The sequence below is a fragment of the Tiliqua scincoides genome, chromosome 1 (assembly GCF_035046505.1).
Source record: "Tiliqua scincoides isolate rTilSci1 chromosome 1, rTilSci1.hap2, whole genome shotgun sequence".
NCBI classification, from domain to species: domain Eukaryota; kingdom Metazoa; phylum Chordata; class Lepidosauria; order Squamata; family Scincidae; genus Tiliqua; species Tiliqua scincoides.
In genome coordinates, this window is record NC_089821.1 from 262,613,989 (window position 1) to 262,871,131 (window position 257,143).

At 44.1% G+C, this 257,143-nt stretch overlaps 3 protein-coding genes and 1 long non-coding RNA gene across 11 annotated transcripts; 2 read left to right on the forward strand and 2 right to left on the reverse strand.

The window, feature by feature from the left end:
- Positions 1–16,504: 16,504 nt before the first annotated feature.
- On the reverse strand, positions 16,505–35,083 carry LOC136648531 (uncharacterized). Of its 4 annotated transcripts, none has more exons than XR_010794334.1 (5): positions 34,883–35,083; positions 31,272–31,359; positions 29,142–29,272; positions 20,897–21,033; positions 16,505–17,092 (listed from the first exon to the last, which is right to left on the reverse strand). It is a non-coding gene; the product is annotated as an uncharacterized lncRNA (long non-coding RNA). The 4 variants fall into 4 exon arrangements; XR_010794335.1 differs by having other exon boundaries at positions 34,733–35,083; XR_010794336.1 differs by lacking the exon at positions 31,272–31,359.
- A 164-nt stretch (positions 35,084–35,247) lies between these two features.
- Positions 35,248–153,071, forward strand: EPAS1 (endothelial PAS domain protein 1). Of its 5 annotated transcripts, XR_010794338.1 has the most exons (18): positions 35,248–35,724; positions 102,292–102,482; positions 119,258–119,409; positions 123,124–123,208; positions 125,325–125,443; positions 125,542–125,744; positions 131,652–131,758; positions 135,914–136,061; positions 137,193–137,401; positions 139,006–139,193; positions 140,017–140,127; positions 141,569–142,059; positions 144,323–144,446; positions 144,550–144,673; positions 145,901–146,086; positions 147,296–147,369; positions 149,829–149,897; positions 152,916–153,071. XR_010794338.1 is itself a non-coding variant. In XM_066624680.1 (17 exons), exons 1-17 carry the CDS (start codon positions 35,699–35,701, stop codon positions 152,934–152,936), a joined length of 2,559 nt encoding a protein of 852 aa, XP_066480777.1. In that variant the 5' UTR covers positions 35,248–35,698; the 3' UTR covers positions 152,937–153,071. The 5 variants fall into 5 exon arrangements, 4 of the variants coding, with proteins under 4 accessions (XP_066480777.1, XP_066480784.1, XP_066480762.1 ...); XM_066624680.1 differs by lacking the exon at positions 149,829–149,897; XM_066624687.1 differs by lacking the exon at positions 152,916–153,071 and having other exon boundaries at positions 149,829–152,589.
- Positions 153,072–185,587: 32,516 nt separating this feature from the next.
- Positions 185,588–192,282, reverse strand: LOC136647757 (transmembrane protein 247-like). Its single transcript, XM_066623513.1, has 4 exons — positions 192,256–192,282; positions 190,751–190,981; positions 188,542–188,874; positions 185,588–185,791 (listed from the first exon to the last, which is right to left on the reverse strand). The coding sequence occupies exons 1-4, from the start codon at positions 192,280–192,282 to the stop codon at positions 185,588–185,590; spliced, it is 795 nt and encodes a 264-aa protein (XP_066479610.1).
- A 7,716-nt stretch (positions 192,283–199,998) lies between these two features.
- TMEM247 (transmembrane protein 247) lies at positions 199,999–218,246 on the forward strand. Its single transcript, XM_066623527.1, has 3 exons — positions 199,999–200,223; positions 200,878–200,931; positions 218,064–218,246. Exons 1-3 carry the CDS (start codon positions 199,999–200,001, stop codon positions 218,244–218,246), a joined length of 462 nt encoding a protein of 153 aa, XP_066479624.1.
- Positions 218,247–257,143: the final 38,897 nt, after the last annotated feature.

Sequence of the window (257,143 nt, forward strand, 5' to 3'; positions counted from 1 at the left end):
TATCATACCATGCTAGTTATATTCCCCAAAGGCAGTTGCTTGTCCCCATAATAACAATAATGGTATAACAATAATGATACGTTTCATTTATACAGTGCCTTTCATCCTCAAAGTAATTCTCTGTACTCTTTCAAATTTATGAGCAGAGGGATGCCCTCAATTACAACTCTGCCAAAATCCTGCTGCAATCGTACCTCAGCTACACAGGGCAAAAATCTTAACATGTGTAGCTCTTTCATGTGTAGCTTAACAGCCTGGAATGTTAAGCTACACATGAAAGTGGCAAAGCACAAGGAATTTGTGCACAAGGACTGTGACGTCACTGTGATGTCACCATGACCACCCCACCCCCACTTTTTTTTCCTAATTAACAGTGGAAGAGATATCTGTTCAAGAGGTGAATATTGAGAGCCATTTACCAAGTGGGATTTAGCTTGTGTATATAACCAGCTGGTACGCTTGTTGAGTTCATCACCTGCTTCTCCCAATTTCTTTTTAAAAAAAATAGCTGTCAAACAATTATCACAGCAGGGGAAAATATTAAAAAATGGTGGGGATATGGGGTAAAAGTCATTATGCCGGCAGACAGATGTGCAACAATAGCAATGGAACAGATTATACACATGACATGATTGTCAAAAGATGAATGTTTCCATAGTGGTAAAGATATAGTTATGGTTTGAGAATCATTGTCCAGATAAGTCAACAATTGATACTATACTTCATGAAAAGAGTCCTTTGAGGTCCCTGTAGGTGATGGTTTATTTTTCCATGACGATATGATTCCAGAACTTACTGTGCTTTAATCGCAACTGCAAGAAAGCTAGTGTTGTGTGGTGGTTGGAATCTAGGACTAGAGACCAAAGTTCAAATTCCCATTCAACATGTGATCTGGATTATCTACATAAAAGTGTTACCTGGCAAAATAACTTATTTTCTCTGATATTTTCCTATTTCCTCAATCATCACAAGGATTTATTCCTTGATGACTGGTTTGTAATTGTCCAAAGGTCTTCTTTTCACCCAATTTCCTCAACAGAGGAAGGTGAGTGGCAACGTTCTCCTCATCATTACAACTGCCTGGTCTCACCAACTACTGTACTGTACTACTGGGCAGGAGATCTGGTCTAGCGGGTTGAGCCTCTATTTGCCTGAAGATAACATCCAAAGGTCACCCGTTCAAGGCCACCGGCACCATGCGACCTTGAAGCAGCTGACAAGCTGAGCTGAGCTATTCCATCTGCTCTGAGCGTGGGAGGATGGAGGCCAGAATGTGTGACCAGATCAAGAAAGAAACATCTGAATGTTGTGGTTTCCTGAAAGTTAGAAAACTTGTCAAATTGTAAAAATCCCTATGGGGATTTAAATTGCCTGCCTATGTAAACCGCCTTGAATAAATCTGAGGACCAAGAAAGGCGGTATAGAAATACCTGTATTATTATTATTATTATTATTATTATTATTATTATTATTATTATTATTATTATTATTATTATTATTATTATTATTATTAATAATAATAATAATAATAATAATAATAATAATAATAATAATAATAATAATAATAATAATAATATTATTGGCAACCTTCAGTCTCGAAAGACTATGGTATCGCGCTCTGAAAGGTGGTTCTGGCACAGCGTCTAGTGTGGCTGAAAAGGCCAATCCGGGAGTGACAATCCCTTCCACACCGGGAGCAAGTGCAGTCTGTCCCTGGTCTGTCTCCCTGGCTATGGGCCTTCCTTCTTTGCCTCTTAGCCTCAGACTGTTGGCAAAGTGTCTCTTCAAACTGGGAAAGGCCATGCTGCACAGCCTGCCTCCAAGCGGGCCGCTCAGAGGCCAGGGTTTCCCACTTGTTGAGGTCCATCCCTAAGGCCTTCAGATCCCTCTTGCAGATGTCCTTGTATCGCAGCTGTGGTCTACCTGTAGGGCGCTTTCCTTGCACGAGTTCTCCATAGAGGAGATCCTTTGGGATCCGGCCATCATCCATTCTCACGACATGACCAAGCCAACGCAGGCGTCTCTGTTTCAGCAGTGAATACATGCTAGGGATTCCAGCACGTTCCAGGACTGTGTTGTTTGGAACTTTGTCGTGCCAGGTGATGCCGAGGATGCATCGGAGGCAGCGCATGTGGAAAGCGCTCAGTTTCCTCTCCTGTTGTGAGCGAAGAGTCCATGACTCGCTGCAGTACAGAAGTGTACTCAGGACGCAAGCTCTGTAGACCTGGATCTTGGTATGTTCCGTCAGCTTCTTGTTGGACCAGACTCTCTTTGTGAGTCTGGAAAACGTGGTAGCTGCTTTACCGATGCGCTTGTTTAGCTCGGTATCGAGAGAATGAGTGTCGGAGATCGTTGAGCCAAGGTACACAAAGTCATGGACAACCTTCAGTTCATGCTCAGAGACTGTAATGCAGGGAGGTGAGTACTCCACCTTCTCTCCAGCAGAGACAGAGGATTTCATGCAGCTCAGTGACGATGATCTCTTTGCAGCATTTTAGGACTTCAGCAGGGATGCTGTCTTTTCCAGGTGCCTTGCCAAAGGCAAGGGAGTCCAGGGCCACGTGAAGTTCTTCTAGGGTTGGTTCACTGTCAAGCTCTTCCAGCACAGGCAGGCACTCAATGTTGTTCAGTGCTTCTTCGGTGACTACATTTTCTCTGGAATATAGCTCAGAGTAGTGCTGCACCCAGCGTTCCATCTGCTGCGCCCGATCCTGGATGACCTCGCCTGTGGCAGACTTCAGAGGGGCAATTTTCTTCTGTGTTGGACCTAGGGCCTGCTTGATACCATCATACATCCCCTTGATGTTGCCCGTGTCAGCTGCTATCTGTATCTCGGAACAGAGCTGGAGCCAGTAGTCGTTAGCACATCTCCTGGCAGTCTGTTGGACTTTGCTGCGAGCAGTTCGGAGGACTTGCAGGTTGCGCTCACTGGGACAGGCCTTGTATGCTGCTTGAGCTCTCCTCTTTTCCTCAATGACTGGTGTCAACTCCTCAGAGTGGGCTTCAAACCAGTCTGCCGCCTTGTTGGTCTTCTTGCCGAATATGGACAAGGCGGTGTTGTAAACGGTATTCTTGAAATGTTCCCAATAATAATAATAATAATAATAATAATAATAATAATAATAATAATAATAAGTACACTGTGGTAAATTGCCACTTGATAATAAATGGTCATTTTCATCAAAGCAAGTGGCTTGGAACAGTCGTCTCCTGAAGCCCTGCCACATGAAATCAATGGAGAAGACTGCTTGTTTAAAAGCAAACCCATGTCAAAAACATTCCTGATGTAGAAAACTCCTCTGCCATGGATAAGAAAAGTGGGGAAGAGAAGAGGGGAAGAAAGAGGGTAGATATTTTTGTAGACAAGGAGGCTTTAGGCACCAAAGCAAAGCCTTCAATTACATTTTTCACATAGTTGTTAGGTTGTTAGGCCTGTATGGCCCACAACAACCCTGGCAAGCTAGACAGGCTCAGCGGGTTCCTTCCCCCCCCCCCCTAACTGTTTCAGTGAGCCCAAGGCAAACATAACAACATCTCAGGCTTCTGCAAACGTTACACTAAATGCCAAAAACACATCCCCTGTGCTACAGATGGGCTTTGAGTTTGCAAAGTCTGTAAATGCTATATAGAGATGTGTGAATGCAATCAATACATCAAAATAAAACAGCAACATGAAGATGATGGGATGCTGTGCTGCTGTGCCATGAGTTCTAAGTTAGTGCATTTCACTGGAGGACCTACCCATCAAAACCGATCTCATGATCAGTGTCCTTGTTAAGCTGTGTGGCCACATGGTCATACAGCTCCAAGCCAAGCCCTGTGTAGCACGTAGCTCAACGATCCAGAAGTTCGGCAATCACGGGCGATGTCATGGCTGAGCGTCTGGAGATGGTGGGGGGCACTTTTGCTCTATCCCCCTCACATAAGGCAAGGAGGGAAAATGGAGCCACATCACAAGGAAGACATTAAAAGGGGTGGCAGCATAGCTACCATTAGGGCTGTGAAGTGTGTCCTCCTCTTGTCAAGTAAGAACTTTGGCTCTTTACCTGATTGGCTTGTGGTTGAGGGGTCTCTGCCTACAACAAACATTCGAAAGGGTGTGGTGCTTGAGCAAGTTTAGTCACAACTGGCAACTATTGTGGAACAAAGGTTGAGAATAGGGATTGGGGTGCACCTAGAGGTATGTGGAGGGGTCAAGAGCAGCCCAGAAACTGCTTGATTCAGGATGCTGCCTGAGAACTGCTCTTCCTGATAAGTGGATAAGGTCTGGTTCCAAAACCCCCATTCCTTGCTTTTCACTTTTATTATTTTGTAGAAAGAGAGCTGTAAATATTACTTGTTCAACAGCTCTCTGAAGGACTTCTAATGCACAGCTGCTTCACTGCAGAAACCCTGCTGGCAACATGCAATGCAGGCTGGACTGTGCCCTAAGAAAGCGAGACTGTTTATAGTTCCAGCTAAAGGAAAGAGAAGGGAAGTCATTTACCAACATAGGTTGCTAAAACGTATGTTGTAAAGGGTTGTAGAAAAGGGTAGTAAAGGGTTGTATATTGTAGTAAAAGGGTTATATTTAGTCAGTTCTTTGTTTATCATTGATCCAGCACCTGTGCTAACCATGTGTTAAGCACTAGGCAAAGTGTACAATTGACACTCTTTCTCCATAAGGCTTAACCCATTTTGCATCTTTTAGGCTTGGTCTGCACACACTGATCACAGAAGGTGGCAGCACCCTGAAGTGATCAAATGAACAGTGTCATTTCAGGGGAGAGTCAGATTTTGAATGTTGTTGTCACATCTCACCCTGAGGAGAGAAAAGACATGGCAGCAGAGCACGGTGCCCACGATCCGGCTCTTCTTGCCCTGAGGTGGTCCCTTCCTTCTTCAGCTACCACATCAGCTTCCCCAGCTACCATATCAGGAACCCAGCTACCACTGAGGAACCATCCTGAGGGGAGGAGGGAGAAGACAGTACAGGCTGTCAGATACCCTGATTCAAGAGTGTGGCATGAAAAGATCTGGATTTTGAACACTTTCCCAATACATGCTTGTCTTTAAAGTTTTCTTGTATCATTTTCACTGATGCATTTTTTTAAATTGATGTAAAGTGCTTTGTATATCGGAAGAATGGTATATAAATACAAAAATAAATGAATAAGATCCCAAACCTGGACTCAGCACGCTGGCTCACCACCAGCGTGCACTGTTGCAAACGTGCCATAAGGCACATTTGCGGGCCCTACCGCTGGATGAGCACTGGTGGTAGCCCAGCGCTGGCTGGCGCCAGGCTACTGCTGGGCAGGTGCCCAACCTCTGCTGCTTGGCGGTCACACGTACCACCGAGCAGTGCAGAGGTAAGTGGGGGCATCGGGAGAGGCGGGGAGGAGACATTCCAGGAAGGGGGGAGGCAGGGAGAGGGTGGGGGGAGGGGTGTTGGGGGAGGGAAAGAGAGGGAGGGAGGTGGGACTAGTGGACCGATGCTCCACTGGATCCAGAGCCTCTGAGTTCACCTCACCACCCTACACAGAGGCTCTTGATTCACCACCGACCTTTTTGTTGGTGGTGAACTGAGTAGCCCCATTGCGGGGCTACTCTCTTTACCCAGGGGAAGGTGACAAAAGTCCCCTTCTGAAGAGCTGCCGGCAGCTACCTGAAGCATGCAGGATGTGGCGGCAGCCATTTTCGACTCTGCCACAGTCACACACCTGGAGCAGCTCAGGATTGGGCTCTAAATGCGTCTCCTTACCACCACTGCTACTATGGAAACGATCCTGCATACAGAAAACTAGCACAATAGAAAGTGGACTGACATAAAGCCTTTCATGCTGGTTGCTAGTTTTTTTTGTTTGTATGTTTTGTTTTAGCTTTCAACTGGAGAGCATTTAAAAGCTGGCATCTTCTACCCTCTACCGAAAGCGGTACTGCCCCCTCTGTCACCTCAGGATTCTACTACTTCATTCTACTGTATGTGCAGTCCAGACTGGTTAGTGTTCGTGGCAATTTCTATTTTCAAAGAGGGCAAACAGGATCACGCCTTTGTTTTATGACTCCAAATGAGAGCACGCATGCAGGTTTCTCTTCAGAGAATCAGATCTGCAGAGGCAAAGCCCCTCTGTACACTGGTGCATGCTGTTCCATGTTGTCAGACATTTGTCTGCTTTTCCAAATATGCTCTCAGGGCTGTTTCACGCATTATATTGTAATGGCACTTGTAAAATGTTTGACACACACATGCAAAAATGTGATTTACAAATACAGGCACCTCTCATTTTACATGGGTTTGATTTACATGTTTTGGAAATGAGGCACTTATTTAATAAATACTGAAACCTGGTTTATGCAGCACATTTTTGAAATAATGCGACCAGCCTTCCCACATGCTCCCGCAGCATAGTTGGGTGCCACATATGTGACTGGGTGCCCAAAGCTGCCACTTACCCCTTGCCCAGTTTCCTTATGCAGCATCTTTGCTTTCATTGTTGCTTTCTCAGCCATCGGCATCTGTAGCCTCCCTCTTTGACCTTTTCCTAGAGGAGGGAGAAAATGGTTTTTATTTTTTCGCAGATTTCAGTGTAGAAGTGCAGAAAACACTATATGTTTTTATTCAAAATTTGCATTATAATTATAAATTATAATCACTTTAAAAGCGTACTAGGTAGGTGATATAGGTGACATTGTGTCAGCAGATGAAGCCATAGTCATTACCCATGCATCCCCCATTACATAATAAATAAAAAGTGCAGAAAGTGGTGTTATATGTTTTTATTTCATTATCACAGTTTTTTCCCCATCTCTACCTATGCAGTCTTGGGCAAACTGGAGTCACCAGTCCTCAACATAAATGACTTTTCCCTTAACCTGTACAATTTACATACGTTCCTATGGTAAATATATTTTTAATTTATCTGTTTTTCAGATATGTGCTGATTTTCGAGAACATGCCCCATGGATAAAACAAGAGGTGCCTGTAAAAGAAACAGATGCACAGGTACTCTTGAGAGCACAGAGACTGACTATAGCACTCCATGAGCAGACGCTCCCTGGCAAACACGAGTTCACTACCATGTAATATGTGAAGCAACTTTTGAGAAACTACAAATGGCAACTTCGACAAATGACTCAAAGTGGCAAAAAAGACACTTGGGTGATACACCAGTATCATCACAGTGGTGTACACCAGTATCTGTGGGCAATGTACCCTTTTATAGGGGAAATGTCATATGTAAAATAGCCCAAACTTCAGAGCACTCAGGATCAGACCAGGCCTTATATAGCATACCAGCATCTTGGACTTTGCTCAGTGATTTTTGATTACTCATAGGAAGAAGACAACCTAAGATAGGGACGCATTAACTTTGAGTATCTTTTCCCTAATCCTTTAAAACCAGCTTGGACATCCAGAGGCTCTATCTGCCAGCAATGACGTAGTGACTCTGGACTTTGGACCTGCAAAGGGCAGGCATGAGGGCAATAACAAGGCAATGCCTAGGATGCCTGATCTCTATGGGAGCTTTGAGCATTAGGGGCAGTTGTTCTTCCAGGCACAAAGAGAGAGCTTGGATTCCAGCACCAACAAATGTCATAAAGACTGGAAATACCAAGTCACTTGTCTCCGAGGGAACACTGTGCACTTTCCATCACAACAACTGATGATAAAAATCAATTAATTTACCAATAGGTGTGTGGAACCTGAATTCAGTAGTTAAACATAAACAGACCATGTAGGAGGGGCTGTATTCCCAGTTATCATACTGAGGAACAGGGCAAAAATGGCTAAGATGAACCCCTGCTAACTGGACAAAGAGGCCCCTTTTTAAAGTGGTGGCCCTCATATTTAGCAGGGATAGAGCAACTGCCCCTCCTCACCCCGGCACAGTTTCACTTTTGGCAGCTGTTTGCTAGTGTTTCTTTTGTTAGATAGCAGGCCTTTGGGGACAGGGAACCATTTATCTATATTTAGCTATGCAAACTGCTTTGAGACCTTTTTTCGGTGAATAGTGATATACATACATATTTTTAATATTAATGTTTATATAAAACAGTGTGCAGTGGCAGAATCCAGAATAAGCTCTTTTATGTGCCACTTATTTCAACAGGAGATATGTAAGCATTTAACACTTCCAATGAAATCAATGGGATTTCAAAAGTCCTTAAGTCAGTGGTTCTCAAACTTTTAGCATCAGGACCCACTTGTTAGAATGAGAATCTTTCAGGACCCACCAGAATTGAGGTCATGACTGGGATTGACATCATCAAGCAGAAAATTTTTAAAAAATCCAAGGCTGTAATCCTACCCAGGAGTAAGTCCCATTTACTATTATTGTTAAAGCATATCTGTAACATTTCCCAAATGTAGTCACAAACCATAATAGCATCAAGTCTAATATATTAAATATAAAATATTGAAATGAATGGGGACTCACCTAAAATTGGTTCATGACCCACCTAGTGTGTCCCAACCCACAGTTTGAGAAACACTGCCTTGATTGTGCTCTAAGACACTGAGGGCTTTTTTTATAATTTGCCAAGCCCCACATTTCAGAGTTAAACTCCTGGGGTTTCTCATTCCTATGTGTCAGTCCTCTCATGAATGGCTGCAACATCTCAGTCCCTTCCTGGATTTTTTCAAACTGGGGCAAGCCTGTAGTGACTCCTTGCTGATGGGTGTAAGAGAGCGAAGAAAGAGACATTGATGAAAGGCCATGCAGATTACCCTGCTTCTGGTGTTCATCACACATGGAAAAATTTCTTCTTTAGACTTGCATCTTGATGACAATCCTTAGAAACAATCTTGCCCATAGGAAAGGGATTGCAAATTTAACATGGTTGTTGCATCTTGAATTCCATTACTCATATATTGATAAGTTAAAAAGAGACAGGATCAGATGACAATACCCCTTCCTCATCCAGCCGGTATGCATGGAGAGAAGCAAGAACATTCCTGTCCCCAGTGCTGGTGCCACGTTGTTGGAAGTTCTGGGGCTAATCCCTCTGCTGATATCACTTGACACCTCCACCCACCCCTAATGACACACTGGGTGTTACCACTGTGCTGAGGTTCAGGAGTTGGCCTGGCCAGACAGGCCCTTGGAAGAGTGGGACTTTGGCAGGTCCAGCCAAGACCTCCTGAAGCCTGAGGTGGCATGCCAAATGCTGCCACCTTATCCAATGATGTGCCAGCCCCTGTTCTGGTTCAGCACTCATCTCATGTCCTTTTCCTCTCTTTCCCCCCTCTTCCAGGCACTGGAAGGAGAAGGAGGAGCAGTGGAGGCAAGTAGGCAGACAAAGAAAGGTCCCCCTCAATCTGCAACTTGAGGTGGCCACTTCAGTTGGCCTTATGGATGGGCCGGCCATAAGAACATAAGAAGAGCCCAGCTGGATCAGGCCATAGGCCCATCTAGTCCCGCTTCCTGTATCTCACCAGTGGCCCACCAGATGCCTCAGGGAGCACACAAGACAGCAAGATACAACCTGCGTCCTGGTGCCTTCCTCTGCATCTCGCATTCTGAGGTAGTCCACTTCTAAAATCAGGAGGTTGCATATACCCATCATGATTTGAAACCTGTGATGGCCTTTTCCTCCAGAAATTTGTCTAATCCTCTTTCTCCCCCATCCCATCCTGTTCCACCCTTTACCCATCTCCTGTGTCCTGCAATGGCTTACTTGTCTCAGCAAAGGTTGCCCTCTGTGGCAATGTGTTTTTTTTTTCAGTTGCCAGCCTCTTTGGGACAGGAAGCCATGTTCCCAATCATTTTGGTTTTGGTATGTACATCACGCTGAGGACTTTTTGTTGGAGAGAGGTACATCAACGCTCCAAAAATAAGTAACACTGACTGAAGGGCAATAAACGCAGCTTCGGAACTCAGAGCTAGCTGCGATAGTTGCTGTCTACTCCAGTAGATGTTTACCATCAGTAATTGTTTGCTGATATTGTTTGCTGATAGGACACCTCCCGAAAGCCTTTTGTTTGTGGTCAGATGATAATCTCTCACCCTTGCCCATTTTTTACACCTTTTTCCTTGGTTTGGTAACATAAGTAGATCATTCTATATCAGTTAGCTCTTTGTGCCACTTGGTCAGCAGTTTCCATGAAGGTCGTAAATGAGCCCCACACAGCAAACAAATTTAATTAATACATAAACAAAAACCTGCAGGGCTGCCCGCAGTGCTCAGGGTCTGCATACAGCAAAGACTTTCCTCAGGGGCAAACCGTTGCCTGCTAAAGGTGCAGAAATTGTCAAAAAAGAATTGTGGGTAATTAGGCCAATGCTCTCTGGACGCTACCCACTGCACCCATATACTCATGCTCTACAGCACTGTTTCTCAAACTGTGGGTTGGGACCCACGAGGTCTGTCGTGAGCCAATTTCAAATGGGTCCTCATTTATTTCAATATTTTATTTTTAATATATTAGACTTGATGCTCCCATGGTATGCGACTGCATCTGGGGAAATGTTACAGCTCTGTACTTTTAACAAGCTACTATGTATGTGCTTTTACCAATGATAGTAAATGGGACTTACTCCTGGGTGAGTGTGGGTAGGATTGTACCCTAGGATTGTTAAAAGTTTTTCTGCTTGATGATGTCAGTTCTGGTCATGACATCACTTCTGGTGGGTCCTGACAGATTTTCATTCTACGAGTAAAAAGTGGGTCCTGGTGCTAAAAGTTTGAGAACTACTGCCCTACAGGGTTTTTCTTCTTTGCTTAACATCAGAGGATGGCTAAATGGAGAACTAGCCAAGGAACCACAGCTATCAGAAGCTGGACAAAATGAACCCTGACGCCTTTGCACCAGTGGCAGAGGAAATACCCAATGAGCCACCAAAAAGATGCCATGGGGGAGGGGTAGAAATAGTGGAAGAAACAATGCCACTGCTGGGTTATTGCCCCGCAAGGCATCCATATTGGTGGCATGTTACCTCTGCCACTGAATTCTTCCAGTCCTGCCCCTTGGAAGGAAAGACTCTATTACCTCCCCTTTCCAAGGTATCAATTTCTTTTTCTTGGGGAAGTGGGATGAGATTCCAAGTTCTCAACCAGAGATCTCATGTTCTCCTTATAATTTTCTCAGAAAAAAACTGACATTTTAACTTCTCCATAAAGAATATTGCGAAAGCAGTTTCCTTTATATATTATTATCATATTATAACACATATACTGTATATAATGCAGGGAGGTGAGTCCACATCCTGAACCATGACCTGTGTTTTCTTCAGGCTGATCGTCAGTCCAAAATCTTGCTAAAACGATCCATGAGCTGCTGGAGATCTTTGGCAGAGTGGGTAGTGACAGCTGCATCGTCGGCAAAGAGGAAGTCACGCAGACATTTCAGCTGGACTTTGGATTTTGCTCTCAGTCTGGAGAGGTTGAAGAGCTTTCCGTCTGATCTGGTCCGGAGATAGATGCCTTCTGTTGCAGTTCCAAAGGCCTGCTTCAGCAGGACAGCGAAGAAAATCCCAAACAAGGTTGGTGCAAGAACACAGCCCTGCTTCACTCCGCTTCGGATGTCAAAAGGGTCTGATGTGGAGCCATCGAAGACAACAGTGCCCTTCATGTCCTTGTGGAAGGATCTGATGATGCTGAGGAGCCTGGGTGGACATCCAATCTTGGGGAGAATCTTGAAGAGGCCGTCTCTGCTGACCAGGTCGAAAGCCTTTGTGAGATCTATGAAGGCTATAAAGAGTGGCTGTCGTTGTTCCCTGCATTTCTCCTGCAGTTGTCTAAGGGAGAATACCATATCAGTGGTGGACCTGTTGGCTCGGAATCCACACTGCGATTCTGGATAGACGCTCTCTGCAAGTACCTGGAGCCTCTTTAGTACAACTCGGGCAAACAGCTTTCCTACAACGCTAAGGAGAGAGATGCCGCGGTAGTTGTTGCAGTCACCCCTGTCACCTTTGTTCTTGTACAGCGTGATGATGTTTGCATCCCTCATGTCTTGAGGTACTCCACCTTCTCTCCAGCAGAGACAGAGGATTTCATGCAGCTCAGCGACGATGATCTCTTTGCAGCATTTTAGGACTTCAGCAGGGATGCTGTCTTTTCCAGGTGCCTTGCCAAAGGCAAGGGAGTCCAGGGCCACGTGAAGTTCTTCTAGGGTTGGTTCACTGTCAAGCTCTTCCAGCACAGGCAGGCACTCAATGTTGTTCAGTGCTTCTTCGGTGACTACATTTTCTCTGGAATATAGCTCAGAGTAGTGCTGCACCCAGCGTTCCATCTGCTGCGCCCGATCCTGGATGACCTCGCCTGTGGCAGACTTCAGAGGGGCAATTTTCTTCTGTGTTGGACCTAGGGCCTGCTTGATACCATCATACATCCCCTTGATGTTGCCCGTGTCAGCTGCTATCTGTATCTCGGAACAGAGCTGGAGCCAGTAGTCGTTAGCACATCTCCTGGCAGTCTGTTGGACTTTGCTGCGAGCAGTTCGGAGGACCTGCAGGTTGCGCTCACTGGGACAGACCTTGTATGCTGCTTGAGCTCTCCTCTCTGAGCATGAACTCTCTGAGCATGAACAATCTCTGAGCATGAACTGGAGGTTGTCCATGACTTTGTGTACCTTGGCTCAACGATCTCCGACACTCATTCTCTCGATGCCGAGCTAAACAGGCGCATCGGTAAAGCAGCTACCACGTTTTCCAGACTCACAAAGAGAGTCTGGTCCAACAAGAAGCTGACGGAACATACCAAGATCCAGGTCTACAGAGCTTGCGTCCTGAGTACACTTCTGTACTGCAGCGAGTCATGGACTCTTCGCCCACAACAGGAGAGGAAACTGAGCGCTTTCCACATGCGCTGCCTCCGACGCATCCTCGGCATCACCTGGCAGGACAAAGTTCCAAACAACACAGTCCTGGAACGTGCTGGAATCCCTAGCATGTATTCACTGCTGAAACAGAGACGCCTGCGTTGGCTTGGTCATGTCGTGAGAATGGATGATGGCCGGATCCCAAAGGATCTCCTCTATGGAGAACTCGTGCAAGGAAAGCGCCCTACAGGTAGACCACAGCTGCGATACAAGGACATCTGCAAGAGGGATCTGAAGGCCTTAGGGATGGACCTCAACAAGTGGGAAACCCTGGCCTCTGAGCGGCCCGCTTGGAGGCAGGCTGTGCAGCATGGCCTTTCCCAGTTTGAAGAGACACTTTGCCAACAGTCTGAGGCTAAGAGGCAAAGAAGGAAGGCCCATAGCCAGGGAGACAGACCAGGGACAGACTGCACTTGCTCCCGGTGTGGAAGGGATTGTCACTCCCGGATTGGCCTTTTCAGCCACACTGGACGCTGTGCCAGGGCCACCTTTCAGGGCGCGATACCATAGTCTTTCGAGACTGAAGGTTGCCAATACAATACATACTGTATATGAAATCTTCAGGATTTCAGCAGCAAGTTATTCAAATAACATTTATTTATTTATTTATACTTCCTTAAAAAGGGGAGATACTAATTGCTGCTTTTATAAATGGGAGTAAAAGTACCAGATATATTTGTTGTACCAAGGGGCGTGGCTCATTGATCATGTCACATGAAATTGTACCTCTGTTGTGCTGTCACACTCCCACACTCTCCAAATTAGCATGTGCATTGCTTTATTTTATTGCTTGATCTTTGTACTGCCAGTAGCAAAACACTGCAATGAATCATCGCCCTCTCAGATGATCCATTAGAGAAAGGGAGTGAAAGAAAGTAAGCCTGCCAGTTACGAATCTGGCTGCTCCTAATTATAAGAAATGTATACAAAAGCAATCATGAAAGGGTTAATACAGTGGCTCTGCAGGTTCTAGGCTGCAGCTACTCTTCACCTTTGGACTCTGATTCAGCTACTTCCAGTTTCAGTTTTTTAGTTTCCAGCCAAAAAAGGCATGTTGCTTAGCCTGCTGGAACTGATAGAGTTTTTGCTTCTACAGCACTCCAGGACTATAGTCCGACCTTGGAGGGACTGCTCAAATACAGAAGGAGCAGCTGTGCTATAGTCCATTGCATGCAAGCACAAAAGAAGGAAAAGTAGAATGATCTTATAAATTGATCTAGCCTCTGCTATGCACTCCCTAGGAGGCCTTAGACAAGTCATGCCCTCTCAGCCTCAGTCTTGCCCATCTGCAATATGGGAATAATACTTGCTTACCTTACGAGACTGTTGCAAAGATTTCAAGAAGGTAAATAATGTGAAGCGCTTTAAACTCCTGAAAGTGCTGTGCAAATGCTAAGCGTTAAATCTTTAAAATGCCACAAGACATTGTGTGCATATGTATGTTCCCAAGCACCAAATGAGCTTTGGCTTCACAGAGCTGCTTTAGTCACACTGATAATCACATGTACCTCCCTCTGTGGCCAGAGATTGGGTTGGTGAAATGTTTGATCTTTGTGATAAAGAAAAAGTCATAACAGGAAAGCTGCCCCCTGGCACCTCCACTTCCAAATGGTACATCTCTCTCTCTCTCTCTCTCTCTCTCTCTCTCTCTCTCTCTCTCTCTCTCTGGGAGCAATAAAAATTCCCCTTCATTTCCCTATGGGAACAATGAACATTTTTGTTTGTTTGAACATTTATACCAAGGTGGGCTCCCAGAAACCTTATGGCCATTAAGAACCATACAAGATATTTGAGAAACATGAGAAGATTATAGTGGATAGACTCTGATGACGAAGAGGCCAGCCTACAGGAGCAGCCCACCCATTGATTTGAAGAGGACTGAGGTTCCTGGAAGTTGGAGACATAGTCCAAGTTGTAGGCTCTTGCCTCTAAAACAGGAGACAGAAGAAGCTGCAGGTGTACTCATTTTATACAAGATAATTTTGGAGCTTTGGGCACAGCCAGAAAAATGTATGAAAGCAACAGCCCTCTCTTAGGCAGAGATATACTGCTTAAGAACATGTGGGTTCTATGTAGCCAGGAGAACCCATATATTCTTAGGCAGTGTAGCTCTGCGAGGAGGATGGCAAAATCAAACAACAACCAAAGAGGATGGGTGGAATGGGTAATAATTCACACATTAACACACACCCCATCAGTGATGATCAAGGTACATGACATGCTTTTTCAACACTCCCCAGGAGCGATGGGGATGAGTAGCTACCTTCTCTCCTGTCGTTCAAGACACTCACTGTCTCTCAGGGTCTAGAGCAGTGCTATTCAGCAGTGCCACAAATGGTTTGCAGACGTGTTGTGTGAATTTCAGGAAAGGTCATTTATTAGTAGGGGCATTGGGGAGTGTGAGCCCCCCACTAGCTGCATGGTGTGCCTTGTCAATTGTCAAAAAACTGATGGGTGTTTTTTTTTTTTTTGGACAATTTTAGTGCCTTCTCAGTGTGCGCTGAGATGAAAAAGGCTGAAAATTGTTGGTCTTGAGAGAAACTGTTCATGGATTCTGTATTTAAAAAAGAAAGGCGCTTCAAGAAACAGGAGAAGTTGGAAAGATCAGGTTACTTGTGTTCAGAAAGCATCACCCTTAGAAGTTTCTGGACACCTAGCTGTGCTAATACACAGTGGCTGGGTTCAGGCATAATGTGAAGATAGGGCTTGTTTAGCTAAAGCACAATTTTACCTTATGCCTTCAACTAAGGCTGCTCACAACTTGTGAGTTGTTTGAGGCTTACAAACCATCAACTGAAACCATGACCTGAAGTTGATTTGCATAGTATAGTTTGTGCCAACTATAACTTTGCATAATGCTTGTGTTCACAGACCATTTACAATTCACAGTTACAATCACTCCCCCCACCTCAGGAGGCTGCTGCACCATGAAGATGGGAGTGAGCACGGAGAACTTAGTGAGTCCTGAGTAGATGGGAAAGAAATGCAGACAAGCAACTCTAAACCATGGTTTGCCTGAAACTCAAACCTTGATGTGGGTTCTTAACTATGATTAGCACGAATTGCGATTTTATAGTGTCTGAACCCAGTCAATAGCAGATAATACACATTGGGCGCCCTAGAAGAAAAGTTGATGGTATTAGACTTGGACCTGGAAAAGGGGCCTATGGCCCCCACAAAGCTTTTACAGCAGTATTTTTCAGCCTGTAGGTTGCAACCCTAATGAGTTGTGAAGCCTCATTTGGGGGGTCATGGCAACCTTTCAAAGACTATGTAAGAGAGGTCTTGGATCCAATCCAATAATGGCAGTGCCTTATCAAAACTTGCTATAATACTATCTTGCCCCACAACTCCTAAGGCTTGCCCTGACCAGGCTGCTACCATATAGTGTTGTAGTGAAGATTCAAGAGGTAGGGGAAAACAGAATGGGCAGGTGTGGGGAGTGGGTGGCGATGGGGGCAGCGGTGAGCAGACTGGATTCAGGGAGGAGGGTGGGCCCCCAGTCTCATACCTGATTGATTGGGTTTGTGGCATGAAAAAGGTTGAAGACCACGGCTATAGAGGACAACGTCCAAGGCACTTGGCTGACACTCACCTCTGGCCTTCTAGTGATAAAACCAAACTAAAACCCTTCGTCCCAACTAAACTCCTTATGACTGGCTTTGGGAGGGAAAATGGAAACTGCTTTACTCCATGGGCTGAGGTTTTGTTTGTCAATTTTATTTCTCTTCCAGAACAGGAAGCACAAAGGTCACTGTTAGCAGGTGAAGGACAGAAAGACAGCAGGAGAGACGGGGCTCTTCCTCACCCTGTGCTTTAGCCTCTGTTGGCCTGTTGCCCAATCCAGCTGCTGCCCACAGATTTAGAAACATATTAATGCCCAGTAATCATGTTAATGCTCGGCAACAAAGTGATGGACTCTCAGGGAGTTATCTTGCATGTTCATGTTATTGTGGAGATGAGCGCATGTTCTGGCATGATTGATTTCTTCATTCATGGACGAGGTTCTATTCTGTAAGATTTCTAAAGGATCCTGACACTTAAGGTTTCTGTTAACTAGCTGAAGGATTAACGCAGTTAAGAAAAATGGGTGTGTAGCACAAATCCAGGCAGCAAAGTGAAGGCAACTACTGTCACATTCCCATGAAGTGAGAACAAAGGCGCTGACGGTCCAGCCTCACTGCATCAAGTGACATCCTCTCTGTGCCAACTTTTCGTCCTTGTTTTTCATCCCCTCAGTAAATGGAGTGTTCTCCAATTGTGTCTTGCATGTAAGTTTGCTGAGGTCTGCAGAGAGAAAAAATTATCTCGACCAAGTTCCTTAAACTGATCCCTGGGAAGCCTAAAGCTGTCTTGGTACTACAATAAACACTTCAGTTATTTCAGCCCTGGGGATATTTCAGCCCTGGGGATATTTCAGTTTTTTCCCCTGGGGGCTGGGGATAAGAATAGACCCTCAGTTTGGCTGTACTTGTCGTAAGAGGCAACTAAACAGCCACCGGGTAGATGGGACTTGTCAGCCTGGGAAGGCAGCTCATCTGAGAGAAGGAAAACTCTGATCCCAAACCTCCACTGCCTTGTGGCTACATCCAGTTGTGGAAAAGGCTTCAGGAGTCAACCTCGAGGCAAAAACCGGAGCCGGAGTCCCTGAGGCAGTTCATGGCTGAACACAGTCACGTTCTGGCAACTCCTGCGACGCCGCTGGAACCAACCGTATTGGCCTCTGCCTTTCCATTGGACCATTTCAGCGACGTGGAGAGGGGGGATTTGCTGCATGGGTAACAGCCTATCCTCCATACCTACTTTACCCAGGCTTCGCACACTGGAGAGGACACTCTGTTCCAGAACCACCATTCAGAGCATGACACCATAGTCTTCCGAGACTGAATGATGCCAACATCTTCTATTTCAGCCCCTTCCAAGGGTGGCTTCCTCCCCTGAAGTGACTGATGTCAATTACACTCTCGCTGTAGCTATACCCTGAAGACCGCTTATAAACATTAATATGATGACTCAAATGCTAAAGCATCTTGTTCAACAGGGCCTGAGTCACTTACAGACTCACACTCTTGTATTCCACATTAATTAACCTGGGGAAAACTATCAGCCCCTACGCAGTTCATTATTCATAATAGCTGACATAGATTAGAACTATGATTGCCAAAATGAAGAAAAAGCTAACCTGTCCTGCAAAAGTTAGCAAGTGAGAAATACTGGGGGGGAAAAAATTCTCATTTGCTAATCCCAGCAGATCAGACAGCTCCTAAAAGCACAAAGGGAGGACTGGTTGAGGGGCCAGTTCAAAAGATGGCAACCATAATCAGGTTCCACTTTTCCTATAAGCACAAATGGAAAGGGTGGGGAAAGTGACACTCCTTCCCAACATATGGTGTGGCTTTATATTGACTTGGACTACTGTCGTCTGACTCAATGCTTGCATGCAGACATAATGGCAAAACATGGTTTGCTGTTACATGCATGAGCAATTGTAAGCCTTGGACTCATGCACTCCCTCTTTCTCCACCTTTGAGGAGAGGCAGAGATTAGAAGCTTCTGCTTCCGTTCATTGCATCTGCTATGTACAAAGCTATCATCTGTGCACATCATAGACCGGCCATGAATCAGGATTCAAACCCCAGTGTCGCCAACAAGTGTTTTTGGGATCTTGATTTATGAGCAAACTATGGTTTTGTCAAGCAATAGTTAGCTGAGTTTGGGCACGATCCTAACCAACTTTTCAGCACTGGCATCGCTGTGCCAGTGGGCAATGTGCTGCATCCTGCAGTTGGGGGGCAGACATGGAGACCTCCTCAAGGTAAGGCAATGTTTGTTCCCTTTCTTCAGAGTTGAATTGCCCTTATGCCAGTGCTGGAAAATTGGTTAGGACTGCGGCCTTTGGAATACAACAGCAAACTGTTTTGTTCCACATGACAAAGAGAAGCTTCTCACCATCTCTCCTTGCACAGGGATGAAAGAGAGGAAGGCACTTATGAGACCAAGGCTCATAGCTTCTTGTGCACATAACTGCAAATCATGGTTTGCCATCATATCTTAAATACAGCTAGTCTCTGCAGGGATACATAGGACAATCTTGGATGTTACTTTAGAAGACTATCCCTGGAGTCAGCCACCCTGAAGGAGAGCCACATAACTTGAAACTTTTTTAGCATTACCATATTTCTCTCAGTGCACCTTTGAGATCTCCTTTTTCTGTGCTGCTGCCTTCTCTTCTTTCCTCCCTCAACTGAAGACAAACTTAACCATTATAAGTCATTCTCATGTTAACAGGTACATTCTCAACCTTTTGGCTACCAGACCTTTTCCAAGACCATGCGCTGTGACTGGCTGAATGTTAGGAATGTGCCTGCAAGTAATCAGCGCATTGACTGACCTTATCTGGTAGCTTTTCTCAAAGGTATGTGTTTAGTATTATATTGAAAATACCCTAAATGAAACATGAAGCAATTTGCTTTTGGAGAAGTTCCCTTTCCCAATCACTCTTTCTTTCTAAGCCTTGGCAGGATCAAGCTGCTGGAATTGTGGATGAACTTTGTATGTCCTTGAAGAATGATATGCCCTTGTTGTCAAGGCTTTTCTTCACTGAAAACTAAAGTATAAGGACAGAAGATCCACAGCGGTAAAACCATGAAAATACACATCTCCTGTCTGAAACAGCCAGGAATGAAACAGGAAGCTCCTTGTTGCCACCAGTGCTGATCCACAGTTCACTCGGGGAGAGGGCGGGACTCAGGAGGCAGAACAGATTTGTCAATTGTTTCCAGAAAAAGGACTGGCTGACATACTGCTGTGTCTTTTGCATCACCTTGATCTGCAGATATCAACTGGTGGCAGTTTCATTGTATAAAAAATACATGTTATTATCTGACAATATCTGTAGATCATGCTGCTGTTAAAAGCAGAGGAGCAAAGAGCACTAAAAAGTTGGGAATCCTAATGCAACAGGGATGGCAAACCCTTGGATCAGTGACTACCTCTCAGTCTAATCTACCTTACAGGATTGTTGGGAGGATAAAATGGGGAAAGAACTTGGCATGCTGCTCTGATCTCCTTGGATAGAAATATATAAAAAATAACAAATAATTTATTATAAGACAATTCGAAGTAGCGAGACTAAATTTCAGCAGCTAATTATTTAGAACAGTGTTTCTCAAAGTGTGCCTCCAGCATCCTGGGGTTCCCTGAGACCCCTTCAGGGGCTCCACAAGTGCACCATCTGCCCCCTGCCTGGTTTGTATAGGGGCTCCCTGAGACTCCTCGCATGTGCCAGCAGGGCTCCCCAAGACTCCTTTTAGGAGTGTAAAGGGCTCCAGAGAATGCAGGTTTGAGAACCACTGATCTAGAAAAGTAGCTGTAAAAACGAAATGATGACTTTTTCTCACCTACTACCCCCCCCCTCCACATATGCATGCATGCTGAAACCATCACTTCTGCAAAACTCAATCCCAGAAAATTAAAAGCTACACTTTGCAAACTCTTCTGCACCATGTCAACCCTAGCCCACAAGGTCATAAGTCACAGGATCCCTGGTATTTGTTGTTGAAGTTTGAGTTCCTTCAGTCATGTGATTACGTAAGAATCTGCAATTGCAACCTTCAGGGTACAGAGGGTGACCTGAAAATATGACTCGCAGAGACTGCAAAGGATAAAATCTCAAACTATTTTTTACTTACAAACATCTGATCATTTTAGCAAGTTCCATACTGCTTTGGAGGCCTGAGTTTTTAGGTGCATCCAGATGTAGGGGTTTCTTATGTGATGTGCTACTAATTGTTATGCAAAAAGAAAATTCACTGTAATCTGCCACCTTTATCTCCTGATTACTAGTCCTTCACTTCCAGGTTCTCCCATCACTTGGTGAAAAACTAATGGACACACTCAATGAACTTACTGTGATCAGAGCTCTGCAACACTTTGTCCTTGAAAAAAGCTATGCATACCTGCATTGGGGCCACAGCATAGGGCAGGGAGATTAGCCTTTGCCCCCAAGCCAGTTGCCCAAATTTGAATCCCCTGAACCTATTTGAACTTCCTCCTCCTGTGCTGTGGCCCTGATCAAGATCACAAACATACCATAGGCATGGGAATAAATCTGGCTCTCTCTGAAGAATACCACTCTTCCAACCAAGAGGAAAAACAGGTGTAGGGAACGGGAAGTTTTAATGAGTCCTCCCAGCAGTTTATTTGGAGAATGGGGTAGCCTCGTTACCCTGTGGAATAAACAGATTGAGAGAAGGGCCTGGGTTACACATACAGTAAAATGAAGTGGAAATGAGGCAGTGGGATGGGCTGCACTGCTTCAGAATACAGGCTGGCATTACAGTACTACTTTTCAAAGCTTCCCATGCAAAAACACTCTCTGTAAGAAGAAGTCTATCATAGCAAAGAGAGGACTAACCTAGAATCTTTCGCACTGATGTACTGGGTTGTTAGAGAGTGGGTTTTTTTTAACATGCAGGGAATATTTTTTTCGAAAGAAAGATTTAAAAAGTGTATTCCCACACTTACAGTGGTATAACCCATTCAACCATTCATTGCTTGTCTAGATCAATCCATATTAAATTGTCCAAACTGCTAAGGCAAGCTTCGCCACTAGCCGATTGCTTGGACTTGAATTTGGTTTCACAAATTTGCCATTCCAACCTAACAGCGCTCCTATGAGCCTGCCTTGCATGCTGACCGGCTATGACCTCTCTAGCCTAGCAGTGTGTGCTCTGATGGTCAGCGGTTCTCCAGGATTATGTCAGAGGTAATTCCTAGCATTTACTACCTGAGATCCTTGATACCCAAGATCATACTGGCATGTGCAGTGCTTAATCTGAGCTGGGACTCACCTTTAAAACTTCCATATTTCCATAAATGAAAATAGGAACATACTTGTAACACCCCACTCCAATTCCAAGGATTGCTCTTTGAGTCCCCCTCCCCCCACATACACACTGGATGGATACACACAACAGTAGTCTAACCTCCATTAATTTAAAGAGGATGCTTGTTCTTTAGGTTAAAGATATATTTGAAAAACATAGATTTCCTATAATATGTTATCAATAGGTCAAAATATGCCTTAGCAACTGAAGCATGACCAGACAAGACCTAGCCATGCTTGGCTACAGTAAAGTGGCCATATCATATGCCCTTAGATCATGCCCTGGGACAAGGTGAATTCATTTTCCAGTCAGAGATGTTAAAGATTTGGGGGTGGAATGGGGTTAAACACAGTGGCGGTTCTGGGGGGGGGGGCTAAAGTCCCTGGCATCACATCTGTGGGCCCTGTGGGGAAGGCACTACGACACCTGCCATGGTGCTGCCTCCACCCACGGCACCACTGCTGCCCTCCAGAGGTGTTCCAGAGGCAAGCAAAGCCCTGTGCTGCTTCTGTGGGTGCTTCAAAAGCCTTCTGAGGCCTCTGGAGCGCCCTTCAACAGTACTTCTGGTTTTCACCAGAAAATTGCAGGTACAATTTAAAGGTGCTCCGGAGGCCTCAGAAGGCTTTTGAAGCACTTGAGAACATCACAGGAAGCTCTGTTACGGCTTGGTAAGTATACATGGGGGGGTGCTGCAGGGGGCAGCATTTTGCAGTCCTTTGCTATGGGGCAGGGACCAGGTCCGCAACTTTAAACCCTAAAGAAGGTCAATTCACACTAACAAACTTTTCACCCAACATGTCCAAAAGGCAACATAAGGACAGAAATATATCCAGGATTGTCCCTGGTAAATGGGCCAGTTGGAATGCATGCCTCTGTTTTGCATCATAAATGTTTCTATGCGACAACAGAGAGGGAATAGCCTTTGAAAACAACCACAATAACTATATTTGTACTCAGTTTCAGGGGGCTAAACCAGAAGCTGTAATACAAATTCATACATGCAGGGCTAGCTCTCTCCGGTTCAGTTTAGACCACTGGAGCTAATCTATCTAAATTTTGGCTGGGTGCTTTTCATTTACCCATTTGGAATAGTTCACTTGCCTGACTATAAAGTCAAGCGTTTATCTCAGAATCAGATATAGAAAGGAGCACTGACCAGCTCAGATCAGTGACAAACTTAAAGTTCTGTTAATCTAGGGAATGAGTGACCTGGTTCTTTGATCTTGCTACTTTCCTTTATCATCTGTCAGCTAAATTTAGACCCCCAACACACACATTGTTTGTGGATAACCTGATGGAGTTCTAAATATTTGCAGATTACCTTTGTTTAGATTCTATTACTATATGATCAGATTGTTGTTTTGCAGGCATCTTTGACTCTCTTCAGATGAAAAGGCAAGAAAATACTGGTAGCGTATTCCAACAGCCATTCCAACAGTGCATTCCAACACCCCCCCGTAACAGGGATAGTAGTCTTGATTTTCACTGTCTCTCTTTTGGTCTGCTGAGGAGATTTGGGAAATGCCTTTTACAAATGTTGTTAGTACAGGTTGCTAGGGTTGTCATTCTTCAGGTTTCGGCCCCATTCCCATGTCTCTAGGTTAGAAGTTAAATATCTGAGTGGGGTGTTTGTGAGAGTGTGTGCATTTTGTATATGGGGTATATGCACATGCAAATGCACACCTGAACGTAAATGCACAGTCTGCTATGATGCATGCTAAGTCTGGATGGTATTGGACCACTATGGTTTTCTTGTATATGTTTAACCAAGAAAAGTTGGAAGCTTAGTCAACATTAATCTCCATGTAACAACTGGACTTCTTGCCTTTTAATTTGATTCAGGACAGGTTACTGCAGAGTAACCATGATTAAAAACCTTCAGAGTAGTGTTACAATGGAGGGAGTCTCAGACTTCAATGTGAAAATCTGAGTGCTACAAAGACCACAATAGTGTCCCTTTTTGCATCTGTGAAATGTTGGATAGTGCACGGCAGTGTCAGTATGCATTAGTGTTATGTACAACTTTCCGTGTTCAATATGCATATTATGTAGCCTAATGGAATGACAACTTTTCTGAACCACAAGCATCCTAATTGGATAAGGGCAAACCTAGCAAAGGAAGAGCATACCAAATAATTTCTAATAGTTTGAGGTTCAGCTAGTGCTCAAAATCATTTCATTTTAAGTCCTTTTGTTATAAAGCTGATGAGAAAAAAAATCAGTTCCTGGCCAGGTTCACAGTTAGTGTGGATTTTGCACGTGTTCTCCCTGTCTGTGTGGGTTTTCTCCAGCCCAGAAAGCTCAGATTTATTTCAATGTTTAGCATTAGGAGTGTTTTTGGTCCTTATTTACAAGTTTGGTGATGTTTTTGTGACCAGAAATATGCTGTCAGTATGTAACTCTTGTTTACATATACCGATTGACCAATGGTAAAATTAGTTTTGTTATAAGTTGTTTCACTTAAAGCCGCAAGTTTCCAAGAACCTATCGACAGCTTTAAGTAAGAACTTGTTGTGCAGCAAAATCAGTGACATCATTTAATCTGAGCTGTGAATCCAAAGGTAATTCAGGATTCACTAAGGCAAAACAAACGCACATGAAATGAACCCAGAAAAAATGATAATAGAATTGCTACTGGAGGCAAAATAATTCTCCAAGTGATCTTTTCTAAAAAGGAGGCTCTTACTAGAATCTGCAAGCTGAAAAAACCCATCAGAAAACAATGCGCCCACAAAATTGATGTGTGTAAGGCTAGTGAAATAAATGTGTCACTTATTTAAGATGAGTTTTGACTAATGCTATTTCCCAGTCAATATCAATAAGTTTTTATAGATGTTTACTGCTGTATTATTTAAATAAGAACAACACAATGTTTGAAAAGATACAATAGAAAATTAAAAAAAATAAAACCAACAGTGGAAAAGGGGAAGAAACATAGAACCCCCCCCCCCAAAATCAAGGAATAAAACTGTTTCTAATACTATATAAACATAATGCATACATCAACTTACCTCTCTTCCATATACAGTATAGTATAGTTAGTCACTTTGTCCATTCCATATAAGAGGACAGGCATGTTTCATGAAGAGAGAGATGTACTCCACTAAGATCTAGACTAACCTGGTGCATATGAACAGGTGAGTTCATCCACCAGTCTTCCCTAACCTTCCCCATCCCACAACAGTCAACCTCTTTATGTTTGTTGGGATTATTTGTTTTTGTTTCCTTCTTTACCTGCCATTTAGAATGGGTCACAACAAAAGAGACATCAAATAACAACCAATAACTTCAAAGTTCTGAAAGAATTTCAAATTATTAAATCTGAAGAAGAGGTACATATGTATACAATGGTACAAAATGTAGCCCAGGGAACAAACCCTGGTTTCTGATTGTGGTTTGCAGGACAAGGTGCAAACCAGTTGCTGATTGAGTTAAATGACAAATGTGAGTTTGCCTCAAGTCAAGTTAGGAAGTAATGAATTGTCTTTACAGCAAGTTACAAAAAAACACAAGTTGTTAAAACACAATAAAAACAAACCAAAAATTAAGATAACAGCAAGCTGAGAATGACCATAAGAGTTCAGAGTGAACATGGCAAACAGTGAGCTCTATAAACTTGAGGTACCCCAAGAAATGAATCATTAGGGAAAACAGGGCACAAACAAGGAGCTATGCTTCTGTGCAAGAATAAGTAGGTACTATCATGCATCTATTTAATTCACCAACTGCAGTTTAAATGAGGGCACAGCAAGAAAGAGCGCTACTTGGAAGTCAATTCTGATAAAACTTACAACTTTTAAGTTCTGCTAAAGCATTTAGAACTTTCCTGGCTGCAAAAAAACCACCAGAAACCCAAACAAATCTCAAACTGTGGCACTGCTGGGTCCAAGAGAACATAAGAACAAAAGTATATAACAAGAGCCCTGCTGGATCAGGTCAAAGGCCCATTAGTCCATCTAGTCCAGCTTCCTGTATCTTACAGTGGCTCACAAAATGCTTGAGGGAGCACACAAGACAGGAGGCAGCCAGCATGGCTCATGGGCAGGATCAAGTCAGTTACAAAAAGCAAGAGGGCTTCCTTCCAAAACTGAAGTCTTGCTGATATGATGAGAACAAACAGGGATATACAGTTGCGTGCCTGCCATTGAGCACCCTTGGGCCGGCCGCTGGGACCCCACGGAAGCCTCTCTGAGGCTCCCGACGGGGGCAGAAACTGTGCTTCCGGTTCGCCCTGGAGAACCTCACAGAGATTTCCCCGGCATGGGAAGAGATAGCACGAGGCTCCGTGAGCCTCTGATGAGTAGGGGGGGCGGATTTCTGCACACCATAGCGGAGCTTTGCCCCAGGCGTGGGGCTACAGAGGTCCACGGCTGGGGATATGTAAACTCTGGCAGAAGAAATGTAATGGGTGTGAAAAAAGAATATGAGGAGTGCATGGTTCAATGCATCAAGACAAACAAATAAAACTTTAGGTACTGTATATCAAAAGCATGTAAATTGCCAGGGAGGCAATTGGACAGTTAGATAGCAAGGGAATAAAGTGGGAGGTTAAAGAGACCATGGAGATTGCAGAGAAGGTGAATAAATTATTTGCCTCTGTCTTCCATCACTCTCCATCACAATACTACAACCAGAACCCCTTGATACTGATTGGGATGAGATGCAGGATGATTGGCAGAAGAGGCAAGGTGAACAAAAGGAGGTATTTCATATAGCACTTAATTCATTTGTGGAACTGGTAGCCAAAAAATGTGGTGATGGCCACTAGCTTGGGTTGTTTGAATTCAACAAATTCATGAAGGACAGATCTATCAATGGCTACCAGTCATGATGGCTATGTTCCAATCTCCAGATGCAAAATCAGTATGCCTCTGAATTCCAGCTTCAGGGGAACACAAAATATGCAAGAGAGAAGTATGCTTTTTCTCATCTGCTTCTGGGCTTCCCAAAGGCAGCTGGTGGGCCACTGTGAGAAAAAGGAAGCTGGATTCAGTCAGTGGGCCTTTGGCCTGATCCAGCAGGGCTTTTCTTACATTCTTAAGTTCTTAATGTGAAAATCTGCAATAAATAAACTCTTGGGCTTTAGTCAGGAGAATGTGGTACGTGGGCATGGCAAAGGAAGCTTCAGATCCTCATTCAGCTATGATCATCACTGGGTGACAAATGCACCTGCAACAGATCAACCTTAAGACAGGTTTTGAGGCTAGACTGCCACTCTGAGCTCCCTGGAGTCACAGACGGAAACTACAAAAACTGATTGTTGTGAAAATGTTTAGCAAAATATGTTTTACATTAGGTATGAAGGAAAAGTCCTTATTAGCTAAATGCAAAGTGGTCTGAATTTATCCTTTTTTATCATATACACAATCCTATAAGTCAGTGTTTATTGACTTACTAATGGTGGATTGGGACTTAGTAGGTGGGTTCAATTTCAGATGGGTCCCCATTCATTTCAATATTTTATTTTTAATATATTAGACTTGATGCTACCATGGTATGTGACTGCATTTGGGGAAATGTTACACATCCACAACCTTCACAACCTTCTGCTTAACAACAGACCGCATATATGATGGTAGTCAAAGCACAACAAAGAGGCTCTTAAGGAGGCAGTCAGGACTCCAATAGCCTGCAGCAGATTGTCTGTTTACACAACAAAGAGGTTCTTAATGCAAAGAAGAGGCAATCTATCTCCAGTAGCCTGTGCAGCCTGCTAGTTTCTGGCAGGGAGTGTGTCTGTTTGCACAACAAAGGTACTAGGGTAGGAGGTCTGGTCTAGAGGGTAGAGCCTCCCTTAGCCCAAAGATAAACATCAGAAGGTCGCCAGTCGCCAGAGGACACGGGCAGCTCCCCGAACAGCTGGATTGGTGTGACCTTGAAGCAGCTGACAAGCCGAGTGATTCCACCTGCTCTTGGTGTGAGCAAGAAGCGTCTTGGCTGCCCTCCATGTGAGAGATGGAGCTGCTTGTTAGCCTGCATGGGAGAACTGGATGCCAGAAGTGAGACCAAACCAGGAAGATCCATCTGAAATGTTGTGTGGTTCTTGAAAGAGAGAACCTCTATGATTGTAAAAATCCCCTTGAGGGATTTAGGAATGCCTGCCTATGTAAACTGCCTTGAATAAAGTCAGAGGAGTAATCCAATGACCAGAAAGGCAGTATATAAATATCGAGTTATTATTATTAATTATTATTATTATTATTAGTTTGGGCTGAATATTCACTTAACAACCAAATCGCATAACGGGGATAGGAAAACACATCCCCGTCGTTAAGTGACGCACACCTGTATATGCTTTTAACAATGATAGTCAATGGGACTTACTCCTGGGTAAGTATAGGTAGGATTGCAATCTAAGATTGTTAAAAATATTCCTGCTTGATGATGTCACTTTCAGTCATAACATCACTTCTGGTGAGTCTTGACAGATTCTCATTCTAAAAAGTGGGTCCTGATACTAAAAGTTTGAGAACCACAGCAATAAGTAATATAGCACAGTTACTATTTTTTGTAAGCTGCTTGAGTTGCCCAAAAGAGCATATACATGCTTTTAAATAAAATAAACATTTAGTCTCTCCGGGACAGGCAGTGGAGATTTTCCATAGTATGTCGCATTGCAAATGCTGCCTAGGGCAGTAGTTCTTAAACTGTAGGTTGGGACCCACTGGTGGGTCATGACCTGATTCTTGGTGGGTCCTGCCATGCAGAACCTCCAAAGAAAACCCAGGGGATGGAAGGATCAGATAACAAATTGCCTCAAGCCCTGATGTTATTCAAAAATCAGATAGGACGCAATCCTAATCCCTTATGTCAGTGCTTTCCAGCACTGGCATAGCAGTGCCAATGGGGCATGTGCTGCATCCTGCAGTTGGTGTCACTCACGGAGGCCTCCTCAAAGTAAGGAAATGTTTGTTCCCTTACCTCAGAGCTGCATTGTCCTGGAAAGCACTGACATAAGGGGTTAGGATTGTGCCCATACTTGCTAACTGCCTTGCAAAGAACTCAACTCCCTAAATAAATAAATAAATCAAAATATTATTACTTGTAAACAAATACATTATTTCTTCCTAGATCTCTTTTTAAAATGTCTTATAAACCTAGGTGAGTCCAGAGAAGGTGTCCCAGAGAGTGTCCCGGAAAGTGGGTCCCGGTGCTAAAGTTTGGGAACCACTGGCCTAGGGCCTTCAGTAATGGTCTGAAAACGTATGATATGGCCACTGTGCTGAAGCTAAGGAGATCTAGATCCATTCAGTGCCTAGCTCCATTGGGAACCCCATGCCCATCACCTTGAGTTTCTTGAGTGGTAGAATATAACTTGAGTGGCAGTTTCTGGAGTGGCAGAGCATAACTATAATAAAAAATATGTTCTTAAATGAGATAAGCTTCCTTTCAATCGCTGTTTGATTGAAAGTCAATTCTGTTTAGTCAGCTAATTCTGATTTTCTTACCTTTAAGATGAGAAAAGTGGCTTGCAGCTTTGTGCTAGAGGTTCTTGCTGAGCAATGCATATACTCAGGTGTTGCCTGTGGCTCAAAGAAACTTTAACTAGCTTTGAAAGGAAATCCACTTGCAAGCTTTCCTGGAAAAACAAGATACAATCACATTTATCCACGCATTGATAATATCCAAGTTAAATTACTGCATTGTGCTTTACCTGGGCCTCCCTCTGAAGACGGCTTGGAAATGGAAATTAATTCAAAGTACTGTAGAGCATCAAGGCTGCTAACTGCTACTGATAGCAGACAACATATCTTACCAGTGTTGAAAGAAGATCATCAGCTAGTATGTTTCAGGACTTTTTGTATAAGAAGATGGCCAGCAGCTTTTTATTTCTCAGCACCTTGGAAAAGACAGTCTGACAACATTCGTCTCCTACTCAAAAACTGATCACATTCTGGAGGTCTGCACAATATTATACTATATACATAGAATATATATGGAATGCGTATTTCTATACATTTTTATAATATAGATAGTAATTCACTTCCTACTGAACTCACACTCTGTGATAACCTTGCTTTTTCTGTTGTGTAATGTACAAAATGGGCCCTAGAGCAACTTAGGGCCCAATCCTATCCAACTTTCTAGCACCGGTGCAGCTGCAATGCAGCAGCGAGGTCAGGGAACAAATGTTCCCACACCCTGAGGTCCCTGTGAGTGCCTCCCCACCACAGGATGCAGTGCATGCCCCACTGGCACAGTTGCACCTGCACTGCAAAATTGGATAGGATTGGGCTCTTAGATGGGAGGGCTGCATTTGTATTAGCTGCATTTTACAACTCGCATTTTACAAGTTACAATTTGCATTTGTATTAGCTGAGAGGAACACAAGTGCAACACTATTAAGTAGTATACTGTACTGGCTGTCTCTTAATATACATGCCTGCATCTCCAAAACGCATTGTTTCTCTCCCTCTCACAAACCAGTGTCCCAAAACCAATGCTATTGCACCTGTGTAAAAATATCACAGCTGATGGGCTGCACCTGTGTGAAAGCACAATGCAGCTGTCCTTATGTTGGGACACCTCTAAGTAGGATGTCCTTAAGTCAGGGACTACCTGTACCTGTGTTTACTCTGTGGTTTTCACTCTTGACAATGTTTACTGCTGTTCTTGAATTTAAGTCTTTGACTTTGGGATGTCTTCTGTATGCTTTTAAACTTTGTTTTTCATTTATTTTATACAATAAGCCACACTGGAGGCCTGTCTGGGCCAGCATGTGCAAAATTTGAAGAATTAAAACAATTATTATATGTTGCCAATGGAATCTGTTTTATAGGGGCACATTTATACCTGGGCCTTCACATCTGTGACAGAAAAAACTCAGAGCTTTAGCATCATGTCCTCGCCAGAATTAAGGAGGGGTAGGAAAGGAGGAGAGCGGGTTCAGCTTTGTTTTCAGGTATGAACATAAATTGACACAAGCTTGAAGTATTCAATGCGTGGAGAAGAGGGGAAAGATTTTTGTACACAAAACAACACAGTTATGTGTTGGAGATGGAACAGGAAGATGCCAGCCAATGTTTAGGGTAACAGACCTATTTATTTCTCTCCAAACAAGACCAGCAGGTGTTTGCTGTCCCCTTCAGCTGCCTGGAGTGCAATGCCTTACTACAGACACCAGGCCAGCTAAAAATGCAGAAAAACCCAAGACAAAGATAATGGGAAGAAAGGACTGCCTTGAACAAGGAGACACAATTTGATTAGCAAATTGTAGACGGCAAATATATGCCATCAGCCAGGAAATGATCTGCCTAGTTAAGGCCAGGAACAGGGAGCCATTATTCAGGGATAGGGTGAGGGGATTTCCCCTGCCTTTCCCCCTACCCATTCATCAGGCTGCTACATTACTGCAGGCTCCCCCATGCAATGGTGCAGGCTGACAGGTGGGAAGTGCCCAGAATAAACAAGAATGATCTATATAAGGGCGCAAAAAATAATATAACAGAAATCAAACAACATGCTATGCGTGACAGCCAGGGCTGGTTCATGTTTCCCATTTTCTTTGACAGTAGAAAGTCACAGGGACAGCCTTTTGCAGAGTCCAGTGCTGGGTAAGGAAAACAGTGGAAACTTACAGTGATTTTGCAATATCTGTTTGTTGAACAACAACGATTCTGAGTATGGGGAACAGCAGCCAGGCGCCCAGACAGACATCTTGAACTCCTAGCAAGGGAACAAGGCGATACTAATGATATGAAGAGCTTGAGCCAGTGAGAGCAAGGGTGAGGGAGTACACTGACTGAGGGCCCAATCCTAGACAACTTTCCAGCACCAGTGCAGCTGCAATGCAGCCCTGAAATAAGGGAACAAATGTTCCCATATCTTGAGAAGGCTTCTGTGACTTCCTTCACAGGATGCAGTGCACGCCCCATTGGCATGGCTGCACCGGTACTGGAAAATTGGATACGATTGGGCCCTTACACCGGCTATTATATCAAGCCCTGTTCCAGCCAGTGACTAGAAAGCTATGGAATGGGACTCTAGATGTGTGGCAGAATGAGGTGGTGGAATGCTGAGGTGGTAGAACAGACTGCACTAATTCAAGACCCCATTAGGTGGAGAAATAAATGTTCCCCTCTTTAAAAAAAACAACAACACAGTATCTGACTCTTTACATACAGAAAATCAGCACATTAGGTTCTGGCCCAATTCTTTCCTTGCAAACAGGACACGAGCAGATCAGGACATATTTAAGGTAGGGGTGCATTCAGAAGCACAATTACAACCCAATGCATGTAAATTACATAATTACAATTACACAATTACACCCCAATGCGTTTAAATAGCGCTATCCAGTAAACCACCTCGTGTAGTCCAGGGTTTATCTAGAATTGTACTAATAAAAAAATACAAATACAGGATGATACAGAAGTATACTTTTGTCACTGTAAGCTCCTCGATAACTTACTCCAGTGGTTCTCACACATTTAGCACCAGGACCCACTTTTTAGAATAAGAATCTGTCAGGACCCACCAGAAGTGATGTCATGATTGGAAGTGACATCATCAAGCAGGAATATTTTTTTAATAATCCTAGGCTGCAACCCTACCCACACTTAACCAGGATTAAGTCCCATTGACTATCATTGTTAAAAGCATATACAGAGTAGCCTGTTAAAAGTACAGGTCTGGAACATTTTCTCAAATGCAGTCATATCGCAGGGTAGCATCAAGTCTAAAATATTAAAAATAAAATATTGAAATGAATGGGGGCCCATCTGAAATTGGCTCATGACCCACCTAGTGGGTCCCGACCCACAGTTTGAGAAACACTGCCTTTTGGCACCTTTGTGACAGTGTGCGCCGGCAGTAAGTCCACACATTGAGCCCAGGATTGGGCTCTAAGTGTGGATAGCAGCCTCATTCTGAGGACTTGGACAAATTACAGTTCCTGCAGCTCATGAATAGCTAAATGGAAGATGTCCGTGTGCTCCTTTCTGCTTGTCTCCACTTTGTCAAATACTTTGTTCATAAGGCAGCATGTGGGGTTTTGGAGTTACACATAATTCTTCCTCAGACTAGATGCTTTAAAAAGCATGACTGGGATGGAGATGTTTCTGAATTCCACTTTTCAGAACTCACTTTATGGAACTGTCACTTTTATGAAACTCACTACTAGAACTTCTAAAATCTGCTCCTTCAATAGAAAGTTTCTGGCAAGGCCTAAAAACATTTTTATTTACATTAGTTTTTGGGGGTGGGTAAGGGTGGAACACTCCTAGTTGTCTTTCATGTAATCCACCCTTTTTTTTTATTATTGTGTATTCACATGTTTTCAGTAGGTTGTGTATTTTTTTTTTAACCTGTCACCACATAAGGGTCCTCAGAATTATTATACTACTGCTGTGCTGGTTTTAAATGATCTGGATTTTAACTATTTTTTAATCATTCTATGCTGTGTTTTATTTATAAAGGACACAATCCTAACTCCATGTGTCCCTTGCGCTGGTCCCTTGCGCTGGCCCAGGAAAGTCGAAAACATGCCATAAAGCATGTTTGTACCTCCTCAGGAGTTGGCTAGGCAGTTGCAGAGATGCGCGCCCGTCCATGGAGGCTGCACTTAGCCCCCACACTGACTTGGGGAGGGTAGCTTCAGCGGAGTTCAGCCAACGCAGGGGTCTGGGGAGGGCAGGAGGGAGGTGGAGGGTGTTACAGGGGGTGGGCAGGTAGGGAACAGGAGATGGGACTGGGACCCAGCAGTTATGCTGGGTCCCAAACCCGTTCCCCAAGCAGTGCAGAGCAGCTCCAAGTCACTCTGTTCTCCTCTGACTTGTGACACCTCCTGAGGTGGTACAAGTCCAAGGCGAACCATTAGGGCTGTGGTGGCTAACAGCCCAATCCTATGCCTGCCTACTCAGAAGTAAGTTCAATTAGAGTCAATGGGGCTTACTCCCAGGTAAGTGGGGATAGGACTGGGCTGTTAGCCAGGAGTAAGGGGAAGAGTTTCCCCTTACCTCCAGCAGAGCCACTTCTAGCCCCAATCTTGCGATGGATACAGCACAGGCCTCCTGGCCTGCCTGTTCCAGCACAAGATAGGATTGCGCTGCACATTTTGTAAGCCACCTTGAGCATTTGGTAAGATGGGGTATAAATGTTTAAAATAAATAAATAAGGTCCTAGTGTTAAACTCCATTGTAGCAAGTTTCACTTTAAGGATGGGAAGTGAGAAAACTCTGCTTTTGGGAACACAGCATTAGTGGGGGTAAATAAAAAGCACTCTGCTTGCACATTTAAATGTGCATGAGAGCCAGTCTTATGTAGCTAATAAACTAAGCTATTCCTGTGTGTGGTAAACTAGTGCATCAGGGAAAACAGATTGACTCGGCCCCTGCTGTGCTCATCTGCTGCATGGGGACCTCTGCACATTCAGGGCCCTTAAGTCAAACAATCCCACATTTCAGGATAATGCACTGACAGACCAGCACTTACTGCCAGACCTCCACTTGCAATATGGGCATGTCCAGTATCTGGACATCCCAAGCTTTCTTCAAGGAGTCAGAGGAGGTGACTCAGGTCTTTGATCCCCTCTATTGCAGGGTGACCAGATGTCCTCTTTTTCCAGGACATCCCCTCCATGCAGGGTGACAAGATGTCCTCTTTTTCCAGGACATGTTCTAGCTTTTAGTCCCGTGTCCTGAAAAAGAACTTAAATGTCCTCCTTTTCCTTGGGAGTGGGCCCTTGCAGGCAGAACATAGCCTTCTTGTAGTTAATAAATTATATGTAAAATACAATTTTAAATTTGATCAGTAATCTAGTGTTTAAATGAACTGCATGAAATCAATACACAAGCATTTTTAACTTTTATTTGGTCGTGTCCTACATTTTTATTGGATGTCCTACATTTCGGGGTGCCTTATCTTCTTCTGCGGTTATGACACCTGGGCACCCTGCCTCCATGACCTTGTGAGGTCGAGGTTAGGCCCAGAGAGCAGCTGCTGTCCCAAGGTCACGCAGCAAGGAACAAGTTGGGATTTGAACCTGGGTCTCCCTGAGGTCCACATCCAGCTCTCTTCCCCCCCCCCCAAGTTGACCCACCTTTCGGAGTTGTTGTGAGGATGCCTGGCAGAGGCCCAGAGAGAGCAGCTGCCCCAAGGTCACGCAGGAAGGAACAAGCTGAGACTTGAACCTGGGTCTCCCTGTGGTCCACATCCAGCTCCCCCCCACTAGCTCTCCAAGCTGACCCACCTTGCAGGGTTGTTGTGAGGATGCCTGGCAGAAGTGCTTAGTGGAGTGGTTTCTTTTTCGTTCTAGTGCACAGGGCTGTAAGGGGGCACTTCAGCCTGGCCAGGGACGGGAGGGGGTGCAGGGGCAGCAGCTCCAGTGCAGCCCCCCCCCATGCGTTCCCTTCACCTCCCCCCGCCACTAACAGCGCTGACCTCCCATCAACAAGTCCTGGGCTGGGCGAGAGGGGAGGAGAGGAAGGAGGCGGGCCGAGCGCCTGCCCGCCAGCCCATTGGCGGACGAGCCGTCGGCTGCTCCAGCTGGAGCCCGCGACTGCGGAGCCTGAGCCTGCCCCTTGGCCCGGGGCTTGACGTTTTAAAGGGAGCCCCGTGCGCGCCGCCCGCCTCATATCCCGGAGCCAAGAGAGGGAGCCAGGCGGGCAGGCGCTGCCACTTCTCTCCCCCTGGGCAGGCTGTACAATCCTCGGCAGTGTCCTGAGACTGTATGGTCAGCTCAGGGGTGGCTTGGCCGGCGCTGCAGCCTCGGGTGCCCTGACGAGCCGCGCGGGGAGGGAGCCAGCCACGAGTGGCCCGTGCGCGGGGAGGCACCAGGCAGGCAGGCAGCCCGCCCAACTTGCAGGAGCGCACCACAGCCCGGCCCCGCCCGCCCTGCACCTATCAGGAGGCCTCCAGGAACCTTCCAGCCACCCACCCACCCAAGCCAAGCCCCCCCGCCTGACTCGGGCTCTGGCTGCCTGCGCCAAGCGGGACGCCCAGGGAGTCCTCTCCTCGCCTTGCACTTGGGTTAACCAGCCATCGGGCAGCAGCGACCTCTTCCAGGATGACAGCTGAGAAGGAGAAGAAGAGGTGAGGAGAGGGGGCGAGCGGACTGGGGGGAGGGCAGGCTCGACGGGGCCACGCTGCGCTCTCTCACTTCCCCGTGGAACTGGGGCGCCCCCATCTCCACGCGGGCGCCCCTCTGACCCAGCAGCGCGAACCACCTGGCTTTCCATTGGTCCTGTCCAGGGGAGCCTGTTGCTGGACGGGGAGGTCCGGATCTCCAGAGCATCGTCTCATCAGGGCTGGCGTGGAGGAGAAGGAGCTCCTTCTTCACCATTGGGTTGCTTTCTTTTCAAGATTATTAAAGGGGGGGCTGTCTGAAAGCCCGGCAGCCCAATTCACATTTGCCTGGGACTAAGCCCCATTGACTCTAATGGGGTTTACTTCTGAGTAGGCATGGATAGGATTGGACTCTGCAAGGCTACAGTCCTATCCACGCTTTCCTGGGACTAAGCCCCATTGACTCTGATGGGGCTTACTTCTGAGTAGACATGCATAGGATTGGGCTCTGAGTCTGGCTGGAAAGAGGCGCTGCTCGCTTTGAATAGTGCAGGATTTGCTCATTCTCACGTACAGGGTTTTGGTTTGCTTGCTTGTTTGCTTTTTTTGGCCAGTTGGTGGGTAAGATCCCACCAACTTTAAAGTACTTTCAGTCCCGTCGATTCCTCGTTGGCTGAAATCAGCAGAGTCTTCACAGCACACAGTCCTATGCACGCCTACTCAGAAGTGAGTCCCATTGTATTCAGTGGAGCTCACTTCCAGGAAAGTGTGGATAGGATTGTAGCCTTAAAGAGTCAAATCCTATCCATGCAGCCTCGTCACTTACCTGGGAGTAAGCCCCATTGACTATAATGGGGCTTACATATGAGTAGACATGGCTAGGATTGGACTCTTGAAGTCCTTAGCTTTGGCTGGCTCGTACCCAGTAATTACAGACCCCGCACCACCACCTCAAATCCTCCTGAGTCACATCAACTTTACAGGACGAGAGTGATGCGCGCGTTTAAGTCCTCCGCTGCCATCGGTGAGAGAGACCACCCCCGGGCGCTGAATTGGAGCTGGATCCTGCAGCCTTGGGATGCTCTTGGCTTCTTCGTCCGGAGTTTGCGAGGGTTCTTCGTTCCCGGGTCTCTGGGTTCCTTCCCAGTTCTTGGACTACTAGTGTGATTGACGCTTGTATAGGATGCTCCTGGACTTGGACTGCGAAGCTGCTGGCTGTTGCTAGGGTCCCGATCCGGATTTGGGGGGGGCAATAATGTTCAAGGGCTGGGGTTTCTGCACTGCGGGGGGCAGCGGGCGCGTTTGTAGGGGGGAAGGTTTAACAGGGGAAGACTTGATTTCCAGGCTTATCCCAGAGACTTTGGAAAGAGAAGGCAGCAGGTTCAGACAGCCCCATTTCCTTGGCCGTTTGGCACCTAGAGGGTCTGAGAGGCACTGCTGTCACAGGAGCTCCGTGGACCAGAGCGGTCTGAATCCGGGATGCGTGGATGGATGGACCTTTGCAGGAGGGAAAGGAAGGATTGGAGGCAGGAGTTCAGGCGTCCTTTCTTGGCCTCCATTCACACCCGTTCACTCGCAGGCTGCCTGCCTGCCTCGACGGCGTTTCCCTCCGTGGCTTACTCTTGAGTAGTCCTCCCCTGGACTTCCGATGGGATTGGGTGCGAAAGCGGTTTGGGTCACTGGAGCCTCTTCTGTCTGGATGAGTGTGAAGAGCGCTGGCCTTGAAAGCATCCTTCTTGGAAACAAGGAGTGACTCCGGAGCGATGCGCGGGGTCCGCTTAGCGGGGTGCAATGTGGGGTGCATGCCGAGGGAGGAATCGGCTCGGTAGTGTGTGGATCCGCTATGGAATTGGTTCAGAAGTGACGGGGGGGGGGGGAAGAGAGGAAACGCGCTCAAATGGATTGCATCGGGAACAGGGACGTGCTGTGGGTGTGGGGGGGCGGCGGCAGGTGAGGCAGTGGCTTCCCACCGGAGTCCTTCGAAAAGCGCCGCTGTCGCTTGAGGTGCCCAGGCACCCACAACTCACGCTTTTCGAAGCACTCCGGTGGGGAGGCACTGCCTCACCTGCCTCCCCACCCTCCGCACGTCCCTGCTCCCGATGCAGTCCATTTGAGCGACTTCGGTGGGGAGGCACTGCCTCACCTGCCTCTCCACTCACCGCACGTCCCTGATCGGGAGAGATCGGACGTCTTCCAGGAGGCCAGAGAGTGAATTCGGAATCGAATTGAGCAACCCTTGCGCTCCCCTCCCGCCCTGCCATCATCTCCCACGTCCTTACTCATCTTACCTCCTCCCCACCCACCAACTGCTGAAGCCGATTGTGCAAAGGGGGAATTTAAACTGGTCAGCCACTTCAAAGCCTGAGTAGGTGAAGGTCAAGGAAATGGCTTCTCTCATCATCTCCAGTCAAGACCCTTCTCCCAAGTACTTGGTCTACTCTCCAGGCACTTCTCAGAATCATTAAGTGCAGATTCCTTAGCTGGCAAACGCTTTCCTAACCGGGACTTACTTCTGAGTATAGGTGCCTAGGATTGTGTGGTGAGTAGTTTGTCTAAGGCCCCATGAGTTCAGGGCTGAGTTTTTAACCCAACCCACCGCTCACGCTCTTCTGCACCAGCTCTTTAGAATAAGTTCTCCGTGATGGTGAATATGGAACCCAGGAGTGTTCTGGTTTTGTTTTGTTTTGTTAGTGGACACAAAACTGCAAAGATGTGATCTTGTGTAGCTGTCTGCCAGGTTCACCCACTCTTAGCCACATCTTGCTTCATTTACACTGAATTTGGAGATCTTACTAAAAAGAATTTCATCTTATATTGTGTGTGTGTGTGTGTGTGTGTGTGTGTGTGTGTGTGTACTACTTTTTCATTCTAATGAATAGAAATCTCAAGGCAGGATCCCATCAGAGGTAAGCACTTTGAAGTCCCATTGATTTCAATAGGAAACTGAAGCCTGTGTTTAATTGGATGTAAGTACCATTGAACTCCTACAAAAGTATTCCTAGAATTCAACCAGGTCTCTCACACTTAAACTAATGGGACTCTTCAGTGCTTAACTTGCCTGAATCATGCCTTTATTTTTTTTGATGTGCCATATTCATAAGGTGTCTTATTTTCTTGAATGGGAGATCCAATCCTGGGGATGGGATGAGTCGGAAACCTCATGAAGTGTTTCGCTCACAACCCACATGCAGTCACTGCTAGTCTCATTGAAGGCTTGCAGTGTAGTCAAAGATCTTCTTTTTCATTTCCTTTTCCCGTGCATTAATGCAGAACAGTTTGCAATAACGTTAAACATTTAATTATTATATAGTCAGCATTTTATCCTCCCCCTTTAAATCAAGGGTGAGCAAAAGGAATCTTGGGAACTACTAATAGATTTCTGTGTGTTTCATAGCAGATAAGCAAAAGTTTCTGACTTTCAGCAATTTAACAATGAAAAATAAAATTACCAGTTATAAAAAGGATTTTCTCCTTATCATAATCATTTATTTCTCAATTATAGCATTCTTCATATAGCATATGTGGGGTTTTTTTTTGACCAAGTTTTTGTGCCGTTCTAATGGCCAAGAATTGTGTATTCAAATCCCAGGTCTGTAGTAATGCAGATCTAGATTTGTCCTTCTAATCTTCCTATACTGAACACTATCTCCTGATCTTGTCTGATCTAGGAAGCTAAGCAGGGTCAGGCCTGGTTAGTACTTGGATGGGAGACCGCCTGGGAATACCGGGTGCTGTAGGCTTATACCATAGTCTTTCGAGACTGAAGGTTGCCAACCATTTCATTCAAGTCATGGGGTGCTGCTGCTAATAGGCTCCTTCTCCCCTGAGCTAAGGCTTTCATCTGGTTCCACCTCTCCAGGCCACTGCTTTGTCCCCTGGCTCTGGTTGGTGGACCCTTGGATTCCCCCAAGCCCAAAGCCTGCTCTCCCCTATTGTAAAGAATAGTTTAAGAGGGAGAGATGGATGGCAGGTGATTTGTAATGTATTGCGCAAGTGCTTCCTTCCTTGAACAACACTGCCAGATACCATTATACAGTGCTGTGTGTGTGTTTGACATGTAATTGGGAAGTCTGGCAAAATGCAGCATCAGTACTTTGTGTCAATAAGTTCCAAGTCTATGGTCAGATGAGGAGTGATGGATGGCTGAAATGTTTGCCATTGTTAGTGTATGCCGATTTGCAAATTCCAATTTGTGATGCCTGATTTGTGCCCATTCAGTTCTGAGGCATTTTGTAGGTAACATTTTAATCTTCATTCTTATTTGGTGGATGTATGCAGGACTTGGGGAGTCAGGTATGTGTCCAGCAATAACAGTGATAAATTGAATTAAGCTTATAAGAGTAGGAACTTGGAGATCTTGTAATATTGTCGCCAGTATGCTTTTTCCTTTGAAAACTGAGTCCAAGCAATATTAGTTGTGTCTCGGACCCACCCTGTGGGTCAGGGTGGGTGTTAGTTGCTGTTCTGTATAACCACAGTCCTTGGTTAAAATTTACATCGTAACTAGGGTTGCCATCACTTAGTAGCTAGGATGGGGCCTGGGACTGAAGGACAGGAGCAATGCTTCTTTAGTGTCCCTCAATCATTTGTCATCTTTTCCTTGACATGCTCTTGATATGCTCTGATCTGAGCATGTGACTTTTGGTTTGGATCCCAACTTGTGGGCAGCTTTGAGTTGCTGTCTTAACTGGTTTTAGCCTTGATGAGGGGATGGTGTTAAAAGGGTTTTTGACCAGCCTCAGTGTGCTGGTTGGTGGGCAATTGTAAGTACTGTACAGTTGAAACTCCCTTTCACGTAGCTGTTGGTCCCTGCTGAAAGGGCTGAAATCCGACTATGCCTAACATCTGTAACCTCCGTGGCAGGTGAAACATTTGTACAGCACAACCCTATACATTCGTATCTGAGAGTAAGTCTCATAAAAATCAGTCAGGCTTTACAGCTGAGTAGGCACACATAGAACTGTGTCAGGTCAAAATCAGTGTTGGTGGTAGGTTGTTGGAAGATGATGGGGCAGAGCCCTGAACTGGGCTCCCTGTGGCACTATCCCCCAATCTTCTGATGGCACATGAGTGCTACTACTGGTACTAAGTGTTCAGGGTCAGCCTGACCAAGTGTGATCAGTGTGAGACCTTGGCAGTCTTGGCTGCCCCTCCTCTATCTTTATTATGAGGAAGATAACAATACTTTTCCACACAACAAGTTTCTGTTGGTATTATTAAGAGAATTTATTTTAAAAAACACGTTGAGTGCTTGAGGAAAAGTTTGGTATAGGTGCATCAGTCTGCACAGTAAACAAATTGATATCAATGGGTAACTTCCATAGACTTGGATATTTTTGATCAGTGTTAAAGTCTGTTGATTATTAAATTGTAAATAAGCTTGCATATTGCCAAGCATTTCTTTGAGGATACTGAAGGAAACATAAAGTAATTCTTAATGTGTAAATTGTGACCCAAGGGGTAAGTCTTTAGCTGATCTCCTGGCAAATCCACTGAAATGTGAATGTTATGTCTATAATGAGCTTTGAATTCCTGTAATGGAGAGGTAACTCAGGGGGAACATATGACTCTCAGTTAAACATGCTCCAGATTGTGGGACTGCCACAACTTCTTTGGCTGCATGTAATAATGGAGTATTTTTGAAAAAAGAAATCCAGGGAACAGACCACCAAAATTAAGCACTTTGGAATTTTGTTTACTGAAATCAACAGAACCTGCTTTATTCAGTTTATTTTGTTTTTCTTCAGGTGAACACAGGACACTAAAACATTACAAACCAGAGGTACAAAATTTAAAAGAAATAGAGCAAGATATCAAAAACAATTTCATCAGCAGCTATTCAAACCAGCGTTTAAAATCTTTCATTAGTCATTAAAAGCCAGGCAGAATAAAGACTCTCCAATGCTAATTTAAAAAACAGCTAGTGTAAGGACCTGACATATGTCCCCAGGAGGAAATGTCAGAACAACAGAAACAATTCTTTAAGAATCAGTGGGATTGATATTTATGTTAAGTATGAAAACAACTTGCAGTGCCATCTTGTATATGTCTACTCAGCTGTAAGTGTGTCTGGGATTGTAGCTTCAGTTCACTTATCAGAGGTCCAGATATATTTGGATTACCTTGATAGCCAACTCAAAAGTTATTATTGCCAAGAGCTGTCCTATTTTGTGTGCTTTGACATCTGACTGTTCTTTACATACTGAGAGCCCAATCCTATCCAACTTCCCAGTGCCAGTGTAGCCACAATGCAGCCCCGAGGTAAGGGAACAAATGTTTCCTTATTTTCAGGAGATCTTTGTGACTGCCTCCCCACCACAGGATTCCTCATACACCCCATTGGCATGGCTGTACCAGCACTGGAAAATTTGATAGGATTGGGCCCTGAATTGGTTGACATTCTAGGCATATGGGGTTATAACTGACACTTAAAGGGGATCATGTAAAAATGTATGTAAAAATTCCCTCCCTGAACTGTGCCGCCTCATTTATTCTTCTACAGTGAAATGGTTGATTACACAGGCCTACAAAATTGAGGGTCAGAAGAGCTTTTCCCAAACTTTATGGTGGTTTGATATGAATTTGGGGTGCTGATTCCCAAAATGGCATCCGTTTTGCCCTATCATGTCTAGTTTTGGAGATACAGTATAGTCTCATTAGTGAATGGTTCAAGCAGCTTCCTCATGAGAAAGCCATGAGGAAGCTGCTTGAACCATTCACTAATGAGGCTATACTGTATTTCCAAAACTAGATGTGATAGGGAAAAGCGGATGCCATTTTGGGAATCAGCACCCCAAATATACCCAGGAATCGGTGTAACGTTTAAGAAAGCAAAATGTGTGTTGGCCTTTGTGATGAATGAGGATCTACAAGACCCAAACATAGTGATTAGGTTATTAAATAAATTTTCACTATGCTGATACAGTTGATAAGGCGGTGCTAACCATTCAGTGGTTTTGGGGAGGGATTTAGGTGCATTTTGTTGTTGATGAAAGGTGCGTGAATAAGGAATAGCAGTTCTGTGAAACACCATACAAATTAAGAGTGGAAATCACTATGCACTTTTCTCGCTATAACAATGGAGATCATAGTTGCACCCCTGTATTATAAACAATAATCCTCAGTACAATTAGATATTTTTCCATTAAATTGGAGCCAAACTGCTTTTGTTTAAACTCTCTGTGGCCCCGGTATCAGTTTAGCGATTTTGATTTTGTTTTTTTTTAAGTGCAGGAGGGTTGCCATTTAAGAACTTACACACAGAATAAAATGTAGTCTCTGTGGTGTTGAATTTGCCAGATCAAGATTTCAAAAATTAAAGGGAAATTTGTACATAAAAGGAGGACTTCAGAGTTTTCCAAGCACAGTGAGGCTGTCGTATCTGTTCTGTGGTCTGTTAGGACACCAGAGTGTTCCTGAATAAAGGATGTTTTTTGTGGCACTGTAGATTGAAGGGTATTCTCTTGCCCTGTAGGTTATCTAGCAAGGAAAGACAAATAAAACGTCACAGTAAATACTGAGAGTATGGGTAATTTTGTAATTTCTGTCTGTCCTCTTGGTCCAAACTAAATTAACCAGATATCCAGGTCTCATTGGGACAGATTTCCTGTTTTCTTTTTAAATGCTCTGTTCAGTGTTCCAAGATTGTTTTAGCTGAATCCTTGAAAGGTCTTGGTTTTTCACTTAGGCAGTCTCAATGTGCTCTTAGAACCTGTAATGAAAATGCTTTGTTATTATGTTGTTGAAGGTGTTTATAAGGTCAAGTAGATCTTATTGTTTTGTCTATTGAGAGCAAGCATATAATGTGAGTTATTAAACTGTCAGCATTGGCTGGAGAAAAAAGAAGACAATTCAATAACTTTCCACATTATCAGTGCTATTCTTTGGGGTCTTGCTCTTTTTTCCCAGCTGAATATTGATGACAGCTTTTCCCATGTTTTGTGAAACATTAATTTGGAACATTAATTAATAATCCCCTGGGGGCTGGGGATAAGAATAGGCTCTCAGTTTGGCTGTACTTGTCGTAAGAGGCGACTAAACAGCCACCGGGTAGATGGGACTCGTTAGCCTGGGAAGGCAGCTCATCTGAGAGAAGGAAAACTCTGATCCCAAACCTCCACTGCCTTGTGGCTACATCCAGTTATGGAAAAGGCTTCAGGAGTCAACCTCGAGGCAAAATCCGGAGCCGGAGTCCCTGAGGCAGTTCATGGCTGAACACAGTCACGTTCTGGCAACTCCTGCGACGCCGCTGGAACCAACCGTATTGGCCTCTGCCTTTCCATTGGACCATTTCAGCGACGTGGAGAGGGGGGATTTGCTGCATGGTTAACAGCCTATCCTCCATACCTACTTTACCCAGGCTTCGCGCACTGGAGAGGACACTGTTCCAGAACCACCATTCAGAGCGTGACACCATAGTCTTCTGAGACTGAAGGATGCCAACAACAATTTGGAACACAAACAAGTGGGAGTAATAATCGTGCATTAGTAAAGTCCTTTGGCACAGAGTCAGTGGCAACCATCACTTCTTTAGGTGATCCTGAAACGAAGCTGCTCTTTAATTTTTTGAATGATAGAGCCATAAACTGTTCAGATCCTAGCCTTGTAGGTTCCTGGGTGAAGTGGTGGTGGAAACAGAGATGATGAATGTATATGGCATTTTAGGAAGCAATGTAAACAAGAGCTATCTCTGTCAATTTACAGTCCAAATGCTGGCAAAAGGACAGACTCAAAAAGGATGAAGGCAGAGGCAAGGGGAAAATGGCATAAAAATGCAAGCACATATACTTAGGCTTGTATGATGGGTCCTCACAAACCAGTGGTTTTGAAGGAGGAATTTGAAGGCAGGGAGACCCTGGCAGCTGAACAAGTTTGCTGCTCAGTCCTAGAGGGGAATCTGTATACCTTTTGAACAGTGAAATGAGCATATTTCCAAAGCACAGAGGTTTCTGTTTACTATGTATTTAGATGCACCCTGCAAGTGCTAATCTCAAAGGCTATTCTTTCCCCTTCATTTCTTTTTAAATCACCATTATGTGATAGCTTTTCTTCTTAGTATTATTATTATTATTAACTTTATTTTTACTCTGCCTTTCTCGCCGGAGGGACCCAAGGTGGCTTACAACAAGGTTTAAACAAATTAAAAAACGTAATTTAATAACAGATAAAAGCATATTAACAACATCATAAAAACAGTAGTCAGATAAAAAAAGTAGTCAGGTACAAAGAGCATAGATCAGCAAATCAGCTGATTTGCAAATCAGCATAGCAATTCAGCATGCTATGCAAAGCAGCATAGAGCAGCAAATCATTAAAAAATCAGGCCTGTAACCAGGTATTTAAAAAGATATGCAGGGGATGCAAAAAACCAGATGCAAGGGAGGGCACCAGGGTGAGGTCTCTTGTTATCTGGTGTGCTCCCTGGGGCATTTGGTAGGCCGCTGTGAGATACAGGAAGCTGGACTAGATGGGCCTATGGCCTGATCCAGTGGGGCTGTTCTTATATTAAAAGATGTTTAAAAAGGCCAGGAACTCAGAAGGCTTGCCTAAACAGAAGGGTCTTCAGGTCTCACTGAAAAGTTTCAAGAGAGGGAGCAGTTCTTAAGTCAACGGGAAGGGAATTCCATAGCATTGGTGCCACTACTGAGAAGGCCCTATTTCTTGCTGCCGCCCCACGTACCTCCCTAGGCAGCGGCACTTGTAGAAAGGCCTTCTCTAATGACCTAAGAGGATGAGCCGGATTGTACGGGAGTAGGCGATCTCTAAGATACCCTGGCCTAGAGTAGTATAGGGCTTTGAAGGTCAAAACCAGCACCTTGAATTGGACCCGGAAATGAATGGGCAGCCAATGCAGCCGCTGGAGAAGTGGACCGACAATTAGGCCACCTACCTCCAGTAACTACACGGGCCATCACATTCTGCACTAGTTGCAGTTTCTGAACCATCTTCAAGGGCAGCCCCACATAGAGCGCGTTACAATAATCTAACCTCGATGTCACTCTGGCATGGATCACCGTGGCCAGGTCTGCGCGATCCAATTACAGCCGCAGCTGGCGCACCAGCCAAAGCTGAGCAAAGGGCCCCTTAGCCACAGCTGCCACCTGGGAATCCAGGTGGACCCCCAAGCTGCAGACCTGCTCCTTCAGGGGGAGTGCAACCCCATTCAGCGCAAGCCGATAGTCCAGTACCTGCTTTAAGGATTTCCGAACCAGGAGAGCCTCTGTCTTATCCGGATTTAATTTCAACTTGTTAGCCCCCATCCAGATCCTCACTGCCTCCAGACAGTGCTCCAGGCCCTCAACCACCACCCTGGAGTCTGGAGTAATAATTAAGCAACTGCATTTTGAGATTGCATCTGATGCAGGGGGCTTATTTGCTAGCCCCTGGCCTTTTTCACCATGGGCCCAGCCCCTGGTGTGGTTTGCATTTCCATTGGCCTTGTTGGCCACTTCTCAGAGCACACTGTGTCTCTGCCAGCCCACACTTCTACTGGTGTGTATTTCTTGCCATAATATTGCCTATGCTGCGGAATAATACATGCTGCTGTGTACCAGGCCGGTGACATCACTATGTCATTCAAAGTGCATCACTACGTCATTCAAAGAGCATCTAGCGCCATCACTATGTCATTCAAAGAGCATCTAGCTGCGAATGTGGATGAATTACGTCAAACCTATAACAGAGGTACCCTGAAAGTCTATGTACATATTTAGGTTTCTTCATCATCAGAGTTTAACAACCTGTAAAAAGGAAGAGGAAAATCTCTTCCAGGGAAGTGACAAGAGTTATGTATGTTCTATAGAGCACACCAATTTCACTGTTTCTTTCAACACATTGTGGACCTGTGCCAGTTCAGTCACTGATCCGCATCTGCAATGATCCATGCAGGTGGATCAGACCTGAGAAGGGAATTGGGATTGAGTGTGCCAAACCCTTCCCCCTCCCAGGTCTGATCTGCCCTCTTCCTCCCCATCAACAGCCCATTCTGCCCACCCCTCCCCATTTCACCTGCCCGGTTCATTCCCCTCCATGTCTCCTTCCAACCCCTGTGTGGGCTTATTTGCTCTGGCAGGCCTCCTAATGTCCACCGGCGCTTGCAAGAAGAGTTCTGGCCTTCCTGCCAGCATGCAGTGCCACAAAGTGCTTTATGGTGCTTTTGCGGCAGCCAGCATGATGGTGCACAGACTGTAGAACTCCCTCCCAAGGGCAGCCAACTTGGCTTGCTCATTAATATTGAGGATGCAGGTTAAAATGATACTGTGTCAAAAGCCTTTGGGCTATTGGAATGGCTTGTTTGAAGCGGGTTCTATTTTATTTATTTTTTTGCTGTGGTTAGTATTGCTGGTTTTATTGTCTGCTTATTGCTTACTGTTTGCTGTTTTAATTGTATATTGTTGTGAACCACCCTGTACCATTAGCCACCTCGTCCTGGGAAATGTTTTTTGAATAAAGAGTTGGCAATAGGTGTGCTATGCACTGTGCTTGTGTGTTCCCTTGACACAATTGTTGATGTTGCAGTCATTGGTGAACAAGCCCCTAGTCAATCTCAGATGTGCACAATTTGTGTGAAAAGACTTCACATGATCTACACAGTTTGTTTAAATCAGGAATGTGACTAGAATCCTCCCAAGGCCATGTGTTCCTTCCTTCCCCTTCCTCTTGCATCCAACACAGAGCTTCAGTATCAGCATCCTGGTTTGTTTAACTTGTACAGAGCCAGGAACTGTGGTTTAACTCTGGTTCACATGCCAGGTATGTGGAACAAATGATGTTTTGCTTGGTTGTTGGAACTGTCACAATATGTGAGTTAGGTGACATTGGACTCGGGTCACAACCAGGACTGTTTCTTTGTACAGAAAAAGGAATGTGTGAATAGGAACTTAAAACATTGTATCCTTTTACCTGTTAGTACAGTACTTTGAATGCTGAAGTCCAACATGCATTTTAAAATGATCTTTCTCCTTTTGAGTGTTCAGAAATTCACTTGTATTGTTTAAATGAGAGGCTTGGATTCCAGAGCATTTTTGTTTGTCATAAATTGAGTAACTGAGCTGACAGATGAATCACTTGGGTGTGGTTTCAGGTATTCCAGAGCTGGCAGGCTGAAGCTGTTTGTAGTAACACAACATGCCAAAGTCATTTTGAAGTTCCTTTGGAGCCATTAGACTTTAATTTTGGCTACCAGAGCCATCCATTATTTTATTGATTGAAAATATATTTTTGGCTTCTTGTGGCAGCACTCACAAGGCTAATGTGAAAACAGGGTGTGTAAGTATCTGCAAAAATCACTTGTGTGCTGGCAGTGAAAACTGGCCAGTTGTGAATACGAAATATCACAGCAATTTTGTGCAGAGCTCCAAGAGCCTTTGGATGGGATTGGTAATCTTACGCATCAACTGAGTTGAATGTTATTTCTACCTTGGTTTTAATATATCCCCACTTTCTCTGCTTTATGCACCCATGTTCTTCAGCATGGTGTTGAGATGGGAACAAATGGGCAAGCTGGTAAAAGTCCTTAAATGCATAGAATTAGTACTGGCATGACACAAAATGCTGCTGAAGAATATTTCCAGCCAGCTAATGGGAAAAGCCAGTTGTGAGAGCTGGTGTGAATGCAGTGTTGACCATGGGCAAGAAGACCCTCCTACTGCTGAGTCATGATGCTCTTTGTCCCACTCATTTATCTTTCAACCTGGCCTACCTCACATGATTGCGGTGAGGATCAAAAGCAATCGCTCCACATGCCCTGCAACATGATGGCTGCAGGGATACATTCCATTTCCAAATGAACTGAGAAGTTGGAAGGTGGCTTTCAGAAATGAGAGCCAAACTGAAGGGGGACACTTTATCTGGACCTCAGGTTCCAGGCTCCTTGTCAGAATTGCAAGTTCATGAGGAAGACAATGGAGGCTAAATTATAGATCAAGCTGATTTTTTTCCCTTGTTTCTCTTTGAGGGATCCAGATTATGTAATGTGAGAGATGCTGGTTCTTTAGTAGTTTCTATAAATGTAATTGTGTCACAGCTGAGCAAGATGGTCTGTATTTGATTTCACCTCTGATTAAGTTAGCCATGCGTAATGGCAGCAATACATGGCACATGTTAACTGCATTTTTAATTTTTAAAAACATGCTGCTTATTTTTGCCTTCATTTTGCATGGAAAATCAAAAGCCAGTCTTGAAAGATTGCACCTCTGGATAACCTTATCAGTAACTCTTCTAGCCATACATATTAACAATTAGATTACCTGCCGTGAAAACAAGCCCTTGATGTTATCATTCCCATTAGTTTTCACTGTACCTTGGTGTTCTTGGAGGTGCATTGAAAATTCAGTGGTTTTTATTTATGCTAGATTTAAAAGGTAAAGCCACTTCATTCACTATCAACTCAAAATGAAGCTTTCTTTCATCTTGCCAGTATTTTTCCTCCCTACAATATTTCTACGAAGTTTTCAGTAGCTCGTAATTTGCACACAGTTATTACTTTCATGCACTTCTACTGATATGAAAAAACCAAGTAAATGTGATGAATGTGCTAGATTTTAAAAAGCAATAAAAAGGGGCGATAGGGTGACCAAAATGAAGAACTCAAAAAACATATGCCCCAAAAAACAAAATAAGTCTCCATTTCCTCCCCCTGGCCCAAAAGATTGAAAACTCAAACAGAGCATGATGGAAATTGTAGTTCACTATGTATTTATGTGTACAATTTGATTTATATATGACAAAGATCAAATTACAAAACTTGCTATATAAAATGCACTGTGTTCACTTATATACTACATAAGTATAAAGTTTTATATATAAATTTACATATAATTTCTATATTTAGATATATTAATCTGAGCTTTGAAAAAGTATTTATAAATCTTAAATGACAGTGGTTATCTTTTGACTCTTGTGCCATCCTGACTAGTATTGTCTCCATTAGGAGAAATGGAAGTTCCCTCCATGAATGTTTTACTCCCACAAGAAGTCCTGGACCCCTTTCACATGTGGAATGCTTCTTCTGCTCACGAAGAAGCTTTTGTCTGAAGTTAGAATGCTGCTCATTGTCCAAAGAACAGCCCATAGATGGGTCACACAGTGGTTTGAAACCTAAGAAAGGTAGTCACGACTGAGGGTCCAATCCTATACAGTGTGTGCTGGCTCACCGCCAGCATACACTGTTGCAAATGTGCCATAAGGCATGTTTGCAGGCCCTAGCGCTGGTGCTCTGCCAGTGCTAGGTTAGTGGTGGGCACCCATCTTTGTCCTACTTGCCTCCACTGCTCCTCCTGCTTCTCCTTCTACTCCCTGGTTTGGAAAAGGAAGAGGAAGACAGGAAAAGGAAGTGTGGAGGGGAGGAGAACATTGAGCTAGAACATTGGAGGGGCAGAGGCTGGTACATTATTGGATGGGGGGGGCAACACTTGACATGCCACCTCAGGTGTTGGGAGGTCTTGTGCCTGCCTTGATATCAGTAGTTAATGACTAAAATTCTTGGACTATAACCCAATACCACTTCTCAAAATCCCAGTGGCAAATCATTCTGTTGTCCGGTAAAGAATTTTCTTTGTCACCGGATACCTCTTGGTAGGAGAAATACACCGCATAGAATCTATTTTGCACTGCAGTGCTACTGCAACCTTGGGTAGTAGTCACCAGGTTGTACGAGAAGACATTTCTCTTCCAAAATGCTTAACTTGTGGTGGAGTGTATTGAGCAGGGATGGGCAAGTCCAGCATGGCTTGACTCAAGTTGAGCCATGCATCTCCACCCCGCAACTCAACTAGAAAATGGGTCATAACGGGGGCACTGTCCGAGCCGCAACTCACAACTTTTAGCAACTCGAAAAGACTTGAGTAATGAGTCTTTTCGATACATGTGTCAGGCGCGGGGAAAAAATTGGAACTGCTGCTGGGGGGTGTGATGGAGTTCTCTTTAATCAGTCCCCTGGTGCCCCATCCCATCTGTAAATAAGGCAGGAGTGGGTGGGACAGTCTGCGTTAGAGCAGGGGCAGAAGTGGCAAGAGGGAGGAGGGTCACGCACAGCAGTTACAAAGCTTATCAGGCTGCCCCAATCCTTTGCAGCTCTTCTTAGAAGTCGTCCCACTGCAGCCAGTCATTCAATGGGGCTTCCTCCCCTCCCCCCAAGTAACAGTGGAGCTCAAAGCAGCCATGTGATTGGAAAGCATGATTGCTACAAACTTCCCTATCCCCACTTCCCTGCCTCCTTTTTCCCCCTCAGCTTCTCCAGCCAATCCTAAGGCAAGAACCCCCTTGGGCTCCTACTATTGCCTTCCCTCATCCAAAGAAACAAATCAGATCTCCCATTCTTTATCTAGTGACCATCAGTTCCTTTGTATCAGAGAGGAGCAAGAGAGCCCATTCCTGCCTGCCCACCTCTGCACTCGGATGCAAATAAAAACATTAACCCTTCCCTGCCTCCTGGCTGGAACTTCCCTGCTGCTCACCTGGTCTGAATGATGGCCCCACGAGGCTTCTCATGCCACAAAAACAGTAAGCAAGCACACCCAGGCAGACTTGAGTCTGTGTGCGTGGGGACGAGTGCCAAGACAAGGGGCCCTTGACTCAAATGTTTTGCCGAGACTTCCACACACGTGACTCCAGTGTAAATGAGTCAGCAGAAAATGCTGATTTTTATGACTTAGACTTGAGTCACCTGGGTCTTTGAGTCACTTGAACCTTGAATCGAGTTCTCATTCCTAGTATCAAGTTTGGTTTTACTTTGTTTTTAAAATCTCCCAATACTTCACGTTGAATTGTGACTTTTTTAATGCTGCGGTTTATAAGATTATTTCAGTTTGCTTTAGTTTTCACGTTTTTCACTGACAGTTGCCTTTTTAATGACTGCTTTGTATACATTCTGTGGTTGTAGTATATAAATATGCTGCCTTGGATGTTTTTAAGTTGAACAATAACTAGGAACATAACATTTGAAAATAGTCTTATTCAAATGTTTACCTTCCTATGTAGCAAGTCTGCGAATCAGCCCTGAATTAGAAATCTGATCACTTTGGGAGGAAATAGTCATGGTTCTATACAGTTGTGTTTTGCTTATGGCTGCCTTGATTGTGCATGCCCTCAATTCATTTGAGTTACCTGTGCATGCACATCATTGCTATGTCCCCCAACACTGAAATAAATGGGAGAGCTTGTTCATACAGGAGCTTATATGCACACTGGAGTACTTTGGGATATACAAATCCAGGGTTCCTTTTATCAAACTCCTGGCTGTCATTCCTTCTGAGTTCTGCTTTCTGACTTACTTTTAGACCTCATGGATTGAAAGGATATCTTGAAAGAAAATTGGAAATCATTTCTAACGCAAACCAGTTGAATGTCCTTGGGTGTTGTGTGTTGTCTGTGGATTGTGTATCTTGTGGAGCACACTGGAGTTAAGATTTTGCATTCTTCTGTGTAAATTTATAGACTCTAGAGATGAGAAAGATCTGGTCTAGTCTTCTGTACTGAAGCACTCCTACAGCGCAATCCTATGCATGTCTACTCAGAAGAAAGTCTTATTGAATTCAATGGGGCTTACTCCCAGGAAAGTACTTATAGCAATTTAGCTCTAGTGAATTAATTCAGATCGCCATGTCAGAGGCTGAGAGCAGGAGTTGAAGCACTATATGTCCCCAGCTCCCAGTTGTCCCTCCTTTGATCAAGTTCTGATCAGTACATTGTTTTTACCGCTACCTGACTTAATGGGATGTTGCTCCTCTGCCAGCTGACTAAAAAAAGCTGAAGCAATGGAAGTGTTGGCAGAGAAAGTTCTAAGCAATTAGATGCTGAGACTTGCCTCTGGATTTTAGATGTTTAAGCAATGTACTCTTTTGGAATCAACATCGTTGAATGACTCAGTGTATTGTGAATTTTAGTGACACTTTTTCTGCTGCAAACTGGAGTGCATGTGAGGGATTGCAAAAAGCAAAGCACTGAATTAATTCCTTTGGGAAACCTCAAACTCTTGAGCTGTAGAACTTTCAAGTGGAAAATTGGAGAAAGACCTTCATATGAAGATCCAGTTAAGCTTGTCATTCTTTATTTCTTGAAAGTGATATAACACTGGTGGTCTAGGAATATGGGTTTCATGAGAATTTCAGCATGAAAGGAACAGTGTGATAGGCAGAACTATGGGATTAGATATCCAATCATAAACAGCCTTCTTTGAAGAAAGATTAACAATGGATGAACAACGGATGTGTTGGAATGTTTGTTCCAGAAGAATTCCATTTATGACAGCTAGGTGTCCCTGAACATGAAATATAGAAAAACCTTTTTCCTTTTTACTCAAGATATTGTGGATATTTTGCACCAACCCGCACAGTCTCCAGTTGTGGCCACATTATATCTGGGGTTTGTGCGTGTATGTGGTGCTAAACTTTATAAAATCATGAGAACTAATAGAAATGGCTGTTTGAGTGATGCTGCTGGGAAACCAGATGTATAATAATAATAATAATAATAATAATAATAATAATACAGGTATTTATATACCGCCTTTCTTGGTTGTCAGATTCCTCCTCAGACTTTATTCAAGGCAGTTTACAAAGGCAGGCTGTTCTAAATCCCTGTAGGGATTTTTACAATTGAAAAGTTATATCTTTCAAGAACCACAGCATTTCAGATGGATCTTTCTGATCTGGTATCACATTCTGGCCTCCAGTTTCCTCCCACGCAAGCTGACAAGCAGCTCCTTTATCTCTCTCATGGAGGGCAGCCAAGACGCTTCTTCGCTCACACCGACGAGCAGGTGGAATAATTCAGCTTGGCTTGTCACCTGCTTCAAGGTCTCACCATTCACAGTGCTGGTGGCCTCAAACTGGCGACCTGCAGATGTTATCTTCAGGCAAATGGAGGCTCTACCCTCTAGACCAGACCTCCTACCATATGTTTAGGCTGATCATATGCCTAAGGAGTAGGCATCTGTTGTATGAGGCATAGTCCCAAAGTATCTGTGCTCTGTTCCTAATCTGGTTTCTTTGCCTTGGCTTCTGTTTGTTTATATCTTTAGAATTCTATACTGCCTTCCCCAAGTTAAACGACAGTTTGATAAGTTGTTTTGAGTAGGCCTCACTCTGGCATACCTGGATTGCCTAATGTAACCTCAATTCCCCATTTGAGCTTCTTATTACCCATAATTAGTAATGGTAATGATTTATAATTACTGGGAAGGTGTGGTTCAAAAAGGAGGCCTGTGCTATCTCTCAATCTAAAATGTTACTTTTTTTTGCCGTGTTAACCCCTATTGTGTCTCTCGATGTAAGCTGCACCCATTGAGCAACATGTAATTTTCAAATGATGTTTACGTCAGTTCTGAATGGGAGCTGAATGATATAACATCATGTAAAGATCAGAAACAATTGGCTAGGTAAGCAGCAAGAGATTAAAGCGCAATGAATATGTCTTGGATATGATGGCTGTATTATTGTGGTAAATCCTGGGCATAGATGCTGTGATGGGTCAGTAGAATACGGCATATAAAGCAGAGTCAAATTTACCAACAGAAGTTTGTTCAGTGATTTTATTTTTTTTACTTTTTGCTGACTTATAGCCCAATCCAATCCAATTTTCCAGTGCCAGTGCAGCCATGCCAATGGGGCATGCACTACATCCTGTGCTGGCGAGGCAGTCCCAGAGGCCTCCCCAGGTATGGGAACATTTACCAATTACCCAATTACCCAAATAATTATCAAATTACCAAATACCCCAAAATTACCTTGGGTTTACATTGTGGTTACACCGGTGCTGGAAAATTGGATAGGATTGGACCCCCAATCACATAGTAGTTTCCAATGCACTTTGGCACAGAGGCTGTAAAAAATCACCTGTCCTAATTTAATGCAATTTTTCTCAAAAGGAACACTGAATATTAAATTTTTTTCAAGGTAGCTTAAATAAGCCAGCCGAAATAAAAGAAACACCAGTATGTAATCTGTGATGGCACCTGCCATAGATGTCTTTAAAAGGGACAGATTTATAGAGGAAAGTCCATCACAAGTTCTAAGCCTTGATACACCCTTAGGGTTTTAGATGTAGCCTATCTCTGAATGCCAGGTGCAAGGGAGTGGTACCAGTAAATGGGCAGCATATTGTCTTGAGTGCTCTCTGAGGCTTCTTGTGGGCCACTGTGAGAAACAAAGCTGGACTATGTGGACCCTAGGCTCCTGCCTGCACCTCCTGCAGTCTGCTGCAGCCCTGCATACTTCAAAGTAAGTGGAAAGCACCCCCCTTAGTGATGTGATCCTGGGGATTGTGTCACTGCCTCCTTCCCCTGCCCCTTAAAGGGATGGGGGAAGCGTTACACAAACTGGTGGGTTGTGATCTATACTATGTATACTACTGATATAGTATCAGGCATGACCACTGTTTGTGCAGGCTTGAAGAAAGGGGAGGTCAGGGGGGCAAAATACCTGGGGCTGGGGCTTCCAGGGGACTGGCCCATGACAAAACAAATTATAAAGTGCAGAACAAATTTATTACAAAATAAAATTAAAATGTTGATATCTCCATCTCAGCCTTGCTCATGCCAAGTTAAAACTATTGATTAAAAGCTTGTTTTTAAAATGCAGTAACATCTTGTTTGTAGGAAAATTAGGAAGGGGAGCTCAATCTGGCATCTTGCCCCTGCCCAATGCCACCTCTCAGCAGCCCTGTGTTCGTGTAGGCTTTGGGTATAGCGGAGATTCTTATTCTTTTACTGTATTAGAACAATGGAAGAAAACTTTAGGTTAGTGAGTGAATTTAATAATTTGGTTCACTCAAACTGGGTTGAAATGTTTGTGCATCAAACTCATTGGGAATGTTTACACCTATGGCAAGATGGGTCCACTGCATTCTGAAGATTTCACAAATATGGGTTGAACCATCATCAGCGAATAATTTATGAGACTCATTCAACAACTGTCAGCTTTGGTTGACTGAAATTCTACCTTGGACAGCAGGGAATGGGGCAGAAAGAAGTCATGTGAACTTCCCCAAAGCTATCTCTTTTTATAGTCAATGGCATGACGATAACTAAGGCAGAAGATTTGTACAGTCCTGCCTTGAGTCTTACTTTCTTCAAGATTCTTTATGATGATGAAAGTTACCAGGGTTTGTAAAAATGGACCATCTTGAAGGAGAGCACAATAGGAATGCCTTTGTTCTTTGCTTCAGCATAGATCAAAGAAAAGCTTCATTTATACAACGGGTTTTCATTTTTTAAATAGCACATAGGAGACAGGTGATAATTTAAGCCTGTAGCACACAACCGTTCCTATAAGTTCATGTTTATGTTGAAAGAAGGGCTATTTTTAAAAAAAACAAAACCCTTCAAATATAACTTAATGCAGGGGTCTCCAAACCCGTCCAACTCCAAATCCAGACTGGGGGCCAGATGTGCCCAGCAGTGAGCCTCTGTCCAGCCCGCGGCCAACCTCTGGTCCCCTGAGAGCCTCTGGTTCACTCAATTGAACACAACCAGAGCTGTGCACCACTCACATCTGGAGAGTGTTCTGAGGCCTTTCAGCATCCCCAGCTCTTAGAACACCTTCCAAAGGCCTAAAAACATCACTTCCGGATTTTCCAAAAAAACCCAGAAGTAACATTTTCTTAATTCTGAAGGCTTTAGAAGGCTTTCTGAAGGCTTTTCCTCAGAACATGCTCCAGGTGTTTCCTATGATGTGCTGGTTCTGAGGTATTCACTCCTGTACATTTAAGTAAGCCGCTTGTGGGTTGGGGAATGGGAGTCCACTTGTGTGTGTGCTTTATTTCTGCAATGTGTGTTGGCGCTTGGTGAAATCCTGTAAATCTGAGCCCATTCATCTAAGTTCCATCTCTAATGTAAACTTTATATTTAATTTTTTTTCCCTGGCCCTCGATACCGTGCCAGATATTTGATGTGCCCTCTGGCTGAAATGTTTGGAGACCCCTGATTTAATGTACAAATCATTTAGTTGGTGGGTGTACAAGTGCATAATGTAATGTCCCCGAAAGCACATGGGCATTGCATGTTTGACAGTGTCTCCACATTGCAAGTGTCATGCATGTTGAAAGCTGTCATGGTGGTGATGGGGAATCATTTATTCTACCTTTCTCCTTGATGTGGAGTTTCCATATCCAGGGAGCTTTTAATATGGAGGCACTATCAGACAGGTGATTCGTTCTGTGTAACTTTATAGACTTTATTTTTGTCTTCTTAAGGCCTGCTGAGATAATGTACCTGAGATCTGTGGGCGGAAAAAATGTCAACTCATTCTCAGTGTTGTTTTTTTTTCTGAATGCAAGAACATAAGAGCCCTGGCAGATCAAACCAAAGGCCTATCTGGTTCCACAGCCTCTTTTATACAGTAGCAACCAGATGCTTCCTGGAAGCCCGCAAGCAGGTCATGAAGGCAGCAGTAGTTGTGTCTTCTATTGCTTCCCTTGCAGCAGCTGTGGTACTCAGTGACCTGTTGCCTCTGAACTTGCAACTTCTGTTTAGCTAAACGGTCATGACAATGGATAGGCCTATATCCATGTGGACTAGGTACTTGGTTTCTTTTTACGAATAAAGCCTGAGATTATCATTACTCTGCTGTACTTTTAAAGCTGCATCGTTTAGCTGGCACATCACATTAGTTATGTACAATATGGTGGCAATGCTAGTGTATAGGTAAGATGTTACCAGGGGATGCGTATTAACTGACAGTGAGATGGGGATTTCAGCCAATTTAGATTTATGTAGGAGCAGGCAGATTTCTGCTCTCATGGAATTCTTCATCAGGAAGAATTTTTTTGCCTGTTCTTTTGAAACTTAAGTGTGCACTCTAACTCAAATTGTCCAACCATAATGAATATTTTTGCCCATGAGAGAGTTTGCCATTTTTGATCAACATAGCAACCATTGTCAACTGTTTCTAAAGATGACTCTTCAGATGTAAAGATTTCCATGCATACTGAGATCTTCTTGACATGTTGGCTGAAGTGCTGATTATTGCAAAGTTGGTGTTAACTGTGTTCTTGCATCTTTAATTTAGACTGTAGGAGGAAAAAGAAAAGGGTATTTGCTGATTTAAGTCAGTTTTAGAAAACCCAAAATCTCATGGAAATTTCTTGTTATGCATTCGTCTGTTGTCCAGATATTAAATATGTTTTGCTAGTCAAATATGGGTTTAGGACAGCCACCATCTAAAATTTTCTTTATTTAATAGGCCAGTACTACTATGACAATTGCATGGGATGAACAAAAGAAATGGCTGTTTGGAATGTCACTGGAAATGTAATATTGTGTCTGTATTCGATTATGACTCTAAATGCTGCAGTAACAATTGTGGTCTTAAGTTAAATGAGTCTAGAGCCAATATTCTCACTGGGGTCAACAACTAAGTTCGGATGCCAATTCAGATTTGAACTCATTGGGTAGTCATGTTAATCTCTTTTACAAAGCCAATGTCTTTTTTTTTTTTTTAATACAGCATTCAGAAACCAGTATTCCTGGTTCTTCCTGGTCCTAGGCCAACCACTACTCCATACTGGCTCTGATGCCCTTCCTTATAGCACATTTACTGTAAGCCACCTTGGGGTATTTCGGTACAAAAGGCAGAGTATAATTATCTTAATAAATGGACAGTGCTTGCACCCCATTGCATCATATCACCCTAGTGTGAGTGGAATTAATAATGCCAGGGAGGTAAGGAAACCAGTACACCCACAAGCTGGGCTCACTTTGGCTAAACATTCAGTACAGCAATGGGCAAAGGTATATGGACAGTAGATTTCTGCTGTCCAAATGTTGTAGTGTTTTGATTTGCTGTGTAAGGCACTGCCCACAGAGAGAAGAGTTGAAGAAGTAACAGTGAGTGAAGCTGTGATTGGAGCAGTGTATTTGTCACTTCTGACAAATATTAAATGAACACCCCCTCAAGAGCCCGCAGTTGGCAGAGAGAGAGAGAGAGAGAGAGAGAGACCTGTGTTTATCTGATTTCCGTCAGGTACACAACGTTCTGGAGCATAGCCCACTGGCAAAAACATGTGGAGCATTATCCTCAGTAGCATTTGGAATGTTCTCTGCTCAGTTTGGCGCCAATGACCGAGGTCTGCTTGTTAGCTGAAGTTCACACAGACTTCTTGCCAGGCCTGCCCAGAATGCTGTCTCCTCCAACTTCCTGTGGCCTTGCGTAATATTTCCTCACAACGTTTATAACAGTGTGTACATTTGGTCCAGTTGCTTTGCTGCTTTGTGGTATGTTTCAGGCGCTCAGACTCCCGGCTGAGTAGGCTTGTATATATCTGAGTAGCCCCACTTAATGGGATTGCTTTAAGTAATGTGGCTCATGAGGATGGTGGCAATGTGAGGATCCAGTGAGAAGGTATGAAGTGCAGACCAGCATGTTTGTAGGCAGAGAACTATGCATTTGAGCCCAGTACAAGGTTGGCTGCAACCAAATCATTAATGTTCCGAAACCAACTTAAAAAGGTGGTCTGATCTACAACATTTGGAAGGCGTTAACTTCTATGTCACCACAATTAAACCTACAGCAAGTATGTAACTGATACACTGTATAAATATTTAACTTAGGTACAATATATACAGAGAATAACACAACACTCTCAAAAGCATCCAAATCAACATGGAAGCAATTTAATTCTTAAATAGTTCATTGCTTTAATCCTGCATAGAGTTTGACTGTGTAAATCCCATTGACTTCAGTGAGGTTTGAGCAACCTAGTGGTGTGAATGAGCATCCTGATTCTGTGCATGTTTGCTTGAAAGTAAGTGCCAAAGAGTTCAGTAGAGCTTCCTTGTAAGTATACATAGATTTCAGCCTGCTCCTGTGCTGAGTCAGATGCACTTGATTCCATGGATTCAAGCACACTTAACTCAGCATTGTATCAGGCTACTATAATTCTGGAATCCTTGGCATGGGTGCGCAGTCTTAAAGCACTTTGAGGCCCTTTTAATTTTCAAGATTTGATATTTGGAGAATTTCCAGCAATGAAATTGCTTGGGCTTGAACTTGGTGACGAAGAACTCCCAAATGATGCTTAAAATGTCACTTCTTCGCTTTAAGACGACAAAAGCCGCACTGCTTCCTTGAAGAGAAACAAGAGGGACCTAATTGGGTTTAGCCCTCATGAACTGAGTAATATCACTGGGTCAAGTTCGAGTTGTGAATTGGCCCTGGGAAGCAAGTTAGGATTTGGTATGCACTGCCACTGAACACATCCCTCTCCTGGGACTAATCCACTCTCCACCAGCCCCCCATCTCCTCCCTGTTTCTCAGTTTGCTTCCTGCAGAGCCTGCTGTCTCTTTTGGTTAAGGTCTGTGAAAACAGTTTCAAAGGTAGCAACTCAGTGCTCCTTCTGATGACGACATTGCTCCTGCAGCAGGAGAAATCCTAGGGCTCATCCTCCCCACCCCACTTCCCCGCGTGGCTGCACCTGTTAAAAAATAGTGCAACTATTTTTCAGGAGGAGGGATTTAGTGACATGAAATCCATTCTTTTGAAACATTTAGGCTTGATTTGGGGGCAGCCCTGAAAGGGAGCTGGGAACAACCTACAGCTGGCATGCAACAGAAGTTAGTGCCATTGTGATTGCTACCATGCTGCTGCAGAAATTGGACTTGATGCCAGGTAGCTTTCCAGCCTCATTCAAAGCACTGGTTTTAACCTTTGATTCTGAAGTGCCCAGGGTCCGCCATGGTTATGGCTCGAAGCAAGGAGTGTTGGGCTCATGCACCATGAACCAGGATGTCCAATCTGAGGCTAGCAGAAAGCAACAGTGTGCCATTGAATGCCAGTTGCTGAAGGGGGCATCGGTGCAAAAAGTCTATTGTCCTAATGCCCAGGCTCTTCTCATACTTAGTATCTCAGATGTTGCATGCTGGACATTCAGAGGGACGTTGTGAGAATTCTAGAGAAAATGTATTCCGAGTTGGTGGTGATTGGACCTCTGTGTTCAGCCACTGGTTCTTCTGGCCTTTGGAATTGCCACCACGTGCAGTTTTCATCCCAGTAGTTAAAAGGTTTTCAAAGCCATAAGCCTGGCTGCTGACATAATTCCCATTTAAGCTTGTATAGAATGCCCAGGGTTGTGCTCTGACACACTTGTGTGTGTGTGTGTGCGCACACGCTATTGTTTTGTTTTGGTGATCCATATTTAGATTAGCATATATTTAACAATCTGCTTCCAAACATGGGGAAACACCCTTTCTTGCTTATGTAACAGGAGTGATGCACTTTATGCTGGTTCCAGGGAATGCAGCTATCAAGGCTCTTAGTAGCAAGAGTGGCTATGTAGCGATATCTTTGTTGGGACTTCTTGTGTACCTCACTAAGTTGTTGTGGCAAAAGATACTGCTCTCCACCAAAGGCATGTTGAGGCAACTATATCTGAAGGTGCCTGTGCTCAGAGATAAAAGGGGAGTAGGTCATAGAACTCTAGAAGCTTTCGTTTTTGCACGGTGTACTGAGATCTTGGAAATTCTCACTCAGTTTCAACAGGATTTGCTAAGGCAGAACTTGGGTAAAAACTGCTGGGTTGGGAGCTTTCAGATCTTAATTTTCAGCCTGGATTCATCAGGATTAAGCCCCAGAGCCTGATTAGAGGCTTAGGGTTGGAGCATGTGCAGCAACATTAATGAACATGGGCATGCTGGGCTTGTACAATGTATTTTTTCCATCAACACTGACTAACTATGACCAGCCACTGCATATCTGAGACTAGCAGGAAGGGCTTCCAGCAAGGAAGGTGTGATGTAAAGGGAGGCTTGGCAACCAGTAGCTCTTGCTGATAAATGAATTTATCTTTTATCATATTTGTTTACCTTCAAATATAGCTTCACATATATATTGTTCAGTAATTGTCAGTGCTAAGAAGAAGCTGGCTACACCATTGAAGGATAATAGCTGGAGTTTGAAGGGTTCTATCCTCATAAAACAACACTGTAAAGATCCTTATTGGGTCTAGAAAAGCCTGCCTGTGTAAACTGCCTTGAGCAATATCCAAAGGGTACTCTGAGGAGAAGGAAAGGCAATATATAAATACAGAAATAAATAATTTGTACACACATACACATGAACTTCATTAAACATATTTCATTTTCCAAAAACAAGAAGAAAATTATGGTTAAATGCATAAAATGAAAAAAAAAACCCACCTAAACATTGAGGAGTAAGCTTACTTATTTAAAATACTTGTATCCTGCCATTCCAGATCTCAAGGTGACTAACAGTCATATTCAATAAAGCGCAATAATCATAAGATACCATAAAAAACAATGAGTGTGTTGGCAACCTTCAGTCTCGAAAGACTATGGTATCGCGCTCTGAAAGGTGGTTCTGGAACAGCGTCTAGTGTGGTTGAAAAGGCCAATTCGGGAGTGACAATCCCTTCCACACTGGGAGCAAGTGCAATCTGTCGCTGGTCTGTCTCCCTGGCTATGGGCCTTCCACCTTTGCCTCTTTGCCTCAGTCTGTTGGCAAAGTGTCTCTTCAAACTGGAAGAGGCCATGCTGCACAGCCTGCCTCCAAGCAGGCCACTCAGATGCCAGGGTTTCCCACCTGTTGAGGTCCACTCCTAAGGCCTTCAGATCCCTCTTGCAGATGTCTTACGTACCAGGTGCCCAGCTTTAGGACAGGAGTTTTTTGTTTTCTGTTGCATTGTGCAGAGTTTTCGATCCACTTGTCTGTTTTCGCCCTAAACCCCATGGACACCGTGAGGTTAAAGGACCGTGGCAAGGCAACACCTTACTGGCTGGGGACTGCCCAGCTTAAGGCGGGCTAAAATACAGTAAATAATACATTTCCAAAGCACTAGGAGGAATGTTTGCATCCTGCTGAGCCTGATGCTTTTTCTCAGCTGAGGTGCATTGGAAAAAGCTTCAAAGGCAGAACCTGAGTGTCCCTGCTGATGACATCACTGCCAACATCACTGCTCCTGCTGTAGAAGTTCTAGAGTTCCACTCCCCCTCTGCCGCACTTCTGGTGGCTCTTTTTGATGGCTCAGTAACCCTGTGTATTGGCAGAAATTGTGCTCTTTAAACATATACCTGTATGCTCATGAAAACCTCAACTCTGTGTGCATGAGTGAGGGAAAGAGAGGGAATTTCTATTTAGTGTGAACTTAGCATTTTGATATACTGCTTTTTTTTTGGTGTGGATTTTGAAACGAGATCGCTATTTTGGACCAAACGGGTTGTATTTCTACCATAGCCGAAATATATACCTTTATAATTCCCTGATGTGTAGCGTCATTTGCCCTAGCTACAAAAATATTTTTTTTTAAAGTCAGAAACAAATCATTGTACAGTAATTAGAATAACTTCTTAATAGTTGTATTGGTTATTATTGCATTCCATTTTGCTTCTGCTTTTTGTGATGCTGTGAGCCCTATTGGGCCATGGCCAGTTGGCGGGAGAAGGAGACACCCCATTGGGCACTTGTGTGGTGGCTCACACAACCCTGCAGGCCAGCTGAGAGGCCATGTGCTCTTTCCAAACAACCAGACAGGAGAGCTAAATGGGGAGCAAGCAACCTAGCTAGGCAGCAGCGTGTTGTCCAGTCAAATCACTGGCCATCATCCACTCATGACTGGAGGAGGGAGGAGCTAACAGGTTGGCAGCCAGCACAGTCAGGGTGGAGCTGGCTTCAGCCTTATAAAGGGTTTGGAAAAGAGGGGCTTCCTCCTTGAGGAGGAGGTGGAGGGTTTTTTTGGGGGGGGAGGGAATGCCACAGCCCTTTTCCTTGTGTGTTAATAAATCTGACCTGCTGCATGTCACTAACCTCTGTAATGATATGCAGCCTTTTTGTGCAGGGGGCAAGCTGTACCTTCATGGTCAACTTTCAGCCCTGCTGCAATCAGTAGCAAAATCTTTCATTGGCTTGACTGCCTTCATCTTACATTTGGTGTGCAAAATGGCATTCGGGCCAATGATTAGCTTGGTCGGTGAAACCACACTCTGCCTGAATGCTGCATCCTTGCGATTTATTGTTGTAAAGGAAAACAAATGCCTGTCCCTGTGTAAGCATAAGAGTTCTTTTCTGCTAACAGGAAAAAAGGATTTTTCAAACTGCAGGAAGGACAATTGCTGCCATAATTTTGGTTCCATCACTGACACACAAAGGATTATAGAGATAAGATACCACATCTAGTCAGCATCATCCCGTGATAAGAAGAAGGCATTTTTATGGACTGATGGGTAGGGCTGTCGTCTTAGAAAATAGCAGATGTTTGTTTTGCTGTGTCTTATTTGGGAAACCTAATCAAGCATAGTACAGAGGTGGCGAATGTCCTTGAAAGGTTAAAATACTCAGAAGGTGAGGGATTTCTGGTGCTAATCTTTCTACTCATTCAGAGAGCTAGTTCAGTATGGTGAATGTGGTGAGTTCAGGTGATTGTGGAAGAAGAATTTCACCTCCCAGTTCTCAAGCTCATTGCTGACATCATTGCATACTCTGCACTCTCCCATATCTGGACTTCAGTGGGATAAGCAGCAAATATAAATACATTAAAGCCTACACTTACAATACCTTTGAACTGCACTCTGTCCATGTATCAGACAGATTTCCTGAAAAGCTGCATTTCTTGTGAAGAACTTGTGGGGGTTGGGATGTCTTGACTTCTGATCGTATGTGTTATGCATGACTCAAAACATGTATTATACTCATTATTGTGTGCATCTGATAACCTAGGGACTAGTAACTTAGATGCTAACGTTCAAGAGATAGCATCGTGCATCTCACCTTAGTCTTCCACAGAGCCCATGTGGGGTGTACTCTTATGCACACGTCTGCAAGTGTTCAGCCCTCAAATTATAACAGGTTATGTCTATACTGAGCAAACAGCATGGACCATTTGCTTTCCAAGTTATGAAGGAGCACTGTTTGACCCAGTAGCATCTGAACATTTCTGAATGCTTAGAGCCTTATTCTGTGCATTTGAAGTAAGTCTGACTTTGTTCAGTGAGTCTTGCTTCCAAATAAATGTGCCTAGGAGTATATATAACATAAGAACATAACATATTGCAGCTTTAACCTTCAAGTACGTAAGTGAACTTTCATATCCTTTGATGTGCACAGAGCAAGTCAAACAGAAATCTGTCTTGTCTCTAAGCAGATATAATTTTGCAGCATGTGTAGGCTGTGTGATCAAAGACCTTGAATTGTGCTCCTCCTGGGTTTTATAAAGGTTCTGTTTAGTAGTTGCAAGTGGTATGTTGTACTGTTTAGTAGTTGCAAGTGGTATGTTGTACTTGGAGCAATCAGTTCATGTACATGTTTGTTCAGGGAACATTTATTTCAAAATGGTAACTTGAATGACATCAGGTTTTCAGATCTGTCTTTTTTTTTCCCCTTTGTGGATTTTCATTTCAAATCACTCCACCCTTTGGAGATTGCTGCACCAGGGCAATTGCACACAAAATCATAACAGAGTTTTAATAAATTCTGTTAATTTCAGAGACAGCATGTGGTAAACCATCTTTTAAAATCTGTAGACTCCATTCTCAGCTGTGAATTTGCAGAGTGCTACAGCTAGCTGTTGATCTTTGTTATCCACTGATAAGGTACTATTTGTCAGTGACATGCTAGCCATGGATTTGCAAGCATACCCCAGTTGTGTGTTCTATGGCTCTTGGACCACTGTGTGTTTTTTCACTCAAGTACTGAGACATGTCAGCCCTATTCAAAATAGTAGAGCTGATTTGGTACATGCCAGGGACTGTGCCAGTCCTGCTCAGCCATGATGAATGTAACTGCAGGCCTGTACCACCTGATCATGTGCATCTTTCCTAGTAGTTCTCTGTTCAGAAATAAGACACAGATGTGCCAGCCTGCTACCCAGCAGTGCCTAATTTGCAAGTAAAAAAAAAATATAGATTCCTGACAGCCCTTGGAATCTTCCAGTTCTGTATAAGTCTTCACTGAAAGGGCTGCCCCAGTACTTACTTCCATAAGCGACCACTGATACCCGAAACAGCTCTGAGAAACTTGGAAGGAGTCTGAGGATAGCCAAAGTCTAAGGTTCAAGTCAGGACTCCAATCCTGTTGAAATGCTAACTGCCTACTCTACAAGGTTGTGCAAATAAATGAGGCAGTGATTCCTAAATCTTTAAAGCATGCGTATGCTTTGCTGTGCAAAAAACTTCTAGTTAAAATGACTTCCATAGAAATGGAGGGCATTTTGCAGTGGTTGGATTTATGACTGGCTGAGCTGTGCAAAAAGGACACTTGGATGTTGGGACATTACTGTTATCTTCTGAGAAAGGTGGGGAAAAGGTCACTGAAAAACTCTACTGTATACCAAAATTCATTACAAAGAAGCATTGTCAGTTTTGATTCACTCATTAGCATTGCTTCTTGTTGCAAAATAGTTCTGCTAAAAAGGAAGCGAGATGCTGGATCTATACAAGCTAGAATCATGGCTATGGACTCCCTTTTCATGCATGAGATAGGTTTTTTTTCTTTAAGTTCTATAGCAGTTGTATGCAGGAGTGTCTTATAGCATAATATACTAATCAATCCATTTCTACTTCCCTTCTGTTCTGGAAAGGGGAAAAAATTGTGCTCTGCAGTCAAATTATGTGCAAACAACTTTAGGCTTCCTTGGTAGCTGCTGCTGCCTCTATGCAAATTAAAACTTGAGATTATTGCTTCTTTATAAGCGGAAGGGCTCCTTCTGTCTAGAACAGAATCCTCAGGTTAAAGGGATGAAACTGAAGCAGGTGTACATGACTGTTTAAAAACAAGAAGCAAGAGAATTCTAGTGTGGGGGAAGGGAAATGAGCATATGTATGTATGTATGCCAAAGATCTTGGAAGAATTCCTTCCAAGGCCACTGCTCTTGCAGACCTCTGTGCTGGCAGCAATATAATTCTGCCACTACTACACTGTGTAAACACTATGTTACATACTGCTGCTACTGTTATGTTAGGTGTAGCTTAGATGTGAGGGAGTAGCTCAGTGCTTGGGAGAAATGAAAGATTGTGCCTAAAAGGCCTCTACAGTCTGTTGTGGGAACTATCCCCTTCTGTGCAATATGTCTTAATATAGAAAAGAAGAAAAAGAGACTGTTTCACACACAGCCCCTGGTAGACCTCTGGTGGAATGCTTCTAAAGCAGGGGTGCCCAAACCCTGGCCCTGGGGCCACTTGCGGCCCTTGATGACTTCCAGTGCAGCCCTCAGGGAGCTTCTAGGCTCCAGTGAGCCTCTGGCCCTCTGGGGACTTGCTGGAGCCTGCACTGGCCCGACACAACTGCTTTTACTGTGAGGGCGACTGTTTGACCTCTCATATGAGCTGTGGGATGAGGGCTCCCTCCACTGCTTGCTGGTTCACATCTGTGATGCAGTAGTGGCAGTAAAAGAAAGGCCAGCCTTGCTTTGTGTAAGGCCTTTTATAGGCCTTGAGCTATTGCAAGACCTTCATTCAATCCTATAAGTTTGACCTCTATTATTATTATTATTATTATTATTATTATTATTAACCATATTTATATACCGCTTTTCAACTAAAAGTTCACAAAGCGGTTTACAGAGAAAAATCAAATAACTAAATGGCTCCCTGTCCCAAAAGGGCTCACAATCTAAAAAGATGCAAATGAATACCAGCAGACAGCCACTAGAACAGACAGTGCTGGGTTGAGGTGGGCCAGTTACTCTCCCCCTGCTAAAAAAAGGAGCACCCACTTGAAAAAGTGCCTCTTACTTTAGTATAGTATAGTAATTTATGTAAACTTATGTAAATTTATTCAAATTTTAAATGTAAATTAATTCTTTTTTTTCCCTGGCCCCCGACACAGTGTCAGAGAGATGATGTGGCCCTCCTGCCAAAAACTTCATACACCCCTGTTCTGAAGCAATGAGTTTTCAGTGTTTTTCTTCTTGTGGCACACTGTGATGTCTTGTGATGTCCGTGCTTGGGATCATTCCATGTAATTCCATGCTTGGGATCATTAGGAAAGACACTGAGAATAAGACAGCTAATATTGTAATGCTGTTGTACGAATCGATGGTAAAGCCACACCTGGAGTATTGCGTCCAGTTCTGGTCGCCAAATCTCAAAAAGGATATAGTGAAGATGGAAAAGGTGCAAAAGAGAGCAACCAAAATGATTACTGGGCTGGGGCACCTTCCCTATGAGGAAGGGCTACAGCATTTGGGCCTCTTCAGTCTAGAAAAGAGACGCCTGAGTGGGGGACATGATTGAGACATACAAAATCATGCAGGGGATGGGCACAGTGGATAGAGAGATGCTCTTTTCCCTCTCACATAACACCAGAACCAGGGGACATCCACGAAAGTTGAGTGTTGGGAGAGTTAGGACAGACAGAAGAAAATATTTCTCTACCCAACATGTAATTAGTTTGTGGAACTCTTTGCCACAGGAAGTAGTGATGGCATCTTGCCTGGATGCCTTTAAGAGGGATTGGACAAATTTCTGGATGAAAAGTTCATTACAGGTTGCAAGTCATAGTAGGTATGTGCAAGCTCTTGGTTTTAGAGGCAGGCTGCCTCTGATTGTCAGGTGCAGGAGAGGACACCGGGACGCAGATTGTGTCTGTTGTCTTGTGTGCTTCCTGGGGCATTTGGTGGGCCACTGTGAAATATATGAAGCTGGACTAGATGGGTCTTTGGCCTGATCCAGCAGGGCTCTTCTTATGTCACTTCCAGGTTTTGTGGCTCTGTTTCTAGGGCAACTGTCTGTTGTAATGCATTGTCTGTCCCTCTTTTTCTTTCAGCAGAGGTTTTCAATTGCTGTGCTCCTAATCCCTGTGGCACATGTTCAGACCTTTCATGGCACACCAGTTGAAAATAGCTGCTAAGGACTTTAACACATACATTTTTGAGCCCTGCTGACTGGGTCAAAGTGGTGCCTTTTAAACTGGCAGGACTTCTATGTGTAGTAGAAGAAGAGCACATGTCCGTATTCATCATAGCATCCTGTCTCTCCCCATGAGTGTTGCTGGTGTCTTCCTTGTTCTTTTGAAGTTAGGAGCCCCTTTGGAACGGGGCACTGTTTTCTTTTCCTCTTGCTTTGTAAACCACTTTGGGGACTTCTTATTTGAAAAGCAATGTCTAAATAATCTATAAAAGTGAGAATCCTCCTACTCTTGGTCTTCTTAACCCAAGCTAGTTACAAATACTTCATTCTTACTCCCCATTTGTCTTTAACCCAGCAATTTCCAAATGATATGTTGTGGTGCCACAGCAAACTTGCAGGGTTACCTCACGTGCTGCTGGATATTTTCCCGGAAGATCAGGCAGTGTGTCTGTGTGACTGACTAAACTGTAGGGATGCTATGAAGGAATTACTCTGACATGGAGAGCATCATGAACAAAGTAAGTTTGAGAACCACTGCTTTAACATGAGGTTTCCGTTCTAGATGACTCGTTCACAGCATATGAAAGATTCAAATACCTTCCAGAGCGGTTGACAACTTTTTACCTGTCTCAGATAATGCTGTTCCTTCACATTTCAAGTTGGGGTATTTCTGATGTGACTTCCTTCTTTGTGGTTTCATTGCAAATGCTGTTTCAGCATCCAGACAGATTGAAAAGTCTTCCTTGCCTGCTAGAAACAGCTCACACAGGTGCAGTCATATTTATTTGAGGTATTTGTATTCTGCTGTTTAGACAAACCTCACAAAGTGCTTTTCATAAAATGGTTAAAACAGCCATCAGTTAAACAATGAAACATGAAAGATAGGCAGTAGAAAAACTTTTAAATCAGTTTCTCCCTCCCTGTTTCCTCAGAGCAAGATCGTTCTTCAGTCACCCTGGGGTAGGAGTTGAATGATGGGAAGTCTATCATCTCTTCAACCTTCATCATAAGCTATAAAACACGCACTGCACCATTCTGGCTCTCCTTGCCACTGAATCATGCAGTCTTCTGCACTACTGCCCAAATACACATGGCCTTTTCCCCCACCAACCCACCCCATCCCTTCATTTCCTGTTCAAATCTCACATTCACCAACCTCTCCCACTGAGTTGTCCTCATGTCCTCTCTGTCTGGCATTCTTTTATTCTGCTATCTATTGCTTAGCCACTTGTTTTTTATTCTTTGCTTACCACTCCCTTTTCTGTTACTTACAGATCTTAACAACAGTCTGTCTCTCCCCCCCCCCCACCCCAACCTGGAGGCTGATTTAGGAGATAAGTGCTTTCTAGGGTAATTAGGCCTATTGCATTCCCTATCTGTTAATTTTGATGCCACAGTGAGTACTGGGTATACTTGAAAAACCTAGCCTAAGGCACATGTTGCAGTCAGCTTGTTCAAGGTTTTCTATCTGAAGCATCAAGAGTGTTTTTCATTGGTGTGAGGATCCCCAAGCTGCAGGATTTGCATTTACAATCCCATTATACGGAAGACCTTATTTATATTTGCCCTACAAAAGTGATGATTACAGAAAAAATTGGCAGTAATTTCAGAATTAGCTGAAATCACTATACTAATCATTTTATTGACACATCTGTTCCCAGTACCCCTAACCCAGTGGTTCTCACACATTTAGAACTGGGATCCACTCTTTAGAATGAGAAACTGTCAGGAACCACTGGAAGTGATGTCATGACTAGAAGTGACATCATCAAGCAGGAAAATTTTTTAACAATCCTAGGCTGCAATCGTACCCACACTTACCCAGGAGTAAGTCTCATTTACTATCCTTGTTAAAAGAATATACATAGTAGAATATACAAAGTACAGGCCTGTTATATTTCCACAAATGCAGTCACATACCATCAATATATTAAAAATAAAATATTGAAATGAATGGAACCTAAACAGAAATTGGGTTGCAACCCACCTAGTGGGTCCCAACCCACAGTTTGAGAAACACTGCCCTTACCTAGGCTTGTAGACCTTGGATCCTAACCAATGTGAATTCAACTGATGGAGTTATCTGAGGCATACAAAAGTGTGTAGGTTAAAAGTGCCACCAGCAACTGAATAAAACCCATGGAAGGTACTTGGATGTCTGACTAGGAAGTTTGGTTCTATATAATGTATTCACTTTCTCAAAATCTACATACCACACAGCTCAGTGATACTACACTTCGAAGGTGTGGTATTTTGCTGATTTATTTGCAAAAATCCAAGACCTGGTACATTCTGACTAAAATGGGTTCTTACAGTTTCCTCTATACCTGAATTTCCACGCCTCACATTCTTTAGGCATTTTGGGGTAATTTAACTGAACTATTGCTAGTTACATATCATACCGTCGCAAAAAGAAGGCAGGTGACACTGTTCACACTTGATGATCATAATATAGCACAATTGGATCCTACTTTCTGTCTACAAAACACTAAACAAAACTTCACTGACTAATTTTTCTACCAATACCAAGTCAGTAGGGTAAGAATTATTAACTTGGCAAAGTGTTATGGAGGAGACATTTCCCCTGCTGAGATGGGAAATGTTGAAATAAAATATATGCTTAGCTGTTTGTTCCCGCTGAAATTGGTAGAGCCCATGTATAGGATTGCCAGCCCTTCAGGGTTGACCTGAAGTCTCTAGAATTCACCATCCATTGCTGAGTGACTAATGAAAGCATACCTGGAGATTTTAACAGGGCCTCCAGGAATTTCCAAGATTATATCATGTTGGAAAAAATCTCCAGGAATAGCTTTAGTCAGAGTTGGCAACTGTAACGGTGCATTGAGATCATGCTTCATGACAGGCACCTGTGCATACATTTACTGCCCAATCTTTTACACATTTACTAAAAAAAATGATCCTGAGACTAATAGGACTTGTCACTTTCATCATTTTAGGGACATGGTGGCAAAAGTGTCAGTCGGTGAGAAACAGTAAAATTCTGATTCCTGTTCCCGGCTCCTTCCTCTGAAGTGGGAGGGGGGGGCATCTAGGTTCATAAATAGAATGTAACATACAAAGTGCAGGCATCCAAATTGCTAAAATGATTCTGCCAAGCAGACATGCTACAACTGGTAGGTGGAGAGGGGGGTGAATTAAAACATGCTTGACAATGTGAAACCAGTTCTAAGACACTGAGAACATAATCCTATGCATGGCTACTCAGAAATACGATCTGTTGTGTTCATTAGGGCTTACTCCCAGGAAAGTGTGTGTAGGATTGGAGCCTGAGTAAAATGATCACTATAGGAAACAAATACCTGTATTTGCAGGGAAAATCCCATTGTTTTCTCAATGTTTTCATGCCTATTCACTTGTGACCCACTAAGTCAACTATAGTCCACCCAGCCACTAACACCATGCCCACCCAGGACTTGATAGGCATTTTATTGAGCACCTGGTGGACCACTGTACATAACTGCTGGGCTGTGTTTTGACTTGATGGATTACAAATTATGCAGGTTGGCTTTATTTGTTTTTGAAGCATGCAAAACTTGTGTGAGGCGCTGAGGAGGAGAAGGATGGCTGGATGCCATCCTTCCAGTGCAGGGGGAAGGGGGCTGTTGGCTCATGTATAAGCTTTACAGAAATTAAAGCATATTCTCAAGAAGCTGAATTCTGGGGGCATCATGCACCACATGATGCAACTTTTTTGCACTGCCCAGTGTAGTGCTGCATACCGGCACATTATTGTGGTAAATGTTATATCGGTTCCTTTATGTTGAAAATCTCACTGCCATTTCCTGATTTACCAGGCGGAAGGAGTTGAGGCTTGCAATGGGGCAATGTGGGTAGGTCTTTCATTAAGTCCTGGTGATGTTGGGAACCTTGGGTAATGTCTCTATATTTTGTTCTCAGTTTTTATATTGTGGCTTGTGCTCAAGAACCAGTGGCATATTTCTGCAATACTGGAAGCTAATATACATTCATCTTTATTTAAGCACATCTTCTGAGGTTATCTTGCCTTGCTTTTACATCCCGTTCAGTCACAGTGAACTCCATGTACTCCCATGGGACATCAGATAGGGACAAGGTTCAGTCTGTTCTACAAAACTAAACTCTTGGAGCTCTAAATGGACAACATGTACACCAGACATCACTGAGTCTTTGGGAAAGCATTGACCTTTAACTCCTTGTTGTATAATGGAGGAAGAGAGAAATGCTTAAAAGCCCAAACTGGACATTGCTGCTACAATATTGGCTGAAAGCATTCTAGTTTCCCTCTCCTTTTTTCACTAGGTCCTGTAAAGAATTTGGAGTATACTATTTTGCAGAAATACTTTTTATTTTTAGTCATGTTATGTCCGGGTTGGAGTTGGGGATGCTAGGGTTGCCAGCTGTTGAACTAGATCCTATGCCTGTTCACTTTTCAGCAGTTTTGATATGCAGCAATTATAGGTGATTATGTTTGACTCTGGGCCTGATACAGGACCCAGACTTTTTTTCTTGGTCAGTTCGTAACCTACAGAGAGAATCCCCATCCCCAAGTAAACACATTCTTCTTTCTAATTGTTCTTGCAAAATCCAAACCAGTGTTCCTGCATACATTCCATACACAATTCTTTTCCTATCTGTTAAATGTTTTGGATGGGCTGGTTTATGGGTGTGTCTTCTGTCCAATCCTGGATAAACATCAAGAGGCTGTCAGTGTTTCTTAGCATCCCCACATGACTGGATTCTGATTTTAAGATAAGTTAGTCAAGAGGTGACTTGTGGGTGATACATTATAATAAAAGGGACTTTTGGCTACTGGAAAACCATAGCACAAAACACTTGTTTGTTGAGAAATCTTGTGATTGTTCAGTTACACCTGCATTAATAGCAAACTGTGAAAATGTGCAACAGTTTGATTCCTGCAGTTTCTTTCCTTTTAAGCAGGAAAGCATTTTATAAGTAGGTCTTGCTTGTAACGTTTGTGGCAGAAGCTAATCTAAAACAAAAATGTTTTAATACAGTGTCCATACTTTTAAAAAATGTTGTCCAGATAGCAAATCTGTTTCATTCAAAATATGTCATTCACATAAATAAGTAATGTTGTGGATCCTATTTTATGATGATTTAAGGTACAAACCAGCCAAAGTTAAGTACATTTAAGTCCTAGTGATTCCAGTGAAAGAGTTAAATATATGCTTAAGGGTGCAGTCCTAACCCCTTATGTCAGTACTTTCCAGCACTGACATAGCAGTTCCAATGGGGCGCATGCAGCATCCTGCAGTTGGGTGGTGCTCACGGAGGCCTCCTCAAATTAAGGGAATGTTTGTTCCCTTACCTCGGAGCTGCATTGCTCTTAAGTCAGTGCTGGAAAGCACTGACATAAGGGGTTAGGATTGCGCCCTAAATTGCACATGTTGAAATAAATTGGATTATAAGTGCCTAACTCTGGCTAGATTGTAGAATCAGAGTTGGAAGGGACCTACAAAATCAGCAAGTCAAACCCCCTGCCATTGCAGGCAACCCGAACTACAATACCCCTGATAGATTTCAATTCAGCTTCTGCCTAAAGACCTTCAAGGATGGAGAGACTTCTACATTTCAAGGCAGGCTGTTCTGCTCCTGAACAGCTCTTACCATCAGGAATGCTTAAATATCTGTACTATTTAATTGAAATGTCCATTGTAATTTACATCTGTTTGTCTGGATCCTACCCTCCGGAGCAATTGAGAACAAATTCATTCATCTTCCACATTACATCTGTTTTGTAGATTATTGTTGCCACTTAACTGTCTATTCTCCAAACTAAGCATGCCCAAGTTCAGTCTTTCCTCATTAGACGTGGTCTCTAGCCCTCCTGCCCATCCTAGTGATTCTCCTCTGAACCTGCTCCAATTTGTCAATACCTCTATTAAACTGTGGCACCCAGAACAGGACACAGTATTCAAGGCGGGGTCTGACTTAAGTAAAATGCAGCAGTACCCTCACTTCTTGTGATCCAGATACTATTCTTTAAATGATTATTTTTAAAAAAAATATTTTAACTAAACGATTTAGGTTTCTTGCCCAGCAGATGGACATGTTTAATGATTTTTTTTTAAAATGGGCTTTAATTCATCTTTATCATAAGACCATTCTATGGTACATTTGGAGTGAGTCCCTCAAACAGCATAGTTTTTATTCTCCACAACAATTTTGGAAGTCCTTGCGTCATTGATAATGAACTGATTTCAGTAGTGATGAAAGCCAGCTTCTCATAATCAACTTCAGGAAATTCTGACAATGCTATTGCCAAACCAGTAGCACAATTTTTTTTAATGTATATTGAAGGAATTGATTTAAAAAAACTAGTCTACACAGAATAAAATGGATTAGGTTATAAGTACTGTATATCTTCCATAAATGGAAGATAGCTTCATTTGCAGATGGAGAGATTTTTCCCAATTCCTCCCCCACCCTCAGGACCATATTTTCTGGGGACTGCAGAGGAAAGGGGGGGATTGGTGAAAATCTTTATACATTCTCCTATGTGAATATAAGATCCCACCTTCTGTAGCACATGCTGGAATCCAGAACTACTTTCTATGTACAAGTCCCATTAAATAAAAAAATTTTTTTCTAGGAAGGGAGTTCTCCCATATAAATTTCACATTGTCTGATAAGGATTTGCTTACCTGTTCCTTCATTTGAGAATTTGGATGGATTGCAGCATCTTTTTGGTGATAGCATCCACAACCTTGAAATTGTTTCCCCACAGAGGATCAATCAGCCCCCCTCATTATTAACATCCTGTTGAGCCTAACACTTTTTCTGAGGGTTTAAAGAAATCTTAGTCAATTAATTACATGCATTCCAGTCAATTAAATTACAACTTAAACCTGCATATATTTGCCTGTGGGCAAAAAAGAGGTATTTACTTCTCTCCTGTGGGAGGGAAAAAAATGAGGAATGCATCTTTTGAGATGTCACCTAAAGTATTTGAGTATAAATGTCACGGTTAAAACAAACAAAAAAATCTGCTACCCCATGAATTTAGTTACAGAGAGGTAAGAAAAAGAGTTTCGCTTACCTCTCCCAGGCCATTTGCCACCCCACTACCGTAAGCAGCACTGCATGCTATGGGCTGGAAGGGAATAGGACTGAGCTGCCCATCTCATTCCCTTCTTATGTTGTGATTCCTTATGGAACATATTTGTACAGTAGCATCAAGGTTCCTTTTGGTGTGGTGTTTTGATAATGCACTCCTGTGCATCAGAAAATGTACGGGGGGGGGGGGAGATAGGAGCCATGTGCTCCAAATTCCACATTTGCTGCATCATCAGTAATGTCTGGAAATTAAAAATAATGGAAATATGGCAAATGACTAATCTTCATATAAGATTAGCTTATTTAGAACGCTCAAATCACAGCAAAAACTTGGATGAGGAAAATTTCAGAAGTAACACCCCATCTAATCCACAGGATAAAAGCATGTTCCAGGAGTGAGCTTCCTCTTTGCTGCCCAGTGGGTTTCATGCCAGAAGGAGCTATTCTTGCATGTCAGAATTCACTGGAGAAGGATGAAGGGTTCATTGCTATCCTGAAGCTACCCTGCCCAGTCTCACCCACCCCTGGCCTGTGTCACCTGTGAGATGGAGCAGGAGCATCGAATGTCAAAGTGAGTTGAGTTGGATTCACATTAGATTTCTGAAGATTACTGCTTCCTCTTATATGCCAAACTGAAATCTTGCAGGTTGACCGAAACTTTGACAATTAGGTAGCTGAATTGCCTGCCCACTGACTAATCTGTGGCTAGAAACTGGTTATTTTGTGGTGTTGATGTTTCCCCTTCTTGGAAAAGGTGTGAATTTTTTAAAAATCTTTTAGATGGTTTGCAAAACTGACAGGGCAGGTTAGGCTGTGTGCATCAAGGGTTAAATAAGCTGCTATGGCGGCGGGGGGGGGGAGCAATGTTGCCCAATCACCAGTACAGCCATACCCCATGGCATTTATAAATCTGGCAAAAGTCTCTAGCACCTCTACAATGTCTGGGAACTGCTGTTTTAGATTACGATATTCATCTCATAGTGATGTTTCATGAATTGAAATTTAAAATACTACTATTGCCAGATGCTGCACTGTTGTGTTTGAACTGGGCGAAGAATAAACATGTGTGTGCAGACATACGTGCACAATATTAATTAATATAATATAACACAGTATTAATTAAAATACACAAACATTTAGAAGCTTTGGAGGAGGTACAAAACATCTCGACCTGCATGCAGTTGTGATCGTGCGCTGGTCATTTGGAACAATATATTCTGGAGATGTGACTTAATTGGGCTTCATTTGTCTGTGTTAATGGACAGAGCAAGCGCTGGAGCTGCTGTAAAATAAATTTGTTGTCCCTTTTTGTCTGCTGTGCTAGATAATGAAATAAAAAGCAAAATTGTCTCCACTTAAAAGTAATTTGCAGAGGAGCAGCAGTAGAAATACAGCAGCAGAGCCGGCTCATTAGCAACTGAAACTGATAATCTCCTCTGAGTGCTTGTAACTCACTCTTGTCCTGTGGACTTGCTTTTTTTTTTTAATCAAGGCTGTTCCCAACCTAAGTTTGGTACAGTATGATGTGGCCTTTTCTTTTTTCTTTTAAAATCCCAGAGCAAACTTCCTGTGTTTCACAGCTATTTTTATCCTTTTGTCTTTTGCACTGCCTGGAGTTGGTATTGTCAAAGGGTGTGGCCAACCCGAAGTAATGAAATTAGTGGCTAATAATTAGTCTTAAAACATCATTAAGTCTAACTTGAGGCATGTGTGAGTTAATGATGCAAGGGGCAGTGTGGCTGCATTTTGTCTTGTTTGTTTTCTGTTTTCCTGCTTTGACCAGAAAAGAGTTCTTGGTAGGGGGGGGGGAATATGCTGTGGAATGTCTTGGTGGATGTTGCCCCCACACAGTTCAATGTGTTGTATTGGATAGATCATTTCAGCAGAAGAGAGGCCTGGGCTGATTCTTTAAAAGAAAAAAATGTTCTGTTTAATTGTGACGGCGTGTGTGAAGTTTGAAAACTCCAGTTGTCCTCCCTGGAGGTTTGGAGGTTGTGCAGCTTGGCAGGCAGTGTCCTGTTCTTGCCGGCTCCCAAATGTCAAGGACAGTGAGTGTTGCATTTTATCAGGTCTGCTGAGGAAGAATCTGGAGATTGGCTATCATTTACGACTTTCCCAGCTACTGTTTTGAAGTACTGTACCTCACAGAATTATTTTATACATGGAAGTTGCCTTCTTCGGAGTCAGACCACTGGTTCATCCGTTTCAGTATTGTCAGCACTGACCAGCAGTGCTTTCTTTGCTGGTCAAAGCAAAGGGTTTCAGACGGGGGTCGTCTTTCCAGCTCTATCTGAGGTCATGCTGGGGACTTGATTCTGGGACTTTCTGGGTGCAGGCCAGTGCTCTATCATTGAACTATGACCGGTCCCCTGCCTTGTGTTGTGTATGTCATGCAGTTTTGTATATCATATGAGGATATGATCCAAATACATACAATTCTGTGCGTTCAGATAAATTCAGTGGGTAGGATTACCGTGGGAGAAATAGCTACGGTCCCAGCAATATCCCTGCTTGAAACCACTTCCTTCCTTCCAGTGGAGCAAATGGCTGCCATGTATTTCTGGGGTTTAAAAGAAATGAATTATCCTTTTTGGGGAGATAGCATAGCAGTGCAGGTGTAAACCCCTTTGTCCTGACAGCATGACCTTTGAGGAACATTGTAAGGACAGCATAATGATTAGAAATGCATTCCTCTCCATGTACAAGCATACATCTTGTGAGTATAATTCTACGCACACTTACCTGGAAGTAAGTCTCACTAAACATGAGACTTACTTCCCAGTAAACATGCATAGGAATGTGCCACTTGTATCCTAATAATTATAGGCCTCCTCTCTGCCCCTCTTAACAAAATGGATGTTTTGCTAGTGATATCTACTGACCATTGAGTTTATATGTAATATTTTACAAAGTGCTTGACCTTATTCATCATCATCATCATCGTCATCCTTGCAGTAACCCTTTGAATTAACTGGGTTAAAGATGTTGTCCTTGCAGCAGTCCCATTGATATTTCATAGCTAGAGGGCAACTGTTGAAGTGCACACATTATGTTCATAGCTGTATAAGGCTTTGTTTCTGTTGTCTCAATCCAGCAATCATTAATGGGCACAGGAGTGCCTGTATACCTACAGAGTTCCTGCGTTTGGAAGAGCCTCATGTTAACTGTAACGAATGCTCAGAGATAGAGTCCCTCCTTTCAAGTAAATAGGGAAGGCCAGACTGAAAGAGAACCATACTTGTATGCAGATCTCTGAACCGAGCATCTCTCTTTCTACTGGTCCTTGCTAGAACTTAAATCCTTTTACTGCAGTCATAACAAGATTTCTCTGTAAAATGACCTGATTGTTACTTTTCCATAAATATGATGCATAATGCTTTGATGTAATTGTGCTGTCTTGGGGGGCTTCCACACCTGTTTGTCATGCACTGACGCCAGTCACTCATTTTATTTCAGACAATCCAGACAATGATCCTCCTAGGCTGTTACATTCCTGTGTTTCTCCCAGTCTTGTTCCATTCCCCCCCCCCCCATCCTAGTTCATAGTGATTTTTATTAAGAGCTTCCAGCACAATTGCAGCACAAGCTTTCAGGTGTGATCTCATATAGTGCTATTATCTCACCAGATTTGGAAGGATAGCTTTTGATGTGGTTGGTGGTAATGTATAAACCCTCCTCTCTTAATTGCCTGCCTGCCTCCTGCTCTGCAGCTGCCTTCTCTCTCCTGCTATCTTGGTGTTCTTGGAGAAACCCTTTGCAGCTTCTCAGGACTGGCTTTGGAGGTGGTGGAGAAAACCCTGGAAGTTTCTTTGCTGGATGAGCACTGGGTGATGGTGGGTGCCACTGGCTTGGAGCAGTCTGTTTTGCAGTGGAGCTGGGATTGCTACACCCAGCGACAATTTTGCATCTCGTGTGCTTTTAAGAATAAATTAAGATAGTACCATCTGCACTGTTCTTCCAGCATTGCTATACATCCCCACCTTTTTGGAGAAAAGGAAAAACACACCTCTTCTTCCTGGCTGCATCAGCAACAGTAATGGCCAAGGTAGGGGTGGGATGGATTCTTTCTTCCAGTGGAACCAGGCTTGGTTATTGAATATCAAATATTTCTTTATAACAAGCCTAATCCACAATTTTAAACTGTTCTTGGATTTATTCAACACAAGACAAAGAAGCTGATATCACAGCTCTTTAGCTTTTCTGTTTGTGAGTGAACAAGGAAGCATGTTGATGTCAAATGGAAATGGCAGGGCTGGATCAAGACCATCTGCCACCCGAGGCAGCATGATAAACGTTGCCTCCTCTTACCTGATTATCAGCGCCTGCTCTTCCTGCTCCCTGGATTGGAAAGGGAGAGACAGCAGAAGAGGAAATGTTAAGGAAAGTAGACCGATAGTCCTACTACCTTTCTCTCCTCCCACTTCCACTTGGTCCCCCTTTTCCTTTTCCAATCTAGGGAGCGAGTTGAGGAGAAGCAGTAGCAATGAGTGGGTAGAAGTGGGTGTTCCCTGCCAACCTGGTGCCAGCCTCCTATATGGCCTGATCCTGGGGAATGGTTAACTCAGCCTTTTTCAACCACTGTGCTGTGGCACACTGGTGTGCCATGGATGGTCTGCAGGCGTGCCGTGGGAGTTTGGGTCATTTGTTAGTAGGGCCACAGGGGAATGTGAGTCCCTACTGACAGTGTGGTATGCCTTGTCAGTGGTCAAAAAACAGATGGTGTGCCTTGACAATTTTAGAGACTTGTCAGTGTGCCCTGAGATGAAAAAGGTTGAAAATAGCTGGGTTAGCTATTGATCCAGTAAGATTTGATTATTATTTATTATTTCTCCCTGGTTATATTCATATCTCTGAGAAGCTCAGCCAATTCTGTTTCCATAATGCAGAAACCTCTTCCTATTTAAAAAGGCCTTTCTCAAAATGTCAGTCGTTATCCCAACAACTTCCAAGGATCTTTGAAGTATGCTAGCTTTCCCTCACTCATACCTTGCCTATTGTCATAATGGGTATTTTTGCATGTTAGTAATTATTATATTATCATATTTATATAGCGCTCTCTTCCCCTAAGTGGTAGCTCTTCTTCCTAGTGGGCACTTGGTTTAGAACAAGCACAGTGCTATGGTAATTTAACTGAATAAAAAAACACTTGATTTTCTTGAGAGAGAAGAAACAGCCTGTTTGTAATGAAAAGAACTTGGAGAAGAAAAATGTTTACAGGTAGCTTTTAGAGAAGGGAGGTACAAAAATATATCCGGAGGCAGTTACGTAACAGGACCTGCCACTACAAAGTTGGAATTGTCTGCCAGCTCAAGACATGAGGGTGAAATTCCCCAAACAGCAGGTAGGAGCTTGGATCATCCAAGGGTAAAGTTCCAAAAGGAAGTTTTGAATACAGCCATAGCCTTTACTAGATCTATATATTTTGAGACCCTGCGAGCTGAACACAGCCCACACTAACCCTATACAGTGTTTCTCCAGGGATTGAAAAGCTACCTGTTTTACTGCTTGTCTGGAACTGCAAACGTATGAATGTTCTCCACTGAGAGGGCACCAAACATAGCCAGTGAACTGTATTCGACTTGGGTGGATCACAAGTTGACAGACACCATTCAGGCTCCTGAAAATGTCACACTACAGTACTGTATTATATCACTGTACAAGCAGGCAAACATCAGTAATAATTTGAAGTTGACATTATTTATTGTAGAAGGTGTGCCCAAGTTTTTGGTCTTTACCCCCCCCTTTTTTACTTTTCAACTACTCTGATGGCACATTCCTATGTATGCCTACTCAGAAGTAAGCCCTATCAAGTTCAATGGGACTTACTCCCAGATAAGTCTGCATACAATTGCAGCCTGAGCATGTTTTGTTATGGGACCCCATAAGTGTTCCTAGCAATCCAGAAAGCCTGCCAGCACAACCTGAGAAGAGGGTGACTGAAATCGAGTTGTCAACATACAGTAGCAACTGTTCTCTTGCTTCTAATAATAAACATGCAGAAGTTATATGCAAGCTGATTATTAAAGGACAGATTTAAACTTGTCCTCACGAACATACATGAGAGGAAAGCTTTTTGAGAACAGAGCGATATGCTGGGGTTTTGCAGATATAATCATTGTAAAATTGGGAAGGGGGGAAGATCCTGTAATAGTACAATTTTTAAAAGTATAATTAGACAAAAAATAAATCACAGAACAATGTGCATTGCTGAGAGATTATTCTCATGTTAAAAATGGGGATGGGGAGGATAAAAAAAATTAAAGCATCTAAGATTTTTTTTTTTCCACTGTAGGGAAAATAGTCTGGGGTTGAAATCGATAAGTGAAGTTTAGGTAGAAATTGGGATGAGAGGCTAGGGAAAGGCTCCACATTCAATGAACATCTAGGAGCTGCCTGTTCCTTAGGCAGGGTGATGTGGGTTGCACCAGTGGCAGATTGTAGGGGCAAAGGGGCAGTGGGTTCAGGGTGCCCTTCACCCCGTTTGTTGCTACCACCACCTGCCTCCCTTTAGCCCACTAAATATACGAGATCCGCATTGATCTGCTTTCCGCTCTCTAAAAGTGAGCAAAAAGCAGGTCATCCGCCAAGTTGCCAGAATGAAGGAGCCGCAGAGGACGTCCACGAAAGTCAGGTGTTGGGAGAGTTAGGAGAGACAGAAGAAGCTATTTCTTTACCCAGCGTGTAATTAGTTTGTGGAACTCTTTGCCACAGGAAGTAGTGATGGCATCTTGCCTGGATGTCTTTAAGAGGGGACTGAACAATTTCCTGGAGGAAAGGTTCATTACAGGTTACAAGTCATAGTAGGTATGTGCTCTTGGTTTTAGAGGCAGGCTGCCTCTGATTGCCAGATGCAGGGGAGGGCACCGGGACACAGGTTGTGTCTGTCGTCTTATGTGCTCCCTGGGGCATTTGGTGGGCCACTGTGAGATACAGGAAGCTGGACTAGATGGGCCTTTGGACTGATCCATTGGGCCCTTCTTATGTTCTTATCAACCTTGTAAATTAAACTGGAAGTCCTGCACTTCCACAACTGAATCTGAATAATATTTTATCCAGAGCTGTCTCTTGGGTAGGGCAACTGGGGTGGCTGCCCTGGGTCCAAGGCTTTCATGACAATTATGTGACCGGCACCCTGCCTACACCCTTCTAGGGATGACTCTGATTTTATTGGCTTTTGGCATCTTATAGCTACAGCAGAGAGAGGCTGATCATGAAGGCAGTAGCAAGTTCCACTGACCAAAGATTCAGTTGCTTCTCAGGTAGGTATGTGAAAGACTTTCTTCTGGCATGATAGTAAAAGACTCACCCGAAGGCTCTGCCAGCATTATGCCTACTGAACATACCTTAGTGAGGGATCATTCAGGGAGTTCAGAACTGGTCAGCAGTCTCCTTTGGGCAGATCAGATGACTCCAGTGGCCTCACTCCACCAGGCAGCTACTAATGTCAGCGCAGTGTTGACTTAATGTAACTGAGATTCTAGCCTCATCCAGCAGGATAGGATTGTGTTGTCTGTCTTCCAGGTCCATCAGTTTCCTCTATAAGTGTTTCTCCAAAGTGTGCTCCTAGAAGTCCCGGGACTTCCTGCGACCTCTTCAGGGGCTCCATGAGCACACTGTAAGTGGCTGCCATCTGCCTCCACCAGGTTTGCTCATCCATCTCTCCCACCTCCCCTGATGGTGGCTCTCCTTCCTCATTCCCTTGCTGTTCCAGCTCTTCACCGGTATTTGGCATTGGGCTTGGTGCTGTGCCACTCCATGTGTGAGCCAGTGCTCTGGGGCACCCTGAGTCTTCGTGCATGCACAAGTGGGGCTCCCCAAGATTCCTTTTAGGAGTGTAAAGCACTGGGGACTGCTGCTCTAGATTATTGTGGTCCTCAGTTCAGTGCAGTGAATTGCTCAGCACAAGCAGAAACACCACTTTGTGGATATATTTGCTGTCCCCAAGAAGTGGACCCAATGGTCAACATTTTGGAAGAAAGATCTCAGTGGTGCTCTATTTTGATTCTTTTACTCCCAAAGCTAGAACTTTCACTGAAGACCTGGTTATGGGAAAAGAACACTTTGGATAGTTGGTTTGTTATTTTTTCCCACAAGTGCTAACTAAATCCAGATGTTCCCTTATTTTCTCCTCCAGTAGCATTATGCACTTCTTGGCTCCAAGAGGCTCAAGTCTCCAAGTGGACGGCTTCCCATTAAGCTAGTGGCCATAATGTACTTACAGAAGCCCTGCTAACTTCCCCACAAAACTTACCCACCTTTTTAAAAAACTTACCCATGGAATCTGGCTATTTGAAGTCTGGATCATGGTTCTAAACGCAAAGAATCTAATGTATACAAGCACATACTGTCAGGATTGAACCATAGGCAGTGATCAGGGTGGAGCTGGGGCCAGAAGATGTGCCTGGAGCTGTAAGTTGGTTTGTCCTTGATGTTCAGTGATTGCAAATCAAGCCTATCTTATATATGCACCTGCCTGTTCTGAAAATCCAAAAGAGAGCCAGGACTCCTCCTTTTCATTACCTGGAGATTCCCTTACCCACCCATTATCACAAGTACAAAGCTAAACAATGGCAAATATTCCAGGGGTTTTTTTTTTGCCTTTATTGGCATAATGGGTAATGTGGAAGGATTGTAGGTGGGTGCCTCAAAGTACAGCCTTAAATTTCTTTTTAGACTCGCTGGCAGTGGTACAATATGTATGACTGAGTGTGTTTACTGTTAACTGTATTGTGTGTTCCCTCCCCACATCACAATCAATTATAGCAGTTGGGAACCCATCTAGCCAAAATTAAACTCTCCAGTTCCACTAATTGCCATGAGAGTTGAGCAATAGGGGAGAGTAAAAGGTGGTCTCAAGCCAGAGTCCTCCAAATGTGTTGTATTATTGGTCGTGCTTCTGAATGCTAGTCCTAATAAACCACCCACATAAATATTTCTTCTTCTACTCCAGCCATTTTCAAACTTTTTCAGCTCACGGCACACTGACAAGGCACTAAAATTGTCAAGGCACACTACCAGTTTTTTACTTACATTAGATTACTACATTACAGATAATCTTGAATTAATAAAATTAATACAATTAAATCATTACATGACAAAAAAATTGACAAGAAGCATGGAGAGGGAAGTATATGTGGTTTCTGAAAAGGAGGGAAAATTCTAGGTTCAAATTCTTATCGAAAGTGCCAGAAAGTGTTGCCAAAGACAGGGCAGGTTGATCACATAGTGGAGAATGTGGGTGAGGGGCAGTGAGGAGACATGATTGAAACAAGTGCAGGATTTAACTGGGGGGGGGAGAGAGAGAGAATGTGAGGCAGTGATTCTGTATCTTTGGAAGATGCTGACAAGTGAGGGGAGGGACAGGAAGAGAGTTGCTTACTGTGATTGTGAGATTTGGGGGGGATATTCCTGGGGAAAGGAGGTGGGGTGAGGGAGAAGAGGAGAGAGAAGTGCCAATTGCCTGCTTGTGTATTTGAGAAAAAAGAGTGCAACCAAAAGCCCAATCCTATGCATGCCTGCTCAGGTTAGGCCCATTATAGTCAGTAGGGCTTACTCCCAGGTAAAATGGTTAGCACCCCCAGAGTCCAATCCTATGCATGCCTGCTCAGAAGTAAGCCCCATTATAGTCACTTACTTCCATTATAGGCTTACTTCCAGGTGAGTGTGGATGGGATAGCACCCCCAGAGCCCAATCATATGCATGCCTGCTCAGAAGTAAGCCCCATTATAGTCAGTGGGGCTTACTACCAGGAAAGTGTAGATAGGATTGTGGCCCAGCGCCCTTCCTCTAAAAGCCCCAAAGTGCAGGGAGGGTCACTTTGGGGAGTTGCAGGCAAACTGGCAAGGAAAAGGGACTTTCAGGGACCCTGAAACCTTAGGTTGGGGGCCTCAGCAGACTCGCTTGCTATGTCCCTGCTTGCCTGCTTCTGGCTCCCTCTTCTCACTCACTCTGCAGCTCCCACCTCTTGGCTCATCCCGGCTTCTCTTGTTGGCCAATCAGCATGCAGGCAGGCAACAACCTCCTTCGTACCCAACCCTATGCGTGTCTGCTCTGAAGTAAGCCCCATAGTAGCCAACGGGGCTTACTCCCAGGAAAGTGAGGATCAGGTTGCAGCCTGAGTCGTGCTCAGGAGCAAGCTCCAAGCGAACTCTTCAGCTGCTGCATGGGATGCAAAGCAGCCGCAACCAGCCCCTTCCCTGGCTGCTCCCTTGCTTGTGCTGCCTGACCCGGGAGGCTCAAAGCAGCCGCTTCTCCCACAGCTGCTGCCTGCCTCCTCTGATGCTGCGGCACACCTGAGGCAGCCTCGCGGCACACCAGTGTGCTGCGTCACAGCGGTTGAAAACCACTGTTCTACTCCATATGAAAAGCCTATTTGTAGATTTTGTTTCTACTCCTACACAATAAATACCATAGTTGCTGTTAAACTACAGCTTTCTGTAGCAGCCATGGCATGATTCTCATTATCCTCATATAATGCTCAAAAATTACATCAGCACAAACAGTGTTACTTTTTTTGCTCAGCTTGTATCAACTTTGTGCCTAGGCAGAGTGTGCTCTGTGGAGGTTGTGGAATTTTTTTTTTTGTTTTTTGCACAGAACCCTGAGACTAAGCTTAAATCCTTACAGTGAGTTAGTTCTCTGTGATGGTTAACACTTTGGAGTACAGTGCCATCTGTTTTTGTTCTGTTCTCTAAATGTCCTAGCTTTCCACAGAACAGTTTTAGAACAATAAACCCATTTCTGCCCAGCCCACAGGTCTACACATTTGGTCCCTGTTGCATATATGCAACATTGGGCAGAAATGGCTTAAGGGTACAATCCTATGCATTTTTACTTGGGAGTAAACTTCATAGAACACAGTGGGACTTCAGAATAAATATGCATGGGATTGCACTGTGAGCAACTTTAACTCATTTCTGCCCAGGCCACAGGTGTACGCATTTGATCCCTATTGCATATATACAACATTGGGCAGAAATGGCTTAGTCTAGTGAACAAAAAATAACAATTTATTTCTGCTCCCTCCCCAATGTTTCACCACCAACGGAAAGCCTAAAATCGTGGATACATACAAGTAGGTGAATTCTGGAGCTGCCACACAGAAGTCATCAGAAGAGCCCTGCTGGATCAGGCCCATCTAAATCCAGCTTCCTGTATTTTCACAGTGGCCCACCAGATACCTCAGGGAGGACACAAAACAAGACGCAGGTATCTTGTTGCCACTCCCTTGCACCTGGCATTCTGAGTTAGCCTATGTCTAATACCATGAAGTTGCATGTACCCATAACGGCTTGTCACCTGTGATGGACTTTTACTCCAGAATTCTGTCCTGTTAAGTTATCTAGGCCAGGCACCATCACTACCCCCTGTGGCAAGGTGGTCCACAGAATAATTACATGCTGGGTAAAGAAATATTTTCGTTTGTCTGTTCTGACTCTTCCAACACTCAATTATAGTGGCTCTCCCCTGGTTCTGGTGTTGTGTGAGAGGGAAAAGAGCATTCCCTTATGCACTCTGTTCCATTCCCTGCATAATTTTGTACATCTCAATAATGTCCCCTTCAGGTGCCTTTTTTCTAAAGAGCCCCCAAAACGGTAATCCTTCCTCATAAGGAAGGTGCCCCACCCCAGAAATCATTTTGGTTGCTCTCTTCTGCATGTTTTCTAGTTCCACTATTTCCTTTTTGAGATGTGTCAACCAGAACTATACAGAATACTCCAGATGTGGCATTACTATCAATTTGTACAATGGCATTATAATATTGGCTGTTTTATACTCAATCCTCTTTTTAATGACCCCAAGCATGGAACTGGCCTTGTTCAGTGCTGCACCACATTGGGTCGACACTTTCATTGAATTGTCTGCCAGCACCCCAAGATCTTTCTCCTGATCTATCAAAGACAGCTCATTTGGTTGAACCCCTTGACCTATATGTAAAGTTTTGATTCCCCCCCCCCAATGTGCATTGCTTTACATTCAAGTCAAAATTGAGCAGCATCTTTTGTACATTCTGCAAATCAGAAGGTCAAGGTAGCAACCAGTGCTATTGGGCATTGCTAGTTGAAGGCATTTGGATTTGTAAGTAGAATCAGGCACATCAGCTCTGATGCAGGAGGGACCTCCTGTGATAAGAACATAAGAACAGCCCCACTGGATCAGGCCATAGGCCCATCTAGTCCAGCTTCCTGTATCTCACAGCGGCCCACCAAATGCCCCAGGGAGCACACCAGATAACAAGAGACCTCATCCTATCTATAACCTGGAAATGTTGAGGGTATAGCCAAAGTAGTCACTTGTGGCACAGGATAAGTGCACGCTTGTCTTCTACAGCTATTTTAGGTGTTTTTTCCCCTAATATGTGCCCTAGTAGTTAATTTTTCAAAGAAGAGTTTCTGGGTATTCAAGCCTGTTTGAAGACCCACCCTCTGATCTAGGAGTCCTTCACCTTTTAGGGTCAAACTACATGAGAATGGCTGCTGTTTATACTTTTTAAAACACCAAACATATGCATTTTAATTACATGCTTTCCCCTAATGTGTAGTTTGAGTCCTTGAACTAAATTGTAAACTGAGTTTAATCCCTGATCTGTAAAGATTTTCTGGTTTCTCTGTGATGAGAAAAAGTATTGTATTTATTTACATTTCTATCCCACGCTTCTTCCAAGTTGCTCAGAGAGGCATACAAGGTTCCCACTGCTCCATTTTATCCTCACAACAACTCTGCGAGGTAAGCTAGACTGAGAGTGACCAACCCAAAATCACCGGGTAAGCTTCATAGTTGAGTTAGGTCCTGAACCAAAGTCTGCACATGCTTCAAGACACTTCATCATCAAGTATTACTTTGTGGACCAAACCATGCTTTGCAGTGGTATAGCTAGCAAGGGGTGGGAGGGAGGTCCACCCTAGGTACCAGCCTTGGGGGGGTTGACACCACAAGTGACCAAAATTGCTAACATTGCAGTTGTTAGTAATAATACTATCATGCTATATGCCGTTGAATGCAGAATTTATAGCGGAATGCAATGGAAAAGACTAGAGTGACTTACTGCCATTCTATCAAAAGTTATGACAAAAAAACCAGAAAACAAAAATGCATGGAGTCCTATCGTGCATTTACTCATGAGTAGGCACATTTGCCTTCATCCTTTGGAAAGGGCAGGCTGAGAGGAATCCAATGACACCAAAATGGTCCCGATACGGTGAACACAGCCCTCAAAAAACACTCGAGAAGAAAGTCCCTCCCTCCAAGCTGATGAATGTATTGAGCCCTGTGGAAAGCCACATGGTTGTTTACTTGTGAGTAAGCAAATGTACCTTGGCTCATGGTCAGGTCAGGCAAAGGGGAATGTGAGGCCACCTGAATGGTCCCGATCTGATGAACGCGAAGCTCAACAAATGCTTCAGAAGGCAGCCTCCCCCCTAGAAAAAATCAGAGACTTGAGCTGGTAAGGTGAATTTTTTCAATTTTAGAATTGTAAAGGCAGGTGGGTCCTGATTGTGCTATGCTTGAAATATAAGAACTTAAATTGAACTGGGCACTGGAGAGGGCTGAAAATCTCACTGATTTTTGTGTGTGTGGAGGGGTGTTATTGCAAGCAGGCTACAGAGAAAATTCACTTGGTGGAGTAGGGCTGGCTTCGCCTTATTTATTTGTTTTACTTTATTTATAATTTATTTTAATTTGCTTGATGATGTCACTTTCAGCCATGACATAATTTCTGGTGGGTCCTGGAAAGATTGTCATTCTAAAAAGTGGGTCCCAGTGCTAAGAACTGCTCCTTTAACTCAAAAGAGACCAATGAGACGTACCTGGGGGGGGGGATGACACCCTAGTGACCAAAATTGTGGAAATTGTGGCTTTTAGGAATAATGTTATATACCATTTGATGCAGAATGTCATCCATTGCTTGTGGGGAAATATTCACTGCATTTATTTTCTGGCCATTATTAGTATTCATTTCATGTCATGACTATTACTATCTCTCAGTCTTACCTACCTCGCAGAGTTGTTGTGAGGACAAAATAAGGGGAGAAACCATGCACACCACTCTGAGCTCCTTAGAGGGAGAGTGCTATAAAAATGTGAAGAATTATGTCGTATGGAGGTGACAAACATTTATGGACCCTGGGTGTCAAATGACCTAGCTTTGCCGTTGATGCTTTGGCATACCGGCAGTGAGCTCTGTACTCGCACACTCCCTCACCTCGCTCCTTTCTGTGATCAGTTGCTTCCTGATTTTTGGAAAGCTCTTTTTATGTTTGAACTGACAAACTGTGGTTTGTACATGCCCTGAAAGCCAGGACTGGAAGCCAAGTTGCAGATGGGGATCAGTGCTCCCCTATCAGGCATAAGCATCATTTGTTTATACAGCAGGGTCTTTGGGTTCAAGCTAATAATGTTGGGAGGGAAAAAATTCAAAACTTTAAATTGAAAAGGTCTGTGGCCTTGATCCACCTGTGCATGTGTTAGCTCCTGTCAGATCACCTGAGATTAGACTGATCATCAGTTTGGGAAGAGCAGGAAGGGATTGCGACCCAATCTAGCCCATTCTTTGCACCCTGTGCAGATGACGGGTGCTATTCATGATTATTTGACTGCAGATGCATGTGCACAGCAGCCCTTCTACATAAGTTCAGGCACTATGCATCCATCAGAGGATAGATAGAGGGATGTTCTTTTCCCTCACACACAACACTAGAACCAGGGAACATCCCTTTAAAATTGAATGTTGGGAGAACAAACAAGAAAATATTTCTTTACCCAGCACGTAATTAATCTGTAAAACCTCAGAATGCCAGATGCAAGGAAGTGGCACCAGGAAGCAGGTCTCTTGTTGTCTTGTGCGCTCCCTGACTCATCTGGTGGGCCACTGTGAGATACAAGAAGCTGGACTAAATGGGACTTTGGCCTGATCCAGCGGGGTGGTTCTTATGTCATCAGTAGCATCACCACTAGTACCCCGGGCAGACTGCTCCCACCATCCTGCCCTTGACTGCTCCAAACTAAGGGTGAACCTGGCCTCCATCTTGAGATCCCTAGGGAGGCTAGATCTACCTGGCACTTGAAGGGACAGGCAGGCTGGCTGACACTCCCTTACGGTGTGCAGGGGGTGGGCCCCCTGTTCCACCCTTGGTATGCTACTACATCTTATAACTGTTAATTTACAGAGTTCCTCATGAAGCAAGAGAAAAGCTCATTGTACACTGTAGTTGAATGAAGGCATATGTCTGCTAGCAAAGTTTTTAGGTCCCATTCTAAAGAAAAGGGCTGAAACGAAATTGTCTTAATAAGATCTGTTTTCAAGATAAATAGCTGCTAAACTGGCCCCCCATAGATTCAGGATTCTGGCAGGGAGTAAGATTAAAGCCTCCTGCACCCCATTATGATGCCAATCCTTAGGGGGCTCCAATTTGGCTGCTGTTGATTGAAGAAAAACCAAGGCTCCATCCTATACACACTTTCCTGAGAGGAAGGCCCATTGAACATATTGGGACTTATGAGTATACATGTGTAGGATTGTGCTGTAAGTCAAACATGTGGTATTAATGCTTTAAATGTCCTGTATAATTTGGCTCTATGTGCAAGCAGAGGCTATATGCCCCACAATTGCATACTTCAGTACAAACCATCCGTGGGTACCCCTAGCCGCCTATTTTATCATTAAATAGGTAGATGTATATTTGAAGTAATTTTTTATTTACAAGAATTAGAAAAATGCGCAAAAGTTTCTCTTTGGTTTCACTGCATCTCCCTCAAAGGGTTTTCAAGTTGAGTTAATGGGGATGTGTCCCCTTATTCTCCCCTCTAATTCCTGTAACTAAATTCCTGTAATTAGAGGGTCATTCCTCAGAAAAGTTCCCAGGTTTCTCTCCAATGGATAGTAAACACTACAACTGTATTAGCAGTGGGAGAGAGGAGAAAGTGGTGCAATAAAGAATTCAGGCAAGAGTATGTTTAAGTTCCTGAAGAGCCCTTGAAGGCATTACTGAAAGTGAATGACATAGTTGGCACTGCCAAGTCTTCATAGGCATTGTTGGTAACTGGAGCTGAGTTGGCCCACTTAAGAGGAAACTTGAGCTCTGTGGGAGCTGACATTTTGGGGCTCTCAGTTCATGCGCATTTCTTCCCAGCAGTCCCACTCCTATGCTGCCGAGAGATCCAGTAGCCCTTGCCCTGTGCTTTCAGCTTTGCAGCTGGTGGAAGGAAGCCTGTAATGGCTTACCCCCCCCCACCTTTGATTTAATCCCCTTTCATGTATATGGAGGTATAACTAGTGATGTGGGTTATATGGTCTACTTCTGTCATACTCCTGTGAATACAGGAGCTGAACACCTAGCTTGGTATTTCCTGCTATGGCGATGGAATGGAATTGATTCACTAGAATTGATTGGCTGGAGATTCAGGACAGACAAGGGAAAGGACTCTTTGCTGAGTAGACAATGTGTCATTAAGATATGGAATTTACTACTGCTGGCTGTGGCAATGATCACTAGCACAGATGTCTTTAAAAAGGGTTAAACAAATCCCTGGAGGGCTAAGGCTATCAAGCTCTGCCTGTGAATTTCTCAGGCATCTGACATCAGGAGCAGGGTGCAGGGATAGTTGGACCCACTTTGGTCTGATCTAGCAAGGTGGGTTTTTAAAAAAAAAATAAACTTGTACGAAACTGGGTATTGCACTATAAAAAAAGATGTAACCCCAGACTGAAATCCACAAGAGGTACAATCTGGTAAATAAATATATTGTTAAATGGACCATCCATTGCCTTATACCAAATGAATGCCATTGTGAAGAACACAGGTATTTCATGTGCATGTATTTATCCCGCAAGTCTCTTCTTGTGTTCTTCCCAAGTGCTTCATGTTTCCAAGTAGCTGTTTTGATCTGTATTTATTTACAATATGTATATCCCACTATTCCTTTCCCCACTGGGAAGTGCCCAAGGCAACTGACAATATTTGTACTACATATTACTAGAATGCAGAAGTTGAAAAGGAGAGGTGTAATATAATCAGCACCCAGTTAAGGCAACTTCTTATTTTTTTATTTTTTATTTTAAATTAAAGTCATTGGAGTGATATTGAATCACTTGGTCATTTGGGTTCTGACTTAAGGCAAGGAATTGCTGTGCCTGTCATTCTGCACGGGAGGCAGCTCTTTGCCATACGAACATCAGAACAGGATCCCCCAAACCCCCAAAAGCTATTAATTGTTCATATGACTTTCCTTAATTGTAGGTGAGGGTGGTTAAAAGATAGACTGTGCTTAGATCTCTGGCTTATGTGCAGCAGATTGGCAAGGTTTTCTAATTCCCCAGTCCTTTAACATGTACTCACCTCCATTTTAGGCAATGTGTGTGTGATTTTGTGGAACAGACAGTTACCTCTGTATTGGCTTTTCTTAAAAAAAAATAAAAAAGCTACTCTCCACTCACTCAAGAAACCAAACCCTATTTCTTGAAATGCTGGTATGATGTTTCAGCTGAGCTATTGAGGGTCATAATTATTTGAGATTGTTTCCACTGTGCTCCGAACATTCTTTGGCAACTCCGAATAGCCAAAGGTGGTATGTCTTAATTGCTCCAGAGCAGCTTGCTGGCAACAAGAATAATCCATCATTTCTGAGCATAGAGTTGCAGCCACACATGTTTTCATGGGAGAGCTGAAGGGGTTGGCCTCAATTTGCTGCTCGCATAAGCAGCAATGCCATTATGATTTCCCTAGGGTTGGCTTGGGTCCATTTTGTTATGTGACCCAGTTTGGGTTGATGAGCAGAACTGTTGCTTCTGTGGAAGGGACTTTCCTTACTGTGCCTGTAGAATGTGCTCCCTCCCCAGGGTAAATGGGAGGGTCTGTCTTGTTTTCCATGAACCAAACAGCAACATGAGAAGGGTTGCTACTGTTACAGAAGGCCAAGCCAGCCATGAGACCTGAGGTGGCTGCTTCAGGGTGCAAGCGAGGGTATTGGACTCCTGCCTGCCACCTATCCCAGGTCACTGCCTGCCCAGTCACGTCACTGTGCTTGTTGATCCTCTCACTGAGAATTGGAGTAGTAACAACTTGCCTTTTTTTTCCTGGTGTTGCTTCTCTGAACAAGTAATCATGGCACTGGGAATGGAAGAGAAGGCAAGGAGCTGCTGTGGCCCTGTTTCATTGCAACAGGATTGTATTGCCCTAAGTGTTGCCTACAGGCTGGGTGCTCACCCTAAGAACGAAACTGTCCTGCTGGATCAGGCCAAAGGCCCATCTAGTCTAGCTTCCTGTATCTCACAGTGGCCCACAAGATGCCACAGGAAGCACACAAGACAACGAGAAACCTGTATCCTGTTGCCACTCCTTTGCATCTGGCATTCAGAGATGGGCTACCTCTAAAACCTGGAGGTTGTGTATACTCATCATGGCTTTTAACCTGTGATCAACTTTTCCTCCATAGATCTGTTTAATTCCCTTTTAATTTAAGTATTTGGGGCAGATGCCATCACCATATCCTGTGGCAAGGTGTTATAGAGATTAATTGCATACTTGGTAAAGAAATATTTTCTTTTTGTCTGTTCTATTTCTCCTGATAATCATTTTAGTTGTTGTCCCCTGGTTCTGGTGATGTGTGAGAAGGAAAAAAAAATTCCGCTATCCACCCCATGCATAATTTTATATGTCTCAATATTGACCCCCCCCCCCCATATATCACCTTTTCTCTCTCTGTCTCTGGGTATGTACAAGAAAGATTCCTGTTCAAAACCCTTGAATTAGTTTGCTGTCAGTCAGTGTAGATAATTTTGAGCTAGATGGACCAATGGTCTGACAGTGGTCCATCTCTCCAGATCAGTGGTAAAAGGCAGCTTCCTATGAAGAAACCACAAGTGGAAGAGGTTGGGAAGTGGTACAGAAAAGCAAATACAATACCATCCAAGCATGGTATTACACAGTGTGCTGTTGTGAAGATAAGGGAATCTATAATATCATTTGTAATGACTTGAACACTCAGGTTCAAATCCCCAATCAGCCATGAACCTGACTGAGTGACTGGCCCATAATCACCATCTTTCAGTTTAATGTGCCCCTCAGAGTCATAAGGATAGAACGGAGGAGGGAAAAACCATATACACTATCCTGAGCTTGGAGTAGCTGACAATAATCTTGAGGGACCTCAAACCACAATGCACATGGTTGCTGCCATTGCCTTCACTGAGCAGGGCCTGCTTGAGCTCCAAGATCTCTTCCAACTTGGTAATCAGCCTGGGGAAGAGAAGGTTGAGAGCAGAAATGATGGCACTCTTCCAATACCTCAAGAGCTGTCATATGGAAGAAGGAACACGTTTGTTCTCAACTGCCTCTGAGTGTAGAACTGGATCAAATGGGTTCTGACTGCAAGAGAAGAGCTTCCAGTTGGACATTGGGAAGCAATTCTTGACAGTAAGGGCAATTTGGCAGCAGAAAAGATTGCAAAGGAATCTGGTAGATTCTCCCTCACTGTAGATCTTTAAGCAGAAGCTTGACATGAACCTGCAGGAGATGCTTTAATAGGATGTCGTGCTACAGGCAGGAGGTTGGTTTAGATAGGGCCCCTTCTAACTTGACAATTCTGTGATACTATGAACACTAACATCAAATGGTTCTATGCTACAGAAAATGGTACACCACTCTGATTAACCATTCATTTAAAATAGAAAGTATTAAGGTGTCGTAAACATGTATAAATAGTGGCTTACCCTGAAAGAAAATTGTGTTAACTGGTCACCTCCTGGACCTTTTGCTGAGCTTGGTTTATGGCCTTCCATCTTGATAATCAAAATGGAGCACCACCCAAGGCGAGTGGAAAGTTAGTGTCATAAAATGGCCTTCCCTCGTGTACTGACTGAGAACAGAAGATCCAGTGCTGCACTTTGACCACCACTGCCTTGCCCTTTGCTGAAGAGATAAAGCTCAACTTTTGGTATGCATTTTTTAAGATTATGTAAATAGTTGACTTATCAGCAGGCAGATCTCAGCAATGCTGGTTTAGCTTCTGGGTAATGATGTTTTTGCAAACCATCATGCTTCAGGCTGTCAGGAATAAACGACTGATGGCTGCAATGAAAGACTGGTCAGAGATTAGGATCTTGAGGTTCTCCAAACACAAATTAAGGATAAAAGTTTCAGTGTTTGATATTGTACTTTATCTCCTTGGTGTGATCATAGCCTCTGTTTTATTACCCTTATCATAAATACAAAGGATGAGCAGAAGAGCAATAGTGAACACCATGGAACAGGGAGTTCTGACATGATTTGGGCTGAATGGATTGGTGTTTTTGAGGACAATATGCAGAAACCCTGCTTTAGTAGGCTTTGAAACAAACTCTGAAAGGGGAAACCAGGCAAACAATGCTGGTTGAATTGTATCAGTTGTTTAACTTGAGGGAAGATACTGTTACCACCAGTAAGAACAGCCCACTGTCTGACCTTCAGGGCCTCTTCATGTATTGACCCTGTTGAGCTGATGCAGCAAACCATTGTACATGAGACCTGAAGTGGTCTGTGTGCTTTGTCTTCCTCATAGACTTAGAGCTGTGCTGCAAGAACCCTGGTTTGCTAGAACTCTGGTTTGCATGTTGTCCAAACTAGGAGCTTGGGTTTAGCTAGCCCTGTGCAGACATTACTGTATTTGGAGAATATCATGTGGGTGCATAGGTTGGTTCTGAAACCACGGTGGCTTGTTGGTTCATCCAGACTGGTGTGTTGTGAAAGTGACAGTGTTTTGAAAGCACGTGGATCAAGCAGGTATGCTCAGCAGGGAGCTAGGGTTGGCTGTGGCTCTCTGTTGAGTGTACACTTGGTGGCATCCCAAGGGTGGTGGTTGTTTTTAATGTGTGCAATTGTCCTTGGATGCAAAGGCAAGTCTTGGTACAGTCTATCGATTAAAATGGCAAACATAAAACTGGGGATCTCAGAGGCGGCATCAGTGCAAGCCTTTTGCTTGGTGTAATATTTCTTTAAGACCAAATTGGTCACTGAGTATATTATGAATGATCTGTGTTGTGCAGATGGCTATATTCCTAATACAATTCACAATAGACAGGGGTGTCTTCTCCCTGCGAATGTGCCCAGTGTATCTGGGTTCTCCTGGAGCCCTTTTGATTCCATTGCATATTCTTTGATTATGCTAACTATGCAGGACAGTAAATACCTTTTGTGCAACACTAAAGAAGATTTTGAACACAGTGCTGTGTTTTTTTTTATGCTGAAAAGATCCCTTCCAGATATTTGCTATCTTAAAAGTTGTCCAGTCAGTTTGGTCAGCAGCTACATTGCCATGTGTACAGAAAGCCATGCATATTTTCTTTTATCTTTTGGGAGCATTAAAACATGCTATTCTTGTTCTACAACTTAGCATTTGGAGCTGCGATAGCAGGCCTTGACAGCAGCAGCATTTATTCCTGACAGCTTAATTAAGTGTGCATTTCTGACCTTTGAGATGCAAGGGCACAGTCATAGTGTGTATGCACTCACACAAAGGACAGGCATACATCCAAGAAAAGCGCACAGGAATCTCTTTTCAGTAATGTTTCTGGAAGACTGGGAGTTGGTCTTATTGCTGGATTGGCTCACCGGAGTCTTTACCAAGAGACAGTTAAAAAACCCAGTGCGGCAGAATTGGTAGTGTTGGGCTTGGACCGGAGAGCTGAATTCAGATTTGCTCTTAGCCATGAAGCTTCCTAGTGGCTGGTCACTGTCATCCTGATCCCCACATTTTAAAACTGCCTTATATGGAGCCAGGCTCTTGGCCCATTAAGCTTGTTATTGTGTTCACTGACTGGCAGGAAGTGTCCAGGCATTCAGACAGGGGTCTTTCCTAGCCTACCTGGAAAAGTTGCAAGGACTTGAACCTGGGACCTTTGGTGTACAGAGTTCCTGCTCTGCCACTGAGCTAAAACCCTTTTTCCTAGTGATAATCTTTTAACTTACTACTCTGTTTTCAACAATCTATCTTTCTCGAATGGAACATCAGCCGGCTTCTCTTTTGGCACTGTGTATAAACTCATATGTCCACCTGTTGGAAGTTCATAATTCCATGTGTGTTAGTAAGCTAGATTCAACTGGTGGTTGAGTTTAGGTGCAAGTCTGGGGTAGAACCCACAGTTGTCTCTGTGGCAGAACTTGTGTTGCATGCACAAGGCTTCAGTCAAAGGATCCCAGGTAGGAGGATGGGGAAAGGCCTCTCTCTGCCTGAGATTTTGGAGCTCCACTGCCAGTCCAAGAAGACGGGGTTGGATGAGATTGATCAATGTTCTGACTCTGAAAACAGCTTCATATTATTATTATTATTATTATTATTATTATTATTATTATTATTATTATTATTATTATTATTATTAACAGTATTTATATACCGCTTTTCAACTAAAAGTTCACAAAGCAGTTTACAGAGAAAAATCAAATAACTAAATGGCTCCCTGTCCCAAAAGGGCTCACAATCTAAAAAGATGCAAAAGAATACCAGCATACAGCCACTAGAACAGACAGTGCTGGGGTGAGGTGGGCCAGTTACTCTCCCCCTGCTAATAAAAGGAGCACCCACTTGAAAAAGTGCCTCTTACCCAGTTAGCAGGGGTTGATATATTCAGTTGGTTCAAACTCCATGTGAAAAAACATACTTGGAAAAATTCTTCGTCTGTGTATTTAAAAGTTAAAGAGATGGCCTAGGTTGCTGATAAAGTTTCAGGCAAAAGTCACATTGTGACATGTCAATGAAACACTACAGTATTACATATTCAGTCATTGTGTTTGCAAATGATTCCAAAAATTTTAAAAAAAATCAAACAAATTAAAATGAGATGGTGGTTTTTACACAGCAGATAGAGATCAAAGGGGAGATGAATGCTTTCAGGGTTGGCTGTGCCTCTTGCAGTGGCTGGCATTGGCACCCAAGTGTGTATGCCTAGATGCACGTCCTTAGTAATGAAACTTCAGCATTCCCTTTAGGAAATGGGGATGGGAGTGGGTGAAAGGAGTGGAGGAGGTGATCTGGGGAAGAAGCACTGTATGTTCAAGTAATTAACCCCTGAGGAGTATTATTCTGACCACTATGGAAAGAAAGTGTGCGCAATCCATTTTTAGACAATTACTCTTCATGGGCAGTGTTCATTATTAAACTATTTTGAGCAGTTGTGCTTGATGAGATGGGCTTGTCTCATTAGCCTATCACTATATTGTAGCTGCTGATGCTGTCAAGGCTTAAACCTACTTCATTTGGGGGGGGGGATTACAGTGCTGTAACACTGCCATGTTATGCAACATGCATTTAATAATGTGTGCATTACGAGAAAATGCCCAGTAGCGTTTGGCTATTTATTTAGAAAATTTCTATCCTACCTTTCCAGGTTAAAAAAAAAAAAACAACCCTCAGGGCAATGCATCATAATAACAAATGATAAAAGCAACCATAAAAACAGCATATTAAAAGAGTAACAACGTCAGATAAAAGCAAAGCAATCAGCAATAAATTATCCACTGAAAACCTGATAGAATGTATGTTTTCACTCCTGTTTTAAAGGCTGTTGAGGAGGTCACAATGCCAGCCATCTCTTTTGGGAGAGAGTTCCAGGGAGGCAGTACCACCACAAAGAAGGTCCTCTCCCTGGTAACTAGGGCTGGCTTATCTATGAAACTAACTGAAGCAGTTGCCTGATTCCACTTCTTCCTGGGTTCAAAAGGGAAATGGAACATGGCACAGGATGTGTGGAGGAGCAGTGGGCTACATTTTAGTGCACCCACTCGTTCACACTTTTCCGCTCCATTTCTCTCTTCCTTTCCGAATCCAGGGAAAAGGATGAAGAGGAGCAGTAGGAAGTGGCAGATGCAGTGGAGGTGTCCCTACACTGGCTGTGTCAGGTAAAGGAGGGGGGATTTGCCACACCACCTCCAACACCAGGAAGTCTGAGGCCAGCCCTGCTGATAACTAAACTTGTATCAGTGATGAGCCAGAGTTGGATCTCTGAGGCCGATCATAAAATTTATGCTGGCTTGCGTTGGCAAAGATGATCACCCAGGACAATCTGAACTGAGCCCAGGACGTGTAGACATCTAGAGGACCGTGCCAAAACCTTGAATTGGAGTGTAGAAATGGTAACCAGTACCACTGCTGCAAAATAGGTCTGATCCTCTTGTGCTGCTGACTCCCGCCAGCATCTGGGCAGCAGCATTCTGTGCCAGTGGATGTTTATCTTCAAAGGCAGCCTACATAAACCTCCTTAGAATTATCCAGGGCAGATGTAAGTAATGCATATGTGACCGAGGTTGAGTCCAACCTCTTTAGGTAGGACCGCAGCTGGCATACCAGCTGAAGCTGGTATTACGCACCCCTGGCAACCAGCGTTACCTGGGCCTCCAGGAATAATGCTGGGTCCAAGGAGCACTCCCATGCTATGCATTTCCTCCATCCAGGAACACGCCACTATCCAAAATGCGCAAGCTTCCTAACCTGAAGCACTTCCATCTTGTTCGGATGTTTAATTTCATTAAATTTCAGCACAGCTCAGAACTGTGTTTGGGAGATATTGCAGGAGATGAGTGGGATGGATAACCAGGAAGGGGCACAAATATGATAAAACTGGTGGGTGATAAGTCTTTAGTACTTTGTCCCTGTCACAGTTTTGATTCCAGTTGCATCATGTTCCTTTGCCTCAGCTGTGCTGTTTCTCAAGGGAAGCCAAGTAAAATTTTGTTTAATAAAAATAGTACATGGGAGGGGGGGGCTGTGACTGGGATCAAAACCTCAGTGGTAACAAAGTACTAAAGCCATTCTGTCCCCTCCCATGGTTTCACCTCATTTCACATCTGCCCCCCCCCACTCTATCAATAAAAATTAATGCCACATCAGTCCATGTTAGGTGATTGGACAGTTGTCCACTGTGACTCTCAGATTTTGAATTGAGTTCTTTTTGACGTTTTGTAAGCTCATCACCAAAAGGACAGGTGTGTGTGTTACTGTGATTTATTTTCCTCAGTTAAGTAGAGCATAGGTTATGAGCCCTTTGGAGTCAGTGATAGGTGCTGATGAAATTCCTGCAAGCTACCCTGAGCTCATGAAACAGGTGTAAACATAATGGATAATAAACTCATTAGCCCTAGAATGTGAACAAAACTCTTCAAGATAAGCATCTCCAACCTGTTTGGCCACAAAATCTTCCTTCTCAAAGTATATCCAGTCAGCCCATGGTAGCAAGTGTTTACCTGACTGGTATTGTCATGTGTGCACATGCACCCTCTTTCGTACACATGGGCACGCAACCATTTATCCAGAAATAGATCACACAAAGTTCAATGGATCTTATAGCACATTCCCATGCAAGGTTTTGAGAAGTTCCACTATTTTTCCTGGAGTTTACTCCCAGAATAAGCTGTATAGTATTGCAAACTTTATCCTTGATGAGCACACGTAAAACTGAATGGTTTGGTGAGGACTGGCCCCCGGGGTTGCGCCCCAGCTTCACAGCCAATGCCCATAAAATCTTAGAAATGTCAATAAAATGTATTATAGACTATGTCACTGTGGTAGAATGAAAAGCAATCCAAGTATACACTAAAAAAGTATACATGAGTTAACTGACCAAATCATGAACCTAAGCGTATTTTAAATACAATTGCATTCCCGTAAGCCTGCAATTTTCAAATTCTCCTGGAATTTGGAAACCGCAATAAGTCCTTGCAGGGGAAGAGAGGGAGGCAACGAGGTTGGGGGGAAGGCAGAGTCCACTAACGGGGGTGTGGGGAGCCTTGCGCAAGCGTCTGCAGGGCTCCTCAGCCTGCAGAAAGTGAAAGCGGAGCAATCGCGCTCCACTTCCGGTTTTGTGGAGGTGGAGTATAATTGCTCTATTTTCACTTTCTGCAGGCTGGGGAGCCCTGCAGATTCTCGCACGCACACCCCGGACGGCCGCTGCAGTGACTGGTGAGTGCATCCCAGTTCCTGCAGCCCTGTTAGCGACGCAATCCTGGGGATCCCGTCACTGCCTCCTTGCTGCCCCTGCCCCTTAAGGGGGCAGAGGCCAGGGCCTTCAGGCTATGGTGTTGCAACACCCCAGTTTGAAAACCACTGCTGTAAAGCCTACAAGTAAGCAAATAAAGTGCGTTGATAAATTTTGAAACATAGTTACTGAGCCATGTTTTAGTGGCTGTGAAATGTATTACTAAAATATTGATTTTATTTTTACCCTTGCGTGGGGGTCCCAAGATGTGGGGCCCAATTTGGAACAGGTTTGGTCCTGATTCACAGCTCAGTCTCTTGTTCTACAGTCTTATACACACTTATTTACTTTAGAGCAAGCCCTAAGAGTAAATCGAGTAAATATGTGTAGGATTGTGCTGTTAGCCAATATACCACACCAATTCTCTCTGCTAAATGAGCTACAAAACAGGAAGACCCTGGGCCAATCCCTGTCTCTGCCATTGACATTGGTGGCCTTAGTCAAGTCACTCCCTCTCAGCATCAGTCTTTCCCCTCTGCAAGAAGGGGAATAATAATTACCTTTCCCCCTTTTTGTACCGACCGCAGTAATTCAAATGAAGAACTACTGGCAAGCACTACACAAATACTTAGTATTTGTACTTAGTATTAAGTACAACACAAATACTAATTATTTGTACTTAGTATTATCCTTTTCTAAGAAATTATCCATGTCACTCTGATCAACATGTTTGACCCTCCAGTGTATCAGTGCTTCTCAAGACCATTTTTCTCCCTGTGCGTATACAGGAGCAGTTCTGAAAGGCGGAAGGAGAAGTCGAGGGACGCGGCAAGATGCAGAAGAAGCAAAGAGACCGAAGTCTTCTACGAGCTGGCCCACGAACTCCCTCTGCCTCATAATATTAGTTCACACCTGGACAAAGCATCTATAATGCGTCTCGCCATCAGTTTCTTACGGACGCACAAACTGTTGTCTTCAGGTAAGCCATTGTATATGCCTCAACTGCTTTTCCCCCATATAGACCAAGGCACTGGGCTGTTTCACCTGCAGAAGATGTGCTTCGCTATCTGTGGGGGATTCCATTTTGGAACTCTCTGTGGATACTTGAATTCAGATACCAGGGAGGACCCCCACCCTCCCCTCACCTCTGGAGGGTACAGGGGCACAGGGGGTCCTCCTGCATCTGCAGTTAAGTGAAACCATGGATACGTGATTCACAGATATGGCCCACACTTTCCTGTGTTGTTGTGTGTGTTCCCTTCCCCCATGTGATATCCTTTTGGCCAAAGGCCTCGTTTTGTCTCGGATACCTCCCTTTGCCACTCAGTCTGACTCACAGGCAAAGACCTCCCCTCTGTTGTGTAGCCTTCGGTAAGTCAGTATCTCTCAACCTAACTTGCTGGCAGAGTTTTTGGGGAGATAAAATAGGCTAATCCAGTGGTTCTGAAATGTACTGAGGTTACGGTGCCCCTGCACCCTCTCCTTCATAGCTCAGCCAGGCACTGCCATCTTGGATCTCGCAAAATCTTGTGAGATCCAAAATGGTGGCACCCAGAAGAACAGGTAGGATGGGCATCAGGAAATTCCGCTGCACCCCTGTGAGTATGCGGCAATGCCTTAAAATGTCATGATGCACACTTTGGGAACACCTGGGATAATCCTTTTTTACACCCTCCTGAGCTTCTTTGGGGAAGAATGGGTGACAGATAAGTGTATTGCCAAAATAGCAGATAAAAGCAAAACTTTCTATACTGTTTTAATAATAATAACCTAATATCTATTATCTATTGAATAGCAATACTTCACATTTGTTACCTTGATGTAATCCTTACCAGCAGCCAAGTACAGAAAGTATAATTATTCCCATGTTGCAGCTTGGGAAGACTGAGGCTGAAAGGTAGTGGCTTGCTTAAGGTTACCTAGTGAGTTCATGGCAAAGGCAAGATTTGAATCTGGAGAATCCTGAATTCTCAGCTCAGTGTCTTAGCTCTAAATCTGGAAGAATTTAATTAAAGCCAGTTAACAGCTTCCCAACTTAAAGACTTTAATCCTAATTATAAATCACAAAAGATATTCATGTTGGAACATGCAAATCCTGATTTGACATGGAAAGCATGTTTGCATAACCACATAAAGCAAGTGTACAGTCCAAAAGCTTCACTTGAATAAGATTACATCCTAAGCAATTCTGTCTCTTTGAAGCTTATGGCTATTTGTAAATAAGAGTCTGTAAACCCCTTGCTGGTGAATGCATTTATAGAATGGGCATTATGTGTTGCAAGAAGGAGGAAAAACACGTTTGACATTAGTCTACTATCTGTCTTAAGCATCTTGCATCAGCAGAAAATTAGCTACAGAGGAAGCGGCTTTGTATTGAATTTGATCAGTATCATGTACACTGAATGGCAAGAGCTTTTCAGGGTTTCAGACAGAGCTCATCCCTACCCTATCAGGAGATGCTGCCAGAGGTTGAACCTATAACCTTTCACTGCCACAACAAGTGCTCTTTTGCTCAGCTACAGTTTCTCTTCTTCCCCTTTCTGTTTGACAAAGAGCTCTGTGCAGCTCGAAAGTTTGCCCTTAGAAGGTACTCCCAGATATTATTGCTGCTTGCAACATAGCATATATCGCAATGTAGTCTGGATGACCTGCGCCATAGCAATGTATTGACTAGATTAGTGACCTCAATACAGGAAAGAAATTTCACCAGAGGCTACCCACATTGCTCAGCATAGGGGAGCCATGCAAAATGGAACTTGATAAGAGAGCATGTTTGTTTGTTTAGTTATGCATGCAGATCTGATATTAACAGGTCTAATTACAGGTTTTTCCAAGGTACAGCTGTCGACAAGTAGCAAGTGGAGTCATTTCTCACACTCCACAGCTCCATTAGTAATGCCTCTGTGCAATGGAAAGCTAAACTTGGCATGCATCTGCATTTCCTAGTTATCCATCCATTCATCGACTGCAGAAACCAGCATGGTCACTCCTGACATTTGTCTCCATATTACACTATAATGGCTGCCACTCAGCAAGAGGGGAAAAAAATACACCTTCACTTCTCAACTACATATACCGGGGTGGTCAAACAACAGTATGTGAGCCACATGGAACTATTTGACATATTTCTGAGAGGCTTACATTATGTTGACTTGATCTCTTTTTTTGCATCAGAGTTAATTTAAACAATTAATAAGAAATTTTCAAGCTTCATAATTTGCCAGGTATAAACTGAGAGAGTCCACTGGATTAAAATGCAAGTTTAATGTTCACAATGAGTAAATATATTTCAGAATTTAGATGCTTCTTTAATATCACTGCTCCCAAATATCTTAAGCTTATCATACGTGGCTCTTGCATTAAGCAGGCTTGGCCATCCCTGGCAATTTACCAATACAAAATGCGTGCCGATTTTAAACGCCTCCGCAGTGGAGCAGTGCTAAAATTAAAATGCAGATGTCTAATCAACTTTTAATACTATAGCAACAAGCAACCCTAATTGTACCCATCTGTTGTGATCCTCCAGGAAGCCAAAAGGGCTGTGAAACTAAAATGGACATGCTTCATCTGGGCATTTTGCTTGACAGCTCTTAGGACCAGTCCTTGTGCTCTGTAAAATGTGTAGGATAGCCCTGTGTAGTCTGAACTGGAACTGCTTAGGCTTGTGTTGCTTTCAGTTATTGGGTATGTCAAATCACCATACCTAAGACTTTGGCCTGGTCTATAAATGCAGCAGAATGAAGTGGTAGGATGCAGAGACAGCAGAGTATACTGTACCTGTAAGCTGTAGGTACACTGTGCAGGTGAGTTGGGGGGGGGGCTGCCATTTTGAATGCTTCCAGTGTTAGGAGAAAAAAAATTGCATGTAAAAGATATCCAACACATGAAGAGAGGTTCTAGTCTAACCTTGCTCTGCTAGTTTTCTGCTTGCAGGGAGGTGTTGGTTGTTTTTTTTTTAAACACAAAAGACCATTCAGATCTTTGATCCCAGGTCTTTTGTTCTGAACTGAAACATTCCATATCAGATTTAACTCCCACCTCAATCTGTAGCAAGTGCACATCTAACTCGTGCTGTACACGTGAGCAGGGGCAGTAGTAGTAATGCTCAGTGGTAGAGCACCTGCCTTGCATGCCAAGCATCTGAGAATTGATCACTGGGAAAAACTGATCACTTCAGATTGGGCTGGGAAAAACTCTCAACTAAAACCCTGGAGGGCTGCCATCAGTCAGTGTGGATAATAAACAGCTTGGTGGAAGCAATGTACTGACCCAGTACTATAGGCAGCTTTTGCATTCATGCTTCTGCCATTCATAAATGAAATTATGTAACTTGCATCATCACACTTTATAAGGCTCAGACCCACTTCCGAAGTTAGCAGCTGACACCCTACGGGCTGGTCAGTGAGAACTAAGCATTCATAATAGATGTTCCCGGGTCCACTGAATTGGTTCATTACAAGAAAAATTATCAGGCAATGTTTTATTTAGGACCACACACGCACAAAAAAATGAAAACGGTGAGCTTTCAAATTTTTTACAGATGGTTGAAAAGCAAAAAAAAAAACAGGGGGAGTGCAAGGGCATCTTGAAGGAACCCCAACAATCTACCTCAATCTAAAGATGGAGTTTGGGTGGTTTCCTGCATCCTTCAATTAGTCTTTGAAAGGTGTAAGATTGCTTCAGTCCAGACAGAGGGATGCTTTGATAGAGGAAACGAAAAGTGGCTGAACCCCTCCTCCCCAAATCTACTCTAGAAAAAGGGGAACTCCTGAATTGAGAGGGGTGTCTTTTTCTCACCATACAGTGGATTGTACTCGTGTAAGGGTGAAATGCCCTTTTATGCAGGACTGTGTACCCATGAGGTTAACTGACGGCAGTCACAAAAGGCAGCAGATTGGCAGGGGGTGCCAATCTCCATCTGCCCATTCCTTGGTTGTCATTGTCCTCCCACTTCCTGGATTGGAAAAAGAAGAGAGGGATGGATTGGAAGAAGTGTGGAGGAGAGGCAAGTGGTGGGATATAGCTTCTCCTTCTCCCTCCCCGTCCTCTTTTCCGTTCCATTCTTCCCATTGCAATGGGAAGAGTAGAGGCAGGTGCATCAGCAGATAAGAGGGGGCAGCATTTGGTATATTGCCACAGATGCCAGAGATCTTGGCCCGGTGACATAACCATGGGGGCAAGGGGTGGAATTGGGAAGAGAGAGGGGCAACCGACAGAGTGATGGGAAGTGGTGCGCACCTCCTCCGATTTTGGAGGGGACGTGCGCTGATTCTCTGGCTGCAACAGAGCCTTTCACACTGTTTCTAAGTGATGCAAAAGGCTCCATTGGAGTGCTTTAGGGCCACTGGAAGCAGCGCCCAGGAGGTGTGAGCCACCCGCCTCCTGGAAGTGGTGCTTGCCTCTGTCCAGGGTGCCACTTCCAGTGGTCCGAAAGCATTTTGAAGGAGCCTTTTGCCCCGCGAAAAGCTCCATCGGTACTTGGGCTGCCTCCTGCCTTCCTCTTTTGTTTCAAAGGGGGAATGGAGGAGGCAGCCGCATAGAAGTAATTGAGGCAACGATGACATCACTGCAGTTGCTTCAGAGCAGGGGCGGCGGAAAAGGCATAGATGGCCCCGGGTGAGGGAAAGCCCAGGATTGCCTCTGGGCTGGCCCTCTTCCTACTCTGGGTAGTACTTGAAATTTGGTTCCAGTTGATTTGACTTAATACATCACCTGAAATATATATCTTGTCCTGGGAATATAAAGTTCACCAGATTGTATTGGTATTTTTTGTCCTCCCGTCCCCCCAATCTGTGCTTGGAAGCAAACAAATTAGTGCTGGAGGTTGGACTGAATTTACTTTTAGATTTTATATTTCCAGTGTGTGCGTGTGTGGTTTTAACACTTTTTGTCCTGTGTATGTTGAAACCGCCTCACACCTTACAGAAACCGCCTCACACCTTACAGAGGCCAGTTCAGGTCTTCAAGGAATGTCATCTTCAGACTTTGCAGACTGCTGGGGCTCTAATGTGGCCCCCTCCTGCCCCACAGGCTGCCTTTTCCTTACCATTTGCCTGATGAAGAATTCTGTCAAATTTGGACGTTCACTGGTTTTTTGCTTGTTTCCTTTTGTTACTTTTTGTTGGTCATAAGGAGAACATTGCCTGACCTTAGATAACAGATGTAGTTCTACTGTAGTTGCAGATGGAGCCTGTGGCTATGTTTTGGTTTTATTTGTAATTTTAAACTATATTTTAGTATGATGTTAATGACGATACAACAGATTGTTGTACAATTTAGGCATTCATTATTCAAAATATTTATATCTTGCCTTTCCCCTTTGTATCAGGAGGTGCCCAAGGAGGTTTATGGTATTTATTTTTTTCAGCATATATATAGTTGTGTCTTCAAAGGGCTAACAATCTTTTTAAAAAAAAATCACTCTTAAGGAGGCAGCTTTAGCTGGAGGGGGTAACAGTGTATCTTCACCCACTGCCTTATTTTCTTCAGTAAGTTTTGTGAAACACCCTGTTGGCCCCTAGGAGGCAAAAGGGCTGGGTATAGTTTACTTAAAACATGCAAATTCTGCTGTTCTAGAAATTTGTGCAAGATTATCTGATTTCTGCACCTATCCATGACACTCCCTGGACTGGATAAACACTATTGATGTTTTTCATTTTTACCAGAAATAATTACTGTATGCAAATATACTAGGTTTTTTTTTTAAGAAAGTTAAAAAGTAACGCTTTGACTTTTATTTTTAGTGCCCACTGCTATTAGTTAAAATACAGAGTGTGGGCAGATGTTAAATTGTTTTGAGTAAAATTGTTTAGGTTAAGTCAGCGATTTTCAATCTTTTTCATCTTGCAGCATCCTGACAAGGCACTGAAATTGTCAATGCACACCATCTGTTTTTTGACAAGGCACACCATGCTGCCGTTAGGGGGGTTCACATCCCCCAATAGTCCTATTAATAAATCACCTCTTTCAAGTTCCCGTGGCACACCTGCGGACCATTCATGGCACACCAATGTGTCTAGACACACTGGTTGATAAATTACTGGGCTAAGTGACTGATAGCCCAATCCTATCCACACTTTCCTGGGAGTAAGCTCTATTTACTCTAATGGGACTTACTTCTGAGTGGACAAGCATAGGATTGGGCTGTGATAGCACAATCTTATCTTGCACTGGAACAGGCAGGCCAGGAGGCCTCCACTGTATCCAGCACAAGATTGGGGCCTGAAGTGGCTCAGCCATAGGTAAGGGGAAGCTCTTCCCCTTAACCCTGGATAAGCTATCATGGCTCCAATGGGTCTCCTCAGACTTGCACCACCTCCAGAGGTGGCATAAGTCAGAGGAGAGCGGAGCGGCTTACAGCCGCTCTGCGCTGCTTAAGGAACGGAGTTGGAATCTGGTATAAGATCTGGGTCCCAGCCCTGCCTACTGCTCCCCACCCACCCTCCTCCTGTCCTAGAATGCCTGCCTCCCGTCTCCTCCTTGCCTATCCCAGATCCCTGCATTGGCTGAGCTCAACCGATACAACCCTCCCTTCCTAAGTTGGCACAGAGGCTGGACATAGCCTCCACAGGTTGGTGTGCATCCCTCTGCTGGCCCAGCTGACTCCTGAGGAGGCACAAACATGCTTTATGGCACATTTGCAACCCTAGGTTAGGATTGCGCCCTAAGTCCCAATCCTTACCAACTTTCCAGTGCTGACATAGCTGTGCCAGTGGGGCGTGTGCTGCATACTGCTGTTGAGTGGCAGTCATGGAAGCCTCCTCAAGGTAAGGGAATGTTTGTTCGCTTTCCTCAGAGCTGCATTGCCCTTACCTCAGTGCTGGAAAGTGGGTTAGGATTGCGCCCTTAATGTTATAAATAGGGAGGAAATTGAACAGTGTGGATTACAACAGCAACAAAGCCAGGTCTGCATTGTTTCCTATCCTTCAAAGTGCATGCTTTCATAGTTTGTCCTTTACTTCATTTGTTGTGTCTGTGTTAACTGCTTCCTGGGCAAGCAACATTATTTACTTTAGGCTGCAATCCCGCACATACTTACCTGCAAGTACATTCCATTGAAATAAATGGGACTTGCTTGCTAAATAAATTTATTAAAATTTACTAAAATTATTATTTTAAATAATTAATAGACATGCATAGAAAGGTTCTGTTAGACTCTGTAAGTGTAACTCTGTCATTAAGAATGTTTAAATGTGCCAAAGGATTTCCCCAGCAGATAACTTTATTGTGCATTGTGCATCAAGTAGGTGAAGGGTAAGGGGTTATTATGCCAGGATTGGCCCTGCTTTATTCTCAGAGTTTGTGGACCCTCTTGGATCCCAAACATGCTTAAGACCTGCAGAAATCAACAAGAATGCGGCATGCAGAACTGGTCCTGTGCATTAGTAAAAACAGATGAGGAACAAATTAGGATTTGAGAATTCCAGTTTGTTAAATAAACACAGAATAAAATCCAGTTTACTGAATTTGGATTAAGAGGAAACTGTTCGAAAGTGGAAGCTTCGCGATACCATAGTCTTTCGAGACTGAAGGTTGCCAATACAATACAATACTATCTCTTCCCTCACGTGAATTTGAGCATTGCCTCTGCTTCTTCCCAGTAATCTAAACAATGGATTAGAATAGATGATCATCTAAATTAGGCCTTTGTGAGTGACTCTGCTCAAGAGCCTGGAAACAGAAAGATCTAAAAGATCTTTTGTACCTGAATTACAGGCTGCCTTCTGCATTATTGGTTATCCTGGACTGTGGATGTGTAAAATCACATTTACTGTTGTGAGAGACCAAGAAAAAACAATCTAGAAAATTTAGTTAACACACCAATCAATCACTGTACGTATATGGTGTGAACAACTTCAGCCCCGTGTTGGTGTTCTCTATTTCTGGACAGTGGGTGATCTGTCCCCCACCTTCCCAGCAGCAAAGAGTAAAAATACTTTTTGTTGCATCCAACTTAATGTTATCCTGCTACTGGGCTTCCGTTTCCTGTTTGGTCTCATTTAATTCTACACCCACCATGATTATTGAAGTTAAACACTTTTTGTTTAAAACATACAGTCCTCAAGTTTACCAGTTTGCTTTGCAACAAACATTTGGAGGCTTGGAAGTAAAATTTGTTATATGTACATACTGATTTAAGGGGGGAAAAAACTAAATGTTTTAGAGAAAAAGGCTCAGCAAAACTGCTGTTTTGGCATTATATTAATTCAGCTTGAATGCTATTCTGACACTTCCATTATTTTGCTTTATGTTGAGCCTCAGTTTCCTTCTTGCCTGGAAAATGTGGACAGCTGAAACATCACAACCCAGTTTCTTCAGATGGAACTCTAACCCATGACTTATCATTACAAGAACAGGCACTTTAGACATGCTTACTCTCTCTCTCCTGTAATGGTAGGGAGCATGTATGTCCTTTCATGTCTGTGGGAAGATGTTTGGCAGTTTCCCTTTCTGGTTTGGATAGACTGCGGTTTTCTGTTACGTTTGCTTTCAGGGATACTTTGGTTTATTCTAACTGTGATTAGTTCAGACAAACCAGAATCAAACTATGGTATCAGGTCTTGATTTGTTTACTAATCACAGTTAGAATAGACTGCAGTTTCCCAAGTTTGAATGTAATTGGGAACTATGGTTTATTAGAAACTCAAAATGGAATTTTGAGGATTCGTTCTTTGAATGCTAAACCCTGATTTAATATCACTTCTGAACTAGGCCTGGAAATCATGCATCTGAGCCTGCCTGTTCCTCCCCCCCCCATCAAGCTGTTTACTGTGCTGCTATTTTAAGATAATTTTATAGCTCACCATTCATATTCCAGTTAGTGGTCTGAATCTGGCCTTTTGTATCATTTCATAATAGGAAGTGTTGGTCCCATGTCTTAGAGTTCAAAAGAGTGCAACATACCAAACTCTGCTTTATTCTTGTTCCTTCTTTACTTAGCTATTCATTTCCCTTTGATTTTCGCAGTAGGCAGCTCAATATGAGAATGCTGGGAAGGAAGCCCTCGGCATGTTGGTCTGGTGGCTCAACTGAGATTAGCATCACAGGAAGTTCACTGAAACAATAGCTGTAGAATATTGTTCCCATTTTTTGCATGCTGGGGTTGCCCCCTCCTCATCTTTATGAGGCTTCTGCATCTTTAACAGTCTAGCCAGACTCTGAGCCCTTTGGGGGCGAGAAATATTTTTAATTTTTTTTAAGAGACAAATTCAACTGCTGTGGTTTTACCCAGCACAGAGATGTGCAGTTATGGTCCGTTGGTTGAATTTTCCTCTGCTCGGTAAAGACACGGGCTATTCTGTCAGAGGCAAATAAAGGGGATGGCATCAGAGCCAACAGAAGCAGGACTGGCACCAAAGTAAGTTTCAAATTCTGCTGCTCTCTGTGTGTGTGTTTGCACACATCCTGCCCCCCCCCCATTCAACTTTGCTGCCACTGCCTCCCTACTTTGAAGTGTTTCTTCAAAACTGTGCAGGCAGGAAGGATTCCCGGAGCATAAGGTTTTTCCTCTGCCACTCCCACAACCTTCTGCACCTGGCCTGCTTTGAAGAAGCACCAGGTGGCAGAAGAGATAATGAGGCAGGAACCCTCTTCCTGATGACTCCCTCCAGGATTTTGATGGTCTTTGCCTCCTTTCCTAGTATGAAGGAGGAGATAGCTTACACCACTCTAGCCTCCTTACACTGAAGGAGTAGAGAGTGGGGCAGTAGCTGAGTGAAGTGGTTGGGCAGGCAGCAGATGGAAGAGAGGTGATGGGTGGGTGTGGTGTGCAAGGCAATTCCTGCCAGTTTGCTGCCTCCTGCAACTTGCTGCTTCTAGTGGTAATTTCTATCAGCTGCATGAGTATCCCAATGCTGGACAGCATCCTTGGTCAAATGAGAAAAAGCATCCACTGTTTGAAGTTGGAATGATTTCTGATGCTTTAACAAAAATGGTGACTGGAAACACATGTGAGTTGTACTTCCTATTTATACCTGTTTTCAAATGTTTGTATTTTCTTCCTTGGGATAATGGTTGCACTGCAGGTATAGTGATGCTCCCTCATAGGGAGCAATGGGCATTTTTGCCTGTGGATGTTCTGAATGAGGAAAGAAAGATAAAGCAGAACTGGTGAGCAGGCAAAGGCAACTCAGCTGAGGCTGGGCACACCTTCCATTCCCAATGGGTCTCACAGAACTATTTATTTGTTTTATTGGAACAGTTGTCTTCCAATCTGAGGTGCAAGGGGCTTTCAAAATGGCTTGCAAGAGATCTTCACAATAAAATCACATTAAACTGTAGCACCAGGAACAGAAATAACATGGTTTGTAAACCTCCTTACTAAATTCAGATCTTGCACGTGGCAGCAGCTTGCATGCTGATGGAGACTGCATGTATTTTTGCATGAAAAGAAACACATCCGAGTGGAAGTCTTTTGATGTTTTTAATATATACAGGTGGGGCCTTGGTTTCCACTAAGAATCCATTATTGGACCCCCACCACCACCACCACCACAGATACCAAAGTCCATTGTTTCAGATCCTTTAAAGTCTCCAGAGGCAACCGAAGCTGTGCTCCAGAGGCTTTCTGAAGCCCACAGAGGCCATGTATGCCTGCCTGTGGCCTCTGCAGTCTTCAGAATGGCCAAAAAGGCCAAAGAAATCAACTTCTGGTTTCTGCAGGGAAACCGGAAGTTGTGTTTTATTGCCTTTTAGGCCATTCTAAAAGCCACAGGTAGGCACACACACAGCCTCTATGGGCTTCCAAAAGCTCACCAGAGGTGACTGGAGCATAATTATGGTCACCTTCAGAGAGTTCAGAGGGAGCCAAGTGTGATTGAATGTGAGTCCAGTGAACCAACATTGAGCCAGATCCGCGGATATAAAATCTGTGGATAAACAGACACCACCTATCCATCTGCTTTTTTTCCAGACCATGATGGCATTGTGCAACATTGTGGCAAAAGGCTTAACTAATTTTCACAATCCCAGTACCAAATATTGGAATGCCCAGAACTCTCACTGGTTCAGTGGAGACATAAAACAGTAATTGCAAATCTAGAACCAACTTTAGGAATTCTCTTCTTTGCCTCACTGCTACCCACCAAAAGAATGCCTTCTTTTGATTCCCTTATTCGCTTTAACCATCTGCCCCAATGTTAACCATGGTTAATGGTAGCCAGAGTGTAATGCTAAACCATGGTTAATACTAACAAGGGAAGCCAAAATTGATCAAGAGAGGAGAGCAGCATTCTGGAGGTTGTTTTCTGATTTACAGATTGTGGTTTGCAGTTTTGGACTGCACTCGAGCTGTGGTTCTCAAATGTTTTAGCACCGGGACCCATTTCTTAGAATGACAGGACCCACTGGGAGTGATGTCATGAACATCATCAGTTTAGTCTTAAACCTAAGTTGCAACCAGTGAACAGCTTGTGCTGTTATTTTGCATTGCTTGGAAGACAAAGCAGAATGCAGACTTGGAACCTTCTCAAACCACATAGCCTTCCTCCCTTTCCTGTGTCTCATCTATTCAGGACAGAGCACCATGCTTCTCTCCCAGTGGGAGTCTGCGCTGCCCAGCAGCTCTCTAACCTGTATTTTCAGGGTAGAGAGCTAGGTGCAGGGAGCTAGGTCCTAGAGCCAGGGCAGCTGAGCTGGGGGCTATGCAGTCCGCCTGAAATTGAAATTGGCTCATGAAATTGGCCCACCTAGTAGGTCCCAACCCATGGTTTGAGAAACACTGGTATATAGGATTGCAGCCTACGAGTACACTGAAGTTTTCAAAGTTCTGTGGAAAGCTACTTCATAAGGAAATCAGAACACAGACATGATTACAAAGGCATATGAGAGCAGGAAGGAAAGCTATATGAAAAGCTTTCAAAAGTAGGAAGACTGCAAGAACAAAATGAGAATTTCAGTGTATCTTTTGGGACCATTATAATGAACTCTAGTGAACTCTAGCAGACAAAGGAAACATTTCACCCACCCATCCAGCTTTGCTGTGGTCAGGCTCTTAAAGCAATTATTATTGACTCATGCTGTGCCCAAATAATTTTCTAATTGCATTTAGCAACAAGTGCTACATGTGTGCTCTGTCTGAGAGAAGAATATCACACACACACTATGTACTCTCTCTTAATAAATGTCTTATTTGCTGTTTACATTCTGTAGGCAAAACAGTTTAAAATGTCATAATATTATATGCTCAGAACAACAAGAAGCTTGTCTTAATTATAGTTGAGCAAGTGAGTTAGAAAAGCTATACTTCTGGATACAGTCATCCATTTTCTACCTGGTGGCAACTCCTTTAAAGAAGCGATTGCAACCTTTGATTCCAGGGTGCAACCTTTTAATTGACAATGCATGGTCATGTGACATAGCAACATATATCCCTGAAATCAACTGCAAATCTGGCCAGGGGTCCAGAAAACCATTCAACAGCTACAACTTATAGGCCACTCGTTTGCCACCCCCACTTTAAAGACATCTCCTTCTGCTCAGTACACAGAGGTCATGCTGTGTTCTAAAACTACTGTCCATACTTTTGGAAATATATTAAGTTGTCATACACTTTATCAGTTATGCAGAGTCAGTAAAAAGTGCAATTAATCAGTGCCCAAGTGGCATTGTCCTTTTACAGCAAATGTCTGGTATAATCGTTAAAGGAAAAAATGTCTTTTATGCTAAAAATAACTCTTGTAAACAAGCTTTGGATGATTCCACTATCAGGATGTGCACAGTTCCAAAAGGCTAGAACATGTTTCCGTGGATGATCATTCACTTCCTCTGGTCCAACTTCTTGGAATGTAGCTGAAAACTACAAATTAGAGCTGCTTTGCATGAGCAGCTTAGGGGAGATGCAATTCCAGAACTGTATAATCCCACCCAAAGAAGTATCTTCATTCATTCATAACTTAATTGTTCAAAGAATTAAACTTTGAACTGTACTTTAAAGAAGCATCAAAGGTTTAGTTGTTACTTGAAGTGACGGGGTCAGTAGGCAGTGGACAGCAGCAAGGATTCTCGTATAGGTAAGTCTTTTAAGTCAGAGCTGAAATTTGCAGAAAGAGAACTTTGTCCCAAATCTGAAGTACTTTGGGGGTGCACGGGCAAGGACTGAAAGGATCTATCCTTTCCTGTTTCCAGGCAGCAGCAACAGCACTCTTCTTAGGGAGCTGTCAGCTGGTGCTCTCCATTGTGTTTTATAACCTCCTCTTTAAAAAAAAAAAAAAACTATACTAAGGATTCTGGGGTAAAAATATAGCTACTAGTTGAATGCATCTGGGTGCTCTGCCAGCACCAAAATGGTCCCTCACTATCACAACCTAAAAAGGTGCACTTTGGGCTAGATCTAACATATGTTATAAACTCACATTTTTGTAAGAGAAGAACACCACACCACCTGGCTTAAGGCAGGAAAACAACTTATGCTGATTTTTGTCTGCAAGTCACAAACCACTGACATCACCACTATAAGCACAAATAAAGTCACTGAACTCACGAAAGTGACCTATGTATTCTTAATTGGAAGAAGCCCCATTAAATGCAGTGGGCCTGATTTTGAATAAATTTACTTGGGATTGTGGTGCACATAGTGACTTGATACTCAGTTTGCTTGTGTTGAAGGGCTCAGCTGCAAGTACACCAGCTTGTTCCATTACTGAACAATACAACATAGGACTTACCCAAACTGATGGCCTTAGTACTATGCCCCACCTCTCCAAGGAGACAGTGAGTGGGGAAAGAAGGGAGACTGAAAACTGACTGCTGCTGACATGCTTCTATCAATGCACACACAGCTCAGTCCTCTGTACATTTACATAGAATTCAATTCCATTGAGTTTAGGGACTTCCAAATGCATGTGCACAAGTTTACAGTCTTAAGGTATAGCCGTACTAATCTGCCCATTAACTACTACTGAGGCTGATCCTTATATTGGACAAAATGTTGTAGTATGTGCATAAATCACAAACAGTTCTGTCATTTTTCACCTACAATGCTTGTGATAGTCCTTTAAAAATTATGCAGAAGAGCTGTTCCCTCCTCCCATCTCCCAATATTGGCTTTCTGGCTCTGCTGATGATCTTCCTTGAATCAAGCTCAGAGTGACTCTCTTGCTACCTGCTTTTTCCGAAATAACTTCTTATCCGTTTCCTGCTTCTTCCCTGCTTTATTGTCTATGACCACAGAAATAACTCCCTACCAGTTTTCTCCACTTGCTGAAGAACATACAAAAGCTAAAAGGGGAGGGGACGGGAGACTAAACTTAACAAAAGCCTCCAATTGTTAGTTTGCGAAGAAGGGTCCCTAGGAAAACTAACAAAATAGTCTTTGCCTTGCCAGCTGCGTGATAATTGGACTCTCCCATATACTGAAAATATGATCAAGATTTGCATATTTTCTGTTTGCGATTAATGAGTTCCTCCATGATAAAGTGCTTATTTCTGGCTATCATCCAGTTAATGATGTCACTTCCTATTTAATGATGTCATTTCCAGCCCTCAGTATGTGCCCTGAATACTCTTCATCCTGCTGTAAGAAACAAGTTTTTAACACCCTTGGCCTAGGGGATCAGCCAATCACATCCAAGATGGGGCCAACTAATCACACCCAGACCCCTCCCCTGCCCCCTTGATGGTATCCTTGCTCTATATACTAAGTATTCAAATAGGATTGGTGTAGGAGGAGAGATGCTGGATCCCAGTCACTGGAAGATCTGTTCTTTAGATTTGCACACCCTGGTGCCTTGCACTAAATTCCCAGCTCTTTTTTTGACTAGCAGCAGTGGCCATAGCTCAAAGCTCAGAAGCAGATCTTGGCAGCAGTCAGCCCTTGAGCAGGGGCTATTAATTGCACTTGGCACACGGCCTGTTGACCTGGCCATCTTTACACAAGTTCTTTGGTGGAGAGCATTTCCGAGCAAGTCCATGGAAAAGTAAACACCATCTGTTGAAACTACAAATAAAATGTTTAGTTTTTCACCATTCTGTGCAGTGAGTGGTTGGCAATGCAGACACTTGACTAGACTTTGGCCAGCATCAGCCTACAGTTTTAAAGAGGATGTGAACTGGGGGCAGGAGGAGCTGTTGTGGTGGAAAGGTTACACCTATTCTGCAACTGGTAGTGTTCTTCTCTGGCCTCTGTTCTCCAAATAATTTGCTTTTTGTGGAAACACAGACTCCGACTGCCCTGAAAGTAGCTGAAAAATACAACACCTAGATCCATCCAAGCCACGTTAGTTGCAGGTACACAAACTGTGGCAGTCATCAGTAGCAGCCAGGCAGCTTCCTGTGCTGCTATCCTACTCCCAGTGCCTCAAAGTGCTCATGTCTGAGGTGCACATCTAGGTGTTCTGCTTAGTCGATCACACTGCTGGTCACATCTCCCAGTCATGATAACTGCTGCATAAATCTCCCTGGAAGCTCCTTGCTGGTGGTAGCTGCATTCTCCAAGCAGGCAAGGAAGGTGGAACTGGCTTCTGGTACAAGTGCAACATCGCTGCTGCAATGTTTTAGTTAAGGCCATGGTTTTGTGTTGCGAGAATGAGGAATGGCAGTTAGGGCAGTGCATGTCTAGCCTTCGTCTGAAAAGCAGTATACCCTTTCTGATGTGAATAAATACATAATTTTATATATTTATTCACATCAGTATGTGTTGTTGTTGGCATCCTTCAGTCTCGGAAGACCATGGTATCGCACTCCGAATAGTGTTCTGGAACAGAGTGTCCTCTCCAGTGCGCGAAGCCTGGGTAAAGTAGGTATGGAGGATAGGCTGTTACCCTTGCAGCAAATCCCCCCTCTCCACATCACTGAAATTGTCCAATGGAAAGGCAGAGGCCAATACGGTTGGTTCCAGTGGCGTCGCAGGAGTTGCCAGAACGTGACTGCGTTCAGCCATGAACTGCCTCAGGGACTCCGGCTCCGGATTTTGCCTCGAGGTTGTCTCCTGAAGCCTTTTCCACAACTGGATGTAGCCACAAGGCAGTGGAGGTTTGGGATCAGAGTTTTCCTTCTCTCAGATGAGCTGCCTTCCCAGGCTGACGAGTCCCATCTATTCGGTGGCTGTTTAGTCGCCTCTTACGACAAGTACAGCCAAACTGAGGGCCTATTCTTATCCCCAGCCCCCAGGGGAAGTATGTGTATGTGTATACTGTATGTGTATACTGCTTTTTATCCATTTGGTGGCCCCCAAAGTGGTGCTGGTAACCAAGTATTTGGAGGGAGTACATAGCAGGGGAGACTAAATCCTTTCTCCTACGATATTTCCCAACCAGTATTATTGCTGCTTTTCTGCCTAGAGACCATTGTTGTTTATGCAGCCCAAGATCCAGGCTCATAGCATGTGTTGTACGTGCAGTGGCTTGTCCAACTAAGAATGTGTATGTGCAGAAGCCTAGAGCCATATGTGCATGGCCAGAGCAGGAACAGGGTGATAGCAAATTTATGTTGCTGTGATGACTACTTTCTTTCCTGCTTTTTAATACAGTATTGTTTTTAAAATGTCTTAACTATTTTGATGAAGAGTGTGTGCTGCTTTGAAGGCTGTGATCAAAAGGAGCAAATACATTTTATAAACAAAAAAATATAATAATGAACTGTATTGTCTGAGTTGCCATGGTTTAAATTTCTGTATATTCATATTCTTGTTCAAGTATGTGATCATTAACAGCAAACTTATAGCTGTTGGGTCAGGTGTAGACTTCAGTAATGGCCTGGTAGCCAGCTGCTAAGCATCCATTCTGATTTTCCTTTTCAATTCTTTTTTTCCCCCTCCAGTCTGTGCCGACAGTGAAAGTGAAATTGAAACTGATCAGCAGATGGACAACTTGTACCTTAAAGCTCTGGAGGGATTTATCACTGTGATCACACAGGATGGAGACATGATCTTTTTGTCAGAAAACATCAGCAAATACATGGGTCTGACACAGGTAAAGTGTTCTCTACTCATTTAACAGAGATTTCCTGTAGATCTCAAGGCCAAACTGTACCTTACCAGAAATGTGTACATTGGCCCTCCATTGTTTGCTTAAAAGAAATAGCATACCAGCTGAGTGGAGGAGAAACAAACCATAGTACTAGGTTTGGGGGGGGGGGCTTTAGCACTTTGCTTTTGTCACAGTTCTATTGTGCTAAAACTGAAAAAAAAATTCACTTGAAAATTAATGGATGCTTTATTTTTCTCCCAATTGAAATAGCATGTGGGAGGTGCAATCTGTACTGGAACTGAAACCCCATCATAGTTTCATGCTTATTTTTTTTTAAAGCAAAGAACACTGAACCAACTTGTACATTCCTCAGAATGTGCAACTTCAGAGTGTCAAAAGTGATGTTTAGCATGGTTTTCATAGCCAGTGTAGAGAACAGTGCTTTTGCTGCTAGAGAATGAAGGCCTGTGGATCACTGTGGATCAGTTAACTCCAGTATGAAGCCATCTATGTTGTGGATAGAGTTGGTGTGACTGCCTTGTCCATGATGAAGTGGTTGATGTTTGCACTGAAAGGAAATGAGGGGTGTCATGACGCAAAGGAACCCAAACCCTGCAATCAGAGGACAAGGTAGATGAGTCCAAGGAGAAGGCAGAGTTGGGAATCTCCTTGGTGCTAACCAGAATGCCCCTTCTTTGGAAATCCCTGTACAGGAGTTAGACTCTGCATTCTGTCCATAGTCAGAGTTTGGGAAAGAGGAATGAAAAAGGACTCAGAGGAACTCACAAGGAAGTCACAGAAAGCCAAGGAAGTCCTGTGCTGTAGGAATCAATATTTGGGAAATCAGGCAGAAGCCACAAATGGATTTCCAGGAGAAGTAGCCTCCTTAAACTCTTTAGCAGTTACATAAACTCTCAGTTAATTTCATACCATTGTTGGAACAACATCTGAATCTGCCTGGAATGCTGTACCTGGCCCAGCCTGTTCTGAAGACCCCCTTGGCACTATCCATGGTACTGACTTTGGTACTTGCAGGAACTCTGGAATCCTTGTAGGTTTGGCTCACCTAACTGAGCTCAGATCATGTATTTGGTCCTCTTGTACTGCCTGAACACTTACAGTTGTGCCCAGAGCAGGATGCCTGCATGCGTGTGCTGATTTGTTCAATAAATGACTACACTGTCAGCTTTACCAATGTTGAGCTTGTGTTTTGAAGTGGGCCTTAGTCCAGGGTTTCCTGATGGAATGGGATGAATTCAGCCTTGTCCCCCCTCTCTTCAAAGCTAACAGCATGCTTTGCAATTGGGCACCCAGCTTCCAGTGCTATATGTAGAGCTCCAGTCATGGAAACTACACACCCCAATTTTTTTTTTACCTGATTCTGTTGAGGATTTATGCATGCATCAACTTCCTTGTTTCAAATGGATGAGATTCAAAGTTTGATTCCCAACATCTTCAGGACCTTTAGTTGAAATTCAGATGAGCTTAACTTCTAACCATTGACAATAGTGTTGACAGTTCATCTGATCCATTGGACACAAGCAAGCCTGCTCAGCTTGTGACTCATCAAGCTAGATGCAACCCACCTGGTGGCTTGTGAGGGCCTTAGTGATGCCTTCTCTTTTTCTTCCCAACCCAAGACTGCAAAGATAGGAGTTGCCAAGCTTTTGTCAGGGAAGAATTCATGTTTGGTGGGTTGTATTTGGTTTGGTAGGCCACAAGGTATGAGACCTGACAAGATGAGACCTGGCAGAAGCACTATATGGTTTCTTTCCTCTTTCTTAGCTTCAATTTCTCATGTGTACAATGGAATAAACAGTGACTTACTTCCATAGAGTTGCTGTGATGACAAAAGGGGGGAAGCAAAATAGAGATGTGAAAGTATTTGAAAAGTCTAGTATAACTTCATGATGAATGATGGTGGCAGTTGCAGTAATAGTGCAACAAGGAAGCAACAGACTGAAGGAGCTGGGCATGTTTAGTTTGAAGAAGAAATGGCTAAGAAAGGACATAACTATTAATAATTATCTGAGGGGGGTGTCACAATCTAGGGTCTCATGGACTGAACCGACACACTTAAGGTAGTTACGGTATAACTACCTTAATATTCCCAGGGAGTCAGAAATGCATGTTTCCAATTTGTTCTTGTGTATCCTACTATCTCAAGTGTCTTAACACTTGAGAGCAGGGTACAGTTCCTAGGCAAAAAGCCAAACATTGAGTGAAGTTCTTGCACACACTCACCTGACTGGCCAAACACACCAGACAGGTGGGTGTAGGAGTCCTTAGGCAAACAGTCACCACCCCTTCTAACATCCAGTCCTTCAGCCATTGGGAAGCTGAACTCCCCAGCACTTGCAAGCTCTGAGCTCCCCAAACTCCAGGAACTCAATCCTCAAGACTCTATTGTGTTCCAGTAGTAAACCGAATGGCCTAGATGAATCTCTTTCCTTTGTACTCACACAGGCACTAGCCTGTAAGAATATAATGGTTCATTTAAAGAACAGAATTAAGATTACATGTTACTTTAAAAGGCATTTAGGTATTTCAGAGAATATATTACATGTACAATACTAAAACAATAAAGCTAAGCTCCTCACTTGGACCTTTCCAACTTCTGAGCATTATCAAAGGGTAGTTCTTCTACCTGTCATACCATGGCTGATGCAAACAGATGTCCATGATAGAATGGCAAACAGCAGGTCACTCCCTCCCAACTACAGAGTTTTTATACTTTAAACTTAGCTTTTAGCCAACCAGAGATTTGGACCTGCTGAAACGTCCAAAAAATGATCTTGACACCGGAGGCTATTGTTGGTCACTCACTCTGACCCCTTCCATTTGGACAATCACAGCAGCAGCCCATTCCCAATTAGATCCAGCACATTGTGCTCTCACCTCTCCACAGTCAGATTCAAGATAAGAAACTTTTTTCCAGTCCGCTAACAAGCTGTGTTCCCACAGCTGCTGCAGAATGGTAGCAGGCTTACAAGATGACGTCAGACCCCAGTCCAGTGATTTTAACCTGTTGTTTACAGGCATGGAAGATAGAGCAGATTTATTTTCAGTTGCTCTGCTCTGGAGTAGAACAAGTGGATATGAATTATAACAAGGAGGATTTTGATTAAATAGAACATACTTCCTGATGGTATGAACTATTTGGCAGTGGAACAGTTCACCTCAAAAGATGGTTGACTCTCTATTGTTGGAGGTCTTTAAGTGGACCTCTTGGGGATGCTGTAACTGTGGGTAGCCTGCATTAGCAAGAAGTTGGATTTGATCTCGTAGACAGCCCTGCCGACTGTATGATTCTAGATTTTCACATCCAATCTCTCTTAAGGTGAAACCAGACTTTACAAGAGGTGTGAGCTACCATCCCATGTGTCTCTTTCTTTACAAGAAACAAGACTGAAGATGTCTACGTTGTTAAATTATTGCCCACAGTTCTTTAGTTGCTACCCAAAATATCCCTGAAAATTCTTAAAGAAATTCACTTCTAGTGAACACTCAACAAAGGCTGTGAAGGACTAGAAATATCAGTTAGGATAATAAAAATCCATTTCGTGTATTGAGCATGAATGTTTGGAATCTTGGGATATACATTTGTCAGCTAGTATCATGTGTTTCCAGTGTCAATTAAGTTTGTAATATTGTCATCTATTTTTACAGTTGACTTTCCTCCTGATTTTTGCCTCTGTTTTCTTTATTGCCAAACAGGTGGAGTTGACTGGACACAGTATTTTTGACTTCACTCACCCATGTGATCATGAGGAAATTCGAGAAAATCTGAGTTTGAAAAATGGTGAATAATGTAATAATACACTGGTCCTGTGGCAATGTGTCTTTGGTGTTTGGGCCTTCCCACATTAGGCTATATGTTTATCCAGCAAGCTAAACTCTCATCCAGTCTCACAAGTTCATTTAACCAACTATCTTCAGTGTCACTGAGTGCACAACTTGAACAGCAAAGAAGTTAACCAATGCAGAGAATTAAGTACTTAACTGTAGAGTGAGATACATTCAAGACTGAGCAGAACTGGATGAGAAGGGATGCAGTGGAGTAAAGTCAGATGCAATTGAATGTTGTGAAAAGATCATGTAAGGCCAGGCCTTTGAAGGCTGCAATTCTGGATACAAGATGAATTACAAAGGGATGCTTTCCTATTTCTGTTCAGGCGTAACCTATATCTAGGGGAAATCAGTCATAGCCTGGTAACAGTCAAGTCTCATCAGTTGCTAAAGGTTCTGAGAGGAAAAATTAAGTCAATGCTACATAAGATGGGAAACAATATAACATCCTGCTCAGTTGGGAAAGAATATCAGGCACTGCTAGAAAAGTGGTGGAGTCTTCTTAGTCTGAGTGATCTTCCAGAAGCAGTTCTTCTCCTGGCTGCTTCTCCTGAAGAGTTGTTGCCTTCTATTATGCATTAGCATCTGTCCAGTTATTGCTTGACCCTAGGGTTCTGCCTCTAGTGGAGTTTAGGAGGTGACTTTGGGCTGTCATTCTCTTCCCCATTCTTTTATTTCGAAGGGATGGGGTTATATATCACTCTTCTGGCAAGATTAATCACAGAGGATTTAGGATCCTGCATTCAGATAAAGGAGGGATCCTTCAGTTAATGTCTCCTTGCAGTGAGGCAAGTTGGAGGGTGGAGTGCATTAGCCTAAGGTTTGCTCCCAGTCTTATCCCAGGTAGAGTTCAGAGGAATCCTGAGTAACAACTGAGCAGTACTTCAGAGTACTTGAGGTCATAATTGCTTTGGAGTATAGCCAACTGACTCCTTGGTGGAACAATGTCAACAGAGAACAGTTTAGGAGATGGTAATCGCTTGCTTTAGCAATCACCCATGCAGGAAGTGTGACAGGTATCTAGAAACTTTACACTCCCTCAATTATCTCTGGACTCAAATCATCCATGATAAGCAATCATCTTACATCAGAGCTTCCTTCCTGTTGAAGGATTTTCTTCTGTTCATTTTTGGAGGAAAAATGGCTGTCGAACTGCATCATGCGATGAAATGGTCAGGCCACTATGAAAAAGCCATAGTGTCTTTCAGTACAATTCAGTGCAGTCTCAGTGCAATTCAGAAATAAACCTTAGTGAATTCAATAGAATTTACTCCAAGGTAGATGTGTACACACATGCAGCCTTTGTCTCTTGCTCTTTCTGGATATTTGAATTTGCTTCAGAGACACTATCCCAGCTGTTAATCCTGGTAACCCCTATTAAGAAACCCTTATTTCTTTGGGGGGCAAATTCCCCTTTATAAGTCATTTCACTATAAGTCCAAATTTTCTAATCCTGAACCCCAACTTAGGGGACCCCCTGTTCTCTGCTTTATCACATGGGTTCCAAATGGCTTACAGCACTGTCTCTAATTTTATGAAGCCTGTCTCCAAGCTGTTCATAGTCTAATGCAGCGGTTCTCACACATTTAGCATCAGGAGCCACTTTTTAGAATGAGAATCTGTGGGGACCCACCGGAAGTGATGTTATGACCGGAAGTAACATCATCAAGCAGAACAATTTTTAACAATCCTAGGCTGCAGTCCTACCCAGGAGTAAGCCCCATTTACTATCATTGTTAAAAGCATTTACATAGTAGCTTGTTCAAAGTACAGGCCTGTAACATTTCCCCAAATACAGTCACATCCCATGGGAGCATCAAGTCTAATATATTAAAAATAAAATACTGAAATGAATGGGAACCCACCTGAAATTGGCTCGTGACCCACCTAGTGGGTCCTGACCCACAGTTTGAGAAACACTGGTCTAATGTAATTGTTTGGCGGGATAGAAAGACCAGCTGGACTCAAAATGATTAAAATTAAGTCAATTTTGTTTTTAAGAGGAGTGTACTGTATATGAGTAGCATTTTCAGGTTTAAAAAAACAGTTCTCTTCCACATTTTCCTTAGGTTCAGGCTTTGGGAAAAAAAATAAAGAGATGTCCATGGACCGGGACTTCTTCATGAGAATGAAATGCACTGTAACCAACCGAGGCCGAACTGTAAATCTTAAGTCTGCCACGTGGAAGGTAACAGATTTCACCTAAGTTGGTTGAAAGGTTTCATCTGCTGTATACAAAAACAACAACAACCCTTTAACAGTACAAATAATCTCTTTACACTGCAGGTTTTGCACTGCACTGGACAGGTTAAGGTTTATAACACATGCCCTCCACATGCTCTCTGTGGCTATAAGGAGCCCCTCTTGTCCTGCCTTATATTAATGTGTGAGCCCATTCAACATCCTTCCAACACTGATATTCCACTGGACAGCAAGACCTTCCTGAGCCGTCATAGCATGGACATGAAATTCACCTACTGTGATGACAGGTAAAAGGATCAGCTGTTCATTAGTTTTGTAACCTCAGCCAGATGATGTGCTTTCCAACTTGACAAGCCTCCTTTAGTTAAATGTCTGACAATATTTTTAGTCGATTGAACACAGTAATGGGAGGAAGAGGTCTCCAGCAACTGCAAACCTCAGTTAAAGCCAAATATCCCTTCCCCCTATTAGTTCATTAAAACTGTTTCTCAGAGGAAGTGATTTCAAGTGAGTTCCTCTTCCCAAGGAACTCTGCATTCCTAGAGCAGCCTCAGGAATGTGGAAGCTTCTCCATTCCTAGAGTGCCCTGCTTGATTGCAAAATGGAGAGCAGCAGCTACAGCCATAGTCCTACAAGATTAGCCTGCTCCCAGCAGTTTCCAACCCTTAGCTACCTTATAGTACTGCTTTGGCACCACTGCAAGAGCCCTGTATGATATGGTTTAATGGATCTCTGATACCTCAGAAACTGTCTGTTTATTTCTGAATTCCATTGGATGGAGGTCTTTTAAACTGAGGGTTCACTATATTTGCTTCAGCAAACCAGATACAGCTCATCACAGCTGAAAATGTTGAGTAGACTTTCCGTTTTTAGTGAAAGGCTGCATAGCATTGCTTTCTGTGATTCCAACCCTACCCTCCATCTTATGCATTTCATTTCTCCTGAGTTTAAAGCAAGACTGTGGAACCTATGAGCCACCAAGCCAAGCAGCTGCCCAGCCCATGTACTGTGCCCAACAGGAACTCTGTAAGCCTCTTTGCTGTCTCCTAGGATTGCAGACCCCAGGGTGAATTTATTAAGCACCTATGTGACGTTCAGCTGATTGGATCATGAGTTGCACAGCTTTGAATTTGTACAAACCTGTAGACTTTCTTTTCTTGACTAGCAGTGCACTATGGACTTTGGGAATAACACTGTGATTCCCCAAGAGTAGTCAAATGGTGCAGGTGAAAAAATTTGCCACCTAGTTCCTTAGCACTGCACAGAAGTGTTTTTGTGTGTGTGTGTGTGTATGTGTGTGTGTTTTTAATCCTCCTTTTGGACAAAGTTTCCAGCTGACCAACACTTCCTCATTAGAGCAGAAAATAATCCTTCCTTTAAACCTCTGATGTAAGAACTATGGTAATAAGAAACACTGGAAAGGTTTAGACTGGCCTTTAACGAATGTTGTTGATTGGGGTTCAACTGAAGGAGAAGTCTAATTCAAGCTTTAAAAGCAAACATTGTGGCAGTTTCCATGTTGGATAACCTGTTGGTTCCAAAGTACCTTCTCCTGGTTTTGAACCAGCAAAGACCAAGCGAGATGTTTTGCCAGTAGAACCAGTTTGATTCCTGGATGGTCAAGTTTGGGGCTGTTTTGCTTTGGTGCAGTTGTGGATTGTACACTTGCTGTAACTCTTCCTGGAGATGGCAGATCTAGCTGCTGCAATGCATGTCTTGCTTACATCCCAATGAGGTGATAGCACCATGCTCTCTGTGGGGCTGCCTTTGAAGAATGGTTGAGAAACCAGAAGTGATGCAGAATGCTGATGCCAGACAATGGACATTCCATTGAATCTGAAATCATCACTCTGGTGTTGCTTGATCTGTGTTGGCAACTAGTTTGTTTCTGTATCCAGGTAAGTATGCTAGTTAGCACCTTTTCAAAATCCTAACTGGGCTAACTGAGTATCTAAAGCTGTGGTTCTCATGTTTTTAGCACCAGGACCCACTATTTAGAATGAGAATCTCTCAGGACCCACTGGAAGTGATGTCATGACCAGAAGTGACATCATGAAGCAAGAAAATTTTTAACAATCGTAGTCTGCAATCCTACCCACATGTACCCAAGAGCAAACCCCATTGACTATCATTGTTCAAAGCATATACATATTAGCCTGTTAAAAGTACAGGTGTGTAACATTTCCCCAAATGTAGTCACATAGCATGGTATCATCAAGTCTAAAATATTAAAAATAAAATATTGACATCAATGGAGACCCACCTGAAACTGGTTCGCAACCCACCTAGTGGGTCCTGACACACAGTTTGAGAAACACTGATCTAAAGGATCTCTTACTCCTACATTATTCTGCATGCCTATTTAAATCTCCTGAGGAGGCTCTATGGCCTACCATCCTGAGGATGCTATAAGTCCTATCACCATTGAAGATTAAACTGGTGGGTACATAAGGACAGAGGCTCTGGAATTCCTGTCCTTGGGTCCTCCCCTTTTTATCCCTTGATAGCTTGTAAAAACCAATCTGTGTTGTGAAGGGCTTTCCATGATGAGTGACTTCCTCCTGGTTTATTGTTTTACTGCTGGCTCCTAACAGTGTTATATTTTAGTGATGGCTGTTCTTTTAACAGATGATTTTGATTTGAGTGTATTGTGTTTTTCAATGATTGTGAGCCACTTTGGGGCCTTTATTACCAAAAGCAGCATAGAAATGTTAGTAAATAATAATTAATATAATATGTGATAAAAATTATCGATGTCATGACATCATTGCATATTGATGCTGGGAAACATTTCAGCTAGCCCCCAAAGATACAGAACAAAGTGAGAAAATTGTGATACTATTGGAGAATGTAAACTTCTGTAAATTTTACTCTCTGTTAGAGGTCAGACCTGACACAGAGCTGCCATTTTCAGCAGCAGCCCTATGTTCATCATAATGTGCAGTTCCACCTTAAGCCTTGAAAACCAAATACAGAGTCTCCTGGGCATACTTCATTGCACACAGTACTGCAAACCTGTGAGCCTCACATAATTTCTGGCCTCTTTGCTGCATCTCTTATCTACTCATGAAACATGTGCCACTTGAAAGGGAGTTGGACAAAGTGTGCGATATGACGCTGGCAGGCCATTTAGCATCACATCTGGTGCTTAGTGCCACATGGGCTTGCTTAATGCAATTTCCACACTTGCAGTCTGCATGCATTAAGGTGTTGAAAACCACTGATTCGGAACATAGCACCGGTTCAGAAACAAACAGGGTATGCTGGTAGCTACCTATTAGCTAATTCTGCTGAGAGTTGCAGGTGGTTTCAAAAAACTGGAAATGAGAGTCTTTCAGTATATCCAGTTTTATTGGGGTAGAGGGAAATGAACCAGTTACATGATTCACTTTTAAAAAATTAAGCAGGGTCATGCGTGTAATTAAGGAGTAATGCCACAAAAGTAGTTATGCTGAAAGATTAACTGATTAGTTAGCAAGGGCATATGGATGGTTTATCCAGTCTTTCAAAAGTAGCTATTTTGAAACTTTAATCCCTGGATAATATTTCAGTCTCATATAGGTCAGGTTTAGAATTCCCGTATTTTACGCCTTAACTGTTTTATAAGAGCACAAACATAATTCTCTGACATTTAGCACCTAAATAGCTATTTGCAATTCTGTGGACATACTTCTTAGTAGGTCTCAGTGAAAACGCATCATGAAACAACATTTCCCCTATGTAAGAGAACGTCTAATCCAAGATGACGTCTGATTCCATTAAACATAACATTGTCACAGCACACTCGGCACGAGAGTCATGCTACAGCCTGAACTTCAAGAAGTTAATGTTGTTGTGTTGAGGTAGGTAGGTACAGACTGAACAAAGTTGTGGCATTAAATTTGTTCACCCCTCACAGCTGCTCATTGTTCCAGGAGGAAAACACCTGCTAGCACCAATGGGAGTCTTTTCTCAAAGGGCAGGTAGAAGCTATTGGGTGCAAAGGGTTAAAGCCCTTCTGTCCTGTGCCATGGTCCTAAGATCCTGGCCCATGCAACTGCTATTTACTTACTTTGAAAAACAAAAACACAGGCCTCAATCACATACTAAGCAGATCAGGCTGGCCCTGATAAACATAGGCTTCCTTCATATATGTACCTTTAGCAGGCCAGTGGTTGCTGTCTGCAGAGTTGCACTCGTATCTTTGCAGGTGTGTGCAACTCTTTCTGCACATGTGGTCCTAAACTGTGTCCATTTCTTGGACATGCGCTAGCAAACCTATGCTGACTGCGTTCACTCTGGACAAACCCCTTAACGCATCTTATGGGCCAACTGGTTGTAGCCATGGCACAGCCTGTACCTTAGATTTTGGCAAATCTGTATGTTGCAGTCCATGATATGAGACATGAGAAAGCTGTTGAACCTTTCTTTCACCTACTGCTCCTGCCTCCTCAATGTTGCCTTCCCCCTCCCAACAACAACTGGGCACAATCCTAACCAGGTCTACTCAGAAGTAAGTCCCATTTTGTTCAATGGGGCTTACTCTCAGGAAAGTGTGGTTAGGATTGCAGCCAATGTTTATCAAGGCTAATAGAAGTCCAGTGCAATCAGTGGTGTTGAAATCATATATAGTTAAAAAAAAGGAGCCAGACTTTCCCAAGGCAGTGTACAAGTTGGAATCCTTTTGAGAATACAGTGTTGCCTTCATGAGTGATAATGACAATTACGTGCTTGCAGGCAGAGCACGTATGTGTGTGTTCTAAGGTTCTATTTCCTGGCTTTGTAAGGTTAATGTCAATTGAGTGTGATGCAGTTCAAGACAGGAGGTGATGCGTTACCTTTTCATTTCTGAAGGGACACTAAAAATGTCATCCAAGTGAATGAAATACAAACCCTTGACGAGATAATGATCATAACTGTACGGAGTTAATATTCTCAGTGCTAAGAAGAGGAGAAATGTCTTGAGTTTATACTGCAATCATTTTGATGCAGTGTGTATACTAAAAAAATTAATAGGGCTTTATTTATTCTCCGTGTCTGGAAACCATGGTGATTTCTGAGGTCAAATCTTCACAGCTTCATTTATTTGTAACCCTGTCCTTGTTTGTACACTGGTGACGCAAAGGACAGAGTCGCTGTGTGAAAATCTTCATGGAATTTATGTTAGGAAACATTATTGCATAAGAAACAGCAGCTGATTCTAAGGAAAAAAAAACACAATGTCAGTATCTTGCCTTTCATTTGTTTGTTTAATGCTGTGCTTTAATAAAGGAAATACCAAAAGCAGTGAGCTAATTCCAAACTACAAATTCCAATTTAGAAAATCAAAACTATAGAAATTATAGAAGATCAAGAAAAGCAGAGCAAGAGTTCATTGAGAGTTTTTTTGTGTTAATTCCAATCCAGTTCGAGTCAATTAACTTTGGGTTGACAGTAGTAACCCAGTGTAGATGGGCAGCCCAATCCACCACATCTCCCCATGTAGCGATACAGCAGTGCCAACACAGCATCCACTGAATGCCACAAAGGAGTTTCTGCCTTGGGAGGCCTTTTTGGGGGTAAGGGAACATTTGTGACCCAGTGGCTCAACTCAGACTGCATTGACAATATCATTGGTGCACGTCTGTATGGACCGATGAAGGCAGATCAGGTCCAGTGGGGAACTGGAATTGGGTGGGCACCCCTGCAGATAAACCTGTCCCCTCCCCATGCCTGGTCAACCCCTGCTCCCACCTGCTCCTTCCTGGCCCCTGCTCAGCCTTACCAGAGACAGCTGGCATCCAGCATCCCTCGCTGTGTGTACCCGGCTGCTCATTGCTTCCAGTGGTGGCCAGGACATGCTCTCCGGCAGAGTTGCATTAGAAGTCCATGGAAATGGACATTCCTCAGATTGTCATTTTGGAAGAAAATTGCAGCGGGGGGGAGGCTATTTTAATTAGGAAAATGGCAAAAGGGGAGAGAATGTACTTCCTCATACTCTGTGGACTCAGTTGAGGTCTCTCCTACAGCTGTTCTTGGTTTTCAAAAAGTGACTTCTCAATGTATTCTTTTTTGTATACATCTGCGTGCATAAATTGTAATAAATAATGATGTAAGATTAAAAGTTTGCTTTTACATCAGGAAGGCACACGCACACATGCGCGCACACACACACACACAGAAATCCTAATATCCAATTTTTTTTAAATGTGGTGTTTGTTTTTTTTTAATTTGAGGATCACTGAATTAGTTGGATACCATCCCGAGGAGCTGCTTGGACGTTCCGCATATGAATTTTACCATGCGTTGGATTCTGAGAACATGATCAAAAGTCATCAGAATTGTAAGTGACACTCTAAAGCTGCATTGATTTGATGGACACATAAGAGAGGCATTTATTTCACAGCCACTATGAATCCATGTGCTTCTTAAGTCCACTTCTCACAAACAAATTAATGTATGGGGCTCACCTGAAAGTGCATTTCAATGAAATGCACTTTCAAGTGAGCCCTGTGCAATAACGTGCTTCAATTATTTCAATAACTTGTTTCAACTTTCAATGAAAGTTGTAAGGACTGGTCCTGCTCTATGATTTCTCTCCACACCACTGCAATGTGCTTCATAGCAGTTTGTAGTGGCAATGACAGAAATTCATGGCAGGAGCAAATCTGTATGGCAACCCACTGGACATCAATGGCTTGCTGCCATACAGCTGCAAATCCAGATGGCTTCTGCACCGCTTGGCAAGTGAGCATTGGAAAGCAAATATTTTATCAGTTGCTGATATAATGGTTGCAAATATTTTTTTGGTAATCCTAGGCTAATAGATGGCAATGAACGAGAAATTGACTTGTCTTAGAGCACATTGTCAGGCACTTCAAGAGGATATAATAGAAAAATATACTAAGGGTACAAACCTAACTCCCTGTTAGGCCGGCACAAGTCCCTTGCATCAGCCCAGGAGGGTCACAAACATGCTGTAAAGCACATTTGCGCCTCCTTGGGAGTCGGCTGGGCTGGCGCAGGGACACACGTTAGCTCACGGTTGGCTTCTGTGCCAACCTGGGAAGGGAGGGTTGCGTCAGCCAACACAGGGTCTGAGGATGGTGGGGAAAAGGCAGTAGGGAAACATTCCAGGGCAGGGGAGGGCAGGCGCAGGGCATTCCAGGGGGCGGACGGGTGGGGAGCAGGAGGCAGGGCTGGGACCTGGCAGTTATGACAGATCCCAACCCCGTTCCCTGAGCAGCGCAGAGCAACTCAAAGCCACTCCATTCTCCTTGGACTTGTGCCACCTCCTGCAGTGGTGGCTTATCTGGGTGTAAAGGGAAGAGTTACCCCTTGGCTCTGGTTGAGCCACTTTTGGCCCCAATCTTGCACTGGATACAGAGCAAGCCTCCTGTCCTACCTGTTCCAGCGCAAGGTAGGATTGTGCTGCACGGCATCTTGATGGGAGCAGAGCCATTTCTGGTGTTAAATCTGAAGTCACAAGTGCTGAGATCAACAGGGGAAATGAAGGCTTTCTCCAGGGTAAGGGAACTTTTGTTCCCTTGCCCTGAAGAGACTTGTGCTACTGCCCCCCTATCATAGGATGCAATGCACGCCTGCTTGGCATGCTTAGTTAGGATAGAGGCCTCAGGCTGCACTGCTATGCAAGCTTTCTAGGGTTTAAGCCCAACTGAATACAAAAGGACTAGGATTATGCTGTAAATATAGTATAGAAAAATTCATATTATTATTTTAAATATTGATATCCAGTAGAGAATCACACTGTGTAACACAAAAATTGTTCGTGTTGATTTTTTAATGTTTCTTGTACAATTCAGATGCAGTGATTCCAGCAGTAATTTAAGATTTTTTGTATCATCAAAACTTTTTTAGTCATCTTAAATTTTGTGTTTGTAACTATCCTATTGTCTAATGTATTGTAATACACATCAACTTATACAACTGCATAATGTAAACATTGTGGCTAAACTATTGATGCTGTGCCAAAAATAGCTGCTTTTTTGAAATTCCCACACCAAAATTAATAAGAACACATCAAAATATTCAGATAAACACAAAATTGTTCAAATTTTGTTGCATAGTGTTTGTTGCACAGGCAGTGGTTCCCAGCCTGTGGACCACTGAGGCAAAAATTAGAATTGTCGTGGACCACATGTGGCTGTGGGCAGTCTGATCTCTGCCCTCTCTGGTAATCTGTCTCCCAAAGGCTCACCCATGGACTATTAAAGAGAACGGACCACCCACTGCCATAGCTGACTCTTCAGTGGTTGCAGGCGGTCTGTTTTCTGCCCTCTCTGGTGGCCCATGGGAGATTTCTTGCTTAGCAAGACACTAGAAGTGATCAAAGGTGATTTTGTTGTCCGTCCCCCCGAGACTGATCCCAAAGGTCAGTCTCACGCTCTGACGTGAGGGTCTCACGGACCACCTGTGGTCCACAGACTACAGGTTAGGAATCAGTGTTATAGTCTCTCATCCTTTTTTTATCAACTCTGCAAAAAAAAGCATAAAGTAGTTATTTACAGCTGGATGTATTTTTATTTTTAATTAAAGATGTATGTCTCTAAAATGGGATGTAAAAATTTGTGGGAAATGTCTGCAACGTCTGAGATATTAAAACAGTAAATGAACTCTTTGCCCTGATCTGACTGCCAGGCTACAGCTGGCTGCTGTGTTGCAGTGCTGAGGCATTGTCTGTTGATGGGGCATCAGTATGTGTTAAAATAAGCCACAGCATTGTTTGCGATCTTGGCTTCCAGTATAAAAATGCTATAGAGTTTGTAAGACTTAATTGGTGGTCATCAAATGCAAGAATAGGATTTAATTTGGCAGAGTTGGCATGCCTCACTCCTTGCGACTTATAGAATGAGAGAGAGAAAGCCAGAGAGATATTAAGTCTTTGTCTTATTACGTAATATGCACTGACGATATGCTGTAGAATTATACTAAGCAATTAATTATATTCCATAATTAATATTCTATAATGATTCCCAGTTTGGATCTGTTCCTGTTCCCACTGAATCTTGCTATTCATCTCAACGAGGCAATTGAAAGTCCTTAAACTTTAAAAACAAAACAAATATGTTGCATTGTAGTGTTCAACTATTTAAAATGCCAGCATTTTTGAAAAAGCAGGGGTTAAAGGTCAATAATTATTAATTGTTGGACTTGTTTCAGAGGCACTGTTTTTTAAATTCAGAATGTACAGGCCAGGAATCATTTACAGGGATGCCTGCAAGCTGGATCCTAGTCTTTTCTGCCCTCTCTGGTGGCCCATGGGAGATTTCTTGCTTAGCAAGACACTAGAAGTGATCAAAGGTGATTTTGTTGTCCGTCCCCCCGAGACTGATCCCAAAGGTCAGTCTCACGCTCTGACGTGAGGGTCTCACGGACCACCTGTGGTCCACAGAAACCTGCTTCCACTATAGCTAGAGAAAGACATCTATCTATCTATCTACACACACCTGTGTGACTTAAAAGAAGGGCATAGCCACTCTTTGTTGTAACAGAACATAATGTGATTTGTGTGGTTTGTTTTTTTTTAAGATGAAAGCAATAAAAAGCTGTTTGGTCACGGAACAGGCAACTCTGATTATGACTCTTTATTGACAAGTTGATTATTAGGAAGCCAATATAATAATGTTTCACAGACACAGCAGAACCCATTTGCTAGAAGACACTTCAGACAAAACCATTTGATTTTTCTCCTCACACAAATGATCTGGCAATCAAAAGATAATCTCTTAAAATAAATTAAGAGCAGGACAATTTCTAATGCAAAACTTCAGCAATGAAAAAAAGGAGATAATAGGTTAAGATGCTTTAGAAGCACTTAACAGATTACACCCACACAAAGGGCTTTGTAAGATTATTTCTTTGTTCCCAGAAGCCTGCTCAGTTTTGTTGAAGTTTCTACCTGCTACAGTTGAGCACTGTTTTCTATAGTAATACCATGCAAAAGGGAGACCTTTCCTATGCAGGATATGTGTGAAGCAGTCCAAGACCAAGTGGCTCTAGATGTACCCAAAGGGATGTGGAGACTGGGGTTCAAATGAAACAACTCTGCAACTTTATTCATGAGATTTTTTTGTTTTTAAAAGAGATTCTCAGGAATCTCCAGGTTCAAGGTCTCCGGATTCATTCTGCATTTTTCTTACATTCCTGCAGAATCACAGTATACATAGAACCATAATCTATATTTGTAGGGGGAAAAAGTTAGTGAGATGCTAGAGAGATAACTGTGTTAGCTGCTGCAGAAACAAGTAAATGTCTTGTAACATCTTTTAGATTAATGGAGTTATTGTGATCCAAAAGCATATGACACAATAAATCTGTCAGCCTTGACCTCATTTTCTTGGATTTTGGAACTTTTGCTAGCAAAAAATGCTGTTGGTATCAGACTTTTTTTTTTTCTTCTTCTTTGTAATGCATGCTGTATTTTACCTAGTGTGTTTATAAAATAACTCCTCCATGTATGTGCTTTTTCCTCTTCAAGTGTGTGCCAAAGGACAAGTGGTCACAGGACAGTACCGCATGCTTGCCAAGCATGGGGGATATGTGTGGCTGGAGACCCAAGGAACAGTCATCTACAATACACGCAACCTGCAGCCTCAGTGCATCATCTGCGTCAACTATGTTCTGAGGTATGTCAGCTGGAATCCTAAACAGCAATTTCCTGAATGGGAGATATAATTGAGGGTTTTGGTCATCCATCTTCAAATGGAGGCCTGGAATATGAGTTCCTTAATGTGCATCACAGCAGTCTCCCTCAAGTAAACAAAGATTTATTTCAGTTTTCTGTAGGTATAACCAAGCTGAAACCCCACACAGACTATGGAGCTACTACCTTGTGCTCTTGAATAAAGTCTGTGAGCTACCAAACCAAAGGGAAAGAGACACTGTTGACCCATATACTTGTGAGTCCTGTAGGTAGGGAGGTTTCTGTGGAAGTTCAGGCTTCCCAAATAAGATGTTCCATTGGTATGTAAAACTGCCAGTTGCCACAGGTAGGCATGCAATTTTTCACATGGCTTATTCACATGGCAGTCAAGGTCCCACAGACACAGAACTTGCAAAAATGAAATTTGGAGAGATAAAAGAGGAGCTTGAGTTTTTCCTAGCTATTGGTTATGAGTTCCTTCCATCCCCACCCCACACTGGCATAAAAATCTGGGTACCACCTTGCAGCCAAAGTGGATGAAAGGGAGTCCATAAATTCAATAATAAAGGAAATAGCAGCATCATGTCCTCGAACATTGTTCCCTGGGGCTCCCAAACAACGTGCACGTGATGGGTATGAAGGTAAAAGTCCTGCCCTTCAGACAGATGGTAGCACTTTTTGAAAATCATTTTTGAGAAGAGATCACAAGCATGCCAGTGCAGAAAGATGGTTGGAAGACCATCAACAGCTCTCTAAATCTGAAACTCCGCATATATGCATTTATTAGAAGTTGAAATGCATCCTACCTCCTCTTGTTTCTAGCAGGGCATAAAATATTCTGCTCTCCTTTCTAATCAGTGAACTGAAAATAGAGAAATCTGACTCTCTGTAGTCATGGATAAGCCTGCAGCTCCAGTGTGGTTATTTTATTATAGCTTTTACGGTTTTGCTCTGTTATTCCAGCAAAGAAACCAGCTAGAGCAGATAAAGTGCAATTTTAGACATCAGAAATCAGATGCCTATAAAATAAAGCTTTTCCCTTTAACTAACTGCTTGTTTATGCACATTGACCTTCAGAATACAAAATATCTAAACCATGTAATTCTCTTGTTAGTGAAATTGAGAACAATGATATTGTGTTCTCCATGGATCAGACGGAATCTCTGTTTAAGCCTCGCATGATGGCAGTGAATCCTATCTTTGACAACGGTGTCCCAGTGGCGGAAAAGAGCGATTTCTTGTTCACCAAGTTGAAAGAGGAACCAGAAGAACTAGCCCAGTTGGCACCAACACCAGGCGATGCTATTATATCTCTTGATTTCGGTTAGTCACTTTTTGGGAAAGGGGGAGGTGTGCCTTTTGCATTTGCTCAGTGGTTAACCAGTGGAGCTCTGACAGATTACACAGGCCAACACACATTTTACTTCCTTAAACGTCACACCGATTCCTGGGTATATTTGGGGTGCTAATTCCAGAAATGGCATCCGTTTTGCCCTATCACGTCTAGTTTTGGGGAGACAGCATAGCCTCTTTAGTGAATGGTTCAAGCAGCTTCCTCATGAGGAAGCCTACACCATGGCTTCCTCATGAGGAAACTGCTTGAACCATTCACTAATGAGGCTATACTGTATCGTATAGTATATATGCTATAGGGCAAAACAGATGCCATTTTTGGAATCAGTACCCCAAATTCATATCAAACCACCATAATGTTTGGGAAAAACTTTTTTGCCCCTCAGTTTTGTAGGCCTGTGATTATAGCAGCTGCCAAGAAACATAACTAACAAATACAACTTTCAAGACATATCTGTGTAACAGCCACAAAGAACTTCTGGTTTTAACTAAGGAAGAGAGGCACACTGGGCCACAGCTTAGCTGTACAGCACCACCCTAGTCATGTCTACTCAAAAGTAAGTCCCATTATGTTCAGGAAAGTGTGTCTAGTATTGCAGCCTTAGAGTCAAAATAGATATTACTTAAAGCATATGATTGGAGTTAGTACTGGTATTCAGCAAATAGAAATCGGGTTACTGTATACAGAATAAAAAGCAAGCATGCTAGCCCATTCTCATGCTTATAGTAACATCTTGATTGATCCTCGGAGTCTCTTGTCATCCTTGCCATTCAATTTCTTCAGATAACAAAACTATCAACATCCAAGCAGGCCCCCAGGTAGTCTTTGTTCATAACAAATGGATGTAGAACAAGGGAAATTCATGGGTATGGCCACAAGAACATGCAACTTTGCATGTGAACGTAAGTTCATGATCAATCACTTGTGATCAGCCTTCCCTTTAAGCTGCGTGGCCGTGCATCTCAAATTGGATCCTCTTGCAGCACCTGTCATGGAGCTCCAGAGCTTGGCAATGAGGTTGTTGTCATCACCAAGCGCTCCAGAGCTGTTTCCATGCAGCTCCTTGTGGGTTCTGCGCACCCCCTGGAAAAATTACGTGAAACATTGGTTGTGATCTTCAACATCCAATATATTTAGCAAGCATTTAATTTCCATCCATGCACATATGTTTTACTGGTTCATCTTTGCAAGAGACAGATCCCTGAACACAGCTCCTTCAAAAAGTCACCAGTTTTGTTGTCATGATGCCAATCTTGTGCATTATTTATTCAGGTACGATATTTGTGAAAATCAGAAGTGACATCTGAAGAAAGGTTATGTGAATAACAGCCATCATTTAGGGATCATAGAGAGAAATATGAGGACAGCTCTATATTTGCATAGAGTTGCATGAAGGGTGATAGGATTAGGTCTAATTCCTATTTATACTAAAACAAGGTTTAGCTGTTCTCTTCATAGAACACAAGGAGTACCCTCACACCTGATACCCCCCCCCCAAGTTTTTCTATACGTGTCCTGAGACAGCAGGATTACGGGTCCAAGGATGAATTGACCTTGTTTACCTCGATTTCAGGGACACAGAAGTTTGAAGACATCTCTACCTACAACAAAGCTGTGATCACCCCAAACAAGCAATGGCCTCCCGAAGTGAAAAGCCAGGCTCCCCAGGCTGAGAAACTGAGCGTGCCTTCGTTTACATTGCCCCAGGTTGCACCTGGCAGCAGCACCCCCAGTGCAAGCAGCAACAGCAGCTGTTCCACTGTAAGAAATGCATTTGCATTGAATGCTGACCCTCCTCCCCTTTCCACGTACAAGGCAACAGTGAAAACACTGTGCATTGGAGCATGGATGACTCCCCTGAGTACTAACAGAAGCTATGAAACAAGCATTTAAAGAGAGATTAATTCCAGAAGACTAGATGTGTTAATCTGTTAACAGCAAAAACCAACATCAGAGGATGTGGCAGCTGGAATTTACTGGGCAAGCATTCAATACATGAAATGGTGGTGGTGTTGGGCAGGGGTGGCCAATTTCCTGAGCCTAGGAGGCAGATTCTCCATGACCAAGCTGCCCAGGGTCTAGAATCCATCCCCAATTATTATGTTAGCACCCAGCAGTTTTGTAGGGGAGGTCCTTCATGGGGGGTTGCCACAAGATTTGAAATGGGACCAGCAGAGAGCTGTGCTGCTTCTTTCCTTTGCAGATGCCCCTTCTGCCAAGAAATGAAAAGTCATTGCTGTAGCTCCTGTGATGACACAAAGAAAAGACAAATCACCCCACTCCTCCCCATTCATCTCCCTATCGCCCTCAGAACACTCCCACTGCCACCTTACCTGCACTGGCATGGTGTCTGGCAGCTGTTGCCACATGCCCAAGGCCTCCAGCCGTTTGCGCTTGTGGTCCCAAAGTGTCCATCAGCAGCATGCCTTTTACAGCCCAGGGGCACTTATGGTGCACTTTTACACAGGGACTCTTATGGTAGCAGACTGGGAGTTCCGACCACTGTGAGCAACCCATAGCCGTTAGTGAGTGGCTATTTGCATGTTTGTGATAATCTTTTCATTTTTTACATATTCCACTGCAGCCAAGTAGCCCTGGAGACTATTACACTTCCTTAGATGAAGATCTGAAGATTGAAATGATTGAGAAACTTTTTGCTATGGACACAGATGCCAAGAATCAGTGCAGCTCACAGGTAAGAAAGACCATAAGGCAGATGCAGCCAGCAGAACATACATTCCTCTCTTTTCCTAGTATCTCTCACTCATGTTTAGAGTCTGCAGTTGTTCTTCTTGCTCAATTGAGCACAATGGGACTTACTTCTGAGTAGACATACTTAGGCTTGTGCTGTGAATGTCCTAGATAAGCAGGGATTTTTACCTTGTGTCTTCCCTAGTCTAAACCCCACACCCTAACCATGACCTTAAACTGTTACTTAAATATGCAATGAAACCCATCCCTTTGGTGTGTAATGTTGTGTGAACGGTGTAAGGGGAAGTAGCTATGAGACCAGGCTGTATAAAGCAAGCAATACTAGATCGAACTGATCCATACTGTGAAGCTTATGTGGCAGTATACCTGTGACTTGCACTACACCTTCCTTCAGCTAGGCTTACACAGATCTGCAGGCATGATCCTGCTGCAGTAATCCCAGAACTCAAGTCCCTTTCCAGGAGCAGGTTTTGCGAAAAGACCGCTTTGAGAAGAGGAGCCCTTTCTCTCCCCAATCCCCACTACATGACTGCATCTGTTGACCTGCTGGCAGGAAAAGGTGCCCAGAGGTGGCAAAATCCTGAGATGGTTCAACAGCTATATCCGAATGCTGATGGAAGATAACATTTGTTTTTGTTTGTTTGTTTTAAAAAAAGGGGAAAAAAACATAGTAGTGAATAGCAAACAGAAAAATAATATGGCAGGGAAATGTCTGTGTTGCAGGCTTGCTCTTTGATGAACTAGTTTTCTGTTTGCAAGGGAAGTTGTATAGAGGAGTTTTCAAAATAGTATTCCCTCCCCCACAGCCTGAAGTCATCCAGTCTGTTCTGCTAGAATTCTACTGCTGCTTTCCCGCTAGACCCTACTGTAGGAGAAGGGCTGTAGCTCAGTGGTAGAGTATAGAAGGTCCTAGGTTCAGTCCCTGTCATCCCCAAGTAGGGAAGGAAAAGATCCCTGCATGAAACCCTGAAGAGTGAGTGTAGATAATGCTGAATGTGATAGACCAAGAGGCTGACTCAAGAGTCACCAGCTTCTCTATGTTTGCATAGAGACCAGGCCTCAAAAACAAACATGCCCCTCCATTCCAGGCATTTACACAGTAGATGTCAAAATAAAGTCTAAAAAGGGAAATGGACTTGAAACAGAAAGGGCTACTGTGGCTTTTGAGGCCAACAGTCTGAATGAACTCATTTAAAGATGCATCCCGTTGCTTTGTTGCAGAGATTCTGGTGTGCAGCTTTTGGGTTGCTGCAGTCCTGTCAATTGTAACCAAAAGTTCCAAAGTGGGTCCAGCCTCTAAACATCTCAGTTGCTGCTGTGGTTATTGTGTTGGGATATAGGTGAGAGGCAATTTCTTGTTTTAGGAGACTTAACGCTTCATGGTTCTAACTGGTTTCTCCCCCACTCCTCCACTTACTCTGTAGACTGATTTCAACGAGCTGGACCTTGAAACCTTGGCTCCGTACATTCCCATGGATGGAGAAGATTTCCAACTCAGTCCTATCTGTCAAGAGGAGCGCCCTCTCTCTGAAAGTGCCCAGCTCACCCAGCGAAGCTTAAGTAACATGAGCAACCTTTTCCAGCCCCTTGCTCCTCCCGCACAGAATCAACTTCTCCCAGAGAAATACTGCCAACCCATGTCTAACAAAAACATGAACATGGGCCAGGGGACCCTACCACCAGCATTCTTCAGCAATGGGAACCAGTCAGCATCCTTGCGGCCCTACTACGCACAAGTCAGCACCCCACTGTCTTCAATGGGTGGAAGACCAAACACGCAGTGGCCACCTGATCCACCATTACAATACGTCCCTGCAAAATGGAGAGTGGTGGGCAATAAGTGCTCTGAATCCTTAACCAGCTCTACAGGAGGGTCACCGCTGCATTTACCAAACGTAAACTTGTATAAGAAAAGGTAACTCAAACAAAAACCAAGCACGACTCCTTCTAGGTACTCTGGGCTAGTTTGTAAATGTTGTTGGGAGGACAGTAGAGATGGCCACTATTTTCACTTACGAGATTCATCCACACATCATGTAACAATGTACAATGAGGTAACCAGTTGGCCATAGGTAAAGGAGTGATTTTTTATTTTTTCAGATCTTGTATTTTGACAGAAATGAGAAGTGCAGAAAGTGGTATTATGTGTTTTTATTCCAAGGGTGCATTTTTATATATAATTATAAATTATAATAGCTTTAAAAGTGTACTAAGTAGGTTATATAGGTGGTCTAGTGTAAGCAGATGCAGCCACAGTCCCAAGCACCCCCTCCAGTCCAGTCCAACCAACCTACAGTGACCAATTTGTAGAGTTGTTGGAAAGAAGTTTTATTTTTTCGCAGATTTCAGGTTTTGTGTGTGTGTGTGTTTTACAAAAATGAGCAGTGCAGAAAGTGGTGTTGTGTATTTATTTTTCTTTCATTATCACAAAAAAAACACACCTCCAGCCATAGGTCTCAACAGTAGCAATTCCCATGTTGTGGAAGACTCCGAAATGTTTGCTGGAGACCTTTAGCCCAATGTTCATGTTTTTCCAAATGTGTACACTGGATGTGCAGAGGAGAAGCAGGAACCTGGCCATTTGCCATGTCCCCTGCCACTATATATGTATTGTGTCCCTTATGCTGTGCTATGCGGATACTAGGGGTATTGCACTAGCAACATGTGATCCCTCTCTCCCTCCACACATTCGGTGTACACATGGGGAGAGGCAAGTGTATGTATAGTTGTTGCAGCATCTCTGATGCACATTGTTTCAATGAGAGTCAGAGACTATAAACATTTTTATAAAAACTGATGTCTGCATGAACTGACTGAAATGTTTCTGTTAATCAGTTCCTAAAATTGTACTAAAATTGTAAATTTTTCTACTTAATTGTAAAGGGCAGTGGTAAGAGCTGTTCAGTCATTTCTGAAATCTGACTAGCATTCCCTTGATTCCAACTGAATTTCAACTGTGGTTTTAAAAATGTTTCACAATTAGCCTCCTCAGACAGAGCAAAAATAATAACTAATTTTCCAGGCAATAAGTAGACATGCTTAGATAAGGCTCAACTTCTCACTCTCAGCCCAGAGACAAGCAGTTGAAACAAAAAATAGGAAGCATGACCACGATCTAAGGTCCCAAAAGTAGAAGCTTTACAGAGAAGTGTATTGTCCCATGTAAAATTGAAGGTTGCTAGCAAAAGTGTCAACCAAGGGATGTTGAAGGTGTCAGCAAGAGGTAAGAGTTGTGTTCATGTCTTACAGAGATTCTCATATTTAAAACCATGAGGCTAGTATGACTGAAATTTTTTAAAAAGCTGTAGGCATACCCCAAGTGTGTGTGTGTGTGTGCTATGTACATGCTTGTACATGCATTTTTTAATAACAGTGATAACTTTGGGGCCTTACTGCAATAGTACAGCAGTTGTTTTTCCATGGCCAGAACGTCATAGGTGGGGCCAATTGCATGGATCCTTCCCACCCACCACTAGTTGCTGAGCCAGGAAGAGTGGGTGGCTATCACATGGAAAGGAGCTACAAAATTGGCCCCACCCATGTAGTTCCAGCCTTCCAAATATTATCACACTGTTTGAGAATGATACAATGGAAAAGTTGTGCCCACACTGTTTGTTAAACTACTACTTAACTTTAGGCAACAATTTACCTCCAAGAAAAATGAAAAAACTAGCTTGCTTCTACTAGTGTAGTCCTTCTGATATCAATACACAACATCAACACTCTTCAATACACAACATCAGCACTTCCGTGGAAAGAGATACGGTTAGCAGAAAACAACTGTGCTTTACACAAATGACGAAATAGGTCTTTATTATTATTTCTCTTTGTTCCACCAAGCCTAAAAGTGTGCGTTCTGCTTTAAAATGTTATTGAAGCAAAGAGATATTTCTCAGCATGAATTAACTGTGCAGGTTGTCGACTAAGACTTCATATGTCATCATTTGTGAGTCCTACAACGGTTTTCTGTGGCCATTGAACTGTACCATGAATGGCACTCCAGGTGTTTTGGCCACCAATGGGACAGCATGTAGTAGAGATAAGAGACCTTTGCAGCTCAGCATTTTAGTGCTTTGGGATGAAATGAAATGAACCTTGGTCCAAATGCATCCTTCTTCAGCCACATTTAATTTTTAAAAAATTCTGCTTAATCAGAGAGAAATATCTTGTCTTTATAGGTCACTGGAGAGTTTTGGACAGCGGGGTATAGATATAAATCCTGCCCGGATTGCCCTTGCCAACAGCTTGAAGCTGAAGCGGCAACTGGAGTATGAGGAGCAAGCGTTTCAACACTTGAGTGGGGTAATCTGTCCTTAGCAATGCCTATTTTTTTTCTTTTGTGATGTAAAACCAAAACGTGTCTTATTTCCTGACAACATCTATACCTTCTTGTTTTTCCCCCCAGGCGCAGGGAGACACATCGGGTATTAACCCAACACACTTAATGTGGAAAAGGATGAAAATCCTCAGAGGCGAAAATTGTGCGTTGCTCACAGAGAAGAAGTCGCTCAGCACAAGTGTCCTTAATGGTATGACCATAAAAAATTCTAATATTATTTGGCAAAATTGGAAGATGTGCGGTCTGGTATGTTGCTATTTTATGCAGAAGTTGTGTAGGAAAAACACATACATACATTTTCTGCCATTTCCCCCCATTTTTACCACATCTTATGCTCACCGTCCATGCTCTGTGCCACCCTCAAGCTTCTTGGCTTATTTTAATTTCTTATTACATTTTGTATCTCCACTTTCTTCCATGATAGACCGCAAGGTGGGCGTAGTACATATAGTTCCAAGATTGTCTGTCATCCAGGCACTGAGCAGATCCAGACTAACTTGGATTCAGCACGTGCCTTCAGACCACACCTTATCTTAGAGCTGTACGTATACAGGCGGACCCTTCGTTTTCCTCAAGGGTTCTGTTCCTGGACCCCTCACAGATACCAAAATCCGTGTGAAATCAAATCAAGCAGATTTTGGGGTTTACTGAGCTCTGAACGCGACTAGAGCTTTTCTCTGGTCACATCCAGAGCTGTTCTGATGCTGAAAACCAGAAGTGCCCTTCAAGGACCTGCAGAGGCCTTTCTGAGGTGTGTGGAGGCTGTTGGAAAGTATTGTGTTTGAATTGACATTGGGGTGTATGAAGGTCTTCTCTATAGCATTTAAGCTTTGGTCTGTTTCCACATGCAAGTCAACCCCTGATATTGAAATCTGAGGGATGTGAATTGGCTTGCTCTTTTAAAGCTTTCTGCATCTCATCTCACTTTAGAGTTGTGACTATTGGCTGATACCCACAAACAAGCAACTGAAGTAGTCACTGACTTAAATCTGCTCCCATTGAGGCTGTCTTCATGTGTGACTCATCATTCTTAGAGTTGCAGTTATATGTGTCACCATGGGAAATTAGCCAGAAAAGCTCTGCTAGATAGGATTGTGGTCCATTCATTGCAGATTTCCGCTTCCAACAGTAGCCAGCTAAATGTTTAATTAATATATTTCGGACAGCCTTTCCCCCACTTATGTGAACCCCCAAGGCACCTTACATAAAATCAAAATTTTCTTAGCTTTGTTGGTGCTGCCTTATCACTGCATTGGATTACACATGTTGATACTTTAAGTGTGATGATGTTATTGTATCATCATCACACTTAAAATAACAACATGTGTAATCCAATTCAGCGATAAGGCAGCACCAACAAAGCTAAGAAAACGAAGACAACAGCATTTCTAAATCTAGCATTTGCTTTCCGTTGTAGATGAGTTTCTTTGTAACCCACAAAGAGGCTCGAGTCAACCAATGAATATGGTGCAGCAGCAGCAGCCCCAGCAACCACCACCCTCCTCTGGAAGCCCTGCAGATAATCCCAAAGTCATGTTCTCCCCCCACTTTTATGGTCCCTCTTATCAGGAGTTCAGTGTGCCGCAAGCTCATCGGATGTCAGGTAAGGGCAAACCAACATGGGAAATTCTTTCCAACACAGTGGGAGATGAGGCTGCTTAAATCAATGGCTGATAATACCTGATGAGCCGTATGCTCATGGACAATTTTGTTGTAACGCTGCAGCGTTTTCAGGTGTTGAATGGGATAACACTGCCAGTGATGTATTGCCAATTCTCAGCCTGCTGAGGAGCAACTGAGCAGAATCTGCCTCCCGAGGTATTTCAAGCGGTGTCCTGTAAGTGAACCCTGATGGCCAGGGACCTGATCATGCCCTGACCACATGGATCCATTGAAAGCATCTTCTTACATGGCAGCTGGAATGTAAACTGGAACGGAGCCCATAGTCATTCCATTGTCCATTCAGTTCATTTTGTTATCCCCTCTTAGCTGAGGGAGGAGGCATGATGGATACGTAGAGGTGGGACCTATCAGTCAACAAGGGGAAGTTCCTGAGGCAGATGGCCTGTTCCCCAAACCATGGATTGTTTTTGTTTTGTTTCAAATGCGTGTGCTGCTTTTTACCACGTGCCTCCAAAGCGGCTAATAGTAAAATTAAAAGCAGAATACAAATTGCAATAAAATTACATTTTTTAAAAAAATCTTTAGAGTGTTTCAAGTGCTTCATAGACATCTCAGGGCCCAATCCTATCCAACTTTCCAGTGTCGGTGCAGTGGCAATGCAGCCCTAAGGCAAGGGGACAAACATTCCCTTAACTTGTGGAGGCCCTTCGTAACTAGCCTCCCATCACAGGATGCAGTGCCCATCCCATTGGCATGGCTACACCAGGGCTGGAAAGTTGGATAGGATTTGGCTCTCCGTGATTATTACAGAGTTACTGTATGATTGGCATCATTCACATACTCATATTGCAGATGAGGGTTACAGGAAAGTGGCTCGTTTAAGGCCACCTTGTTAGTTCATCACTAACACCAGGGATGTCCAGGTTCACAGCTCAGCCACCACATTGCACTAACTCTCACTTACTGATGCGTAGCTGGATTTGTGCCAGTGACATAATCCAGCATGCATCAAGGAAGGAGAACCCCTGACCTGCAGCTGTGTTTATTCTAATGATGTTCCCCTGTGTATGAAACGCTGGATGCTCACCTGCCACCTTGGAAGGCCCTTGTGGAGCGGAAAAGTGGCTTATGCTTTTTCATGTTGATGTACACATAAATGCAAATCAGTGTCTGAATCTTCTTGTTTCAGGAATGACGAGTCGTCTGCTTGGTCCATCTTTTGAATCTTATTTGTTGCCAGAATTGACCCGACATGACTGTGAGGTGAATGTCCCAGTGCTTGGCAGCTCAACGCTTCTGCAGGGAAGTGAATTGCTTCGAGCTCTTGACCAGGCGACCTGATTCAATTCCACAGCATTCCCTGGCCTGCACTGTTGAAAGCAGCAGTTTTTAATCTATTTTTGCAAGTAGACAATTTCTAATATTGATTACACTTTTACAAGATTTTACTCACCTATTGAACTTGCCCACCGTTACCAAATAGTGGCCTTTTTGTGAAGTTACTCACTTTCTTATTCGTATTAAAAAAAAAAAAAAATGCATCTACTGTATTTTTTTCTTACTTCGATAAAGTGTTCCTTAGAAAGTTTATATTATGTGATTTCCCCATCACTGCGTGTAATTTATATGTTCTGAAACTTCATCAATATTCATGCTGATAACAAGCTGTGCTGTGCCGATGCCTTTCTGTATTACTTTGGCTCCATTCTTGCAAAGATTTTATTTTTATTGCCAAAGATAAGCGAAATAAACACACCTTTTCCCTAACCACAGTCAGCACTGGGTTATTCAGATAAAATCTGCACTGCCTGTCCCTAGTATGTCCACACTTTCTGCATTTTCTAACAACAAAAAACATTGCAAGTTTTGACCACTTTACAAATAAAAAACACTCTCACTCCCACAAATGCAATGATATGCTAATTAGCTGCAGTGTTGGTCCCTGTGCAAGTTGCAGATTGCAGCCTTTTCCTGAGACTTCCTTAGGATCACCAACCTAAGACCTGGGTTTGTGTCCTTGTTTAAGGCAGGGCCACAAGTCAACCGAGCTTCATTGGAATGGCAATGTTTTGAGTGGCCAATGAAGCGAGCATGAGATCTGAGTGTTGTGCTCCAGAATCCTTTGACATTGTGAGTGATCTTTGGGTGCACCCTCGGATCACACAGTATACAGCCCCTGGCTTTGTAAATGTCTTGGGCTAGCCCGGATTTGATGACTGGGTTTTTTTTCTTGGAGTTTTTGTCTATGGAAGAGCCAAAGCTATCCGGCAACTATCGGCCATGAGTTTTAGCAATGACAAAGTGCCTTCCCCGCCAGACTTCACCTAACTTCTAGAATAAGCTCAGTGCTCCCTTTATTATATAGAAGAATGATGGGTGCTATTACCTTAGATTCTTCTGAGCATGATATAAAAAAGAATTCAGAATAATGGAACTCCCACTGCCTATTTCATTTGGGCCAATGTTGCCCTCCTCAGAACTGGTTACATCAGGAGTTCGAGACCAAATCAGAGTTCGGGGCAATGGGGGAGAAAAGAGGAGTACTGCACAATTAGAGGCAGCCTGTTTCTGGTATTTAAGTCTCCATTTTTGGATTTCTTTTTTTTTTTTTACCACAAAGCATAACTGACTCTGACACTTTTCTCTGGGTTAGATGTTTATCATATAGTGGTACTTTGTTATACTTGTTAAGACATAGATGTAGAGTCATGAACCTTTCTTATAGGAACTCTTTTAGTTAGATCCAGTGGCAGAATTTTGTTATGTTGTTGTTGACGTTGCAGGATTTGTCCAAAGGCCATTACTAACACTGCTAATTGCCAGTGATGCTGATGTGTTTTTCCAGCTAGTTTAGTCATATCCTCTGCACTACCGAATTGCTGAGAAAGCAACATGAATATATTTGCTTACGTACTACCATATTAAAACAGGGGAAGTGAAATATTGGGGGCTTTAGAGTGGTTGAGTGGGAAACTGTTTGTTGTCTTTTTTTAGCTTATCTTTTAATTGTTGATAGCCTTTCAAGTACAAATAATCTTTCAGTAGGTCATCAAAAGGGCAATCTGAACTTTCAGACATGCCATTTAAAAAAAAATGATGGTGCTCAGGAATTTATTTTAAAAGAAGGATTCTGTTTCATTCCATGCAATCCCTGTTGCCTTTGCTGGGCAAATAGGCACAGTCATATCTGCAATCCAGCAATAATGTAAGCTCAAGGAATTGAGAGAGTTCAGATTTTAAAATATTTATTAAAGAATTTCAGTGGGAAAATTAATATTGGGAGGGCCAAAGGAAATGTGACAATAAAATTTTCTTGATACTAACAGCTGGTGCAAATCTGCATAGCTTTATAGAAGCCAGCTCCTTCCCCTTTAAAATAGAGCAATTCATACCTCCTCAAGATCAGAGGGTACAGCCCAATACTAGCAGACCCCTACAGTACTGGACTTCACAGTCTGCGACATTAAGTGCCACTGCGGCATCACAAGAACCACGGCACCATCATGCGCTTCAGGGCAACCAGTGCATACGTATGCCAGTGGCTCCCAGTCGCAGCCCCCATGCATGTAAGGTGGTGGGGCAGCTCAAGGGCAAGAGGTAGAGAATCAGAGCAGGGCAGACAGGGGGCAGTTTGCGTGTGGGAGGGGTGGATCTTAGTGGCACTGGCACATGCTAGATCCTATCACCATTTTCCTAGCCTGATTTTTCTCCCTCCCTCTTAGATGTACGCCAGCTAAATAGGTGGCATAGGTCTGGAGAAACCCAATGACAGCCAGGAGGCCTACGGAGAGGTAGGAAGAAGATATTTTTACTTATCTCTTCTGGGCCAGCTGGTCATGCCCCCCCCCCGGCCATAGCATGCTATAGCAGTGCCGCTGCATCACGTAGGATGCTGCGGGATAGGATAGGGCCAGAAATTACTTGCACTTAAGGCCCATTGGAATCAATGGGACTTTAGCACAACTCCAAGTAGCCTTGGATGTACAAAAACCTATTGCTTAATAAATGGGTTTAACTTTAAGGTGTAACAAGACTCATACAGTACAATCCTATGCTGTTTTACTTGGAAGTAATTCCCACTGTGTTCAATGAGGCATAATCCCTAGTAAGTACAGTATGCTTAGATTCCAGCCTTAGTCTGTTGCAATAAAGCAACAGATATGGTTCTCTTCCCCCACCCCCCTCCGAATTTCTCTGGATTGGAAACCCACCAATTCAAGAGCTGTGTATATTTTGCAATATGTATTTGAATCTCTTGCACAACAGCATTCCCGATTTGCTTTGGTGGAGGAGTGAGAATCTGCACACCTGCATCCCTTGGCAAACTTGAGGCCACTCCTAGCACAAGTGAGCAGGGAGCATCCTGTAGGCAGTGGAGTTCCACTTGTGCACTAGAGCGCCCACATCCTCAAGGAATTGCTGACTTTATTATTATTATTATTATTTGTTTATCCTTTCATTTCAGTTCACTCTGTTACGAGGCTGAGTTTTTTTATATGCCAATTTTGCCATCTGATATACAGTATGATCCAACCAAAGCAAAGCACTTTCAGTTCTGAAATTGATTTCAGAAAGATGGCAGAAAGCAGGTGCTTGAAACGTGTCTACTGAAAAGCAATGGGAATTAAAATTTCCGTGTATTAGGCCCTGCCTTTCTTCACAGAAGTGCACTTTGTGGTTTACCTTCAAATAGTTTGATTAATGCATGGTCATTCTGACATCGTAACAAAATCATAGCAGAATAGACACACTCCAGTGCTTAACTTTAGGTGGATTGTGCCCACTTTGGTTGGTTTCCCACTGCATAGATAAGTACCCATGAAAACCATTACAGAGGGAATGTTTTGTGAGCAAAGGTGCTCAGGAATCTCTCTGGCTTGGGGATCTTTCCAGCAAAATCATGTGGTTTTTATTTTTCAGATTTTTGACTCAATGACACAATGATTATTTTTCCATTGAGGAAATGTAGTACACTGGAATTGACACGAAGTCTACATTTTTTTACATCCCTTTCAGCTTGATCTTCCCTGTTCTGGGGCAAAATTTCTCTGATGCCTTAATTCTTGCCTGTAGAGACTAATGTTGTCTCCTGCATTAGATCGGTAATAAGTTTACTAGAAATTCACAAATATCACACAAGTGGAAAGCCCTTCCCAAAAAGGGGATCTTGTCTAGGCAATGCTCCTAGGTCCCTTATCTGTAATCTGTTCTACCACTGGGGGGTAGGGGGAATCAGCATCAATGGGAGAATAGTCCTCCTGGAAATCCTGCTTATTTCTGCACAAATCTCAAGCCAGGTGATCCTAAGCATGTTTGCTCAGAAGTAATCCTACTGTGCTCAGCAGAATTTTCCCTTCTCAGTGTGTTTAGGATTGCAGCCTTAGTGATGAACCTTCGTTGAATGAGTAGAGAACTCCGCTGGGGCATGTATGCAGGTGCCAGTAGTATGCTGGATTAGTTTATGAGCAATGATGATGATGCTTTTAAAATTAGGCAGCACTGCACTGATTGAACACATCCAAGTTTGCTATTTTTAAACAATACATAACAAAGCTTCAGACAGTGGGGATGTGGGCGGAGGGAAGAGATGAAATAGTTTCTATTGTGAATACATATTGAAACAAAGTTTGGGTAGCCTCTGAGTTAAGGAACTGTTACAAAATAATAATAAAGATTACAATCCAGCCACTGTTGAGCATCTGTGAATGAAATGCATCATTGCCAAAACATGCATCGTTCAGGTTAACACTCATCAGGGCACCGTGAATGGCTGTACCTCCCTGTCACATTTTCAACCAATGACAAACAAGAGTGTTCTTCTACATCACATGAATTGGCCCTTCAGTGTGCTTAGCTTTGTCTGGATCATGCCTTTGAGTTATTCTGATATGTCAAGTCATAGCCAAACTTTAGGTGAGGAAACAAAAATGTGAATTAACAGTGTCAACATTAGGCTGCCAACCTTAACCACTTCACTCTAAAGTAATCCTATCGACTTACTGTGAAGACTCTGGAGTAAGTCATCTGAAAACTTGTGGCTGTAGTGAAGCAGATCTAACATACCTATTGTGTTAATGGCTTGTGTGCTTGAAGGGTTAATGACACTTAAATACTGCTATTTTAATTTTATCCTCTGTAGTTTCAGCATTAAAGACATTGTACCTTAACCATTTTACTAAACACACTGGGAAAGGGGGTGGGAGAGAGGGTAAGAAAAATTGATGCTTAAAATGTTAACCATAACTATTGTCATAATTATTTCAAGCTCTCTATATTGTTGAATTTCTTATTGATAATATTGTAACTGTATGGGAACTTTTAACTTGATAAGGAAATGTATTTTGACACTGATACCTTATTAAAGTATACTGATCCTTACATGTCTTGTGACTCTTGTTTCTGGCAAAAAAAAAAATAATAATTGTCACTTTGGATGTATCTTTGTAAAGCAAAGTATTTATTAAATTATTTATAGAAAATAAAGGTTTGCATTGATCTTTAAATGCATGAAACCAAGACAAAAAAAAATTGCTTGCATTTGAAAGCTAACAGCAAGTGCACTGCACACAGTGTGGGGTGGTATCAATGGTGCAATCTTATTCATGTCTAATCAGAAGTAAGTCCCACTGGGTTCAATGGAACTTACTCCTAAGTAAGTGTATATAAGATTGCAGCCCAAGAGCAAGTAGTACTAAAAATCCACATAGTTATTTTATGATGGTTTTGATACTGCACATTTCTATTACACATTCACTATCTCAGCAAGTCTTTAATTCGTTTATTTTAAAGCACATATTTTTTCTCCCAAGGTTTCCAGAGCGGCTTACTAAAGAAAAGGAACAAGACATCAATGGCTCTATTAAGAGGTTTATCAACAAAAGAGAACAGTGGAACAGCTTCCAACACACTGCTAAAAACAGAAACTGAAATCAAGGGAGTGCTTGAATAAATGCAAATGCCTTAGACCAGTGTTTCCCAAACTCTGGGTCAGGACCCACCAGTTGGTCCTAACCTGAGTGTTGGTGGGTTGTGAAACTGACAAGCTGATAGCTGAAAGGAAAATGTATTCAGCCCTCTGAAAAGTGAAACTTGAACTGCACATGTGCATTTATTTGCAGTTAGACAAACGTCCCTCAGTCCACTTCGAAAGGCAGGCCAAGAGGGATGCAGTGCCACCCAAATGATCTTAATCTGATGAATGCAGACCCCCCAAAACCCTCGGGAATGAAGTCCCCCCACAAGCTGACATAGAAAATGTAGTGAGCCTATGGACAGCGAAATAGCCCACATATGTGTGTTTACTCCCATGTAGGCAAATGCACCTCGGCTCCTATCAAAGACCAGGCAGAGGGGAACACAAGGCCACCAGAATGGTCCCAATTCAATGGATGTGGAGTTCAACACTCCAGAAGGCAGCCCCTACTACCATAATAGAAAGGATAAAAACAAAGGCAAGAGTCCCCAGTTCAATATTGAGCTCACAGGACCAGTCATCTGACTCAGTTGAAGGCAATTCCATGTGGCTGATGACTACAGTTTATTCAACTAGATGGCCAATGAGTAGCCCTGGAGAGAGTGTCCCAGAACCAGGGCACCCGCAGCAAAAAGGCTCTAGACCCAGTTCCAATGAATGCGCTCCAGCTTACTGCTGGCATGCACTAAGGCATGTTTGTGGGCCCTAGCACTGGTGGAGCACAAGAGTTCCACCACTAGAAGGTTGCACAGACCACTGGGCAGTGGAGAAGTAGGCAGGTATGGGGGGAGGCATTCTGGGGTGGGGGGAAGGCATGCTGGGGGAGGGAGCAGGGTGGGGGGAAGTGCTCCACTGTATCCTGAGGCTCCGTGTCAGGCTGTCTGCCTGACACGGAGGCTCTAAATTCTACACCAAACCTTGGGTTGCAGTAGAATTGAGTAACCCCATTGTGGGGCTACTCACTTTACCTGGGGGAAGGGGACAAAAGGCGGCGGCGGTTGCCTGGGGTATGCTGGATGCAGTGGAGTGGATGCACTGCATCCACGCTGGATGCAGTGGCAGCCATTTTTGGCGCAAGCCAAGCAGCTCAGGGTTGGGCTGCCCATCTCTAATTGTCACCACCTCATCTCAGATTAGGTCAGAGAAAGGACCTCCAATGCATAATGTACACAGAGAACATTATTGTTGTTTTTATCATATTTCTATCATTTTTTGGTCTTTCTTCCAAGGAGCTCCAAATTTCATATATGACACTGTCACATTTTATCTTTGCAATAACCCTGTGAGGTTGGGTAGTCAAAAGAGTAGTAACTTGCACACAATCTCCATCTGCAACAGACTAGCTACCCACCAGCTCTTGAAATTATCTCCATCTTACAGATATGGGGCTGGAGCAGTGGAAAAAAGTAACAGCCAGGCAGTCCAATCCTAACCTGCCCTGGAAATGGCAGGCTGGCCGGGAGCCAACCCGGGCAAAGGGACTTCACTCTCCTTACCCCAGGTAACGCTGCAGTAGCCCCAATGGGGCTACTTGGATCCACATCACCTACGGAGGTGGTGCAGATCCTAGCAGCCTGGAGCTGCCCTGACTTGCCTGGGACTGGGGTTAGGATCTGGCACAAGTGCTGAACCCTGACCCCACCCCCTGCTTGGCCATGGCCCACCCATAGGTCCACCTGCCACCCAGCCTCCTCCCATTCTTATTAGAACATATCTGCCATTTGTTACCAGACATATTCCTCTAAAGCAGTGGTGTTTTCACATTTAGTACCAGGACCCACTTTTTAGAATGAGAATCTGTCAGGACCCACCGGAAGTGACATCATCAAGCAGGAAAATTTTAGCAATCCTAGCCTGCAATCCTATCCACACTTACCCAGGAGTAAGTCCCATTTACTATCCTTGTTAAAAGAATATACATAGTAGCTTGTTAAAAGTACAGGTCTGTAACATTTCCCCAAATGCTATCACATACCACAGTAGCATCAAGTCTAATATATTAAAAATAAAATATTGAAATGAATGGGGACCCACCTGAAATTGGCTCGTGACCCACCTGGTGGGTCCCAACCCACAGTTTGAGAAACACTGCTCTAGAGAAAGATAATCACATTAAGCATTCCACTACGCAAAAGAAGGGGCCATCTGTTTCCATCAATATACTAGCATTTCCCATCCCGAGGCTGTATTAACCCCATCAATCGTACAAATTTCTGCCATTTTCCAAGCTCTCTTTAGCCAATGGCACGTGAAATGGCACTTCAGTTTCTCAATACCGCTGCTATCCATGTCCAACTAGTGCAGCCAAGTCATTTTTATCCAGTGACACTGCAAAGGGCTCAAACAGCACTAATGCTGTCTTTAACATTAACATAATCATTAACAAGTGGGCTTTCCCAGCATGTGGGCACATCAAGTGAGCATCAACAGTGTGACAAGTTCAACAATTTAATGCGCTCCTTGCCAGGCTCAATATTTGTACTGCTGTTCTTTTTTGTCATAGCCATATCCCGCCCTTCCTCACAGGCACCTAGTGTGGCATGCTACAGCACGCACCCCATGTTTTGAAGTTATGAAATTGTTCGTAATGGTTTTAAGGTGTGAACTGCCAGTTCTTGGAGTTACCTGCTTTCACTTCTTGATTAGCAAAGCGTTCAGCATTAATTATCTACCTTTTCTGACAGATTTAGTGCCTCCTGTTGGCAGCTGAAGTGTTGTGACTCAATCCTTGCACAGCAACCACCAGTCTCTCCCCCAAGATACCCACCATTGGATTGTGTTAGGTTCCTACCACTTCTCCATTCTATCGGCAGGATTGAGCATGCCCAGTGAGTGAGCAAAGGGCACTTCCACTTGTGCAAAGTGACCCGTTTCTGCCAATTCACGCCTGGGAATGAAAAACGATGCACTACACGTGCAGGGTTTGCTGCCTCTCTGCCCCAATTGGAGCTGCTCCAGCTGAACAGTCAATGGAAACTATTCTCCCTGGGGAAATGGGGGGGGGGCCAAATCCAGATCAGGGCCATGCTGAGTGACAGGATAAAATCTCCCACCAATCCCAGGACATATCCACTCCCAAGCCTGCTAGTTACAATAAAATAAAACTTTATTTAAGAACCAAAGTTTCTTGCACACTTCTTGCAGTGTGTACTTTGGCCTTAACCAATGGCTTGGTTGTTCCAACGGATCAGCATGCAGGCTGGGAGTTGCATCTCAGAGTCCTTTCCAACATGGCAGCAGAGGATGCACAGGTGCCTCTTGGGTCATGCCTGACAATGCACAGGGTGCCAGCATCCTCTATAATACCGAACTCCAATTACAACTCTTATTATTATCATCATTATTTTTGGTTGGCAACATTCAGTTTCGAAAGACTATGGTATAAGCCTACAGCACCCGGTATTCCCAGGCGGTCTCCCATCCAAGTACTAACCAGGCCTGACCCTACTTAGCTTCTTTATTTTGCATATCACAACTACCAGTTCTTTAGCTGGACTTAGCATTACTTCTTAGTCAGACCATAGTGATTTTCAGTCTTTTTCAACTCACAGCACACTGACAAGGCACTAAAATGGTCAAGGCACACCATCGGTTCTTTTGACAACTGACAAGGCATACCACACTCACAGCAGGGGCTCACATCCCCCTGGTGGCCCTACTAAGAAATGATTGTCCCCCAAACTCCCACAGCACATCTGAATAGTGTGCCATGGCACAGTGGTTGAAAATGGCTGCTGTAGGACATTGTAATATATTTGCGAATCATGTGTGCCAACGAAGCAGAGTGGTTTTTTGAATTTGACCAATAGTAATTTTGTCACTATTCAGATGTTTTAGATGTAATTCAAGCATTTTGGGGACTACACTGAATGTGCCAATCACCACTGGGATAACCACTGCTGCCTTCAGTATGAGCCAGGTGGCTACACCTGTTGGGTTGTAATTTTAAGCACTTCCTGACTGATTACCACAGCATCAAGGCTGGCAGCAGTGTGGCATGCAAGTTCATGGACACAGAAGCGAGACAGGAACCCAGTTCCTTGCTTCTGGTTTCTGAGATCAACCATTCACTGGTTTAATCCATTGACGATCTCATCCCTCTCATTACCTGCTTGCTTCTGATATTTTGCAACTTTCATCACTGGAAAAGATTTTCAAAGCAGAATAGCAACCATTTCACGACAGAGCAGCAAAATTGATGTATCCTCTTCTGCCTTCCTTCCATCAGCTCACAGCTGCTTTTCGCTTCCTTTCACATTTGTATACAAGTATTGTGACATCACCCATGTCAACAGGGGGTGGTTCTGATTCTGGGGGTGGGGGGGGGGACAACTGACTCATGGATCACCATTACCCTTTTACTCTGTTCAATGTTTCCCTTTTCTATCATAAGAGGCACTGTTTATAAGGAGTCCTGATGTAAAGCACCATGGGAAACATCCGACTGGTACATGCCCAATTATTTATTTATTTATTTATTTATTTTATTTTTCACATTTTTATACCGCCCTTCCTCCAAAGAGCTCAGGGCGGTGTACACAACTGCTCCCCTCCTTCTTGTCCTCACAACAACCCTGTGAGGTAGGTGAGGCTGAGAGAAAGTGACTGGCCCAAGGTCACCCAGGAAGCTTTGTGGCTAAGGGGGGATTTGAACCTGGATTGTCCAGGTCTAAGTCCACCACCCAAACCACTACACCACCCTGGCTCAATTGCGCTGGGATGGTGTTAAAAATTACCCACATCTTTATCAGCAATTATTCCAACTGGTGAAGTGTTTTGGAACAAAAATGTCCTTAGACATTCTTGGAAATCTTGCATTACAGATGGGATGAAGCAGGTATGCCGCCTAAGAAGCAGAGCAACCGCAGAACTATTTGATTTATTATTATTTATTATTAGAACTTCTATCTCACCCTTTCAGCATTACTATTTCCAGGGCAGCCAGCAATCACACACAGATCAAAGAGTCACAATCCTAAAATTGAAAGCAGCAGATTAAAATATGACAGTGAAATCACAAAGCCAAGATCCAACCTAAGACCAGTTTAACCACAATTTAAGAGAATGGGGAAAATTATAAAGGTCTTTGCTGGGCATCAAAGAGAGACACTGAAGTCATAAGAACATAAGACCATAAGAACAGCCCCACTGGATCAGGCCATAGGCCCATCTAGTCCAGCTTCCTGTATCTCACAGCGGCCCACCAAATGCCCCAGGGAGCACACCAGATAACAAGAGACCTCATCCTGGTGCTCTCCCCTACATCTGGCATTCTGACTTAACCCATTCCTAAAATCAGGAGGTTGCGCATACACATCATGGCTTGTACCCCATAATGGATTTTTCCTCCAGAAACTCGTCCAATCCCCTTTTAAAGGCGTCTAGGCTAGACGCCAGCACCACATCCTGTGGCAAGGAGTTCCACAGACCGACCACGCGCTGAGTAAAGAAATATTTTCTTTTGTCTGTCCTAACCTGCCCAACACTCAATTTTAGTGGATGTCCCCTGGTTCTGGTATTATGTGAGAGTGTAAAGAGCATCTCCCTATCCACTCTGTCCATCCCCTGCATAATTTTGTATGTCTCAATCATGTCCCCCCTCAAGCGTCTCTTTTCTAGGCTGAAGAGGCCCAAACGCCGTAGCCTTTCCTCATAAGGAAGGTGCCCCAGCCCCGTAATCATCTTAGTCGCTCTCTTTTGCACCTTTTCCATTTCCACTATGTCTTTTTTGAGATGCGGCGACCAGAACTGGACACAATACTCCAGGTGTGGCCTTACCATAGATTTGTACAACGGCATTATAATACTAACCGTTTTGTTCTCAATACCTTTCCTAATGATCCCAAGCATAGAATTGGCCTTCTTCACTGCCACCGCACATTGGGTCGACACTTTCATCGACCTGTCCACCACCACCCCAAGATCTCTCTCCTGATCTGTCACAGACAGCACCAGGTAAACCCACCTCACTCAGGAGAGCTTCCAAAGATGGAATGCCACAACTCTAGCCAGTCACACCCCATCAGAGGATGGAGGCATCTGGGAGAGGGCCTCTGAAGAAGAAATCCAGTAGGAGGTCCTTCAGGTATTGTATCCCAAGCAATGTAGGAATTTATAGCCAAGTGTAATCCTGGTGTAAGGCCCTTCCAGTTTAGAAATCTGGGATTGCCTGTGTTCTGTGAGCCTTTCATGTTTTCTGATGTTCTGCTCACATTTCTTTTTGTACATATTTCTGATGAACCTGCATGGGGGCTTTTGGAAGGTTTTTTTTTTTCCCTGAGAGACAACCCAGAACAAAAGGATGTTCTCTTGTACCAGAACTACTTCAAACCTTGAACAGTCAGGCTCTGGTAAGAATAAAGTTAGGAAATAAAGAGAGGCACTGTGATCATTTTGCCTGCTTGAGTTGGCAGTGCATCTATTGACAAAGATAGTGCTAATAGTTCTAGGATTCTCCTATTTTTACTGGAATGTTTGCTCTAATGATGTGCGTGGACCATGCTTTTGCAAACTGGAACTTGGAGAAGAAATTGCCAGAGATTGATGTCTTCCTAAATGGTGACCTGTAAAGAATCCTGTATGCAGTATAATCTGAATTGTTACCAACAGAAGTGGATTGAATCCAATGTTGACATTATAGTACTGCAAGCGGAGCTTATCCAGTACGGCTGCTTCTGAATGCTGGAAGCCAAGAAGTGTCTGTCATTGTTGCTTGTATATAATCCAATGATGGAAGAGTTATAAAGCAAGCATTGACTTTAGAGTCTCCTTTGCTGTTTGTCTCTAGTGGTAGGATTAATGTAGTGGTTAGACAGCCATTTTCAAGCACTGTGTCATGGCACGTTGTGTGCCGTGAATGGTCTGCAGGTGTGCCGTCAGAGATTGGGGGAGGATCATGTATTAGTAGGGCCACTGGGGGATGTGAGCCCCTTGCTGGCATTACAGTGTGCCTTGTCAATTGTCAAAAGACAATTGGTGTGCCTTGACTATTTTAGTATTTGTCAGCGTGCCGCGAGGCAAAAAAGATTGAAAATCACTGGACTAGGAGATCAAATATCCCCTGAATCTAATATATACAAATGTACCAAATTCAAATATCCCCTCAGTCATGAATGGGGCATGTCATTCCTTCTCTCTCTGCCTAATCTATCTCACATGGTTGTTGGACAGGTTGAAATAGGTAGGGGTGAAAAATACATGCCACCTTGAGCTCCTTGGAGGAAAAGATAAATTGAACATTATATCATCCTCCTCCTCCTCCTCCTGGCAGGACAGAGAAAAAAAAAGAGAATGTAACATGAGCACCATAAAAGTGCCACCCATATAGCAGACTTGCATAGCTTTGGACTCACCAAGCGAAATTCAGTCCGACAACTTCCTGGATTTTACAAACACACCACCAGAATTGGAGCCCCTGGTGGACCACCCTAGAAGTACAAGGTCCAACATATGTATCCAATTTGTATTTCTTCCAATTTACAACACAAATCCTAGAGTCTTGAAGGAGTTATCCTTCACTTTCTCCACACTATTTTATAAACCTTGACCACATCCCACACTCACCACTGAGTTATCCATAGTTAGCATCCGGATTTTTGAGGATTACGCTTTTTCCAGGCTTAAGTTTTGCCTGTTTAATCTGTGATAAGCACTCTCCTGCCCACATTTTAAAAGTTCTTTCGCCATGAATTGTTTCGGAAACTTTCTTTATTACATGTTGGTGTTTTCAGAAAAACAGCCAAATACAGAAAAACAATAGAACAGAATAAAACAGAAAAATAATAGAAACCTAATTATGGAAAAAGAAGAGACAATACTGGGAAGGAAAAAAACAGATGGTTGTTATAATCTAAATCCCCTTCCCCCCATATAATAACAGTTAACGTACCAACTAAGCCAAGTGGTGCTGCAAGACTGTGCATGTCTACTGAGAAGTAAGTCCCATTAATTTTGATGGGCACTCCTCCCAGGTAAGAGTGCATAGGATTGTGGCCATAAGCTGCAATCCGATGCACATCTTCACAATAGCTTGCACAATAGGTTACGACCTTTTGGATGCAATAAGATTTACTTCTGAGAAGACACGAATAGAATTGTGCTGTTAGTTCATATAACCAATGAGATTGGCAATATTCTGGTTGGCATTTTCAGTGGAGCAGGTTAAGGGGATTTCCTCCAATTGTTCCTGCTTTAGTTTATTTGTAACCTTTGGATTGCTTTGTGTTCATTTTTTCATTCTCTTAAATTTCACACCTACAGGCAGACTTTTGTCTCTTAGCTATTGTGCAGCCTATCTATTTAAGCACTTAACAGTTTATTAATAACAGCAATTCTGATTATCATTGAATAGCAAGAAGAGAAGCTGGGCTCTTCTTAAAGGGACAGGACAGAGTTACTTCCCTGGGGCAGAATATACTACATGAAGTAATCTCATTATCATGTCTGTTCACAGATTTTACTGGGCTTGTGTAATATTTCAAAGACCACCTTTGACCAAAGACAAGAGCAAAGCAAAAGGAAGAGGAAGTAAACTCTGCCTTTATCATTGCAGTAACACCTCACCTCTCTGAACAAGTGTCTGTTCGCCTCTGCTTCCAGCATGCTGTCACTCTCATGCCTGCAGCTTGAAAAATGAGCGAACTCTGCATTCAAATTTGCAGCAACTACTAATAAAGCTACTACTAACTCAGTGCAAGAAAAAGACTACATTTAGGGCAACCCAAAGGTTTCAACACAAGGGCACCCAAGCTACGTCCACTGTCATTTGTCATTTTTCATGCTTCACTTTCCCAACCATTTAATCAGACTAATGAGATCTGGTGTGAAGAAATGCCTTTGTTTCATGCTAAACTAATCCATGCATAGTGGATTTATAATGGCCTTCAGTTAGATTTTTCATTACAGAAGCATCACAGCTCTGTCACCCAGACTTCAAAGAAAACTATACTTACAGCATGCACTGTACTTTATTATATTTGCAAACACTAGAATGAGCCATTAATACAGCAGTGCTCTACTGCTGCAGCAACCCAACAGAGCAGTTAACATTAACAGTGGCATTTGTATGCTGAAAAGGAAAAGGGTGCAAGTTTGCAAATGGGACATGATCAGACCGCACATTTTAAGTTCTAAACACAGTTATTTCCAGCAAACCCAAATGAGATGTCCTGCAACCAAAGTCAAGCGCTTCTAAATTCCACTTATCTCCATGATACTGCAGTATATGGGAGAGACTTAAAAAGTTCTTAATTTCACTTGGTCCATGTCCTCCACATTTATGCTGTTAAACTTGGTTCGGTCTAAGGCACTGGGGAACATTATGATTAGCAAACTCTCCCAAATTCTCTATATCCTTGTCCTTGAAGCCAAACTAGATGGGATGTGGGATTTATGCAACTGAAACTCCCCACATTCTTTACCATTTCAGAAAGCTGCTGTGGGTTTCCCCTCATTCAGATAAAGGGCATAAGGGAGGGAACTACTCTTGATGCTGTTGCCCTCTATCACAACCCTGATGTAAATTCCCACGTGCCATAGCAACTGTTAAACACAGAGGGGAAAGCTTTCTGTCATAGATCCCCTACAGAACATCTACTTTGGCCCTCACTGAAGTGGTCAACCTGTGTCTGAACTATCCCACTTAGGCTGCAAAAGGGGGGGGGGGTGTCCAGGATTCTATTTATTTACTTATTGCAAAAACATTGCTCCAAACAAAATCACTAATGATTAGCCACAAGTCAGATGAGTAACTAAGGAGAGGATGAAAGCACTGCACATCTCCCCCAAACCATCCCACAAAAGGCACAGTTACTGTTCCTCAAAATGTGGATAACTTTGCAGAAATCTTAAATGTTTTCAGTACAAAACAGGTCAATTCACTCAGGGCCAAATCAAATGTGTCAGTGGGAGATCTGCAATTCTGACTTCCAAGGTTTTTAAAAACGTGTAACAGCACTAGTCTATGCATGTCTACTCAGAAAGAAGTCGCAATGAGTTCAAGGGAGCTTGTTCCTTGTAAATGTGTATAAGATGGTAATCTAAATGTAACTACTGACTAGATTCTAGATCAGGGGTCTCCAAACCCCGGCCCAGGGGCCAGATGCAGCTCGGAGCGAACCTCTATCCTGCGGCAAGCTTCTATTCGGCCCATGGCCAGCCTCTTGTCCCCTGAAAGCCTCTGGCCCACTCAACTGAACATGATCAGAGCTGAGCTCTGATTGCATCTGGAGGGTGTTCTGAGGGCCAGAGAGGTTGAGTGAATGAGCCAACTCATTCATTTATTCATGCATCTAAGTTCCATCTCTAATTTATTTATTTAAATTTTATATTTAAATTTTTTCCAGCCCTCAGCACTGCGCCAGATATTTCATGCGGCCCTCTGGCCAAAACGTTTGGAGACCCCTGTTCTAGATGAAGACTACTGTGCTGGGGGAGCTCTCCCCCATGCTCTTTTCTTGAACCAATATATGTGGTAGTGACCATTAAGTTTAGCCTTGTGAGGTAAATAGCACCAGGGCGGGGGACATCAGTCTGGAAAATGAGACAAGAGTAAAGCCTTAACCCTTCCCTCACTCAGTATTTACTGTATTTTTAGAGATAGTACCATCAATGTGCATGGTGCTTTTCAAGAGGATGGGCCTCTGGTGCTTTTCAAGAGAATGGGCCTCTGCCCCAAAAAGTTTATACTCTTGAGAGGGAGGGACAACAAAGAAGGGGAAGTTAAATGGAGACAAGGATACAACAGGGGACGAATATGAATTTATTTCAGTTACATGCCTGAGGTATGGGGACTAAGAGGTTATGTGAAAGATATAAAAGAAATGTTAGATTTGGAGACTGTAGAGAATTTGTCAAATAAGGGATGCATTAATCTCTCAACCATGAGATGAAAACCTTGTCCAGCGAAAGTATCAACACTGACATGACAGAACTGCCCTCACATCATCCATTTTATAAATCAAAATTCAGAGAGTTCCTTCCCCCTCATACAACACAACCCTACGCATGAACACTTAGAAGCACGTCCAATTGAGTTCAGTGACGCTTACTCCCAAAGCTGCACATATAGGATTACAGCCTTCATATCCAAGCTCACCATTTCTTTCCTGTAATGTTCCGGGGCCTTTATTAGAAAGAAATTCAACAACCAAAGCTTTTGCCATCACAGCGGGAGACACTGCACCCGTTGAATTTCTCCCTGTCATGCAGCTGTCACAGGCTTTCCAATGAAGGCTCAGGCAAGGCTGCGCCAAATGTATCCCACTTACAGCATCTGTGTGCCCAGTTACCACATCAGCGTGTCCAGAACTGGGCTTTGTTGGATCTGCAGGAGGGAGAATATCCACAGCAATTCTCCACATGATGGCATGAATGGCTCCAGTGTTCCTTGCTTTCTTTTGCATTGTTTCTGGAATAAAAACATCCCCTGGAGTCAGGAAGGGAATGTGGGGTCATATGGCCTCTTCCGCACAGCTGCAAGGCCAAGGACTGTCACATGCGGCCACCTCACCAGGCACCACGTTCCATGCACAGCTTGGGGGGGGAATGGCAACACGGAATGGCACAGCTGGCATTGAATAGTGCCTTGCCATTCTTTTCAACAACATAGCCAGCTGAGAAGAGCAGATGGACAGGAAGACAGAGGAGAAAGCCCTCACCCAACCATGGGAAGCAGGCACATACAGTCACGAGGACCGGGGCCCAGTGGAAGGCAGAGGGCAAGCAGTGTTCATCCACACAAACCAAATGCCTTTGAAAGCAGTACAGCTGTCCTAGCCTGCCTGGAAGGATTGTTCAGAAGTGCATCTAGCCACAGATTGGCTGCAGTCATTCTAGAATGAGGAAGGTGGGATGAAGGGGGCACACCAGGATGATGCAGTGAGGAAGAAAAGGGCCTTCCCCTGCCACTGCTGCCCTCCCCTCCCCATACACACTGAACAAAGTAATGTATCTCCAGGGATTTACTGCGGAGAGGCAGAAAAACAACTGAATCAAGAGTGGATCCACTGTGGCAGTTCTCAGAAGCAGTAATGGGGTTAATCAGAAACCAGGCAGCTAACCATGCTTAAGTCCCAATTTTAGTTAATCCGAATATGGTGGATACAGTCAAAACATACAATGCTTGTATATTTTGTTTCATTCACAGTACAATCATTGTAATGACCTTAATGGCTAGAACTGTGGGCACTGCTTGGATAGCCTTCCCCCTGATTGGCAAAAATGGCCACCAGCAGCATGCTGTGCATGCCGACATATGGCCAGCTGACTGTGTCCCATTCTCATAAAGGTTAGCACTGGTCTCCGTTGGATTGAGCTGTAGAACACACCCAACATTCTCCAGTGGCTGCACATTGCTGAAGAAGATTGGTAATAGTGAGCAGAACGAACTCCAGAGGCCAGATCTACCTAGGCACGTGTCAGGGGCTCACAACTCCCATAGGGCTCCAGTGGCCCAACCTCACCCCCTCATTGGCTGCTGTCCGGAACAGAGCAGCCTCTAAATTCCCTTAGGAAAACCTGAGGCCATACAATTAGTCTACCTTTTCTTCACTCTATGCAAGACCTGCAACTCCATATAGGAGCCAAGTCTCGAGGTTACAAGGAATGACAGCTATTTATCATTCACTGGGGTGCAGCTCATGTTTAGGCCAGTATTACTTAAGTGCCCTGATGCCAGCCATTGGAGTATAGCCCAAAAAGTTTCAGTCTAGTAGATCCCTCACGACAGGTAATCACTTGAAACTCTGCGGGCTCAGGAGAGACTTGCTGGCTGAGTGACTTCCACAATAAGTGCTAATTGATTAGAAGCCTAGAAAGATATATAGGCCTGCAACTCCTTCCTGCCTATTGTGTCACTGTCTCTTTGAAGCCAAGAAAATGACAAGAGCAAGTAGAAACCTTGGCTTTTTCTGTTCCAGACCTAACAATGCATGACACCAATGCAAACCTGGGCGTGGAAGAGGGATCTACTAGACTGAAACTCTTTGGGCTATACTCCAATGACTGGCATCAGGGCACTTAAACAGCAAGGCTCATGAAGTTGGTAAAACCTGATGCAGTGAAATGCGCATTTTTAGAAACTTGGCACAAAACATTTTGCCTTTTCAAACACATTAAAAGTCAGTCCTTTTAACACAAAGCAATCAACCCTAATAACAATAACAACAATAAACCCAGGAATATACCCAGAGGGTTAGAAAAATGTCAAAATCCAAACTAAATGGTGGGAACACAGTTAGGACCATCAACAGCTGGGCCATACCAGTCATAAGATATACTGCTGGAATAATTAATTGAACTCAAGTTGATTTGGATACTTTGGATCGGAAAACTCGGAAACTTATGACAATACGCTATGCTCTACAGCCACGTAGCGATATAAACAGATTGAAATTTGCCTTTGAAATCAGATTTGCCTTGAAAATCTGGCAGCAGAGGGCTTTTGCAAGTAAAACAAACAGTGGAGGAAGAGAAACATGCATTGGTTGATTATGTAAAAGAGAGTCAGGAAGAAACACTGGTTGAAGTAAAGAATAGGAACTTAGTAAAAGCTAAGTAAAGTAAACAGGAGTACAAGAAAAATGCTATAAAAACAAGAACTGAAAGCTGGCGCAATAAAGCACTGCATGGCCAATATATGGAAAAGATCAAAGACAAAATAGATAATGAAAAAACCTGGCTATGGTTAACATCTGGAACCTTAAAGAAAGAAACAGAATCATTAATATTAGCAGCCAGAGAGCAGGCTATTTGAACAAATGCAATAAAGGCCAGAATTGAGAAATCATCAAATGATGCAAAAGGCAGGTTGTGCAATGAATTCAAAGAAACATTTGATCATAAACTTAGTTTCTGCAAGAAGATCGCACAGACTGATTATATATCCAGACATTAACAGAGTGGCTCAAATGATCCATTGGAATTTATGTGGAAATTACAACATCAAAACAGTTAAGAACTGGTGGGAGCATAAACCAAAAAAAAGTGACAGAAAATGAGAGAGTGAAGATCTTGTGGGATTCTCAAATACAAACTGATAAAGTTTTGGTGCACAATACACCAGATATCTTATGTTGGCAACCTTCAGTCTCGAAAGACTATGGTATCGCGCTTTGAATGGTGGTTCTGGAACAACACCAGATATCACAGTAATGGAAAACGTTAAAGTGACTATCATCGATATAGCAATACCTGGTGATAGCAGAACTGACAAAAAAGAACATGAAAAAATTAGTAAATATCAGGATTCTAAAACTGAAATGCTAAGATTATGGCACAAACCAGCAGTGGTTATCCCAGTGGTGATTGGTAATATAATATATAATATAATATACAGTATTTATATACCGCCTTTCTTGGTCTTTATTCAAGACTTTATTCAAGGCGGTTTACATAGGCAGGCTTATTAAATCCACGCAGGGATTTTTACAAATTGAAAGAAGGTTCTTTCTTTCAAGAACCACTACATTCAAGGTGTTACACTCCGATCTGGTTTAACATTCTGGCCTCCATCCTCCCACGCTCCGAGCAGATGGAACAGCTCAGCTGCAGCTTGCCAGCTGCTTCAAGGTCGCACAGTGCCGGTGGCCTCGAACTGGCGACCTTGTGGATGTTAATCTTCAGGCAATGGAGGCTCTACCCTCTAGACCAGACCTCCTGCCCCTGATTGGTACACTGGATGCAGTTCCAAAAATGCTTGAACTGCATTTAAAACATCTGAACATTGACAAAATAACTGTTGGTCAAATTCAAAAAGCTATCCTGCTTGGTTCAGCACAAATCATTTGCAAAGATATTACGTTGCCTGAGATCCCTGGGTGGGGCCCCACTAGTAATTAACACCAAGACCAGCTAAAGAATGGGCAGCACTGATATGCAAGATCATCATCATCATCATTTTTAACATTTTTGCCTAAATTCTCAAAGGACTTCACATACATAGTCTTGGTAATTCTTCTGGAAACCCCATAAGGTAGCTCAGAATTATGAAATCCATATTACTATTGAGAACCGAGACTGAGAGATAGTACTCTAATAACAATATTTGAACTTTCATCCAACCCTTAATCTGCTGATGTAAAATTGAGGTTAGTAGGGTGATTCAGCTTACACAGGGACAATAAACAGAGTCTCTGTTTGGTGGAAAGTCTCTGAATGACTGTAGCAGTTAGCAAGTGCTACAGTCAGTCACCGAGAGCCCTAGCCCTGGTCTCACTCAGCATCAACCACCCACCAACCTCCTCAACTTCTTCTTCTAGCTGCAGTGTCAGAAAAGAGCCAGGAAGTCACAGCAAAATATACCAGTATGATCTTGTTTCTCTTTACTCCTGCTAGAACAGTGGTTCTCACACTTTTAGCACTGGGACCCACTGTTTAGAATGAGAATCTGTTGGGACCCACCAGAAGTGATGTCATGACCGGAAGTGACATCATCAAGCAGGAAAATTGTTAACAATCCTAAGCTGCAATCCTACCACCACTTACCCAGGAGCAAGTCCCATTTATTATAATTGTTAAAAGCATATACATAGTAACCATAAAAGTACAGATCTGGAACATTTCCCAAAATTTAGTCACATACCAGCGTAGTGTCAAGTCTAATATATTAAAAATAAATTATTGAAATGAATAGGGACCCATCTGAAATTGGCTCGCGACTCACCTAGTGGGGCCAGACCCACTGTTTGAGAAACACTATACCAGAAGAAACCAAGCAAGGCACTTGAGAAGCCCTGTTTCAACTTGACAAAAACACATACAGGACAATGTGGTTGGGGAGTGCATTGCTGATGCACTCTGAAGCCCCACCTCTTCAGTCTCCCCAGGGACAGCATCTTTCTGCAGCAACAAATGCTCTCCATGAGGAGGCTCATTTCCATGATTAAGAAAAATGGGCTTCCAACATTCAGAACCAAGCAAACCAACTTTGCCTCTGGAAAGCTGCTGCAGTTTGTCTCCGCAAACAAAAGCCCTCCTTTAGGAGAGCAGTGCTTAGCAGTCAGTGTGGGGTGGGGGGCTTCCCTGCACTTTCTCACTTCCTACTCCTGGCCACACATGGCTAGAGACAGCAAGCAAGCAGGTAGGCCATGATGGTACTGCGAGGGAGCTTTGTACTGAGGACTGAGGCAGTTGTGAGAGTCAACAGCTCTTACAGTTACCCAGAAGCTTCTGCGCTGTCTGTCAAAGCAGTTAGAGTTACCAACTGCTAGAAAACCCTTGACTCACCTCTTTTGCCCGTTATGAGCCAGTTCATAATTCATCAGGTATTTATTTACTTTTTCCACCACTTCTGCCGTAGTCTGCGAGGAGCAACAACTTCAAGAGCCTCACAGAGCTCTTATTAAAACCCATTCAGATTTGGAGGGCGGTGTAGCATCCCCATCCCCTGCCATGTTGCATTTCTACATGCAAAGAGATGATACAGAGGCACTTTCAAAACAAGCAATCCCTCCATGCATCTTTGGAGGCGCCAGAAAATGTGCCTCGTCAAAGTTTGAATTGGTGCTCATGAGATAGATATGATTATATACATCTTCAGTCATCAAAACATCAAGAGGCAGGTGACAAGATATTATTCTGGAAAATCCAAGGATGAATTTATCTGCCTTTAAATCGCTTGACCACCACTGTTGTCCCAGTGCCCATCTGCCTTCAGGGCCCAATTCTGGGGCCCATCACCATCAAGCTTGAGGATATTGGGCAGGAGGTCTGGTCTAGAGGGTAGAGCCTCCATTTGCCTGAAGATTAACATCCACAAGGTCGGCAGTTCGAGGCCACCGGCACCGTGCGACCTTGAAGCAGCTGGCAAGCTGCAGCTGAGCTGTTCCATCTGCTCGGAGCGTGGGAGGATGGAGGCCAGAATGTTAAACCAGATCGGAGTGTAACATCTTGAATGTGGTGGTTCTTGAAAGAGAGAACCTTCTTTCAATTTGTAAAAATCCCTGCGTGGATTTAATAAGCCTGCCTGTGTAAACCGCCTTGAATAAAGTCTTGAATAAAGACCAAGAAAGGCGGTATATAAATACTGTATATTATTATTATTATTATTATTGATGGAAACCCATTTTCCCATATCTGTTCTGCTAAGGTCCAGCTCTTGCGAGTGTTGCCAGAGCCAATCATAAGCAGAGTTATAACACAACAAACAACATTCAGTGCCACTTACTCAGGCTACCCCCCCAGGTTGAAAGTCCTGTTCAGTCAATCAACAACTGGGTACTGTGTCCTACTATGTCCCATAACTTCCTAATAAGAACCTACCCAAATTGGAGATATAGACACAAAAGACACAAGTCTATACTCTAATGTGCATACTTAAGACTTAGATGTTGAGGCAAAACATTAAGTTTTGCAGGTGCCTCAATGTGCTGTAAAAGTGGCCCCTTCCCTTCCCCTGTGGAGCCATTTGGGGCCAGCCAAACAACACGGAGGCATCACCTCCACTTTGCTCTCCCCGCCCGGAATGGTGTGTTCCATGTAAGGTCAGTAAAAGATGACCTTTGGAAGAACCACAGCTGCCGGAGCAATGCTGCCATCAGCAGTATGGTGTGCCTTGTCAACTGTAAAAAAAAACCAAAAAACCAATGGCATGCCTTGACAATTTTAGTGCCTTGTCGGTGTGTCATGAGATGAAAAAAATTGAAAGTCGCTGACCTGGGCATTAAAACTACACTTTAGCAAATGTGCATCAGGACCACTTCTAACACCATCCTAATCTGCAGATGGGCCTGATCTGGAAGCTATTCCATGTTTTTAAAAAACAAACAAACACACAAGCACTTGCTTAAAGGGATGTGTAATTTAACCCTCTACTTGCCAATGCAGGGGGAAAGTGCCTTTTAGCACAAACCTGCTCATAATTCCATATCAAAGGAAAGATTAGTCCAAACAGTACAACAAAATAGTAAGAAATAACATCTTCTTAAAATCTTATTAGCCACAAAATAATACCGATGCTCAAAAAGTTGTTTGAAGTTCTCTCCTCAGCCGCCGACCTGGCCCAGTATAGAATATTGCTAGACAATAAAGGAACACCACAAAAAAGTTATATTATCTCTGTAACCCATCTCTGATCTGAGTCGTATGGTTTGTAGGTTTCCTGTTGGGCATTATGGGAGCATGGAGAGTTCATACCTGAGAACACGCTTGAACTATATTTCAGAGTCACTGGCAGGTTGTCTCTCTAAGTAAAAGCACACATTATCACCACTCTCAGCCACTTCATCTTAAATTGCTGAAGTCAACTTCCTCAAGCAACCACAAAGCAAAAGGTTCTCGTGGGAAAAACAATGACAGGCCTTGTCTTTCGCTTTTGATGATCCCAAGTTGTGAACTTTGTATTATCAGAGGAAGAGAAACAGACCAAAAAAAGGGAATGCCTCTCTGTGCAGTTATGACGAGAGTCAACCCCCTGCTCCACCAGTCAATTATCTTCCCCATAGCATTCTGGGGGGAAAAAAGTTAGGGGACCATCAGATAAGATCATGAGCTGGAATTCCCTTGACTCCTTTGCAATTCCAGCATGGGATCAAACTATACTTTATTCCAAAAGTTCATGATTGGATCTCTCATCATTTTGGTTTTATTTCATAGAAATCAAGGAGGACTTCCAATTTTACTAGAACACTGCTGGGGGAAGGGCTATTAAACTTCTCCCCCACCCCACTCCCATCAGGAGGGGGTAAAATGGGCTGGGGAGGGGGGTTTGGGGGGATCTGGCAGTGATGTGGTATGCCATAGCCTATCCCCTTTCCTGCAGCCCCCACCCCCGTCTCTCCTCAGACGTTGGCTAGCGAAATTGCTAGCACAGGTTCAAGCGGACCTATCGTGGAGCGAGAGGCTTACACGGGGTAAGGGAATTTAAGCCCATCCAAATCTGCACCCATTTTTTGTGCAGCTGCACCAGTGGGGAGGGGGGAAGGATAGGATTGGGTGGTGAGTCTTGTAAAAGAAAAGTGCGGGTTTTAACTGGATTTCGGTGCCGATTTGGTCCCTGGACTATTAACTGAGGGGACACAATGCAGCCATTTTGTTGAAGCTAAGCTGCTCTGGGTCTGATCAGTGGCTGACTGGGGAATCCTGTGTGCACTGCTCATGAGTTCATGAGTTCTGGAAAAAAGTTCAATGAGTAATAAAATAAAATAAAATAACTAGGATATGCAGTGACTATAGTTTGCCTAATGCGTATGTCACAGCAAACTATAGCTCTCAGGAAATGAGGGAAAGGAAGTATATGAGCTCTAAGCACAGTCCCAACTGTCAAACTATTATCTCTCTGCGAACCTTCTTCACAGGGTGGTTCTGAGAATAAAAAGTGGGGACCCCAGTCCTCTTGCCCTTGGAAGAAGAGCAGGATTTAAATAGAATAATTAAATTGGAGCCAGTAATCACAAGAATAGCAATTTTCAATGTTTTTCTCTCAAGGCACACTGATCTTTATGGTCTTCCCTATGGTCTTTGCCTCTTGTGATATCACTTCCAGCTTCTGGGAGACTCTTCTTGGTTCTGTGGCTCTGTTTGTAGGGCAACCGTTTGTAGTAACAAATTGTTACTACAGGATAGGACTGGGAGAGTATGAAATGGAGTAACAAATGGAGTATGTTTTGCAGCATACCAATGTGCCACGACACACTGGCTGAAAATCACTGCACCAAAACATCGGGCTGTCATCTCATCCCCTTCAGCCCTTGCCAATACTTTGAGCTGCTATGAGGAAGAAGAAGAGGCACTTAGGGGTCACTCTTATATCTGCACCCCATAGAGAAGAAAAATGAATTATTTTGTTGTTGTTTAATTGTACATGAACAGCTTTGGAAGGGTCGGCCTGAAGGGCAGGATACAAAGAAACTGAATAAGTAAATGAACTAATCAATAAGAACCATGGGTTTCAGAGAAAACTAGAGGTAATGAGGTCAGGATTAATTGGTGGCCCTCCAAAATATTAAGATGGGAGGAGACATTTCCAAGAGCAAAAGGCTAACTCAGGAATCTAATCTTTGAATTTTAACATTGGAATGTTTGTTTGAGAGTCAGAGTCAAAACTGTAACCAAACAATCATTTGTGATCACATTAATCTGCATTGCACATCAAGCCAGTAATAACAGCAACCTCCTTGATACTCGTTATGCAAAATAAAATCCTGGGTGAAACATACACAAACATGCCGCAGCGCAATTTTACCCCCCCTCCCAGATGTATCATTTCAAAATGAAATAATAATTTTGAAGAATGTGGCTGATGGGAGCTGCTTAAAAGGCACCCTTTTTCTGTCATTTGCCCAGACTATAAAGCAGGTGCGGGAACCTCTGGCAACAGCCAGTTATTCAGGCTGCTGGCAGAAAATTGAAGAGGTGGGAATGCCCCTATTATTGTAATCATTTTATATTGTTTTGCAGAAACTGCAATATATACCCATGGAAGGTGGGGTATAAGCCAGTCAACATGCCACTGAATTCCAAGCATGTTAATTCAGAAGCAAAACCCACTTTGTAGCTCATGTAAATAAGGGTACCAATGTAAAAGGGATCAACTGAAGGTTTTTTCTTTCTTTGAGAAATGGTGACCATTTGTTGCACAACAGAATTCTATGTTTGGACATGTGAAGTTAAATCAAACGGTCTTTATGGACAATGTATTGATAAAAAAAAATTTGTAATAAAACTTTGAAAAAGTAGTAAGACTCACTCATTTCAGTGGGGCTTCCTCCCATGTAAGTGTGCATAGGATTGCAGCCTTAATTCTGCTGATTTCAGGGGAAGACTCCAGGTCATTTATGATGCTCTCCCATTGAAACCAATCACCTATCAATCTTATAATTGTGTAAGAGGGGACAGAAGGAAGGAGAAGTTCTTTACCGTAAAGTGTTTAATTAAACAATAAATTAAAAATGACTTAACTGTGTAGAACTGGCTGGTTCATGTCAGAGGTTGATCACTTACAGTCATTGCATACAGGAGGTCCCAGGTTCAAGCCAGCCTTGCTACAATGCCATCTGTCGCCTGAGGCAGCAGGTCAGGCAGTTGGCAAGCTGATAGGGGTACCTGAACCCACCCACTGCCTCCCCCAGCCTGCCACCTTGTTGGCTTCAACCAGCTGCCACATTCTCAACTTGTGCACTCAAGTAGAGGGTTTCCCTCCTTGTAATGTGACTGACAGAGAGAATGTTGGGAGAGTTTCTATGCATTCTTTTTGTGGAACATTACCTGCACGAGCAGGTAGAAGACAAAGATGGAGAGTGAGTGTGCAATGGGATGGGTGTGCTGCAGAATTTGGGGGTAAATTTGGATGATGGACTGGCCCAGGACTCAGGTCCCCTCTGTCTGATTGAAAAGGACCTCAGATAACAGGACTGATCTGGAAGTTTCCCTGCATGACACTCTGGACAGCCATTGCCAGTCATAATGTAGAGTGTCCTGAACGAGTGGAAGAGTTCTGTGGCTGGAGCCTCCAATGTCTTTTTCACATTTCAAAAAGCAATAGCAAGGGAGGGGAATTTGGATCAGGAACAAGGCGAAGGGGGATGTAGGGACTAACCCTTTCCCTTTGCACAGTTCCAGTCCAAATTCTGCCCTCCCTCAACCACTGAGGAGGAAAATTATGGCAAATTGTGTCCATACATTTTCCCATACACAGCTAAAAGCATCTTGAGAGTAAGGGCAATTTAAGCCATTTCTGCCCAAGGATGCATATATACAAGAGGGTCCAAATGTGTATGACTATGGGCTGGGCAGAAATGGGTTAAATCAGGAAAGGGTTAACCTCTACCCCTCAGCCCTTATTCAAATGTATATTTCATGCATTGGTGCCCTGCCTTTCCCCCACACTATGGGAACCCGAATTTACCCCTTGTGGCTACTACTTGGAAAAGCAAACACAGCTGACATCTGTAATGCCCCCAGTTGGGCCTGGGAGCTTTGCATTGCATTCCAAAAGCAAGCTTTGGGCTTGGGGGTATTTTGGCAGCCAACACAACCACTTTCATCCCCCCATACTGTGAAGAAAGGCTCCATAATCAACTTCAGATGAGGTTTATCATCATCCATCTCACTGTTAAGAACATAAGAACAACCCCACTGGATCAGGCCACAGGCCCATCTAGTCCAGCTTCCTGTATCTCACAACAGCCCACCAAATGCCCCAGGGAGCACACCAGATAACAAGAGACCTGCATCCTGGTGCCCTCCCTTGCATCTGACATAGCCCATTTCTAAAATCAGGAGGTTGCGCATACACATCATGGCTTGTAACCCGTAATGGATTTTTCCTCCAGAAACTTGTCCAGTCCCCTTTTAAAGGCATCCAGGCCAGATGCCGTCACCACATCCTGTGGCAAGGAGTTCCACAGACCAACAGCACGCTGAGTAAAGAAATATTTTCTTTTGTCTGTCATAACTCTCCCAATACTCAATTTTAGTGGATATCCCCTGGTTCTGGTGTTATGTGAGAGTGTAAAGAGCATCTCTCTATCCGCTTTATCCTTCCCATGTATAATTTTGTATGTCTCAATCATGTCCCCCCTCAGGCATCTCTTTTCTAGGCTGAAGAGGCCCAAACAAGTAGCCTTGTTGAACCATACTCAAAAGGCAGTTGGTTTTGAAACCTCCTGAGGGCTTGGAAAGCCCATGTTTGAGGGAATTTGCATTTCAATTTAAAATGTTAATTTGAAAGTATAGTTTGATATTGTAATTAAGACCGGAACACCTAGATGTCATTCTCAGCTATCAATGAGCCATAACTACACTACAGGTTCAGACTGCAGTCTTAAACACAGGCCACTAGGAAGGAATGAAAAGGATTCACTCCTGAATAAACCTGGGTAGTATTCTACTGTGAGTGTTTTGATGACCCTTCTGTCTCTTCAAGGAACTGTAGTTCAGAAGTAGAGGCTAAGGATCTCAAACAGTAAACTCTTACTGCCCACCAAACTAGTTTTCAGGTTCTTGGGAAGGAAGCCATGACTGCTTACTTTTATTAAAATATGTATACTCCCCTTTTCAGTCAAAGTTTCACACAGCACCAATGAAGCAGGGTGAAGCTTTGAGCAGTGGGAAGGGGGCAGCAAACTGTTGGGGAGTGCCCTGAGCCCTGGCTGGCTGTTTTCCCCTGTCCCTGACCCATCCTAAAGTAATTTTTTTTAGAATTTTTTATAAGTAATTTTGTTGCTTTTATTGTTATTGTTTTGTTCTTTGTTATTTCTATTATCCACAAATCAAGGGGGGAATCAGTGCTTGTCAATTACCAGTGTAGTTACTTGGATGGCCTGAGGTCATCATTGGTCCCCTTGTCTTTCCCTGCCTCTTTGTCCAAGTAGCAAAAGGCAAAGAAAATTGCCAACAGTCCTGGCAAAGTTCAGCACATTGAATGTTCATTGATTTCAGTGGGAAATGCAGTGTCCTCTCCTATGCACATTTGCTCAGAAGGAAGTCCCACTGAGTTGAATGGGGATTGCTTCCAACAGTGGGACAACACATGACTGTGGCAAATGCTCATCTGTAAATTCACCTTTGTCAAGATAATGCAAAGGTGGGAAATTTTGAAGAGGACATTGGCAAGCAAGTTTTTCATGTTTCCAGACAGTGGGCCATTTCTAAAGTAAGCTAAGGCCTACCTAAGCAATAGGACAGCACTTGAATTTAAAGGGGGGGGGAGGGGGCCTGGCTCCTTAACCTTTTGTGATAGCCTCCTTGGTTACTGTTTTTTGGAGGTGACTGCGGGGGAGGGGGGGCTAATTTGGCTAAAATCAGAGAGTCAAAGGACTTACAGATTTCATTAGCAGCCTTCTTGCCATTCCCCCTATAGCTTAAACACTGTTATATGAAATGCCCACATTTGATCCCTTTGGCTCATCACTGCAGATTATGAATCAAACTCACGTTCATGCAAATATTTTATTGCATGATAAAATTGCATGATAGTAATAAAATATTTGCACAGGGTATGAGTTCGATTTGTAATAAGTTATTACCAAGTCAATGAAATAATGCATATATTAATATTTTAAAAGAGGCTCCCAAACCAATCCTATTTCTGTTTACTCAGAAGTAAGCCCTACTAAATTCAGTGGTGCTTATTCTCAGATAAATGTTGAGAAACACAGGCAAGTGTTTCAAGTACTTCTTAACTGGGCTGGCTTTTGGCATCCGAGGCTGCAATACTAAGCCTCACTTGAGAGTGTCTGCTCAGAAGGAAGCCCCATTTAGTTCAATGGGGCTTACTCTCAAGGCTTAGTATTGCAAACTTGGATGCTAAAAGCCAGCCCAATTAAGAAGTTCTTGAAACAAGAGCCTAATTTTTTCCGCTGGAGCAGGGGCTATACCTGGCAGGAAATTATGCAGCAATTCCATTAGTTGGCTACATTCCCAGAATCAAATCCAGCTTTTGGCATTTCTAAGGTTATCTAATTGCACTCCTGAAATGCAAATGTGAAGAACACGTGTTTTTTTTAAGAACCTGAGGGTGCAACTCTGCCATTAGTAGCTGATGGGTAAATTTCATGGGCTTTCACAGGATTTATGGTGTAGTAATGAGGTCCAGGACTCCGTGATTAGATCTCACATTTTGATTCATCGTAAACACACAATAATGTGAGGCAGAGCTTGCCAGCACTCAGAACTCTTGCACCACACTATGCATATAACCCTCATCATACCTGAAGGTTTGGCAGGTGGGGGAAACATCAACTTCTGTACTGTTGATTTGGATTGGAAAAAATGCACAGGTAGCAAACGGTTGAACATTCTCTCTGTGAGAGGGACAGCTCCTTTCCAAATTGGGGGCACTCTACAGAAACACATGTCTGTGGCTGGTGTGTTGCAGGTGGGGGCTCAAGTGCCTGACTACTCCTGCGTGCATGTACAACCGTGTATACACACAAACACACACACTTCCAGAACATAGAAAACTCCACATCAAGGAGCTGGTGCCATAAGAACATAAGAACAGCCCCTCTGGATCAGGCCAAAGGCCATCTAGTCCAGCTTCCTGTAACTCACAGTGGTCCACCAAATGCCTCGGGGAGCTCACAAGACAACAAGAGACCTGCATCCTGGTGCCCTCCTTGGCATCTGGCATTCTGAGGTAACCCACTTCTAAAATCAGGAGGTTGCACATATCCCTCATGGCTTGTAACCCATAATGGACTTTTGTCCAGAAATTTGTCCAATCCCCTTTTAAAGGCACCTAGGACAGATGCCATCACCACATCCTGTGGCAAGGAGCTCCACAGACTAACTGTACGCTGAGTAAAGAAATATTTTCTTTTGTCTGTCCTAACTCTCCCAACACTCAATTTTAGCGGATGTCCCCTGGTTCTGGTGTTGTGTGAGAGGGAAAAGAGCATCTGTCTATCCATTCTGTCCATCCCCTGCATAATTTTGTATGTCTCAATCATGTGCTCAGGTGCCTTTTTTCTAAACTGAAGAACCCCAAATGCTGTAGCCTTTCCTCATAAGGGAGGTGCCCCAGCTCAGTAATCATTTTAGGGCACAATCTTAACCCACTTTCTAGCACTGACATAAGGGCAACGCAGCTCCAAAGTAAGGGAACAAACATTCCTTTATTTTGAGGAGGGCTCTGTGAGAGCACCTAGAAGCATAGCTAGGGGGGTGCAGGGGGTAGCAGGTTCACCAGGCTACAGGGTGGGTGGGGCAACAATGTGGCTGAGGGGACAACAACTTGCAGGCAACAGCACCTGTGTGCAACAATTGGGCTGCTGTCGGCAGCCCTGCCAGTGCCAGGCACTCCGGAGAGAGGAGGGGCAACAGTCACACAGAGGGGCGAAACTGCATGTTGTCCCTCCCTGCAGTTGAGATGGAAGGTAGGTCACCGCAGGCAGGAGGAGCTGGCCCTCTCCTCCTCCCGCAGCTGAGATGCTGGCACAGACCTCCTCGGAGTCTTCCTTTCATGCACCTGCCAGCCCTCATTTCCTCCACCTGCCCTGCTCAACATGCTGCCCCCTGAAGCCAGGGCACCCCCTGGCTTAAATGGCAAGAGAGGCGTGTGGGGAGCAAGGCGTGTCAGTGCTTGTCTGTGTTTAGAGAGGGAGGAAGAAGTGTGTTGGTGAGGGGGGAGGGCTCTTGGATGCTGATCAGGGCACTGGGTGTGTGTGTGTGTGTGTGAGAGAGAGAGAGCCCCTGACAGGCAGGCATAGCCCCCAGCGACCCTTGTGGAGCCCAGCCTGGACTGAGGAGGGGGCTCCCCTTGTGCAGTGGGACCAGCTGCTCACCACTCCCCCGCCGTGCACCGCCTACTCTCCTCTGCTCCTCACAGTCCTCTCTCTACTTGCCTGCCCCCTTATCCTCCTCTCTCCTCCTGGCAAGGCTGCAGCAGCCCAATTGTCTCCACAATCTAAGCCAGTAGGGCTTGCTCCTGAGTAGACATGCAGGAGATTGGGCTCTAAAGCTGCAACCCTATCCACACAATCCTGGGAGTAAGCCCCATTGACTAGATTGGGCTTGCTTCCAAGTAGACAGGCAGAGCGTTGGGCTCCAAGGCTGCAATCCCCTCCCCACTTTCCTGGGAGTAAGCCCCATTGACTATAATGGGCTTGCTTCCAAGTAGTCAGGCAGAGGATTGGGCTCCAAGGCTGCAATCCTCTCCCCACCTTCCTGGGAGTAAGCCCCAATGACTAGACTGGGTTTGCTTCCAAGTAGACATGCAGAGCATTGGGCTCTGAGCTGGCTGACTGTGATAGGCTACCTGCGCATGTGCAGGAACCTGAAGAGGGTCGAAAGCAAGGCACAGCAACCTGGGAGGCAAGTTGCAGCAGGAGCACTGAGCAGCAGGTGGTTTGGCCTCCTCATTTATTCACATAATTCCTCCATTCCACTTCCTCAAGGTCAGCTGCTGGCTCTTATGATTGTCTCCAGTCCCCTCCTGCACACCTCAAACTGTGTAAGGCTGCAATCCTACCTTACTTCACTTACCAGGGAGCAAGCCCCATTGAACACAATGGGACTTACTTTTGAGTAGACATGAATAGATTGTGCTGTAAAAGTGCAATAAGTACTTTCAACAAGTGTTTGCTATTTTAAAATATTAGCTAACATTTCTCACTCACTTTAACAAATAAAAAGATGCACAGCAACTAATTAAATTTGATGTCATTGCCAGGAGGGGGGCTACATAATTTTTTTTGCACCAAGGGGGTGCACCAAGGGGGAGGGGGCAGCAACTTGGTTAGCTATGCCACTGGTGCCCCCCAACTGCAGGATGCAGCACACATCCCATTGGCACAGCTATGCCAGTGTGGGAAAGTTGGTTGGGATTTGGGCCTTAGTCACTCTCTTCTGCACCTTTTCCATTTCCACTACATCCAGGTCAATCCCAACCCAAGATCTACTGATGCCTGAGGTGGCAAGCTAAACATTGCCCCCTCTTACACAATGATATGCTAGCCCAGGGGTGCTCAATAGGTGGATCGCGATCTACGGTAGATCGTGAGGCAAAATGAGTAGATCATGGAGTGCCGACCCCCCCCCCTTCAGGTGCCTCTGGGAGGAAACGCCGGGAGTAAGGCCCATTGTACTCAATGGGGCTTACTCCCAGGTAAGTGTGGCTAGGATTGCAGCCTCACAGCCTAATCCTAGGCATGTCTACTCAGGAGTAAGTCCTGTTATACTCAGTGGGGCTCAAGGTACACCAACATACATTGTACACATAAATGTTATATGTTATGATGGCGCGAACATTGTAAAAAAAAAACTCTGGTAGATCTCCGGGCCTTGCTGGGTTTCAAAGTAGCTCTCGAGCCAAAAAAGTGTGAGCACCCCTGTGCTAGCCTCTACTGTGACCACTCTCTGACATCCCAGCTCAGTATAATCCTCCCCTCCACAGTACAATCCTCCCCTCAATCCAGGGAGTGGAAGGAGAAGGAAGAGCAGTGAAGGCAAGTAGGTGGGCACTCCCAACCAATTTGCTGCCTGAGGTAACCTCTTCAGTTGGTCTCATGGGAGGGCCAACTCATGTCTAGATCCAGCTTGCTGATGAAGCAGCCACTTCAACCTTTCTCACTCTCTGAATTGAGATTGCATGAATGCTCTTCTGGATGGAAGCCTGTTTTTATTCTTTTACAGTATTACTCTGTAAAGTGCTGTCTGTAATGAGAATTCTTTATAAATTAATTAAGTTAATTAATTAAGTTGCCTTCCAGGTTCCTTCTGAAAGATGACAGTTAAAAGGAAATGGGGAGGGGTGGCAGAAATCACATAGCTGGAGGAAATGGGAATTATTTTTTGCTGGGAAAGACTTCCACCTTGTGGTGTGTTGGAAACACAGTTTTTATTCATTCATGTTGGCAACCTTCAGTCTCGAAAGACTATGGTATCGCGCTCTGAATGGTGGTTCTGGCACAGCGTCTAGTGTGGCTGAAAAGGCCAATCCGGGAGTGACAATCCCTTCCACACCGGGAGCAAGTGCAGTCTGTCCCTGGTCTGTCTCCCTGGCTACGGGCCTTCCTTCTTTGCCTCTTAGCCTCAGACTGTTGGCCAAGTGTCTCTTCAAACTGGGAAAGGCCATGCTGCACAGCCTGCCTCCAAGAGGGCCGCTCAGAGGCCAGGGTTTCCCTCTTGTTGAGGTCCACTCCTAAGGCCTTCAGATCCCTCTTGCAGATGTCCTTGTATCGCAGCTGTGGTCTACTCAGAAGTAAACCCCATTGTGTCCAAAGGGGCTTACTCCTAGGACAGTGTATATATGATTGCCACCTTATGTCTGGGTTGCCAGATATCTACCTAAGATCTTACCCTTCTTTTATTCATGCCCTAAAAAACTAATTAACCTCAAATTCCTGTGGGACTGATGGTCTGAACCAGACCACATCAAAGCAGAGCAGATTGATTGCTTAGAATAGGAGACTTTTCCTGCTCTTGCTTCTGCTGTTCCTGCCTGGTCAGGAAACAACCACTATCTTCCCTGTTTGGACATAGACATCCAGAAAAGTTCCTGTTATCTCTTGGCTTAGCCCACTGCTTCTTGGGGTTGGTTCACACATCCATGTGATCACAGCTACTCAGATGTAAGTCCTTACTCCCAGGTAAGTGTGCATTAGATTGCAGCCTAAATCTGCAATCCTAAATATACTCACTAGAGAGTAAACCAGGTTTAACACAATGTCATTTACTTCTGACTAAACAAGAGGGGGGGAGAAGAAGGTGCACTGCACTAAGTATGTGCTTTAGGTGTGCATATCAAGAACACAGATCCCTTCGCTTTGAAAATAGTGAAGTGACTCATCTACATGGGTAACACTGCTATAGTAATAATGGGATATAAAATAGCAATCTCTTACAATAAGGTATTTCTACACTTGGTAGCACTAAGGTTACCATCTTCTTTTTCTTGTCAGAAATCTTGCCCAGAAAAAGTAGGATTAAAGTTACCTGCATATCCAATCAACCATTCCCCCCCCCCCAAAGGACTCTTGATTCCAGTAGGAATCAAGACACAAACTATTTAAACCATAAACTGATCAGTTCATTCATTAATCTATTCAATGTAATGCGCTGGAAATCAGGTTTGAAGCAGAGTTGGCCTCGGTAAAGGAATAAACCAAAGAATAAGAATAAGCAAAAACCATAGTACAACTCTTGACTCAACTTTTTTTTCAAAACAGAAAAGCGACTGAAACATTTAATCAAGACAAACTTACGTTCATTGAGAATCTTTGCTAAATATCTTAAATTAATTGAAATAAGAGAGGAAATTGACAGAAATTCTTTCCATTGGGCAACATCCCAATTAAAAAACAAAAAAAAAACCCTTCCTAAAACAATCCCCAGACTGGATTTTAGGATTCAGATAATAGACACACGCTTGACTATGCATGATACAACAGTCCCCTGAAGTTGAGTCTCTGAGTTATACATGAAAGCTTGGAAGGAGAACTGAGGATTGCACCTGCTTGCCAGGCTTCCACTCTGAGCCAGGCTCAGGAGCTTGTTTGCACATGGATTTTCAGGATGCATACACCCAGTGCTGGATCCATACTTCGTACACTCCGTCAAATCTGCACAGAACTAATGTAGTAATCCATCAGTGCCAGAAGGGGGCAGACTTGGACAGTTCTGGTTCTGGCAACATTCTCTGTATACTGGCCCTCATGTGTAACAGATGTAGGCTCTGTGCCTTTATCAGCTTCACAAGAGGCAGAAAACAAACAGGTGAAGCTTTACTCTTAACCAGCCAGGAAAAAGTTTCATCTGTTGATTTATTTTTTAATTTTTTAGTTTTGCCGCTCATGCAGCTGGAAAGGCATAGAACCTCAGCTCCTAAACCAGGTAGAAGCCATTCTCACCACACAGCAATGGATCTAAATCAGCTAAACCCCAAGCAGACAACTTTGATTGACCTGCACCGAGCATCCCCAATTATTGTTATATCTCTACCACAGCTAAACTTAATCTTCATAGCAATCCTGTGAGCTAAGCCATTATTGTTCCCATATTACAAATGAAGGCAGGGGGTGAGACTGAGCAAGCAAGGCCTTGTCTAAGGCCACCAAGTGAGGTCATACTAGTAGCAAAATTTGCACCAGGAACTTTTCTGCTCACCCTCTTGGTAGTCAATACACTACGCCAGCAGCACTTAAGACCCTGGGCTGCCAAACAGAAAACCAAGACCCTGTCCCTGGGGTGCTGTTGCCTGCCTTCTTTGTCTTAGCTCTTTTCCTCCTTCTCCAAAAAGCATCAAATAACATACCTTTGCATCCTGAGAAATTCTCCAGAGGCAGCAGCTAGCATAATGTTATTTCCCTTTCCCCACCTCCTCTGGGAGCTGCTTTCATTCAGCCCTGCATGCAGTCCAGTTGTCTTTCCTCTCCCTCTCATTCTTCTTTAAAGTGTGACTGCTGCCTCTGACTTGTAAGGGGTGGAGTTTCTTGACAGATCCCTGATGCTCAAGTCTCACAATGCAGTTGGAGGCAGCCCTTCTTCCTGAGATGAACTCTCTCAGCCAAAGGAATGTTCACCTAATTTGCTCATCTGCAGCACAGCTACAGAAACTGTGGAGGAGTTTTGTTGGGGGTTCCTCCACCTCCATTTTAAGAAGAGGGGGCTGATTACGAGCTACTTGAAGCAGTCAGTGAAGAAGCTACTTGAAGAAACACAAGCAGTAGAATCGTGTTGTCTTTTAAGAATATGTACTGTATCATCTCATCTGTGTTAGAGAATCTCTGCTATTACAGTGCAGAGAAGCCACAATTGCAGCTGATCTATCTGCGCACCAGATCTCTAGACCTCAATATCCTGAATACATGTACTGTGATACAACATTGTTTGGTTCATGAATTCAGGTAGCTTATTGTGAGACTTTTACGATCAAACACTGGGGTGGCTGTGTTGGACCAGGTCACACTCACACATGTTCATCGCTTGATGACTGCAGCAACAAGTAGCAAACTGCATCAGTGAATAAGCTGTAACAGGGCCAGTTGCAGAGGCAAAATTTTAAGGCCATTCGCATAATGACAGCAACACGGTGCTTTTTCAATGGAATCGGCTCATACATTCAGATATGGCTCATCAAATGAAGAATGTACTCCAGCGATTCCCAGACTGTGGGTCTGGGACCCACCAGTGGTTCATGACCCAATTTATGGTGGTTTGCAAAACTGACAGGGTATATTAGGCTATGCGCATAAAGGGTTAAACAAGCTGCTACTTGTGGGTGGAGTTCCGCTGCCCAATCACCCATTATAACCACATCCCTTGGCACTGATAAAGCAGGCAGCAGCTTTCTACCTCCTGTACCTCAGGTACTTGTTCAGAGGAGTCAGTCTAAAGTCATACAAGTAGAGAGGAACCAAGGAGGTGGCTGCAGTGCCAAAGGGGTGTGTTTGTACTCATGCAGCAGCATGTGTGGAGAAAGCATAGGGGATGATAGAATTGGGTTGCCTCAAACAACCTCCAACCTTTGTCTAGGCCTGACCTCCATATTATTTTACTGCTGATAGTTACTGGTTACTGATAGTTTACTGCTGATAGAATGAGTAAATTCAGGCCTCTAACTACATGTTGGTGCATTACATGTTGCATATAGTGTAGCCCTTCGCCACTATGCTACAGTATCTTGTGGATTTCTTACTCTCATAACCTAACTCCAGACTAAAGGCTAAACCTCCTTTCTTCCAACCCCCTCTTCTGTGGACTCTCCTCAGCAAGATGGTTCAATCATCCCCTTTTTCCAAAGAATAAATGCACTAACACCACCAGACTGTTTCTTTTTTTAATTTCATGTCAGTTTATTATTAACAGTGGTAACTATGGCAGGCTCAGGTGTACCTGCTCAGGTGTACCCAGGTATACAGTTGCCTTGAAAGAGCCTGCAAGTGACTAATACAATAACAACAACATTCAACAGGGGACTGTCAGAGCCCTGGTCAGCCACGTGAAAACTTGCACTTGTGCATGTGAGAAACAGAAACTGTAAAGAGAGGGGAGTAGAGACAACAGACTTTGGAAAATGGAAAACGCGTTCTCTTTTGTCTTCTGTCTGTGGAGCCTGCTGCCCTTTCATTCTTACTTCTTCCGATTTTTGTAATCCAGGAACGTCTTCTTGAGAATGAAATACAGGAAAATGGCATAGCAGAATAAGTGGTGTTTCATAATAAAATAGAAAGCCAACTCCCGGGCAGTGTAAATAACATGGATGAAGATGAAGCAGAAAAAAAATAGAACATATTGGTTCTGAGGCTGCAGTAATTCACGGAGTTTTTGCCCAAACTGTGGAGAAGAAACAAAAGGACATGGTGTCATTCCAAGGAAGCTATTCATTAAAAACTAACATTTGAAGTATCAGTTCTGGAGGAAACCAAATGTGCTTCACTTACATTGATTTCTATGAACTTTCTCTGGATTGTGGCTTTGGCCATGGTTAAAATGGTTAAAAAAAATAGATGCACGTTGAGCTTTCACATTCTAATTTTAAATTGTGGGATTTGCAGTGAAAGTTTGGTAAATTTTGGTGAAATCTGGATAGAGGGCAAAGCAAACTTCAACAATCTTGGGAGAACCTCAGGCGCATGTCCTTAAGGTTGATCTAACTAGATCCAGTCCCCTAAAGACTGCAAGGTCAGCCAATGAGCAGCTGCCTCTCTATGCCTCCTCCCAAAGTGGAGGTGATGGCTCTCTCCCCAAGATACATAGCAGGCAGTCCTAGAAAGTTGTGACTCCTGGTAGCTCATTTGCCTTTGTGGGTAGGGCAGTCCCATCTACCATACAACCCGCAATGACAGAGCTGGGTGGCTGGCAGGACTAGGCAAGATGTGCAAGAAGGTGTGGTGGCCTCAGCTCCTACAGTGGGAAATGTTTTAAGATATAAGTGAGTCAAAAGTAATTAGGTAAGAATTTTGGATTTGAATGTGGGGGGGATCAGGGCAATACACAAGCCCCCCCTCTCACCACTTGTCTACCACCATGCAACGGCAGTGTTCCTCCTAGCAGCTAACTTTTTCCCCCAGAAAGCACCTTCCAAATGAGTGGCTGGAGGAAGAGTGTCCTTTTTCCTGGAGAGGTGAGAAGTTGCAGCCATTGCCCACTGCTCGCCAGGAGGGGAACTACCTTTGCTAATGGTCTCATTTTGCCATTTTCTTTCTCTGAAAAGTTTCCAAAATGACACCCATGGTGGCAAAATTGGAGGCAGGGAAGGGGTGGGGGCATTTTGCCAGCCCTAAATATAAGTCTGAATTCCTTGATGTAAACATGGACAGTAACATTACTGGGCTTTTGGAATGTACTCTTTCAGGTTGCTGGTCTCAGCATTATAGGCTAACCATCATAGGCCAGAACCAATTTTTGGTTATCATTTCTTGTTCTTTGGGTGCCTACACTTTCTTTGAAACAAAACACAGGCTGTTCCAATGCAGCGATAGCCTGCAGCAATCAAGGGCTCTCACTTGTCCCTCAGCAATAATGAACCTTGTCCTGCCTTATCCGTCGTAACGTATATAAATTTTACCACCGGCTGCTGCCACAACATGGCAGACATAGGAAGCCTTCATAAGAACATAAGAACAGCCCCACTGGATCAGGCCATAGGCCCATCTAGTCCAGCTTCCTGTATCTCACAGCGGCCCACCAAATGCCCCAGGGAGCACACCAGATAACAAGAGACCTCATCCTGGTGCCCTCCCTTGCATCTGACATAGCCCATTTCTAAAATCAGGAGGTTGCACATACACATCATGGCTTGTACCCCATAATGGATTTTTCCTCCAGAAACTTGTCCAATCCCCTTTTAAAGGCGTCCAGGCTAGACGCCATCACCACATCCTGTGGCAAGGAGTTCAACAGACCAACCACACGCTGAGTAAAGAAATATTTTCTTTTGTCAGTCCTAACCCGCCCAACACTCAATTTTAGTGGATGTCCCCTGGTTCTGGTATTATGTGAGAGTGTAAAGAGCATCTCCCTATCCACTCTGTCCATCCCCTGCATAATTTTGTATGTCTCAATCATGTCCCCCCTCAGGCGTCTCTTTTCTAGGCTGAAGAGGCCCAAACGCCATAGCCTTTCCTCATAAGGAAGGTGCCCCAGCCCCGTAATCATCTTAGTCGCTCTCTTTTGCACCTTTTCCATTTCCACTATGTCTTTTTTGAGATGCGGTGACCAGAACTGGACACAATACTCCAGGTGTGGCCTTACCATAGATTTGTACAACGGCATTATAATATTAGCCGTTTTGTTCTCAATACCCTTCCTAATGATCCAAAGCATAGAATTGGCCTTCTTCACTGCCGCCGCACATTGGGTCGACACTTTCATCGACCTGTCCACCACCACCCCCAGATCTCTCCAGCCTTCTCCAAAAGTCAGATGACTTTACTTGTAGAACTCTTTCAAGTGCACAGTTTCTTGGCTTACAAACTTTTGATAGAATAGAGATATTTTGACACAGTTGGTTTCATTGCATTCTGTATTAAATTCCACATCAAATGGCTTATGACATGGTGATATTATTCAAGAATACCAGGGATTTCACAATTTTGACCACTAGTTTCAAGCTCAGGTTGTTGCCTGCCTTAAGCTTGTTGCCCACTGCACCCTCTTAGCTACGCAGCAGCATATAAGCATATCTACCTCATAAACGTAAAACTGGTTTAATATTCATTTAATCTTCTCTAAGAAATCTCTAAGACTTCCTTGAGGACTCTAAGGAATAATTTTCCAAACTGCAAATTTTCCCATGCGTTTTTAAAAGAAGACATGAGCAGTAAAGTGGTTAAAAAAAACAACAAAAAACCAACATGGGCTCAGAGTAAATCCCATTGAATTCAGTGAGGCTTACTTCTTAGCAGATCTGCCTAGGATTGAGCTATAAGTATGTATTGAGCCTAGGTCTACTGGAATCAAGCTATTTTATTGGCCAAAACTAGCATCTTGAACCATGCCCAGTTTGCAGGGTCGTAAATGCAGAGCCGGGGCTCCATTTTTATCAAACGCTTACATTTACTCATTATTCCACTCCTACTTACTGAACGAGAAGTTTGTTGACGCAGCTGTTCCATTTTTGCCTCATGCTGACGCCTCTTTTCATTGTCTTCATTCCTGTACCTCAGCCTGATCATGGCCCCATCCAACCTCATCTTCTCCAAGTCTAGGTCAGCTGCTGTGATCTGCCGACCATTCAGCGGAGCTATTCCTTCCACACTGCTGACTTTGTATACCCTGGAGTTCATTGCTGGCTGCAAAGCACTGGCCCCTCTCTGAGTGCTGCTTGCCAGCTGTTCTGCTTGACTCTTGTTCTCTAAGGTCTCTGTCATATCATCGGGGAGGTATGAAGAGGCTGGAGTGTCCCTTGCAATGTCCTTTTTTAATTTAAAAAAAAAATTAAAAAATAAAAAGGCAGAAGAAGCAATTCCATTCACACATTAGATTCAGCCTCGTTCCATAGAGCTCTGTTTTAAGACAGTTGAGCTTGTGGTTTAAGACCAAGGGGTTGTTTTTTGTAGGGTATCTTCTCAATGGACATCTCAAGAACATCTGGATCAGGCCAAATGGATCCACATAACCAGCATCCTGTTTCCCATCCAGATGTTCTTGGGAACCTCACAAATAGGGCTTGAAGTTACTATTCATCTCAGCAGCTACTACAGTATTCGAGAGACACTCCAGAATAGTTCTCTCATAGATTTTAGGAATTTCTTAAGGATTTATTCTGCCAGTCATTTGGAAGCTAGAATTGGGTTGCATTATTACCCTGTCTTTGCTGTCATATTACTGGTGGTTAGCTGGTACTTAATGAATGTGTCTTATACTGGCTGCTTTCAAATATATAGCTTCAATGTATGCTTTATCTTTTAGAATACTTTTCATAGCATTAGCCACCTTGGGATCAAAACCCACCAAGAAGTACTTGATCCAAGAAGAACCAAGGATCTACTGGTGTCCAGCTCTTGGTCCTGAGACTCATAGTGGTGGGAGCAATATAGAGAAGCACAAGAGCCCATGAAGTATAGTGACCAGAGTGCTCAACTGGGAAGACCTGGGTTCAAATTCCCATTCAGTCACAAAAAAAGACTTCTTGAGTAATTACTGGTCAGTCATTCTTTTTCTCAGCCTTACCTATCTTACATCTCACAAAGCAGAATGGGTTCCTTTACTGAAAAAGAAGAGTGAAAATCTCAGATTTCCCCCCATTTCTCTGTATTTTTCACCTGGTTTGGACCTTTTCATAACTTGGGGAAGCTTCTGTAGTGTTTCACCATGCTTCAAGGGCTGCTGAGCTATTTGGATGCAGTAACAATTTTTCCCTTGTTGTTGTTGACCTTTTTAGGACTGATAGAAAACAAGACGTGGCTTTGAGCGAGCTCACTGTAGTGTAAATCCCATCAGATTGTCAAGAGCAAGAAAGTCAAGAACAAAAGAACTCAGGTGACATCCTCCAATACTAAATTCCTAGTATTTAATGCCCACTGGTTGTTAAAGTGGAACCTCACACACTTTACACCTCACACACACTGTACACTTCACACCTCACACACAGCCCTGATCCAATGGCTGGAGCGATTGGATGCTTTGGGAAGGGAGGGTTGCCCACCTGTCTTGCTAAGTGTGGATATAAGTACCAAGATCCTGGACAAGCATGAGTACTGTATCTAGGGTCCGGAAAATACCTAGAAAAGTCAGATTCTTGGTTTGTTTTGTTTTCAGCTTTCACATTAACATCCTTGCTGATCTTTGTTGCCACTACCCAGTTCTTTGCCTTCTCTTGAATTTCTTGCACCTTGCTTCTTATCCTTGCATTTTCCCCCTCCACTGTTTTGATTTATTTTACAACCTCTTAGAAAATCTTGTATTTTCACAATTTTATCTGCCTGGTCTCAGTACGTGCGGGAGGGACAGACATTTGTACCATCTTTCCAGAATGCCTATTTTCCCTTCTTTCTGGTTTTTAAACTATCTCCCAGGGATATAGGAAGGGAGGTTTCCCCAAGGCAGGTTCTATTTGTCTGGTTTCCTTTGGTCTTGTGTGGTGGCAACAAGAACTACTGTCCAGTTTAAATCATTTTAGTACAAGTTTGGCTTGGGGCGAATGCCAGTAGCTAGGTGTTGCATTTGTCTCCTTAAAACAAAATCTTTATACAAAATCTTTACTAATAACTCTTCTACAGTAGAAGCTAAGTGGCATTCCCAGAACAAAATAATGTTCCTCGTCCACATCTTGCTTTCATTGCCACTTACCATCTTCTTCCTGTGCTTTTTGGAATCTTCAATTAAAGTTAACTGCGTATCAAATTCAATCCCTTCATGCATCCCTTTGAACTCCACAGTGCCTCCTTGAAAAGAGTATTCAGATGCCTCCATGTTGCTGGTATGGTCAAGATCTGCTTGAATCTCCTTGTCTGTATGATGTACGGACTCTGTCTCAAAGTTGGAGAAGTCTGATGAGGAATGGGGATCTTGAGTTGCTTCCTGGGACAGATCAGAAGGAAGGCAGGGTCTCAGCAGATTGCACAGCAATCAATCAATCAATCAGTGTCTTTTCAAGAAAGGTCCAGGAATGTGGTAAAGAAGGTTACACAACTCACAAGTGGAAGTAAACTTAATGGCTTTCTTAGTTTATTTTACTGGCAAATTGTTACCCAAAGGGAAGGGGCCAGATAGACCTTTGAAATGAGTGTCAAAGTCTGGGCACTACCACCAAGAAGGCTCGGTCCCATGTACCCACCAACTATTCTTCAGGTGGAGCAGGGATGCAGAGCCTGGCCTCCACCAAGGACTTCAATGGTGGCATGATCAGCTACATACAATTTTAAAGAGAAGAACTTTTGGGAATTTCTTACCATAGCTGGCTTGGCCACAGAAAGAGGCTGTGCAGCAGTCCTGGACAGTGAGGCAGAAGCCTCTATTTCCCCACCTCCCCCATATAGCAAACTTGAAGCCCGCTGCCCCAGTTTGAAGCAGAGAGGAGCTGTTCAAACAGCAGCTGCCCTCCTTTTTCCTAAACTGCTAGAGTGATGTCAAGAAGTTCTACACTGTGATGATGTCATAATGCTCCTGTTACCACAACAGTTGACAAGCGTTGCTAAGAGCCCTTTTTGAATTGTCCATCCAGTACAGCTAATCTGTAAAATTTAATTTAGGGGTCATTTTATATTTATGTTAGAAAAAGCATTACTAGGAACATAACGGAGTTGCAGGTTTCACCTGTCCTGTTTCCCCACTGCAATCATAATGCCATTTACTGCCCAATCCTTCCTAACACCCTGCGCAGCGATGCAGCCATGCCAGTGGGGCATGCACTGCATCACACAGGGGAGTTTCAGGCTGTGAAGGCCTCCCTGAGGCAAGAGAACATTTGTTCTCTTGCCCCAGGGTAAGCCCTCACTGCCCCACTCAGTCTGCTCAGTCCCAGTGGACCAGGGAAGGTGAATCAAGGACAGGAAAAGGGATAGGATATTGGCAGCACTACCAACGCTGTCTCTTTCCAGTCTTGATCTGCCTCCTCTCTGATCTGCCCACATCCAGCCTCCCTGCTATTCCTCCTGTGTAGACTTCACTGACATTCCTGGAGAGGGGGGCAAAATGTTAACTTTTTGCAGACTCTCAAACACTGGTGTAAAGCTTTGTTTTTGCAGCTGCAACTGGCTCTGAATGCAAGCAGAAGGGACTGCTTTACAATGACATTTGGGAGCCTGCAAAACTTAGTGTTCCCTCCCCCCCAGGAAGGCCAATTGTTGACTTACTGGCAAGCACATGATGCTGAGAAGCATGTCGTGTTTTCAGACAGCCATAAAGGAAATTACGATGTCAAAATGCTAGTTCTGGCAGTTTAAGACCCCGTTAGGAATCACAGTTAATCTCACATGGAGTCATAAAAACAAATTCACAAACTTGAAATGAGTCCAAGTGGAAAAACAGGGAATGATCCAGCCAATGTTTAGTACTTTGTTGAGGTCCAGGTATTTCTGTGTGGTAGACATAAGCACGAATTTAAGCTTCTCATTGATATCAAGGGGATTTAAAAGCACTTAATGCTGGTCAGATCTTGCTTCACTTTGCTTTTCCTCTCCTTTTGGGCACAACTCAAGTTTGTAACTGAAAACATGTGCATTGAACAATGAAGACTCCATAACGTTGACCCCAAGTCTTTGAAATTTATTCTGTACTGTTTTAAAATTCATTAGCTGTCTGGCCAAGGTCTCAGTCAGCAGCAATAGCCCAAAACGTTTTGTCATGAGTCTCTGCCACATTGAAGGCCCGGTTCAACAAGGCAGTTTTCACCACACTATGGAATGCAACAGCCAAACAGTTTGGCTGTACTTGTCGTAAGAGGCGACTAAACAGCCACCAGGTAGATGGGACTCGTCGGCCTGGGAAAGCAGCTCATCTGAGAGAAGGAAAACTCTGATCCCAAACCTCCACTGCCTTGTGGCTACATCCAGTTATGGAAAAGGCTTCAGGAGTCAACCTTGAGGCAAAATCCGGAGCCGGAGTCCCTGAGGCAGTTCATGGCTGAACACAGTCATGTTCTGGCAACTCCTGCGACGCCGCTGGAACCAACCGTATTGGCCTCTGCCTTACCATTGGACCATTTCAGCGATGTGGAGAGGGGGGATTTGCTGCATGGGTAACAGCCTATCCTCCATACCTACTTTACCCAGGCTTCGCGCTCTGGAGAGGACACTCTGCTCCAGAACCACCATTCAGAGCGTGACACCATAGTCTTTCGAGACTGAAGGATGCCAACAACAGAATGGAATGCAAAAAGAGAAAGGACAGGCAGGCCTTTGAAATGAGTGTCATGGTCTGGGCACTACCACCAAGAAGGCTCTGTCCCATGTACCCACCAACTGTTCTCCAGGTGGAGCAGGGATGCAGAGCCTGGCCTCCACCAAGGACTTCAATGGTGGCATGATCAGCTACATACAATTTTAAAGAGAAGACCTTTTGGGAATTTCTTACCATAGCTGGCTTGGCCACAGGAAGAGGCTGTGCAGCAGACCTGGACAGTGAGGCAGGCGCCTCTATTTCCCCATCTCCCCCATATAGCAAACTTGAAGCCCGCTGCCCCAGTTTGAAGCAGAGAGGAGCTGTTCAAACAGCAGCTGCCCTCCTTTTTCCTAAACTGCCAGAGTGATGTCAAGAAGTTCTACACTGTGATGATGTCATAATGCTCCTGTTACCACAACAGTTGACAAGCGTTGCTAAGAGCCCTTTTTGAATTGTCCATCCAGTACAGCTAATCTGTAAAATTTAATTTAGGGGTCATTTTACATTTATTTTAGAAAAAGCATTACTAGGAATATAATGGAGCTGCAGGCTTCACCTGTCCTGTTTCCCCACTGCAATCATAATGCCATTTACTGCCCAATCCTTCCTAACACCCTGCACAGCGATGCAGCCATGCCAGGGGGGTGTGGCATTGCATCACACAGGGATTTCAGGCTGCAAAGGCCTCCTGGAGACAAGGGAACGTTCCCTTGCCCCAGGGTAACCCTCACTGCCCTGCTGGGTCTTCTCAGTCCAAGTGGACCTGGAAAGGGGGATTGAGGCCGGAAAAGGGGTAGGATATTGGCAGCGCCACCAGTTATGCCTCTTCCCAGCCTTGATCTGCCCTCCTCTCCAGTCTGTTCTGCCCACATCCAGCCTCCCTGCTATTCCTCCTGTGTTGACTTCACTGGCATTCCTGGGGAGGGGGGAAAAGCTCAGTTCTGCAAGCTCCCCATCACTGGTGTAAAGCTTTGTTTTCTCAGCTGCAACTGGCTCTGAACACAAGGAGGCGGGGCTGCTTTACACCGATGTGTGCGAACCTGAAAACTTAGTGTTTTGCCCCCTCTCCAAGAAGGCCAATTGTTGACTTACTGGCAAGCACATGATGCTGAGAAGCATGTCATGTTTTCAGACAGCCATAAAGGAACTTATGCTGTCAAAAGGCTAGTTCTGGCAGCTTAAGACCCCATTAGGAATGGGCTGTTAATCTCTCCTCCCACATGCCTTAGCAAATCTTTATGCTGTTATTTATCCACTCAGGGCAGATATGGTTGCAATGAGGGGGATCTGTTGTGGGGAGGGGAGTTCACTGTAAAACTGGCTCTGATTTTGATTGGAGCAATGGGCGGCTTAACCTTTTCCTGCCACACCATGCTCCTGATCTAACAGTGCAATCCTATGCATGTCTACACAGAAGGGAGCCCCATCGCGTTTGGTGGAATTTACACTCAGGCAGTAGCATAGCTACATGGGGTGCAAAGCACTAAGTTTTGCAGGAAGCCTTACCGCGGTGTGCTAGTGGCCCCTCCTCTTTGAAGCCATTCCCAGTGGTGGGAGCAAAATGGAGGTATTTGCATTCAGGTATAGGATTGCATTCAGGTATAGGATTGCAGCCCAAAGGCCCCCACCAGAGCTTTAGACCCTAGTGGAAAAAAGGTCAGGTACCTATACATTTTCCCTGGTAGGGTAAATAGTAGCATAGGCAGGGGGATTTTAAACAAGGAAACAGCCCACCAAACCCCATCTGTAGCACCACTGTCTCAATTGAACCCCTCTTCCCACATGGCGTATCTGACCTAAAAACAGGAGCATCAGAAGATCCAGTCACAAATCTTCAATGTCTTCTGTTCTGGATCGCACATAGATCTCACTCAGCCCCAGGCCTGCTACACTTCACGTTGCTGGCATCAGTTCCTGCCATTGTTTCAAATGTTCAGGAAGTGGATTGCCACAGGAGATTCGTGCAGACTTTCCAACATTTCACAGGCAGAAACTGGGACACTCTTGTATATTTGGGACACCCTCATTCTCACATCAAAGGCAACTGTCCCCCCACCCCCATTGTGCACTGCACAATGTTCTTTACTGCCTGCTGTACAATCTCTGTCCAGTTACTCTGGGCTTTTTCACTTTCTATTTTAGTAAGATAATTGCATCCTACTTCTCCATATATTATATTCAAAGCAATTTACTACCTGGTTATATTATCTGCCATAATACACAGACATCAAAAATCAGTAAAATACTGTATTACAGTTAAAACTTACCCCAGACTTACATAAAGCAACACACATTATCGCAACAAACCCATGAGTCGCATCAATGACAGTGCAAGCCTAGGTATATTTACTCAGAAGTTCAATGAACCTTACTGCATGGTAAGTGTGAATAGCTTGAATCGGTTAGAGTTCAAACACATCAATCATGAAAAACAAGAATTTGCTGAACAGGTGGGTCTGGAAAGATCTTTCCTGGGGGGGCATTTCACATTTTAGGTGCCAACATAGAAAAAACCCTGTCTCATGGGGAGGTGCATTTAAAATATTTTTACCTATCTCTCTTGGGCTGTCCAGTTGCGCCCCCCCCCCATTATAGAGTGCAGCGAGTGTTCTTTTGGCACTACTGCATTGTGCAGGATAGGGGCATAAATGTATTCCACCAGGGGAATCAAACCTAAGGCTTCTGGGCTGGAATATCCAAATTTGCATATTTTTTCCTCTGTCATTTGCAGCTAATTCATTCCTAAGTGAGAAAAAAGTTCTTATTTCTGGTCATCTCTTAATGACATCACTTTCAGCCCCCTTTTATTTAATCATTTAAGTCATTAATGCTATTTGGCCCACTGTATGAAACAAGTTTGACACCTCTGCATTACACTGTGGTGTTTAGCTGTACATACTTCCTTTGTTTTAGACAAGAGCTCCAGAAATAAGAGTGACACTGACTTTTGCAGTTCTCACCTTTTTTGTGGGGTGTCAGTAGGATTCCCATGTCATTCAACTAAACCTCCGAGACAGTGGCTGGCATGAGTCTACAGCTGAGTTTTTCTTCATTTTGTCAGCAACAGCAAAGAGATGCTTCCATTTTCCTGCAAGGATCTCCTAGGATCTAAGACCATTTCCTCAACCTAACTGTAGCATGAGGGTTAGGAATGAGACTCTACTACAGGGGTATCTGTGTAAGGTGTCTATGTAACATAAGGCCTGTGGACTGAATGCAGCCCCTGGAAGTAATTTATTCAGCTCCATTATAATTGGGCTCTTCCAGCTTGATAACTGGGCTTTCTCAAATCTTGAAAATATGAACAAGATTTGCACATTTTCTCTTCTGTCATTTGCAGCTAATGGGCTTCTATGTGAGAACAAAGTGCTTATTTCTGGCCATCATCAGCTTAATGATGTCACTTCCGCCCTCAGCAGGCAGGACAAATGCTAACTTCGACCCTCTGTATGAAATGAGTTTAATATCCCTGCTCTACTGCAATAACTGAGATCTGAGTAATGGAACAACCCTATTCAAAGGCACTGTACCTTTGATTACCAGAAGGAAGTGGGTGTCTTCCTAAGACCCTAGCTTTGAACTTCCCCAGGGGGAACATGTTGGATATGGTTGGCGATGGATCAGATTGCCAACTGATCAGAAAAAAGGAGTCTGACCTTCTCCTGTGCATTGATCAGCATCCTGATCTGCAAAGATCAGCAGCTGAAGTTTCTCACAGCATGGAGAGAAGTATTATCCTCTGCTAAGGCCTGCAGATCAAGCATCTGTTAAGGACACAGGATGATGAGTCGGAAGAAAAGAAAAAAGGTGGCAGCTCTCTAGATAGAGTGCTTGACCTGGTGGACTTCTATTCTGACCCATAATAATAATAAAATAACTTAATATTTGCATAGTGCTTTCTGAGTGGGCAAAGCACTTCACATGTTTCCCCGTGATGTAATCCTTATTACAGACCTAAAGTAAGGATTATGAACCTCTTGTTGCAGCTGGGACTGAGAAGTTTGCTGAAGAAAGCTGAAGATAGCAGAGGCAGGATTTGAAGCAGGCACTTCCTGATTCGCAACTCACAAGCCAGTCCTAACCTGTGCTGAAATAGGTAGGCCTGTGCCATATCCAGTGCAGAGTTGGAGGTGACTGTGGCACAACTTGGGGTAAGGGAATACTTCTCCCCTTATCCCAAGCAATGCCAGAGCCACCCCAATGGGGCTTCCCAGCAATTTAGCTGGGGCGTATCCAAGCAGCCCAGTGTAATGCTGGGCCGCTCAAAGAGGGGGCTAGGGTCTGACTTAAGTGCTGGAGGTTGATCCCACCCCTCCCAGGCCCAGTCCACCCACCGGCCGACCCCCGTCCACCCTACCTCCCCCTTTCCAAACCCTTGCACTGGTGGCCTGCCAGCAGCGCAAACTTACCGGTGCAGTTCCAAATCCAGCGTGGAGAGGCCGGTGCCTGTCCTTTCGCCGGCCTTCCTGACTCCTGCGGTGCTGTAAACGTGCTTTATGGCACATTTGTGACACCCGGAGGCCAGAGCCGACTTGCGCCGGCTTAAGGGCAACTTTGGATTGCACCCTTAGTCTCTTAGCCATGATGCTATGCCAGCTCAAATGTTCTTCCAGCTATTGTAAATGTCAGCAAGCACATCAAGCTCCTCTAAAGAACAGAGAATGAGCCGCTTTGGCGGAAGCATTAGCAACAGAATGCATTCATTTATTACTTGAAGAGGGTGAAGGCAGCTGAGTGTGGAACCTGGTGACATCACCAAGGCAGTTGGCCTAGAATGTCATCTGAATGTCTGCTTTTGCAAACTGGGGCTGACAGAGGGAAAAGGAGCTGGCTGACACATTCTGCCCCTGACCATACTACCAAGTGGCCTCTCTGACTCTGTGCCCACCTTCTCCATGGTATGAATTAAGTCTTCAATTTTCTGTCTTGGTCTCCTCTTGTGAGTAGAGATTGGGAACCTTTCAACCACCTGACACCAGCCTTTGAAATCTGTAAGAGCCAGTGACATCTCGGAAATCTGAGTAAGGGCACAACCCTATCCTGCACTGGAACAGGAAAGCCAAGAAACTTGCGCTGCATCCAGCACAGAATAGGTGCCCAAAGCGGCTCAGTCAGAGGTAAGGGGAAACATTTTCCCTTACCTCTGGGTAAGCCACCCTTGCACCTATGGGTCTCCCTGAACTTGTGCCACCTCCTGAGGTGGCACAAGTTCGAGGAGAGCGGAGCAGCTTCAAGCCGCTCCGAACTCCCTGGGAATGGGGGTTGGGATCTGGTATAACTGCCAGATCCCAGCCTCACTCCCCGCCTACGCAGTCCCGTATTTCTGCAGCCGCGCAGCCCTGCAGCCTCCAGCCTCTGCAGGCTGGCGTGCATCTGGGCACCAGCCTAGCTGACTCCCAAGGAGGCGCAAGAGGCTGGCGCCAGCCCAAGTACGGCTCAGGATTGTGCTGCACATGACCTTTCCCCCTACCATCCCTATGGAGGACATGGCAAAAAGAGCAAGTCAATTACATTTGGTGCTTTCTTGGTTCACAAGACCCAAAATAGGCAGCCAGAAGCTTACCTGGAGCACCTGTTCCTATGGTGGAAGAGCAGATAGATGATGATATAATGTGTAATGCAGGTGTTCTATGCAGAAACAAAGCAATACACAGAGCAAGATACAAATAATGCGATTCCCCCCTCCCCTTTTAAATGAGAAGGATCATACAATTTAAACCTGCCTACAGGTGTCCACATGGAGTGGCCATGTCACATTATGTCATACATATGGGAGAGGGGGACACACCTGCCTGCTCCTACTCCACAGGAACAGAAACTTCGGCCCAAGTCAGCATTTAATCTATGCCTGTCCACAAAATATACACACTACTTTGTTTTAAGTTCATCTTGCCACTGTGCTCCTTGGCTGGAAAGAAATCACAGCCTGCGTGTTTCTATAGTGCATCCATGCAAATACTCTGGCTCTATTGCATTTTACTTTACCGATGCAGTGGCTTGGTTCAGGTGTAATGATCCCTGTCCAACACACCATGATTTGTAGACTGTAATGGCCTTGTGCCTTTTTCTCTTCCCAGCAGAGAACGGTCTTTGTCTTATGCCTAAGCAATAGCAACAAAGGCACCAGGCAAACACACTTGAGGAGACAGTTTCACAATTTGGTCAGGGCCCCCATCTAACCAACTATCCAGCCTCCAAAAGTGGAGTGCATTTGAGGATATCTAATGAAGATCCTGAGTGAGGGGCAGAGTCATGCGGGAGAAGGCTGTCCAGCTTTCCTAACATATTCCCTTCTTGTCTGCCCTTTTCTTCTCCTTCCATCTTGTCATTTTGGGCTGCACAGGAAATATTCGGCAAAGAACCAGTTCAATCTGCTTGTTCTTGACACTCACTCTTGTCCCCACTCTTCTGACATACTTTCCATCAAATGGCTTCCTCATGTCCTATTATCCACGTTTTGACTATAGCAGGATAACTTCCTTTGTGCAATCCAGTCATTTTGTCTTGGTATGCTGAAGCCATTTGAAAAACAACATTTAAAAAAAAAAAAGATTTCCCAGACAGACCTTCCCTCTCAGAAATGCAAGTATGCATTTTCCCCCAATGTGTTTTAGGATGCCAGTGCAGATATTCCAGTGGCTGCAGCCATCCCCGCCATTGTGGCAGATGCTTTGGCTAATGGAGACCAGCGAATACCGTTAGAGACCAGGCGACAAATGGAAGCCATCAACAGCCCTCTGCAGCCAGAAGTGGTCACCCGAGAGGAGAAGAACGACCAAATCAAGGAGCAGGAGCAGAAGAGCACCAAGCCGGACTATGGAACCAACAGTGAACTGGAGAAGATACGGATAGATTTTGAGCTGACCGTGCTGAAGCGCCAGCATGAGGAGAATGAGAGGCAGCGGCAACACGAGGAAAAAATGGAGCGGATACGCCAGCAGGTGCCCTCCAGGACCACCGCCAGAGTGGAAGAAGAACAACTCGGTGCCAAATTGGATCCCATCACTGAAATTGAGTTGGAGAAAATGCGGATGGAGTTTGAGCTGGCCAAGTTGAAACACATCTCTGAGGAGAACGAAAGACAGAGGCAGCACGAGCAGAAGATGTGCGAGGACAAGGGGAAGCAGCGGCTGCATGAAGAAAAGATGGAACAAATGCACCAGCGGAGGGGACCTTTTCTGGCAGCCAGCCAGAAGGCCCCAGGTGACTCCATGGGTGATTTGTCTTCGGTGGCTGTTGCTGAGGCAGGGAAGGTAAGAATAGAGCTCCAACTGGCCATGCAAGTATATCTGCCAGAGCTGAATGAAAAAAAGCTGCCCTGTGAGCTGAGTGGGCAGCAGGAAACCCCAAAGCAAGAACAGCAAGTGGAGAATATCCAGGAGGCTGGAAAATTGCAGCCACTGCCAGTACAGAAGGAGAACGATGGGGTGACGGAGCACCTGGGCCTGCAGGTGCCCCGCATTGTGGTCAGCGGGGCAGAGCCAGAGTGGTCGAGCAGCAGGTTGGATTTGGCCATTGAGACTGAGCTGGAGAAGCGGCGGATGGAGTTTGAACTGACCAGACTGAAATTCGAGCACGATGAGAACGAACAGCAGCGTCAGCATGAGGAGAAGATGGAGCGGCTGCGTCAGCAGGCAGCCCTCAAAGAGGTAAAACAGGTTGCAGCAGCGTCAGAAGGAACGTGGGCCCCCCTTTGCCTAATGCCTTGTTGTGGATGCCCACACACTAAGTAAGGCAATTGGGGGAAGGTGCACTTTGTGCCCAGGAAAACGTCTGTCCTTCCTTGTGTTCTGTGAATGGGGGGCAGGAGTGTACCTGTTAGCCATGCCCCCAACACTGACATGCCAATTGACCCTTCTGGACAATCACATATGACAGTCACATATTCAACATGGCTTCTTCATGCAATTTGGAGCCCTGGCCAACCAGATAACCTCTCCACATATATAGCTTGGCCCCTTTCGGACAAACACAGAATGTGAGGCTATCAGGACCCAGGCCCTCGGCGCCAAGAGAACAGCTAGCAGGCACAACCCTGTTCATCTCTACCCATTCATTAAACACCAGGATGTGTTTTCTGAACAGGTCAAGGTAGAACATGAATATAATATCTCAATTGGCAATGTTTATTCACTTTTTCTTTTGGGCTTAACTTTACCTTTGGACCCAATCCTACCAAATTTCCAGTGGAGGTGCAGCTCCAAGGTAAGCAAAGAGGAAACCTGACCTGCTTCTCCAGAGATGAAGGTCAGTCTGGGAAGCCTGGGGGAGCCCCTCCACTCAGGAAGCCTTGGGGGGTCCTTACCTTGTGGAGTCTTCCATGACTGTCCACCACCACAGGATGCAACACACACACCCTTGGCACCAAAACATCCATGCTGGAAAGTTGGATAGGATGTGGCCTTCAACAACATTCATAGAAGTGCAGAGAGACTAGTTAAAAGTGGCTTGTGGTTCATGTGAGACAATGATTTTGGTCTCCCATCATGAAAGTATCTGAGTAAGGGCGCAGTCCTATTCTGCACTGGAACAGGCAAGCCAAGAGGCTTGCGCTGTATCCAGCGCAGGATAGGGACCAGAATCGGCTCAGCCAGAGGCAAGGGGAAACTTTTCCCCTTACCCCTGGGTAAGGTGCCCTGGCCCCTATGGGTCTACATGATGCTGCCAGACCAAAATTAGTCCAAAAGTTCCTTCACAGGCTCTATCTATACTGGACCTCTTTGTTGACAAAAGTGCTAAGATTTTTCTATTTTTTTCTTTTCTGAAAAAAAAGCCAGTAAGGAACTGAGCTATGCTTCGAGTTCCTTTACCAGTTGGGCCTGGATCCAGTATGGCTCTTTGTATTACATCAGATACATCAAAGCAAGTGGATGGTCTTGTTAACATTGCAAACAGGAGCTACAATTGGTGGTGTTCCACTTATGTCAGGGGTGTCCAAAGTTTTTGGCAGGAGGGCCACATCGTCTCTCTGACACTGTGTCGGGGGCCAGGAGGAAAAAGAATTAATTTACATTTAAAATTTGAATAAATTTACATAAATTTACATAAATGAATATATTAAAGATGAACTTATATGAATGAATGAAGGTCTTCCAATAGCTCAATGCCTATAAAAGGCCTTGCACAAAGCAAGGCTGGCCTTTCCTTTGCTTCCTGTGCTGCATCACAGACATGAAACAGCAAGCAGTGGAGGGAGCCCTCACCCCACAGGTCACGTGAGAGGTCAAACAGTCGCCCTCATGCTGAGAGCAGTTGTGTCAGGCCATTGCGGGCTCCAACAAATCTCCAGAGGGCCAGAGGCTCATTGGAGACTGGGGGCTCCCTAAGGGCTGCATTGAGAGACCTCGAGGGCCACAAGTGACCCCAGGGCTGGGGTTTGGGTGTTGCAAGGCTGAAAGAAAGCAACTCAAGAAGACTTGATACCCAGGAGTGAAATGCAATGGGTGCTCACGGGACTCTCATCTCAAAGCAAATGAGCACACTTACCAACAGTGATTTCAACTTTTACACTTTTTCAGCCTTTTTGTCTAAAAATCTAGACATCTGATTTGTTACAATTTGCATCAGAAATGGGCAAGAGGTGGGCAAATACCTAATAGGTTACAATTTACATAAAAGGTGGGAAATAGGTGGGATTTACTCTTAAAACATATAAAATTACAAAATTTCCAAAATCAGCAGAGAGCAGTATAACAAAAAATACTCAAAGACAGGTGTGGAGACTGACATGACTTCATAAGTGATAAGATGTTTCTTTGGCAGGACTTCAGGCCCATCTCATTAGTGCGGCCTGATACAGTTGCCTGATCTCCTGTTATCTTTTGCCTTTCACACCTGTTGCTTAACATAAACATTGTGGGGCTCAGTTTGCAAAGCCAAGGTTTTCTGTAACACAGCAAACAGCTTTTGGTTCCTTTTAGAGCAGCCTATGATTCTTTGCTTTTGTGACTACTGTGGCCTTTACATATGGGTCACAGTTTGGGGGCAAGGGCTACCGTGTGTTATGGGCACCCCTGACTTATGTTGTTGTAACTCCCATTCATGTGTAACTCCCATTCATAAGAGTTCAGCTCTCAACTGCTCACTGGGAGGCCATTGCAAGTTTTACCCTGTAATGATGATACTAAAGGAGATTTAACTCTTTCTCTGGTAACCATCTAATGCATTTCTTTTCCTTCTTTCACAGGTGGAATGAGGGATCCATGATGGCCCTTGGCTGCCTTCCTTTAATATGTTGGGTCATCAGTAGATGCACACAAAGTGCTTCTTCCTTATAGCCATGAACTTCTCCGTATTACCGATAGTCTATTATACTTTATTGTAATGCTCTCAAGTCTCTGTCTTGTGTTTTTCTTCATGAGGTGTGTATTACTATGCAGTCAATATTACTGCCTTATTGGATTCACACCTGAACAGCTCTGGTACGTTCCCAGCTCAAACATGACCTTCATGAGTTTAATGGGCGATTGCAATGGATGGGAGCTGGTGCTTAATGAGAGATTCATGTACCAGAAGACTGCTTCAGGAATAGTAAATGCTGTGCTACACACTAGAAATATTATCTAGCTTCATCTGTCAGGAGATGTCACAGTTGGAAGGCCAAGCTCTCCATTTATTTAGTGTTTTATTCTATTAATATCCCACCCCATACTAACAATGCTCAACAAGGACACTGCCAGGTTTTGTTGACAAAACAATTTTAAACATTTTGGTTGACAGAGGGCACAATCCTAACCAGGTCTACTCAGAAGTAAGTTCTATTTTGTTCAGTGGGGCTTACTCTCAGGAAAGTGTGGTTAGGATTGCAGCCTGTTCCCCAGAGATTAATTGCTCAGCAGATTCAGCAATCTGAATGAAAAAGTCATTCACTACTTCCAGAAGACCCCATGACTTGGGCTTTTCAAAGTCTGCAGGGAAAGAGGATTTCAGGGTTGAGAGGCAGCCCCAACTACATGGTGATGTTCCTGGGTTCTCTGAAGAGTCTTTATCCCTCTCCTTACCCCGAGGCCTACCTCCCTAGACAAGTCAAATTAGATGGGTGTTCAGCTACTCCAGCCTTGCCACTGGGAATAAATCCACCCCAACGTGTTCTAGTGGATCGCAAGCTGCCACCAACTATTGAGCTAAGGAGCAACTAGGATTCTTTTGCATTAAGAGGAAGAGATCTAACTAAGGCAGTGGCATCGCTAGGGGTTGCAGGCCACACTAGGTGACGCACATGGGAGTTATACCACTACTTGCCAAAATGTTTAAAATCTTGGTATTTTTGAATAATAACATCAAGTTATATATCAAACAATGTGTAATTTCCATGTTGAAATATCGCTATTCTATCAAAAGTGATAGCCAAAAAAACCAGCAAGGGCAGGGTGATGGTACATTTCCACTCCCACCACCTGGGGCACCACCTCCCATCACTGCATGGGAGGAGATTCATCATAGGGGTGGTGCTGACCTGACCTGGTGCTGACCTCCTGCACCAGGTGACACAAACCCTAGTGACTCCACTGAACTGAGGTGCCAACTCTGCCAGCTTCCAATCAGCCTCCACCCAAATCCCCAAGAGAAACAGTTTACCTTTTTCCAGTACTGTGGCTGTGAGGATCAAGGTTTAAAAAGGGGGATAAAATAAAATTAGTTGGAATCTCCCTCCCTCCCTTTCCCCAGATCTGTACACCATAGTTAATTAGCCGAAGAGTTAGGTTTATAATCTAACACAAGATAGAAGAGTCAAAGGGGGAAGAGGAGAAAAACATGTTGGTTCTAACTTCTAAACTTTATCTAACTGACCATCTCTGTGGCCGTCTCTCTACATGCCTTTGTCATCCTGACGATGCATAGTCAGTAAGGTTAAGAGGGTAAATTATCTTAAAGTTCATAATAGAAGATGGACATAGATGTGGTTCGCTAGAAATCCTAGGCCTATAAGAACCATTTCAAAAATGCTGAGTGATATCCAATTAGTTACCACAGTCCAAGCAATTCAGAGTAGGGGACTAGCCCTCTTATGAGTTATGGCACCATTGAATGATGGCCAGCATCTACACAGCCTGCAATCTTCTCACCAAGTGGAGTAGGGACAAAGCAGCACTCCTGGTCATCAGTGCGACCTGGAAATCTAGAGTCAATGATGAATTCAGGAGCGTTCCAAGGAGATTAACCAGGCTGCCAATTACATGTCTTGCTATAAGATTGATTTATTTTAGCAGCATCCAGTTAATAAAACTATTGGTTTTTCTGCAAAAAGACATAAACTCAACATTTCCATTCCTTGTCAGATTTTGCAGAAATTGCCACTCTGTGACAATCTCACGGCTGGTGCTGATCAGGCCCGGCCCATCCATAAGGCAATTGAAACTGCCTCACTGCTCCTCCTTATCCTGAATGGGAAAATGGGGGCAGAAAGGAAGAGGAAAGGTGGAGGGGAGGTTGTACTGAGCTACAACACTGGAGAGTGGGAGGAGCAAAGGTGAGCACCTCATTGGGTAAGCAGGGCGGCAACTGGCCTGCTGCATCAGGAGTCAGGAGGACTTGGGCCTGCCCTGGATCTGATTCACAACTCTAATTTCTGAGGAGCAACACGAGTGATTCCACGCGCAATCCTACACATGTCTGCTCAGGAGTAAATCCCACTGGTCCAATGGAGCCTTCCCTGTTCGTTGCTCTCCCACCTCATTCCCCTTCTGTTCTGGTTCTTTGCCAGTATTCAGCATTGGGCTTGGTGCTCCACCACTCTGCACATGTGGCAGCGCTCTGGGGCTCCCCTAGTCTCCGTGCATGCATTGGTGGGGCTCCCCGAGACTCATTTTAGGAATGTGAAGGGTTCCAGAGAATGAAAAGTTTAAGAACTGCTGGCATAGACTAATACAAGTCCTTTGGGCATTTGTAGTGGAAACACCTTCTCTCTTGAGGAGATAGGGTGTGATGTCAACAGTGATGCCTTGCCCAGACAGGTCCAGGAAGTGTGGGATTAAAGCCTAGGCTTTTAGCAGTGGGTGTGCAGTCACTAGAGGTACCAAGGTCTTCAGGAATAAAAGCAGCACCTGGAAGAGGGAGAGTTTTGTGGGTAGTAGAAGGAGGAGAGCTTGGAGGAAAGAAGGAGAAAAGAATGACTGACTGACTGACTGACTGGTGAACTAACGAACTGGTGGACTGACTCACAGACCGGCTAACAGACTCATTGACTGCCTGGCAAACTACTGGGTGGTAGAGAGCTGAGGGGGCACTGCTAAACCTAGAAGAGCTGCTGCCTTGAGAACTGGGAGGAGAGAACCTGAAGCCCAACAGGCAGGCTACTTACTGGTTACCTGCCCATTGGTGCCGGGTTTCAGCAGTAGTTTTGTCACTAGAGCTAGCCATGCTTGTGCCAGGGGGACTAATTAACTTAAAGGGGACATAGGTTCTGTAGACCAGGGTGTCCAAATCCTGGCCCGGGGGCCATTTGCAGCCCTTGGGGACTCCCCAATCTGGCCGCAGGGAGCACCCAGTCTCCAATGAGTCTCTGGCTCTCCATAGACTTGCTGGAGCCAGCACTGGCTTGACATGACTACTCTCAGCCCGAGGACTGTTTGACCTCTTGTGTGAACTGTGGGCTGAGGGATCCCTCCACTGTTTGCTGTTTCACATCTGTGAAGCAGCAGCAAAGGAAAGGACGGTGACTTTGTGCAAAGTCTTTTATAGGCCTGGAGCTATCGCAAGACCTTCATCCATTCATATAAGTTCCATCTCTAATATATTCATTTATATAAATTTATTCAAATATTAAATGTAAATTCTTTTTTCCCCAGACCCCAACACAGAGAGATGATGTGGCCCTCCTGCCAAAAAGTTTGGACACCAAAGGAATTTGGAAAGGGAATTTTGCAAATCAGCATTTTAATATTTTGCAGGCACATATTTGGTAGAATCCATGACTGCTAGTGGTGCTCTCCTCCTGAGCAATACCCAGAGCAACTGTGGAACACATTTTAATGTTCTTCATTATATTTTTTTAAAATATTCAAAAGGGCGATTGTTTATCGATAAATTTTTGCATATAGCCTTTAAAAATAATTTAAAATAAAAGACCACTATACCAGTGTGCAACACTGAGTCAACCTTTCCACGTTTCCCTGCCATTCAAGAACATTTCTTTCTTTAAGCGAGAAAAGCAGGGCATAGCTGGGCTAAATATACAAACACATATATTGACTAAAGCCCTGGCAAGAGGAAGAAAGGACAAAATTGTCCATGGCTCCGAAATAAAGCAATGCATTGTTAACTCTCAGCAGCTGGAGAAGTCCAGATAAATATGAAGTAACATGAGGTATTCAGTATGCCCTGGGCTGTGTCTCCTGACAAGGGGAACTTTTGTCTTCGTGACTGTCTGCAGTGAATGAAAAAGACAACAATTGCTTTCAAGCACAGACTGCACATAGCACATACAGCTGGTCACTTTGTGCCCACAGATCACAAAGATAATGAGAGGATACATGCCTGGGATAAGAAAGGAGAAGTCAGGGTCATTATTAGGAAATGTAGACCACTGTGGCCACCTCTTTCCAGTGAAAAGGAGGAAATGTATACAGTACAGAAGTGGATCTCAAATTTTTTAGCAGTAGAGCATTTTTTTGCATTTTTTGCATTTTTTAAAGTGCTGCTATTGGGACCCAACTAGCTTTATGAAACTTTTTAAAAAGGTGATCTAGAAAGAAATACAGGCGTGCCCCCGTATCTGTGGTGTTATGTTCCATTTCTCATAATTAGGCATCTCTAATGAATAGCCTCAAGGCCTGAGGAGCTTTAGTTATGTGACCCAGCCTTCCCCTGCTCCCACTACCTGTCACTGATGGACATGAAAAAACACACCAGAAGAAAAAGAGCTCAAACATTTCTCTCACTATATTTACATGAGCTTGCAAACTGCAGGAGCTCAGCTGTCTGCAGGGCAATTCACAGCTATTTGAAATTTGCAGAGTTTTCAAAAGCCTCTAGGCTGGAGGCAATTGGTTATCTGATCTTTCTACCACTCTATTTTTATTGGAAGCTCTGTGGGACCCACCAGAAACCGAGGATCACTACCAAGTGGATCCAGACCCACAGTTTGAGAAACGCCGCAGTACAGTATACCCGAGAGCAATCACGCAGATTGATGGAAGTAAAGAAGCACTCTTTCAAGGCACCAAACCGGAATCAAACAGAGAGACTTTGCTCCCCAAGATGCTTTGACTTCAGCTGCCTCCTAGCTTCTCTCTCTCTCTCTCTCTGCCTTTTCCAAACTGCCAACTGCTTTTTTCACAAGGGCACACAACTGTACTCTTCCCTCCTCAGTTGGAGCAATGTCACCTTCACAACACCCTAATAATGGATACCTCCTGCCAAAACAAAGAGCTTCCCTTGTCTATCTTCTGCATCCATCATTAGCTCCCACTGATGAAACATCAACCAGCCATTCTGGACCATTAACCAACAATCCGCCTACCAAAAGAATGGTTTGCCAGCAGTCATAACTGCACATTGGCTTGGTAGGCTTCTTTTCTGAAACTGTGAGTTTGAAAAATTTGGAACTTTTCAATAAGGAGACAAGTAAGGGAATCATTCAGGACAGAGAGTGGGCATGTAGGCTTGCATGGAAAGGAGAACATGACCGTAGACAGTGGTGTCACTAGGGGGATGTGGGCCGCACCGGGTGACACTTGGGGGGATGACGCGCACTGGGGAGATGATGCACTAACATTGCGGCATTAGGGGTTACTCTGTCTTGCCATACACTGTTGGATGCAGAATGTCTGGCAGAATGCAATGCAAAAAACGGAATTGAAATAGCTCCTTTCATTCAAAAGTTATGGCCAAAAAACCAGAAATAAAAAATGCATGGAGCCCTTTGGAAAGTTTCACATGTTTAGTCGCAAGTAGGCGTACTTGCCATAGTCCATTGGAAAAGGCAGGCTGAGAGGAATCCAACAACACCAGAATGGCCCTGATCCAATGAATGCAGCCCCCAAAAACACAAAAGGGAGAAGGAGGTCCCTGCTTCCCTCCTAGCGGCATCTATTGAGCCCTATGGAAACCGAAGCAGCCTCACGATCACATTTACTCATGAGTAGGCAGACGTGCCTTGACTGGTGGTCAGGCCAGGCAAAGGGGAATGTGAGGACACCAGAATGGTCCCAGTCCGATGGAGCTGCAGTGCAACAAATGCTCCAGAAGGCAGCCTCCCCCCCACTAAAAAGGACAAAGAAAAGAGGCTTGAACTGGTAAGGGGAAAGTTTTCTATTTTGCACTTGCAAAGCCAGGTGGGTCTTTGTATTGATATGTCTTAAATAGAAGAACTTTAAACTGGGCACTGGGAAGGCTGAAAATCTCACTGATTCTTTTTGGGGGGTTGTTACTGCAGGCAGACTACAGCATAAGCTCCACTGACTGCTATGGGACTTACTTCTGAGTAAACATGCATAGGCTCGAGCTCACAGGCTGCAATTCTACCCACACTTTCCTGAGAGTAAGCCCCATTGACCACTAGGGGACTTACTTCTGAGTAGACATGCATAGGATTGGGCTCACAGTCTGCAATCCTACCCACACTTTCCTGAGAGTAAGCCCCATTGACCACAATAGGACTTACTTCAGAGTAGATTCACTTGGTGGAACAGGACTGGCTCCCCTTTATTTAATTATTTCTTTTATTTTAATTTGCTTGATGATGTCACTTCTGGCCATGACATCACTTCCAATGGGTCCTGGACAGATTGTCATTCTAAAAAGTGGGTCCCAGCACTAAAAGTTTGAGAACTGTTGCAATAAGGTGTTAGTAAGTTGACATGGGGGTGTGTGTGTGAGAGAGAGACTCTACAAGTCTTCAAAATCACTAAAATCAGAATTTGGAGGAATAATACCATCAAGTTATATATCAATCAATGCGTAATTTAATGCAGAATGCAATGAAACAACCCACACTGAAATATCTGTGTTCTATCAAAACGTACAGCCAAAAAACCAGTGGGGGCAGGGCGATGGTACATCGCCACACCCACCACCTGGGGCATTGCCCCACACACTGCATGGGGTGTCCCACACCAAGTGATGCAAATCCTAGTGACGCCACTGACCATAAAGTTGTGGAAGAAGGGGAGAGGTCTGTAGTACTGGTCTTAGCCTTGGAGCACTGCTTCTGATCCAGGCAGACATGCCCATTTAGCAATTCCACACCCATCTGTGGCCCTGCCCTTTCTTTAAAGAAACAAACAAATCTTATATAAAAAGTAAAAGCGCCTCTGAGTACACAGAGAGTACCCTTCCCTCACCATTGAGCAAGCTCAGCCTCTTCCTAGAAAGTAAGAATTAGAAACAGGACAGAGTTTAGAAAATAAGCTTTGCCTGGTTCTGGCTTATGGAAACTATTCCCATACCACTGCTTAATTTTACATCCATACCTGACCATGTGTGCCCATTTTTATCACTGTCATTATAAGCCCCAAGGGTACTGCATGTGGTCTTCTGCATGAATATGGGAGGTTTTTGCAGACGCAGAACCCACATTCATGGACCAATCTATATAAACATGACAACAGTTCTCAGAGGACTGGAAAAATATTTTCTTCCATAACCCTTCTGTCATTTTCCCGCTGTTCAGAGTTGCTTTATAAAGAGTCAGGAGCAAATCCAATCTGCCAACAATTCTCCAGAGTTCCAGACAGAACATTTTTTCCAGGTCTGGTTCTACAGTTTAACTTGAGGAGCCAGAGACTAAAGACCTCTGTACTCTTTTTTTTAAAAAATTTCATTTTAATCCAGCCCTTCTCCAAGGAGCTGAGGGCAGCTTGCTTGACTCCCAGTCCCTGCATCAATATGGAAAGTTGCTATAGACTGGTTGTGGTTGGGCTTCCAAGACCTAGTAAAAAGCAACACCTACTTCCTCTAGCCCAGTAATTTTCAACCTTTTTCATCTCACAGCACACTGACAAGGCACTAAAATTGTCAAGGCACACCCTCAGTTTTTTGTTTTTTTTCATTGACAAGACACACCATGCTGCTGGTAGGCAGCTCAGGGCCCAATCCTAACCAACTTTCCAGCACCAGTGCAACCACAATACAGCCTTGAGGTAAGGGAACACATGTTCTCATACCTTGAGGAGGCCTCTGTGACTGCCTCCCCACCATAGGATGCTGTGCACGCCCCATTGGCACAGCTGCACCGGCTTTAGAAAATTGCATAGGATTGGGCCCTCAGTTGCCCTACTAATAAATGACACTCCCCAAAGTCCTGTGGCACACCAGTACATCACCGCACAGTGGTTGAAAATTGCTGCTCTAGCCTAAGAAGAGAGGGAGAGGCCACTGATTGGGGAAGTCATAGAAAACCTTCACTAAGGGAAAACTTTGGTTTGGTAAGCAGAGTCCATTTGAGGCTGTGAGCAATCTTGGAACACTCTCTTCATTTGACCCTCACAACAACCCTGTGAGATGGGTTACAGGAAGAGTAATCCATCTCACAGGGGTGTCTGGCCCAGGGACACACTCTGAGTTTCATGGCTAAGTGAGGACTGGAATCCAGGTCTCCCTGGTCTTAATTCAACCCTGTATTCACTATAAAATAAGACCACTAACATCATATTGTCACTGTACAAAACACTGGTGAGGCCATATTGAGAATGCTGAGTCCAGTTCAAGTTGCTATACCACAAGAAGGATATTATGAAACTGGAGAAGGAGCAAAAGATGTCAACCAAAGATGAGGCCAACCTTATGAGGAAAGGCTACAATGTTTGTGTCTTTTTAACTTGGGGGGAAAAAAGCCGATTAAGTGGGGGACGTGACTGACACTTATAAAACTATGTATGTTGTGGAGAAAATGGAGAAATAGAAACAGTTTTTCCCCTCTCTCACAATACTAGAACCAGGGACCATCCAATGTAACTAGTTGGTGGGAGACCTAAGATGTATGAAAGGAGATGCTTCTTGACACCATGCAAAATTAGTCTGTGGAATTGATTGTCACATGATGTGATGATAGGCATTAGCTTGGATGACTTTAAAAGGAGACTGGACAAAGTCATGGAGGCCAGGTCCATTAACGGCTACAACTAGAGCTATGTGCTACCTCTAGATTTAGCAGCAATATGCCCCTGTATATCAGTTGCAAGGTACTAATGGCAACTGGTTCTCTCCTGCTTCTGGCCTTCCCAGAGGCAGCTGGTGGGCCACAGTGGGGAAAACATAAGGCTAGATGAACCTTTGGCCTGAACCAGCAGGGCTTTTCTTATGTTCTTATGACTGTCTCCTTGTATGCAAATCAGGTGCTCTACTACTGAGCTACTAGCCTTGTTGTAGCAACTGGTCATCTATGATGTCACAATGTTGAATCTATTACATCAATCTGACAGTTGGCTTGGCTGTTTATAGGGATCTGACAGTTGACTTGGCTGTTTACGCAATAGAGGGAGCTTGTGCCTCTGTCAGTTATTCTACAGGACCACAGATTTAGAAGTGCATTATGAGAAAGTGAGGGGTTGGGGAAACAAAGAGCTGCCTTGTGTGTGGTGTCCTGCCTCATTTCTGCTTTGAGTCTAAATTTCCCATGGTAAGAATCCTTTATTAAGTATACTTGCTGTCCCACTCAAGGAGCTCAGAGCAGCTTACGTGGTCTCTCATCCAGTCACCTGTACTGGCACTAAGAGCCCAGTCCTATGGTGCCCAGTGCCGGCAATGTGAGGTGTCATGAAAGTGCTGTAAAGCACTTTCCTGCCAGTGGTATGAGCATACCGCTGGCACTGAGCCTCAACTCCAGCAGAACCCAGCACTGGAGCGGCCAGGGGTAAGTATCGCCACCAGTTGGTAGCAAGGCTTTTTGGGGTTGGGGAGAAGCGGAGAGAGGACAGAACTTGGCAGAGGGAGGGCAGGGAGGATCAAGCCTGGGAGGGGGTGGCAAAGATGGCAGAGTCTGCCGCTGAATCCTATGCTCCCTCCCTGGCTAGGAAGCCCTACATGGGCTTCCTCGGTTCTGTGCACACTCAATAGCAGGCACAGCAGTGTTACCCAGTATAAGGAAACAAATGTCCCCTTACCCCAAAGAGACTCCTACAGCTACCTTGGCGCCATTTCAGCGCTGCTGTTCCTTTGGGTGCTGAGGCACCATAGGATTGGGCTGTCCGTCACTTAGCAATTGCAGTAAGTTAACAGCATCCAGTGCCCTTCAGACCACATTTTTATGTTCCTAATTTTTCTCCAGGGTGGGGGGAAAACACAGTAGAATGTTTTGCATTAGTTTTGCTTTACAACATGCAGCCTCTCTAGACCGATCCAGGGGCAGTACCCCAGCCAATCAAATTATGAACTTAATGAACCCAAACCCCTCATTTCAAAAGTGTCAAAGCGTGAAAACATAACCTCTCTTAAATCAGAGAAGTCACAGTGAATTCTTCCTCTGTGGTAGAGCCTGACTTCCTGCCAATTTAGAAATCTGCATGACAGATGTATATGTATATGTGAATCAAATTCTGGTTAGCGATCAGTTTTGTCCCTCCCCTGTGCTTCAGAAGAAATATCTAAAGGTATCTAAAAATACCTAAATATCGAAAGGTTAATAGCCCAATACTATTGGGCTTCTCTGCTGCCAGAACTAGTTCATGGCACATTTTTCCTCAAGGTTCATCATCATCAAATGTGAATGGTGGGCGTAGAAAGGGAAAGCAGGTCTCCACAACCTGTGCCACAAAACTCAAGAGAAGCCCAATAGATATGTTGGCCCACTCTCTGAGGAGTTCAATATACCTTCTGCTTTGACTGTCTGCCTGGCACTGCAAAACAGAATGATTGTCTAGCAGCTGGCAGGAGCAAGTTTGGTGGGCTGCATTTAGCATGAAGGATCACAAATTCAGTAGGCATGAGTACCAGGCAATGCCAATGAGATTATAGGGTGAGAATCCAGAATCTCATGTGCTGGCACACTCTTTGCCTGGTTGGCAACCTTCAGTCTCGAAAGACTATGGTATAAGCCTACAGCACCCGGTATTCCCAGGCGGTCTCCCATCCAAGTACTAACCAGGCCTGACCCTGCTTAGCTTCCGAGATCAGACAAGAGTCACCTTAATTCTTCTGTCAGTTCTTATGCCTGGAGTGGATTTCCGATCAATTGATAGGAAAGTGGAGCCATTTGCTTTGCATCGCACTTCTGATTTCATGTTGCAGAAGAGATGTATTGGCCTAGTTCAAGTGTGTGTAGGGCTAGGGCGCTCTGAGCTTGTGTGCTCTCTCCTCACCTCATGTACCCAGCTGCAAAGAAAGAACCCTTGTGAGTTAAACCTCCGCTACTGAATTTAGATTAGACAAGGAGCTGTGATTAGACAAGGAAGCTGTGAGCTTCCTCTGTCCCTCTTACAGACAGTTGCCCTAGAAACAGAGTTGGAGAACCTGGAAGAGTTTTCAACTGCTGTGCTCCTGCAGTACACTTGTGGGCCTTCTACGGCACACCAAAGTGCTGTGGCATGCTGGTTGAAAATCGCTGTTTAAGAATAACTCTAATACTGACTATTTACAAACACCCCCCCCCCCCCCCCCGTTTTCATTTAAAACTAAGCAGGATGTTAAGGGATCATCCCCGGGACTGCAGGTAATTTGCAGGCTGGATAGTATCAGGCCCTGAAGCCTTGGCCTGACTGCGCACAGCATCATGGGAAGAGATGATGCAACATCTGGTGATGCATACCAGGTGACAGTCACCAGGTATGTCATCCCATGTGCCATCAGAGTGACTAAGCACTTTCTAGTTCACTCTGATTGGCTGTGGCAAGTATATACTCCAGCCAGGGCAAGCTGGGTTGTGGGAGATGCAGAGTGGAGTTTGTGCCGAAGGCTACGTCAGTGTGATCCGTGAACTGTGTGCTATCTGGACTGTTGCTGTATATATTGTACATAGTAAAGAGACGTTTGGTGGAGGACTTCTGCCGTGTGTCGTCTTTGTTCCCAGGAGTGCCTACGCTCTGTCCTTGAGAGATAGGTGGAGAGTGCAGCCGGACAGCTGCTTGCTACGGAAACTATACCCCCATCGTAACAGTATCGTTTGTATGATGTTTACTCACAACAGTATAAATATCCCCACCTACGTCTTTTGCTAGGAGGACAACCCCGAAAACGCCTCATCTGCTGCTGACAATGTGACAACGTCAGCCCTTGATGATCTAACAGAGCCACCTTGCACTCCGAATGATGCCACAGACCCACTCGAGAGAGAGGATGAAGCACACCTGAGGACAAAGCCACGGGATGGTCTTCATCCCAGCCTGGCTGCAGCAGAGGGTGAGATGATCGATGGCTGGGTTCAAATCGAGCAGCCAAACGACAAACAGGGATGTGCCCTGGCAAAGCAGCTAGAGAAGATGCGCCTTGATATGGCACTAACCATGACCAGATTCCGATATGAAGACAAGGAGAAGCAGCGGCAGCATGAAGAGAAGATGGAGGAGATGCGCCTGCAGAACCAGTCAGCACAAGTAGGTGCTGGGAAGTGGAGACAGGAAATTATGGAAAGGAAAAGATCAGAGCTAGGGGCTGAAATATGATACCAGTGTATTCCTTTATAAAAACCATTTCTATCTTAATGGCTCAGCTCTATGGTGATGCCCCCAAAGTGGCTACCAACTTCTTTAAAAAACACAAATCTTAAAAGAATTATAAAAACCCAAAGAAACGGGGGAACGAGCAGTACACTAGCAACAACAACAATTTTATACAATTCTTTGTTACGTATAAACACAGAGAACTGTCATTTATTCAACCCATGGTTAAGTACAACAAATGAGGATCAAACCCTAGTTCCTCAAGTGTGTACATAATTGGACATGGTGGCTTATTACCAACCAAAAACATGCTTTCAATCATAGAAAGTGGGGAGCCCAAGACTCACATCTGGGTTTATGTTATATCTAAACTGGGCCACTATGGCTTGACACAATGGGAAAATGTGGGTTGTTTTGGTTTGCAACAGCTTTCAACTTACTCCCCTTGCACTCAGGAAATAGAGAAGGGGAGACGAATCTCATGAGAACCAGGTCATCAGGAGGATCCCAATTCACCATTTGAATATCTAAGGGCACAATCCAGACACGCCATAAGGCACGTTTGTGCCTGCTCAAGAGGAAGCTGGGCTGGCGCTCTGAGAAGCGCCGGCCTGCGGAGGCTGACATAAGCCTCTGCACCGGCTTCCTCTCGGACACTTTTGTTGTCCCAGCTGGGCCAATGCAAGGACAAAAGGTAGGCAGGGGGGAGGCGAGGACGAGGTAGGAGGGAGGCATTACTGGGCGGAGGGAGGGCGGGTGGGCAGTGGGCGGCCCCAGGGATGGGTGGCGGGGCTGGGATCCGGCAGTTATGCCGGATCCCAACCCCCGTTCCTGGGGAGAACAGAAAGGCTTCAAGTGGTGGTGCAAGTCCAAGGAGACCCATAGGGGCCAACAGCCCTTACCTGGAGGTAAGGGGAAATGTTTCTCCTTACCTCTGGCTAAGCTGCTTATGGCCACTATCCTGCGCTGGATACAGCACAAGCCTCCTGGCTTGCCTGTTCCAGCACAAGATAGGATTGTACCCTAAGTTGCTGCTTGACTGGCAAGCCAACCTGGCAAGCAAAAGCAAATTTGTCCAATGCCTTTCACAAATGAACAGTTCTGTCCAACAAAACCTTCCTAAGGAGAGCTGTAGAGGCTGAGATAATCCCTGCATCAGTTCATAGGGCAGCTACCAGCTGCTTAATATAATTAAAAATTTCCAAATGTGACTAATAGAAAAATGACTCCACTGGCGTTGGGAACTGTGTTTGAAAATGAATAATCAAATAGAGAGATGTCCTGAACTTGGAAAAAATGGAAGGACATTCATGGTCTTGCAACGCTCTCTGGAAAAGTCATCCACAATGCTAGAAAGAGAGGATATACACTCTTTTTCAAGAGAAATTAAGCTTGATATGATACAGGAATCATTGCCTGGGGTGTCCATACTCACCCTACCATCGTCTCTGAGTCAAACTAAACAGAATATGCCAATGTATTTAATATTCTTCCTGTAACTGCTATCCGGAGAGGAAGAATGACACAGGTGCTTAACCCTCTAACAGTAAATCTATTTTTTTCTGCTAAAAATCAAGGTTGAATGGTGTGTTATTTTATGATTTGCAAATGCAAGCTTTTTAAAAATGTTAAATAGCAGCCGGAGTGTGGAGGGCCACAGAAGCAGGAGAGGGTGCATTAACTGCCTCTGCCAACATCATGTTCCCAGGCTGTATCAGGACCTCCCCCTGCTGCTCTTTCAAAGCAAAATCTCTCCTTGGCACCAACAGGATTTGTTTTTCAATGGCAAAAAGCAGCTGAAGGAGGGAAGAGAATCTAATTCTGGACCATGGGGGAGAGGAAGTAAAAACCCCTCCCCTCCCTGCAGCATTCCCAATCCAGCAGCTATTTAACATACAGCAACTTTAAAAATACAAGCATCTGCTTTAAGTACTGTTTGGCTTCAGATCAAACATGTGCCCAGCATTTTTCCTTGCAGAGGGCAAGATAGAGGATAACGGGACAAGGTTAAGCTCCCCACTCTTCTTCCACTCCTAGGGACCAGAAGAATGTTATGTGTATCTGTGTCAACTGTTTAGTTTGAGCACAAAAGTGAAGTATTTTGCTTCTGGAATATAATGTGGAAATAAACAATTGCTGTTTGCAAAGATTCATGGGAACAGTCTTTGTTGTGTGAGCCTTTGGGGACCCTTCATGTGTGCAACATGATTGTAACCTCTTGTTATTTCCCCCTTCCTCTTTCTCCACAGTCACCCGGGGGAGGCCATCACCTCCTCTTACCTCAGGACCAGTTCACCTTGTTCCTGTACTGCTTCATCTTCATACACATCATCTACATAGCTAGAGAGCTGATGTTCTTTTTCATTAAGAAGCATGAGATGTTTGCTATTGGGGCCATTCTCTTGTGTGCCATTAAGACATTCTGGAAGTAGGGTCTTGGGCATGCCACAAAGCCCTGAGGTGGCTGGACCCAGTACCGGAATCCAGGAGCAGAGCACTTCTTCGACTTTACTGAATGCAACCCTCCTCTTCATTGCTCTCCCTACTTGCAGCAAAGAATGTGAAACCTAACCACCTCTACAGCAATTCAGCTAATCCTACCCCCCACCCCCACAAACAAACAAACCTGTAGAACACAAGAAAGTGCATGCTGAGCACATTGATGTACACTTCACTGAGCTTGAATAAATTATTTCAATAACAAAATTATATATTTTTTTCTGATTGCTGGATTTGGTTAGCATCCTCCTTCTAGGAGATAGATACTCTACAAAGAGGACAGCCACTATTTTCTGTTAGTGAACTTCCTGCTTTATATGTAGCACCTGACCAGTGTAAGAGCACAATCCTCTGTCAACTCAGAAGTAAGCCCCAGTGAGTTCAATGGGGCTTAGTCCCAAGTAAGGGCCCAATCCTATCCAACTTTCCAATGCTGGTGCAGTTGTGCCAGTGGGGTGTGCACTGCATCCTGTGGTGGAGGGGCAGTTATTGGGGCCTTCTCCAGGTATGGGAACATATGTTCCCTTACCATGGGTCTGCATTGTGGCTACACCAGAGCTGAAAAGTTGGATAGGATTGGGCTGTCAGTGTGCAGAAAATTGTAGCCCAAATTTAACAAGTGAAGCTTTTCCCAGGGCAGAGATAAAGCAATACAAAAAGCCTCACTTGTTTAGTTTCTGAACACAAGTATACCTCCCAGAGGCTTCAAGAAGTTATATCATTATAAGCATGGAAACATTCCTTTCCAAAAAAGCTCCAAATGGAAGCAAATTTAAGAAAAGCTCTGCTGGAGTAGACCAAATCCAGCATCTTTTTTTCCCACAGTAACCCACCAGATGCTAACAGGAAGCCCACAACAGTCCTCCCTTAGTTGCCCTCTACATCTGGTATTCAGACGTACATTCCCCCTTAATATGGACCCCTTTAGCTATCAGTCAATCTCCTTCGAAAACCATCTAAGTCAGTGACAACCACCTATGGTCACATCCTATGGCAGCAAATACCTACCCTGCCCTTCATCCAGAGAGCTCAGTGTGGTCTTCTCTACAACCCTGTGAAATGTGTTACATTAAGAGACAGTGGCTGACCAATGTCATCCAGGAAGACTTGAGACTAATTGGGGGATTGGAATTTAGGTCTCCCCAATTCTAATCCAACACTCTAACCATGACACCAGACTGATGTTCATTGATGCATTTGGAAGTACCTCCTCTTGCCTGTCCTAGATCTACTGCCACTGTATTTCATTCGACAGCCCAATGTTTGAGTATTATGAGAAAGGAAGAAAAGCTTCTAGCTATCCATGTAACTGTATCACAGCCCAGTCTTAAATTGTGCTGGTGCAGCAGGGCCACAGGGCCTGTACTGTATCTAGCACACTCAAGAGCAGGTTGGAGGTTTCCTTGGGGTAAGGGGATATATTTAACACCCCAGCCTGCCCAGTGGGGCTACTTGGATCTGTACCAGCTATTCAGCTAGTTTGGATTGGGCTGCACACCTCTTTTGTAAATCTCTGTAAACATATATTGACCAGATGCAAAAGAGAACCAGGCTCCTGGATTTTTTGTAGCTGAAATTTGACGGTGCAGGTTGGCAGATAGGGAGGAGAAAAGTTGTACTTGTAGGGATATTTTCTCCTCTGTTCCATGCTAAAGGAAGTGAAAATCCATCCCTCCTTTGAATCTGATAACCCTAAGCAAATACGTGGACAGATTAAGCACAGCAAGGGCTCTTCTTATCCAGGCTTAGAAGAAAATGTTCACAAAACATCTCATTTCCTGTGGCTGCAAAATACTTGTTCTAATCCTCCTCTTGGGGAGCAGCCAGCAGCTGGACAGCTGGACAGGCGGGCAATATAAGAAAATGGCAAGTAACTTAACCAGGGAAGTCACAAAGGACCAATACAAACATCCAGTGTAGCAGATACAAACTTATTATGGAAGCAATGAAAACATTGGACAACATGTTCTCCATTCCCACAAACCAAGAGTAAAAACGGAACAGCATGCAGTCACCAGATTATTAATTTTGCATTCTGTACTGCCCCCACCTTGAATGCCAAAGCATCCAACCTACAGCTCTAATGCCAAATCCATTATTAATCCAATGCCATTGCATCTCGTGGCTCATTCCACTTGTTTGACATTCCAGCGGCATTGGCATCTATGAGAGCCTTCCTCCCAGGACAGATAGCCAGGGTGGGTGATCTGGATTTGGATGGGGGGGGGGGTTAAATCCTCTCCTCTCGCTGTCACTCTGATCCAGATCAGAGTCTCACACTGCTGTTACTTACATTAAAATACACACACACAGGCCTCACCTGTGCACTACACATATATTGTCTCGTTTGGCCCCTAGATTGGGGAAACCAAGTTTTACAGCCATTCAGCTACAAAACTCATTAGGTGACTATTTCTCAGTCATAGCACAGGGTGGTTGTGTGATTAAAAGGGAAAGAGGAAGATCCTGGTCATCACATTGAGTTTCTTAGAGGAAGGGTGGGTAATAAATAACAACAAAATTGCTTGGTTGGATTTGACCAAAGTGCATAGCTAGTCTGGCACTTAGTTTACAAGAAAGACCGGCCAGATGCCTCTGGGGAGTTTGCAAGGAGGGCATGAAGCACTGACCATCTCTTGTTGTTTGGTTCTAGCAACTAGTACTCAAAGGTAGTGTGTACTTCTTTTGTACATGGAGGTTTTATTTAGGTATCTTTGACTAGTAAAATGGCTTAGCATTTGAATAGTGTTTGTTCTGAGTGAGCAAAGGACTTCACACAGATGAACATGATGTCATTCTTATAAAAACCCTGAGCATTATTATCCCCATACTGAAGATGATGGATGATGATAATAAAGCAAAGTTATTAGAGGCAAAGTTCAAACCAGGGAAGTCCTGATCCTGAGCTCAGTCTCTTAGCTACAATTTTCAGACAGGTCTATCCCCCAGCAATTTATCTCAATCTTTTTTATTTTTTATTTAAAGGGCCATCTAAATTGAGTGGATATAACCACATGTGGGAGTGAATTCCATAAGTTAATTATGCTTTCCATTGTTCTAAAATTGTATTGATTATAAGGAAGCACTAAGAGCTTTCTCTTTTTCCTATGCTCTTCCAGGGGATCTATTCTCTCATCTGTACAAAACCAGAAGTGTGCCAGAAACTGCAACAAGACTTTATTTTTCTAAAGCTATCCCCAGAACTGCATCCCTACCAACATTCTGAAGGTCCAAAAATGGAGATGGGCCCTGAAACTCAAGGCTTACTTGGTAAAGTGCCCCCCACTGAACTCAGCAGACTTTCTTCTGAGTAAACTTGCATAAATCAGGCATCCTGCTCCAACTTTGACTTTGACACTTTTGACTTTGACAACTTTGACACTGAAATTTCTAGGGAAATTTCTAGGGAAAGATGCCTGCTGATCCACAGCCACCAATGCTAGGAGACGGAGGGTACAAGACTATGCAGGTCTACTCAGAAGCAAGTCCTATTGTGTTCAGTGGGGCTTACTCTCAGGAGTGTGTGGATAGCATTGCAGCTTCCTAGGCAAACTGATGGCCCAAGCCTATCCAATTTCCCAGTGCTGGTGCTGCTGTGCAAAAGGGGTACACACTGCTTCCTGTGTTGGAGAGACAGTCACAGAGGCCTCCTCAAAGCATGGGAACATTTGTTCCCTTGCCTTGGGGTTGCATTGTGGCTGCACCAGTGCTGGAAAGTTGGATAGGCTTGGGTCCTAAGGCTGCAATCCTATCCACACTTACTTGGGAGTAAGCCCCACTGACTACTTTGGAGTAGACATGCTCTAGACATGGAGTAGACATGCCCCAAGTAGACATTGGGCTCTAAGGGTTCTTTCTGACTTGCCTGGCTTTCCACTTTTCTGCAGAAATGGGACAAAGGGGTTCTGATTTTCATCTGCGAAATGTAAGAGGGCAGACCGTGTTCCGTTGCTCCTCTTTGCAGGGGCTTTTGCCAAGCTGCAGGGCAGGTGGAAATTCAACAGGTGCCATTTTCCTCCATGCACAGGGTGACCAGATCCAGCGGAGGGCAGAGTGCCCTTTACCTTTAACCACTGTATAGAAGAGGGAATGCAGGCAGGTGCAGCTCCACAGGGAAGGGCTTAAAAAGGTGCAGCTGCCCAAATTCTATACCGTGGATAAGGTCTAGACGGCAGTGTAGCTGGTCGCCTTGTCTGCGCAGAAAGGGGGGCGAGCTGCACCTGTTGACTCTCTGCCTGCCCGCCCGCCCCGGTGCTTGCTGGCGAGCCCGGCCCGCGGTGTGCTGCAGTACATCATCTGGCAGCTCAAAATAGCAGGCAGGCGGAGGCGCGCGTGTTTCCCCCCGGCTAGGCGCACAATGCGGGAGAGCCTGGGCGACGTGCCGCGGCCTGCGCCTCGCTCGGGACGTGCAGCCTCCGCCTTCCGCTTCCTGAGGCTCCGCTCGCTCTGGCGGCTCGTACGTGAGCCCAGGCAGCCGGCCGGCCGCGCAGGCGGGGCTGCTGGGCGGACATCCTTCCCGCTGGGGCCCGGCCAGAGGCGCCCCCCTCCCGTCGGGGCTGGAGGCTTCTCCTGGTGCGCGCGCTGCGCCCCACGCCTGGAGGCATTTCCTTCCCCAGCACCAAGCGGGGCTTGTGGCGCTGCGCTGCCTCCTCGCGGCGGGGCTCCCGCCCAAGCCCAGCCTCCCCCAGCAGCGGCAGCAGTGCCTGCCTGGGGCTGGGCTAGGAGGCACGTGCATGCCCAGGATGCCGGGTTAGGACAGACAAAAGAAAATATTTCTTTACTCAGCGTGTGGTCGGTCTGTGGAACTCCTTGCCACAGGATGTGGTGCTGGCGTTTAGCCTAGACGCCTTTAAAAGGGGATTGGACAAGTTTCTGGAGGAAAAATCCATTACGGGTTACAAGCCATGATGTGTATGCGCAACCTCCTGATTTTAGAAATGGGCTATGTCAGAATGCCAGATGCAAGGGAGGGCGCCAGAATGAGGTCTCTTGTTATCTGGTGTGCTCCCTGGGGCATTTGGTGGGCCGCTGTGAGATACAGGAAGCTGGACTAGATGGGCCTATGGCCTGATCCAGTGGGGCTGTTCTTATCTTACCCTTAACCACTCCATAGAAGAGGGAATGTTGGCAGGTGCAGCTTTTGAAACCCTTCCACTTGAGGTGCACCTGCCAAAGTATCCTATACGATGGATAAAGGTAGAGGCACTCTGCCCTCCATTGGATCTGGTCACCCTGTGAGTGCCAGGCTCAGGATTCCCCTCCAGTTGCCAAGTGGCCACCAGACAATATACAGACGGGGGGGGGGGGCTGAAGAGGGAGGGGCCTTCCTAGATGATGCCTTGCCTAGATGCCTTTAAGAGGGGATTGGACAAATTTCTGGAGGAAAAGTTTGTCACGGGTTACAAGTCATGGTAGGTATGTGCAGGGTAGAGGTAGGCTGCCTCTGATTGCCAGATGCAGGGGAGGGCACCAGGACATTTGTGTTGGCTAGTGTGTTCCCCAAAGCATTTGGTGGGCCACTGTGAGATACAAGAAGCTGGACTAGATGGGCCTTTGGCCTGATCCAGCCCTTATGTTCTTAAGGGTGCTCGCTCTGGGAGGAAACCTGCAGCCCAGCCCCCCCCCCACATCTGCAGCCGCTGGACTGGGAAGAAAAAAAAAAGTGCAAATGCCTGGACAGCTGCAGTCAGTGGCGATAATAGTGAGCTGAAGGGTAGAATAAGGCAGATTCATGTGCCACTGTGTGCCTTGGACAGAACAAGTGGGATGTGCAGAACTGGACAGGTGAAGCTCTTCATGATAAGGAGTTAAACCAACAAACTGCTACTAGTTTGTTTTTCAACCAGTGGTACTTGTATCCAGTGGTACTTGAAGTGGTGTCATGTGGTACTTGTGGGATTCCCCCACCTGGCAGCAAAACCAGCAATGCGGCACGGCAAGCAACAGTAGGAGGCTCAATTCAGCAGGCAGAGCTCCAATGTGCACTTTTCATGTGCTCAGAAAAACCCTCCTGTCTGCCCTGAGCCTCTTACCGACATTTGTAGCATTGTGCCTGTTCTCTCAATCCAGAAGTAGCTGGCAAGGACATCATTGTCAGTCACTTCCAGTGGTACTTCCATTAGATGGGCCGTACAGAGTGGTACAGTGGAGGACAAAATTGAGAAACACTGGACTTAGAAGGCTTCAAAAGGGGATTAGATGAATATCTAGATCTAGCATACTAGGCATGATAGTGAAATAGTACCACCATTATCAGAGGAATTCATCCTATCTCTGAGTGCCTGTTGCTGGGGAGAAATTGTGCCAGGAGGTGCTTTCCAAAGGCTTCTGATTATTGGCCAATGTGAGGAACAGGATGGCTCTGACTTAGTGGAGTTCTTATTAAGTGGGTAGCTAATGGGTGCAGTTCAAAAGTTGGCAACCCTCGAGTCTCCCCAGGAAGCAAGAAAGCAGCCACAAACAGCTGTACAGTAGTTCTTATAGATTGCCCCCTGATTGACAGAGCCTCTGCCTCTTTTAAGTGCTGTGTAAATTCAACAGGTTTTGCCTCCTTCAGCATACAGACTCAGAGATGAGTAAAAGTTCCACCTGCTGAATTTCTGTCTGTCATGTAGTTTTTCAAAGCACAGAGCTTGCCAAGCCAAAATTCCCCTAATGGGAGTCATTTATTCCAAGGTTTGGGGTAAAATTAAGACAGCCATGAGTTCAAAATGTTTTGTGAGGAAAGAAATCAATAATTAGATCAGAAAACACAAGCCATCATTACATTTAATTTATGACAGGTTTATTCAGAGAGCCTTAGCATAACTGACATTAGAAATCCACAACACAAGACTAATTCAGTGGAGAACTGCAAAGAATTGTGGTCCAGGTGGAGGGTTCTTTGTGGAGCTTAGACCCCTGTTTTCAAATTACCACGCACTCTGTTAAATACATTGTTTGTTCCTATCCCCACCCACCACAAATACACGCTTGGCTGCAACTGGACACACTCTCCTTGTGATGGGCAAGGTCCGTCCCATCCATGAGGCCAACTGAAATAGCCAACTCAGGCAGCAGATTAGTGGGGGGAGGGGTGGGTGCCCAACTGTACCCACCTACTTGCTTCCACTGCTCCTCTTTCTCCTTCCACTGCCTGGATTGCAAAAGGAAGAGGGGGAATAGAGAGGAATAGGAAATGTGGAGGGGAGGTGAGTGCTGAGTCAGACCATTGGAGCCAGACTATTGGTGAATGGGAGGAGCAGAGGCTGGCACATCATTAGGTAAAGGGAGCAGCATTTGGAGGCAGCATTTGGGAGGATCTTGGGATCTTTGGTCATGGGTCAGTCCTTGTAGGGTGTCAGAGTGCATTAGTGTTGGAGACAGGGCTTACCAGTGCTCTCAAACTGCTTCCCCCCTCCCCACATTCTTCAACTAGTTTTAGAACATCTGTGTCAGACTATGGGGACCACAATCTCCACCATATATTTTCTGATACTCATCTCTCTGTCATACTTGATGGTCTTTATCATGGCAAACCACCAAATGCAGTAGATACCTGTTGTGTCAAAAGTGTGTTAGCCATTCGTGATTTACTGAAGAAAAAGTTTGGTGAAGATAAAACTACAGTTCCGAAAACTATACAACTAATGTTCAACTCAGATAAGACATTAACAAATGGCATTGCCTAGTTTGGGGTGTTCTCCCCTTAAAAAAAAAAATGGTGGATGGTGTTTAACCCTTTAATTATGCACCATTTTCTGGCCAATATGTCCTCCCATAGCAGTCTTTTGTTCCCAGAGGTGCCATTTGCTGCAATCTCAGTCCAGATTGGGCGGCTGCCGCTGATGTTTTAAAGGATGGGGGACCCAAACTAGAGAATGACATGTTTTACTTCACATGAGTTTGGTTCTAACTCTACACTTTGAGCAGAGATTTCTTGAACAGCAGCACTACTGTGATTGGGGAGGGGATTCAAAAGTAGTTTGTGATAATGGCATGCACTGGCTCTGTGGTGGTGAGGGGCACTGAATGAGCCTCTCCCCTTCTGCAACACTCCAGGCTTCTTCAAATGTTCATCTTTTATTTTAAAAAATCCATTTTACAGTCCAGTCTTGTACCCATTTACTAAGGCATAAGCCCCAGGTATTTAATGACATTTACTGCTAGGTAGGCACACACAGGGTGACAGAGACCAAATAAAAACCAGGCAGTGTTCAACCTTAGAGCTCAGAAACAGGGGAACCTGACAGTGCTCTGGATACTTAAGGCTATTCTGTCTCTTTAATGCCACATTTCTCCATCACTTTTGCAGCAGTCTAACACTCCAGGTAATATATAGGCCTCTAAAACCAGGACATAAAAATCAGTGGAACAGTGAAAAGCAAAACACTGGCAGAAAAGCAAGCAAATTTCTTCAGAAAAGCCTTTACAAATAAAACCATTTTCCTTTCCAGTTGTCAGGAAAAGTCATTCATGGGGATGGGATGCAATGCTTATTTTCTGAGGGATGGAAATTCATAGAGCAGGTGAATGCCACAACAGAAAAGGTCCTGTTCCATCTTCTCCCAGATGTAACTGCAGTTAATGAAGGAAAATGAAGGAAGATGTTTCCAGATCACCTGAACCAGCAGGGAGAGAACCATATGGGAGAAGACACTCCCAAAGCTTGGAAGGACATGGGATGTTTAAGGACTCTCAAAGGTGGAAACCACAAACCAGTCTCTTGAATTGGTTCTGGAAGCTAATGGGCAGCCTATGTATTATACCCAAACTGGTGGGGCCGGCAAAAATGCTGCAGATTTCTGCACAAATTGAAATTCTGACCAACAAGACGAGGCAACAGTCACTCCCTCTGGAGTCTAGATGTGGCATTTTCTTTGCAAATGATTTCAGTACTTTTCATTATTTGTGCTACTGAGCAGCTTCATAAGAACATGGTAATTAAATGAGCTTGAAAAAAAACACCCTGATTTACAGCAATTATTATTATTATTATTATTATTATTGCTGTTGCTGTTGCTGCTGCTGCTGCTGCTGCTGCTTACTACTACTAATAGCAATGAGTTAATATTAATAGCAGTGAGTTCCTAATAGCTACATCTGGACATCTCTGTGATTTCTTAGGTTTTGATGTTGCTATTCACATAGAGTGCTGCTGAAGTCTATGCCCTTGTACTTGGTCCTCGGTGGATGATAAGAAAATGATCAGATCTAAAAGCCAGAGAATTCAGAGATCATAACTTCAGAGATGCCATTTAGGGAAGGTAGAGAGAGCGTCCCCACCACCATTAGGGTTCCTGTGTATCCAGTGATTGTTTAGTGGAAGGACCCAAACCACTTGCCCACTCACTGATTTTGAGAGACTGTTGTTTCAAACAATGAAATAGGCCTATACACTGCATGTGTACGCCATAGGCAAAGATCCTTTTGCTTAAGGAAAGGGAGGGGCCCCCACTGTGGCCAAATGAGGCATAAAAAAAGTAAGCACAGCAAATAGTCTTAAAGTATACTTTTATTTATTGCAATTTAGTCTGTGATTTTGACTTGCCCTTCCCCATACAGAAATATGACTTTTGGATCGGCCTTCATGTACCTATTGAAGCTACTGTTTTTCAAACAGCTACAAAGTCTGGTTTGGAAACATTAAAAAAAAACCCATTCATTTAATATATTTACAGGCTGTCCTTCAGTATAAAAACATCAACATAAAAAGGTTTAATCTCTGTGGCTCTCATCCAAGAAAACTTGCTAACTGTACATCTTTTAGAACACCAGAGGGCCCTAGCAGACAAGTCTTGGAACATTCACATAACTACAATTCCCAGGGCTCTTCAAGGGAAGAGGAGCAAAGATTATCTCTGTGTTTTTGTGTCTGTGTGTGTTTGTTACATAGCACATAGGTGAAACTAATCACTCTGTTTCATGGGTTATGGTTTTAGCTCTGACAGCAGGAGCAGAGGGATCAATGCGGCTGATTGGCTGTGACAGGCTACCATATTTTTCTGGCTATTGCCATTGTTCTACATAATTAGCGACAACAGAACCCTTCTGTGTGCCACAGCTGCCAACCACACAGAAGTGAGATGGAGGTCTGGCCGAGTGAGGCACTGAAGAGGTCCTGCATATCAGAGAATCCACCCAAACTAAACCTTGAATACTGGTGGCAGTGGTGACACTCAATGAGAAATTAGGGGGTGGATGGAGGGTGCCATGGGGCCCCACTGCAGGGCTTTGTATGAGGACCTCCAACAATATTGCACCAGCACTGCACCACACATTTTAAAAATAAGGTTGCCATCTTTTTTGAGGCAAAGCTCTTGTGCCTGATAAATATGTGAGATTCAAAAGACATGGCTTCCCCCTCCCATCACGTGTTTCCATCCCAGCAAAAGGTTTTGTCAGCCACATTACTGCCTTAATACAATTAATCTAGGCACAGGATCTCCTCTATGGAGAACTCGTGCAAGGAAAGCGCCCTACAGGTAGACCACAGCTGCGATACAAGGACATCTGCAAGAGGGATCTGAAGGCCTTAGGGATGGACCTCAACAAGTGGGAAACCCTGGCCTCTGAGCGGCCCGCTTGGAGGCAGGCTGTGCAGCATGGCCTTTCCCAGTTTGAAGAGACACTTGGCCAACAGTCTGAGGCTAAGAGGCAAAGAAGGAAGGCCCATAGCCAGGGAGACAGACCAGGGACAGACTGCACTTGCTCCCAGTGTGGAAGGGATTGTCACTCTCGGATTGGCCTTTTCAGCCACACTAGACGCTGTGCCAGAACCACCTTTCAGAGCGCAATACCATAGTCTATCGAGACTGAAGGTTGCCAATAAGCAAGGCACAGTGTCCTTCCCCGATGATTGCAAACATATTTGGAGAGAAGGGCCATGAAAGCCTCACATTCAAATCAACAGATATGTTTCAAATGGGAGCTTATTTTATCCATTTCACAGATACAGAATATGATTCAGAATATTTGCCTATATTATTAGTACACAAAGTCCTTCGGAATGAACAAGCTGGCTGCTCCAGCAAGAGGATTCTCCTTGGAAAACCCTTGGTTCAATGTTGTTTGTATATTAATCTTTTGCAGACCATGTTGCTGTGCTGATGTTTTGTAACAAGGGTCTCCAAATGATTTTCATATTCTTTTTGGGTCATTTGTAAATCTTGCTCCTAATCTCTTTCCCCGCGAAAACAAATCCTTGTCACTTGAATTAAACCTCTACATCAGGATTATACGTTTTGTTCTTGATGTCACATCCAAAAGTATTGCTTTTGTATAATCCTCTGTTGCGCATCTTGGATCCATGGGATGATCTTATGGGTTGGTGATTGCTTTGGGACTTCTACGTCAGCATGTGGACTCTGAAGTATTGTTCAAATTGGAACATTGTTCTGTGGGAGGAAAACAGGAAAATGATAGTCTTGCTTGTTTAGATCTGCTTCACACATTCCTGCAGATGAGGGGTCCCTTACATCCACATATGTAAAGTTTGAATGGCAGCTCTTGAGTGTACAGTGGAGGTCTTATTGCTCAATTGTGGACCACATTCTTTGCGTGCTCAAATTCCCAGGTTCAGTCCCTGGCATTTTAGGCAGCAAGGCTGGGAAAGATCTAAGTGCCATCACCAGACTAGCAGGATCAGTGATCTGACGTCACGGCAGCTTTGTGTGTTTGCAAGGATTGGCCGCAATATTTTAGAGGAGTAACATTCAAAGCAAATTTCAGGATTTCTCCCAAAGTGAATGTGAATATTCAAGAGAAGTCAAACCAGTTTATCTAAGAGATATGGGCAATCCAATCCTAGCTAACTCCTCTGCATGGGTGCCTGATATCTCAGGCAACAGATTGGTAGAGGATGCCCATCTCTGTCTGCCCACTCATCTCCACTACTCTTCCTCCTCCTTCCACTCTCTGGATTGGCACTCTAGCCCATCAGTTTTCTCTCTTCCACACTTTCTTTCCTTCCTCTCCCCTTTCTCTTTTTCAATACAGGGAGTAGCAAAAGCTGGTGCATCACCAGGTAAGGGGGGTACCAGGTGCCCCCCCCACCTTACTCCAGTGATTCCCAAACTTTTTCGACAGGCGACTCCCTTGACCTTCCGGGTCATTGGTCATGGCTCCCTATTAAGGCTACAATTCTATACATTGTATAACATGGTGGGTTTTTCACGAGGATTCCATGGCTCCTATGTCTGGCTTCCATAGCTCCTCAGAGAGCCATGGTTCACACTTTGGGAACATTACCTTACTCCTTTAGGTAAAGGATATTTAAAACATGCATTTAAAACCACCATCCCTGTGCAATTAACCAATGGTGTGCCAGAAGGGAGGAGAAATGAATATCTACATCTTTCCTGCCTGTGAGGGCCAGCAGACACACAGTCTAGCCCTGTCTGTACAGCTTTCTGCCAGTTCTACTCTCTCTTGGATTGATAGTTCTTATTTACTATTTCATTGTAACTCAAGTTACAAATTGTTTTATAGATTCTATTGTTAACTTTTTCTGTTTTAACTGGCTGTTAGCCCCCTAAAAACCGAAAAGTGGGGTAAATTTTCATGCAAATAAATAATTTTCATGCAAACTGTGAGCAAATTTTCCGGGATGGAAATCCCTGTTGTGCATATAGAGTACGGCTGTGTTCCTGTATATAAGAATATTTTAATCTAGTAAATCATTCTTAGTGCCTGCTTGTTGTACACTTGGTCTCACTCCCAGGGTTTTGGGTGCTCAGAGTTGTTGGTTCTGAACCCTAGAGCCCTCAAAGATCCCTGTTCGGTAGTACTGCCACCACCCTGTAAGAGCCAGTGCCTCAGTCCAGGGAAACCGAGACCCTCTAGGCTTAACTATATCCCTTGTAGGCACTGAGCACTTTCTTTACTTAAAGTCTCGGTCCTCAAGTTACTAGTCCACAATGAGGATTTTTGGTAGCTTGCTGAACGGCTAGGCAGGATTCTGAACCTTTGTCCCCAACAGACAATGAACCAACATGGTAAAAGGATATTCTACTTTATTAAGTACATAGGGTTACTAAAAGTTACAAAAGGCAGCAAATGCTAGAGGCATAAAAACTTCTAGGAAACATATCAGCATAAAACAACAAAGCTAACTGGCTAACACTATTAATCTCTGACTCTCACCTGGGTCAGCTTCTTTTGTAGATCCTCAGGCCAGTTACCTATGGCCACATGGTCCTGGTGGGGCAGGATGTACACCCACCACGTCTCTCACCTAGAGACAAGGAACAAAGACCCTGTCCTCCGGAAGTGGGCCTGGAAGCTCGCCCTCTCAGCTCTTCCCTCCCCCCTGGAGATCTACAGCTGCATTCCATCCTTGATGGGCATCTTTCTGGCTGCCTAGGTGCTACATAATCACCTTCCATTGAGTTGTAAATTCCTAGCAGCTAGGAAATGCAAGCCACTTCTGTGTTACTGTTTTAGCTTGGTTCAGGCCTTGCAATGCTACTAGGCCTAAACTGTACATATTCATGACACTGCTATGTAAACCAGGTGATCAAAGCTGTAGGAATTTAGCCCTATGCAGATGTAGTAACAGTAGGGAGAAGAGTACACTGGCAAACTCCTTCTCCTCAACAACATGTGATAAAGCCCTGCCCTTCCAACTATGAGGACTGTGTATAGCAGCACACATTACCCCTAGAAAGTGATCCTACCAATGACTGAGAACAATGGGCACCCAGCATTCCTTATCACATCACAGGGAAAATACCTAGCTACGGTGTTTGTCACTGCACCCAAGCAACTTTTAAACTGCAGAAAAAAGGTATAGGATGCTTTTTCTTGTCCAGCGGTTCGTGGCTAGCCCCATGCCCTTAGCACGCCTATGGAAATAAAGAGAAGAAAATCAATGCTGATATTTCAATATTGCAGCTCAGGATTCATTTTAGCAAGGCCTGCCAAGATTTTGGACTGGCGATCTGCCTTAAGAAAACACAGGTCATGGTTCAGGATGTGAACTCACCTCCCTGCATTACAATCTCTGCGCATGAACTGGAGGTTGTCCATGACTTTGTGTACCTTGGCTCAACGATCTCCGACACTCTTTCTCTTCATACCGAGCTAAACAAACGAATCGGTAAAGCAGCTACCACGTTTTCCAGACTCACAAAGAGAGTCTGGTCCAACAAGAAGCTGACGGAACATACCAAGATCCAGGTCTACAGAGCTTTCGTCCCGATTACACTTCTGTACTGCAGTGAGTCATGGACTCTTCACTCACAACAGGAGAGGAAACTGAATGCTTTCCACATGCGCTGCCTCCGACACATCCTCGGCATCACCTGGCAGGACAAAGTTTCAGACAACACAGTCCTGGAACAAGCTGGAATCCCTAGCATGTATGCATTGCTGAAACAGAGACGCCTGCGTTGGCTCAGTCATGTCGTGAGAACATAAGAACATAAGAACAGCCCCACTGGATCAGGCCATAGGCCCATCTAGTCCACCTTCCTGTATCTCACAGAGGCCCACCAAATGCCCCAGGGAGCACACCAGATAACAAGAGACCTCATCCTGTTGCCCTCCCTTGCATCTGGCATTCTGACATAGCCCATTTCTAAAATCAGGAGGTTGCGCATACACATCATGGCTTGTACCCCGTAATGGATTTTTCCTCCAGAAACATGTCCAATCCCCTTTTAAAGGCGTCTAGGCTAGACGCCATCACCACATCCTGCGGCAAGGAGTTCCACAGACCGACCACACGCTGAGTGAGATTGGATGATGGCCGGATTCCAAAGGATCTCCTCTATGGAGAACTCATGCAGGGAAAGCACCCTACAGGTAGACCACAGCTGCGATACAAGGACATCTGCAAGAGGGATCTGAAGGCCTTAGGAGTGGACCTCAACAGGTGGGAAACCCTGGTGTCTGAGCGGCCCGCTTGGAGGCAGGCTGTGCAGCATGGCCTCTTCCAGTTTGAAGAGACACTTGGCCAACAGACTGAGGCAAAGAAGGAAGGCCCATAGCCAGGGAGACAGACCAGGGACAGACTGCGCTTGCTCCCAGTATGAAAGGGATTGTCACTCCCGAATTGGCCTTTTCAGCCATACTAGACGCTGTTCCATAACCACAATTCAGAGTGCAATACCATAGTCTTTCGAGACTGAAGGTTGCCAACTACGCATCCTTTCTAAAATATATGGTAAAAGCAAATAAGCAAATAAACAAAAACCTTCAGATGCTTTAGATTTTGTGGAACTATAATATCATTGCTAAGATGCCACAAGACTTTTGGTTATTTTTGCACAACAGACTCACATAGCTGCTCCTCTGAGAGAAACTTGTAAAGAGTACTCCCTCTTTTAACACACCTAAAACCAGTGAAAGCCTATGCATGTTTACTCAGAAGGAGTCCCACTGTGTTCAATGGGACTTTGCATAAGATTGCAGCATCTGTTTCTGAACATGCACAGAGCACCTCCTGACATGCAGCAGCAGCCTCCTCAGATGTGACTCTGAGGCAGTTTATTTAATTTTTTAAATTTATATGCTGCTGTTCCAACATATGTCCAAAGTGGCTTACAATTGCATCGCATAAAAATATGCTTTGCAGCCACTGTGGCATTAGGAATGACAGGAGAAACAAAAATGCACTCTTCCAAACCCAAAAACTCTCTGTACTTGTGATCTTTCACTTCTTTAGTTCCTAGTTGCCTGCATGTGTTTGTGTCCTGCGATCTGTGACCATGAATTTAACACACTGATTTTCTGATTTGAGAAGTTAATTGAGTATTAACTACTTTATCCACTATGCCATATCTTGTTTTAATTGTTTTTAAGTGTTTTGTATTTTTAATGTTTATCTCTTGTCTTGCATTTTAACTTGATTGTTAGCCACCTTGGGTGCCCTTTAGGGAGAAAGGCGGAATACAAATCTAATAAATAAATAAATAAATAATGCTAAAGAAACTAGACTAACCCTGCCCTGAAGTTGTAGCAAACCATTTTTACTGTAGGTTATGTAACAGTTACTATTCTGGGCCAGGCTAAATTTACAAGTGAAATCTACCAGGTACTGTCCTTCTAGCAAGAAGTGTGATCTTTTCTCTGATTAGGTTGATTTCAAAGAGCTCAACAGCTTAATTTAATTCCCCATCCTGGTCTGAAAAGTCTAAAATGCAAAAGCCATGACAAACTGCCAACAACACTGCAGTTTAATCTCCTCTCAGAATAATATCCTTCCAGCTGTAGCACCTGCTGAAAGAACTATCTTGTGGGGCCCTGACACTATTTTATCAGGGTGGACAACACTAAAACAAATAGAATAAGGACTTGTTTGGGAATAAGCAGTTTCCAGGAGAGTACAATATCCAGCTCCTCCACCCCTCACTCCTGCTGCAGAAGAGTGACAAGAAAAGAAGTATGGTGAATTTCCTTCAGCTTGGCATGGATGGTGAACCCTCAGCTTCAAGTACCCAGGGGCCAGAGAGGACAAAGGTGCTTTACCTTCTCTTAGCTACTCTTCATACGAGGCTAGAAGGGCACCAAATTTGGGCTAAATTTGATTGAGTCAGTGAGTAGGGCTTATGAGTTTCATTACCTTTTTCTCATATTACAAGCCCCCCCCCCCTTCCCAGCCCATCCTGGCACTCTCTCAGCAGTGGCAAGGAACCCACTACCACTGGGAGCATCCTACCTGCATTTGCTTCTGAGTGACAGAAGAGACGGGCGAGTGCTCAGCTAGGCACTTCCCCTTCCCTCCCTCCCAGAGCCCAGTAGGATTCTCTCAGGGAGCCTAGAGAACTCCTGCAAGAAGAACTGGCTGCCATATAAGTTCAGGCAGCCTTGAAGTTTCCTTAAGAAATCCACAGTAACCATAACTCTAGATTAGAACTCTAATGTTGAGGCTGCTGCAACTCCCATGGCAGCTAATAAGGGAATGGGCAACCAGGGCCCTATGAGAATTGTGGGCTCCCTACTTTATGCCCAGGTAGGCCTGGCTCTGGAAAATGTCAGCACATTCCTAGGGTTGTGAGTAAGACTCTTGTTCCAGGCTGATGTGAACTCTGAAAACTGGGGTCCCCGAGTACATCTTACAGCCCAGTCCTATCCTTTCTACCACCACCACCACTCACTGATGAAGGGACACCAATATGGTTTGCTCTGCACCCTGTGGGGGGGGGCAGTCCCTTACCCAGGGGTAAGCCTATGCGGCAAGGAGGGGTCTACTCAGACATGTGCCAACCACTGCCACAGCTGAATTGCCCCCTTCCTGGACCTGACCATCCCTCTGCTCCCATAGTCACGACATTCTACCCTCTCCTGCCCCCATCGCTGCCTCATTCTGTCCTCCCCCACATCGTCCCACCTCCCACACCAACTACCTTTGACAGTGGTCCTTTGATGGTCTCCAGCCATGCATGGAGCCACTTCAACCTTGTTGCAGGAAGGCTGTTTGTGATCACCCAAAAGCTCTCCCTGGCACTTTTGTTCCAGCAGTGTGAGAGGGGGATAGGTTGTGCCAATGAGCCGAGCATATGAAGAGTCCAGATGAAACTCTTTTAGAAGTTGTCTCCCATTATGATAATCTTTTCCCCTCCAATATGTGCTGAATTTGCTGATGAGTTCATCTTCACTTGACAGAGGCATAAATGGATTGATGGCCTCCATTTGAAGATTCTCACTTGCCTTTGATTCTCTGCAGAGTACATTTTCTACTTCATCTGCCATTACTGAATACTTCTGTGATTCAGGACACAAACAGTGTTAGATGTGCCTGAGGAGACCACACTATTTAACTACTCGCACCATCCTGTGCACTATTGCTTGGGAGTAAACCCTATTGAACACTTTCCGATATCAGAGAAAACATCTGTGCACAGGATTGCACTGTAACATTTACATTTTTCCAATTCTCTGGGAATATCATGGTTTGTATCTAAAGAGGAGGAGACTGTTCTATGTGACAAGTGAGTGGATGTCAAAAATTCTCCGCGGCGTTCTTCAAACCCCTATCCACAAAGCAGCAACAAGCAGACACGGCAACAGATGCTGACAAAAATATCTTTTGGGTTGTAACACTTTCAACTGTAGTTTCGAATAGAGTGTGAATTAATTCAGAACAGGAAATCCTGAGGCAATGAAGGACTGTGCATGATTATAGGAGAGTCACTACAGCAGTCATTTCATCAAGTTGGCAGGAAGGTGCAGGGGACAAATGGGAAAAGCAAAGGATGGGAATATTATAAGGCACTTCTTAGGTCACTAACAGCCTTCAGCCCAACCTTCAGATACTAACACCAGCCTCAGGTCACACAAGCACACTTAGGGCTCAATCCTAGTCAACTTTCCAGCAGTGGCATAGCTGTGCCAGTGGGGCATGTGCTGCATCCTGCGGTTGGAAGTCAGTAATGGAGGCTTCTTCAAGGTTTGTTCCCTTACCTCAGAGTTGCATTGCCCTTACCTCAGTGCTGGAAAGTTGGTTAGGATTTTGCCCTTCGTGTTATCAGAATATGCTAAAACACTTTTTAAAAATGTAAATAAAAGCAGAACAGGTACCAGTGAAAATTCCTGGGCATTCCTCAGTCCTCTGCTTCATTTCTGCTGGGCATTCCTCATCAGCTCCTTGGCCCTCCATTCTTGACATTCTCAATCAATTTCTGGAATCTTGCATCTTCTACACATGGCCCCTCCATTACTCACTGAGTTTTTTCCTCTCCTGTCTTGACCCAGTTTATTAGTTGACTGCATCCGCTGCAAACAAATTCCATTGTACTGCTGGAGGTGAGTGAACGGCGAAGGCTGTCCCACTGGCAGCCTTACACACACACACACACACACACACACACACACACAAATGTATTAATGCAGATATGTCAAGTAGTGGCATAATGCACAAATGGTCCAAACCCCCGTCCCCATACTGTACTGTAGTAATACCTAAATCATGTATTTTTCTTAAGTATTTTTTTTTCCTTCCCTTGCTTCCCTGCCTTTGCTCTGTTGCCCCCTTTATTGATGTTTAGATTGTAAGCTCCTTGGGGCTGAGATCTGTCTTCTCATTGCTTGCAAAGTACCACTCACAGGGATGCTGCTACAGAAATGAATACACAGACAAATAAAGCTGCCGTTAATAGGTCCTGCTCAACCTCATCTGTCCTGGACTGAAAACGGATTGGAAAAAAATTAAATGTTGAACTCAGCAGGATGACTCACTGTCTCACTGTCAGTATCCTAGACAAGGAAGGAGAAAGGCACCAGACTGAGAATCAAACTAGATATGATTGGGGGCAGCCATGTTTATTAATCACACTGGCTCTGAAAAGTTCCTCTGCCCCTTTCCACCAGTTTGAGAGAGGAGAACACTGATGGAGTTGGGAGCATAATTTTATGCTCAACCCTCATTTTGTGATCCAAGTTCAGAACTCCAAAGGACTACTTTATTTGAAGGGCTGCCTCTCCCCATGCGAAGCAGCCCAACCACACTTTTGGAGACCTTGACCCCAGGGCAGCATTAAGGGTCAACCAGGGTGGATACTGACCAAGGAGCCATTTTCATTGGAGGGCCCATCTGACTGGACTGCCCCTGAACCCTCATTAACAGTGGTAGTGTCCAGTGCGCCATTAGGGACAGGTGGGGGCAAACCGTAGAGCCTCAACCCAGAATCTCAAACAAACAGGAGCTGGTACAGTCCTGATCCATGTTTTCCTCCCATCAAGGGTCTATTTGGTAGTGATCTGGATCAGGAACTGCCCCTATATCCTCCTGGAAGTCTTTCTCTCTGAGTTCTGTGTGTTCTCTTTTTGTTGGCTTTTCATAATCAATGACATATTTTTGTTTCTTTGTGCCTCAGAATTAAATTACCCCATCTTCTGAGCTTTAGTTTTTATTGCTGCCAGGTTTAACAATCATTTGCGGAATTTTTAAATGTCTTTTGCTATCATTTTGATTGACCTGTTTGACTGCATTTTAATATTGCATATTTGCCATCTTGGTGTCCCTTTAAGGGTCAACATGCAGGCTATAAATCTCTAGACAACTCAAACTAAACTTTAGTCTGATGCAGCAAAACTCCAAAAGGAGTCTTGTGGCATCTGAAAGACCCCTGGGCTTATTGTGGCACAAAATGGAGTGGGCTGTGGTCAACAAAGGTTCATTCCACAGTACAACTGTGAACCTTTAAGGTGTCAACAGTTCAGAATATATACAATATCCTTGTGAGTAACCTATCAGGAGCACAGGATATTGGGATACCAGAGATGATGTATACTCTGTCCCTTTTTGGGAAGGTAGAAGGTAACTTTGGAAAAATCCAGAAAAAAGAATGACAGATACCTCTTCCCAGAAAGGATGATGATGATGACTATACATGCCCTAATGGGTCTCCTCATCTCTATCTCAGGTCGTTTAAATTTTGTTTATCACATGATTTCACTGGGAATCCTGTGCTGTGACACTGAAATGCACTCTGAGGTCATACCTGGGTGGATCTGCAACCACAGAAGGTGAGGAGGTACTCTCTGCTGCTGCAAAGAGGACGGGAGCTGGAAAACTGCAGGAAAGCATTGCCAGGCTCTTAAATCAGTAAATAAATATTGGAGCGAAAATGGAGCTTTGAATCCAGAAATTCACTTCTTTTAATGCCTGGTCTATCATCCCTCTTAGTTTTGCACATAACCACACATTGTACTAGGCATAGCCTGTATTACAGGAGCCCACACAGAACAAGTGCAGAATGATCATTGTCTGGTTTCCCAGCAACCATCTCACTATTTGTGATAATAGCAAAGCATCTCATTTGGGGCAAACCTAGCAATTTCATGGCACCTTTCCTGGAACCTGAATAAAGGAATGACTCGTGTTGGCTGTTGACTTGTGATGTTGGAGTCACCGGTGGTTTTTCACTGCTTTCTATGACTATTGCATGAATTTGTCTTAAAACACATTTATGGAGGAAGCCGATCAATCAGGGCCAACCCAACAAGGTCCACTGCCAAATGCTGTCCGTTACTCACCATTGCCGCCTTCACTGGAGGGGTGCATGCATATGTGCTCACCTCCTCCTGAAAAAGCTCCTTACCTCTCCCCCTTGCTCTATCCTCGGATGGGGTTTAAAGTTTAAAGTGTACAAGTCCCTTTAAATGTTTTATGGATATTGAGTGAGAGGAGGGGATAACAAAGTGCTCCTTCCTCACTTGGGGTTTAAAGGGAACATATTGCCTTTAAACCAGCAATTTTCAACCTTTTTCATCTCATGGCACACTAACAAGTCCACAAAAATTGTCAAGGCACACCATCAGGTTTTTTACAATTGACAAGGCACACGATGCTGCCAGTGGGGGGTTCACATCCCCTTTGGCCCTACTAATAAATGACCTTCCCCCAAATTCCAGTGGCACATCTGTGGACCACTCGCGGCACACCAGTGTGCCACAGCACAGTGGTTGAAAATGGCTGCTTTAAACTTTAAACCCCATGTGAGGTCAAAGGATCTAGTAATTCTTGCTTGCTTTCAGTGAGCAGATAGAGGAATAGTGGGGCTTCCATTCAGGGAAGGCTGCTAGACTTGGGGTGAATACGTTGCCCCCTCGTTTCCCCTGCCATCTGCCACTAACAGAAGCTGTATCAGGTTGTTTCATGACTGGGCCAGCCATGCTATCAATGGCACTGTGGGCTATGATAGTGAAATGGAGCCTCCATATTCAGCAGCACTATCTCTCTAAAACAGTGGTTCCCAAAGTGTGGGTCGGAACCCACCAGTGGATCGCAACCTGATTTTTGGTGTGTTGCCAAAGACTGAGGGAAAGATCAAATTACTAATTGCCTCAAGCCCTCAGGCTGTTCAAAAATCAGATACTGTAGTTGCTAGTTACCCTGCAGAGAGCGCAGCACCTGAAGTCTGCATGTGCAAATATAGGGAGATAAATGATTGAGGGTCTTTTTTTGGTTATTATTACTTATAAATAAATAAATAAATTTCTAAATCTCCTTTTCTCCTTTTTTAAAAGTCTGATAAACCTAGCTGGGTCCTAACAGAGTGTTGTTTAAAAAAAGTGGGTCCCGGTACTAAAAAGTTAGAAAACCACCATGCTACGAAGTCAATGCTAAGGACAGACGGAAGTGGTCATCATCTTCAAACCTTCTTGTGAGTATCTAGAGGCACCTGACTGACCACTGTTTGGAAATAGACTGTTGGACTATATGTAACTTATAGTCCACTCCTATTCAGACGCCATGCCAATGGTGCACTGGTGCCAAAACAATGACTGGCATATTCTAAATCTGTCCACGTAACACCATACAGGCACAGTAATACTGGCACAGACCTTAGTAATGCCAGTAGCATTCATGGAAACCGCCATCACCCATGGAGCGATGTCAAACAATGCGTTGTTGGTACGACATCAGTGTGACATAGGTAGATTGTCCAAGGAACCAATCATCACATCAATCCAGCCCAAATACCATTGACCAGAGAAGCACCACCAGGGTGAACCAAGCAGGGAGAGGGGGAAAGCGCAGGGCCAGTGAGCGGCCATTGCCGGGGGAATGCCTCCTACCAGCAACTGGGAATGAACAGTGCAGCAACAGGCACCATGTCTACCATCAACAAACACAAACACAATTTGACATAATTGTCAAAATGTCAAAACACAAAGACACAATTTGACATAAGGATGCCACAGCAACCCCATCCCCTATGAGAGCCACTGTGGCATCAGCAGCAAATGGGCAAAAGCAAAGAACTGCTAGAAATCTCTGCCCCCAAGTTCCAAATCCCTTTGAACCACATCCAAGAAAATTCATTTTGGGGCAGAGCAGAACAGAGCAGAGCAAGAGCAGAATGATAGTTCCTTTGAAAGTGGGCAGCCACGTCCTTCCAAATGGATCAGTAGCTTACTGCTGGGTGAGGAAAGTTTGACATGTTGTTGATAAGAGGGTGTGCTACTGGCCCATCTAGGAGGCCACCTGATGCAAGTTGCATCAGCAACATATTGCAAGTACTCTGAGGGAGTGGTGGATGCAGGGTGCCTTTCATCCTGAGCCTGCCATCACCACCGCCCTCCAACCTGCCACCAAAGCAGGCAGTAATGATCTGCTTCCTGCTCACTTGAGTAGGAAATGGATCATTCCCCTCCCTACTGTGATCCTCATGTACTGCCATGAAACCCAGAAATGGGGCCTTCTGGGTTTCACCGCAGCATGCAAGGAGCATGGCAAACATTTTGGTTTATTTTTGAAGGGCAGAGGCAGTGGACCTGAGACAGTGTCAGGCGGCTTTCCGGTTCAAAAGGGTGCCATGCTGAATAAAATCTTCTAGCTTGGGCTAATCCTGAGCATTTTTGAGAGGTAATGCTATGTGCCAAATTCTTGGGTGCCATGAATTAGCAGAGCACACAAATTGGGATTATCAGTGCAGTTCCATCTCAAAACTAGTGGCAATGAGTTAAAAGGTGCCTTTTGTAAAAGCAGTGGCTGAAGGTTCAGAGAAGCTGGAGTCTCAACCACAGTCGGTGAGTTTCTGCTACATGAAGAAAGTTTAGTTTAAAAATAGATTTATAATCCTCTCTATGCAAACATTTCTTCTTATCTTTAGCCAGGCCAAGCTAATCAGAGGTGCTGGCCCGAGCACAGGCGGTTATTAAAATGAATTTGAAAGACAAGGCACTTTCTTCTTTGCATTCTGCTCTGAATCAAAGTGGATTTGTGGCCATGCTTGAGCGCCTCATTCCACAGATGTATTTATTCATTTTAAATGTTTATAAGCTGTCTTTCCACTCTGCTAAAGGTGTAGCCAAGGCAGAAGGTGCTTACAATTTCATTACAACCAGTTTAGCAAAAGCAAGCCAAAACCAGCAAACATCAGCCAAGTGACATGAGCAAAAATAGAGTCAACCAAAATTACCACACAGTAAGAGCACAATCCTATGCTTGTCTACTGAGAAGTGAGTCCCATTGACTTCAGTAGGGCTTACTCTTAAGACAGTGTTCGTTGCATTGCAGCCTTACTCAGAGTCAAAGCAAAGCTGGATTAAACTTCAAGGGCAGCCCCAAGTCAGTGGTGTAGCTAAAGGGTGGCAGGGGGTAGCAATTGTACTGGGCAACAAGCTTTAGGAGGACAACGTGAGATTGACACTAGTGGCTAAAATTGTGAAAACTTGGTATTTTCAAATAATACCATTATCATACAGCATTTGATGTGGAATTTAATGTAGAATGCAATGAAACAAACCACGTCAAAATATCTCTATTCTATCAAAGTTATAGCCAAATAACCAGAAAATGAAAACACAACTGCATCATGTAACAAAACTGGATTTCCTTAACTCAAAACTGACCAATGAGACTGATTGTTGCAAGAGTCAATTATGTTTTATTATGTAACAGCAGGGAACCAATAAGGTGTTAATATGAGTCAGTTCTTATTTCCATGTATCATAATACAGTTATGTATCAGCTCATCTAAGAGAAGGAAAATTCTGATCCCAAACCTCCACTGCCTTGTGGCTACATCCAGTTATGGAAAAGGCTTCAAGAATCAACCTCGAGGCAAAATCCAGAGCCGGAGTCCCTGAGGCAGTTCATGGTGGAACACAGTCACGTTCTGGCAACTCCTGCGACGCCGCTGGAACCAACCGTATTGGCTTCTGCGTTTCCATTGGACCATTTCAGCGATGTGGAGAGGGGAGATTTGCTGCATGAGTAACAGCCTATCCTCCATATCTACTTTACCCAGGCTTCGTGCACTGGAGAGGACACTCTGTTCCAGAACCACTGTTCAGAGTGCGATACCATAGTCTTCCGAGACTGAAGGATGCCAACAACTAATACAGTTACCCCTGCTAACTGGGTAAAGAGGCACTTTATCAAATGGTGCTCCTCTTATATTCAGCAGGGGGAGAATAACTGTCCCCCTTCCCCCCAGCACAGTGCCTCTCTAACCAACGTGAGGCACACTTTTTATTTATTTACTTAATTAAATTCTAATTAAGTATTTAAATAATTTAAGTAATTAAATTTAAGTAATTTAAATTTAAGTAATTAAAATTCTAATTCTAATCTAAAAGGAGGGCTACAAAATCTTACTTGATCCCTGGTAGCAGATGCCTTAGCTATGCCACTGCCCCAAGTAGAGCGTGATACAGGTGTCTATTGACTAGTTACAAATTTGTAATTTTGAACCATGTGAAATTGTCCTTACTGACTGAAAGGCCATGAGTTTGCACACAGTTAAGTGAGCTGAAGCATTTCAGTGTGATTTTGCATACTTAGTGTTGCCTTGTAAACACTGTTTTCATTGTTGGCAGTAATTACTATTATTTAGAATATTTAAATCTCATTTTTCAGGAGCACAATTCTTAAAACAGTTGGTATCATGAAAGATGAGAAGAGAAGCCCTGTCTGAAAGGGCTCATACAATCTAAAGAGAGATACAGAAAGACACCAGAAAAGAGCTACTGGGAGGGAGACTATGCTGGAATGAACAGGGAAATGAACAGCTTATCTCCCCCTTCTAAATAGAGAGAGTACTGCTTTAAAAAAAAGTGCTCCTTTGCACAATTTGCAGGGGAGACATCTTTAAGGGCATCTTAAAGAATTTTTAGTTAAGCTCCTGACTTTTCATTTATTAAATGATTAAATTTCAATACATCTAAATTTAAATGAATTATGAACAGCTCAGATTGGTGTATGTTTGAAATACTGGAGGAAGTACCAGATAACTTACAATTAAAGAAACAAAAACTACCACCCCTTGTAAGAAGGAAAGCCCCTTCTTTATATTTTCCTTCTGTCCTATTCCAGTAACACCCACCAAAACTGAAAGAGCCTCAAAAAGGACACATCATGATTCAGTGCTTTTACATCCCAGAATTTTACTGGAAAATTGAAGCACATGTTTAGTTCTAAAAATGATATTAGTGAGATTGTTCTGTTTTCAGACTTCAAGCAGCTTGGGTCATAATATACTGACTGGAGAAACAGTAAAAAGAATTCCCTTAAAATATTCATACTTTCTGTTCAAAGCATGAGCAGCAATACACTCAGCCTGGACCCTGCATTTAATCAGTCCAGACCCCAGCTCACTCTGAAAGGGGATGCATGTACAATAATATCTCAATCAAGACAGGGGATCCAATCCTCTGAAACCAAGCGCTGCGTGAAACAGCCAAGTGTTGTGTGAAACTGAGTGATCCATTCCGCTGAAGCCAAGCGCTGCGTGAAACATCACTGAAAGCAATGGGAGCTGCTTGGCACCAACCTACCCAGAATGCACTGCTCACATTGGCTACAATAGTGGTCAGTCACACCAGGAGAAATAGCGCTAGAGTCAGCACTAAAGGAAGCAGCCTTATGGGAACTTTTACTGTGCAAAGTAATGCACAAATACCCCTTGGGTATATGTTAGAATAATAAGTTTTGGCTGTTACTTGACTAACTGCAGTCCTGTAGGCTCCCACCACCACTGGAATTAGCATGCCAGTGATGGAACATGCTTTCTGGCTGTTGCAAAAGCACATAACCACATGCTTCCAGACCGCCAGTGGTGAGGATGTGGAAGCCCCGCACACAGCAGTGGAAAGATGGAGATCCACCACTGAGGTTAATTAGTGAGGTGGGCATAAGGGGAGGGAGAGCCAGGGGCATGATGGTTGGTAGAGGGGGTGGCACCTGACATGGGCAACTTGCACCTGATTCTATCCCCTCTGGTTCCAACTGATACCCCCCCCCCCTTTGTCTTCTCAAATCTGCACCAGCTAAACAGCTGGTGCAGGTCTAAGGAGTCCCACTGACAATCGAGGGCCTCAGGGTGCACACTGGCAAATGACACCTACCTCTGTCTGCTTCCACTTGGCTTCCACTGCCCTTCCTCCTTCTCCCACTCCCTGGATCAGAACTGAGTGTCTCTGACGTTCTAACCCATCACTCTCCTCCACATGTCCTCTTCTGCTCCAAAACCCTCTTCCTTTTCCAGTCCGGAGAGCAGGAGAAGTAGAGACTGGCACCTCACCAGAGAAGGAGAAGCAGCATCTAGCATGCTGCCTTGGGTGCCAGGAGGTCTTTGTCCAGCTCTGTACTGTCAAGCTGTCTTCAATAGACAATTCCCTCTTCTGTTCAAAGGGAAGGAGGAGAGAGCAAAGTTCAGTCTTCCAGTACGTCCTCCCTTCCTCCAAACAGGTGATTTGTGCTATAAAACAATTTGATGCCACCTGAATTAGGTTTTTTACACTGAGAAAACACATGCAATCCCCATTTGCATGTAATTTTCTCCCATTGGATCATGTCCAATGTGCTGTGATTGAGATGTCACACAGAATCATCAAAGAAAATTAGCATCACAGTATCTCCATCTAGATGAATTTTTTTAAGCTCATCTGTGAAGATATTCTAGCCATCCCTCCCTCTCGGGCATCATCTATTATTTGGGGAAACTTCTTAAAAGCATTGAATTAAGAGATTGTTTGCAGAAAATTAATCAGTACAGAATATCCTTTTCAAACTGACAGACCTGATTAAAATCTGTCCACAAATCATTTTAATATCCATGATTATGAGCCATAAAATTGTACCAATGAATTAATTAATCAGGGCTTTCAGTTACATTATTAACTAACAAAATGCCCATCATCTTGATGGGGTATGTAGGAAAGACCTTCATATTGCAGAGATCTGCAGTTAGACATTGCCCTCCTAGCAGACCTGTCAGAAGCTGGGTCAAATACTGTTAAGAACATAAGAACAGCCCTACTGGATCAGGCCAAAGGCCCATCTAGTTCAGCTTCCTGTATCTCACAGTGGCCCACCAAATGCCCCAGGGAGCACACAAGACAACAGACACAACCTGCATCCTGGTGCCCTCCCCTGCATCTGGCAATCAGAGGCAGCCTGCCTCTAAAACCAAGAGCTTGCGCATACCTACTATGACTTATAACCCGTAATGAACTTTTCCTCCAGAAATTTGTCCAATCCCCCCTTAAAGGCATCTAGGCAAGATGCCATCACTACTTCCTGTGGCAAGGATTTCCACAAACTAATTACATGCTGGGTGAAGAAATATTTTCTTCTGTCTGTCCTAACTCTCCCAACACTCAACTTTCGTGGATGTCCCCTGGTTCTGGTGTTATGTGAGAGGGAAAAGAGCTTCTCTCTATCTACTCTGTCCATCCCCTGCATGATTTTGTATGTCTCAATCATATCCCCCCTCAGGCGCCTCTTTTCTGAACTGAAGAGCCCCAAACGTTATAGCCTTTCCTCGTAAGGGAGGTATGCAGCCCAGTAATCATTTTGATTGTTAGTAGGTAGGGTGGACACACTTGTGCCCCAAGTGCAGCACTTAATTCCTGCCTCTGCCCTGTAGTGAGTGGTAGTCAGTCATTTATATAAGAGAAACCAAGAACCTCCCCCCCCCCCCAAAAAAAAACCCCAACAACTACAGGACAATGTTGTCTGGCATTCTGTGTGGGATGGATGCCTGAGAGAGGCCTACCAACAGGTCTTGAACACAACACTCCTCCTCCACTTATGCCCCCTCCCAGCCATTGGCATACTACCTCGAAATATGGAGTCTCTATATAGTAGTACTTTTCAACCAGTGGTACATGTACTTGGTGGTTGTACTTCACAGTATGGCAGGCACACTTGGCCCCTTCACTGTGGCAGACTGAGTGACACTATTGTACCTGGCATGTTCCTGCTGACAGGGGAGATGGCTGGAACACACAGATCACCAATGGCAAGGTATGACTGTGCAGTGGTCCAGTCCTTCCAAAGAGGCAGGTGCTAAGCCAAGGGTGTCAAACATAAGGCCTATGCGCCATATCTGCACTGTGGAGGCTCTTTATCCAGCCCCTATGATAATTGGGCTCTCCCAGCACCACCACCAGCTGCTCTCAGCTGCTGAGCTGCAGAGTGGCACAGCTGAAAGGGTGGCTCTGAGAATGCCCAATTATCATGCAGGCCAATCTTCCCTTGAGGTGTCACCCTTCTGTTGAGGGGTCACTGCTGAACAGGTGGCCTATGTAATAATTGGATACAGTGCTGCCCTTTTAGCAGCACTGCTTCTGCAGAGGCACTGAGAGGGAGAGACAGAAGGAGGTCTCAGAACAGTAAGAACTGCATTGACAAAGAGGAAGATCAAGAGAAAGGGAGAAGCTGCTGAGGCCCTGAGAGACTCTCATTATGTGGGCTGCCTATCACTGCTGAAATAATTGGGCTTTCCCATATCTCCCCTACTTTGAAAATATGACCAAAGCAGCTTCAGGCAGCTGACAATCAAATAACAATATGAAAAGCATAAATTAAACCAGAAGGCAGAAGCAGCAGTAAAAATCAGAAATACAGGTCTGTGGTAGGAAAATGCCCTCTGAAATTCAGATTGCCTTAATTTGCTCCCAAAAGGCTGATAGAGAAGGGGCAGAAAATACGTACTCCTTGGAAGGGTTTCAAGCCTCCGCAGCACTGTGAAAAAATCCCTGTCTCTGGCAACCTACCCCAAGAGACAGGAGTCAACTGGCATACAAGAAGCAACCTGAGGAGGCTGATGGATCAGAAGTTAACTTATAGTACAAGCGTATGCATGTCTACTTAGAAGTAAGTACCATTGAGTTCAATGGGGCTTACTTCCAGGAAAGTGTCCATAGGATTGCCGCATCAGCCTGCTATGGGGCAGGGGTTAGGAAGGCAAATGCCATCCCTAAATATCACAAAATAAATTAAAAAATACTGTTTGATTCCAAAATTTAAAAAGACTGGTGACCAAATATGAGACCACCTATTTTGCATATAAATTGCCAATCTAAATGCAAGAGATTTAGACTGTCTAGATTGAGACTGATTTTAATGAACCCTGATTGAAATGCATACAGTCATTAGAGCAAATTCCGAAGGGGACTGAAGCTACACTGGAAAGGCCTCCTTAAATGTAAACCAAACTGTAAGATTTCCTTCCCGAGGAGTGCAAGTCGGCAGGTTTAGAAACCATCATCAATCCTTCTGCTAATTGTGAGCTTGACTTGCTCTTGGAACTTTTTTTTCGGCCTTATTTAGCAAATTATTTTCACCATGGATTGTAAGAAAACAAAATAATCAGTCATGGAAGCAAAAGACACAACATTGCTTGTCTGAGAGCTGAATAGTCTTCATTTGTGAAGAATATTACCTAATGAGTTTTTAATCAGATGCATAAGAACATAAGAACAGCCCCTGGATCAGGCCATAGGCCCATCTAGTCCAGCTTCCTGTATCTCACAGCGGCCCACCAAATGCCCCAGGGAGCACACCAGATAACAAGAGACCTCATCCTGGTGCCCTCCCCTGCATCTGGCATTCTGACATAACCCATTTCTAAAATCAGGAGGTTGCACATACACATCATGGCTTGTAACCCGTAATGGATTTTTCCTCCAGAAACTTATCCAATCCCCTTTTAAAGGCATCTAGGTCAGATGCCGTCACCACATCCTGCGGCAAGGAGTTCCGCAGACCAACCACACGCTGAGTAAAGAATATTTTCTTTTGTCTGTCCTAACCCTCCTAACACTCAATTTTAGTGGATGCCCCCTGGTTCTGGTGTTATGTGAGAGTGTAAACAGCATCTCTCTATCCACTTTATCCTTCCCATGCACAAATTTACCCAGTCTATATGAGGATAATTGAAGTCCCCCATAATTACAACCCTGTCTCTCCTTGTCACCTCCCTGATCTGTTTTCTCATTTCAAGGTCCCCTTCCGGTTTCTGGTCTGGAGGACAATAGTACACCCCCAGTATTACATCGCTCCTGAGGCCTGGTAATTTAACCCACAGAGATTCTATGGTGGAGTCGGACCTGCCCTCAATCTCTACTTTGCTGGATTCTATCCCTTCCTTAACTTAAAGGGCCACCCCACCTCCAACACTCCAACACCTCCCTGTCCCTCCTGTAGAGTTTATAGACCGGGATTGTGGTATCCCACTGATTTTCTGCATTCCACCAGGTTTCCATTATGCCCACTATGTCAATGTTTTCCCTAGTTACCAGACGTTCCAGTTCTCCCATCTTTGCTCGGAGACTTTGGGCATTTGCATAAAAGCATTTATACATGAAATGCCCCAGTTCCTTTGTCCCCGCATCCTCTCACTGCCAAACCGTCTATCACATCCCATCACGCTACCATTCCCAATTTCTTCTCCTACTCTGCCTTTACCTTGTTGTTCTCTAACCTCCCCATCCTCGTCTCATAGGGATGAGGAGTTCCGAACTGGATGCCTCTCAGCTCCTGTCAGCTTTCCCCCAGGGATCAGTTTAAAAGCTGCTCTGCCACCTTTTTAATGTTTTGCGCCAGCAGTCTGGTTCCATTCTGGTTCAAGTGGAGCCCGTCCCTCTTGTACAGGCCTCGCTTGTCCCAAAACGTTCCCCAGTGCCTAAAGAATCTAAACCCCCTCCTCCCTACACCACTGTTCGTTGGTGCCAACATGCACCACAACCGCTACCTCCTCCCCAGCACTGTCTACCAACCTGTCTAGACGAGAAGTGATGCCCGCAACCTTCGCAACAGATAGACAAGTTGTCATGCGGTCCTCACATCCATTGCAAACCCCCTTTTCTATGTTTCTAATAATCAAATCCCCCACTACAAAAGCGCCTGATCCCCTCCTGCCAAGGAGTATCCTGAGTGCGTTCGGATACGGGCCTGTCCCCTGGAGAAGGGCCCCCCCCAGGGGATTGTTTCCCTCCTCTCCAGGATGATGTCCTCCAGCCCCGAGACTTCCCACCCGGGCAGCTGAGGAGCTGCACTCCTGAGGTTGGGACAAAGCCTGATCATCCCCAGAAGTCTCCCCATGGTCCTTCTCTGCTTGCCTCTGCTTCTCCAGGTCTGCCACCAAGGCTTCAAGGGAGCAGACGCCTTCCCTGAGTCCCTGGAGCTCCTTGCACCGAGGACACACCCATGACATGCCCCAGAGGCATATAGTCATACATGTTGCACTCAACGCAAAACACTGGATAGCCCCCACGCTGCTGCTGCTGCTGCTGCTGCTGGCTGTCTGACTGCATAGTTTGTTTGTTTGTTTGTTTGTTTGTTTGTTTGTTTGTTTGTTTAGGGCAGGGGTCGGCAACCTGCATTTCTAGAGCCACATGCGGCTCTTTCAGCTGTCTGCTGCGGCTCCTCCTGGTGAAAGTGGCAAAAGGGGTAACAGGAGGCACCTGTGTTGGGAGTGCAGGCTGCTTCCCTCCGCCCCCTGAGCTCACTGCCCTCCTCTCCCTTCACCCCCACCTGCCCCGCATTGGTTTCCCTTTTCAATTTTGCTGCTCTGCAGGCTTAAGGTCCCTGTTTTTCCCTTCCCCAACTCTCCAGCAGGCTCCGCCAATCAGCATCCAGCAGGCTCCTGGCTTTTTCTGTTGGAATGGCTCAGGGCCCTTCACTGGCTGACCACCAGCCAATCCTGAGCCGCCTTCCTCCTCAGCCATTGCAAGCCCTTGCAGCCGGACTTTCCCGGAGCAGGTCCCCACTCAGTGCAAGGAGAGGCTTTTCCTCCACAGCAGAGGAGACATCCTGTGTGTCTACTCAGTAGTAAGCCCCATTACAGTGGATGAAGCTTGCTCCCAGGAAAGGGTGCCTGGGATTGCAGCCGTGGAGCCTGCTCCTATGCATGTCTACTCAGTTGTAAGCCCCATTACAGAGGATGAAGCTTACTCCCAGGAAAGGGCACCTGGGATGGCAGCCTTGGCACCTGCTCCTATGCATGTCTACTCAGTAGTAAGCCCCATTACAGTGGATGAAGCTTGCTCCCAGGAAAGGGTGCCTGGGATTGCAGCCGTGGAGCCTGCTCCTATGCATGTCTACTCAGTTGTAAGCCCCATTACAGAGGATGAAGCTTACTCCCAGGAAAGGGCACCTGGGATGGCAGCCTTGGCACCTGCTCCTATGTGTGTCTACTCAGTTGTAAGCCCCATTACAGAGGATGAAGCTTACTCCCAGGAAAGGGTGCCTGGGATGGCAGCCTTGAAGCCTGCTCAAGGCCAAGCGCAAGGACGGGTGAGTGGGAGCCCGTCTGTTCCAGGTCTGTTCCAGAGTAAGCCCTGCTGTAGTCCCTGGGCTACTCCCAGGAAGGTGTGGAGGGCTGTATCCTCAGCCTCCTCCTGTGCAGGTCTACTCACAAGTAAGCCCCGCTGTAGTCAGTGGGGCTTCCTCCCAAGAAGGTGTGGAGGGCTGCAGCCTCAGCCCCCTCCTATGCAGGTCTACTCACAAGTAGTCAGGCTTCCTCCCAGGAAAGTGTGGAGAGGACTGCAGCCTGAGAGCTCAAACCAACTTGTCTGCTCAGAATTCCCATTGTAGTCAATGGGGCTTACTCCCAGGATAGTGTGGAGAAGGTTGCAGCCTGAGTGAGGGCGGGCAGGCAGGGCAGAAACTGGCCTGTGGTTTTCCCCCTCCTGCGCAGGTCTGTTTGACCTTTAAGCCAATGGGGCTTACTCCCAGGATAGTGTGGAGAGGGTTGCAACCTGAGTGAGGGAGGGCAGGCAGGCAGGCAGGGCAGAAGCTGGCCTGTGGCTGCCCCCCCCTTCTTCTCTTCCCCACCTCTGGAGTCTGTGTCCTTTTTTCCTTCCAGCAGGGTGCATCTGGAAGGTGGGGGGAGTTCTTTAGTATCCATGTAAGATAAGCAGATGTCATAACCACCATATGTATTGGAATCCTGGAAGATCTGGTGAGGAGCTAGATGTGGTGTCAGCAGTGGCCCCTTTAAGGATAAGGCCTGGGCATCCAGCAGAGTGTGCTGCACAGCTGCAGCCACTTGAAGGCAATAGGGCCCTCAGGGATATAAGGAGCACCTGAGGAAGGGGGTGTGGGTTGTAGAAGGAGTGCAGGTTGGAGGAGACGAGACTGACTGGGCTTATTGACTTTGACTTGGATACTCTGACTGATTTGACTGACTTACTTTGGAATCTGATCTTGGACTATGACTTGGCTTATTGACTTTGGACTCTGCCCTGGATGCTCTGACCGACTTTGTGACTAATGGACTGCTGGAGACACTGGAGTTTGGTGTGTGGCTGCTATGCCCAAGACCTGCTGAGGACCCAGGGTCTGCTATAGTGGTGGGAGGCTGCTGGCAAGAGAGAGGACCTCTGCAGGTTGAACAGGCGAGCTACCCTGGAGGTGGGGTCCAGCAGGACTGCAGGGCAGAACCAGGGTCATTTGTCAGGGGAAAGAAGGGGAGCTAATTTGCTTAAAGTGGGCCTAATTCTTCAGGCAGAGAATGGCCTTGGAATCAGGCAAAACACCATAGAGGACCAGGCGTCTGAAAACACAGGACAAGAATGTATGACAAAACTAACTAAAAGCTACAAGAGGGGGCTACATTATAAAAATGGGACCTATAAGAGCATAAAGGTGAAAAAAACAACAACTATATATGCAGTATTATCTTCATTTTAGACATCAAAAGGGTTTTGTGGCTCCTGAGGTTTTTTTCCCTCTGGAAAATGGGTCCAAATGGCTCTTTGAGTGTTTAAGGTTGCCGACCCCTGGTTTAGGGGTACTTAAAAACCCTTCCCTGGTTTGCTGCCCTCTTCTCAAGGGAAGAGAAAGGGCATGCATGGAGGCAATGTAGCTTCCATTGTTCCCTATCTTTCAGTTAGGGAATATGGTGGGGACTAGGCCAATTCTTTAATACAAAGGAAAAAAAGTGACCTGAGATAAATGCACCTCATTAACAACAATTTTACCCCAACCTTCTTTCAAGGAGCTCAGGGAAGAATCCGTCCTTTTCTCCCTACCCTACTCATTTTCATCCTCAAGATAGCCCTGTGTGATTTCTCAGAATTAGAGACAGGTACTGAGCCTTATGGCCTTATGGCTCAGTGAGGATTTGAAACAGGATATCCTTCATCCTAACAGTTCTAACCAGGGCATCATACTAACTTGGAATCTTGTGCTCTGCTTGCCTAGGCTTTGAGGTCCACTTTTCACACAATAGTAGCACCTTCAACAACTTCAGTAGCATAGCTGGGGTGTAATGGTAAGTTCTGCAGGTGGCACAACATGCGATGTAAGTGACCCGCTTGGCGTTGGAGCCATTCCAGGTAGCGATGGGAATGTGCCCTAGACACTGTCAGCACTGCACCAGCATCTCTTGTGTGTTACCACTGCTGCCCGGGATGGCTCTAATGGCAAGTGGGGACACTTACATGGCGGATGCAGTACCCACTATTCTGCCTCCCTCTAACTGTGCAACTGAACAAGTCACACATGCAATGACATACGTGGAGAAAGCATGAACGTATGAAACTGATCTATTGAGTCAAACCTTCGACCCACCCAGCTGCATGGTAGCAGTTCTCTGAGGTTTCAGAGAGATCCACCAGAACAGACTGCAAAATCACTGGTGGAAGTCCAAGTACACCCATTCAGACAGCAGAGTCTTACCCTCAGGCAAAGAAACAAAGTTTCCTTTACTTGGAGGAGGCCTCTTGGACTGCCACATCCCCCTCCCCATTTTGCAGGATGAAGCATATACTCCAGTGGTGCATCTGCAACAGTGGGGAGGGATTACACATTAGGATTGGGTTGACAATTTGATGAGAGCAGGACAGGCCACAAGGTTGTAGACCAAAGGTATGTTCAAGGCTGGACAGGGGTCAAAGTCTGAAGAGTCTGTCAAACAGCCAAGGGCAGCATAAGTTTTTGGTCAAGTTTCTATTTGACCAGACTGCTAAGGATGTAATCCTGGGAGTACCTGGGAGTAAGTCCTATTGACACTGATGGGACTTACTACTGAGTAGACATGCATAGTATTGCCCTCTAAATTTCTATTACCCAGGCTGATCTTTTTGAAATTTCTTCCAGATGCTAAATTCAAAATTACCTTTTGGGCTGAAATTGACTAACCAATACTTGGGAAAAGGTGATTTACAACACTTTAACACAATCAAAAACAGCCAGATAGACACCCACCTCCAAACAGTGCAGCTGTTTGTATGTTCGTACAAATACTATAACTGTTGGGTTATAAAATGTCACTAGTCCCTGTCATCTTTTTTTGATCTGAAAAGCAATATTTTTGAAAAGGTAATATGAGATGAAACCTTCACTTATCTCCATAACTGCTATTCAATAACTGCTAGAATAACTGCTATTCAATGGCTGTAATGAGTAGGACTTCAGTTAGACTGTAATTTAATTTTCTCAAATTTCCCAATACAAAACCCACAGTTATGTTTCGCTTGCACCATGGGCTGGTTCTCTTCTTCAGATCATAATAGTTTTATGAGTTTGGCTGTCTTGAATACTGTGAAAGGACCTACAAGTGGGCAATCAGTGGGTGGCTAGGGGCTTCACAAAGAGGAAGAATGTTCCTTAATGGCTTAAAATCCCTCCCCCTTGCCTCTAGGAGGTGTGACACCCTTATGCTAGTGGGAGGGGCAAAGAAATGGTTTCTGGCAAGTTTGCATTTGGGACATCAGGAGAGACAGGAACTGGAGTTGGCTAAACTGAAAGCATCCTTGGGGTGCAGCTGCTGCTTGGGAATCTGGATAAGAACTTGTGCCACCTCTTTTTAGGAAGCTGTTTGCTTCCAATAGGCTCTACTTGTATACAGTCATGTACTGCTTAACAACAGGGACAAGTTCTGAGAAATGCATCGTTAGGTGATGTTGTCATTATGTGAACATTATAGAGTGTAATTACACAAGCCTATATAGTATAGCCTACTACACATGAGATTATGAGGCTGCTGCCAGTATAATACAGCATAATGTTTTCCAGTAAACATTTTTTTATAAGTAGAAAGATTATACTCTAACGATAAAAAGTATAGTAAAATAAATGAACCAGTTACATAGTTGTTTATTATCATTATCAAGTATTATGTACTGTACATGTGCTATACTTTTATACAGCTGGCAGTGCAGTAGGTGTATTTACACCAGCATCACCACAAACATGTGAGCGATGCACTCATAGAAGCAGTCCGTCATTGACTAAATCATTATGTGGTGCATGACTGTATCTGCAGATGATCGGGCTTCACAAAACACTGTAAATCTCCAGTGATGTCTCTCAAAGGAAAGAAGCTACCCTCCCATGGTGCTTTCTCTGGATTTCTCAGAAAAGTGGGGAGCCTATAATGACTGTTCTCTTGTTTCTGCCCTTGTTCCCTTTTGAGAATTATATAAGAATATATTTTGGCCTGCAGAAGTTTTTAGGCTCATCAGAGTGGAAAGAAATGGTGGACCAAGTTCTGAATGAGAAGAGGTCAGAACCCAGTTTAGATTCAAAAAGTATTCCCAGAATTTTTGCTCCTCAATCCCCAGCTCTAGCACATACACTACTTATTTCTACCACAAGATATCCTGATGAGAAATCTCAGGGACCATCTTCTCTTGAATAACCCGCTCCAGGTTTTAAGCTTTGCCAGTAAGTCCTCTAGGGCAATGGTTCTCACACATTTAGCACCAGGACCCACTTTTTAGAATGAGAATCTGTCAGGACCCACCGGAAGTGATGTCATGACCGGAAGTGACATCATCAAGCAGGAAAATTTGTAACAATCCTAGGCTGCAATCCTACCCACACTTACCCAGGAGTAAATCCCATTAACTGTCATTGTTAAAAGAACATACATAGTTGCTTGTTCAAAGTATAGGTCTGTAACATTTCCCCATATGCTGTCACATACCTTGGTAGCATCAAGTCTATTAGATTAGAATGTTGTATAGAATATATGAAATAAAATGTTGAAATGAATGGGGACCCACCTGAAATTGACTTGCAACCCACCTAGTGGGTTTGAGAAATACTGCTCTAGGGAGTTCAGCTTTTCATCTGCCAGGAACAGCCTTTTTCTTGGTGGCCCTAGAGTTAGAATGTTTTCCTGCAAGAAATCCATATGTGTTCTTCCCTGGCCTTTTCAGGGGCAGAAACAGATGTAGTTGGAAATGTTTTACTGTTGCCCTGATGAAGTTTTCCTTTATTATTTTGTTCTCTTTTAACTAGATTTACTTAAACTTGCATTTTTAATTTTTGTCAACAGTTTTGTTGAAAGAAGATCTAGAAATATTGTCAATTTAAAAAAAAGGAATCAAGCCGCTGTGTGGTGAAGTGGACAACATGGTGATCTGGGTTTAAACTCATGGAGACCTGGGTTTATATCCTTCAACATGCCTTGAGCCAGCCACCACTCCTCCGTTTAATCCTCTCAGCCAAGCCCCTCAGAGTTGTTCAGATAAAATGCAACAATCCCCAAGTATGCTTCTTGGAGCTCCTTGAAGGAGTGGTGGAATACAAATAGGGATTACAAATAAAATATTAATTGTAATGTTAATGCTTTGATGTCTTTTTTTCTTCTTCTTACCAGTTATGATACTTTGCACTTTATCATGGAGCTTTGTAAGCTGCCTTGAGCATTTGCTTTGGCATGGGAAAGGTGGGATATAAATTTCCTCAAATAAGTAAATTAAAATAAAAATATGATGGATACGCTGAAAAGAGGTAACACCACCAGTCCAGGGTGACCAGATATCCTCTTTTTCTAGGACATGTCCTCTTTTTCAGCTTCATGTCCTGGAAAAGAACTTCAATGACTTCCTTACCTGGTGAGTAAGTAGTGCATAAACTTCTTGTAATTAATAAATTCTATGTCATACTTTATATGTAATATAGTTTTTAAATTTAACAATAAGTAATACAGTGTTTAAATTAACCACCTGAAATCAACATATGAGTGTTTTTGCTTTTATCCATTTTTCATGCACGTCCTACATTTTGGGGTGCCTGGTCCTCTTCTGCAGTTACGACAAGTGGTCACCCTGCACCAGTTCTTTTGCCAATCTCTGATGCCTGGGATCGCAATCGTATACACATTTGTGAGCAGCCTGAAATGTGAATTTCCCCCATCCTGCAGTTTACAACCTT

Coding starts and splice junctions, on each gene's coding strand:
- TMEM247 (XM_066623527.1), top strand. CDS start 199,999: ATGGAAGCCATCAACAGCCCTCTGCAGCCAGAAGTGGTCACCCGAGAG. Junction 200,224..200,877: donor TGGAGCGGATACGCCAGCAG/GTGCCCTCCAGG, acceptor AACGAACAGCAG/CGTCAGCATGAGGAGAAGAT. Junction 200,932..218,063: donor AGCAGGCAGCCCTCAAAGAG/GTAAAACAGGTT, acceptor CTTTCTCCACAG/TCACCCGGGGGAGGCCATCA.
- EPAS1 (XM_066624665.1), top strand. CDS start 35,699: ATGACAGCTGAGAAGGAGAAGAAGAG. Junction 125,745..131,651: donor TTCACCTACTGTGATGACAG/GTAAAAGGATCA, acceptor TTTTAATTTGAG/GATCACTGAATTAGTTGGAT. Junction 144,674..145,900: donor CAGCACAAGTGTCCTTAATG/GTATGACCATAA, acceptor TTTCCGTTGTAG/ATGAGTTTCTTTGTAACCCA.
- LOC136647757 (XM_066623513.1), bottom strand. CDS start 192,282: ATGCTTCTCAGCATCATGTGCTTGCCA. Junction 190,982..192,255: donor TCAGCATCATGTGCTTGCCA/GTAAGTCAACAA, acceptor GATCTGTCCCAG/GAAGCAACTCAAGATCCCCA. Junction 188,875..190,750: donor AAAAGCACAGGAAGAAGATG/GTAAGTGGCAAT, acceptor AAATTAAAAAAG/GACATTGCAAGGGACACTCC.